We start from the raw sequence: 287,816 nt of genomic DNA, 5'->3' as shown, positions 1-287,816 counted from the left end.
AACGTCTTTTTAATGTAACACTGAATAAAATGTTTTATAAGCGTCTTTTATAAGGATCGTGAGTGAAAGGGCGCTGTCTCCGATTTGCAGGTGAGCAGACAGCTTCGGAGTGCGAACGGCTCCCCGCGGGTCCCCGGTGGCGCGCGGCTCCCGGAGGCAAAACGAAGCTGGGGCCGGTGCGTCGGAGCCTCCGCGTTGTAGTTGGGAGAGGTTCGAACGGGGCCCCAGCTGGCGAAGGGGAAAACGGACCCGGACCCGGACCCGTGGAGCCTTCTCGAAAGCCAGGTGCTGGGGGGGTGGGCCGCCTGTCCTCCATCCTTTTCTTCTTCAATAAGAAATTCCTCAAGGGCAGACTGCGAGTCCACAGTCGTGAAGCCACCTAATGTGGCTTCATACCTGGAATGTTTGGATTCCTGGTACGAAGAGAAACTAACATTTATTGGCTACTAGTCCACTGGAAGGCGTTGTCTTATTTCTCATTAACTCCTTGAATCAGCATTACGTCTTATATTACAGATGACAAAACTACTAACGCTTTAAATAGTTCTTTGAGAGCAAAGACGAAATCTCCATTTCCTCTTTAGCTGCTGGTAGCTCGACGCTCACTGTTAAAATAGGGAAGTGATGAAACAACTCTTGTGTGAGACCGAAAGTCCAGGTGTGCATCTTGGCCATTTCCAAGTTAATCAAGAAGAATTAAGGATTCATTTTATTCTATCAAAATTATTTCTCAATGCCAAGATATTTTGTGTGACGTAGATTCGGGGATAGACACAATACCTGGGAAAAGTTAGGTGCTCAATAATGCCAGGTATTGTGGCATTATAAAGCACATTAGAAAATGTGCTTTATACCTGGGAAATAGTTAGGTGCTCAGTACCTGGGAAAAGTTAGGTGCTCAGCAATTATAATTGGCCACATTTATGATTGCTTTTACCTATGTTCCAGACACTGTTCTACGCACTGAACATATCTCAAGTTATTTAATCTTCAGGACAACCTTATGAGCCAATTACTATTATTACCCATTTTACAGATGAGGGAACTGAAACAAATTTGCCCAAGGTCGCACAACTAGTAGCAGAATCAAGAATTAAAAAAAAAAAAAAAAAAAACCAAACCCAGGCAAACTTTAAATGTTCCTTGCATTGCTAGACTGAAATAGTGAGAGAAACAGTAAAGTTACGAGTCCATGAAAACATTAAAGGATGTGAAGTATGTACAAATAACTGAAACATTTAATGCCCAAACTAAAGACTTAAAATTTGCTAAGGTAATAGCACAGGTAGGTTCACACCAAGTTAATCACTGGTAACTGAAGCTACCGGCCAGCATCCATTTGCAGTCCCTCTTTGAAGGCAGCTGTGTCCAGAGCAGGTGGTTTAGGAAGCTTTCTAGACTTCATTGTGAGATGTCGCCACACCTAGAAGATGGTGCTTTAGTGTTACTGGGAGGAGACATGCAGAGATGGGATGGCAATTACAGACATGCCCACAGATGGAGAGAAGCTATTATTTTCATCTTTTCCCTTGAACTCTCCTTTGACCTCCAGCCGAAATGGAGCTTGGCAGCTTTTTTTTTTTTTTTTTGAGATGGAGTCTCGCTGTGTCACCCAGGCTGAAGTGCAGAGGCGTGATCTCGGCTCACTGCAACCTCCGCCTCCCGGGTTCAAGTGATTCTCCTGCCTCGGCCTCCCAAGTAGCTGGGATTACAGGCGCGTGCCACTGGATCCGGCTAATTTTTGTATTTTTAGTAGAGACAGGGTTTCACCATGTTGGCCAGACTGATCTCGAACTCCTGACCTCAGGTAATCACTCCACTCGGCCTCCCAAAGTGGTAGGATTATGGGTGTGAGCCACCACGCCTGGCCACTGGGCAGCTTTTAAAGAGTCATTGAAAGCCTTGAGCTCTGCTTGGTGGGGGCAGACTTTGAAGATCCTTGAATAAAGATGAAGACTTTGGTTTGGGGAGATGCTATTACTATGCCACAGATCTTTAATAAACTACTCTGTTATGTACATAGAAGAGGACTCTGAGACATGTGTAGAGCTTTCCCAATTGTTACCGTTTCTACACATAATTTAACCCCCTCAAAAATGTAACTCGATAAGACTCAAATCATGGTGACTTTAAAAATGCCTATGTTTTCTACCACATAGTAATTTCTACATTAATTTCCATAGCATGCCCACGAACTTTCTCTTTCAATGAATATATTGGTGATTTGCTCTGATGAAGGAATAATGGAAATATCCTGTCCCTCTCTTTGCCTGTTAGCTTTCCAAGTCCTCCCACTTTTCCCCAACGCCGAGGGGACCTTCCAAAACAGGATTGTATGTGAAATTTACTTGCTTAGCCCAAGGTCATTGAGGTACAACATATCTGATCCACAAAAGAATCAGTCTGTGGGTGATGTCTTTAAAAAGTTATGAACACTGGGCTGCGTCTTTATAATGCCACAATGACTGTAACAATTCATTTAAACATCTAATACTAATAAAAATCCTGATTGTTGTTTTTTTGTTTTGTTTGTTTGTTTTTTGAGATGGAGTCTCACTCTGCTGCTGAGGCTGGAGTGCAGTGGCACTGTGTCAGCTCACTGCAACCTCCACCTCCTGGATTCAAGCAGTTCTCCTGCCTCAGCCTCCCAAGTAGCTGTGATTACAGGTACCCACCACCACGCCTGGCTAGTTTTTATATTTTTAGTACAGATGGGGTTTCACCATGTTGGCCAGGTTGGTCTCGAACTGCTGACCTCAGGTGATCCACCCACCTCAGCCCCAAAAAGTGCTGGGATTACAGGCATGAGCCACCGTGCCCAGCCAAAGTCCTGGGTTTATTTTGAAGATACGAAGCATCTTCAAACTTTAAAGCCCATGTGGGTTCAGATATCCAGCATATTCTTCAACAAATAATTGTTCATAGATTATATACTCCTCCCTCTCCAGATTATAAACTCTTACCTGGGCAGTTTTGCTAAAATTGGGGGAATTGAAGTCTATTATGTGTGAGATTCTATGTAGTGCCAACTAAATGTAGCTGAGAGCAGTTAAACGGCAGCAACTCTGTCATTACAAGGCCAGTTTAATAGCCAAAAGGGTCCATGCTCTCCTTAGTTGATGTTTACAGACTTGTCAAGAGTCATAGAAACAAGGCATGAAAGAGGCTTTGGCTGAGTGTTAGGTAACTCGTTCAAAACTTCCTGAAGATACTCTCAACCCAATATTGTGTGTCTATTATTGTCTGTTAGAAACTATTAAAGCCGAAAGCCTTCTTATGAAATCTCTACCATTTTCCTCAGGCAGGATTATAATTAATCCATTCCAAACATGTAAAACATCTCTATGTTTAAAACAAGACAAAACAAAACTCGAGGCAAGGAGATTTATCGTCTCATTTCAATGTTTTACAAGACAGGGAGTCTTTTTCTTTACATAACCTAAATCCATCATGTTGCTACTTAGTCTGGTTCTGCAGTAGAGCTGGAGAACATCTGCTGACCACATCTGTGTTATAACCGTTTGTGTGCTCTCAAACTATTTGCTAGATTCAAAATAAATTTCCTTACCATGAGTGAGATTTCCCATAACGGATTAATCATTTCTCTTGTCAGAATATGATGGCCTCAGTTATTAAAATGTGGTGGTTGTGAATCAGCAAAATAAGTTTGTCTAAAATGAATGACATATTGTAATAAATTTTTAAAAAGCTTTCATATCTGCCAAATAAAAATATTTGCATATGGAAGATCCACTTATCTTCTGTGAAAAGTCTCTTGTGCAACTGCAGAAGCAGAAAATAGGTTCAAAAGTTTCATCTGGAACACAGCAGACACATGTCTTTCCATTTCAGAGGTGTTGAGTTTTGGGGTGATTCAGTTAACTTTGGTCGTTTTGAAACAATGAAAATAATTTCTTTTTTTTTTTTTTTGAGATGGAGTCTCGCTCTGTCGCCCAGGCTGGAGTGCAGTGGCGCAATCTCGGCTCACTGCAATCTCCGCCTCCCGGGTTCACGCCATTCTCTTGCCTCAGCCTCTCCGAGTAGCTGGGACTATAGGCGCCCGCCACCACGCCCGGCTATTTTTTTTGTATTTTTAGTAGAGACGGGGTTTCACCGTGGTCTCGATCTCCTGACCTTGTGATCCGCCCGCCTCGGCCTCCCAAAGTGCTGGGATTACAAGCGTGAGCCACCGCACCCGGCCTAATGAAAATAATTTCTATTACCATCATAGGACATCATGCAGAACAACAAAGAGCTAGTACAAAATGTACCATGCTGACTACTGTGTTGATAAAGCAAAACAGGACCAAATGATTAGTTAGTATTTTACATTTAGAATGCAACCCAGCTGGGCACAGTGTCTCATGCCTGTAATCCCACGACTTTGGGAGACCGAGGCGAGCAGATCATGAGGTCGGAGTTCAACCAGTGTGGCCAACATGACGAAACCCCATCTCTACTAAAAATACAAAAAAGAAAAAGAAAAAAGATTAGCTGAGCATGGTGGTGCATGCCTGTAGTCCCAGCTACTTGAGAGGCAGAGGCAGGAGAATCCCTTGAACCCGGGAGGCAGAGGTTGCAGTGAGCCAAGATTGCACCACTGCACTCCAGCCTGGATGACAGAGGGAGACTCCATCTCAAAAAAAAAAAAAAAAAAAAAAAGAATGCAAACCTATACTATTTTTAAATACCTACGTGAGATGTTGTAGTTACAAGGCTGTTTAAGGAGGGGAGGACTGACAGCAAATAGAATGTTTGTGATAAAATAAATTTGTGCTCTCACAGTTTCCCATCTTTGAGGCAAATGGAATTAAAGGCAAATTATTCCATTTTGGAAAGTTCCTCAAACGTGGAGTTTCAGATGTTTACTGTATGGGGAAGTAGACTTTCCACTGTACGTTGGAGTCATTGTTTTGCTGCTTTTTCACCTTGCAAGTTGCTAGGTTCTGCTGCAAAGATTTTTAAAGCCTGCTTTGTTAGCAGCCTAGGACACATCTCTGACCTTACCAAAGTGAAAGTGAAAGCTCTTAGTTTTTCTTCTTTTTCTTTTTTTTTTTTTTGCAACAGTAAATCTACTAATTTTACAGTCAGTTGAACAGCAATAGATTAATTTGTGTAAAGTCTGCATTCACAAAGAAAATCTAAACTTCGGTGGCTTGAATGCCTGAAACTGCAGTGTGATATTTGAAGGGTGGACACTCTTACAACTTGCCCAAGAAGGATGCAGGCAGTTCACTGTCACCTGCTTCTCGGCACAGGTGCTGACCCCTCGGTCGACTCGGGGCCTCCTGATGGGGTAGCAGGAAGGCTGGGCCTTTGTGTGCTACAGAGAACGCTTTTCCAATAACTGGGCTAGTTCTCTCCAGCAGCCACAGGAAACAGAAGAAAGAAGAGGTTAAGGGCCGCCACGAGGGTCAGAATGGGTTAAATTTAGTTAACATCAGAGGTTATAGCTTTTAACAAGAGCTTCAAGAAAACTTATTCGAAGATGCAATTTGTTTCTTCTTTGTCCACTGTTATTTTTTTCCGTCTATTGATAGTGACAGCTTAACAAAGTTTTTATATGGTAAGGGTTTTCATCCCTTAGAGAATAAAAGAACTGTGTTCCTAAAAAGAGACGCAGGTGGAAAACTTTATAAAGCTTCCATGATTTCCAAATTGGGAGCTTTGAAACAGGCTCCCTGCTTGGCTAAGTCAAAAATAATCTGTGAAAAAAAAATCTCTATTGGAAATGGAGGAACGCTCCAGCAGTCAGATGCAGAGCTCCAACTTCTAGAAGATTCTTTGTGTGAATTTTTCTCTCGGCCATCCTAGTAAACTTTTCCCAGTTATTCAAAATTATCAAAGCGACCTTCTCTGTAGGTGCATTTCTTCAAATTTAGAACATAATACCGGGCAGGACTAGTTGTTTATTGCATTTCTATGTAAGCAAAGAAAGATGGCCATAGATTTCTGTGTATGTCCTTTATGCTCGCTCTTAAAATTCTGTGACTCTGAATTTTCTGTTCAGGAACTGAACTGTTATGGAAATTGGGCTTTCAAAAGAGAGTCATGTAAATTCTAGATCTTCAACTGGAAATGTATGATTACCTAGGACTGATACTCAGTATCCCACATCATACTAAGGCCTTATGTGTTTTTTAGCTGCATTTCTCTTATAAATACGAGGCTTAGCTTTTGAATGAGTTTAATCATTCATTTAGCTGAGATTTTCAAATGCTGAACTTGGGTTTTCAGACCCATGTTTCTACCTGATGGTCAGCAAGGAAAATGTAATCTACACATCTAAGTGCTGAACTATAATCGGCATTTGAAAACATGTTTGTTTCAGGTATGGTGAGGACTCATTTAAGTATTATTTGGGAAATAAGATGTTTTATATAAGGCAATCTTCCAGATACCCTAAGCTTACCTCTCAAATCAATACAAACTTCTATATTTTTACCCTTATGAATGAAAGTATTTTATATAATGTATTACAGACATTCTTGCTTTCTGAAGTATGGTATGATATTTTTTAAGAACTAGGAATATCAGTCCAGGCATGATGGCTCATGCCTGTAATCCCAGCAATTTGAGAGGTCGAGGCAGGCAGATCATTTGAGGTCAGAAGTTCGAGACCAGCCTGACCAACATGGTGAAACCCCATCTCTACTAAAAATACCAAAAAATTAGCCAGGCCTGGTGGCGGGCGCCTGTAGTCCCAGCTACTCAGGAGTCTGAGGCAGGAGAATGGCGTGAACCCGGGAGGCAGAGGTTACAGTGAGCCGAGATTGCGCCACTGCACTCCAGCCTGGGCGACAGAGCGAGACTCTGTCTCAAAAAAAAAAAAAAAAAAAAAAGAGAGAGAGAACAGGCTGTCTCTGAGTAGCGTATATAAGCTTTGGTGTAGGCCTTTATGTCTTTTAGAGGCTTCCTCTTCTTTTTCTGGCTGAGTTGACAGTACTGCACAGATGCCACTAGGTGTTTTACCACGGTGTTAAGAGGAAACTTCCCAAATCACCATGGGAAGCTCTGCTGAGATAATACGGGTTTTTGTTGAAATAAACTTCTGTGTTAAGTATCATGACTGTAGTAACATATAATAACTGAATTAGAAGCACAGAAAGTCTAAATAATTTATGAAAAAGTCATAGAGAAAGTCTGTGTCTCATAAAGGAGAAACAGTGAGGTCTTTGGATTTGCTTGCATTAGTTACTATATTATAGACTCAATAATCTGCAACCTACATTCAATATAATCATAATAATTGTCGAAAGGGTTATTAAATGATCACATATGTGTAACTCTGGTTGAGCTTTCTACATCCAAGTCAGAAAGATCAGATCTGGCTCACAGTGTGTTAGAAAATCCAGTCTAGACTGGGCGTGGTGGCTCACTTTTGTAATCCCAGCATTTTGGAAGGCTGAGGTGGGCAGATCAGTTGAGGGCAGGAGTTCAAGACCAGCCTGGCCAATATGGTAAAACCCCATCTCTACTAAAAATACAAAAATTAGGCAGATGTGCTGGCGTGAACCTGTGGTCCCAGTTACTCCAGAGGCTGAGGCAGGAGAATCGCTTGAACCTGGGAGGCGGAGGTTGCAGTGAACGAGATGGTGTCACTGCACTCCAGCCTGGGTGACACAGCGAGACTGTCTCAAAAAAGAAAATCCAGTCTAACCACATCTTTCATTTTCTGTGTATAACAGGCAGATTTTATGACTGACTTGGACAAATGTTTTGGTATTAACACTCACAGTCAAAAGCAGACACCATAAAATGGATTTACTTTAGTAATTATAACTGCAACTTCAAATTATTGCTAGGAGAGCATGTAACTGAATAATGTGGGCTAATGAAAACAAAATGTGTGCCTCACATGATGATGCATCACTTAAAGGTTATAATCTATAATCACTGGCAATTCATCACACCTCCTTTCACATTCAACCATCATGTCATGACACACTGGTGTGTGTGTGTCATTTCTGTTAATAGTTTAAGTCATAGAAGTTGCCGCTGATTTTACTTGATTTTGTTTTTTGCAAATTAGAATGGATTTGAAGTTATTCTGTCCGTAGTTGGCCTCTCGTTCACTTCTTTTTTTCTTTTTTATTTTTTTAGAGGCAGGGTTTTGCTCTGTTGCCCAGGCTGGAGTGCAGTGGCGCAATCATAGCTCACTGCAGCTTTGACCTCCTGGGCTCAAGCAATCTTCCTGCCTCAGCCTCCCGATAGCTGGAACTACAGGTGCATGCCACTACATCCTGATAATTTTTTATTTTTAAATTTTTTTTTGTAGAGAAGAGGTCTCACTATGTTGCCCAGGCTGATCTCAAACTCCTGGGCTCAAGCCATCCTTCCACCTCACCCTCCCAAAGCACTGGGATTATAGAAGTGCACCACGGTGCCTGGCCCACTTGCTTCTTTAATGGGTGAGAGAACTGCTGAGTGAGAGTTGGCATCACAGGAGCTGCATCTTACCCCAAACCTAGTTAGGCGAGACCTTCGATTGCTTCCTGGACACCTGGAGCGTGGCAGGAGGGCCCACACATGAGCTTTGCCATGTGTGTGTGTGTGCATGTGCGTGTGTGTGTGTCTGCTCCTACAGGGTGAGAACCGCTTTCCCAGGCAAAGGCAATAAGTGTGGACAAAAGGACAAAACTGGGGCTGAGAAACATTAGCACTGTTATGTAACAAACTCAAAGACAAAACACAGGGCAGTAGAGAATTCTAAGCATGTGGAGAGGTCTGCGGAGCCACATGGCAGCCAGCTGGACCTGGAGCCAGGCTTTGGCTGGCTCATCTGCGGTGTGTTTTCCCCAGTGAAGTCCATATCCCACAGGATTGAGGGTGCTCAGATTTTATACTTTGGCCTTAGCAATTAGAAAAACAGTTGATTCTCACGACATTTATGTTCAAAAGATGTCATAACTTTATTTTGCTTACTGCTGATGTAATATTACAGAAAACGAAAATGAAAACATAGCTAATATTGCATTAGACTGTATATGCATTTTGGTGAGAGAGATTTTATAAATTCAGTCAGTGTGCAAATGGAATTTGTTTTATTCGTTAACACACACAATAAAGCTTACTATTTCACAAGAATACAGATTTCTGTTTTTTACTGGCAATTGTCTAAAATATTCTCATGAGAGGGGCTGGACTAGAGCTAGCACTTTCTATTTTTTTTTTTTTGAGACGGAGTCTCACTCTGTCACCCAGGCTGGAGTGCAGTGGCGCGATCTCAGCTCACTGCAAGCTTCGCCTCCCGGGTTCACGCCATTCTCCTGCCTCACCCTCCCGAGTAGCTGGGTCTACAGGCACCCACCACCACGCCCGGCTAATTTTTTGTATTTTTAGTAGAGACAGGGCTTCACCGTCTTAGCCAAGATGGTCTGGATCTCCTGACCTCATGATCTGCCCGCCTTGGCCTCCCAAAGTGCTGGGATTACAGGCATGAGCCACCACGCCCGGCCAAGCTAGCACTTTCTATACAAATTACTCCTAAGTAAAGTGTTGGAGTGTCTGAGGTGCTCTGTAGAAGATGGGTCTGGAAATTTGTCCTAGAATCCCCTAGAATTTCTTTTCTTCCATTCGACTCTTTAGTGAACGTCCTGTCTCTCTAGTTTAGGGTGTGGGGGTGCATGTGCTACTACTGAATAATTCTTACTTGCCCATAAGATACTGTACTAAATGGGAATTAGGTTTCTGAGGAAAGAAGCGAAATGATTTGGTGACCTTTGTCCCTAATTCCATGACAAATGACTCATGGCTTTCCTGAGGAGGCAGCACACACAGCCGTTGGAAAGCTACAAATGAGAAATCTGTGCAGGACAGGAACCGCCAACAGAAAGGACTTGTCAGCTGGCACCAACATGTAGCAAAAGGCCCTGGGACAGGGGACACCAGGGTCCCATCAACCCGGAGAAGCAGCCCTCTGAGCCCAGCAGCCTGTGGTTGGAGCCACACGCGGCCCAGAACCACATGGTGCTCTGGGTGGTAGTATTGTATATATTGTATACTCTGTGCTGTGCACATTTGCTGGCGGGCTAATTTTCAGCTTCACCATCTTCTTGGAAATGATACCGCCACTTAGCCACACACCTCCCATGACCCAGCAACGTGTACACATTGGAGGGAAGTGAGCTGCAGCAGATTACGGTGCTCAGCCAGCAGGAACTGCCTGGCCTTTCCCCACCTGCACGGCTCCCCCATGTCTGCTCCCCCTGGGGGCCTTTGGGCCTTGTCCTGCCTCTATGACAAGGGCTAGGTCAGGCCATTCCTGACATGCCTTTTCAGGGGCACTACCTCTCTGGTCTTTCTGATGGAGGAATTCTGTCTTGTTTGTGGGAAAGAGAATTCTGGATCAGAAAACTGGGCCTCAACGCCCAGGAGTCCACTCTAAATTAAGGCCTCCTACAGATCCCGCTTGGCCCCAGCCTAAGAGCAAAATGGCTTCAGGGCATATATTAATAAATAACATTACACATCCATGTGCACGCAATGCATACAGTATTTACCATGTGTGTCAGTCACTCTTCCAAGCACTTTACATATACTGACTCATTTAGTTCTCATTAAAAGATCTATAATTTAGTAGTACTGTTTTTATTATGTATCCTTTCATTGGTAAGGAAACTGAGGCCAGAAAGATTGAGTAACTTGTCCAAGGTCACCCAACTGATAGGTAGCAGAGCTGGGATCAGGATTTAGGGAATCTGTCTCCAGAGTGTATGCTCTTAGCTACTGCTCTGTAAATGGTAGCTAAAAAATAGTAATAGTGTCCTATGTTATCTGTGTAATAATAATAATATATTCTTATTCAACTGAATATATACCTAGGTATTTCTTAAAGTGAGTATAATTCCAGAACTTCCTTGACATCTCAAAAATACTGTTAGAAAGGTGATCCTGGAAATCACCTGCTGTGAAGGAATATTTATACCGTATTTCCTTTATTCTCAAAATTGTGTCTAGTGTGGAGGAAAGAACTCCATAGTGGGAATCAGAGGACCTGGATTTATTTCCCAACTCCATATTTCACCTGCCATGGGTCCTTGAGCAAGTAATTTTGATGGTCTTGTCCCCTGCTTTTTCATCCATAAAATGAGATAATAATGTCACGGAATTGCAACAGTCAAAAAGATAAACTCTTTTGGAAACTGTAAAGGAATACACAAATGTAAGAGAGTCAATCTCTTGATCCCAGGTCTCTCTAAAATACTTAATCTGAGGATTTTTGACTTCTGTGTGTAAACTGAAGAGTCCAGGCCGAAAAGGGTTTCCACCCAGCCTTCCTGAAAAGAGAAATAATAATGAACCTCACAACGCCTATCACTGTAGTTTGTTATATAAAATTAATTTAAGCAGACTATGTAATAAATGGTATAAAATTCTCAATCTATAGAGCAGATTCAATCATGTTCAACCAAAGCTTTCATTACTAGGATAATGCCCAGCCCACAGCACTTTGGGAGGCTGAGATAGGAGGATTGTTTGAGCACAGGCGGTTGAGGCTGCAGTGAGCTATGATGGTGCCACTGCACTTCAGCCTGGGTGACAGAGCAAGACCCTGTCTCAAAAAAATAAAAAGGGAAAAGGGCTCCGTGACTTTCATTATTAGGATAATGAAAGCTCTGGTTGAACATGATTGAGTTAGGGTGACTGGTAAAGGTCTCTGCTGAGTATTGGTAATAATCCACAACTGAAACTGATGGTCCGGCTCTGATCACTGCTGTCCAAAGTCTGAGGCACATGAGGAGGAAAATGAAGTAAACAACATTCCTCTTAGAATATTGCTTCAAGAAAGCTCAAGTTTTGGCAGTATGCCCTAGATGACACCTACTTGCACTGCCAAGTGGCTGCCATTTCTGCTGCTCTTCCCTAGGAAAACAGACAAACTCAACATGGTGTGCACATGGCGTTCTTAGAGGGGTGGACACTGAGCAGCTCTCCCGGGCCTGAGGGTCCTCCCGGCCTGCCTCCCATCAGCATGTTTCTTGAACAGCAGCTCCCTGACAACATGGGAAAGAGCTTGTGTGTCCGGAATTGGTGGGTTCTTGGTCTGACTTCAAGAATGAAGCCGCGGACCCTCGCGGTGAGTGTTACAGCTCTTAAGGTGGCGCGTCTGGAGTTGTTCGTTCCTTCTGATGTTCCGATGTGTTCGGAGTTTCTTCCTTCTGGTGGGTTCGTGGTCTCGCTGGCTCAGGACTGAAGCTGCAGACCTTGGTGGCGAGTGTTACAACTCTTAAGGCGGCGCGTCTGGAGTTGTTCGTTCCTCCCGGTGGGCTCGTGGTCTCGCTGACTTCAGGAGTGAAGCTGCAGACCTTCACGGTGAGTGTTACAGCTCAGAAAAGCAGTGTGGACCCAAAGAGTGAGCAGCAGCAAGATTTATTGCAAAGAGTGAAAGAACAAAGCTTCCACAGTGTGGAAGGGGACCTGAGGGGGTTGCCACTGCTGGCTCGCGCAGCCTGCTTTTATTCTCTTATCTGGCCCCACCCACATCCTGCTGATTGGTAGAGCCCAGTGGTCTGTTTTGACAGGGCGCTGATTGGTGCCTTTACAATCCCTGAGCTAGACACAAAGGTTCTCCACGTCCCCACCAGAGTAGCTAGATACAGAGTGTCGACACAAAGGTTCTCCAAGGCCCCACCAGAGCAGCTAGATACAGAGTGTCGATTGGTGCATTCACAAACCCTGAGCTAGACACAGGGTGCTGATTGGTGTGTTTACAAACCTTGAGCTAGATACAGAGTGCCGATTGGTGTATTTACAATCCCTGAGCTAGACATAAAGGTTCTCCAAGGCCCCACCAGAGTAGCTAGATACAGAGTGTCGATTGGTGCACTCACAAACCCTGAGCTAGACACAGGGTGCTGATTGGTGTCTTTACAATCCTTGAGCTAGACATAAAGTTTCTCCACATCCCCACCAGACTCAGGAGCCCAGCTGGCTTCACCCAGTGGATCCCGCACCGGGGCTGCAGGTGGAGCTGCCTGCCAGTCCTGCACGTGCATCGGCACTCCTCAGCCCTTGGGTGGTCGATGGGACTAGGCACCGTGGAGCAGGGGGCGGTGCTCATCGGGGAGGCTCGGGCCACACAGGAGCCCACGGAGGGGGTGGGAGGCTCAGGCATGGTGGGCTGCAGGTCCCGAGCCCTGCCTCGCGGGAAGGCAGCTAAGGCCCAGTGAGAAATTGAGCGCAGCGCCAGTGGGCTGGCACTGCTGGGGGACCCAGTACACCCTCCGCAGCCGCTGGCCCGGGTGCTAAGCCCTTCATTGGCCGGGGCCGGCAGGGCCGGCCGGCTGGCTGCTCCGAGTGTGGGGCCCGCCAAGCCCACGCCCACCCGGAACTCCAGCTGGCCCGCAAGCGCCACGTGCAGCCCCATTTCCCACTCACGCCTCTCCCTCCACACCTCCCTGCAAGCTGAGGGAGCCGGCTCCGGTCTTGGCCAGCCCAGAAAGGGGCTCCCAAAGTGCAGCGGCGGGCTGAAGGGCTCAATTACCGCCAAAGTGGGAGCCCAGGCAGAGGAGGCGCCGAGAGCGAGTGAGGGCTATGAGGACTGCCAGCACGCTGTCACCTCTCACTTGGGCTTTGCTATCGGGGAAAACTGGGCTTGGGACATTCACTAGCTGTTACCTTGGGCAGGTTATCAAATGTTTCCCACTTGTCTGTAAAATGAAGACAGTGATTTTAACATATAGCTGGGATGTCTCCTAAATGTTAGATACCACATTGTTATTATTATTATTGCTTTATGATAAAATATTACATGAAGTGCTGTCAGGGGGGCAAGTTCAGGGTTTCTATAACCTGGTGATGTTGGAACTGCTACAAAAGAACCATGAACCTTGAATCTGACCTGTAAGAAGGCCTTCAGCAGGACCACAGCAGAGGCCAGAATGGATGATGCTGAGAGGAAGGTGAAGTTTATGTTTGACAGCCCCTGAAATTGGCTCCCTACCAAGGGCTGTCTTTCCTCTCCCACGTTTTAATGTTGTCTTCCCACCCATAACTCACCCTTATCTTCTCTTCTGTCTGCATTCTACATCCAGGAAAAATTTCAGGTCAGCAGCCGGGGAGATGGTTTTTGACAGGTTGATCATTTGGTACTCTTCCAATTACATTCTGAAGACATTGCCAACTTCCTAAATGTAGGCCTGATGCCATGGTCCTCTGCTGAGGGTCACATTCCTTCCAGAAGGTCTCAGCTGAGAGCCACGGTGTGGCAGTGCTGCCAGAGATCTTATTTGATGATATCTGAGCTTTCTGGCACTGTTCTTTTGTGTGGAGGTGGGAAGTGGGGAGGAAGCTGTTGAGGAGGAGGGTGGAGATGGGCCAGGTGATTAGAATCGTGCTCCCAGAGCACAGAGGCTCATTTGAAATATTGATTCCTCTGTGGAGGTCACAGCCCAGCCTTTGTTGTGCTTTCAGAGGGGCTATTTATACATTTTAGTCTTTGTTTCCGAGTTGCCTCTTATATTGGTGACACTCCAGCTTTGCTGAAGTCGTGTTTAAAAAAGAAAGTAGTAATTATTGATTGCACACTCAAATGTGGGGACCAGAATGAATGCAGACAAAGACTTGCAGAGAAGCATTCTACTCCCACTGCTTCAAGGGGAATCTGGAATCCTAAAGCAAGGTTCTTGAAATAAATAAAGGCTTCCATGCCCCTGAAATGCAATAAGGGCTATCTTGGGTTTTCAGGTCCATCTTCTGACTTTTGCACTGTGATGTTTTCATCTCTCCTCCTTCGCGTGGAACGAAGCCAGGGTGGGGGTGAGGTGGGAGGGGAGCAGAAGTAAACTGAAAGGTTTGATCTTAAGGGTAATCTTTCCTTCTTGCACTCCTGAATTCTCTGCCTCCCTCCCATTCCTATGTTGGCAGTTTATTTACCAGAAGGCTGGAAGCAGTGTCAGAGCCTGGAGATGTCATGCCAGAGACTCAGGACATGTCCAAGTGCTTTCATCCTGCAGCTGAATAAGCAGCCCCAGGCGAGCCCAGCCTAAGAATCAGCAGAAGAATCAACCTTCCGAGCTGAGCCCTGATCAATCCTTGTAAACATAAGAATTAATGGAATGGTGGTCGCTTTTTAAAAATTATTTTAAAAATAGAGACGAGGTCTCACTACGTTACTAAGCCTAGCCTCAAGCCATCCTCCTGCCTTGGCCTCCCAAAGTACTGGGATGATAGGTGCAAGCCACCTTGACCAGCCAGTGGTTGCTTTAAGCTATAAAGTTAGATTGTTATGTAATAATAGATAACCAAAACATAACCCACTAGACTACTGTTAATTAGATGAAACTATTACTCTTTTGGAAAGCAAAAAGGTAGTACTTACCAAAATCTAGAAAGGTATTTATTTATATCCTTGGAAGCAGAAATTGTACTACTCTAATATTATCCTAAAAATTATTCAACAAGCAAAAAACCATAGTATGAAAAGTGTTCAGTGTAGTACTATTTTTAAAAAACTTACAAATAATCTAATGGAGTGAAAATTAATTACAGGTTTACTAAATTATGATACATCAACACATGGAAATGTTAACGTACTTTTTAAAATAAATCCCTCTTGCGCAACTAAGTTGAAACCAGTGATTAAAAAAACATATTTTAAATATTTATTTTTACTTTGAGAATACACAGTTACATTTACTTTCCTGTCTTTCAGTTTAGAGCCCAAGCTTTTCTTCTAGTGTAAGTCTGCTGCCTTGACTTCCACATTATCTTGTGCCTAATCACATCTATACACTACCATGGTGTAAGAAATTAAAGACATTTGGGGATCTATATGAATGCAGAATCACCTAGATTCCCCTCCGCCCAGGCTTTTATAGTTATCTCACTATATCCATTTCAGTAGCCTTTATTTTTAGTGACTCATTTTTATTGAAATATGCATCTTAGTCTTTATAGTTCTTTTTGCGCTCACATTTTAATGGCTTATGTAATATTTAATTAAATTTTGCAAGTATAAAATCAAATATGATGGCAAGAACAGGTATGGGGACAAACACAACAGACTTTTGGTTAGAAGACAGTCCAACAGGTGAAAGCAGAAGTGGGAGGGTGTGCTCCAGAGCACAGCCTCTGGTCTTCCAGTGTCCCTGACTGGGGGCCGTCAGAGAGAATGCTCAGCAGAGGCCATGGAGATTGGCAGGTACCATGAGTGGCTGGTTCAGTGGAAGGCAGTAAAGAGGCCCTCTCCTTTAAACGTGAACACTGTGTAATATAGAAGCATTATGTTATAATGTTAAGCAAAGAAATACAAAATGCAAGAATGTGATGGCAAAAAGTAGTAAAAAAAAAAAAAGTGTAACTTACTGAAATGCCTGGGGTTTGGTTTAGGGCCTGCTGCTGGCTGCACAGAAAGCCAATGACTGAGAGGATGATTACTGTCAAAGAAGAAGGCTTTAATTGGGTGCTGTAGGCGAGGAGGAGACAGGAGATCAGTCTCAAATCCATCTCCCTGACATGCTAAAATTAGGAGTTTATATAGCAGGGAAGAAATGTAACAATGTGTTGGAAAACAGGAACTAGGGAGGCGCCTGGCTCTAATTGTCTGGATGCAGTAATCTGGTAATCTTTGATACTTTTTGAGAGGCCTGGGGGTCCTTTCCTAAGGAAGGAACTCAGATAAAACAAATGTAAATTTCAAGCTTTAAAGACCCACCCTGTCACCCAGGCTGGAGTGCAGTGACAGAACCTTGGCTCACTGCAACCTCCGCCCCCTGGGCTCAAGTTATCCTCCCCCCTCAGCCTCCTGAGTAGCTGGGACCACAGGTGCACATCACCACACCCAGCTAATTTTTTTTTGTATTTTTAGCAGGGATGAGGTCTTGCCATGTTGCCCAGGCTGGTCTCAAACTCTTGAGGTCAAGCAGTTCTCCCACCTCGGCCTCCCAAAGTGCTGGGATTATAGGTGTGAGCCACTGTGCCCAGCCAGAAAAGTCCATTTCTATGTTTATCCAAAAAAACTATCTCTGGGATGATTGGGTCGGTTTCATAACCATGTAGACAAAGACCGGGATGGTTTATCTCAGGAACATAGTTCCAAAAACTGACCAAGAAAGGGCTGTTTCCTATGGCAATGCAAATACATGCTCAAACCTGAAGTATACCAGTTGTCTATGATAGATTCATTATATGGTTTAGGGCAGGGTTAAGAAAGAACTGTGTCCACCAATCCTATTAGAAACTTATGAAAATAACATATAAACGTTGTGGAAAGTACTTACTTAGTGAATCTTAATTTTGTGAAACATCAGTGATGTGGGATTTATTTATACAATTATGTCTGTAATCCCAGGGATGAGCTAAGTGAGTTTTATCCAGTTTTCTTTATGTGTAAAATGGTAATGGTTTAGTAGCCCCTAAACAAAATCCATATCTTTCTGACATTTAATCACATGAATTATTAATCACATAGATTACTCTTGTGATGCATTTGTACCTTTTTTGATAATTTTTGCACTTTTTGGTAGAGAAATTTAGTAAAGTCTAATTTATCTTTACAATTAGAATAACGGGTCATGTTGAAATTTATAGTTTGGCTCTGGAGGTATCAATTCATATAGATTTCAATATCAATTTCTTTAATGTTTGGATAAATTATGACCATTAAACTAAACATGTAAATAAAATTCATTCACTATTCAGTTACTGAGCACCCACTATGTTTCAAATCCTGTTTTGGCAGCTGGGATTAGAAGAATGTTACCGGTCCTGCCTTCAAGGGACTTGTAGAGTTAAACTAATTTCTACCAACCTTGAGTGCTGAGGCACGTCCAAGTTCAGCTCTCTACCCCTTTCGTTTTATGGATAAGGAAACTGAAGCATAAAGAGAATGAGCAACTGTCCCAATGTCAGGCCAGCTTGGATCTGCCAATTTCATTTTCATTCCTGGCTTACATGAGTAAGGAAAACTAGTTAACAAAGTAGCGTGGGGTTGATTTCTTACTATATAACATTCTGGAAAAGGCAAAACTATGGAGGCAGTAAAAGGATCAGTGGTTGCCTAGGGTTAGGGAGAAGGGAGGGATGAATATGCAGAGCGCAGGGAATTTTTACTGCAGTTAAAACTGTTCTGTAGGACACTATAACGGTAGATACATATGTAATGTATTTGTCAGAACGCATAACATGCAACACCAAGAGTGAACGCTAATGTAAACTATGGACTCTGGATGACAATGTGTCAATGTAGGTTCATGGATTGTAATAAATGCACCACTCTGTGCAAGATGTTGATAGTAAGGAAGGCTGTGAGTCAATGGGGTCAATGCTATATGGGAACTCTGTACAATTTTGCTATGAACTTAAAACTGCTCTAAAAAAATAAAGTCTATTAAAAAATAGCATGGAGTTCAATTATAATTAATCATCGCTTTAATTTTTTAAGGAATTGGTTGGAATCTTCTGTTTGTTATTTGATTTGTTTCTTTTTTTTTCTTTTCTTTCTTTCCTTTTTTTTTTTTTTTTTTTTGAGATGGAGTCTTGCTCTGTCTCCCAGGCTGGAGTGTGGCGCAGTCTCAGCTAACTGCAACCTCTGCCTCCCGGGTTCAAGTTATTTTTGTGCCTCAGCATCCCGAGTAGCTGGGATTACAGGCATGCGCCACCATGCCTGTCTAATTTTTGTATTTTTAGTACAGATGGGGTTTCACCATGTTGGCCAGGCTGGTCTTGAACTCCTGACTTCAAGTGATCCACCCGCCTCGGCCTCCCAAAGTGCTGGGATTACAGGTGTGAGCCACTGTGCCCGGCCTGTTATTTGTTTTTATATATGTATGATATACGGAAGTTTTCAAAATAATAAATCAACAAAAGAGTAAATGTTGCAAGCTGAGCATGGTGGCTCACATCTGTAATCCCAGCACTTTGGGAGGCTGAGGCGGAATAATTGCTTGTGGGCAGGAGTTTGAGACTAGCCTGGGCAACATAGGGATACTCCATCTCTACAAATAATCTTTAAAACTTAGCCGGGCATGGTGGTATGTGCCTGTGGACCAGCTATTTGGGAGACTGAGGTGGGAGGATCACTTGAGTCCAGGAGGTCAAGGCTGTAGTGTAAGCTGTGATTGCAACACTGCACTTCAGCCTAGGTGAGACAACAAACCTGTCTAGAACAAACAAACAAAATAATACGAGCAAAGGGTGCAGAAAAGAAGACAGGACAGTTGGCCTTAGAAGGAAGGCGGTCCTACTCTGTGGAATCACACAGATCTGAATTCAGCCCAGTAGCCACCCCTCCCGCTATCCAGGGACTGAGAGTGGTCTGTCTGGATACAGATTGTTCATCACCCTCAGTGTAATGGAAGCACCGCAGGAGAACTGGAAAAGGGGGCCAGGAATCTTGTCTTCCAGTTTCTTCTCCTGGGAGGGGTAACAAAAAAAGACCAGAAACGGATGGGATTCTGTTTTTGCTTTTTTTTAAACGGTTGAATGGGTTACCGTTAAAGATGCTTAGAAGGTAGAACTTCCTCCAAAATAGCTTTATTTTAGCCTTGAAAACACATCCATTTCCTTAAATCCTTTGAGATTTATTTTTCTTTTCTTTTCTTTTTTTTTTTTTTTTTTTGAGACAGGGTCTCACTGTGTCACCCAGGTTGGAGTGCAGTGGTGTAGTCATGGCTCACTGCAGCCTTGACCTCCTGGGCTCAAGTGATCCTCCTACCTCAGCCTCCTGAGTAGCTGGGACCACAGCGGTGTGCCACCACGACTGGCTAATTTTTTGCTTTTTGGAGAAATGAGGGTCTCCCTATGTTGTCCAGGCTGGCCTCGAACTGCTGGCTTCAAGTGATCCTCCCACCTTGGCCTCCCAAAGTGCTGGAATTACAGGTGTGAGCCGTTGCCTCCTTTCTCTTTTTGATTGAGAATGCCCAGTATGCTAGTACTAAGGTGAGACCCGATGGTCTCTGCAGCATGGCTGAGGCAGCTCCAGAGCCTCCCCTCTGCCTGGATTGCCTGGGACTCATCTAGGAGAGTCTCAAGGAAGAGCCGTCTCCCCCATAAAGACTCTGAGTCCATGGGCACCCCCTACAAGCTCATGAGAGCTGCAGACTCTCAGGCTCTGCAATCCCCAAACTACGGAGTCAGAATCTGTGTCAAAGGGCGAGCAGCTCTGCTGAGGACTCACCTGAGAGGCTGGCCCAGGCCTGTGCACTGCTCGTTGGGAGCAAAGCATGTCATCAAACCAAACTGGGTCCATTTGCCTGTATGCAACAGAAAGCCAAACACTAAGTCACTGGGTTTTGGCTGTGAGAAAGGTTCATTGTGAGTTGACTGACAAGGAGACAGGGGGCTATGCTCAAATCTGTCTCCCTGAGCTGGGTGCTGGGTTGGGTTTTTATAAGCACAAGGTAATGAGGTGTGATCTGATTGGATCTTGCAATGAGATGATGCCAGGAGGCATGATCTGACTGTATCCTGCCATGGAATGTTTGCATCTTAACTCAATGATGTATTTTGCTCAGGAAGGAAGACAGTCAGAGAGTCTGAGTCCTTCACCAATTGGTGAAGCTCCTTAAGCATTTAGGTCCCACCAGTGGTTACATGCTTGGTTCATCTGGGCATGCTCAAGTTATGTGATCTTCAACCTGGGAGCCCATGGCAACTGAAAAACTCACAGGTTTGTTAAATGAAAGTTGAACCAGATTGGTTTGATGGGTTACCAGCAGAGGCCTTTGGGGATTGGCTGGAGCAGCATCCCTCTGTGGTGTGCACCTGGAGCACCCATCCACATAGGCCCCAGTGACGAGATAGCATTAACCACTTGTAGCAGCCCAGCCCCTGTGGACGGCCACATTGTGGGTGGGGAAGTCCCAAGTTTTAACCCAGGCTTCTTTATTGGAAACTACATGCTTCTTCTCGAGTGGCTTTGTGGGCATAGAACCCAAGAGCTAAAACAATTCTTTCCCAAAAGAGGACACTGAGATTATTGGGCAGGAAGGAAGTTTTGGGCTTACTGAAGAAGGCTTGTCTGTATAAAATTGCTACTATTTGTGACATCTGTTCTTTAGATTATGTTTCCTGTGCTCTGTTTGTCAACTTGGAGCACCATAATGCACTTTGATTTATGGCCTCTGTCCTTAAAACCCACTTGAAAATAAGAACCCCCTCTTAACCTGTGCACAGAACTAGAACCCTGCCCCAATAACAGCTAATATTAATTTTTATTTAGTGCTTGCCAATCATCTCACAGCTAGGAGTGATGAAAGTGGATTTAACCAATATGCCTTAATGCTGCCATTTATGTGTGTCTGGCACTGTGCTGGGTGGTTTCCATTTTATTTCTCGTCCTGAAGATAGCCCTGAAAGATATTCTTTATCTTGATTTTTCAGATGAGGAATCAGGGCTCAGAGATGTTAAATAGCTTGCCTGATGTCACAAAGCTAACATGTGATTGGCTCAGATTTCTAAACCTGCCTCTGTCTGCCCCCGATGCTGTGTCCTTCCCACTACCCCACACTGCCCTTCCAGCAAAGGTAGCATCCATGTGGAGGCAAGAATTGGGCTCCAATCTGCAGGAAGTGCAGATATGTTGGAGACAGACTCAGGATATCAGAGCTGGAAAGAATGATTCAATTGAGGGTTTTCCAACTTCACGGTCCATGGACAACCATCTGGCTTGCGTAGATACTGTATAATCCCCTAGATTTGGGAGTGTCTTGTGACCCCCTAGATTTGGGGGGTAGTATGTGTCCCCCTGGATTTAGGGGTAGTGCATGACCTCCTGGATTTTTGTACAGATGAAGAAACAGGCCCAGACAGGTGACACGGCTTGCCAATGGCCAGAACCAATTGGTGAAGGACTCAGACTCTCTGACTGTCTTCCTTCCTGAGCAAAATACATCATTATCTCTTCCAGAGCATGGACAACTGGCTGTGACTGCTCACTTTTCTTCCAAATCTGGGGTTTAAGGCCTGAGTTTTTCATGACTGTGGCATTTGATACAGAGATGTGCTGGCTTCTGAAACAGAGTGGCCTCAGCTTTCCTGTTGCTTCCTCTACTTCTGAGATAAAGACAGCCTTATGGGCATGGTTGCTCACACCTGTAATCCCAGCACTTTGGGAGGCCAAGATGGGAGGAGCACTTGAGGTCAGGAGTTCGAGACTAGCCTGGCCAACATGGTGAAACCCCGTCTTTACTAAAAAAAAAAAAAAAGAAAGAAAATACTAAAATCAGTCGAGTGTGGTGGCGGGCGCCTATAATCCCAGCTACTCAGGAGGCTGTGGCAGGAGAATCGCTTGAACCCAGGAGGCGGAGGTTGCAGTGAGTCCAGATCCACCACTGCACTCCCGCCTGGGCAACGGAGTGAGACTGTCTCAAAAAAAGAGACAGCCTTATGGTTTGGTTAGAATGGGGAAGGGCAGCAGGGCTGAAGGGAATTACCAAGACTAGATGCACACTTGCTTATGAATCAGAACATTACACTTCTATGAGACCAAGTCTCATATATGCATTTTTAAGCTGGTACAGTATTTACTTCTACTTACCTACTGCCTCACGGTCGGGCACCAGCCTCGGATACTCCCTAGCGAAAACATCCAGGGAGAGCGTGGCTACCACGACACACCTCAGGCCTTGGTCAGGGACACAGAGCAGGAAAGGGGTGCTGCCTGGGAAGGGCCTCCTCCTCCTGGAACATAGACCCAAGAAGGTCTAGTGAAGCTCCGGAAGCCAAATCTCCCACGCGCCCACGTCTGGGTACCCACCCACGACCGGCATCACTTAGTCATTTTTATATTTAAATCACCAGAAGCCTGAAAACTGTAGAAAGGACTTGTCCCAGGTGATTCGCTGGGGATCCTAGCCACAGTCTTTTGCTTTCATCCTCAAAGGCCTATGATGACAAACATAGCCAGGCTCAGCCCCAGCCCACCTGGCAGGTAAAGACAGCCAACGGCATGCCATGGAAGCTCAGGTGCCCCCAGTTTACAGAGCTCCAACCCTCTGCTGGGTTTGTACAGGAGCTCATGGTTGAAAGAGGCAGCCTCCATTGGAACAAACACCAATCAGACATTGTGGAAAACAAGAGAACATCCCCCGAGGAATTTTTAGGTGGGCCTTCCTACCTAAGGAGATGAATACAGTATCATCTCTCACCTGCACTCCTGAAAGCGTCATATCTGGTTCTGTTTTTCACGATCTAACCCTCCTTCTAATCTGTTCTGCACCCGGCAGCTAGGATGTTCTTTGTTTATAAAAACTGGTTAAAATACACATAACAGAAAATTTACCATTTTAACCATTTTTAAGTTGAAGTTCAGCAACATTAAGAACATTCACATTGTTGTGCAACCAGCACCATGATCCATCTCCAGAACTCCCTTCATCTTCTCAAATAGAAACTCTGTGCTCATTAAACAACCACTCCCCATTCCTGCCTTCCCCAGCCCCTGGCAATCACTGTTCTATTTTCTGTCTCTAGGAACCTGACTGCTCCGGTACCTCACATAAGTGGAATCTTGCAGTGTTTGTCCCCTTATGCCTGGCATAGCATGATGTCCTCAGAGCTCATCCAGTTGTAGCATGTGACAGGATTTCCTTTGTTTTTAAGGCTAAATCATATTCCACATTTTGTGTATCTGTTCATCCGTTGATGGACACTGGGTGGTTTTAGAATGTTCTTTGCAAAAATGCTAGTCCGATTGTATGACTGCAGATGGGATGAGACCCAAATCTTTAAAAAGCCATCAGGCTGTGCCCCCTTTGCAGGATCACCAGCCTCCCTCCATCCCAGGCCCCCAGTGTCCTCTCATTCCTCTGGGGCCTGGGCCTGGGAAGCTGTTACCACAGCTTTTCACCTGGTTAACTCCCCGCGCCAGTCCAATCCAAACCCAGGGTCCCATCCAAGTCAGAAGCACAGCCTCCTCTCTCAGGGCCCCTTGTGCTTCCTCCCAGCACAGCTCACACCCGTCATTACACATCTGGTTCTGTGGGGGACCCCTGTTTCTGCCAGCAGACTCCAAACCCAATGTTTAGCTCACCCCGGCAGTCCTGAATGCCTGACAGATAGACGGCGCTCCACAGACGTGAATGTGATGAAAGAATAAATGTTGGAAGGAGCATGGGGCTGGAGCCAGGCTAAATTAATTAATTAATTAATTTATTTATTTATTTATTGACAGAGTCTTGCTTTCTCACCCAGGCTGGAGTGCAATGGTACAATATTGGCTCACTGTAACCTCCACCTCCTGGGTTCAACCAATTCTCCTGCCTCAGCCTCCTGAGTAGCTGGGACTACAGGCATGCACCACCACGCCCGGCTAATTTTTTGTATTTTTAGTACAGATTGGGTTTTGCCATGTTGGCCAGGCTGGTCTTGAACTCCTGACCTCAGGTGATCTGCCCACCTCAGCCTCCCAAAGTGCTGGGATTACAAGTGTGAGTCACTGTGCCTGGCCATTGCTTGAAGAATTTAGAGAATAAAACACCAGCACAGCACCTGGCATATAGTAGACGCTCAGCAACATCACCGCCCTTCCTTTCTCTTACCCTAAATCTATTCTGAAGGGAGATATGGGTGAGAACACATTTGCTCCCATAATTACCCTGAATTGTATTGGCTGACATGTAAAGCGGCATTTCCCTTGGAGAGAAGAATAGTGGAAAGGGTCTGGGGCCTTGGGTACCTTATAAGGTCCAGAAACCCTCTTGGCAAGGCCTGAACGCCCTACCTCAGCTCTATCAGCATTACCACCACCTGACCTTGTCCTGAGCCATAAGCCCTGGTGTTAGCTGGGGATGCAGGAGCGAGGGTTTAGGGCAGGGGTGAAATTCTCCCTAGAACTGGACAACTTGAATGACATGCAGCAGGAGAAAGCCTCAATATGATTGTGTAAGATCACAGTGGTTCAGGAATCCCTTTTTTCCTACACTGTCCTGAGCAGGCTGAGCTCAGAACCACAAACATCTGCACACACGGGCAGCTGGCCCCGTCACCGGCCTCCAGGGGCAGTGCCCCCCCATTATTAGTCATTACTAGAGCAAACATTGGTACAAGTACACAGACAATTGCAGAATCATTGCTCTGATTGGAAACACTGGTATGGAGCCTTGCAAGCATTCACTGGGTGAGACAGAAACTGTGAACTTGTTTTTCTAGGCTCAGACACTTCTTTCAGATCCAGGGCTGACAAAGGAAGGCCCATGATGTGGGGCATCTCCCCCAGGACTTCCTCTTCAAATATCAGCTGGATCAGGTTCCTTCTATGCAAATCATTTGCGCATTTATCCTGCTTTTCATTAATATAATATCTCCTGAGCCATCACCCTAGCTTCTCTCGTTTAAACATTTCACAGTCAAACGGCGCTCAACAGAAAGAGGGGTGATACCAGCGTCTTTGTTAAGGCGGTAGTCTTTCTGTCTCCTCTGCCTGCTATATATTACTCTATGCCATAGCCACATCCAAAATGCTTTATGTTTTAGTAAAGAACAAAATAAAGCTGAGATGAACTACTCCTGGATTCAGAAGCCCCAAAATCTCAAGGGAATTGTGAATTCTACCTGTGTGCACACAGTACACAATACTATGCTTGTTATCTACAAGATGGGCCAGATACCAGGTAGAATCTAAGAATAAATTGTGCAGGGGATGTGTTCTTTGCAAAAGACACTTATTACTGACGACACATCTCCTCTGGATGGAGAATTTATTCTGTGTAGGAGGGGGCTGAAGTGGGGGTTTCTACACCACCCTGTCTTCTGGGAGAGCATGCTTCATTGCTTTGCCAGCTAGGGTCAGGTGGATGAGGTGGGCACCCCCACAGTCCTATTCTGTTACTGACCACTTCCTCCCAATGCCACCATTTTACAGTTTCTCACTTGATCTGTGCACACAAACACACAAGAATGCTCCTCTGCGGTCTGTATATGGTGATGTCAGCATGTTTCCAATTCATTCTTCCTTTGTACCAGCACTTAGTAGGGAAACATAGGAGAGAACTCACTCGATGTTGTTAAGCTGAATTAATTTCATGTTTTGGGGTGGGAGGTGGGACTTTCTGACTTCAAAGAGCCTTTGATTCTTATGTGATAAAACAGGGTACAGAACCATATATAAGATATAATCTTAGCTATGAATACAACCAACCCTGACACACACACACACACACACACACACGCACAGGCTTGTGCACATATGCAACTTAAAAAAAGACTTCATACTGATACATCATAATGTTAAGACAGCTTCTTCTGAGTGGCTGGGATTATCATTGGTCTTTAGTTTATTTTTTATTTTTTCTTTCAAAATGTCTATAGAAGCCTATATTACTCTTGTAATCAAAAAAGGTAACAAGAGTAATCTTTTATTTTGTTTCTTCTATAAAATAAAATCTTTTAATGTTTTTTCCTCTATAAAAATACCCTGGAAACTGATTAATTCTTAAGTAGTCATCAGGCAAATTTTTCAGAGGAATTAACAGCTAGCTTAGAGCAAGGCATTGGAGAAATAGAACATGACATTAATATTCCAGGTTGCGGGAAAGATAGAGTGGTGACAGGGAAGAGGAGAGGAGCATGGCCATGCAGGATGATCTTACCAATGCTATGGCTTTCTTACTGGCGTTTATCTGGGACACATACATATACACAGCCTCTTCTTCTGCCACCTCCTAGTTCTGACACTCAGCCCTGAGCAGCCCTCAATCCAGCAGCTGGAATATCTCCATGCCCAGGCTTTAAGGCCATAATAAAACTAATACTGTCTTAGTCTATTTTGTGCTGCTATACCAGAATACCTAAGAACATAAACTTTATAAAGAACATAAACTTTTTTTCTCACAGCTCTGGAGGCTGAGTAGTCCAAGATCAAGGCACTGTCATCTGGCAAGGGCCTTCTTGCTGAGTCCTCACGTGGCAGAAGATGGAAGAGCAAAAAAGAATCCAACTTCTGCTGTCAAGCCCTTTTAAAACAGTATTAATCTATTCAAAAGAACAGAGCCCTTGTGACCCAAACACCTCCCAACACTGTTGCATAGAGATTAAGTTTCCAACATATGGATTTTGAGAGACACATTCAGATCATAGCAGATATTAGCAATCAAGGTCCAACCAGGAAAATGAAAATATCTCCAAATATTTAAAACGAGGAAAATAAATTTAAGAATTGGCTTCATAAATGAAGGAAGAGCTAAGAGGCCAACGGGACCATGAAGCCACTGAGAGATTAGTGCCAGCAGTAAGCCACTCCATGCACTTGGACTGATTGTTTCTGGTAAACCCAAGGCTAAAGAAACCACAGAGGGAGGGAAGGAATGTCCTGGTTTCTCCCTTCCTTCCTCTCGTCTTCTACCAGCACCTCCCATGCCAAACCCAGCCGGCAGCAGCTGCCCCTGAATCCCACTGTGACACCAAGCAGGGCAGGGGAGGGAGGAGTAACAGGTCTGAGGGCAGGGAAGCTACAGACTGGAAACCACCTATCATTGGGTCAAAGAGCCTCTGAGCTGCCAGCTTGTCCCTTTCCCTCCACCCTACCCCCCTGCCTGTTAGCAGGATGCACTTGAATCATGCCAGGTAATTTCTTCCTAGTCTATATCACCTGCCAGATCACAAAGATGAAAATGTTACATTAGTTAAAAAGGACCTCGTAGTCATTTTCATAAATGAGGGAACTGAAGTTTCAGAATGGCAGTCCCTCTCAGCCCTTGCTTCCAAGTTCCACCAAACTGAGAACAACTTCAGGGGCCAGAGAGGATCAGCTTTATAACTGAAACTCATATGAAAACTAGACTGCCCCTGGGCAAGGTAGGGGCTTTCTTCTCCCTTTCCCAAAGTCACCAACTGAAAGTCCTGATTGCCAGCTGGCCGAGAAGCAGGAAAGGGAAGTCCTCTAACTCAGGAGGGGCGACCCCAAGAGCATATAGCTCCAAGGAATAGGAGAGGAGGGCTGGGGCTGGTATTGCTTTTTGGGCACAGTGATCTTACCTCTGCCACTGTGGTCCAATAGACAGAGGGTCTTGCTAATTAGATTACTATCTCTCCCTTGTAGGGGAGTGCTATGCTTTGAATGTCCATCCCATCCAAAATTCATGTTGAAATTTATTCCTCAAAGGGGCAGTATTGAGAGGTGGGGCCTTCAGGAGATGACTGGATCATGAGAGGGCTCTACTCTCATGAATGGATTAATCTGTTCATGGACTAGTGAATTAATGAGTTATCATGATAATAGGACTGACTGCTTTACAGGAAGTGGAAGAGAGACCTGAACTAGCACGTGAGCTTGCTCAGCGCCTCACATGTGATGCCCTGCGCTGCTTGGGGATTCTGCAGAGAATCCCCACCAGCAGGAAGGCCCTCACCAGATGCAGCCCCTCGACCTTGACCTTCTAAAACTTCATGACTGTAAAAAAGAAATTTTTTTCTTTATAAATTACCCAGCTTCAGGTATTCTGTTATAAGCAACAGAAAACAGATTAGGACAAGCAGTGAAAAAAGAGGTGAGGCATCTGAAGCTCCCTTTATATTTCCCTGAGTGGTACGAATGTACATAGAAGATCCTATTTTATGAGCCAATGCAGGAATTAAAGAAATGAAACAGGAGGGAGGCCTCCTCCCACCCACACCTCCACCCTCAACTGTGAAGATAACTTGGGGCATTTGGGGGATCCCTCAGCATTGAAGTTGTAGTCATGATAGAAAGAAAGGCTACCCGGAGCAAATTGAGTAGGACAAAATAAACCCACCCATACCTGACAACCAAGAGATAATCTGTTTATCTCTCATAAACCTCATTTCGCCTCATGTTTACATTTATTTCCAGTTCCTCAGATGGTCCTATTTTTGATAGGTAAATGTAATACAAATGGATTCTACATATATATAGTTTTAAATTCTGCTTTAAAAAATAACATTATGTTATATATTGTATATTAGTAAGTATTCTTCTAAAACATTATATTAGCAGGTTTATAGCAGGTCATCGAATGGCTGCTCAAAATTTAAATGTAGATTGTAAGACTTGCTCTACACAGGGTAAAAATATGGTCATACCTCTTCTATTAAAGTTGCAATTACTTTTGCACCAACTTTTTGTTTGTTTTGTTTTGTTTTTGAGATAGAGTCTTGCCCTGTTGCCCTGGCTGGGGTGCAGTGGCACGACCTTGGCTCACTGCAACCTCCACCTCCCAGGTTCAAGCAGTTCTCCTACCTCAGCCTCCCAAATGGCTGGGACTACAGGCATGCACCGCCACGCTCAGCTAGTTTTTTGTATTTTTAGTAGAAACGGGGTTTCCCCGTGTTGGCCAGGCTGGTCTCGAACTCCTGACCTCAAGGGGTCCATCCACCTCGGCCTCCCAAAGTGCAGGGATTACAGGCGTGACTCACCGTGCCCGGCCTATATTCTTTTGAAATTAATTGCTGAAGCATCCCAGGCCCTTTGAGCGGAAAGTCCAACTTGTCTCTCTCAAAATTCCCTGCATTTGACCCAAGTTGTCCAAGAATGCTGGATCCTTCCTCGGCCCCAAGAGGACTCCATGTAACAGGCCAGCAAAATCACAGCTGGCGCTCCAGCCTGCAGTTTCCGGTGGTTGCCACGTGGTGTCAGTGTTAAAGAATAGTCCTGTACACTGCCGCCGGCAATGACCATCCATCCTGGGATGTCCCTCCGCGTCTAGCCCCTTGTAGTTTACATTTCCATGCTCAGACATTGCCCTCTAAGACACAGCCACTGGGCAAGGCTTTTATGGGTCGGAGGTACTTCCAAGGTCAGCCATATACTTAATGCTCTGGAATCAATTCCACTACCAATTCTTTGGTCCTTGTTGTGAAATTGGGACATGAAACTTGAATCTCCTTCCTGTAGGGTAACTATTTCAAGGTCTTGTTCACTTCTCTCTTACTAGATTTGAGTCCCCCTTTTGTACGTTTCTAATTTCAGATCAGACCTTTCTAATTTCAAATTTGAGAAAGTGGTGATTGGACTTTAGAAAACTCTGAGCTTCTCAGGGAAATCAGCCCACTTCTTCCCCAGCCAACAGCTCTGCCAATCAAGGACTAGGTCACATTTTGCTAAGCCATTCAGGGAAATGAAATGTTTTATGGTCATTTTTTTTTTTTTTTTTGTAAAATGGGTGGCTCCTTGTCCTCTGTTTATAAGAGATCATTGACATAATTCTTTATAATTGAAGATCTATTTCAGTGTGATTTTCTATACCTATCTTGAAATTTCTTTCTAAATAAAAATCTCATCCTCTATGTACCCCCGTGACCTGACAGTTGTTCTATTGCTGGACTTCAAGTTGTTACCATGTTTTAAAAGTCAAAATAATAAATAATGCTGACTTTTGGCTTAAAGATGTGAAATTGTCATGTGTTTATTTCCACTCCCTCCTGGTATCTTACTGAAATATATGACAACAACAAAAAAGTAAACAGTAGGGGACATCTCTGGCAGAGAGAGATAGTGGGAAAACACCATTGATAGAGAAGAAACATGGAGACGTTCTGATGTGATAATAATGGCTATGTGGGTTTACTGTGCACCCAGCCATGCTCAATGCCTTTACATGCATGCATCATCTCACCAAGGAATATGAGATAGGTGGAAGCTCCAAGCAGATGGAACTGGACTGCTGGGCACATGATATGGTTTGGCTTTGTGTCCCCACCCAAATCTCATCTAGAATTGTAATCCCGACATGTAGAGGGAGGGACCTGTAATCCCCATGTGTGGAGGTAGGGAGGTGATTAGATCATAGGGACGGTTTCCCCATGCTGTGCTCCGCATAGTGAGTTCTCACAGGTCTGATGGTTTTATAAGGGGTTCTTCCCCTTTCACTTTCTCTTCTCGCTTCTGCTGCCTCGTGAAGAGGGTGCTTGCTTCCCCTTCCGCCATGATTATAAGTTTCCCGAGGCCTTCCCAGCTTGCAGAACTGTGAGTCAATTAAACCTCTTTCCTTTATAAATTACCCAGTCTCAGGGAAGTTCTTTACAGCAGTGTGAAAATGGACTAATACAGCACATCAAGCAACACTCCTGTTTCTCCTTTTTCACACAGGAAAAGAAGAGGAGGGCTCCTCTGAGACCTAATTGGATGCATTTCCCAGCTTAGCCCAAGTGTGAGCTGCTCATGGGGTGTTGTGAGGGTGCGGGGAGGGTTTGAAGGGCAAATGTGTCAGTGCGCTTCCGGGACCCCTCTCCAACACAGGCACCCAAAGGCAGGACCAGGGACTCAGTCTACTCACGAGGACGAAGCTCAGCTTGGAAACCCAGGTGCTCCACCTCCTCAGAACTCCCTCCAGTGATGGGGGGACAAGGTGATGCAGCCCCCTTCCCGTTGTCTGAACTCCAGCAGGTGCAGAGTGAGCACTTTGGTTGGAAATGCTTGACTGCGAGCTGTCTCCTGGGCTTCTCTCACAGGGGCCCCACAGCGCCCCAACCCTCCAGCAGGTGCCTGGACCCACTGCCATGCTGTTTCACCTGCCAAAATCAGGGAACTCCTTTTCCTGGCTGGGCCTTTTCTTCTTTCCCAGTGAGCCGGGAGGTGAAAATTTTAGGACTCTACGAACAGAGACCAGTCAAGGCTCCTTATGGTTTCTTCCTTACTGCCCTTGATTTTCAGTCCAAAGCCATTTTCAAGGACAACCTGCCATGGCCTCCACTGGCTCAGCGTTCTGCCTGAAGGAGAGCTGCCTTCAGCAGCAGATCTCAATTGCCCACTTTTTGGAGGTGAACCAAGGGGTCTTGCCTGCAACCAAATGATAAACTTAAAGTGGACCAGGTGTTTTCTTTACCTCATTGATAACCTGGGGTGTAAATGATTGGCAGTGGAAGGTCAAGCCGTACCTCCTGTGATGAATTGGGGCAGGTTAAATGGACTGATCTGTTTCTCTTCATCTATAGTAACATCATGCAGCCACCCAGCAACATATTTGAACAAGAGTTTTGCAATCATCACACGTAAAATCTTTCTGTTGGAAAAAGGCACGCATATACCTTGGTAGAATATATTTGTTAATTGCTATTTGTTAGCTTCATCTTTTCTTCAAAATAGAGGAGAAATTATTACTTTGATAATGGGTAGAGGGGTTTCAGGCTTAAAAAGAGGAACTTTCCAAGGGTATTAAGAATAAACACAGCGGCTGGGCGTGGTGGCTCAGGCCTGTAATCCCACCACTTTGGGAGGCCGAGGCGGGCAGAACACGAGGTCAGGAGATCGAGACCGTCCTGGCTAACACGGTGAAACCCCGTCTCTACTAAAAATACAAAAAATTAGCCGGGCATGGTGGCGGGCGCCTGTAGTCCCAGCTACTCAGGAGGCTGAGGCAGGAGAATGGCGTGAACCTGGGAGGTGGAGCTTGCAGTGAGCCGAGATTGCACCACTGCACTCCAGCCTGGGCAACAGAGCAAGACTCCGTCTCAAAAAAAAAAAAAAAAGAATAAGCACAGCAGGGCAAAAACTGCTGTCTGCCATCTACAGCCACACATGATGCTAGTTGTTGAGGAGAGTGTGTCCATCTGGAATCAGATGCAGTTGCTGAGGGAACTACTGATGCTTATGTACCATGGCATGTGATACATGGAAACAGACAATAACAACATAGAATCACTGGATGTTTGTGGAGAATCAGCACCTCAAAGGAAAGAAAGTATTTCAAGCAATCAATATAAATACCTGTCCCTACATATTATAGAGTTATTTCAGGACACAAGAAATAAGACACTTATAAGTAGTATTCTTAGAAATATCCAAGCATGGCCTGGCGCAGTGGCTCACGCCTGTAATCCCAGCACTTTGGGTGGCTGAGGCAGGCGGATCACTTGAGGCCAGGGGTTCGAGACCTGCCTGGCCAACATGGAGAAACACAGTCTCTACCGAAAATGCAAAAATTAGCCAGTCATGGTGGTGCACACCTGTAGTCCCAGCTACTCAGGAGGCTGAGGCAGGAGGATCACTTGAACCTGGGAGGTGGAGGTTGCAGTGAGCTGAGATTATGCCACTGCACTCCAGCCTGGGCAATAGAGTGAGATTCTGTCTAGATATAGATATAGATATATGTGTGTGTGTGTGTGTGTATATATATATATAGTTTTTGAATATGTATATATCCAAGCAGATATTCCTTCAATAAAGCAAGAGCAGACTTGGAAAAGAGCAATTAGATAAGAAAGAAGCATATTTTAGAAATTAAAAAATTCAAATGGAAACAAAAGATGATATACCCATACACTGAAATACTACTGAGCAATAAAAAGGGAAAAAAATTACTGATACACTCTACAGCATGGAGAAACCTCAAAAGCATTATGTTGAGCTAAGGAAGCCAGTTGCAAAAAGTGCATACTATATGGTTTCTTTCATATAAAACTCTAACACAGGCAAAATTAATCGATGACATTAGAAATCGTTCGTGATTTCTGGGGAGGGGTCATGAATTGACCAGAACGAGATGAAAAAACTTTCTGGGGTCATGGAAATGTTTTATATCTTGATTGAATGGCTATATGGGTTATGTGTATGCATTCATTACAACTGACTGTGCCCTTAAAATTTGTGCATTCTATTGTATGAATATTATACAGCAATTTAAGAAAGGTGACAAAGACCAACATGAATGGACTCCCCTCTCAAAAACAACAACAGCAGCAACAACAAAACACCTTTATGTATACTCTGACTTATAGTAATTCAGCTGAAAACTGAATTAGTGAATTAGAGGAAAAGGTGATGGAAGTCATGAGAGATGGTGAAATATAAATCCAGTGTCACCATCACTTGTATAATAGGAATTTCATGATGAGAGAATAGAAGGAAAAAAATCACTGAGAATATGTAAGATATTGTTTCCTGAGTGGAGAAAAAGAGGTCATTGAATCCCAAGTAGGAATTCTCAAAAAACTACCTCCAGCCTGGGCAATACAGCAAGACTTCATTTCTATTAAAAAAAAATAGCCGGATGTGGTGGCACACACCTGTGGTCTCAGCTACTCAGGAAGCTGAGGTGGGAGGATCTCTTGAGCCCGGGATAAGTCTGCAGTGAGCTGTGATAGTGCCACTGCACTCCAGCCTGGGTGAATGTATAATGTACGCTTTCATCAATAGCGCACAGGAGGTAAGACTCTGTTTCAAAAAAAAAAAAAAAAAGAAGAAAGAAAAGAGAGACAGAAAAAAAGAAAAACTACCTAAACATAGTCTGATGAAATTTCTCAATCTTATGGTTAAAGGGAAAAATTTATAAGCTTCATGACAGGAAAAAAAAAATACCGTCATAGAAAAGAGAATCAAACTTTTAACTTACAAACTAAATGCTAGAAGATTGTGAAACCACGTTCCTAGGGTTTCCTCTTGGAAAGGATTGTTAGTAGCATTCCATACCCACTCCACTTATCTATCCTGTGTCAGGATGAAGGAAGGCACAGTCAGTATCCTACTCACATACCTCCTCTGCTAAAAACAAAACAACAGTAAGAAACCTCAACACCGGGCGCGGTGGCTCATGCCTGTAATCCCAGCCCTTTGGGAGGCCCAGGTGGGCAGATCATGAGGTCAGGAGATCAAGACTATCCTGGCTAACATGGTGAAACCTCGTCTCTACTAAAAATACAAAAAATTAGCCGAGCGTGGTAGCGGGCACCTGTGGTCCCAGCTACTCGGGAGGTTGAGGCAGGAGAATGGCGTGAACCTGGGAGGCCGAACTTACAGTGAGCTGAGATCATGCCACTGCACCCCAACCTGGGTGACAGTGTGAGACTCCATCTCAAAAAAAAAAAAAGAAAAGAAATTTTTAAAAACATCAAAATAGGGCAGGCACAATGGCTCACTCCTGTAATCCCAGCACTTTGGGAGGCCGAGGTGGACGGATCATGAGGTCAGGAGTTTGAGATCAGCCTGGCCAATATAGTGAAACTCCATCTCTACTAAAAATACAAAAAAATTAGCTGGGCCAGGTGGCATGAGCCTGTAATCCCAGCTACTTGGGAGGCTGAGGCAGGAGAATTACTTGAACCCGGGAGGCAGAGGTTGCTGTGAGCTGAGACTGCATCACTGCACTCCAGCCCAGGCAACAGTGGTAGACTCCGGATCCCCCCCCAAAAAAAAAGCATAAAAATAAATAATTCAGAAAAGATGAAGACAAAAAACAGTAATAAACAATAAGACCCGTAAAGTTTAAGTAATTATTGGTAACATGGCTGCCTAGTACATTTTAAAGCTTTTTTTTTTGGTTTGGCTTTTTTTTTTTTTTTCCTGGAGACGGAGTCTCACTCTGTCGCCCAGGCTGGAGTGCAGTGGTGCAATCTCAGCTCACTGCAACCTCTGCCTCTCAGGTTCAAGTGATTCTCCTGCCTCAGCCTCCAGAGTAGCTGGGGTCACAGGCATGTGCCACCAAACCCCGCTAATTTTTTTGTATTTTCAGTAGAGACGGGGTTTCACCATGTTGCCCAGGCTGGTCTTGAACTCCTGACCTCAAGTGACCCACCTGCCTTGGTCTCTCAAAGTGATGAAATTACAGGCGTAAGCCACTGTACCCGGCCTTTAAAGCTTTCTTAAAGTAGAAGAGGCATCATGTAAAAAAAATAACAACATCAATCTAAACATTTAGATGATTTTAGCAGAGCTGGAAATACCCAGCCGGGGGGCAGAGAGGAATTAGAAGTATGTGAATCACCCTTTTTTAAGTCGGGGGAGTTATTTATATTGTTTAATTCTTGACACTGATGAAAACTACGTGTTCAGATATGTCTGCTAGAATTGAAACAGGATTTTAAAAATGTTTCATTTCCCACTATAGCAGCACATACACTAAAATTGGAATGACACAGAGCACAGCCCCTGAACAAGGATGACATGCCAATTTGTGAAGTGTTCCATATTTTTGATGACTGGATAAAGAAAATCTGGTCTATTTACTCCACGGAATATTATTCAGCCATGAAAAGCGTGAAATCCTGTCATTTGCGGCAACATGAACGGAACTAGAGGACACTCTGTTAAGAGAAATAAGCCAGGAACAGAAAGTTAAACACCACATGGGATTCATTAGATTCTTATAAGGAGTGTGCAGTTCACAATAGAGTTTGTGCTGCTATGAGACTCTAATGCCGCCAATGATCTGATAGGAGGCAGAGCTCAGGCTGTAATGCTTGCTGGCCTGCAGCCTGCCTCCTACTGTGTGGGCCAGTTTCTAACAGGTCATGGACTGGTACAGGGATCCCTGCACTAGAACAGTTGTATAATGTACGCTTTCATCGATACTGCACAATAACCATTTCATTGTAACTGCAGCAATACTGCATATTTTAATTTTAAAAAATTAGCAGCCGGGCATGGTGGCTCACGCCTGTAATCCCAGCACTTTGGGAGGACGAGTCGGGAGGATCACTAGGTCAGGAAATGGAGACCATCCTGGCTAACATGGCTAACAAAACAAAACAAACAAAAAAAATTAGCCAATTTGTTAAAAATAAGAGTATTTAGGGGTAGCACTTCATTAATGTTGAAGTCTAACATTTTTTCTATATACTTATTTTTGTCAATTATGATTCCATTTATTTGAAACTATAGAACATATATGGAATTGGGGGAGATCGTTTTTGTTTTTGCTATTTATATAACTTGTGTAAGTTGCTTTGTAAGTCTTCTACTCATTTTTCTAAGAGACTTAATATTTTTCTTGTTGATTTTCATAAATTTTTCACATATTAAAGACATTAATTCCTTATCCTATTTCATTCAAATATTTTCCCAGTTTTTAATTGCCTTTCAATAGTGCCCTTTGACATATTCAGAATGATTCAATTTGGTCTTAAAATTTATTTGTGCTTAGATAAGTTCTTATGCATCTAAAAATCAGATATGCATATTTGCTGGTTTTTGTTTACATTTTACTCTATATTCCATGTGAAATTTTAACCTATGTTATGAAATGGGAATTTAATTTTATTTCCCCAAATAAGTAATAATTTGTACAACACTGATACAGTCCTGAACTCAAATCCTGGCCCAGAGATGAATTCTTGCTTGACCTTGGACAAGTTACTTAATCTCTTTAAACATTGCTTTTATCATCTGTGAAATGGAGATAATAACACCTACTTTGTAGAGTTATAATGATTAAATAATATAATAAATGCAAAATTCCTGACAAGTATCCTTTTTAATAACTGTGAAGACCCTGAGATTTTACCCTACTTGCCAGCTGAAAAGTTAGCCTGCCAGTTTCACAGATGCTGGCAGAAGACACAAGACTCCTGGATCAGAAACAAAGGACTTCATTATTATTTAATGCACAGCAGGCAGCAAGAGCATCACCATATGTGCATCAGTTCTCCTTGACTGAAGTCCCATGGTGGTGAAAGGATGAGCCCAGATAATTACCTAAACATGCAGTGGGTTGCATTGCAGGAGAGGAACTCTCAGTTTAGCTTATCCAAATCTTCTAAAGCATTCAGTAAGCATGCCTGCCTTTTGCTCTGTGGGAGCACCTCTTTCTATTTTCCAAGGCTGTTTGCTAAATGAGCAGCCATAAAAAGATAATCTAAAAGAAAGGAGAGTTAGTCCCCCACAAGACTTGCAGAAAAGTGAAAGACCCATGGAGAATTGTCTCCTGACACCTGCATGTTCAATAAATGGAATTGTGTTTGTTATTATCTACTAAATTATTGTATACATCTGTCTTTGGGCTTTCTATTCTCTTTTATTTTATTGGCACTGTGTTTATGTAATCTTATGTTCCATGAGAAAAATCTATGTTAATTTAAAAAATTACTTTTATATAAAAGCTGAACAGATGACGAATTTAAATAACATCGTATATAGCAAAGTTAAACAACTTTGCTATATATGGTTTTGGTTATGGTAGAAAAATTGGTTCACATGGAAATCATCCCCCACTTCCATTTGTGCTCTAAATACATAACAATGATAGACAAAACATCTTTGGCAACATGTGAAAGACATAGCTATCTCAAAAACAAGATAAACATGTCTGGGAACCAGAGTCAGGATAGAAACGTGAAGGCATTATTACATAAAACCACAAGCCTACTGGGCTCCAGATCCAGAAGCAGGCAAAATTGGCCACAGGGCTGCCACAGTACGCTACTATACGGGCAGCATTCATATTGCTGGGTTGTTTTTTTTTTAATATTTCTATTTTTCTCTTTAGAAAAAACAGGAGAGACACATTGTTATCTATGTGAATGGCCTCTCCTGGAGCACAGCTCCACTGGAGGGAGGGATCTGGAACCAGTTTCATTCATAAAGCAGCCTAGAAAACAGTGTGACAAAGTTGAGAACGCTGCTGATCCGGACTGCGTTGGTATGGAGCTGCATGTCTGCTGGAGTGAACATTTGTTATTTGTGGCTGCTTAATATTTTGACCACTGCCATGGTTTGAATGATGCCTCCGAAACTCATATTGAAATGTAATTGCCATTGTGATGGTATTAAGAGGTGATTAGTCATGCAGGCTGTGCCCTCATGAATGGAGCAATGGTATTGCCATGGGAGTGGGTTTGTTACTGCGAGAGTTGGGCCCCCTTTCCCTCTCAGTCTCGCTTGCTCTGGCCTCTTGCCATGTGATACCTTCCATGTTATGATGCAGCAAGGACCCTCACCAGATGCGGCCCCTTGGTTTTCACCTTCCCAGCCTCCATAGCCATAGGCCAAAGACATATTTTTTTATTATAAATTACCCAATCTGTATTCTTGTGATACCTGCAGAAAAACAGACCAAGACAACCACCTTGGCCTCACTGTGGTACTTTTCCATATTGAGTCTCGCCTTCCCATAGCAGAAGCCAGAAAATGCATTCCAGGAGTTCCTTGAAACTAGGCTCCAGGCATGGGACCTTATCTTGGCCAATCAGGTGTATCCCCATGAGACATGGACTTGGGTGAGCAAAGTGTCAGGGACTGATTGTGTTTCCCTAAAATTCATATATTGGAGCCCTCGTAAAGATAAAGCCTTTAAGAAGGCAATTAAGGGCCAGGCGCGGTGGCTCACGCCTGTAATCCCAGCACTTTGGGAGGCCGAAGCCGGCAGATCACGAGGTCAGGAGATCAAGACCATCTGGCTAACACGGTAAAACTCCGTCTCTAATAAAAGCACAAAAAATTAGCCGGGCATGGTGGTGGGCACCTGTAGTCCCAGCTACTCGGGAGGCTGAGGCAGGAGAACAGTGTGAACCCGGGAGGCGGAGCTTGCAGTGAGCCGAGATCGTGCCACTGCACTCCAGCCTTGGTGACAGTGAGATTCCGTCTCAAAAAAAAAAAAAAAAAAAAACTAAAAAAAAAAAAACGAAAGCAATTAAGGTTAAACGAGAACATAAGGATGGGGCCCTAATTTAATAGGACTAATGTCCTTATGGGAAGAGGAAGAAACACAAGGAATCTGGACACACAGAGGAAAGGCCATGTGAGGACACGGTGAGAAGGCACTGTCTGCAAGCCAAGGAGAGAGGCCTGCTGCTATGGTCTGAATGCTTCCCCTCAGATTCATACATTGAAACTTCGTGGCTGGTGTGATTGTGTTAAGAGGTGGGGCCTTTTGGGAGTGATTAAGCCTTGAGGGCAAAGTTCTCATGGATTGGACTAGGGCTCTTATAAAAGGGGTTGAGGGAATGGGTTTGCCCTCTTCTGTTCTTCCACTGTGTGAGGACACAGCGTTCATCCCCCCCGGAGGAGACCAGGCCCTCACCAGACACTAAACCTACTGGTGCCTTGATCTAGGCCATCCAGCCTGCAGAACTGTGATAAATTTATTTCTGTTTTTTGTTGCTGTGGTTTGTTTATTGAGACGGAGTTTCACTCTTGTTGCCAGGCTGGAGTGCAATGGCACAATCTCACCTCACTGCAACCTCCGCCTCCGGGTTCAAGCGAGTCTCCTGCCTAAGCCTCCCGAGTAGCTGGGATGATAGGCGTGCGTCACCATGCCTGGCTAATTTTGTATTTTTAGTAGAGATGGGGTTTCACCATGCTGGTCATGCTGGTCTCGAACTCCTGACCTCAGGTGATCCGCCCACCTCGGCCTCCCAAAGTGGTGGGATTACAGGCATGAGCCACCACGCCTGGCCTAAATTTCTGTTTTTTAAGCCACACAGTCTGTGTCACATGCTGACAAGGCATCTATTTATTTGGGGGACAGCAATGGTGCAGAGTTGGTACCTGGTTCTGAATATCATCAATGAACAAGTAGCAGTGCTGTTTTTGCTAAAATAGACCCTGTGATGTCATTGTGCATCGTCCCTAGTTGTGTAGCTCCAGAGCTTGGATTTCTAGCCCTGCCAGAGACCCTTGAGTTACCTAACATACTGTCATAAGTTCCTTTTCTGCTTAAACACTGCTGTTATTTGCACCTAATACCCCCAGTCAATATAGCAATTTTCTGTAGAAGACAGTATTGCAGAAAACCTGACTGCAGTGTCTTAAATATAAGGAAAGTTTGTGTCATGCTCCAGGCATCCTTGACTTGGGCTGGCCAGGTGGGTACAAGGGTTTGTGTGTGTGTGTGTGTGTGTGTGTGTGTGTGTGTTGACACGGAGTCTTGCTCTGTTGCCCAGGCTGGAGTCCAGTGGCATGATCTCGGCTCACTGCAAGCTCCGCCTCCCAGGTTCAGGCCATCCTCCTGCCTCAGCCTCTCTAGTAGCTGGGACTACAGGCACCCACCACTACACCCGGCTAATTTTTGTGTGTGTGTGTGTGTGTTTTTTGTATTTTTAGTAGAGATGGGGTTTCACTGTGTTAGCCAGGATGGTCTCGCTCTCCTGACCTCATGATCCACCTGCCTCGGCCTCCCAAAGTGCTGGGATTACAGGCATGAGCCACGGTGCCTGGCCTAGTACAAGGGGTTTTATGAGGGACTCAGGATCCTTTCTCACCGTGCTCTGCTGTCCTCCCTGTGGGGCTTTTGTCCTCATGGCCATAAGTTGCCTGTTGCATCTTCTATATTGGGCGTCTGCAAACTTTGAAGGGGCCAAATGATGATGAAAGCTGTGTCCTCACATGGTGAAGAACACAAAAGGGCAAACCCACTCCTAAGCCCTTGTGTAAGAGCCCTACTCCAATCCATAAAGTGTGCGCCACAGGTCTTTGCTACAGCTACTCAAGTCTGCCATTGCAGCATGAAACAGCCACAGACATGTGTATATAAATGGGCATAGCTGCGTTCCAAAACACTTTATTTATGAAACCAGGCAGCAGGTGGAACTGGGCCCGTGGGCCACAGTTTGCGGATCCCTGTTCTATATCCAGGAGGAGGAGGAAGCAAGGGCCAGAGTCAGCACCTTCAGCTTAAAGCTCAATGGCCAGAGCTGTGTCATATGACTACCCCCAACTGCAAAGGCAGTTGGAAGTCTGAGCATCTATTAACATTTACAGCCTTTAGAGCAGGGCCCCCCAAACATTTTCATGCCGTGTGATGCATAGAAAATAGGGGTACATGTTTGATGTTACTGCCAACTGGATACGGGGCAATGGCTGGCCCAAGTCCTACCTGGCTGCCGCACAGGTGGAAGGGATTAATTACGCGGTCACACCTGTAACCCATTTGCAGATGCTGATTGGAAAGTTCTGCCCTGGAGTCACACAGGCAAGGAAGAAGGTCGTAGGACAGAACAAGCTCCCCCACATGTGTACAGACTCATGGACTGTATCTTTAATATTCTTATGGCATGAAAACTCCCAGGCACCATGGAAAACCTGGTTTTCATTAAATACATATTCTAAACTTTGATTGCAAAATTCTTCATAAATAGAGCATTCTTAAAATGTTTTTTAACATGGTGTGACACTCTTATTCTGGTACTTCCCAGGAAGTGGGAGTTGACACTTCAAATTGTAGTTTCTCCACCAGAAATAAGGGCTTCTTTTTGCATCCTGTGAGTAATTGCAACAGGGTGACAAGACACCCTAGCACTGGCCAAAACCACAAAGCTCCATATTTTTGGATTCGTGTGGATATTTAGAAAATGATTCCAATCCCTCACAAAGCTTTCTCTCTGCCCAGGCCCAGCTCTGGCTTTCCCTGGGCCCTCGAGTTCCCCAGTCCTTTTGTGCTCAAGCCCATGCTGTATTTCTACTTTGCTTTACTTCTTGTGACTGAGACACACACGGTGTGATGGAAGAGTGGTCTCTAGGCTGCCTTTGCCATAACTCCAGGTATATTCCCTGAAACATGTTTAACCATTCTCTGTACCTGGCCCATATTTGCTTTGGCTGCACATAATAGAATACTTTGCTAGTGGCCCTTAAGCAGGAGAATATATATTGTTTACGTAACAAAAAGTTGGGAGGTGGGCAGCCTGAGGGTGGGTTTGGCAACTCAACAGTGTTACTGGGACTCCGACTCTTTTCTGCCACCCTCCATAGGTCAGGTGTCTTTTTTCTTCATGGACACAAGCATTGGCTTCTCCTGACAACACCCATGAAGGAAAGGGATGGTTGTCAAAGCCTTTCTCTCCCTGCACCTCTCTTAGAGAAGGAGCCCCCAGCATATTTCTCCGTATGTCTCACTGCCAGAATTGGACCACAGCCCAGTCTTAAATTAAACGATGGCAACAAGAAGAGGAGACTAGCCAATTGCAAATCAACCTACACCGCTGAGACCAATCATGGATCAACCTGCATGACTGAGACTAATCACAAGTCAACCTGTATGGCTAAGACCAATCAAAAATCAACCTGCATGGCTGAGACCAATCACAAATCAACCTGCATGGCTGAGACCAATCACAAATCAGCCTGCATGGCCGAGACCAGTTACAAGTCAACCTGCATGGCTGAGACCAATCACAAATCAACCTGCATGGCTGAGACCAATCACAAATCAACCTGCATGGCTGAGACCAATCACAAATCAACCTGCATGGCTGAGACCAATTACAAGTCAATCTGCATGGCTGAGACCAATCACAAAACAGCCTGCATGGCCAACATCAATCACAAGTCAACTGGCATGGCTGAGCATACTACTGACCAGACAAAAGGGGATTCCAAGAACAAGAGAAAGGAAGGATGGTTATTGAGTAGAAAACCAATAGCACCTGCCGTTGTCCCCTCAGCTCTGAGTCAGTTTCCTTGGTGCTTGTTCCTTAGAGTGGCAGAGGTCCTGTCTTCTGTGCCTTTATGATCCCCTCTTAGAATCCACTAGAGTGGCCTGTCCAAAGGGAGATTAAAAAGATATTTTTTTAATTTATTTTTATTTATTTATTTATTTTGAGATGGAGTCTCGCTCTGTCGCCCAGGCTGGAGTGCAGTGGCGCAATCTCGGCTCACTGCAAGCTCCGCCTCCCAGGTTCACGCCATTCTCCTGCCTCAGCCTCTCCGAGTAGCTGGGACTACAGGCGCCCACCACCACGCCCGGCTAATTTTTTGTATTTTTAGTAGAGACGGGGTTTCACTGTGGTCTCGATCTCTTGACCTTGTGATCCGCCCGCCTCGGCCTCCCAAAGTGCTGGGATTACAAGCGTGAGCCACCGCGCCCGGCCCTAAAAAGATATTTTTAAAAAATATGTGTTCTCATGGAATACTACTCAGTGTTTAAAGGACAAATTACTGGCACGTGGAACAACATGGATGAATGTCACCAATGATATTATGCTGCGCGAACACAGCCAGCATACTACTTTTTTGTAGCATACTGCAAAGAGTATATACTGTATGATTGCCTTTATATGATGATAAATGGAACAGGTAAAAGTAATCCAAGGTGGAAAAAAATTCAGAACAGTGGCTACCTGTAAGGGGTGTGGAGACTACCTGGGAAAGGAGCCAAGGAAGCTTCCTGGGAGAAGGGAAATGTTCTACTTTGTGTAATGTGTGGATTACAAGGGTGTGTCTATTTGTCAAAATCATACTGCTAAGCTGTCAGTGCGTTTGAGTGTATGCACCTTTTACAATAATAATTGAGTGCGGGGAGTGGGGAATGAGGGAGCTATAGAGATGAAACAAGAATGACAGAATGTTGCGGATTGTTGGAGCTGGTGGATGAGAACTTGGAACATGGGGTTCACTATTTTATTCTGTTTATTTTGTATGTTTGAAATTTTCTAGAATTAAAAATTGTTCAGAAAGTATTTCTCCCTTCTCTTTCATGCCACTGGGTTTTTAGTTTGCATCTCCTCTCTCTGAGGCTCTTATTAGAGAAAGACCTGGATAAGCAGCCTTCTGCTGCCTTCTGGCATCAGGGGACCAGAACTTAGTAATGTAACCATGAGCATCTCCATCATCGGGCAGGGGGCCCAAGTGCAGGCTCCACAATCTGCAATCTGACTCCTTGGAAACAGAGATGCCCACTCTCCCTGTGTGCCTGGCCTCTAGCACAACAGCCTGCTCAGAGGGGGTGCTCAGCAAATGTTTGGTGAATGAATAAATGAATTATGAATTAACAGAAGAATGAAACTAATAAATGATTGTTGCAATGACCTGTAAAAAAACTTTTCAAAAAAAAGTATATCATAGGCAGGACCCAATTTATATAAATGGATCGTGCTCCAAAGAGTCATTTGTCACTTGTTTGGATTTCTTGAATTTCTTCTTAGTGGTAAAGTTTCCAGATCAGCTACTAAATATGGTGACCTACTTCTAGTGAAAACGTGTAACATCGTTTCAAAGGAAAAAAATGCATTCTGAGATCTACCTCCAGAAAACCAGTCTCTAGCTGAAAGCTACACATCGCCCTGCAGCCTGGCCTGCAGCTCTGCTTTCCTGCCTTATACAGCCGGCTGACTGTAGGATGGAATTAAGTAGTCTATATTTACTGAGAGACCATTACTCAAAGCAAGGTGGACAATACAACCTCCTGGAGCCTGTCCTGTCCCATGTTCTGTCTCATTTCCCATTACTAAGGGCAGCTTCAGAATTTCTACCCAGGAAAGGGCTCAGGGGCCTTGTCTAGAAGCTGTGTTTGTTTTTATTTACATCACAGATGTATTTGGAGTTGCTTAGCGGGGGTGGCAGAGGCCCCCTAAGGCACCCCTGGGCCCTGTCACTCCTCATACCTTGCAGTTGTTATTGCTTTTACAAATGTGAATCTTCCACCAGTAAATGGCCTGCCTGGTTACGGCAAGCTTCATGCTGTTTTCCACGCCATTAACCCCACCACCTGGTCAGCACTCCATAGCCGTTGTGGAACGGTGATGTCTGGGAGTGAGGCAGTCGAGTGTGGTGCACGCATGGGGTCTGCAGGTACTTCCAGACCCCCAGCAGAACATCGCCAGCCACTGCAGGCTGGGGCTGGGTTGGACCCCTTTGCAGGTGGTTATGGAAGCATCTCCCATGGGTATTGAAGGAATGCTCTCTAGGAGACAGAAGAATGTTTACCCCACGCGATGTGCTAGTGTTTTGATGTGCATGATCTCCTTTTATCTTCACAAACTACCCAGTGAGAATTAGCTAAGTAGTCCCATTTAACAGACAAGGAAACAGAGGCTTGGAGTGTTGTTCTGCTTGGAGATAAGAAAGTGTATAAACTCACTAAGATACCTAATCCTCAGAGCCAAAGCCCTCAGCACGTTGAGGACACTGAATCCCTCCTGTCCCCAAGTTCCATTACTATTATGTTGCAGCTACTTCTTGGATGTCAAAAAAATTTCATCCTACAGTCAGCCAGGCTGTATAAGGCAAGAAAGTGGAGCTGCAGCCCAGGCTGCAGGGTGCCGCGTAGCCGCCTTACTGCCCACTCAAGGACACCCAGCATGTTGGTGGCTTATTCCCACTGTCACGAATGAACACAAACCGAGTGACTGAAAACAACATACATGTATTCTCTTACTGCTCTGGAAGTCAGAAGTTCAAGCTCAGTTTCGCTCAGCGAACATCCAGCTGTCAGCCAACTGGTTTTTCCTGGAGGCTCTGGGGGATTCCATTTCCTTGCTTATTCCAGCTTCTAGAGGCTGCTGAATTCCTTGGCTGATCCCTCTGCCTTACACCCCTTCTACCCCTTGCTTCCCTTGCCCCGTCTCTTACTTCTGTAGTCTCATCTCCCCTGCTTCCCTCTTGAGAGGGCCCTTGTGATGATGGGGGCCCACTTGGATAACGCAGGATCCGTATCAGTCCCATCTGCAAAGTCCATTTTGCTGTATGAGGCAACATTCGAAGTTCTGGGGATTAGGCCAGGGGCGTCCTATGGGGGCCATCACTCAGCCGACCACATTCAGCACCACCACAAAGATCTGGTGTGGGCAGGCCTAAGGGAAGGGTCAACATGCCAGGAAGAGAATGCACTTGGAAATGGAAATACCATTTCACTTGTTTAAGGATAGAAGAGAAAAATCATCCCACTGCAACTTGAATGAATTGACCATTTCTATTTTTCCTGTTTCCCTTCCTGTCCTTGGCTAAATGCAGAGGTAATTTTATATAATTGCAGTGATAGGATTAATACAATTTTCTGTTCTGCTTTTTTCATTTAATATCACTTTTTTTTTTTTTAATGGAGTCTCAGTCTGTCACCCAGGTTGGAGTGCAGTGGTACAATCTCGGCCCACTGTGACCTCCATCTCCTGGGTTCAAGTGATTCTCCTGCCTCAGCCTCTCCTGAGTAGCTGGGATTACAGGCGTGCACCACCACACCCAGCTAATTTTTTTCTTATGTTTAGTAGAGATGGGGTTTCACCATGTTGGCCAGGCTAGTCTCGAACTCCTGACCTCTGGTGATCTGCCCCTCTCAGCCTCCCGAAGTGCTGGGATTATAGGCATGAGGCACTGTGCCCGGCCCACATATATTTTAGTTTTATTTTATTTTATTTTTTTTGAGACGGAGTCTCGCTCTGTCACCCAGGTTGGAGTGCAGTGGTGCCATCTTGGCTCACTGCAAGCTCCGCCTCCCGGGTTCACGCCATTCTCCTGCCTCAGCCTCTCCGAGTAGCTGGGACTACAGGCGCCCGCCACCACGCCTGGCTAATTTTTTTTTTTTTTTGTATTTTTAGTAGAGACGGGGTGTCACCGTGGTCTCGATCTCCTGACCTCGTGATCCGCCCGCCTCGGCCTCCCAAAGTGCTGGGATTACAAGCGTAAGCCACCGCGCCCGGCCCCACATGTATTTTAAGCTATTGATAATTGCAACTCAGAATTCATATTAAATTATTCTTTAATGTAAAAGAGGGTGATGTAAGAGGCTTCCTTTAAGCATCAAAGACCCACTAAGGTTAACACATGTGCACAAGGCTGTGCCTGTGTTTCCTGGGCCAGGTCTGTGTCACAATTCCTCCCTCAACATCAGGCTCTGCTCCCCTGATGCCTCGCTCCCGGAACAATTTAAGATGCTTTCAATTGAAAGCCATAGAAATCTGTCTAACCCTTTTATATCTGTTGGGTCCCTCTTGTTTTCTGCTGGATGAAAAGGCCATGCAGGAGCCACATTGATGGTGGAGAAGAGAAAATAAGTGTAAGGGGACATTTGATGGTGAAGAGAAAATAAATGTAAGGGGACACACTACATAGACACCGGCCTGGGTCTCATTCCAAATGTATTTCCTAACTCATCCATGCCCAGCAGCTGAGCTATCAGAAGACTCTGGTGGTGGCTAGATGTTTAGGCCTTTCCTAGACTGGAAATATTTCTTGCTGAAATAGCAGCTGCATATGCCTCCCCCGGAGAAGGAAAAGACGACCAGCAAGAAAAGTCGTCTGAAAGTTGATTCAATTCCTGCATCCAAAGGTTATTCTGACTCTACTGTTTCTCTTTCTAAATCCTACAAAGGTAAGGCAGGAGCAAATTTTACCATAATAGAAAAAAAAAAAAAAAACCACCCAACCCTTGGGCCTGTGTTTTCAGTAATTAGCTCAATGTGCTAATGAGAGTCTTCAGGGAGAACAGCATTAATTAATGGGTGAATTTCACTTTAATAAATGTATAGGCAATTTTCTAAATGCAGATGGCAGAGTCCGCCCTGATGGCTCTACCTAGAGCCACTCAACATGGTAAGTGTCGGAGGAAAGTGGTTAATTTGCAAAATGTTTCATGATCCTGATTAGAAGAGAAATAATGCTTGTGTTTGCTTTCCAATGTATTATTCATCTCTTCACAGCCCAAGAACTTCACATCCTTCCCCACCTCCCAGTGTCCTGAGGCTCTTTGTCGCTCCTCTTTGTCACTTCCGAAATGAGAAGTCCTCTCCCTCTGGAGGACGGGGACCTCCCGCCTCGCCTCGAGTGGCCTCTCTCTCTCCACCAGTTTCTAATCCCGAGGGAAGCTGAATGCCTTCCACTCTCTCTCTGAGTAGACAGAAAGGGGCAGAATGTTGCCCAAGCAAGATCAATGACACCGTCTAAAAGAAGGTGCCTTCTAGGCTAGGAAATGTAATGCACCAAAGTCATCATTTCTTTAAGAAATAATTTGCTGGTAGTTGGTTACAGACTTTAAAAACCACCAGTCATGATACGGAGCTAAGAGAAGTTATGTTTTTTTAACCAACCCTCTGGGTCAGTGTTACGTTCCTCCTTCACAGTCAGGCAAACAAAGGACAGGGTGAGAACCTAGGCTGCGATTTGAAAACATATTTCCAGGCTTTCCAGATGGGCTCATCTCGATGTTCTGAGAATTAAATTGAAAAGTACACCACAATTGTTGCTATTGCTTAGGGAAAAAGAGATGAAGGACAAGATCGCCCATTTGTACCTGGTGCAAAGAGATTTATTGAGCACTTGCTTGTGCGAACCTATTGGGGGGGAGTCACATGGCAATAAAATCAAACTGCTCTGGATCAATAAACTTTATTTATTTTATTTATTTTTATTTTTTATTTTTTTGAGACGGAGTCTAGCTCTGTCGCCCAGGCTGGAGTGCAATGGCACAATCTCAACTCACTGCAACCTCTGCCTCCCGGGTTCAAGCGATTCTCTTGCCTCAGCCTCCTGAGTAGCTGGGATTACAGGCATGCACCACCATACCCAGCTAATTTTTGTATTTTTAGTAGAGATGGGGTTTCACTGTGTTGGCCAGGCTGGTCTTGAACTCCTGACCTCATGATTCACCCGCCTTGGCCTCCCAAAGTGCTGGGATTAGAAGCATGAGCCACCACGCCTGGCCGTGGATCAATAAACTTTAGCAATTACAACAAGTCCAGATTCATTACAACCATTATCTTGACAATAAAATCTCTATCTAACAAATCTGTCAGCTGAACTCAAAATAATTGAAAAATCCAGTTAAATAGAAATGCCCTGGCCTGTCACTCAATGTTTTAAGAATCAAAATGGAAAAGCGCTCCACAATTGTTGCTGTTGCTTAAGGGACGCAGAGATGAAGGTCAAGATGACCTGCTTGTGCCTGGTGCAAACTCCCTCCTCACTGGGTGTCGGCCATGGTCACCAGAGATCTGTCACCATCGCGTGCCTTATAAATCTACGTTGATATCAGAATATGACTCTGAGGAACTGCACGATTCTCAAAGCAGATCCCGCCCACCTCATCTTCGTATGACATCTTTTCGGGGGAGACAAATCATCACATTCCAGGGACACTTTTTTATACAAAAGGCGGAATTTCCCCCCTCGACCCACAATGACTCAAAAACCAAGTTAATCGGGTGTGATATTCTGATAGATTCTAAATGCAGCACAAAAATCCAGTATAACCACAGAATTTATATAGTCCTGAGATCACAATTTTTTTTCTTTTTAAGAACCAGAATGGAATTTGGGATTATCAAGCATTCATCACCAGATGAGAAAACCCAGGCATAGAGGAGTTGGGATATTGGCTCCAAGCCAGGTGGCTACAACAAAATGATGTCCAGACCCAGCTCCTAATCTGCAGGGGCCCCATGATCCAAGAGGGAAATGTGCCCACTTGCTTTTTTCTTGCCAGTCTGCTGGTTTGCACGCTTCTGGGACCCGGGCATGAATGCTGTGGCCCATCGCCCTAGGCTTGGCTGGATTCTAGCCGTTGGAGTCAACAGGCTGCTAAATTCAGACAAGTGGAGCAAATCTAGCAAAATGGAGAACCAGCATTGCCACGTCAGGATGCACCGCAGCTTCACCAGATGCAATCCCTGTGTGTGCTGGGGACTCCTTCCTAATTCACCGGTCCTGGGAAGGCAGGAAACAGTGAACCATGTTTCGTTTCATAATCAAGCTGAGAAGAAAAATATGTGCTGGTCTCCACTCCATGACATTGGTTATTGGGAGTTGGATAATTTTTGAAAAAGTTTAGAAAATTCTTGGCCAGGTGCGGTGGCTCACGCCTGTAATCCCAACACTTTGAGAGACTGAGGCAGGCAGATCACCTGAGGTCAGGAGTTTGAGAGGAGCCTGGCCAACATGGTGAAACCCCATCTCTACTAAAAAAACACAAAAATTAGCCGGGCATGATGAGGGTTGCCTGTAATCCCAGCTACTTGGGAGGCTTAGGCAGGGGAATCACTTGAACCCAGGAGGCGGAGGTTGCAGTGAGCCGAGATCGTGCCATTGCACTCCAGCCTGGGTGACAAGAGTGAGACTCCATCTCAAAAAAAAAAAAAAAAGAAGAAGAAGAAGAAAAAAAGAAAATTATGGCTACGAGTTAGAAGAAACAGTGTGTGAATGGCCAGGAGCATGTTGATGCTTTCTCACTCCAGCCAGACCCAGTTCAGGGGCACTGGCTGGAACCAGGAGTGGCCTCTGCTTTGCTGTTATGAGAAAGTGAGGACCATTGATGGTCAGTGTCATGGGATCTATTTTGAAAAGTCCCTGGGTCACATGAGCATTGAGAGGGAGACTATTTACTGGTCTACTCCTGGACCATGTTCAAAACTACCAGTAGAAATGCACAAGCCCTGCCCATGACTCCACTGGTGTGCCCAATTGGTGATTTTCACCCTTCGGCAATTCATCCATTTATTCCATAAGGCTTTAACTGACCACCTTTTCTGTGCCAGGTACTTGGGCTGGGGATAAAATGATGAGGAAAGTGAATGCAATTTCTGTCCTCAAGGAGCATTAAATCCAGCGGTGGAGAGCAAGAAAAATAATCTCCACAGTGAATGGATTAGGTGACAAGTGTTCCCTTTGCCTTGCCTAGCCAATCTAGCCAATATGCCAACATGGGCACTAACAGGATAGGTCAGCTTAGCCAAGGCCAGGAGCAGAATCCATCTAGGCTGGAGGCTTAGACAGCAGAGAGATTCAGAGGGTGACTTCTGGAGTAAGACTGCTCTGGTCACTGTTTTGTCCCTGTCGCTCTCCAGTTTTGTGACCTTGGGCAGGTAACTGAGCATGTCCTGGTCTGTCTTTGCAGTTGTAGAATGGGGGGTAATGTCTCCTTTGTAGGGCTGCTGTGAGCCTCCAATGAACTGATACTCTTGCACAGAGCCTGGTACACGGGGATGTTAGCTGTTAGCGCAACAAGAGTTCATAGCCAGAAATTCAGTTTGTTGAAAGCAAGATTAACAAGAACACTAATCTAAGCAGCACAGAGGGCCTGGGGTGTGTCACGGAAATATATTAATAGTAGCAGAGTTTGGCTGGGCATGATGGCTCACACCTGTAATCCCAGCACTTTGGGAGGCCGAGGCGGGTGGATCACCTGAGGTCAGGAGTTCGAGACCAGCCTGGGCAACATGGTGAAACCCTGTCTCTACTAAAAATACAAAAATTAGCTGCGTGTGGTGGCACGTGCCTGTAGTCCCACCTACTTGGGAGGCTGAGGCAGGAGAATTGCTTGAACCCGGGAGATGGAGGTTGCAGTGAGCCGAGACTGCGTCACTGCACTCCAGTCTGCGTGACACAGCGAGACTCCGTCTCAAAAAAAAAAAAAAAAGTAGCAGAGTTCAAAAATGAGGCTGGTGTCATGCAGGTGACACCGGACTGACCAACAGGCAGTCTGCGAGTGTTGTCCTCAGAGCTGGAAGGCGACGTGGCCAACAGCCTGCTGTGAACAGATGTGGCTCTTGACCCCCAAGCTGACCCGGAGGCTCTGTTTTGCATTTCCTGAGGCATCAAGATAGGGGTTGCAGCAGAATGGGGAGGCCAGGAGTTTGAAGGGGAGACAGACTTATGTCTAATGCTGTTTTAAGTTTTAAAATCAGAAGGTTAAACTTAAACTTTCCTTCTTGCTCACCTTTAGGAAGAACAAGCTCAATCGAGGTCACATTCACTGTGATGCACCTGTTTTTCAGCTCAACTATTCAGAGGAAGGCAGGACCAAATGTTGTTCTCTGTCTTGATTTTCACTGGAAGCATAAGAAGTGAGGATGCCTGTCCTGTGTGTGTGTGTGTGGGAGAGTTTAAGTTCATAGTAAAACTGCAATTGGAGCCCATTAGGGAGAGATTGGGCTGCTGACACACATGGGAAACAGTGCATTAGCCTATTTCCTTCCCGTAAAGACCTGTAAAAGCCAGTGTGATTTTTGCAGAATGAGACTCTTGCAGCCAGTAATCGGTTTGGGCAGCACCAGAAGCCCTGAAATCAACCAGACCGGGTCAAAGAGGCTCTGTGCTGGCTGTGGAATGGGAACTAATTTATCTTAACAGTCACAATGATCAGATGGGGTCATCATCACCTTACTACTTCTTGAGAGTTCTGCTGTTGCCAGAATTCCTTACATACTCTGGGTTTTTTGGCGATCTAATGTGTGTGCTTGAGTTTTGTATCCCTTGAGAATACAAATGGCATCTTGTCTCAGCTGGAGAAGGAGAGAGGGGGGAGGGACTGGCCAAGGGGCAGTTTGTGAGTGTTGTCCTCAGAGCTGGAAGGCGATGTGGCGTTGGGAGCGCCGCGTGCCACACTGAGGGCCTCACGCATGCCCAGCCATTTATCAGCTGAGTGTACCCAGCTCCTGGCCATGCAGTGGCCTGATGCAGTTTACCACTTACTTTATGCAAGAGGATCTCAAAAGAGTGTAATCGTGTGACTATTTATTCCTTATAAATCACTCACTGGCTTGTCTGGGACAATTCTTTCCCATTGATATCTGAGTTAGAGAAAGCCGACCGCTGCTATAAACAGTCTCTAAGTAATTTGGTCCTAAAACAATAACCCAGAAGCAATCAAAGGTACAGCTCTGTTGGGGAGACAAGGCCTTCCCATGATGTGGCTTTGAATAACTCAGAAATCACTGACCTAAGTGGTGGAAGAAGAATTTCCAGATTCAGACCAACGAGGAATTCTTAACACCTTTGGATGGCAACACTCCAAGCCCAGAGCCGCTGCCGCAGGAGTCACCCCCATCGTGGCATCCCCTGGGGGACCAGGGCACACAGTCCAGCACTGTCTAGTTTGTGATCATCCCGCTCATTCAAGGAGGTTCTATGCAGAGCTTTCCCCCTGTGTGGTTTATGGTTTATTATCCTGTTTGGAGCTCCTTTAAATTAAGACAATCCATGCCAGTGTGGCGCTCTCATTGTTGCCCCTGGTCTGTTTACTCCCAGCTCTCTTTAGGGAGGAAAAGGCTGGAAACTGCGTCCTAATGGCCCAATTAGTCCTAATGCTGCGTAGTGTTGACTGTTTAGTCACTACCATATTGTGTACAGAACTAATTGTGGTGAAAGCAAATGAATGGTCAGGAAACAAACAGGCTACTAGAAAATAATTACTTGGAGTGTTTCTCTTTAGTACCTGTGCAGCAGATTTCATTATAGTCAACAGCCTCTAAGCTGCTCGAAATAGTGGTATTTGTCATTTTCATAGAAACTTGATAATGACATTAATTTATCTTAATGGCCTGTTCTATTGTTATAAATAGTAAAATTAGCTTAAATTGTCTTGCTTTTGCTGGTTTTGGATGGCTGCAGAGGGCCCCACAGCAGCCGACGAGTAGATAATTTGGTGTGCTTGACAAATTTCCAATAATTTGTTATGTGGAACATGAGTAATGCTAGTACCATTAATGTTCATTTTCCTCTAAATTCATTATTGCCCTTTTCCCTTTTATCTTTTTTAATGTCTGGGCCATTTTTCTATATTTCAAGTGGAGCCACAGAGCCTATTCATATTCAGCCAGCTATTAACATTCTGCACATAGCGAACATCCTGTAGAAAAACAACTCTTTATGAAATGATGAGCCTGGTTGCTCTATCTGAGAGAAAAGCAGGCAAAATGGGGCTTACTGGTATCAGGGCCTGGGTATAATTAAGTCAAATGTAATTTTAAAGAAATTTAAATGTTTTCATTTTATGGCAAAGGTAAAACACACCCCAGGGAGAATCGAAGAAGGTGTAAATGCATTCATAACATTCATTCCTCCCTTTCATATTATTCCTATTTCAACTTCACATGGCATTTTATCAAAGGTTATTATTCAGCATTCTCTATAAATTTGATTCTAATTAATACCTAAGAAATATGGTGACTAATTTCATTTCTGTAAGCAGATATGTTGACATAATATCTGAACAAATGTGAGGACTCTTTTTTACTAGAAAAACCCCTAGAATTTAGTATGCTTACTTTCAGTTCCACATCTTTGTCTTTCATTCATTATGGCTTGGGAGAGGCTGCATCATCAATTGATTCAGTCTTTCTGCAGTTTCTAGGCATCTCCTCTACTTTCTTTCCTGTTGTCATATGAAGGCCACCAAACAATAAAGAGGCTGACTAGAGCTTTATATCAATTAAATAATGTATGTAAAACACGTACATTACAAACATGAAAACAATGTGTGCAATATCTATCCTGTACAAAGGAATGGACATTGAGACCCAAATCCAATTTCTTTCTACAATTTGGGTAGAAAGATGTTGAAAGCTCAGGGCTTATCTACATTAATTCTTAGACTGGTACAATCTACCCCACTTTCACTCCAGGTTAAAATGCCTATCTAGAGTATAAAGAAAATGCAAGCATATCTGGGGAGAAATAGGCATCTTAAGAAAAAGGAAAGGTTGAATTTCTTAGGATGCCTTGCTTTCTAAAAAAGGGAAAGTCTCCTTTCTGGAATTGTGCAACACTCTTCCCAGTATTGTCTGGTCCTATTGGGGAATGCCAAGGAGGAAAGATTAGCTATTTTTTTTCTATTTTTTTTTTCTATTTCTATTTCTTTTCTTTTCTTTTAAGAGATGAGGTCTTGCTATGTTGCCCAGGCTGGTCTCAAACTCCTGGCCTCAAGTGATCCTCCTGCCTCGGCCTCCCAAAGTGCTGGGATTTCAGGTGTGAGCCACTGCACCCCACTGCTGATATTTTTTAAGTAGACCTTAGACATTTCCGTCAACCTAAAAGTCCCTGGATGATGACTTTTACACTGAAACAGAAAATCATCATTTAAAGAACTTTTCTTTTCATGAGACAAAATTATTCCTCTTTTTCCACTAATACAAACAGATTTTAAAAGCAGCCTATTCAATAAAATCACCCAAATGTACTCCTGAGTGTGTACCCAGGCTCTTCAAACCTCAGGGAGGGATGAAGCATAATGTACTAATAATGTAATGTATCAGCGGGGCAATTCATAAAATATTTATCCTAAAGCAGAAAATGTGTCTGTCTGCCTTGTTCATTTATAAAATAATAGTTTAGGGGAATTAGGTACCAGCTAGATCCCTTAGTCAATGTAGTTGGCTTCACCCAGAGTCCATTAGACTAGGTTATGTATCTGCTAAGGAAGACGCAGCCTGTCAGTGGTGCATAATGGATCATGAAAGATAAATGGAATTAGGCAATTGAATAATTAGAGTGGTGCCTCCCAGAGTGGCTCTAAGTAAAGGGTTGCAGGGATTTCCATTAGAAACCTCCATTTCCATGGTTAGAAATCCATCTGGAAAAATTTGGCTGGGGCTGAAAGTTAGTACCAGGTGGGGAACTGAAGAGAAAGAATGTCCCCAGAGGCGCTGTGGTCCTCAAAGGCCAAGGCTGAGTGATTTAGGAGTCTTGATACTGGAGAGACTCAAGCCCCACCCCCTTCCTCACCTAAGTCAGCCTCCCAGGCACCAAAGCACCAGATTTGATGGAAGTGAACATTTCCCAGCTTGGGGGAAGGGTGTTATGTCTGATCTGCTCCTCTGTCCTCAGGCTTGGAGCACACAGTGATGCCTTAGGGAAAGGCTGTGCTGTGAATGGTGTGCCCTGGGACAGTGCAGTGTACAATCTACACAACTGTGCGCGGCCTCCCTTCAAGGGCCACATCCCCAACACCTAGCAGAGTGCCTGGCACACAGAAGCTGCTCAACAATATCTGATTAATACACAGACAAATTACTATGACCTTTCAGAATTCAATGAGAGGCAAGAGGAGACAAGTTGCAAACGAAGGTATTCCCGGGCTTGGCAGACAAAGTTAGAAGAATAGCTGCAGCTCTGTGCAGATGCCTTATGAGAAGAGAATAAAGTCTCTGGGCCATTTTTAAAGATCCCAGAATAAATTTCTTCAGTCGCTGGTGTTTACTGAGCAGCTACAATGTACCAGGCTGTTCTAAGTGCTGGCAATACAAAGATGAAAACACAAGGGTCCTGCCTTGAGGAGCTTTGTGTGTACGGGAGAGACATCAAGCTGGAGTAGAGGATGGTGCCCAGGGCAGGGGAGCACTAGGAAAGAGCCCCTCAGTCTGCCTGGAGAGCCCTGAGGGCTCTAAGCACACTCGTGTGAAGTAAAACCCGCACCAACATTCAATTGCCTATGTTCATTCGACAGGATCTAGCTCTATTCTGAAAACTACTGGTGGAAGGAAAGGTTTTTATTCAATATGTGACTATAAATACAGGGAAAAGCAAAGTCATCTGGCCCCTGGCTTGGCCTCTTATTAGGTGAGTAACCTTGGGCAAGTCACTGAGCATCTTGAAGTTTCAGTTTCCTCAATGTTAAAATGTTAATAGGTTGATAATAGCCAACTCACAGGTTCTGGGGTTTAAGCAATAGATCCTGTGCCTGGGCATACTGTGAACTCTACGTGTGCACAGCTTAGTTATGGCCAACACTATTTAAGGGAAATTTGAATAAGTCCATGTAGCTTTTTTTTTTTTTAAACTTTTTTTTTGGTGGGGGGACAGAGTCTTGCTCTGTCGCCCAGGCTAGAGTGCAGTGGCGCGATCTCAGCTCACTACGACTTCCACCTCCCATGTTCAAGTGATTCTCGTGCCTCAGCCTCCCAAGTAGCTGAGACTACAGGCATGTGCCACCATGCCCGGCTAATTTTTGTATTTTTAGCAGAAACAGGGTTTCCATGGTGGCCAGGCTGGTCTCGAACCCCTGGCCTCAAGTGATCCGCCCGCCTCAGCCTCCCAAAGTGTTGGGATTATAGGCATGAGCCACTGTGCCTGGCCCATGTAGCTTTCACACATGAAATACATGACATATTTTCATCCACCACACACATTTGCATGAGGTCATTGGGCCCTATTTTATTGAGGAGCGAAGTGTGACTTTAGAGGGCTTGGTAATTTGCTCTAATTCAATTGATTGATAATATGGGCGGGACTCAATCTCACAGCACGGGGCTGTTATGCAGCAGGTTTTTCTTGGTCTGCACAGTGGGGAGGGCCTGGCACAACAGGGCGCAAGCTGGGAACTCGTGCGTGGACACACAAGCCTGGTCCACAGTGGAGGTGGGTTTCCACCTGCAAGCTCCTGCTGGTGGAGACGCACCAGGGACAGATGCTCCCGAGGAGATGCTGTTAGGGACTGGTGCGTGACCACCGTGGCTTCAGGGAGCAAGCCTTGGGAGGGCCAATGGCCTCATTACTGTCCACATAGTTGCTTTATTAACAACTTTGCCCAGAGTGGCCCATAAATGGTTCAGCACCTCTTGAGGTCTTGCTCAATACAAAGGTGTGCTTCCATCCTGTTTTCTTCTCCATCTTCCTGATCCTCATCCCTTCCTCTCTCCCGAGCCCACCCTCAACGTGTCCTGGCCCCCGTCTGGCCTGCTGCTTCCACATCCTCACACTAACAACCCTTCCCACTTCTCTATCTCCAGTTGTCTCTTTCACCCAACTCCTTCATGTCAGCTTAAAGATATGTTCCATCCTCCCAATCCCGAACATAAATTCCTTAAACAACAGTCTTCCAACCATTCTTTGGGTCCCTCAGCTATCGTAAGAATCCAGGTTCTGTCCCCAGCCCTCTGTCTCCATCCCCTTCATGCAGGCTCTGCTTTTGCTGTGGTGATTGATGACCTCCTGCCTGGACATCCAGTGTCTCCACCCAGCCTGTTGTCAGCATGTCCTCAAACCAGTGGTGGGTGCCGGTTGTGTGCCTCCTTCTCAGGGCTCTCTTCTCCCTGCAACACCCTCTTATCTTTCCCCTGTCCATCTACACCATCATTGATTCCTCCTCCTGCTCCAGCCCTTGCAAACGTGGTTTTCCCTACTTCTTTGTCCCATAGCCTCAATGCTATGCTCATACGTATCATATAGGTGATACTGTCCTCTTCACCTGCGATCCTGATACTGAATACCTCCAGGTCAATGAGCAGATCCCATTGCTCTCTGTCCCTTCCTGGCAGCATTTTTATCCTTCCCTTCTTCCCTCTTTGTCTCTCTCTTTCTTACAGTATTTATTCAGTGCCTGCCATGTGTCTGCTTCTGTGCTTGGCCCTGGATACCGAGAAAGACTGATGGGGTCCACCCTAGCTCTGGGCCTGAGTGATCCTCGTCGTCTGCTGCCACCTGCCCCAGGACACCCCTTCCACAAGGAAACCACCCAGGTGCTCCATCCTGAAGCTTTAGAAACAGCTCACATTTCACCTCTCCCTCTCACTTCACATCCAATCCATCCCAAGCCCTCTCATCCTTGTCTCATAAACATGCCTCATCCTGCAGCCACTGTCCTCTGCTTCCTGCTGTTGTTGCTGGTTATCTTCCCATAACTGGAACCCTGCTGGGGTTACCCAGCTGCTCTCTAGCTCCTGCCCCACCCTCCATTCTGGTTTCTGCGCACCAACAGAATGGTCTTGCTAAAGTGCAAAATGCGCTATTTGTTCTTTCAACATCTGCTGTGCTGGGTGCCGGAGATGCAATGGTGGAGCAGCAGGTGACGCCCCTGCCCTCCGGAGCTTACAGCCCAGGCTGGGTGGAGATGCAGTGTTGTGGGGGTCTCAAGGGAGATGTGCTTTAGGCTGGGACCCTTCGATGGCTCCTATCAGTTCAAGCTCAATCTCCTTAAATGATAACTCAGGCCCTTCCCATCTAGTGCCCACCTACATTGCTGGTGCCATCTCCCACATTCCCCCGGTTTCCTTCACACTCACCACACACCAGCTCGCCATTCCTTGAAGACGCCCTGGGCTCTTTCAAGGCTCCACACTTAGGAGTGCTCTTATCTGCCAGGACGTTCTCTACTCTTTTTTTTTTTTCTGCTTAAAAATGTTAATTGTGATAAAACATACGCAAATAAAATGTACCATCTTGACCATTTTTAAGTGTGCAGTTCAGGCCGAGCGTGGTGGCTTATGCCTGTAATCCCAGCACTTTGGGAGGCCAAGGTGGGAGGATCACTTGAGGTCAGGAGTTCGAGACTAGCCTGGCCAACATGGCGAAACCCCGTCTCTACTAAAAATACAAAAGTTAGTTGGGTGTGGTGGTGCATGCCTGTAATCCCAGCTACTGGGGAGGCTGAGGCTGGAGAATTGATTCAACCCAGAAGGCGGAGGTTGCAGTGAGCCGAGATTGCTCCACTGCACTCCAGCCTCAGCAACAGAGCAAGACTCCATCTCAGAAAAAAAAAAAAAAAAAAAAAAAAAGAGGATGCAGTTCAGTGGCATTAAGGACATTCCCATTGCTGTGCAACCATCATCACCATCCATCTCCAGAATTCTTTCATCTTGCAAAACTGAAACTTTGTACCTGTTAAACACTAACTCCCACTCCCTTTCCCCTCAGCCCTTTGCAACCTCCACTCTGCTTTCTTTAAAAAAAAAAAAAATTTTATTTTTAATTATTTGGGGTACAGAATATGTATATATATTTATGGGTACATACAATGTTTTGATACAGACATATGATGTGTAATGATCAAGTCTGGGTAATTGGGGATATTCATCATCTCAAGCACTTATCATTTCTTTGTGCTAGGAATCTTCCAATTCTACTCTTTTAGTTATTTAAAAATATACAATAGATTACTGTTGGCTATAGTCACCCTGTTGTGTGTCAAACACTAGATCCTATTCATTCTATCTAACTGTATTTGTGTACCCATTAACCAACCCCACTTTATCCCCCTCTACTTCTGTCTCTGGATTTGACCACCCTAAATACCTCATGTAAGTGGAATCATACAGTTTTTGTCCTTTTGTGACTGGCTTATTTCACTTCTTAGCAAAATGTCCTCAAAGTTCATCACATTGTAGCATGTGTCAGAATTTCCTTTCTTTTCAAGGCTGAATAATATTTCATTATATCTGTATCTATCTCATATTTTATTTATTTATTCATCCAGCAACGGACACTTGGATTGCTTCCATCTCTTGGCTATTGTGAAAAATTCTGCAGTGAACATGGGTGTCCCCATACTTCTTTGAGTCTCTCCTTTTATCTCTTTGAGATACATATCCAGAAGTGGAATTGCTAGATCATATGCTAGTGCTTTTTTTTTTTTTTTTTTTTTTTTGAGACGGAGTCTCGCTCTGTCGCCCAGGCTGGAGTGCAGTGGCGCAATCTCAGCTCACTGCAAGATCCGCCTCCCAGGTTCACGCCATTCTCTTGCCTCAGCCTCCCAAGTAGCTGGGACTACAGGCCCCTGCCACCACGCCCGGCTAATTTTTTGTATTTTTAGTAGAGATGGGGTTTCACTGTGTTAGCCAGGATGGTCTCGATCTCCTGACCTCGCAATCTGCCCTCCTTGGCCTCCCAAAGTGCTGGGATTACAGGCGTGAGCCACCGTGCCCGGCCGGTAGTGTTATTTTTTGAGGGACTGTCATACTGTTTTCCATAGTGGCTGCACCATTTACATCCCCACCAACAGTGCACAGGGTTCCCATTGCTCTGTCATTCCCAACACTTGTTATTTTACATTCTTTTTGATAGTAGCCACCCTAATGGGTGGGTGGTGTATTTCGCTGTGGTTCTACTCATCTTTGACCTCACTCAAACCTCTTCTCTCCTGTTAAAATTCCCCTAATTTCCCCAAGCAGAGTTAGTGTCCCACAACCCCTGCCTCCCACTTGATCACATTTCATGAGGTTCTATATGTATTTGCTGATCTGTATCCCCTCAGGATCTTGAGTTCCTAGAGGACGGTCTCATTTAGTCAGTGAGGTGTCCTCAGCATTCCAGGCACAAGAACTATTTTAGAAGTGTTTGTTGAACGAATAAAATGTGTTGTATCACACATATTTAACATATTTTTGTTTGTTGATTTGCTGGTTTTAATTTTTTATCAAACTATAGCTTACATATGTTAAAGTGCACATGTTAAGTGTGCAGCTCGGTGATTTTTTTACATTTCCACTTGTGCAAACATCATCCAGAGCAAGATGTAGAACATTTCCAACACCCTAAAAAACTCCCCAGTCAAATACTTGCCCCACCACAAAAGTAACTCCTGTTTTGATTTTTAAAAACTCTCAACTGGTATGCCTGCATTTGAGCATTCTACAAATGAAATCACTGAGAATGTACTCTTAAGTGTCTGCAAGATTCACCCGCATTGCTGTGTGTGTCAGTGACTCCCTCCTTTCGATTGCTGAGCTCTGCTCCATTGTCTGAATGTACCACAATTTGCTTATTCACTCTCCTGTTGGTAGATATTTGGATTGTTTCTAGTTTCTTGGCTATGGTGAATAAAGATGCTCTAAATATCTTGTACATGTCATTTGAAAGATATATGCACTCATATCTCTTATGTACATGCCTTAGAGTGGATTGTGCTCAGCTTTAGTAGGTAGTCCCAAACAGTTTCCAAGCAGGTGAGTAAATTTACAACCCACTCCCCAACAATGAGTTCTGGTTGCTCCTTATTCTCACCAACACTTGGGTATTGTTATTCTTTTAATTTCAGTCATTCTGGTGGTGGAGCATAGCCACCATGAAATTAACAAACCATGATCTTGTATCTAATTTCAAACTTCTTTTTGGTAGCAAAATTTTTATTTTTTACCAGCCTTTTAAAAATCACTCGTCACTCACATGCACACGTATATTTATTGCGGCACTATTCACAATAGCAAAGACTTGGAACCAACCCAAATGTCCATCAATGATAGACTGGATTAAGAAAATGTAGCACATATACACCATGGAATACTATGCAGCCATAAAAAAGGATGAGTTCATGTCCTTTGTAGGGACATGGATGAAGCTGGAAACCATCATTCTCAGCAAACCATCGCAAGGACAAAAAACCAACACTGCATGTTCTCACTCATAGGTGGGAATTGAACAATGAGAACACATGGACACAGGAAGGGGAACATCACACACTGGGGCTTACTGTGGGTCGGGGGGCAGTGGGAGGGATAGCGTTAGGGGATATACCTAATGTAAATGACGAGTTAATGGGTGCAGCACACCAACACGGCACATGTATACATATGTAACAAACCTGCACGTTGTGCACATGTACCCTAGAACTTAAAGTATAATTAAAAAAAATAAAATAATAAAAATAAAAATCACTTGTCACTGATAATTTCTTTGTCTTTCTTTTCTTTTTCTTTTTTTTTTTTTTTTTTGTGAGACATGGTCTCACTCTGTTGTGAGGGCTGCAGTGCAGTGGTACAATCCTAACTCACCACAGCCTTGAACCCCTGGACTCCAGGGATCCTCCTGCTTCAGCCTCTCATGTAGCTGGGACTATAGGCGTGCATCACCATGCTTGGCTAATTTTTTATTTTTTGTAAAGATGGGGGTCTCACTATGTTGCCTAGGCTAGTCTTGAACTCCTGGGCTCAAGTAATCCTCCTGCACTGGCCTCCTAAAGTGCTAGGATTACAGGCCTGTAATTCTGTAATTGTGTAATTGACACACCTGGCAGATAATTTCTTCTATTTATTAAGTGCCAGTATATTTACTTCCTTCTACATTTGAGATACATATTAAATACACTTTTTATGTAAGTTTTTTTTTTTTTTTGTATTTTTTTGAGGCAGTCTTGCTCTGTCACCCAGGCTAGAGTGCAGTGGCACTCCGCCTTCCAGGTTCAAGCAATTCTCCTGTCTCAGCCACCTGAGTAGCTGGGATTACAGGCATGCACCATCACACTCAACTAATTTTTGTATTTTGGGTAGAGACAGAGTTTCACCATGTTGATCAGGTTGGTCTCGAACTCCTGGCCTTCCAAAGTACTGGGATTATAGGTGCTGGGATTAAAATGGGACCGCAGGCGGCCTATTTTAGCATTTTTAGTAGGGTTGTTAAAGCCTGTTTAAACTGTTGGGCTGAAGTTCTCTCCTCACTTTAGCATGAGAGGAGCTACAGCATGGGGCTTGAGAGGCCTGGAATGAGAATGCTTTGGTGGAAATTCCAGCTCTGCCACCCACAGAGCTGCTGTGTGACTTTGGGCAAGTTTATACAAGCTCTTGGTAACTCAGTTTCTTCATCCATAAAATAGAGATAATAATATAATATGCCTTATGAAGTTGTCATTAGTACTAAATTAATTTTTGCACTTGAACTCCTGGTGCAGAGTTAATTCTCATTAAATATTAGCTGTTATTGTCACCCACCTTCCCCATGACACTGTTAAAAGTCACTTCCTTTCCCATTATTTTCTTATTCCCAGTTAGTCTTAATAATAGCTCCCAAAAAGGTTAGGCACATATAAGCAATCTGTGCTTTATTTTATTCATTATTTTTCCTCTTCTTATGCTGATATCATCTAGTTTTGTTGATTATCATTTAACAATATATTTTATAGTTATCTGAGAAGTTTAGTTCTCCTGGTTCTGCTGTTATTTTCCTTCCCAAATGCAATACTCTTAACTATTTATTCTTCCAGATGGATTTTGATGTGATTTCTGTGGGAATTTTAATTGCTAAAGGAGTTCTTTGGTCTTTAGCATTTTAAATTGTCCTAGACTGAAACAGAGCCCAACACCCAATTCTTCAATACTTTATTTATTTCTACCACCAGAATTTTGTAATTTTTTTCCATACCAGGTTAATTTCCAAGTATATTCTTTAAAACTTTTGTGAACTGGATTTCCTCCTTCACTGTTCTTAGTTTATCCCTTATATTAGAAAGTGATTGTATTTGTGGATTTGTCTTACAGCATGTCAGTTTGGGGAACCCACTGATAGTCTCTAATAGTATTTTTCTGCTTGGTGAGAGAGCAGACAACAGTGGGAAGGACATGGGCTTTGGGGCAAATGGGCCAGGCTGAAACACACCTCCTTTCACGACTTGCATGTAAGACTTCGGGCAAGCTTCCATCTTCCCTGAGACTCAGGGTCCTTACTGGTAAGGGGGGCAGGCAATTACAGCTAGGGAGGGTTCGTGCTGGAACTCTAGAGCTTCTTTTTAAAATATCATACAACCTGCTGGGTATATACCCAAAAGAACTGAAAGCAGGATCTCAAAATGGTATTTGAGCATCCACATTCACAGCAGCATTATTCACAATAGCCAAGAGGAGAAGGTAACCCAAGTGTCCATTGGTGGGTGAATGGATAAAAAAATATATAATATATACATACAATGGAATATGATTCAGCCTTAAGAAGGAATGAAGCTCTGACACATGCTATAACATGAATGAACCTTGCGGACATTAAGCTAAGTGAAATAAACCAGTCACAAAGAGCAAATATTATAAAACTTAATATGACATGCCAAGAGTAGCCAAATAGAGACAGAAAGTAGAATGGTGGTTGCCAGCGGCTGGAATCTGGAGAAAAAGAGAGTTATTGTTTAATGAGAACAGACTTTCAGTTTTGCAAGATGGAAGAGTTCTGGAGATGGATGGTGGTGATGGTTGCACAATCATGTGACTATACTTAATGCCAATGAACCATCCACTTCAAGATGATCAAGAAGGTATGTTTTATGTTACCATGTATACCATGTGTATTTTACCACAATTAAAAAGAATAATAACTTTAAAAAATTATATAACCTGGAGTTGCCATTCTGGAAACAGATCCTGAGCAGATGGAAGTTATCAGTGCAGCAAAACTTTCATATCTCCTGATATGTGATAAAGGGAGTCATATTTGCTCCTTTCTTAAGCTAGCAAGTTGAAGGGAAGAGTATTCCTTCCACATGCTACACCGGTGGGTAAGTGGGGGATTCCAGGTGAGAGTAAGGGGAGCGCAAAGAAGCACATGTAGAATAATCTTGTTTATAACATTAATAACATTAAATTAGCATGTAGTATTTATTGAGTCTTTGTGCTAAACATTTTAAATCATTAATCATTACTTTATTAAGTATCCATAGCAACCCATGAGGTAAGAATTATTCCAATTTTCCCAGCAGGAAAACTGAGGTTTAGGGAGGTGTGTGTGTGTGTGCACGTGTGTGTGTGTGTATGTGTGTGTCTGAGAGAGAGAGAGGTAGCAGTCTATTTTGCTGTTCCTGCAACTGCTCTTTTTTCACTCCGCAGAGGATATGGGGTTGGTATTTCTGAGTGAATTCTTATAGTTTTCCAATCAAAGAGGCAAGAAGAGGTTATTCCCTCCCCAATCCAGTTTGACAGATCGTGGAAGAAGGCTGATGGGCCAGCTTGTTATATGTCCTTTCCTGAAGCAATCACTATGGCCAGGGGATATGTAATACTATTAATTTTCCCAGAGAAAGACAGGAGCCTTTAAATACCCTTGTCTTGTGCCTAATTTTAAGGGAGATGCACCTGACCTATTACCATTAAAATGATGGGTTTTTAAAAATCTAAAATGCTTTATTCAACATTGTATTCAAGGTCTTAGAGTAGTAAGAGAAGAAATATAAATAAAAGATATGTATTTTGGAGAGGTGAGGTGGCTTGTGCCTATAACCCCAGCTACTCAGGAGGCTGAGACAGGAGGATCACTTGAACCTAGAAGTTTGAGGCTACAGTGAGCTATGATCATGCCACTGCACTTCAGCCTGGGAGACAGAGTAGACTGTCAAAAAAAAAAAAAAAAAAAAGGAAAGAAAAGAAAAGTAAAGGTTACTGGTGGAAAGTAATAAGTAAATCTAAATTTTATGACACTTGATGTTATCATTTACACAGAAAACTCAAGGGATCTATGGAAATATTATTAAAAATAATAAAAATTTTGTAAGGTGCCTATGTGTAAGATTAATATGTAAAAAGCAACTAAATTGCAAAGTAAAGAGATGAATAAAAACAAAACACAACATACCAATACTGAGGGGGTGTAGCCAAAGCAGTGCTAAGTAGAAAATTTATAGCTTTTAAAAACCTCTATTTAAAAAAGAGAAATATTTCAAATCAATGACCTAAACTTCCACCATAAGAAGAAACTATAAATAAAGAACAAACTAAACCCAAAACAAGCAGAGGAAGAAAATAATAAAGTTTAAGGTGAAAATTAATAAGATAAACAAATAGTAGAGAAAATCAATGAAACCAAAAGTTGGTGTTTAGTAACAATCAACAAAATGGACAAACCTTTAGCTACACTGAGCAAGAAAAAAAGAAAGAAGACTCAAATTACTACATGGCCTAGTGAGATTTATTCCAGGAATACAAGGCTTTTTCAAGATACAAAACCAATCAATATAATACATCATGTTAACAAAATAAAGGACAGAAACCACAGGATAATCATCTCAATCAATGCAGAAAAAGCATTTGACAAAATCTACCACCTGTTCATGACTGAACAAACTAAGACTAGAAGGAAACTTCATGAATCTGATAAGGGGCATCTATGAGAAGCTCACAGCCAACACCATATTTAATGGTGAAAGACTGAAGACTTTCCTCTTAAGATCAGCAAAAACTTAAGATGTCTATTTTTGCCACTTTCATTCAACATTGTACTGAAAATTCTAGCCAGGACAATTAGAAAAAGAAACAAAAACTGGAAAAGGGAAAGATTGAAAATGAAGAAATAAACTATCTTTCTTTGCAGGTGACATAATCTTGTGGATGGAAAATCTGAGGATCCTCATCCACACAAAACTATCAGAACTCATAAACAAGTTCAGCAAGATTGCAGGATACAAGGTCAATATACACAAATTGATTGCATTGCTATACAATAGCAATCAATAATTTGAAATGAAGAAAATTTAATTTATAAATTTATAAAAAAATTATAATTTATAAAATTATGGCGTCAAAATGAAGAAAGTACTTAGGAATGAATTTAACCAAGGAGGAACAAGATTTGTACACTGGAAATTACAAAATATCTTTGAAAGTGTTAAAGAACACCTAAATAAATAAAAATACATACCATGTTCATGGATGCGATGGCTTAATCTTGTTAAGATGGCCATAGTTTCCAAATTAATCTGTAGATTTAATGCAATTCTTATGAAAAGCCCAACAGAGCTTTTTCCCCCAGAAACTGACATGCTAATTCTAAAATTTACATGGAAATGCAAGGAGCCCAGAATAGCCAAAGCAGTCTTGAAAAGAAGAACAAAGTTGGAGCACTCGCACTTCCTCATTTCAAAACTTACTATGAAACCCTAGTAAGAAAGACTGTTTGTTACTGGCGTAGGATAGACATATATCAATGGCATAGAATGGAGAGCCAGAAGTAAACCCATCCATTTATGGGTAATTGATTTTCAACAAAGGAACCAAGGCATTTTAACAGGAAAACAATAATTTTATCAACAAATCGTGCTGGGACTACTGGGTATTCACTTGCAAAAGAATAAAGTTGTATTCCTACCTCACATCATACAAAAATTAACTCAAAATAGATCACAGACCTAAAGTTAAGAGCTAAAACTGTTCAACTCTTAGAAGAAAACATAGATGTGACTCTTTGTAACCTTGGATTAAGCAATGGTTTCTTAGATAATGACAATGAAAGTACAAGCAACCAAAGAAAAAGCAGATATATAGAACTTCAATACAATAAAAAATTTTGTGCTTCACTATCAAGAAAGGAAAAATACAAATCATAGAACAGGGGAAGAATATTTTGAAATCATATATCTGAAAAAGGACTTGTATTCAGAACATTTGAAGGGCTCTTACAACTCAACAATAAAATTTTTTAAATGGGTAAAGGATTTGAACATGCATTTCTCTGAAAAAGATATAGAAATGGCCAATAAGCACATGCAAAGATGCTCAACATCATTAGTCACTAGAGTTAGGCACATCAAAATCACAGTGAGATATCACTTCACACCCACTAGGATGGCTGTAATAAAAAAAAATGAATGTTGACAAGGATACGGAAAATTGGAACCCTCATACATTGCTAGTGGGAATGTAAAATGGTGCAGCTGCTTTGTAAAACATTTTGACAGTTCCTTAACAAGTTAAACACAGAGTTAACATATGACCTAGCAACTCTACTCCTATGTATATACCCAAGAAAAATGAAAACATATGTCTACACAAAAACTTGTACACCAGTGTTCACAGCAGCATTATTCATATAAGCAAAAGGTGAAAACAACCTAAATGTTCAGCAGCTGATGAATGGATAAAGAAAATGTGGGATATCCATACAACGTTATTCAACCATTGTTTCATGGTGGTCAGATTGATGCAAAGCTACCCCTAAAGTCCTAGGAAGATGAAGGGCTGAAGAAAAAATCTGACTTATCCAAGTTTCTTAGAAAGAAGCATTTAATAGGGTCTTACAAACAGAAGCCATAGCCTTGGGCGGCCACAAGACAAGACGGTGGATCCCCACACCATTTCCCCCAAGACCCATGGTGTATATGCCATAGGCAAGTAATGTATAGACCAGGAAAAGGTAAGAATGCTACGTGAATTTGCCTAAGGGTATAATTTATAGTAAAGGTTGGTTTTACCTAAGGGCAGGAATTATGGTAACATTACATAAAGTATAAATCTTAGAGGCATTTCCAGGTGTTAATCAGAAGTCAACATGGCAGCCGGGTGCAGTGTCTCACACCTGTAATTCCAACACCTTAGGAGGCCGCCGAGGTGGGCGGATCACGAGGTCAAGAGATCGAGACCATCCTGGCCAAAATGGTGAAACCCCGTCTCTACTAAAACTATAAAAAATTAGCGGGACACGGTGGGGGGCACCTGTAATCCCAGCTACTAGGGAGGCTGAGGCAGGAGAATCGCTTGAACCCAGGAGGTGGAGCCTGCAGTGAGCCAAGATCACGCCACTGCATTCCAGCATGGTGACACAGCGAGACTCCTCTCTAAAAAAGAAAAGAAAAAAAGAAAGGAAAGGAAAGGAAAGAAGGAAAGGGAAGGGAAGGGAGGGGAAGGGAGGGGAGGAGAGGGAAAGGGGAGGGGAGGGGAAGGGGAAGGAGGGGAGGGGAAGGGGAGGGAGGGGAGGGGAAGGGGAGGGAGGGGAGGGGAAGGGGAGGGAGGGGAGGGGAGGGGAGGGAAGGGGAGGGAGGGGAGGGGAAGGGGAGGGAGGGGAGGGGAAGGGGAGGGAGGGGAAGGGGGAGGGGAGGGGAGTCAACATGGCAGATTAGATCTGAGATGAAGTTGCTTTGTCCTCCACAGCCATAAAAAGGAATAAAGTTCTACATCGTAGATGAACCTTAAAAACATTGTGCCAGCCATGGTGGCGGGTTCCTGTAGTCCCAGCTGCTCGGGAAGCTGAGGCAGGAAAATCGCTTGAACCTGTGAGGCAGAGGTTGCAGTGAGCCGAGATCGGGCCACTACACTCCGGCCTGGGTGGCAGAGCGAGACTCCATCTCAAAAAAAAAAAAAAAAAAAAATTGTATAAAATGAAAAAAGCCAGTCATAAGAGACCACACATTATATAATTCCATTTATATGAAATATCCAGAATAGGTAAATCCATAGAAATAGAAAGTAAATTAGTTGTTGCCAGGGGAAAAAGGTTTTGGGTGATAAAAAAAGTTCTGGGGTTAGATAGTGGTGATGGGTACATAATTTTTGGAATATACTGAAAGTCACTGAATTGTACAGTTTTAAATGGTGGCTTCTAGATCTGTGGATTATCTCAATTTAAAAAGTAAAAGCAGGCTGGGTGCTGCGGCTCACGCCTGTAATGCCAGCACTTTGGGAGACCGAGGTGGGCAGATTTTGAGGTCAGGTGTTTGAGACCAGCCTGGCCAACATGGTGAAACCCCATCCCTACTAAAAATACAAAAATTAGCCGGGTGTGGTGGTGGGCACCTGTAATTCCAGCCACTCGGGAGGCTGAGGCATGAGAATCGCTTGAACCCAGGAGGCAGAGGTTGCAGTGAGCCAAGATTGCACCATTGCACTGCAGCCTGGGCAACAGAGCGAGACTCCATCTCAAAGAAAAGAAAAAGTAAAGAACTACTAAAAATAATAAGAAAAAAATCATACTACCCAACAATAAAATGGGCAAAGGTCATGCACAGATATATTTCAGAAGAGAAAAAGTAAACGGAGAACAAACTTGTGGCACGATGATAATCTCATTGGCAAGCAGATAACTGTAAATTAATACTGCAATGCTATTCCATCCTGACAGGTCTCTTATGAACTGCTGGGAAGAATGTAAAATGATACAGACACTTGGGAAACAACTTGGAGTTCCAGCAATTCCTTTCCGAGCTACATGCCCTTGAGTTGCTCTTGCTTTTACCAAAAGGGATCTGGAAGAATGTTCACAGCAGTACTCAGAATACACAAAAACTAGAAACAAATGAAATGCCCATCAATAGGATAAATAAATCTTGGTGTGATCACACAATGGAATATTCTACAATAGTGAAAATGGATGCCTGTCAGCAATATGCAAAAGCAAGGACGAATCTTAGAAACAACACTGAATCAAAAAAGTCTCAGAAGAGCCAGCATGTAATATTTTCTAAATCTCAAAATCAAGCAAAATCCTACCTCATATTATAAAACTGTACATTTAAAAAACAAGGGATGATAAACAGAAAATTTAGACTTGTGTAACCCCCAGGGTTGGGGATGAGGCAGGAGAAATGGGTGCAGGAAAGGACACTCAGCCGGTGTTAGTGACTTTGGTGACACTTTTGTTCTCAGGCTGGGTGGTGGGTTCATGGTGTTCATTTTATTGTTATCGCTCATGTTATCATATGCATTATTTTGTATATTTTAAATGTTACATAATTTTTTAAAATTTAAAGATAGTTTTTATAAAAACAAGCAATGGGCAAATAGGATTTTTTTAAAAAAACCTTAGTGTTTATAGAGGAAAATGGAATCTTTTGAAATCTTCAACAGACAACAGGCCAAGTGGGGGTGCCTCATGTCTGTAAAATCCCAGCAGTTTGGGAGGCCAAGCAAGAGGATCACTTGAGTCCAGGAGTTCGAGACCAGCCTGGGCAACAGAGCAAGGCACTGACTCTATAAAAAATAAAAATATAAAATATAAAAAGAAACAATGGAAGAATCTGTATGTCTTTCAGCTGAACTGTGTGCCACAAATCAGACTGCAGGTCTTAGTCAATTTATCTAGGGGGCCTGGTGGAATTAATGTGAAAATGCCAGTCAGCCACTCAACAAACCTTCCCTAAGAAAGGTGCATGCTGGGCCCATCGGTGCTCTGGAGGAAGCCAAGATGGGTGGATATGGCTCTGCCTGCTGGAGCTTCTTAGGTCATAGAGTACATTGTTATACTAAGAAAATATTCAAGGGAGACAAAAATGATCTTTTTGGGATGCAATCATGTCTTATACCCTTTGCTTACTAGCATTCAAAGACTTCCTCTTAGCCCTGGAATGCAACTCAACTGCGACGCGTGCAAGGACTTCCTTTATCTGGCCCTGACACCCCTACAGTCCTCAGTGCCTTGAGTCTCTTGCCCTTCGTTCTCCATGTGACACTCATACTGAAGTTCTTTGGGCCCCTGGAACGTCCCAGAGCTCTCTTCCCCCTGTGCTTTCACACACTTGGTTCCCTCAGTCTGGAATGTCTATCACCATCTGCCCTACATGTGGCCGAGCCCCACTGACCTATTCTGTCTTTTTTTCAAAGAAGCATTCCATGAACCCTGGACCAAAATAAGTCCCCTGGCTGCACACATCTACAGCACCCCAACCCCTGTCACCTCCAGGGTTACTGTGTCGACTCATTCACTATGGTAACCCCAGCAGCGCCCAGAGCATAGCAGAGGCGGAATCAGTATTTGCTGGATTTAATTGTATGTATGTCTTAAGAGTTCTGTGCAAACTATGGAAGAGGAAGAGATAACTTGTATTCGGAGGGAAGAGGTGGGCTTGAAGAGGAAGTGGCATGGCACGAGGCTGGGTCTATGACATGCATCACTGTCAATCACTGGGGTGCTTTTCCTGTATTTGAGGTTGTCCTCAAGCTGTTGGCTGTGTCTCCCTGTGGTTGCAGCAGCAGTGCTGGGTAGAAATGATCTCTTCCTCCACCTAGTCCCAGCTTATTCCTTCCCATGAGGCTGGAGCGTGTGCTCTGTCCTTTCCTGGTTCTAGCATGGGCCATTCCCAAAGCTGCCTTCCAGTCTGGAAGAAGCCCTGTATCAACTTGAATGGGCTGTTCACCACCACATGTTGAAATTGCAGTGCTCTGTTGACTCCAGCTCCAGGGTTAGAGCTTCCTTTGCTATCCCAGGCAGGACTGCCAAATACACAAAGCTGAGCCCCAGGGGATGAAAGCCACATGGCGCAGAAATCTGTGTGGCCAGTGAAGAAAGTGGGCCTGTGTGTGTGGAAAATGAACAAACTAGCTCAGAATCTGCAGAACTTAGAGGAAGCTCAGCTGTGGCAGTGCCTTGGTCATAGGTTGAGACTGTGAGATGGAGATTAACAGGCAGGGCCTGCTCTTGGAATCAACACTTGGTCCCCTTCCCTGAGGCCCTGAAGGAGGTCGGGCAGCCCCATCCTGGCACCCACAGACCACCTCTGCTGAATGAGCCTCCCAGTCAACATCCCTAGACCCTCTACCTGTGTTTCCTTGAGAGCAAAACCTTCTTCCCCAAGTGTGTTATTTTTATTTTTGTAATCTCCTTAAATGTTACACAAAATTAGTTTACACATAAAGAAAAACAAAAAAAAATTTTAAATGATGCAGTTTCAAGAAGTGTGGGATGGCTAGAAACCCCAGGAGATGTCTCCAGGAAGGCACTGGGGTCTACAAATGGGCCACCTGCACCCTTGACAGAAACAGGGACACAGAGGGGGAGCCTGGCCTTGGGAGGAAGGTGATGGATGCTTTGGGTCAGTCAGAAGAGTTGGCGATCTGTGGGAGCTCAGCACAGAACTGCTGCTCTGGCTACAGGCCAGGCGAGTGGGAAGCAACAGAAAAACACCCAGCTTCTTTCCTGAGTGCCACTGACAGAGGAGGGTACCCTCCACCAGGGAGAATGCCTCATGCCAGGCAGCAGGAAGGCAGGGCTGCGACTCCCCAGGAGAGCCCATCAACCCTCATGCCAACAAGGCCCCAGGGCTTCCAGCCAGATCATCCCAAACCCGACTTCTTAGATGTATTTTGAGTTTTGAAACCTGAACGTTAGAAAAGGGATTGAAAATGGAATGGGATGTTTTATGACATTAAAAATGTAAACATTCATTAAAGCATAATGCACATAAAAAAAAGTGCACAGATCATAAATGTGCATCACAAAGTGAATGCAGCCATGCAGCCACCACCTGGGCCAAGAAACAAAGTCTCTGCAGACCCCCAGAAGCCTGATCTCTCATCCCCCCTTCCAATCTCTCAAGTTTTAGAAAATGTCTATTGTAAACAATAACAATAAAAAGAGTAAAACAGTTCCTACACACGGGCCACCTGTCCATTCATGTCCAGGTACCACCAAGACGCACATTCTCTCAGCAGTCCCTCTGGTCTTTGAGACCATTTCATCCCAGATGCAGCGCCATGCTTAAGAGGCATTATATCTGAGCATTAGAGAGTGCCAGAGCTGCGCGGTACTCGGAGAGCCTCCTGTTCAACCCCCTCATTTTTCAAATGCAGAAACTATTATGGAGATTAGTATTAATTTGATGATGATGAGGCTTCTCGTGCATCTGTTTCAAGACTTGCCCCCACCACCGCCGCTGAAAGTAAATAAACAAAGTCTATGAGAGAAAACTCCAAGTTTTAATACACTTTCTTATTCACCACTTCTCTTTTCTTAATTCCTTGTTAGCTGTGGAGCTGGGGTCTGTTAAGGTGTCTTTTAGTCATTCCAAGCAGAGCAAGTCACAGCAGAGGTTGTGGCCTGATAACTGTCTGTGTTTTGGGGTTAAGAATCCCTTGTGGGTCATGGATTATCTGCTGGAAACTTCAAAATCCCCTTTCAGTGAGATTCTTGTAAATCCATCCTGCTCTGTGGCTGACAGGGGTTAGAGAGGCATTTTTTCTTGCCTCTGGTACTCCATGCAAATGCTCACTGCTCTCTTGATTTTATAACCGGAGCTCCAAGCTCCTGTCCGGCTCAAGTTTCCAGGGATGATCCCTGAAGCAGGAGCCCAATCTCTAACTGCAGGTGGGCATCCTCACCCTGCACAGATGGGGGTGTCATGTGGAGATCGTGGGTATCCCCTCCTGGGCGCACTCCATCTCTTGAAGCCTCATGCCAAACCCCCCCCCCACTCCTGGGTACCATCTGTTTGCCTTCTGTTTTTATTCTTTTGGTTTTTGTCTTCCTAATTGTCCCAACCTGACTAGCTCAAGGATGCTAGAACTACATTCTCACCATTGCCAGAAGAATAGACAAACAGAAGCCTGAGTTTCACCTAAAGGTAGAATGACAGTCTCTACTTGTACATTTGTCTCTCTTTCTAGGATGGGTTAGACAGAGACCCATTTGCTTCTGTGCCCCTGGCTCCTGGTGGGCATGGGTCCTGACACTTATTCATTGGGGGCTCTAAAGCTGTCGGATTGGAGTTTGCCAGGTGCCATCATCTGACAGGCTGCTGCAGGCCGCCTGGGTGCAGAGCAGTGCCCCTGGCCTTCTGCAGGATGCAGCTGTTATCATTGCTGCAGGATTCTCTTCAACACAACATATGGGCAGAGAACAATGAAAATAACTCCTTACATCTATTTGCACACTTCTTTCTAGTTTACAAAGTATGTTCACATTCATTATCTCCTTTTAGTTTATGTTTCCTCTGTCACTTTGTCAGGTTGGAAAGGCTATCATTATCCCTTGGCACAGAGGAAGACACTGAGGTTCAGAAGTGAGATGCTTTGCCCAAAGCCCACAGCTAATAGGAGTGAACCCAGAATTGGATCAAGCTTTCTCTTGATTCCAATTCCGATGCTCTTCTTCCTTTCCCAGTGGGAAACCCAAATTCCCTTAGGTCAGATCAACTTTAAGCCCAAATACTCCCGTTTCCTCCTCCTCCAAGACAGGAAAGCCTAGCGGGAGGTGTCTGGGTCATGGGGGTGAACCCCTCATGAATGGCTTTCTGTCATTCTGAAAGAAGTGAGTGAGTTTTGATCTCGTGAGACTGGGTTAGTTATCACAGGAATGGATTCATTCTCACAAGAGTGTGTTGTTATAAAACCAGGAGGTCCCTTGGTTTTTCCTCTTTGCATTTGTCATTTCTCCTTTGACCTTCTGCCATGTTGTGACACAGCATGAAAGCCCTCACCAGACACTGAGCAGATGCTGGTGCCTTGCTTCTTGAACTTTTCAGCCTGCAGAACCATGAGCTAAATAAACCTCTTCTCTTTATAAATTACCCAGTCTCAGGTATTCTGTCATAGCAACAGAAAATGGACAAAGACAGTAGGAAACAGGGCTATTCAGGGTCAAATTTGCCTCCAAACACTCTCTTCTCAGTTCTACCTCATGCTAGGTCCATCTGGATGCCTTTCTCAGGGTTCCCTTCTGAGCAGCAGCAATACTTACAAGGCTACCTCTTAGGGCAGAAGAGGGGACGGAGGCACCCGGATCATCTGGAAGTAGGTAATGAGGAATGGTAGCTGAGCTCCGTGAGCACGCACCAACGCTGGGAGGATGCCACATGTGCCAACCTGGGAAAGAGCTGATGATGCTCAGGCTCAAAAAGGTTAAGTGACGTGTCCAAACTCATACAGGTAGCTTGTGGCATGGCCAGGATTCAAACCCGAGAGTGGCTGGATCTGAAACTCCACTCTACAGGCTATAGGCAGGAGTGCCGGGAGGTGAGGCACCCAGCCCCACAGGAACCAGGAATCAGGGCCCCAGGCCCGAGGAGAAGTGTCTTCCCTGAAGAAAGGGCATGCATTTGGTCTCTCCTTTTGTTTGTGGTCATCTTAAATGAGATTTCCTTCCCCCTCGGCCTCACCACCCACTTTCTTACACACTGGCCTCCTGTGTGGGAAGGTGGAGCTAGCATTAGACCTAGAGGCTGGAGCCTAGATCCTGGTTCTGGTTCAGCCCAGCTCTGGGGAAGTCATTTAACTTATCTGAAGTCCGGTTTCCTCACCTGAAATCTAGGGGGTTGAGCAGGTGATCCCCTGCTGAGATGTTCTCACCTGCAGCATTGGAGGACTCTGACAGCTCCATGATTCACAACCGTCTCCTCTTCTCATACCCTCCACCTGCCTGCCTCTGCCATCCTTGTGGGGGTACAGACGACCTGGCACAAGGCACTGTCACTATCAGCCAAGGCCGGCTAAGGAAGACAATGCCAGCCAGCTAGTGCCGAGACACCCCATTCTGAGGAATGTTGGCACAGTTAGGTGCTCTGTAGCATGCAGCTATTTTCTTGTTCCTAAAATGATCCCCAGTAGCTGTGCCTTGGGCTGCCAGAAGTGCCCTGCAGGAGATAACTTGGTCCTATATGCTCTTCACTCTTGTTTTGCATGACTTTAAGCAGTAAGTGCCCCCCGACACTCCTTTTCTTCAATGTTCCCCACTAGAAACTCCCTGATATAGTTTGCATATTTGTCCCCTCCAAATCTCATGTTGAAATGTAATTCCCAATGTTGGAGGTGGGGCCTTGTGGGAGGTGTTTGGATCATGGGGGTGGCTCACGAGGAGGCCCTCATGAATGGCTTGGGCCATCCCCTTGGTGATAAGTGAGCCCTTGTTCGAGTTCACACGAGATTTCACCATTTGAAAGTGGGTGGCAACTCCCGCCACTCTCCCACTCTGGTGCTTGCTCCTGCTTTTGCCCTGGGAAGTGCTTGCTCTTCCTTTGCCTTCTGCCATGATTGGAAGCTTCCTGAGGCCTCCCCAGAAGCCAAGCGGATGCCAGTACCATGCTTCCTGTAAAGCCTGCAGAGCCGTGAGCCAATTAAACCTCTTTTCTTTATAAATTACCCAGTCTTAGGTATTTCTTTATAGCAATGCGAGAACGGCCTAATGCACCCTTCCACCCACCCAAAGGAGCCCTGCAGATGTGATGGAAAGGCGTGGCCCTGACACCTTCTGCTTAGTCCTAAGTGACCAGCCAGAATCTCAGTGTTGGAGGTCACTTCCTCCAACCTCGCTCCCATGCAAGAAGAGTCTCTCCTGATGCCCACCTGGCTTCTCCATGGAGCCTTCTGGAGACACTGGCCTCGTGCCAGAGTGCCTGGAATTGTTCCGACCTGTCTTGGCATTGTGACCCCGAGTCTGCCTTCCCACAATTCTCAACACGAGCACCCGCTCAGCCTTCTGCAGTGATGCAGAAAGTGTCAGCTCTCTTCTGCGGGATGGCCTGGAAGCTTATGAAGACAGCCGATGTGTGCCTGGGGCTACTGCACGGTCAACGTCTACAGTTTCCTGTTATAGCTCAGATGACGAGGTTTCCACAGCTCCCTTCTGGACGTGATCCAGATTCCCACGTCCACCTCTAGGAGTGCCCACAAGAGCTGGATGTGTTGTACTGAGAACAGAGGACAGCGGGGGCCACCCTCCCTTCATGTAGACGCTGTGCTCCACTGGGTGAATGGAGCTGACTACTGCACCAGCAGCCAAGTTACACACCAGTTCATGCTGAATTTGTGGCTGTCTAGAATTTCCAACTTTTCTCTATTTTGTTCATATGCAATTAATCATTTGAGCCTAAATGAGACACTTTACCTTTTAAAAGTTCACCCTTTCCGTTTCAGCATCATCTGACTTTTTAGTTTTTCTGCCTAGCTTTGTGACATTTTGAAGTAAAAAGTCATATAGGACAACCCCCAGGACAGAGCTCTAGCCCAAATTTTACGTTACACACACGCTTAGTTGACTCTGAAGCGCTAGAAATTAGGTATTATTTCTCAACCACATCTTAATAGCTCTGAATGTAATAACATCTATTCCACATCTCAGAAGGTTTTTAGAAAATCTTTTTCACTCCAGGTTTTCTAATGGGGAGGAGCTGCTTGGCTGGCAAGCCACACATTGGGCAAGTTACTTTTCCTTCATTTCTACATCTATAAAATGAAAATGAGAATACTTACTTTCAGGGTTGTTTTTTGTCAGCATTAGATAAAACAATCGTTTCCATTTCCACGAGTAAGTGCCTTTTACACGTCCTTGGGGACTGTGGCCTGCATGCGAGCATACCCTGAACATTTCTTTCAGTTTACGTTTGAGACACAACATATGTATTATAAAAATTCATGTTCACTGTGCGAAAATGATAAAATACGCTGAAATCAACCAAAATCACCCTAGTAATTAGATGTGACCACTGTAAACACTTTGAAACATCCTTCCATTCCTTTTTAATGGATAATTGCACATATACTCACACACACATAGTCTTTAAAAATCATTTGTATAATCTGAACAGTTTGTATCCTGTTTTTGCCCTTAACATATTCATAAGCATATTTAAATATCAATAAGTACATTTATAAAATATTTAATGTTTCATCGTGGTAAAATATGCATAACATATTTCATGCATAACATAACGCCATTTTAACCATTCTAAAGCACACAGCTCAATGGCATTCAGTGCATTCTCATTGTTGTGAAACCATCACCATCGTCCGTCTCCAGAACTTTTGCATCTTCCCAAACTGAAACTCTGTGCCCATTAAACACTAACTCCCCACTCCCCACCCCTTTCTCCAGCCCCTGGCTGCCACCATTCTACTGTCTATGAATTTGACTACTCTTGGTGCTTCATAGGAGCGGAATCATACAGTATTGTCCTTTGTAACTGGCTTATTTCACTTAGTATAATGTCCTCACGGTTCATCGATGTCACAGCGTGTGTCAGAATTGCATTCCTTCTTAATACTGAATCATATTCATTGTATGCATAGACCACATTTGGTTTACCCATTCACCCATCAATGGACACTTGGGTTGTTTTCACCTTTTGGCTGTTGTGAATAATGCTGCTGTAAACATGGGTGTGCAAATATCTGTTTAAGTCCCTGCTTTCAAGTGTTTATCAATATAGACCCAGAAGTGAAACTGCTGGATAATTGGACAATTCTATCTTCAATATTTTGAGGAACAACAATACCGTTTTCCACGCTGGCTGTACAATTTTACATTTCCTCCAGCAATGCACAAGGGATCTGATTTCTCCACACTTGTTATTTTCTGTTGTTGCTGGTTTTTTTGTTTTTGTTTTTGTTTTGTTTGTTTGTTTTTTTATGGAGTTTTGCTCTTGTTGCCCAGGCTGGAGTGCAGTGGCACAATCTGTGCTCGCTGCAACCTCCGCCTCCCAGGTTCAAGGGTCTTCATGCCTCATGAAGTAGCTGGGATTACAGGAGCGTGCCCTCATGCCTGGCTAATTTTTGTGTTTTTGGTAGAGACAGGGTTTCACCATGTTGGCCAGGCTATTCTCGACCTCCTGACCTCAAGTGATCCACCTGCCTCGGCTTCCCAAAGTTCTGGGATTACAGGTGTGAGCCACTGCACCCGGCCTGTTGTTTTCTTTTTAATGGCAGCCATCCTCATGGTGTGAAGTAGTATCTCATGGTTTTTATTTGCATTTCCCTAATGATTAGTGATGTTAAGCATCTTATCATGTGCTTATTGGCCATCTGTATATCCTCTTTAAGGAAATGTCTATTCACCTCCTTTGCCCATTTTTTTCACTGAGTTTTTGTTTGCTGTTGTTATTGCTGCATTATAGAGCTTCTTTGTATATGCTGGATATTAATCTCTTATCAGATATATGATTTGCAAATATTTTCTCCCATTCTGTGAGTGTCCTTTGATATAAAATTTGTTAATTTTAGTGAAATCCAATTTATCTTTTTGTCATTCTTGTTGCCTGTTCTTTTGATGTCATATCCAATAAATCTTTGCCAGAAAACTTTTTGCCTGGTTTCTTATAAGAGTTTTATAGTTTAGTTGTTACATTTAGATTTTCGAGTTAACTTTTTAAAAAGTATGGTGTTAGGTAAGGGTCCAGCTTCATTCTTTTGCATGTGGACATCCAGTTTTCCCAGCATTTGTTGAAAAGACCGTCTTTTCCCCATTGAATGGTCTTGGCCCCTTTGTTGAAAATCATCTCACCATATATGCAAGGGTTTATTTCTGGCCCCCTATTCTCTTCCGTTGGTCTATATGTCTGTCTTCATGTCAGTACCACAGTTTTGATGACCGTAGCTATGTAGCAAGTTTGAAATCAGGACGAATGAGACCCTCAACTTTGTTCTGGGCCCCTGTAAATTCCATATGAATTTTAGGATGGATATTTCTATTTCTGCAGAAAACATGGTTGGGATTGTGACATTGTATTGAGTCTGTCTTGGGTAGTATTAATCTTAACAATAAGAAGTCTTTCAATCTATGAACAGAAAATGTCTTTCCATTTATTTATGTCTTTATTAAGTTCCTTCAGGAATATTCTGTAGTTTTCAGTGTACATGTCTTTCACCTCTTTGTTCAAGTTTATTCCTAAATATTTTATTCTTTATAATGCTATTGTAAATGAAATTATTTTAACTTCCTTTTAGGATTGTTCATTGTTAGTGTTTAGAAATGCAACTAGTTTTTGTGTGCTGATTTTGTATCCTGCAACTTTGCTGAATTCAACATAATTTTAATTGCTTTTTAGGTTTTATTCTTATAAATTGAAATGGGGACCCCAGCCAGAGAATACTCTGGACCACACAATCTTTTGTCCTCAACCTCCATAACCCAGTCTCCCCATAGTCTAAAGATTCCTTACCCTGTACTGCCAGAGGGTTAAAGGGTCAGTTCCAGGCAGCTCCTTTGTCAGGATTGCTGGCCTCCAAAGCTCCACCTCGCTAACTCTGAGTTTCTTCATTGTCAAATAAGGAGGTCCATCTCTGTGTCCTCTCAGGTCTTCTGCAGCACTGGATACCATGTGTTAGCTCACATACCTGAGTTCGGTTTTCATGAGAGTTCATGATGACTGAGGTATGGTTAATCATTTGTTAAATAGTTAGATTTTTATTCCAGAGAAACACCTACTGTACAGAGCACATACGAAACAGGTTTGCATTGCATGAATTATTTTCCCATTTGAAACCCAGAATCTCACTCAAATGGCTTTCCAACCCATATTGTACTGAAGTATCCTGTTCGTTCCATTAACTATTCACAGAGTCAACTGGGGAACCGTTGTTATTAATTTCAATGGAAAGCTAAAATGCAGTTCATTTTCTGTAATTGCAGGCCCACGGTCTAAAGAGCCAGCAAAAGCTTTTAATCTGAGGCTTTTTTAGAGGAGTATGATCAGAATTACATTGAACATCTTTTGAAGGTGCATAATTATCAAAACCTCAATAACATTGACATTCAAAGAGCCCTATACCATAGAAGCAAAACTCACATGCAGGGAGCAGGACAAATTGCGGTCTGAGTTACCCAGGGATAGAGAAATGGCCACGGGGAAGGTCGACAATGTTTGCACGTCTTGCTTTGCTATTTTATTCCAACTATGAGGCTCTTCATGACACACGGGAAGGGGACAGACGCACTCCCTTCACATATGTAAGTTGTTTGTGGCTTCAGATATCCCACCCTTCCTGCTGCAGCTTCCCTGACCTCCTGCACCGGGAGCCACCGGGAGCCACCGGGAGCCACCGGCTGCAAACACCGGGGACCTGCAAGCGAGGGCGGCCCGTCCATCCAGCCAGCAGAGGGCGCAGAAACGCGGCCCAGTGAACCAGGGACGTCCAGGGCCAGCGCTGACCACTGGTGGTGCCCGAGCTCCCAGGGCTCTGATGCCCGGCTGCTCCAGTCTGCAGAGAAAACTAACCGGACGCTCCACTGCTACCTTCTTCCCGATGCTCATGAGTCTCACCTTTGGTCAGGGCTGTCACCCTTTAGCCACAGTTCTGTGAGAGAACCACCTCCTTTTCCCCCATAGGAGGAAGGACAGCGGCAGAGGAGGCCAGGGCAGTGGCTCGCGCAGTGACAAGTGACTGCAAGGCCACCCCCACCACACTTCCCACAGGTGGCACCACATGTGCACTTCTGCTCAAAACTGAAGCGGGGTGACAGCACACTGCTTGGCATGGGGACAGAGACAAAGGAGGCGGGCACTGGGGACAGGGTGTCAGCCTGCATGTGCATATATATGTGTGTGTGTGTGTATATAGGCACACACACATATATACACACACACATACATATATATACATACAGACATACATATATACACACATACATACATACATATACATACGTATATGTATATTTCTTTTTAGTTAAAATCCAGATCGATGATGCTGGCACCATCACTTACTCCAAATGTCGAAGCCACACGTTATGAGGTTGGTGAGACAGGCCACCCACCCTCACATCCCCACTCATCTTCAGCATGTTGCCATTTACTATATTTTGTGAGCACCCGGATAAGTGGATTTAAGGATTTCATTATTCAGTGTTAACTAAATTAAATTTGGAAAAAATGTACCTGTAGCTTTAAAAATATCGTTGCAAAGAATCTGTAGGTTGGCAACATTAGTGACAGGAGCACAAGTGAACTCAAAGGAAATGGCAGAGCTCCCGCATCTCTTACTCCTAGGAAGGCCCCTTTATCAGCCACTCCGCAAGAGAAGCAATGATGAGCTCAGCAGATCTGACAGTCTTAGGCCAACCAGCATTTATTTTAGAAAAGCAAACAAATCTGTCATTTCAAGCAAAAGATGTTGCCACAAAAAGTGAGAATGTAATTGTTCCTTTTTTGCCCCCAGGGGTGGGGGGGAAATAAAAGAAAGAAAATGGGAAATCCTATCTATAAGACCAAGTAAAAACAATCATGCATCCAGCATAGCCCTTACCATGAAGTGGCAGCAGACACGTCAGAACCGTGGCAGATCACAGACTCTTTCCAAGTGGCAGGGATTGTCCAGGGAGCGGCTGAGTCAGCAGCAGGGCCTGTCCCACCTGGGCACTATTTCCTTCTTTCCTTTACTGCCACCCCATGTCAGATGGTGACAAGAGGATCACAACAAACAAGAGGCAAAAGTCAGACCAGAAGTCAGAGGCAAAGGCAGGGTCAGAGTGCAGATTTCTGACTCCCTGACCAGTGCTCACAAAGGAATCAAGCCCGCATCTAGTGTGGGCCCTGGCGTGGCCTTGGTGTTAAACACAGGAGAGAGCATAGCATGGTGGGCTCTCAACCCAGAAATCAGACTCCCCCGACAACTTCCAGCTCTGAGACCCAACCTCTCTGTGCCTGTCCCCTCTGACAGTAGAACTGGGAAAGTTAATGGCACTTGCTTTGGAAGCTTGTCGTGAGAAATGAATGGATAAACACATGTGAACAATGCTTGGTGCATACTCAGCTTTTAACAAATATTAGCTGTTGTAATCTCATTTTTACCACTGAAGCTGAAGAAACTTTTTTCAGGTTGAGATACTGCATTCCTAGAGTCCTTCAAATCTTTTGCCAAATTTCAATGTCAAGTTCTCAACTTCCACAGTCTCTGAACCCTGAAGTACACTTGAGAATTTCTGCCAACATATGCACCTTCAGAGCCAAGAGCAGGAATTAAGAGACCTGTGAAGTTCTCCTGTTTAGACACTACAATGGAAAATTTGAAAGCAAATATCTCAGACAACAAGGATGGCTGAAATACAGTACAAACCAAGAATGCCGATCTTTTTCAAAGTCAAAAAGTAAATTGGGCGGCCGGGCGCGGTGGCTCACGCTTGTAATCCCAGCACTTTGGGAGGCTGAGGCGGGCGGATCACGAGGTCAGGAGATCGAGACCACGGTGAAACCCCGTCTCTACTAACAATACAAAAAACTAGCCGGGCGTGGTGGCGGGCGCCTGTAGTCCCAGCTACTCGGAGAGGCAGAGGCAGGAGAATGGCGCGAACCCGGGAGGCGGAGCTTGCAGTGAGCCGAGATCGCGCCACTGCACTCCAGCCTGGGCGACAGAGCGAGAGTCCGTCTCAAAAAAAAAAAAAAAAAAAAAAAGTAAATTGGGACACTGATTTAGCAGAGCTTGCAACCTTGCAAAATTCCTGCTCCACAGAACTGTAACTCCTGGCCTCTCCAAAGGTGGGGCAGAGTGCACTTTATTTACATTTCATCCAAGCTCGCTACTTTACAGTGCGGACTTCCCAAAGGGCAGGGCTGTCTTACTCATTTCTGTGTTTGTTGAATGAATGTTGAACATGGCATTCTACAGCCATACCACCCTGAACGTGCTCAATCTTGTCTGAAGGTTGAACGTGGCAGAGTGCTCCTTGTGGGGAAAGAAAATGCGAGAAGAGGTGGGAAGCAATTATTTTCTTGTTTTCAGGATGGGCAGTGTGATCAGGATACTAATGTGAAATGTAATGATGCCGAGTCCTTTTGCAGTGGGCAGGGAAGGGTCACTAGGGGTGCCGGTGACTGGTGTGTATTTTTCCACTTGCCAGTTATGTGCAAATGAGTAAGTCATGAAATCTCAGTGTTTTTCATTTATCCAATGGGAGCAATCTATTTGAAACATACCTCACAAGTCTATTATGAGGATCAAATGAAATGTTTGTAAAGAATGCACAAAAGTGCAGAAGAGAAATGGTGTAGTGAGTGCACGGGTGTTAGACACACGCGTGGTGTTGTTAGTCATTTGCCACCTGCACTTCTTGAACATGTACAGAAGATAAAAGAATCAAATCTGCCTAGAAATTATGCCAACATAGGTAAAGGAAAATAAATGACATATTTCTTATACAGGCTCACTCTATCCACTTCAAACGGCAGGGGCCTGGCTAACAACAGCCTTTTTTTCTCATTTCCAAACTTTTCACTCATTTGTTTCTGCTGTTCTATTTCCATTATGAAAACCTTCAAACATTCCCTTACTCCCGTTTTCTGTTCTTTGTTTCCTGGATGGTTTGAAAGCAGACCTCAGACATCATGTCGTTTCATCCACAGGTACTTGCACATTTTGCCAAACTTTTTGTAAGAGCAGCTGAGAACAACTCTGTGGCCTTGGTGTCCAGTCCTTAGCCCTTTGCCATTGGACTTCCCAGCTCTACCCTGCCATGGAACCTATTCTCTGAAGAGTCACCAAGGATGTAAACCCAGAGACTGTTTCTCAATCCTCACCCTCCCAATTTCTCTGCAGCTTCAGACACTGCTGAGTCAAAGCCAGCAGGCATTGCATGAACACCACGTGCAGGTGCTGTCAGGTGTGTGGGTGGCTGAACACCCAGGCCCTGGAGGAGCTCTCAGGTGCTGAGGGGCACAGACAGGACAAGTGACTGCCAGCATGTGCCTCTAGGGAAGTGCAAGAACAGCAAGGGGCGGTGGGGCTGCAGGTGCCAGGCAGCCTTGGTGCTGCTGGCATTGGGCTGGGCTTAGAAGGATAAGCAGGGCTTGATGGCTGGGGTCAGGTTAGAGAATCGGCAGGACAAAGCATTCCTGGAAGAGCGGCACAGTGTGAGCAGGAGCTGGCTCTTTGGAAATCTCAGGGTGATGCCTGGGGAATGTGAATCACTTGTGTGATTAAGGCGCAGGAGAGAACTTGCTGACTGTGTCATATTTACGAAAACACACACCATGTTGAGAGTAAACAAAAGTTTGAGTTCAGAGGAACTTCTAAGAGTAGATTTTTCCCCCCTGCAGTCTAAAGGGAGCTGGGGTTTTTTTTTGTTTTTTTTTTCCTTGAGATGCAGTCTTGCTCTGTTGCCCAGGCTGGAGTGCAGTGGCGCTATCTTGGCTCACTGCAAGCTCCGCAGCCCGGGTTCACACCATTCTCCTGCCTCAGCTTCCCTAGTAGCTGGGACTACAGGTGCCCGCCACCGTGCCCGGCTAATTTTTTGTATTTTTAGTAGAGACAGGGTTTCACCGTGTTAGCCAGGATGGTCTCGATCTCCTGACCTCATGATCCACCTGCCTTGGCCTCCTAAAGTGCTGGGATTACAGGCATGAGCCACCATGCCCGGCCAAAGGGGAGCTGTTTTAATAATTCATTTGTAGTGTAATTCTTCGTCATTTCCAGGGATGAGTAATTCTAGCCAGAATCTCTGTCTATAATATCTACAGCTACCACCTATTTAGCACAATGTGTCAGCCACATTACATGCATGATTTCTAGAACTTACAGCAATCAGCAAGGTAGGTATTGACCTCGGGCTGCCTGGCTCTACCCACTGTGCCACAGCACTGGCCTCCCTCTCGATCTGGATCATGTGTGCACCAACATACTTAGTGTTTCTCTGTTACAGGACAGAGGGAAAAAGGAGTGGAAGTCAGCCAGCAGGCTGTGCCCCCGGAGCCCATCACACCGGCACGGCCTTCCTAGAATGATCACTATTGAGACAAAAATACCCCATAGTCATGAAGCCTTCCCCACATGCACACACGTCAAAACCTAACATGCCACCGAGAACCTGGTTTCAGCCTCTGTTATGTCTCCTCAGGCCTTCCCCGCACACCTCTCTCACGTGGTTCATTTCCATCCTGTGTTCTCCATTTACCTGGCTTTGTTTCCCCATTGCATTTATCAGCGGCTGAAGTCATGTTATTTCTTGATTATGTCCCTGTGTATCTCTGTGTAAGCACACAGATAGCAACTACTCCGTCTTAAAAACTGATGAATTCTGAGCCTCTAGAGCAGTGCCTGGCACATGGTAGATGCTAAGAGAACATTGGCCAAGTAAAACGAAAAGATGAATCAATAAGTGTTTTGTGTCTCGGGCCTGCCTAATATTCATTTAAATATGAAAAGTAACAAATGAAGAGACATCCCACCTGCCTGGCCTCCTTGTTTCTACACTCTAGCTAGGAAGAGAGACAGAGACAAATTATTACTAAAAAGGAATCACTTACAATTAGACATGCCCAGTGGTGGCGATGCCTGGAATGCAGCAGGGAGGTCCTTGTCATGGGAAGCCTTCAAGCAGGATCTAGATGACCATATCACAGCGGGGACCCATATACCAGAAAAATGGACAAAGAGCTTCCCTTTCTAAGGTTCCATGACTTGGGATCAGCAAGGGAAAAAAGTAACTCTAGACTGGGGACTTGGATGACACAAGGACATCATATCCTTTGGAATGACTTACATATAACAGGTGACAAGGACTGCCTTTCCTTAAACATTTACTAAGTATCCACAGAGGGAGTTTTGCTGCTGTGAGCACCCCCCATCCTCCACAGGTGCCCATCCATCTCAGCACAGGCCAGAACTCCAGGAGCAGGAGTTTAGCCCACAGCCGCCAAGAGACCAGGCAAGGATTCCAGACTCCAACTCTTTAGGGCTGAGCCACGCAGGAAGGAACAGGCACAGAGGGGTGAATCTACAAAGGGCTCTGGGGTATCGCTTCCCTGGAGGGAGAGGCTAGCAGTCAGGAGAATGGGACTAAACACATCCCATGAACTAAGACCTTCTCAGGTCAGTTCTAGAGGAGGTGAGTGAAAGGAGACCTTTCAATTAAACCTAGGTAAAGAAAAACTTCATTTTTTTGAGACAGGGTCTCACTCTGTTGCCCAGGCTGGAGTGCTGTGGCTCAGTCACTGCTCATTGCAGCCTCCACCTCTTGGGCTCAACGATCCTCCTGCCTCAGCCTCCCGAGTAGCTGGGACTACAGGTGCACACCACCACGCCTGGCAAAGTTTTCATTTTTTGCATTGATGGGGGTCTCCCTCTGTTGCCTTGGCTGGTCTTGAACTCCTGGGCACAAGTGATCCCCCCACTTCAGCCTCCCAAAGTGCTAAGATTACAGTTGGGGTCACCTCGTCCCGTCTCAAAAAAACCTTATTTTTAATAGCTGCCGCCACCCTTACAACCTTGACATCGGACAAGTCGTTGTTGCTTCTCATCTTTTAGAGTCTGGGCAACAGAGGTCTCTAACTTAACCATTCTTTGTCAACTTTCAGGCAATCTCAAGAAGGGAGTTCTTGTTGAATTCACCCTTAACCTGAAAACTTTTGAAGAAACAAGGCAAATGCTGATCCAAATTTGTGAAATAGCCCATCTTGAAAGTGTTATTTGCAGGTGAGTGAGTGAATAGAGCTCGAATGGAAATCTCTTAAGTGCTTCTCACTCAGCCGAAGCCGAGCCACCTTCTCCTGATGGGAGGCATGCTCTCTGCCACTTGCGGGGACGGTGTGAGTCCTCCAAGTGCTAGTCTTTTTTTTTTTTTTTTTTTTGAGGCGGAGTCTCGCTGTTGCCCAGGCTGGAGTGCAGTGATGCGATCTCGGCTCACTGCAAGCTCTGCCTCCCAAATTCACGCCATTCTCCTACCTCAGCCTCCCGAGTAGCTGGGACTACAGGTGCCCGCCACCACGCCCGGCTAATTTTTTGTATTTTTCTTTTTCAGTAGAGACGGGGTTTCACCGTGTTAGCCAGGATGGTCTCGATCTCCTGACCTTGCGATCCGCCTGCCTCAGCTTCCCAAAGTGCTGGGATTACAGGCGTGAGCCACCACGCCCGGCCTAGTCTTTTATTCTTGTAGGTGATGAAAGTTTTAGCATTTCTTACTTCGGCACTTTATAGCTATTAGGGGCTGTGCTTACATGTACAGCTTCACTTCTAAAGAGCTTTTGTGTTGTCATAGAAATTAATTAGTAGTACATTTACACCATAAAATGGCAAAAGAGCTTTCTAATAAGGACCTTAGGGAGCTGAAATCTTTCCCTCAGCAAGGAGACAAGGCAGACTTTAGAGAAAAACCTCAACTCATGAATTCCTAGCCTGTGACCAGGGCAGCAGTTTACCATGTTGGTGTGTAATCTATATGGTTTTGTTGATCACCCAAGGTGGACAAATGAAAGAAACTCTGCATTGTAAAAGATGAAATTAGGTGCTGTGAAGAAGTGACCCAGAGCCTCTCACTATGTGTTGTGCATAGTAGGTGCTGGATAAACTGTTTAAATGATTCCATGGAAAAGCAACACAGCCATCACTCGAATGAGCCTGGGTGTTTTATAGTGCTTAAGGAAACTTGGAAACAGCATACTTTAGCATGCACCCGAAACATCTCACTTTCCATTTTTTAATGTTGATTAAAGATACTTATTGCTTATATAAAGTGCCAAGTTAACCTCACCTCTCTTTAAGCTTTCAAATTCCAAATTAGTTAAGTCTGAATTAACAGGGCATTAATGTACTGTAACATGGGTGTCAGGCATGATGAAATGGGTGAAGTGCCCACAGAAGCTGAAATTCAGGTTAACTTCAGATTTAATTTTAACCATCCATGTATCTGATTACAGCTTCAAACATGTGAGGAATCATAAAGCAGCAGCCCACTTTCATTTATAAGAGAATGGGTATCAAGTTCTGAAGGCACAGCAACAGAATGAACAGATCTCAGGGTCTTCTAGTGAGAAAAGAGCCACAGCTAGGACGGAGAGGGAGGATTCAGCTGTTTGAGAACCGGTCACTGTGCACAGTATCTTGAGAAAACGAAACTCTCTAAATCTGCCTTCCAAAATTTCCTATGAAAACATGTCTCTGGATTTACGATGCAAGTTGCATTTGCTCTAGAAAAGTTGGTGATAGTGACCTTTGCTGAACTGCCCTTCCCCCAACTCCTCCCAAAACAGCAAATTGCTTCAGTGATTTCCAGACTGCTTGGAAACGGGCAATATAATGGTGACAACGTTGTTGCATCCCAAGCTTTTATAAAGTCTTTCCTTATATCTGGATTGCAACTTCAACTTTCAGATAGTATGGGTCAGTGTGCTGCCATTAATCCCACTCTGGCCTTCTGTTGCCCACATGTCCTTTGTGGGGATGTTACTGGAATGTTAGGAACTATCATAAACTATGCTTGAATCAGCCTTTCAGTATTTTACATAGCTCGGAAATGAAGTCTAACCAAACCTCAACAGTATATAACAATTACAATAATACTAACTGGAGAGGAGAATGAGGAGGAGCTACAACACTGGCCACTAAGTCAGACCTCAGGGTGGTTGGAGTCACGTGGTCTCAGGTCCTTGTATTGTGCAGAGGGGATAGAGCTATTGTTCAGGTTGAAACTTTATGTTAAATATGCACGAAGAAAAATTCAAGGGTAACTGCAAAGTGAACAGAAACAGAGCTATAATTCAGTAGAAGAAAACATGAAGCACAGAGAGGCAGAGGAAATTAACATAGATGGAAAGAAAACATATAATAATCATCACAACATAAATGGACAACCCTTGGCAAAATAACAAATTCCGAAAGTAACAGAAAAGAATCTGCTTATATGCCATCCATACCACTTGTCCACATTATAATGATGAACTTTGGTTTATCACATCATTACAGTTGAAATGAGGTCACAAACTGGGAGAAGATATTTATACCTCACATCATCCACTAAGTATTAACATCCAGAAAAAAGAATGTCTACACATGAAAAAGGGAAACACAAATAGCCCTTTAGAAAATGGTCAAACAGGTTATTCACCAAAGAAGGGACCTGAAAGACAAGTAAACATGTGAGAAGTTCCTCGACTTCACCAGTAAACAGGGAGATGTGAATTGAAGTCACAGTGGGTTGCCATTTTCACTCTCTTCGGTTTGAGAACACCAAATGTTGGCAAGAATGTGGATCAACAAAACTTACCCAATTACTAGTGGAAATATAACATTAGTGCAACCACTTGGGATATTAATTACCTTGTAAAGATGCACCTACTCTAAACCCAGGAATGCAATTCCTAGAGCAGTGGTTTTCAACTATGGCTGCATGTAACCCCCCTGAGGAACACAAAAAACCAAACAAAATTGATGTCCAAGCCCTAGCCCAGACCAACTAAAACAGCAAAGCTCCCCAGAAGATTCTTGTGTGCAGCCAGGATTAAATGAGAATCACTGCCCTGCAGAAACTCTCCACATGCACATGAATACTTGTTTTTGGGTGCTACCACCAGCACTGTTAATGATGAGAAGAAAAAAATAACCTAAATGTCAAATAACTAAAATATGGATAGAAAATTGTCATAATCATTGACTAGCAATAAAAACTTGAGCTACATAAACATGCATGAATCTTGCAGCAAAAGTAGTTGCAGAACACCACAGATGCACATCATTTACATATTTAAAACCACACACACAATACTGTATTTGAATGATGCATAAATATGTAGTATAACTAAGAAGAAACAAAGGGAAGGCCAGAGGTTAGACACAAATGGGGAAGGAAGTCAAATGGCAGTGGCCCCGCTTATATTTAAGCTGGGTGGTGGGTTACACAAGTGTTCACTGTATTATTTCTGACTTTTGTGTCAGAAAAACTGTTATGAATTAAAAATAGCTAAAGAATGCAAAATGGAGACAACTCTTTTGGGAAACTTTACCATGAATAGCAGAGTCAAGAGAGGGTTATTTATTTTTAGAGACAAGGGCTTGCTCTGTTGTCCAGGCTGGAGTGCAGTGGCGCAATTGGGGCTCACTACAGCCTTCACTTCCCAGGTTCAAGCGATCCTCTCACCTTAGCCTTCCAAAGTGCTGGGATTACAGGCATGAGCCACTCTGCCTGGCTGAGTTTGTTTAAAATATGAAATATGCCCAATATTTTTTCTTTTTTTGGGATGGAGTTTTCACTCTGTCACCCAGGATGGAGTGCAGTAGTGCAATCTCGGTTCACTGCAACCTCCACCTCTCGGGTTCATGCGAGTCTCGTGCCTCAGCCTCCTGAGTAGCTGGGCTTACAGGCACCCGCCAGCACACTCAGTTAATTTTTGTATTTTTAGTAGAGATGAGGTTTCACCATGTTGGACAGGCTGGTCTCAAACTCCTGACCTCAAGTCATCCGCCTGCCTCGGCCTCCCATAGTGGCTTGGATTACAGGCATGAACCACCGTGCCTGGACTACTGCCCCTGATACTCTTAACCAAGGATTTCCACCTGCCTTCTACCCACAAGGTGCTCCCTAAGCAGCACCAGAGGCCTCAATTTTCCTGACCAGCTCAAAGACAAATGGAGAGAATAACTCCCACTGCTCAAGCATGGGCTGCAGACACTATTATAGAGAAACCGGGTAAGTAGTCGAGGCCAACTTCAGCAGCCATAAAGCACACAGACAGGAGGTATCCTTGATATGAGGACAACAACATTTTACCTTGGGGGTATTGCTCCAAAAACCCATTTGCCAGTCATAATAAGAAAAAACAGCAAATTCCAATAGAGAGCAACTTGCAATATACCTGATCAGCATCAGCATTCTCAGACCCTTCACGAGCAAGGAGTCTGAGAAAGTGGCACAGCCAAGAGGAGAATAAGAACACATGATGACTAAACTTTCTGTAGACTCCCTGAACAGAAAAAGAAATTAAGCCTCGATTCTATCTTGGCAATATCTTGAGCTCTTCAGAAGCGACAGAATCTCTGACATTTATTGTCTAGTTTTAAAACACAGCCACAGATGGGGTAATCAAGCATCTACCTGGCAAGTTTTCTTCCTCCTAGCATATAGCTATGACCATAAATGTGTAACTTACTGAAATCTTTAAAAGGAGCCAGAAAAAGCTTGCCCAGAGATATTGGTAAAGATTTCTTAAAAGGGTGGTGTCACTTGAGCCAAGTCAGCCCCTGCAGACGCAGAGGGTAGGGGATGTATGCGGGCTGGGGTGGTTTATATGGGAAGCAAGAAAGGTTGGGAATAAGGCCACAGGGGCAGGCGGGGGAAAGACCACAAAAAGCCTTTTGTGCCATACCAAGGCTTTTGATTTATCCTGCAGACAACACGGAACAAATGAAGTTTTTTTTTTTTTGAGACAGAGTCTTGCTCTGTCGCCCAGGCTGGAGTGCAGTGGTGCTATCTCGGCTCACTGCAAGCTCCACCTCCCAGATTCACACCATTCTCCTGCTTCAGCCTCCCGAGTAGCTGGGACTACAGGCGCCCACCACCACACCCGGCTAATTTTTTTGTATTTTTAGTAAAGTGCGTTAGCCAGGATGGTCTTGATCTCCTGACCTCGTGATCTGCCTGCCTCGGCCTCCCAAAGTGCTGGGATTACAGGCGTGAGCCACTGCGCCCAGCCAAATGAAGATTTTTAAACAGGGCAAGGATTTGATTAGAGTTGGGGTTTAGAAAAGTTACTCTGAAGGCTTAAGAGTTTGGATTGAAAGATGAAGAGATAGGAAGTAGGCATGTGCTTGGGAAAGCACAGATTTCAGTTTTGGAGGTGCTGAGATCTAGGTGTCTGTCTCAGGCTGTGGACTGTGGGAGCTGTAGACTTAGGTGTCAGTGGTGCTCAAAGTTGCAAGGTTAAAGATGGTACTTAAAAGTCTAATTAGGTAGCAAGAGATCGAGGCCAGAAGAAATGCATACACAAAGGCCTACGGAGATTCACCATTAGGAAGGAAAGTGGGGAGTGGAGCTGAGAGTGAGACAGATGGAGCGTCACTTAAGCCCTCACTCCAGATATGGGAACAACGTGAACCAGCAGAGAAGAAAAAGCTTTACAGTTGGAGGAAATACCGTAAGTGTGTGCTCTGAGGAGGCTGCTGGAGCAAAGGAGGGTAAACGGAACCATGGAGCCATCTGGAAAATCCAGTTCGGAGTCTGACCACAGAGGCCTTGGTTTGAACTTAACTTACTAGAAAACTAGGAGACAACTTTGTTTCTTTCAGTTAAAAAATTTTTTTTTCCTAGTAACCATATTAGAAAAGAAAAAGAGGCCAGGCCTGGTAGCTCACCTCTGTAATCCCAGTGCCCTGGGAGGCTGAGGCAGGCGGATCACCTGAGGCCAGCAGTTCGAGACCAGCCTGGCCCACATGGCAAAACCCTGTCTCTACTGAAAATACAAAAATTAGCCAGGCCTGGTGGTGGGCACCTCTAGTTCCAGCTACTCAGGAGGCTGAGGTAGGAGAATTTCTCGAACCAGGGAGGCAGAGGTTGCAGTGAGCCAAGATCGTGCCACTGCACTCCAGCCTGGGCAACAGACCAAGACTCCATCTCAAAAAAAAAAAAAAAGGAAAAAGAAAAATAAACTGTGGGGTGAGAATAAGGTGGGTTTGTGATCCTGAGGTTTCATGCTCGGTGCTCAGTATATTATAAGGACAGTGGAGCCAGCAACAAAAATACAGATCACAGACTAAGTTAACAGCTGCTGTTCAAGAAAAGAGACAACGGCACTATTACAGAAAGGATGACTTTTATTTCCATCCTGAATGATTCACACCATTATTTAAACATCTGAAAAATCCTGAAATAATTTAAACTGAAGGCACAGAACAAACCAAAATATTTAACTATCAGAACTAAAAATGAGAAAATCCAAATAGTTCTATAGTAACAATAAATTATGAACAAGTTTCCATCACCAAATATCACTGACCAAAAATGACTGTCTTTTGTCATAAAAGCTACAGCTTAAGCTGACTCCAAGATTTCTATAAAAATGAGAATGAAAAAATTTCTTCTTTCAAAATACTCATTACGCCACCAGGTTCAATGTAAGTATTTTGTATGTAACAAAGTAGCAGTCAGGATATTTGTTGATGGATGGCTACTCCCCAAGAAATGACACATTCTTACAAACTTTAAAAAAATAGCAAAGTTGGTTACAAAATTCTATTTGGGGAGCAGGGAAAAAACTTGTTCCATGTCAATTAGAATATCAAAGCATTTCAAAATCAAATTGCTTCCAAAGCCAATCATCACACAACAGTAATATACTGTATGGGCCATTCCACTGTATCTTGTTATATGTTGATCATACAGTGTAACTAAGGGGTTGAACAAGTCAGTAGCAATGATTGTTGCTGTATCTTATTTATTCCAAATAGATATGTTTTTTAAAAATCATTATAAAACTAACTGAAATAATCAGTGACATGCTACAGATACAATAAACCCCAGCAATGCAATTGCTAAGTTTCAAAATAAAGTGGTCATGCTTCATAATATATTGTACTGCAGTATTCTGAAATACATTCTCTGATTATCAATACCATTTATTACAGAGGTCATTTGTAAATTAGCTCAGATTCTGAACTAGGTTTCTAAATGAAACTTTTTTCAAGTATGTATAATATTAATAAGGTAAAGATATTTTTATCTTACTTATTTATGTGTTCAGAGGATAAGTATGTTGAATAAAGGACAAAAAATGGGCTAGTCATAATTTTCAAAAACATTTCAAAAAATAAGAAATAGTCTAGTGACTGAGAGCTGATTGAAAGATACATCTAAAACCTACATTTCCAATAAAACAGAACTTTTCTGTCTCCTACTTGAAACAACTAAGCTCAAAAGAAATAATGGGAAAAATAATTGTTTCTAAAATACACAAGAAATACTCCTACCTGAATAAAATAAAAAGGTCTCCCTTTCTCCTACTTAGCTGTGATATATATGTATTTAATAATGTGCTTTTATCTTTATCATTTCATTTAATCGTGTAAATCACAAAAACATTTCTAGCCAAGATTATTGCTAAGAATAACACAACTCTAGAAATAATTGTTTAGCAAAAACTACTTCAAAATTTCCCTACATAGCAAAACATTCCTTTGGAAATAGATTTTTAATGCTTTTGGGCTGTTCAAGTAAGTGCAGCTTTACCATCTCTAACATTAAGTTATAATTATCATCCAAATTCCTTTGTAACTGGATAACATTATCTTTTATTCTCTACTATTCTAATAGTATATTATTTAAGAAATTTCTTTAGTGTTGTCAGACTTATTTCATCTTCTATGAATATTGAGAGATTACAGTAGAAATAAACCAGAAAATCACTTTATAAACAGTATGAAGTTTTGAAATGTTGGCACCAATAAAAAATGGGAACGGCCGGGTGCAGTGGCTCATGCCTGTAATCCCAGCACTTTGGGAGGCTGAGGCGGGTGGATCACAAGGTCAGGAGATCGAGACCATCCTGGCTAACACGGTGAAACCCTGTCTCTACTAAAAGTACAAAAAATTAGCTGGGCATGGTGGTGCATGCCTGTAGTCCCAGCTACTCGGGAGGCTGAGGCGGGAGAATGGGGTGAACCCAGGAGGCGGAGCTTGCAGTGAGCTGAGATTGCGCCACTGCACTCCAGCCTGGGTGATGGAGCAACACTCCGTCTCCAAAAAAAAAAAAAAAAAAAAATGGGGAACAGTTATCACCAAAATTTAAAGTATATTCATTCATGGTATTGGTTATGACAGTGGCAGTACACGCTGTTGTTACTGGCTTCACTGACATCAGGCCTGAGGGATACAGAACTCATTCTATGATTCAGTTACTGAAAACAAAGACCCACCAGAAGGTCTTTACTCCAGCCGGGGCACAGTTTGGGTGAGCTTTGCTCATTACCATAGGTAACATTTTAACAACTAAGTCTGAATTCTGAAAATATAAACTCACAAAGGTTAGTGGAAGACTGCTTCCAAGCTAAAAGAAATGTAACTAACTTAGGAAACCATTTAAATAAACATAAACAGACAATCTTAGTGGGTTTTGGCCCTGTGTATACCAGCGGTGTCAGCAGCTCCTAAACCACAAACACAATGAAACCAAAGGGTTTTCTTTCAAAAATCTAAAAAAGGAAGATGCAAGATTTGAAACCAATTTCCAAAATCTATACAAGGCTGCCAGGCCAACAAATAACGGTCAGAGTGACTTTGTTCCTCTGCTCCTTCAACATGGGGACTAGTGCAGAGTGGCTCATGCCCACGGTTGACAGCCCATTTACGGCCACAATCATGTCACCACACCTGGACAAAGAGAGACAGACACAGAATGTTACTATTTTCATGGTATTAAAAATATCCCAATTGAGATTTATGTAGCATGAAAAATGCGGTTTCACTTACCACTGAACTGTCAATGGTTAGGGTGTATAATCTAGTTTGTCTAGGACAGCTATTAAACCTATGCTGGCTTTCCCTTGCCAATCAAGGAAACCCCTGTGCCAATGACTCCATAACCAGTAGGTGAATGTCAAGGACAAGCAGAGTAATTTTCACACTAATTTAAGCAAAATATAGAGTAAATATGCTCTCTCTTTAAAAAAAATACCAAGTCATGCATTTGAAGGGGGTTATTATTTTGACTGCTATTTTTCTATTCATTCCTAGAGCTCATACATCTGAGGGCTGAATTATATTGGAAATAAGACCCATACTTCCTCTTCTTTCAGCTGTTGACACTCACTGTACTCTAAGCAGAATTATCATGGACGGATGATGAATCGGAGAACTTTTCCAGCCTTATAATTACCATAATTATCCTTATGGTTTTTGGTCTTCTATTTATACCATAAATATGCTATTTTATTGTTAACTACTTCAATTTCTTTTTGGAAGTAGGAGGAATACAAATTATAATTAACAGAGGCCCAGACTGGTTGAATAACTTAGCTAAGAAAGTGATTAATTCATTTTTCCCTACTCTTTCCTCCTAAAATGATTTTTTTTCCTCTTTATCAATATAGGCTGACCTGGAGCATACCACTCCCGATCACCTTTCCATACATTATTTAGATGTCACTTACTCCTTGCAAACAGTGTACATTCTCCATCTGCATAGCATTCTATATAGAATGTCAACATTTACTTTTTAAGAACTGGTTCTTCCTTCATAAACCAGGTATTAAGAATTTACAATCAACCACCTCCTCTCTGCTGGTGATGATGTCTTGCCATGACACCTTCTCTTTTCTTCTCCCAGTGCCCGAGCTTTGATAAGATGCTGTACACTGAGCGAGGACTTTTGCTCAGTGGTAGAGGCTGGCAGAGGGGTTAAAGTCCAGGGATCTAGAGCCAGATAGTCCTAGGTTTGAATGCCAGCCAACCACTTTCAGCTATTTCATTGTGGGCAAGTTTCTTAACCTTTCCAAGCCTCAGTTATCTTGTTTTAAAACAGGAATAATAAAGAAACTTACCTCACAGGATTGTTAAAAAGATTACATAATGCATGCACAGCACTTAGCACTGCGCCAGGCATCCTGTAAGCTATTGTACATTCATTCATCAAATATTTATGGAGATCTTGCTTTATGCAAGGTATTGTTATGACTGCTAGGGATATAACAATAAATGCAACGAGATCCCTCCCTTATGGAGCTTGCATAAATACGATCTCAGGTAGAGATGAGTGCTGTGGAGAAAAATAAAGCAGAGTCATCTAATGACAGGATTGGACCTGAGTGGGCTGTGTGGGAAACTTACTCAGCGCTCAATGTCACATCACAACATGATGAATGAAATATGTCCGATGAAATAACTCAGGTTCAGTTTCTGTCATCAGATTAATGAAACATCGCTATAAGTGACAAGATAGTAAAGGTAACACTTCAGTCTAGATCGGGATTGGCAAATTTTTTCTGTAAGGGGTCAGATGGTAAATATTTTAGGCTTCAAGACCCATACAGTCTCTGTCACAATGACATCAACTCTGCTGGTGTAGTGTGGGAGCCAGAGAGTACATAAACCAGTAAGTGTAGCTGCACTGCAATGAAACTTTATTTTCAAAAAGATAATAGGCTGGATTTAGTGCTGACCCCTGACCCCTGGTCTAGATCATGTCCAGTGTCATCAACATGAATCACATCATTAATTAGAACAAGACTCACTTTAATCTTCCATCATAATAAGCAGGAGTTCCCAAGACAATAGTTTTAATGAAAAAAGGCTGATTGGTGTGGTTCTCTTCATATCCACCAACGATACTAAAGCCCCAACTTCCCAAGTAGCTTCTTCGTAAAACTATATCATGGCAGCTATGAAGTGTGCTATAAACAAACAGAAAAATAAAGAAAAAATTAACATGGAGGCTTTTATAGCCGCTTATTTTTGTTATAACCCCATACCATGTTATATTTACCACTCTTGGAAAAAAGAAAAAGGGCTATTAATAAATAGATTATTTTGACAATCCATTTTCTAGCAAACAGTCCTAGGTAGACTCAAATTCTCCAACTTTTTCAGTCTTCTCAAGTGAAGACACACACACACACACACACACACACACACACACACACACACACACACACAAGTAGAGAACCTGGTTACAAATTACACCTCAGTAACTTGTACAAAAAGGTTATCTACCTATATCGGCTCACTGCACTGTCAACAAAGTCCTCAATTCTACTAATCACTTTTATCTACAAGAGGAATTACAATGTGGGATGAAAGAGGTCTAGTACTGCCAAGCCCAGCACACAAATGAAAGAAGAAAAAGATTAGGAGCGCAGCTTCCAAAAAGAAGGCAGAAAATTATCTCTCTTTTCTAAAGGTCCTATAGGCTTTTAGTCTACATGAGGAGTTGTTATTTTCTCCTTTACTTAGGATGTCTTCATTTTAAGGGAGACTCTGATTGCCAAAATAGAGGAATCAATCCGGAAAACACTAACAAAAAATCTTTTTCTTTTTTTTTTCTATCACAGACAAGCTGGGTACAGCGTCATGTGCCTGTAGTCCCAGTTATTGGGAGGCTGAGACAGGAGGATGGCTTGAGCCCAGGAGCTTGAGGTTGCAGTGAGCTATGATCATGCCAACTTGGGTGACACAGCAAGATCCCATCTTTTAAAAAAAAGAAAATATATACACATCTATACATACACATGCATATATAAATGTATCATAGACACTGAGAAACTACAGTTAGACTGCTACTGCCAGATTGCAAGATGTGTCCAGAGAGAGAGAAAAAAAAATGTACTTATGTTTCCATAGCTCTATGGATTTGGGAACAAGCAGTGAGTAAAATCTTAAAAACAAGACAAACAAAAAAACCACACCTAAATGATAAGGAAAAAAAACTCTTCATAATAAATAAATATCTTTCATCTTTAGGTGGAACTGAATCTAAATGCATGGAAGGCAAGGTTTCCTGTTTTAAATCCATAATAAAATAATAAATATATATAATATAAATATAATAAATAATTTTAAAAATCCTGTTTTATTATTTCTTAATAAAGCCAATTCTATAAAGCAATGTTTACCATGCCAGACCTTCTCATCTTGTTTCCTAGCTCACTGATAAGAAAGACTTCTGGGATGGAACAAGGTCCCATGCACTGGCCTGGATTTAAAGGGACAGTGTTGGTTATTTTCCTAATGCTGCATCTTCTGAAACAAACAGCTTCTTGTATACCCCAGCAAATCACAGTGGAAGAATCTCCCTTTTCAAGAAAAGCAGAGCAGAGCTGCTACACTATGCGGTGTGAAACCTGCATATAGGGGCCACCTGCACCCACTGAGGAGGCCACATGGCTGTTGAGTATAGCTTTGCATTCAACAGAGGCCTCCATACACACATCGAATAGCCTCTTATTGACAGGTATTCTTTCAACACAGGTGGGCTCAAAAATAGATTTTACTATACTGTGTATTTCTCATCTAAAATCTTTGCTATTATGCCTGGCACACCAGAAAATGCTCTGAATAAAGAGGTCAATGTGCCAACCCCCAAACTAGACTGGTATAACAGATAAGGAAAATTAAAGGAAGCACTAGGGACCAAGTTTCTCCAGGACGCTGCTGCTCTCTGCCTGCCCCATCATTAGAGGTGCAGACGAGCTCTGAGGTCTGCAACGTGCTGCCCGGCCACTGCACGAGTAGACCACTTCTCACCCACTATGCGCAAAGGGCCTTGAAGCACTATATAAATGCTAGTTGTTGTTATAAATGTATCCCACGAGTCAGGTGGCTCAGAAAACAGCAAATTCTTATTGTTTATTTTTATTTTAAAAAATCAATAATTTTCATACTTGGTCAAGAGTCAAAATGCTTCATAGCTTAGTTTTAGGATTCTTAGGTACGATAAGAATCTAAATGGATTAGGCAACAAATAATGACGGGAACACATTCTTCGTATCTCAAATGTCAAACAACAACAACCGCAGAAAGGAATGTACCCTGGGATGCCAGTGGAGGTTCCACATGCTTCTGTGACCCCGACACTGACCAACCACAGCATATCTTGGCTGGTCACATTTATAAAAAATAAAAGTGAAACAGCCATTCTTGAACACTAATGGTTTGGCTTAATAGACTCTTGTATCCAATAAAAATTGAGTTTTAAATGCTGCCTTTTTTAGGGAGAGTTAAAAAAAATTTAAAAAGGTGTTAAGAAAGGCTTCTAGGATCGGGGGAAGCCCCAAGATTGGCCTGGTTTTTCTGATGAAAAATGCATGAAGTCTCAGCACATAGCAGAATGAGTGCTGGTAAACGACAACTTTTCTAAGCAAGAGGCTGGGTTATCCAATCTCATGGTTAGCCCACTGAGGAGCCTAACAGGAATGGACACAACTGCTTTCTTTGTGTACCTTTTAAAATGTAATATCCTAAGAAAAATTATTCTTTTGTAATTTGATTTGATGTTGCTATTTTATTGAATTAAAGCTTTTTTTTTTTATCCTAATGAGTAAATTTATCATGCTACACACTGATAAGGGCTGCAAGTATGATTATGATTTCCATAAAGCAACAAGAAAGCGCTCAGTACCTGGGAAGCCCAAGCCACATGACCCATGATGGGGACCAACTGGCATCATACTCATTTTCGCTGAAAGTACTCGGCTGCTCCTCCGCGTTCTGAGTCGCCTCCTCAACAATCTGGACCTCAAGTGCTTTAAGGACGACAGCAGGGGACGCGGCACTGGCTTTCAGCATTGCAACTGCCTCACTGTGACTTAAATTGGTCAAATCAATGCCATTGATATTCAGCAACACATCACCTGTTCAGATGAAGAAACAAGAAAAATGAGCTGAGCCACTGAGTTTTCACCTGCAAATCTTGTTTATAAACTAAGCAACAAGTTAGTTCCCACAACTCCGATGAGATAAGGTATAATAATAAATGGCATTTATTATTTCTTTGTAATTTTTATAATATTGAGGAGAAACCCAATACACAGAAAACATTCCATAATTTTAAAATAATGTCATAATACACGGAAAGAAGTGTGGCCTGAGGCACCTTGACATGACTGGAAGTTTGAACCATCAGTCTGAGTTTAGCTGTGTACAGGCCCTGGGCAGGTTCATTTCTCTTCTTAGAGTTTCACAGATTTCTACAATTCTGTCCAGTCAAAAATCATTTGATCCTTTGCCCTTAGAAATAAATGTTTAATGTATTCTGCTTTATATTTACACAGTTCGATACATAAGGACAGCCCTGTATAGTTCATTCAGGGCAAACATCAGAATATGTACAGAGAAGCTATCCCTGGGCCCACACAAAGAAATGAAACTTGTGGTTTGAATGTCTTCCCTGTTTGTGGAAGAAAAGAACTGTTGCTCTGCTAGGTAATACAATAAAAAACGGCAATGAGGATTATATAAAAGGTTAGGAAAGGATTAGTTTTGTAGGAAGCAGACATTTGTGCAACAAAGTCTACAGAAATTTATCTCTCCCAATTTATCATCGGTTTTTCAGATTGTTAAAGCAAATCATTCTCATTGTAGAAAATTTAGAAAACATAATAAAAGAACAAAAAGGAAATAAAATTACCCCAATACTACAACTGGACAAATAACCTTTACTTAACAGCAGCTTGAGAAATAATTCACATACTATTCAATTCACCCATTTAAAGAATACAATTTTATGGTTTTAGTATATTCAGTTGTGCAATCATCACTACAGTAATTTTGAGAACATTTTAATCACTCCCTCTATACCCATCATTCCCCTTTCCCAACCCTAAGCAATCACTAATCTACTTTCTGTCTCTACAGATTTGCCTCTTCTGAACATTTCATGTAAGTGGAATCATACATGGTCTTTTATATCTAGCTTCTTTTACTTGCATAATATTTTCAAGGTTCATCCACGTAATTTGTGCCAGAACTTCAGTCCTTTTCATGGCCAAATCATATTTTGCTGTATGGGTAGACCACATTCCACTGATCCATTCATCAGCTGATAGACATCTGAGTGGTTTCCACTTTCTGGCTATTGTGAATAATGCTGCTATGAACACTGGTATACAAGTTTTCGTATGAACAGCTGTTTTCATTCCTCTAGAAGTGGAATTGCTGGTCATATGGTAACTATATGAGGAATCAGTTTAACTCTTTGAAGAACTACCAAACTGTTTTCCAAAAACAGTTGTACCATTTTATATTCCCACCAGCAATTAATGAGGGTTTCCATTGCTCCACATCCTTGCCAGTGTTTGTTATTGGCTTTTTTATTATTGTCATCCTACTGGTTGTGAAGTAGTATCTCAGTGTGGTTTTGATTTGCGTTTGAGACAGGGTCTCACTCTGATGCTAGGCTGGAGTACAGTGGCATGATCTCAGCTCACTGTAGCCTTGACCTCTGGAGCTCATGTGATCCTCCCACCTCAGCTCCTGACTAATTGAGATTACCACAGATTCACACCACCACAGCTGGCTAATTTTTGTATTTTTTGTAGAGACAAGGTTGTGCCATATTGCCCAGACTGGTCTCAAACTCCTGGGCTCAAGAGATCCACCTGCCTTGGCCTCCCAAAGTGGTGGGATTACAGGTGTGAGCCACCGCACCCGGCCTGGGCATCTTTTCATGGGAAAACTGGCCATTTATTTATCTTCTTTGGAGAAATGTCTATTCAGATTCTTTCCTCATCTTTATGTTGTATTTTCTGTCTTTTTAATTAGAGTTGTAAGAATATATATTCTAGACACAAGTCATTTGTTATATATGTAATTTGCAAATGTTTTTCCCATTCTGTGGGTTATTTTTTCATTTGCTTGGTTGTATTCTTTGCAGCACAAAAGTTGGCAGTTTTAAAGTCCAGTCTGTCTATATTTTCTTTTGTTGCTTTTGCTTTTAGTGTCATATCTAAGAAACTACTGCCTAATCCAAGGTCATGAGGATTTACACTTGTGTTTTCTTCTAAGAATTTCAGCTCTTATATTTAGATCTTGAATCCATTATGATTTAATTTGTGTTTATGGTGTGAGGTAGGGGTTCAACTTCATTCCTGGAAAAATAAGTTTTCAGAGTCACTTTTCTTACCTTACATACAAACTAAGTCAATGGAGACTACTATTTTTACCATGGTAATAGTGGCTAGCTGCAACCCCCATCTATACAAATTATATAGCATTGATAGGGAATATGAAATGGCAAATGCATTTATCCCTAAAATTAATTTTGTCTTCTGCTCCACCTCCTCTCTGAGTCCCCTTCTACACAGACATTTTATTAAAAGAAACATTTATTTTTCAGTGAGATGGCCCTTCGGAGTATCTAAGTCTGTTGTAATGCTAGAGGATCTTTTCCAAAGATAAAATAATCTAAGAGTCTGAGTAACTGTTAGCAAATTCTGGAACTGTCATCAAGGTTCAGCAACTTTCCTTTATATAAGGCATTTTTCTAACCTCATAGAATGACTTTATGTTTCCATATGCAAGGGACAGTTTAAAGAACTTAAAAAAGTCATCTTTAATAGATACTTTGTAGATACTCTTTATTTTTTAAAATGTGCATTTAATTCAGAAATAAGATGTGGTAAAATTTTTCAAGATCCCATCTTACCTCTCTTTATTCTGCCATCTCGTGCAAGGCAGCCATGAGGTGGCACACTGGTCACAAAGATAGGCAGCTCACCACTCTTACTTCCCCTGCCCCCAGCAACGGTCATGCCAAGGGATTCATGTGGTTCCTTCTTTACGGTAATGTGTTTTTCTTGGCATGTAACACACTGAGTAAGATCCTAAAACATACAAGAAAAAAATCATTGGATAATGAATAAAATATAGTTGAAGTAAAGTTATTACTTCAAACTAAGATAATAACTTACATGGCATTTATAAAGTAATTATTTTTTATTCCTTAATTGCAAATGAAAGTAATATACGGTCTTAATAAGTCTACTGTGGATCAATGTCAAATTTTGGACTATGTTATTTTCATGTGACTGTTTATGTAGCTGAAAAAACTCAGGACTGCTGAAATATGGCAGTCAAAGTAAAATAAGCACATCATCTGTATAATTTGTTTGAGCTTCATGTTTGATCAACTGCACAAAAGTAAATGATGCTTTTGAGTTTTAAGATTCTGAAGACAAATCAATTAATTTTACTTCCATCTTTCCCCCATTTCTTTGAAAGAAAAGTTGACAGAGTAGTACAAAAGTGTAGATTTTGGCAACTGCCAGAAAAAGGCCATCGACCTATCTCCTGATTCTCACTGACTACGACTATGAGTGCTCAATCATGAAGAAGGTACAAATCTACCTTCAAAATCCTCATGAAAAGCTAAAAGGATATAAAATGACTGAATTTTTGAAAAAGTTAATGACAGGGAAATAAATTCCCAACAAATTAATATCTCCTATTTTTACTGACATTTGTTACTACTACTTACTATTAAGATGCTCCTGCAAGAAAAAGAATTTAAAACATCACTTTTCTTTCGAGTTAGGACTCAGTAAAAAATAAGATGTACAAATGCAATATTAATATGAAAATAACAATTAACATTTGGGCTTAGCCTGTGAAAAGCTAATGCCTTTACATGCATTATTTCATTTAATCTTCACAAAAGTCCTGAAATTATGTATTATTATTGACCCCATTTTACAGATGATGAAACAAACTTAGGGAGGTCATGTAACTTGTCCCGAATCATGTTAATATAGGCAACTGTCCTGGGATTCAAAATTTATGTTAAAAGTATATACAATATATATTAATACAAATAGTATTTTGCATATGTTTATATAGTGTGACAGACTACATGTACATATTGTATATATGCACCCACACAAGAACTATCCCATTAAGTGTACAGTGTAAGATAATGTCTCAGAAGGTTTTAACACTTATTAACTGTTAAGAGAATGTTGCAGAAAATTAACATTGTTAATAATATAAAAAATATAAATTGTATTTATAGAATTATAACATTTCCTTAAATCACATTAGTTTAGATAATTGACATGTATTTAACTGTTAATAATGGCATTTATCAAATCTCTAAATCAGGGCCTGGAATTCTAGGCCTATCTACCCTTCTCCAGATGTGAAATCTATACTCTTGAAATTTTACCAAAGGAGCTATGTGTAATAGCAGCATAGTATTCCCAGAAAATGTTATGACCAAGGAGAAAATTTGTAAACATTTTAAGGCAATCTCCTATCTAAAGGTATGAAATTTTTGTCAGCAGCCTTCAAAATTAGACAAACACAACTTTATTCTGAAGACAACTCAGGTAAACTCAACCTTGAGTATATTTATTTAAGCAGGTTCAGCCGTTACATATTTAAGCAGTTAAGTGTGGGTGTTTTATTACTCTAGGTGTCTGAAATGTATGCAATTTTTACCCAGGAACCAAACCAAACTTCAAAGATTATACTCAGTATGCCTCAAGGAACTTCCTAAAACAAACATCAATGTTTATCAGAACAGCTACTGGGAAGCTTTGTAGAAGACTAATATATACTTTAATTTTTTCAGAATGATTATAATTGTCTGAAAAGATTGTTTTGGTGAATTTGTATGTGTTTTCCCTAGGAGACCTTTACTTTGCTGTATCAGGATTTGACATAACAAATGGAGCATGTTAGTAGTAAATAGCTAAATGAACACATTCCATTTCAAGTGGTTTTTCTAAACAGCCAGGTTTGCGGAGTGCCTGGAATAGAATAAATTCAGCATCACTATTTAGAACATTGTCATATAAAATTAAAGAGAATGAGAATTGGCATAGTTATGACAGAAAAATACATGTGCCCACAACAAATTGAATTAAGGGGAGTTTGCTATATAAATACTGGAATTATTAATTACAGTTTTTCAAACTCTCTTAAAACTATAATGTTGTTATATATACCCATATCTCAAATTATAAAATTCAATAACATAAAATATTCAATTACCAACTTGTACCTTATATTATAGTTTTATATGTATACAAAACTTGTAAAGCAAGGACTAGCTATATGAAACAACGCCTATTCAAAAAGTCCTGTTTAAAACAATTACCCCTTTTCCATAGTCATTATTTAAAGGCAAATTATAGGTTTCCTTCATACATTTTGGGTTTGCTCAGAAATGAGAATGAAGTCTGTGATTGTAATTTCTTTTAAGTATTAACTAAACCAAAGACCATTGACAAGTCTGTAACAGAGAACTTAAGCTCAGAAAACCATATAAACCCGATGGGCCAAAAATACTGTGTCATTAAGCAATGCTTTCTTAGGGTACCAGAGACAGACTCCAACGCTAATTATTCACTCAAATGTTACTTTCAGGTGACAATAAATAAGTTTTTGCTTAGTAAAGCAGTTTAATTTTACTTAAGGAGAATTACTCTGGTAGGTCACATTTAGCTTTTATTTTTGCATAATTGGGTAAGCATAACATCATTGTTTTAAAACTCCTGGCCCACTGGAAGTTAAGAGTTCAAATGAAGGATGAAATGAAGTAAATAATATCAAGAATGCTAAAGTATCATCCTTTCAGATTTTTGGACTGAAAGTGAGGTAGCATCAAAATTCTCGGCTCAGGTAGAATACATTATAAAACCAGTGAAATACTGATTCTGAAGAAACAGTAACAAAGCTTAACATATGGGAATTTTAAATGATTTAGGGTAATATTCCTCTAAGCTTTAACATAAAAAGAAATATGCTATATATGTACCTATCAAATATGTAAATATGCTATATATGTACCTATCGAAATTCATGATTCATATGTTTAATCTTCATGTAACTAACTCAGGTTCCGTAGGCAACAGGCTCAATTATTAAGCACAGATTTGTCAATCTTGTCTTCATTATGTTTTTTCAATAACTAACTCTTATATTTAAATAAGCAACCCAAGATAAATTCCACTTTCAAGTAGGACTAAACAGATAGAAGATTTCATGCTTCTTGTTAATTGCCTGGCAAAGGAAACTTCCCCTCCAAGAAACTATCTCTAGATCTAAGAAACAAAGCAGTCACTTTCCAAGGTAGCAAAACATATACATTTCACATTCCAAACACCTATATTTTTCAACAGAATAACAACCCTCATTTGAATCTTGTTTTTAAAAAACTGCTTTATTGAGGTATGACTGACAAACAAAAAACCTTCATTTAAATCTTACCAGCTTGTAACAACGATCCTTTGACGGTGGCATAAAAAAAAAAAAAATCCTCACCTTATGTGAGCTTGGTCTGCTGTAATACGGTGGTGGTGTGTGGTGCTGGCTGCTGCTGCTATGATTTCCTGCTTCTCTAATGGTGTTACCAGGCTGGGGTTTCCCTGGTCTAGCAATTGTTAAATTTACTCTCTCTCCACTGGCCTGGAGAAAACGCAAATACATTACCACAAGTGACTAATGATGTTTGTCATTTTAAAGATTACACACAGTATAATTTTCAATGCACTTCTCAATCACTGTACCAGGGCGTCATCTGGACAGTGACTGCAAGCACCTGGTGGCAAGAGGAATGAGTTCATTTCATTAGCTAATATCTTAAAACTTCTGCAGTTGAAGAGCATACACACAAAAATCTCGGGCATGCCCCCTGCAACCCTACCTCCAAAATGACCAAGGCAAAGTGGTCACACTGCCTGGGCTCTTATCGCCCCATGATTGGTAACTTTTCTTGTAATACTTCTTTGCATCTTCAAGGTTGGCCTTGATATTGCCAGACAGAGCAAAGGAAATAAAACAAAAGGAAGAACTGCTTCGAAACTCAATTAAAGTCCATTGTGACTTTTGAAATAAATTTCCATGGTGGCTACTTCAGAAATAATAATGAAATTCTGCACAGCTTTGTTTCTGCTGCTATAGATCTGAGTCAAAAATAGGATATCAGCTTCAACATTCTTGAAAAGAATGACTACAGAAATCCTGCATAACAAGCCTTTATATGTATGTGTGTATATATATATATAGCATACGTGTGTGAATGTGACACACGTCTCAAGTGTTAAATTATTTTAGAGGTTCATGACTATCGTTTTAAATTTAGAGGCTTGTTAGCTATCATATTTTGAACATATGTTTACACTGGTTACATTTTTACAAGTTATTTAATGCTTCCTTTTAAAGTATAAGTCTAATTTATTTGATGCTGACTCTTGGTCATGACCACAATGCCGAATTTTACTGTAATTCCTATGGGAAAATATGATAGCATGCTTTAAAGAAATTGTGGTACAAAGTGGAGACCTCTCCTATGATTATAGTCAATAATGTTAAGAAATCACTTTATTTTCAATTCTTACATTAGAAAATAAGTGAGAAACAAGTTTAATGCCTTACTAAAATCATTTACTATTGGTCTCCTTTTAAGACATGGAGTATATGTTATCTTTTAAAATCCAAAAACAATAAGGCTTTTACTTATTTTCAAAAAGAAACAAATAGAGCAACTTTAGTTTTCCATTATTTGGAGAAAATTATAGCACAAAATATGTTGAAACTATTTATAACATCCAAATATAAAATATGATCATGGACAATTTAAAATACATTTTCTATCTGTGTATCTGTATTTTTCACATTTTGGTTAAAATGTAGTTAGAATCATCCAATTGAATGAACTAGATTAGATAATTTAAACATTGCCTGAAATACATATAGTCCATCTATTATTTTCTATCTTATTGATCTGGACTCTCACTTGACTCTTTTACTCAAACAAATGCTATAACTCTATTAGCTTTCTTCTTCCTCCTCCTCTTTTCTCCCCTCCCTCCCACCAATCTCCACTCTTACAAGATGAGCTGGGTTTTAGTGGTGCAGCTGCTGGCTAATACCCACAGATATAGGTCCTAACATTGCCTTTGATTTGAGGAAATTTTAAGGCATCCAATTTCTTTAAATCTCAAGTCTATGAAATTAGACCAATATCAGAATCTCCTCTCAACACAATAAAGAAGGTTGAGACTTGGATTTTCTTATAGTCTTAAATTTTCATTGTTATTTGATTCTGTGTTGTAAACACATTCTTCAATGACTATCGGCCTACCTTACTTCCTGATCCTCAATTACATAATTCTTGGTTTCCTTTACAGTGTTTTGTTTTGCTAACTTTAAGAAAAACATCTTTTTGTTGAACCCTTATCACTGGAGAAGTTGCTCGTATCATTAAACGCTATGGCATGTTGCAGAATGTATAGATCTCCTCTGGATGACTTTCCAACTTATCTGTCTTTATGCTTTTATGAAAAATATGTTCTTTCTCTAATAATGACTATCCTTACTTATGTCACAAAGATGCTATGAGGACAAATTTTATCATGTATTTTAAACACTGTGAATTCCTTAGAAACAACAACAAAGCACTATAGAGGTAAGAGTTATTCTTCGTCTATTTATATAGATCCTGACAGGGAGTTAAGAGACCAGGTAAGTCAGATCCTTGGTAATCACAGCTCTTTTGAGCCTCCCTTTCCTCGCTTCTAAAAGGTGGACGCTACCATCTGCTACATCTGGCTTAATAGTAGAACCCAGGACCCAAATGAGAAATGAATGTGAAACAGTAGAGCCTACACTCTGTAAATAACCATCCCCAAAATTCACAGGGATATAGTTTTTAGAAAAGACTATCTCCAATGAAGTTATACTAGTGTGGATTTTAAGGAATTCAGGTAGCCACACCTGATTTTCTAATGAAATATAAAATGTCCCCTGAATTCTGATGTTACTGGCCAATGAAAACAAATACTACTATATGATCATTTTGGCCAAGCCTTTGGAATGAAGGCCAAGAGGGTTTACCTGAATAATCTGGGCAGCAAGCTCCGGAGTTCCATGCTTCAGGTCGTGCCCATTGATGGCCAGCACTCGGTCATTGCTGCTTAGCCTGCCATCCTGGGCAGCCAACCCCCCTTCCAACAGGTCAAGAATAAAAACCCCTGGCTCATCTGTCCTTCGCACCAATTTAATGCCAAGCTGTTCACCAGAGTCCCGTTTATGAAGAGCCACTTGGAAAATCTCTTCTCGTGGAGAGTTACTATCAGAATGGCTGTGTGCTCGGTTGCCAAAGCGCCTCTCTCGAAGCACAGTAAGATGCAGTGTGTTGCAGGGCTGCGAAAGGACAGCTCTGGCATAGTTATGGGACACATTGCTGATATTGTAGTTGTTGACCTAGAAAAAAAGAATTGTGACCGAAGTGTGACAACTTTTTATTTTTCCAATTTGTAGGAATGTTTATGTAACATTTCCACAGGAAACTAAGTATTGTGAGAGTGCTAAGTATGGTGAGAATGCTATACAATCATTATTTACAAAGAAAACCACATTAAAGACATTTAAAAACACAGTTTCTAATATTAACTTACAATGACTAGCATCAAGGAGAGAATAGTAGCTAGGATCACGGGCTTTAATGACGGTCTTAAATTAGAGTCCTAGGTACTACCATTTACTAACTGATAACCTTAGGCAAATTATAGAACTTGTCTGAATGAGTCTCCTCATCTGTAAAATGTGTTCACTTCATGAGATCAGTATGAGAATGAACAGATTAACATGTGGCAAGTGCTAATGAAATAAATACTAATTCTAGTGGAACAGAAATTTAAGTTTTACTAGATTACAAATTTGCTTTTTCCAAATTAAATACACTTAAGCTAGAGAAAATAAATTGTTATTTTAAGGAAAGGAGCACATTTCAGGTATACAACCTTATTTTAGATAAGTGACTTTTACTTGAAAGAAAACCAGGTTAATTGTAATTTCACTCTAATTCTTCAGCACAGAAATATTAGGTTGGTGCAAAAGTAATTACAGTTTTTACCATTAAAAGTAAAATATAATGTGTATGTAATGCATTATTCAATACTCATATAACATTTATGTATTCACCGTTATAATCTTGAAAAAAGTATAGTGACTGATCCTTGGATATGTAACAGCAGTTAGAAAATAACACCTAACTTCAATTATTTCTTTAGTTACAAGAGATGAGCATTGATTCTTAGCATTTATCACAATTAGAGTTCTTCTCTGAATCGGTCTGAAATGAAACCAACATCCTCTGACCACCTGTTATATGACAGGCTCTGAGTTAGGTGTTTATGATCACCTAAAATTCTTGCATCTTTTTCACACAAATCCACATTAGGCAAGACTTCACTCTTCCTATTTACTTAGGATTGATAGTTGTAAATACTATTTTGAATTTTGTTGATTTTGACCTATTAACACCTTTCAGAATTCAGTCACCAAATACACAGATGTCACACACAAACTTGCTTTCTCCCAAGTCTGCAACATCTATGAATTTGGTAGTCATCCAAGTCCTTGGTAAAAGTATTGAATAATACAGGGGCAAGAATGGAACTTCTAAAGTTCTATTATATTTAGAAAGCAGCTTCTAAAAATCCAGGCAGATATAGATTCATTAGTCAAACCACCATTTCCAACTATTTAGCTACAAAGCTACCTACCTGTAGGTTCACATTTTTCTATCTTATATTCAGACATATCACACATATCACAAATGACTTTACAAAATGTCTGGCTAAAATCCAGCCATGTGTAAACATGCAGCCTCATAACATCTTTGTGAAGCAGGCTGGGGATTATTCTACAACTGGAAAAAGATTTTTCCTCCAGGAATGCATGGTTGCCGGTGAAATTCAGAGAAAGCAGAAACCAAATAAAATACTGTTTCTAGATTTTGGAAAAATAACATCAGCATAGCAAACTATCTCATTTTTGAGTTAAATGTGTTTTTTTATCAATATAATCAACAGCAGTAATTATTTTCCTTCAGAACTGAAAATGCCTACATTATTGATGACTTCATTAAACTGAAAATACTTATTCTTAATAATGTTCTAAGTTATATTACTTTTATTAATAATAATGATATTGAGGTAATTTATAATAGCAGTATTTTTTTTTCTTCAAAACTGCTCAAAGAGGCTGCATATGAAACTCTAAGAGTAGCAAAAAGCTCTGAAAGCATATGGTTCTCCTTTTCAAAGAGGCTATTTAATAACATTTGTATATGTAAATAAATATATATAAATGTGGGAAAACCACTAAAGCCACACACTGCTTATGTATATGGCTGCAAAAATGAAAATGCAAGCTAGCTCTCTGGTCTGCAAATGAACCATCTTACTGCCTCTTCAAGATTTTCAAATTGGCTCACTGTGTTATATTTATTTAGCTTATATAAAGTTGGAGGTAACCAGATAGTAAAAAATACCAATAGGCCTCTTTCCAAGTGTTTACTCTTGAATAAACATAAATAGTCCATATGTGGGAAAATGGGGTGGCTTTACTTATTGGCTCCAACACACCAGTTAAAAGCCAACCAGAAGTCAGGGCCTATAATAGGAGAGACCCTTTGTGAATTCATTAATCAGATTATGTGCTCAGACTTTTCTTATCAATTTGAATCATTAAACTAGATGTAAGATTGCCATTATTGGAGTTATTAGTATACAGGTTTCCATAAACAGTAATAATGCAGTGGAATTTCTATAATGTAGACTTTATAACTGAATTAATTCCCAAAAATATGGTTGATAATTTCAGATAATTACAATCTTTTGAGGTCTAAAGATTCAGTTGTGTTAATGAACCATTCTCTAAAACAGAAACGAGCCCACTGATGAAATGTATTAGTAAAAAAAACTTAAACGAATCTCAGTTATATTCAAAGAAATATAAATAAAAACATTTGTTTTTATTTTTAAAATTAAGAAAGAGAATGAAAAATGTGTAAACATGGTAACAATACTAGGCTAGTAGCAAAACACAAAAATAAGTGTACACTTACATTTCAGCTAAAAAGCCCAGAAGTAGGAGAGTCAAAGAACACTCAGTGGGCTGCAGAAAAGGACTATCTGCCCTTCCTCATCCTGACCACCAAAGTGTCAAGATGTCTGGGAGGATGAATCTGGGAAATGACCTATAAGAGTCCCTCTATGCAAAATCAAGTCAGGAGCTGGGATGTAAATAATACAAGGGGTCCTACAAGTTGTGCCAGCCTGTGCAGCTAGAGTACTAATATCATAAAATGCAGATGGGATAACTAAATAGCTAGCTATGACAGGATCAGAAATCTGATTTTATATGAGCTGGATTAGTTATGTTCCTTTATTCCTCTATTACGTCTAAGTATTTGGCAAAAAAACAAAACACTGTTTGAAAGTTCAGTCTGTCTCAGCCATGCTGGGGTAATGAAGGAAGGGTTTTGGGCTTGGTGTTATTTTCTGGAATAATACACCATGGAAAGCAGCATACAAGCGGGAGTGGAAATCAAACCCAAGAATCCCTAGTAGGGTCAATCCTGGCTGCCTTTGTAGCCTCCCACAGCCCCAAGTCTAGAGATTTCTTTTCAAGAACTAAAAATCCTAACCAAGTTTTTCTTTTAATAAAAGAGATGGCTATTCCAGACAGCATCTTATATTCAAATTCACTCTTTTGTTGACTCAGCAAGTATTTTCTGAGCACTTACTAGAAGCTATGAGAAATCTGTATCATAATCTGTACCATTAGGGTGGTTGCAATTACCTTAGATCATGCCTACATACGTAAAATGTTTAAACAATTCACTGTAACTGATCACGTGCCAAGTGATGAAGAGAAAAGTGATGAATGCCAACAATAACTAATGTAGGAGGAATCAGTATGGGGGAGAATGGCTGAACAAAAGCTTTAAGGATGAAGGTGAACAAACTGGCTCATTAGATGAGGACAGGCTGCAATGTGGGAATAAGGTGTTTGCAGGGAAGGAAGAAAACTGCTATGTTTGGCTTTTCTACTAGATTGTATATTCCATGAGGACAGGTCAGTATTTTGCTCTGAAATGTACCACCAGCAACTAGTATAGTGCCTAGAACGTTGTGAGAAATGAATGAGCTGGTGTGCCTGAAATGAAGAGTTGAGATTAACAAGACAGGTTGTAGAAGAGACCATGGAGGACCCTATTAGATTAATCAGTCTGGACTTGACCTCCTAGTTAAATCTTTGCAAGGTAAGCAGGGTTACTGATGTATTAACCTGGCAGTGATTGTTTCAGATTTAAGGGAGGAGAGTTGGGAGGCAGAAGTATACAATGGGGTATTCTACTAAATTAGATATGAAGAAGAGAAGTCCTAGACTCAAGAAGTGGCAGGAAAATGGAAGCAGGGTGTAGCTATCAACAGGTCACAGTGAAGGACCGAACCACAAATCCAAGGAGAGAGAGTAGTCCCTGTGCTTGGGTTGACAGGAGACATTTTTTCTTGTTCATGAATATTTCTTCTCTCTCCTAGAAGTTATCCATTTTTAAGCTTCAATTATTATCACCTTTGTATGATGAAAATGGTCCAGGCCAGTATTAACATCAACTCCGGTATTGTAGAACTCTTACCACCCTCCTCCCCTCATCTCAACTTGCCCTCTAATAAAATATCTTGTCCCATGCTAGTTATTTTTGGAGAATACCTGTTTCTTCTTAAAGATCATCTTCTGAAAGGGAAAACAGTAAGGGGAGTGAAGGGGATTATTGAAAATGCAGAGTTAGAGTGTTTGCTGAGGATGGTGCATTAGGGAGTTGATAGGAGATGACTGTAAGATTTCTGAACTCTATCTTATAATATGTGGTATAAATTATGAGTGCTGCATGGTTCCTTCTTTTCTAGATTTTAGTAGTCTGTAAAGAAAAAGATAAATCCAACAATGAAGGTAATGAATGGGAAAACTGGGTATAAAATAATACCAATGAGATGATAATTTCAACATGGATGAAGGTGACCCTTGAACAGCCATTCAAGAAGTACAAGCAGGAAGAGGCTAGTCAGCCCAAGGAAGAGTCTAGCTAGCTCAGTGAGCCTGAGATCATGTGCCAAGCCACACAGCATGCAGCATTGAAAATTAAGATAGGAAGAAAAAATACTCTGTGTATATGGGGAAAATAACACAAATTACAGATAAATTCTGATGTTTTGCATACAGAAACAGTAAAACTAATCTATATATAATTTAGGTTCCATAACAGCACAATTTTCTAAGGTTTAAGTATTAAGAATGGAACAAAAAGGCACAAGTTAACAGAATAATTAAAACTGATACCTGAAGAATCTGGTCTCCAGCAAGAAGTCTCCCGTCTCTGGCAATGACCCCATCCCGATAAACCTCCTGGATGACAATGTTAATCAATGGTGTTTCATTGCCACCCACAATGCTGATTCCTAACTGAATGTAAGGATTGGATCGATGAATTTCAATCGTGGTGATTTCTCCTTCTGGTAAACTAAGCGGCTGTTGTGTGGCTGCCAAGTTAAAAATGAGACAGACAAAAACAGATGTTAAAAAAAAAAACCCAACAATTTATATTCTGATTATCTTCAGGTAAGTATGTCACATTAATACATGATTAACAGCTAAGCAGTATCACTGGATAAGAAACAAAATGACAAAATATCTGTTGTTAAGATTATCCAAAAATTTTCTCTGCTAAAAGTGATCAGCAAATAATAAATAGCTACTATGTATCACATCACTAGGGACGACACAGTGATCTGACTAAGAAATATGACAAGAAAGTCATTCTATCCTCATTGATGAGAGAAAATTTGGACCATGAAACAACTATACATAATGCGAGGCAGTACAAAGGAAACTCTAGCTCTGTGGCATAGAAACAGCACAGGTGTTGAGAGAGTAGCCACATCAAGCTCGTGAGAAGCGGTGGGTCTTGAATGGAGACGTAGGAAATGAAGAAGGCACATAGTTGTGGCAAAGAAAATTCAAATTTGTCGTAGAGCTTGGAAAAAGAAAATCATTTTTAAAAGGAAATATCAAGGGCCCACTACCATGACATGCCCAAGATCCATGACTACAGGCCTTCTGTTAATTTCCTAGTGGGTTATAGAGCAGTGGCTGGTACCAGAGGTGTATAATGGTGAGATGCATGGTCTTGGAGTCAAATACAAACCCAGTCATTTACTGGTTGTATAAACTTGACCAATTAATCTCTCAAGCCTCAGTTTTCTTGTTAAAAAAACAAAAAAAACAAAAAAAAACCCCAAACTTAAAATGTTACAAGCATCTAAATAGCTAATACATATAAAATGTTTAGCACAGTGCCTGACACAGAATAGCATTTGTGTTGTTCTTGATGTTGACTTCTTATGACAAGAAGCAAACAAGTTTCTGAACACAGACACACAGACAGTAATGACCATGTGAATGACTAATGAGTTCACAGACTGCAACAGAAAAGGGATGGGTTAGGACCATCTCCCTCGGGGGTAAGATTTGTGATTTGTTTCTAAAATGCAAACTGTTAGAATTGTACAATGAAAAGGGTGAATGATGTATATAAATTACATCTCAATAAAGTTTTTCCTTTTTTTATTTGTTTTTTTATTTTTTAAATTTTTCTTTAAAGAAGAAAAAAGTACATGTTGGGGAAGTAGTGGGAAGAAAGGAAACAGAGATGAAATACACAAGGAGTTGCAGCACACATACTGTCAGCTCCGGCGCTCTCCTCAAAGGCAGGGTTGTCAAGGCCAGGCTCCTCACTCCATGTGGGAAGAGACGCTGATGTCAAGTGCCGCTCCACAGGCACTGTGCCTGTCCCCAAACAGTCTGTTTCTGGAGATAAGGTACCCGCAGGATCTAGTACAGTGGGCCCATTTTCATTCTCAATCTCTGCCTGAGTTCTACTAGTTTTCCTTCTCTCCAGGGCAACTCTCCGATGAGAAGCTCCAGGACATCTAGAAAAAGAATATCAGATGGTTTCCAGATGATTTTGAAAACAAACAAATAAAATAGGGAGGGGGACTAATAGCTTCTACACAAACAGAACCAGAAGCTAGAAGTACCTATAGGCAGTACATAGTTCTGATCCTAATCTCCACTCACACTAAGTTGTTACTGCTCCATAGAGCGGATAAGCAAGAACAGAAGGTATTAGCATGAATAATGGTTTGGTATGTATCCAAAGAATACGTCAGTAAAAAATTGTATGCAGGTATATACTTGTCACCAGAAAACACCCTCATAGTCACCTCTGTACTGCAAGAATTATTCTGAAATTCTGATTACATAACCCATTTACAGGTTAAATGGCTTAACCACAGCAGTGAAATCAGCAGTCTTCTCCCACAAGTGGTTGCGTCCTGACTTAGACCTTGATTGTGCCACCATGCTTCAACACTCTTCACAGATACACGACACGCTCATTAATTAGTGGGTAGTGAGACATCTGAAGCTTTACAACTTACAGGAAGGCAAAGGAAAGACCCATATAATTTATTTTATGATAGACATGGAAAGAAAAATATGCCTCCTAGTTTGTGAAATTAGAATTTCAACAGAATTATTGATACGCTATATAAACTGAAGAATATATTCCAAGTACTTGGAAACTTATGGAAACTTACATAAACACCCAGAAATCATGACCGTTAACCTGTTTGTTTTTACTTATTTAAGCAAACAAAAGGAGCAGATGGATGCTTGTTTTTAAACTTATAATCAAGGAAACATTTAAATAAAGGCTCTATATAACAAATATTAAAAATGATGTCAAGGGGCCAGCGCCTTTCCATTGGACACCTTGATTGGACAGTGACTAGTAACACCTAGTTTGAAGGATGGGAGGAGGAAAAGATTAGTGAAGGAAAGTTGGACACATATACCTGAGACCTACCACGGCTCTACGGATGCCACCTGCTTTGGCTGTAATTAGCTACAGTAACGCTTGGTAGGATGGGTGATCACAGACCTTATTATGCCTAGGGTTGCAGACTTCACTCAACAATATTTTTAAAAATCCAAAATTTCTAACACAACACAGAATTAAATACAATTAAAACTAAAAGCTATCACTTAACTATAAAAGTAATAAATTTTCCCTCCTGAACTAAAGATTTCTTTTAAATCCTGGATTTCAAGTTATTGAAAGGGATTCACTATGAAATGTCTTTATTCACCTTTCTCTCATTTCTTGTTTGCTCTACACCTTGTTAAGAAGGGGGACAAATGGTTTTCTCATCTGTATTGTTGTACAGCACTCCAGGGAATGCTCTTGCAAGGGCCTGGCAAGTATTTTTGAAAATTAGATCATGAAAAAAATTACTTTTGTCAAGTAAGCAGGTTTAATTCGAAATATATTTTTAAAATATTTTATTCAAAAAAAAGTTGAGGCTAAAAGTAGACCATAAAAATAATATGACTGAAAAGACAGGTAAAGATTTAATTTACAAAATCACATCATACACAAATGTCTACACAAGAATAGCTAGTCTTCAATGGAAAAAATGAACCAGGAACTGGAACTGAAGAAATACAGACAGATTACGTACATCTGGGAATCAGTCTAGCTAACTCTACACTTTCACAAACGAAATATATAAGGCCTATCTTATAGTTATTAAACACACAAAAATAACTTTTAAAAGGAAAAGCTAAAGTTGTTAGAGAGGTAAAGTAACAGGTATACTTACATTCCCAGTGAGACAGCAAACTGCTAACAGGAACTAAAGAAAAATATTAAAAATGACATCATGTAAAAATACAGAAAAATTATTTCACTCAGCATTAGAAGAGGAAGGCTATAGATCGAACCTTTGGGAAAACCCACATTTAAATGAGATGGACCAGCTGAGTAGATGAGATTGAACAACTAGACAGAAGGAGATTATGAGACAAAGAGTGCAAACTTAACTAGGGAGACAAGCAGTCGACAACAACAAAAAGTGACCAATAGTGCAAATGGCCACAGAAAGGGCAAATAAAATAAAGACCAAAGAGTGTTGGTAGACTTGGCAATTAGAAGGTAACCTCAGAAAGAACACTTTCACTGATGAGGGCAAAAGCCCAGATTATACTACAAACATTTCTTTTAACATAATATATGTATTCTAGAAAAACTGCAACAGGGCTTAAAGGAAAAAAAAGAATTGGGGTAGACACTCAAAACCTGTGTATCGGGGAATGGGAAATGGCTTCTAATGGGTATTGGGTTTCTTTTAGGTATGCTGAAAATGTTCTAAAAATTGGATTGTGATGATGGTCACGTAATTCTGTGAATACACTAAATAGCACTGAATTGCACACATTAAATAAAGTTAATTTATTTAAAGTGGGCAATTTATAATGAATTTATAAAATAGGTGAATTTGATGATATGTGAATCTCAATAAAACTATATTTAAAAAAAACTATTAGGGAATGAGTAGATCAGAGCAGACTCGGGCAGAAAAAAGCTCATGACTACAGACAGCTCAGAGCCATCATCCCTCAAGCCGAAAATACTTGGAACTGAAAGAGAAAGGAAAAACTCAACATTTGTGGAGTGCCTAATTTGTGCCAATCACTCATGTAACAACCTTTATATACATTATTTCATTAAATCCTCACAATTACTCTGTTATCCCCATTTAAAAATATGGGAAACTTGAGACTTAACCAACTAAGCCAACATCACACAGCTATTAAATTGCAGAGCCATAATCCAAACAAACTCAGATCTGATTTCAAAGGCTTCTAGCTTCTGTTCTTTCCAGTGTATCATGCTAAATTCATTCCTATGGCATTCTTTTTCTAGGCCTTGGGAAAATATAAATTGAATTTCTTCTAAAAACTTGTACCTAGAAACACAATCACAGAACACTGGGGCTAGAACGGTATTAGTGATCATTAAAAAACAGAAATCACAAAAACAAAAACCTATCCATCTTTGGAAATGGAACATTTAAGAACACAAACTGAAATTGCACTGGGGGAGGTGACTTGGTTTATTCAGGCAGGTGACTCAGTATAGCAGGAGACTAGTACGGAGGATATCAAAATTAAATAAAAACAATAGAATAGAAGAGCATGCGACATCTAATTAGATTGAGGTAGGCACATGCTAGACCATACAGTGGAGCTCTGAGATGGTGGGCTGCTGAGGCAGTGCAATCTGCCATGGGCTGAGGGCTGCACCTCCCGAGGGAGGGATCTGTACATGTAGGTGTGTTTTTTAATTTTCTTAAAATAAAACCAAAATGCTCTTGCAGCAGCCAAGACCCAAATAGGGATTTTTCCTTTCCTGCTGAAGGTTGTTCTTCTATTCCCACTATTCTGGCTCTCCTCATAAGGGAAAAGTTATATATGGACTAATTTGATTTATGCTACAGTGACATCATTCCCTGATAATAACTGCATATGAGCTAGTTCACACTAGGAAACACACGGTATAACAACACACTATATTATTGTCAGTCATATTAGTATTAATTGTGGGGGTGGTGGTAGTGCAGTAGAAACAAAATAAAACAATGCATACTAACCACTGCACAATGCCAGGTATTTAATGACACTGAAAGAATGTGAACACCTTAGAATCAAGAAAAATGATAAAAATAGCTAGGGAATAAACAAAAATTAATTCAAGTCATGTCAGTGAAAATGGTGAATTAAGAATATCTGAAAAGTCTCTCCTCCATAAAAGCAGTAAGAACACTGGAAGAAATTGTCAGAACCAGCCATTTCTGAAGTGTGGAAATTAGCCAAAGAATTATAGCAGTTGGGAGAACATTTGTTCAAGAAAAATGGCTGACTCTCAGTAAGAAGAGAGAGCTCTGTGGCATTTGAGTTTACCCTATTCCCATCCTCACCTCCCCAGAATATTGGAAAAGCAACAGCCCACATCACAGTGGAAATCAGGAGGCTGGCAGACACTGGAAGAGCAGACTAGAGAACCTTCAAAGCCCCATTCCCAGAGATCTACTATTAACTGACCTGTCTATGGTTCCCCTCTTGTGTGATTGTCTTCTTTCTTCTCTTTTTTTTCCCCTATACTTGTTTCCTGCATGACTGTGTGCCTGTCTTTACTTGGCTTGGCTCAGAGCTCACCCAGGGCAAACTTCCTTTTCATTGGGGGGCATTTGTTAAGCATCGGTTAAAAAAAAAAAAAAATCAGAGGTCATTGCTGAAGATTGTGGCTGCCTGAAGACAAATAAAAGGCTAATCAGAATGTTTACAAGGAAGAGCCAGGGAATGACACGTCCAGAGGTTCAGCTATGTTCAGGGCTGTGTGTGTAGGCTAAGGTGGAGCTGTCAGTGGCGTGAGTGTTGAGGGTGTGGCATGCCCCACCATGCACACAGAACCCCTATGGAGGATGGGGAGATTTTTTTAATCTCAGGCATTTAAAGAATTCTCTGTCCAATCATTAGCTGTCCAGTACACAAAATGAGCAGAGATTTTACAGAATTAGTTCATAAGAGTCACGTAGCAAACAAACAACAAACAACAATAACAAGTCCTCAGGAAGGAGAAGAATCTAGTTTTCTGATTAGCCACGTTATATTATTTAAAATGTCCACTGTTCAATACAAAATTAAGAAACATGCAAAGAAACAAGTACAGCCCATTCACAGGAAAAAAAAAAAAAAAAAAGGGCAGCCAATAGAAACTGTCCCTAAGGAAGCCCAGGCATTAGCTTTATCAGACAATAACTTACATCAGCTATTTTAGATATGTTCAAAGAAGTAAAGGAAACCTATCTAAAGAACTAAAGAAAAATATGAGAATGATGTCTTATCAAAAACAAAATATCAGTAAAGAAACATTAAGTCATAATAAAGAACCAAATAGAAATTCTGGGGTTAAAAAGTTTAATGAAAAAGAATGCATGGCTGGGTGCTTTAATCTCAGCACTTTGGGAGGCCAAGGCGGGTGGATCACTTGCGGACAGGAGTTCAAGACCAGCCTGACCGATATGGTGAAACCCCATCTCTACTAAAAATACAAAATTAGCCAGGTGTGGTGGCACACGCCTGTAATCTCAGCTACTTGGGAGGCTGAGGTAGGATAATTGCTTGAACATGGGAGGCAGAAGTGGCAGTGAGCTGAGATTGCGCCATGGCACTCTAGCCTGGGCAACAAGAGCAAAACTCTGTCTCCAAAAAAAACAAAACAAAACAAAAAAGAATTCACTAAAAGTTCAACAGCAGAATTGAATCAGAAGAAAGAACTGGCAAACTTGCAGATAGGTTAATTGAGATTATTCAGTCTGAGGAACAGGAAAGAAACAAACAAAAAAGAACAGAGCCTCATGGTCTTGTGGGACACCACTAAGAGAATAAACATATACATAATGAGAGTTCCAAAAGGAGAGAGAGCAAAAGGAGCAGAAAGAATATTTGAAGAAATAATGGCCAAAATCTTCCCAAATTTGATGAAAAATATTTATCTACACATCCAAGAAGCTTAATAAACTCCAAGTAGGAAAACTAGAAGATATACACACTTAGACACCTCGTAATAAAACTGTTGAAAGCCAAAGATAAGGAATCTTGAAAACAGTAAGAGAAGAACAGCTCATCACAAGGAAAGGATCCTCAATAGTATCTGCTGATATCTCTTCAGAAACCATGGAGACTAGAAGGCAGTGGGATGACATACTCAAAGTTCTGAGGGAAGGGGAGACAGAGAAGGGGAGAAAACTCTCAACCAAGAAGTCTATATCCAGCCTACTTCAAAAATAAAAGAGAAATTGAGACATTCCTAGGTAAAAACAAAATGTTTGTTGGTAGCATGCTTAACCTGCAAGAAACACTAGAAGAAGTCCATCAGGCTGATGCAAAAGGACACTAAACAGTAACTCAAGTTCATGTGAAAAATGAAGAGCATCAGTACAGTACTGAATTATTTTATTTGATTTGTAATTCTTTTACTCCTATCTGATTTAAAAGAAAAACATATAAAGCAGTAATTCTGTGTTGATGGGCATATAATGTGTAAAGATATAACTTGTACAACAGTAATAGCACACAGGAGGGGAGAGAGAACGAAAGTTTTTGTATACTACTTGTGATGGTTAATTTTATGTGTCAACTGAGTGGGCCACGGGGTATCCAGATTAAACATTGTTTCTGGGTGTGTCTGTGAGGCTGTTTCTACATGAGAATAGCATGTGAATCAGTGGACTCGGTAAAGTATAAAGTAGATTGCCCTCCCCAATGTGGTTGCATCATTCAATCCTTTGAGTGCCTGAAGAAAACAGAAGGTGGAGGAAGGATAAATTCATTCCTTATTTTCCTGCCTTACTGCTTGAGTTGTGACATCTCATCTCCTGCCCTCAGACTGGGATCACTGGCTCTCCTAGTTCCCAGACCTTCTGACTGAGAAGGTCTGAATTATGCTACTGACCTCCCTGGGTTGCCAGCTTGCAGACAGCAGAATGTGTAATTTTTCAGACTCCTTAATCACGTCAGCCAATTCCTCATATATTGGCTCTATTTCCTTAGAGATCCCTGACTAATTCATTAGTGAAAATGAAGCTGGTATTCATTTAAACTAGACTGTCATAAACTAGGATATTAATTGTAAGCCCCAGGGTAACCACTAAGAAAATAATTTTAATTAAAAGAAATGACAGGGGAATTAAAATAGTATATTAAAAATGTTTAACACAAATGGAAGAAATGGAGGAAAAAAGAAATAAGACATATAGAAACAAACAGCAAAATGGCAAATGTAAAGCCTACCTTTATCAGTAATTACATTAAATTACATGAATTAAACATCCCAATAAAAAGTCAGTGACTGGCAGAATGGGCTATAAGAAACATAATCCAACTGTCTACAACCGACACACTTCAGATTCAAAAACATAAATAAACCAAAAGACAGAAAAACATAACAAGATACGACAATTATAAACAGAAATGTACCAAATGGCCCCAAAATACATAAGTAAAAAATGACAAAGAGAGAAATAGACAAATCAACAATAAAGTTTTGATACTCGACTTTCAATACTAGTAGAACAACTAGACATGGAACCAGAAAATAGACCCTTTAACACTACAAACCAATTAGACCCAATAGACATATGGAGCACTCCATCCATTAACAGCAGAATGCACATTATTCCCAAGTACACACAGGACATTTTCCAAGACAGGCCATGTGCTAGGCCATTTTAAAAAAGGCCTCAAGGCTGGGCATGGTGGCTCACGCCTGTAATCCTAGCTCTTTGGGAGGCCTAGGTGGAGGATCACCTGAGCTCAGGAGTTTGAGACAAGCCTGGTGCAATACGGCAAGATCCCATCTCTACTAAAAATTAAAAAAAAAAAAAAATTAGGCATGGTGGAGTGCGCCTGTAGTCCCAGCTACTCAGGAGGCTGAGGCACAAGAGTCACTTGAACCCAGCTGGTGGAGGTTGCAGTGAGCCAAGATTGCACTGCTTCACTCTAGCCTGGGTGACAGAGCGAGATGCTGTCTCAAAAAAAAAAAAAAAAAAAAGGGCTCAATAAAATTTAAAGGATTGAACAATACACATTATGATTTCCCATTGCAACTAATTCAAAATGGATCAAAAACTGAATTATAAAAGACAAAACTAGAAAACTCTTAGAAGAAAACATACATGTAAATTTTTGTGACCTTGAATTGAGCAATGTTTTCTTAGATATGACACCAAAAGCATATGCAAACAACAATGAACTTCATAAAAATTAGTTATTTGCTCTTTAAAAGATGTAGGAAAGTGAAAAGACAACTGACAGAATGGGAGAAAATACATGCAAATCATATATCTGATAAGGGTCTAGTATCCAGAGAACATAGAAAATTCTTACAACTGAGCAAAAAGACAAATAATCCAATATAAAAATGAACTAATGATGTTGAGCATGTCATGTGCTTACTGGCCATTTAAGTATCTTTGGAGAAATATCTATTCAAATCCTTTGCCCATTTAAAATTGGATTTATATTTTCATTTCTAAGAGTTCTTTATATATTCTGGATACTAGACCCTTGCCATATACATGATTTGCAAATACATACATCTGCTTTTTCACACTATACATGAAAAAACAACACTAATAAGAATGTGCTAAACACAAACTTCTCTCCAAGTTAAAGTGTGAATTTAAAAGTGCAATCATGCCTCAGCCTACCCTGATCCCTTTTTTTTCTATTTAGTTTTTCCTGGACCATCATCTAAAGCAGGGTTGTCCAATCTTTTGGCTTCCCTGGACCACACGGGAAGAAGAAGAATTGTCTTGGTCCACACATAAAATACACTAATACTAATGACAGCTGATAAGCTTAAAAAAAAAAAAAAATCCCAACAGCCTTCCTGCGTGCGCTGCATGTGGCACAGGTTGAAATAAACTTGAACTTAAGGTTTCATAACCACCTCATGAACAAGAAAAGGTCTCAGCAAGGAAAGAGGCTTCTTTAAAGGTTTTCTATTGTAAACTTTTTATAATGGCATTAAACTGTAATTTTTAAGAGGAAAAGTAATTCTGAACCTTGCCATAAACTAGGGCACAAACACACAATTTAAAAACAACAACAACAACTAGCACTTACAATTACCAAAGGCTTAAATGTTAAATCGTTAAGGGTGGGTTGGAGATGAGTGGTAGAGGGTAGGAGGAATGCTATATAGCTGATGTTGCTTGGCAGAATTTCAAAGAAACAATTAAAATGTTACATATTTAGTACAACATGTAGAATATTTTTCAAAGGCTTTATTTCTCTGTTCAAAGATAGAGACTGTCCATGTCTCTTAAAACTCTTCATTTCACTAATATGTAATGAGTTAAAAATAGTAATTTTATTTAAAAATGTTCATCTTTCATAAATATTTTATCCGTAGGAGAAAAACGTTTGCTCTTCTCAAATCAAAACACATTTGTTAAGAGCAGAATTTCATTCAAATAGGAAGGTGATCTTAAATGTGAAATTATCAAATTTATGCAAACTACTGCTAATGCTCTATTTCTACCAATAATTAAGAGATTCCTGTAAACCCTAAAAGCTCAAGAGCAAAGGCACATGACAGCCATGCAACTTTTATACAATGACTCATTGTTGCTGATGCTAAAGTCCTATGAATTTCAATGAAACTTACAGACTTACCAATTTCTAACAAACAAGTGAGATTTGTATACCGAGAAGCCGCAAACAGTCATAGTAATCATATTCTGCGCCTCATAACATCATTCTTCTTGCTAGTTTATGTTGGTTTTAGAACATGGCTGCAAATTTTTTTGACTTCCCATCACAAGGTGAAACTTTCCTTGGTTATGGGTGGGTTTATGACTGCTTCCAACAGAGAAGGGATGCCAGGCAACTTCAAGGCTAGATCATACGAGGCCATGCAGCCTACTAGACACTGAACCACTTACGTAAGAACTTTAAATACCCTGAGGCTGTCATGCTGGAAAGGCTACCTGTAGCCTCTCCAGCTGACAAGTCCCACGCACCTAGTCATTCCCATCAAGGTGCCAGAAATGTGAATGAAGAAACCATCTTGGAAGTACACTCTCCAGTTACAACTGTTGCAGTCCCTGGCTTTCAGCTCTTTCCCAGCTGTGCTACACATAAAGACAGCAGAGACAAGCCATCCCTGTTTCATCCTGTCTGCATCCTGACTCACAGAATCAAAAAATGCTTGTTGTTTTATGTCAGTATGTCTGGGGTGGTTAGTTTCTCAGCAATGAATAACTGAAACATAGATCAACAATTTAATTGGACTAACATGAGATGACTGTCAACTTTGGGCAAATAAACTGAAAGACTATAAAGAGATGGTTCTGTTTCTAAAGGAATCTACAATCCAGCATTAGATTCTAACTTGCAGAGACTACCTAACACCTAGAAAAGTATCTGGCACATAGCAGAAATCAGTATTTGCTGAATAAACAAATGAACTATATTATTTAGGATTGAATGTTGTATAATATACATTTCTACCTGAATTTCAATGTTCTTATTTAAGAGAACAGAGAAAGGTCAGGCTGTTCATCACTATCTGTTCAAATGGCACATAAAAATCATATTACATTTTATAATTTTTTTACATTTATATACTCAATAATCACTCTTAGCTATCTGTATCAGGCAAATCACCACCTTTTCCAATCATCCATCTTTTCATTGTATCTTTCATATTACAGGCCTAAGATACTTTAGAAATGATAAAATTGATAACTTTGATACTAATAAGCACACCTGGAAAATGAAACCCTCAATCGATAAGCCTTTACCAACATGTAAATGAAAAGGCAGTTTGCAATTACCAAGGTTTTTTACATTCTCATTATAAATGGTTTGTTAAGAAACACTAGTAATACTTCAACTGCAAATTAAATTCTTGAATGCATGTTAATTAAAGGAATATTCCTGAAACTCTGTGAAACTGTTATCCTTCAGCTCTCAAAATCATGAATAACTGAACTGACACCTCATTCAGTTCCTCTAACATCTCATAACTGATGTTTATAAAAGAGTTAGAAAAGAAGCCTATGCCCTGAAAAGAACAGTTCTACTGAAAAAAGCAGCCTGAAATATTCTTCAGCCATAACTAGTCCTGACCCAGACTAGTATATTCAAAAGACCAGTGTCAGTTTCCAGGAGGCCTCTGCCACCATGTTCAGATTCTATGCTTGCTGGTTACAGAAGAGATAAAAAAATGCAATGCTACATTATTACACGCATTTTCAAAAGTTTGTTTATCCTACTCTAAAACTGTGTTCTAGACAACAAAGTTTAGAGTTAAGCATTCTATAAATCTAAATGTTTCCAACATTTTAATAAAATCTTTGTTTTTTTCACTGTTTCTCATGTCTTAACTCTGATGTTTAGAAATAAATATCAACAATATATTGATACAGAATGAATCTTTGACTACTACATAGCAGTAGAGAACATGACTTGACCTATGATAGACTCAACATGGCTTATCAGAATAGTAAACAAGAACAGTAAAGCTTGAGTCTAACTACAGCATTAACTAAATTTTTGTGACTCAGTCTCCTGATTAATAAAATGAGGGGGATTAGATAATCTCCTTCAAGTCTATGATTTTATGTGTGAGTATAATAGCAAGCCATTCTATATCAGAGTTACACTTGTACATCTAAGTCCACTATGATGTAGTATGCATTGCTTTTCACAGCAATCGAGATTACTGCAGATTTATGCTGTACAACTGGCTTAACTTGAAATTTAGAAATCGGTATTTATTTCTGCCATTTTATGTGATTCTACACAAATGACGTGTACTGTAACTCTTCCTAAGCTAAAGATCAAGTCTTTTAGCAAAATCAAATTATAAAACTCATTAGCTAAATAAATTACTTAAGCTTTTAAAAAGCTTTTATTAAAACAGAAATCCCCGCTAAATATTTAGTTTTCCAACTCCTAATTCTTGTTCAGTCTAGTCCCTGAACTCAGAATCTTTACAAGATCTTAGCAAATAAAATAATGTATTTATTTCCGTATTGCAACAAAATTATCGTTTTTATTGGCTGCATATCCCACTGAGTTTATGTGCATAGTATTTTTTAACCCTTCCCTACTTTTAAATATTGATTCCAATTTACCAAACTATGCACAATGTTGCACCGAACATATTTACATACAGTTTTTCCTCCTTTTAGATTATTTCCTTAGGATAATAAACTAGATAAAAGGAGATTTACATTTATATAGTTTTTAAAAACAAACTGCCAAATTGCCTTATAGAAAGAATCTATCATAATATCCTGTCATCCATTTGAATATATCAGTTTCATATTACAGCAGCAGAAATATTAACAGGTATAAAACAGTACTTCCTCACTGTAGTTTTTGTATTCATGTTTTTGATAAATAATGTTAAATACTGTTCCATACAACTTATTTATTGTATCTCTTCTGTACTTGATTTGCCCATTTACTTACTAGTGCTCTGGTTTGTTTTGTTTTAATCAAGTTTTTATGTTAATTTGAACCACCTTTTTCTAAAATCTGGAGTTACTTCTTTTATATTTTTTGCTTACCTGTTTTTGAGATGTGCCTCCAGATCACAGCGTTGCATTACATCTTTGCACACTGAAGAAAATGGACATAAAACTAATAATTTGTCTAGGAGTTTATGAACTAGAATACTAGACTTCTTGCACAACTTAAAATTAAGTCTTTTCCGGTCCAACGGACAGAAATCTTTCTCTTGTAAAAAGTTTCTGAGGCACTTGTAGCAGAATGTATGTCCACAGGGAGTGTCTAGTGGCTGCAGCAGAGGCTGAAGGCAAATATGGCAGACTAGGTCATCATCCACTTCATTCTGGTAATTGTATAAGTGGTTTTCTCTTGTCCAGTGCTGTTGGCCACATTCAAAACACAGAGGGTTTAGAGAAGAGGAGGAGGTCTGTTCCACAGACACCATCTCATCACTTGTTGTTCCCATTTTGAATCAATTCTGTATCCTCATGTGTTAGACTTCCACTTCAGGTTTGGTTTCCTTTAGCAGACAGTGATGTATCTGACTAAAGTCAAGGTGTGTTTTTCTAGATAAGCAAAACAAACACATTAAAGAAGGTAATTAATATCAATCAAGATAGGTTAAAAGTATCAATGTAATATTACCGGTTAGCTTTTTTTAGTAAAAAATTAAAGGTTCAATCAGGTAATAAATTAGTCATAAAAAATGAAATTAATTTTCTAGTTGGCTAAGAAGAATGACTTACACTTCCAAGTTCTTATTATAATTTTTAATTGTCTCATTTGATTTTTTTATTTGCTTTTTGAGTCAGGGTCTTGCTCTGTCACCCAGGCTGGAGTGCAGTGGTGCAATCTTAGCTCATTGCAACCTCTGCCTCCCAGGCTCAAGTGACTCTCCCATCTCAGCCTCCCGAGTAGCTGGGACTACAGGCGCACGCCACCATGCCCTGATAATTTTTTGTATTTTTTTGTAGAGACAGGGTTTCCATGGTGGAAAGCCCAGGGTGGTCTTGAACTCCTGGACTCAAGCAGTCGGCCCTCCCAAAGTGCTAGGATTACAGGTGTGAGCCACCATGCCTGGCCCCCACTGTCAAGTTCTTGATAAAAAAAAACAACTTCTGATGAAAGGTAAAGACACCATATATTATATAGTATGACATAAGAAACAATCTATTTGTTTTACTGACTGAAACCCCAAATATGTCACTGTTCAATGGTAGTTTTAAAGCCAATTAATTGTGCTAATAGTAATGCTGTTTGAGGTATATAATACATTTGCATGTCATCTTAGACATGCTTCTTTGCTCTGATTGATTTTATGCATTTACAGTACAACATCGAAGATTGCGTCTTTGAAATGTAGTCTCAAGGATAATTCAGAATCAACTAACACAGGAACAGAAAACCAAACACCACATGTTCTCACTCATAACTGGAAGTTGAACAATGAGAAGAAATGGACACAGGGAGGGGAACATCACACACTAGGGCCTGTCAGGGGATGGGAGGCTAGGGGAGGGATAGCATTAGGAGTAATACCTAATGTAGATGACGGGTTGATGGGTGCAGCAAACCACCACGGCACATGTATACCTAATGTAATAAACCTGCATGTTCTGCACACGTATCCTGGAAATTAAAGCATAATAATAATAAAAAATGACCTTTGCTCAGCACTATGGGAAAAATGAATTTCAAAATATGTATGATTTCAATACTCTCTCCATATGTAACACAGATTATAGAAAGATACATCTGCATAGCATATATAAATAACAGCGCAAATGCTGCAAAGTACAATACTATTTTATTCCACTAAAAGAAAAAACCTGCCGAAATTCAATTAAACAGCTAAGATACGTTATACATTTCAATTTCACCTCATAGTATTCCATACTTCGATTTGGGCTTGCTTATCAGAGCAGCAGTGTGTGTGTGTGTGTGTGTGTGTGTGTGCGCGCGTGCACGCACGTCCTCTCCAATATCACTTTTTTTTTAAGTTCGATCTGTTGCCCAGGCTGGAGTACAGTGGCGTACTTGGCTCACTGCGACCTCTGCCTCCCAGTTTCAAGCGATTCTCCTGCCTCAGCCTCTCGGGCAGCTGGGATTACAGATGCCCGCCATCACGCCTGGCTAATTTTTGTATTTTTAGTAGAGACGGGGTTTCACCATATTGGCCAGGTGGGTCTCAAACTGCTCACCTCAGGTGATCCACCCGCCTTGGCCTCCCAAAGCGCTGGGATTACAGGTGTAAGCCACCATGCCCGGCCCTCCAATATAACTCTTAGAACAGCCTCCTCCAGGGTAGTGCGAGCCTAGCCAGGAATGCTCCCCTCATCCGTTTCCATCTTTCTACTGCTGAAGTATCAGGGATTAAATATTCAACTCCAAAGGCAGCAGCTCTGTATTTCTTCTTCTGCAAATATTCACATAAGAAGAACCTCTAGAATGTACCAAACATTGAACATCGAGACAGAAGAGGTAGGGAGAGGACAGTTAAAACCCATTATTAAAATTCAATTTACTAAGTACTCTAAGAAAGTTATGCACAGGGTGTTATGTGAATATGGAGAGACATGAAAAGAACTGGCATCTAACTCTGGCTTTGTGGCCGGAAATACTTTCAAAAGGGAAAAAAAAAAACATGGGACTGCTGAGTTGTGACAGAAGTATCAGCCAGAGAGAAAAAATGGACAAGGGCACCTTGGGTGAAAAAAAGCATCAGCTAAGTTGCAGGGGCTTGAGGGTACACAGCACATTCAGGGAATATGAAGCAGGTAAAACTGTGCAGCAAAGAAAACACACTCAGGGGAGGGGAATTCTAGAACTTAGCATGCCTGCCACAAGAACCTTAAGAGTAGGATACCATGTCGAGGCTACTAGCATTTCTATTTCAATAACAAAATTCTCCAATCACATATATGTATTTGCTTATTTATTTAAAGTATTTATTGGAAAAACAACATTAAAGTAGGCCAGGTGCAGAGGCTCACTGCTGTAATGCTAGCACTTTGGGAGGCTGAGGTGGGACGACTGCTTGAGTCAGGAATTTGAGACTAGCCTGGGCAATATGGTAGGACCCTGTCTCTACAGAAAAAAAAAAAAAAATTAGCTGAGCATGGTGGCATGTGCCTGCAGTCCCAGCTACTCAGGAGGCTGAAGTGGGACAATCCCTTGAGCCCAGGAGTTTGAGGCCAGCCTGGCAACATGGTGAGACGCTGTCTCTACAAAAAATAAGAAAATTAGCCAGGCGTGGTGGTGCATGCCTGTAGTCCCAGTTAATTGGGAGGCTGAGGCAGGAGGACTGCTTGAGCCCAGGATTTTGAGGCTGTAGTGAGCCAAGATTGCACCACTGCACTCCAGCCTGGGCAACAAAGCAAGACCCTGTCTCTAAATAAATAAAAAATTTAAAAGAAAAACAACATTAATGTTTTAACAGATTTAACAACTGTCAAAAATTAGGAGGTGGTGGCATAGGATTCAGGCGGGACAGTTGGCCTCAGATAAATTGTGTTTTTAAGAACTAATAAAATAATACTAGCAAGGCTGGGCACAGTGGCTCACGTCTGTAATCTCAGCACTTTGGGAGGCCGAGGCGGGTAGATTAACTGAGGTCAAGAGTCTGAGACTAGGCTGGCCAACATGGTGAAACCCCATTGCTACTAAAAATATAAAAATTAGCCGGCCATGGTGGTGGGTGGCTGTAGTCCCAACTACTTAGGAGGCTGAGGCAAGAGAATAGCTTGAGCCTAGGAGGCGGCAGAGGTTGCAGTGAGCAGAGATCATGCCACTGCACTCCAGCCTGGGTGACAGGGTGAGACTCGGTCTCAGAAAAAGAAAAAAAAAAAAAAAAAAACGGGCAAGGCGCGGTGGCTCACGCCTGTAATCCCAGCACTTTGGGAGGCTGAGGCGGGTGGATCACGAGGTCAGGAGATTGAGACCATCCTGGCTAACAGTAAAACCCCGTCTCTACTATATTTTTAAATCAGCCAGGCGTGGTGGCGGGCGCCTGTAGTCCCAGCTACTCAGGAGGCTGAGGCGGGAGAATGGCGTCAACCTAGGAGGCGGAGCTTGCAGTGAGCCAAGATGGCACCACTGCACTGCAGCCTGGGCAACAGAGCAAGACTCTCTCTCAAAAAAGAAAAAAATAATAAATAAATATATAATAAATAATAAAAAATAATACTAGCAGCCTGTAATCTAAACTCCTATCAATACCAACATCAAGAAAGCAAACATTTCTCGCATTTTATAATTCATGCTCTTCTCCCTTTGAGCATCATAACTTTTAACACATCAGTGCAAGTACACGAGATTAAGGAGAGAAACATCCTGTATCTCAGCCAGACAGACGCATTCAGGCTAGGTATTTTAATACAGAATTTCTGCAGATTCTTGTTTCCTACCCAATAGCAAGAATTACCAATTAGCAAGAATATTCACTTATTTTTAACCCCTCTTTGTGATAGTGTTTATTCTAATTTTTCTCTTCCTCAAGAAAAATACTACAATTCTAGCCTCCCACATGATGACTAAGAAAGTATTTAAGATGATTATATATTTTAGCTACTTTCTAAATTTCTAAATAACTTCAGTTCTTTATTTTCATTTTATCAAAAAACTTTTCATGAGGAAAATTAACATGTTCCCATTTAGTAACAGTGGTCTATCTCAAAGGGTCAATATAAAGAATACGTGTATATATATACACATATATATATATACTTACTTATATATATACGTATATATACATATACGTATATATATAAGGCAGTACATATATCTATATCTATATAATATCTAAGTTCAGATATATATACATATATATATATACACATACACATATATATTGCTGTATCTGGCAAATCATAGGTGCGATGTAAGTGCTATCTATTATTAAAAATAGAGAATCAAATATTCAGACAGATTTTATTATTTGTGCAAAGCCATATAGCATATAGTTACTTAGTAAGAAAGAAGGAAGATAAACCCATTCCTTCTGGCTTTAAAATAACATAATAGGAAAGATATTCCATGAAAGCTTTAGAGCATGAGTTTTGTAAGGAGAAAGGCATCCTGACCTCACTTCTCTAAGCCCCAATCCCACCCCTCTTCTCCCAGCTCAGGCAGATCTTTCTCTTTCTGCTTTGTGTGCAAGTTGGCTGTACTGCCTTATACTACTCTCACACTGGGGTCCCTCACTGAACTATCAGCTCTAAGAGGGAGCCTCCCACAGGGGAGGAGCTCAATAAATGTTGAATGACCAACTGGGGGACAATAATGCTTTCTCTCAGCAAGTTTAGGTGAACAAAACTACATCTGTGTATACAGGAGGCTCATATATGTTTGAGTTCAGATATTATGTATCTGTGAGCAGTGTGAAATACTAAAGTACAAGTTAAATAAATAATAGTCTCAAACATTTCCTAAAATATAAAGATAAAATGTAGCATAATGTGCATCTTTTCTAACTGTATAATCTATTTAACAGTATTGCTGGAATAGTAAAGAGAAGGAAGCTGTTAGCTTGGGTGGGATTATTACAACACATTTAAAATAATATCTTGAAAAATAGCCAGTGCAATAGGAAGGGAGTTTACTACCTAATTCTAGTTAAGATTAACACGCTTGATCTTCCTGGTTTAAGGGATAAGAATATGCACAAAGACTCTCAGAAAGAACTATGGTTTTCCACCATCAGTTTGCATACTCCAAAACTATGTATTATTCAGTTCATTTCTCCTGATGTTACTCCTGACTCAGATTTAAAGGGTCTTCACTGGCCCTAACCTAAGAGATCCAGCCCAGGGAAAAAGACGATGAGCTAAGAGTTACCACCGAAGGTTAGACAGGAAGCATCTGTGGTTCCCTTAACTCATCGGTACCAGGAGTCTAAGAATACCCTACCTCTCAAGTCCCCCTGGCCCATCCTCCTCATTCCTTAGCTTTAGCTCAAATTCTGCCTCCTCCTACTCTTGAGCGCTCCCCCCCTTCCCTTCTGCTCCTGCTGCCCTTTACACATATTTTCCCTTCAGCAATTCCCACAGTGCATGTTTGCTCATCTGCCTCCCCCCCTCTTTGAGGGTAAAAATAGTCTTTTTAATCTTTTGTATTCCCACTTCTTAGGACATACTAGGCATTTAAAAAAGATTGTTCTCAGGCTCATACATGATCCTGAAATGCAAAAAGGGTCCTGATATGTATAACTACATTGATATATGAGGAAATATTGTGCATTTGTGGCACTTCAAAGGAATCAACATATGAACCCAGCCTGTTAATCTACAAATGCACAAAGAATAAGGTAATACTCCCTTTAATCTTCAAAGGGGTAACGGAAAAAAGTTTCCTTACTTGGTATCAACACAAGAAAATTCTCTCATTGTATATGTCACATATCAGCTTTGATAGCTGCTTCTGTATAAAGCAGTGCTGTCGCCAGGTGCGGTGGCTCATGCCTGTAATCCCAGCACTTTGGGAGGCCAAGGCGGGTGGATCACAAGGTCAGGAGGTCGAGACCATCCTGGCTAACACAGTGAAACCCCATCTCTATTAAAAATACAAAAAATTAGCCGGGCATGGTGGCAAGTGCCTGTAGTCCCAGCTTCTCGGGAGGCTGAGGCAGGAGAATGGCGTGAAGCCTGGAGGCGGAGCTTGCAGTGAGCCGAGATGGCACCACTGCACTCCAGTCTGGGCAAGAGTGTGGGACTGTGTCACCAAAAAAAAAAAAAAAAAAAAAACAAAGCAGTGCTGTCAAACTTGTTTGACTTCAGAATCCTTTTATCCACTCTGGACAAGTTTGGCAGTTTCCTTAAAAAATTCACGCAACTACCATATAATCCAGCAACTATACCTTTAAGCATTTAATCCAGAGAGGTGAAAACTTACATTCACACAAAAACTTGTGCACGAATGTTTCTAGCAACTTTTATTTTTAGTAGCCAGAAACTACAAAACAACTCAGATGTACTTCCACTGATGAATGGGTAAACAAACTGTGGCACATCTATACCACAGAATTTTACTCAGCAATAAAAAGGAATGAACTATTAATATACACAACAACCTCTATGAATCTCCAGAAAATTATGAGCGAAAAAAGGCAATGCTAAAAAGCTGCATACTGTATTGTTCCATGCATATAACATTCTTGAAATGACAAAATTATAGAAATGGATTAGTGGTTGCCAAGGATCAAGAAGGGTTAGGGGCAAATAATAGGGCAACACAAGGGGTTATGTGACAATGGAAATTGTATGAATGCCAATATCCTGGTTATGATACTGTACTATAGTTCTGCAAAATGCCACTATTGGGGGAAACTGGATAAAGGGTGCATGGGATCTCTCTATTATTTCTTCTTACAACTGTATATGAATCTACAATTATCACAAAATAAAAAGTTTAATTAAAAAATTACTGAAGCTCCCAAACACCTTTTATCTGTCTGTATTCATTATGTTAGTAATGAAAATTCAAATATCCATGTTAAGAAAAAAACAAACCCAGTAGATTAACATTTTTATGGAAAATAACTTTTTTCAAAATAAAAAACATAGTAAGAAGAAATATATTATTTTACATGTTTGTTAATCTGGAGTCTCATATATGTTTCTGTTTTTAATCTGTCATCAGCTCACATGTGAGGTCTGGAAAATTCTACTAGACACTTGTGCAAAAAAGAGTGAGAAAAGCATTGTGAAAACAGTTTTGACCCTGTGGATTCGATGAAAGAAAAGGGGGTAAATGACTGATAAACAGAATCGAAGAGTTCTAAAACCTTTCTTTCACAAGAAGTACGGTCAATAACCAACAATCCTTTTGGAAAAGCAAAAACTAAAAATGGAAAAATGCTTGATTGAGCCTTGCTATAGGAGTCTGTCTTTCCTGAAATAAAGTTCTTTCCCCAGAGCCCCTTCCTACTGGAAGAAGCATATCTGGATATTTAGCTGCATAGAAATATTTACCATATCATATGGGAGCTTCACATAAATTTTATTCTATAAACTACTGGCTACAACTATAATCTATTGGCTTTGCTTAAAAAGTAATTAATCACATACACACACAGAGGGAGTTTGAATTTAGCTCTAAAACACGATTCTGTATCTGTTTACATATAATAAAACACTTATTGGTATATTTACCTTTTAGTCTCAGTATTTGTTCATTTTTATTTTTTTGATAACTTTAATCTTTTAAATATTCTATATAAGGGAGGTCAAATTGTGGCTAATAGAAAATTTAAAATTTTAAATGCCCTCCACCTTTAGTTCTCCTAATTTTGAAATTCTCCTAAACCATGATGAAAAAGGTTTTTTTAGTGCAAAGTGATGAAGGCAAAAACCAAACTGGGTTACCTAATTCCTACAGTGAGACAGTTATACTAAAGTTATACTTTCAAAGGTTACTCTAAATCATGTTACCTTAATTTGGAAACAGAATTTACATAAAATTACTTCAAAATGGAAATACATTAAATATCATGCAAACCTTTCCAGTAACATCTAGATGAACCTCTGCCAATAAGACTGCTGTGGAAAGAACTTTGCTCCAACAAGAAAGACTTCTCCAGCATCTCCAACACGTGGGCTTTCTTCATCAACAGCATTCTTCACCAGCCAGCTAAGTTGGGGCAATTTTTTTTTTTTTTTTTTTTTTTGAGACAGTCTCTGCTCTGTCACCCAGGCTGGAGTGCAGTGGCGTGATCTCGGCTCACTGCAAGCTCCGCCTCCCAGGTTCATGCCATTCTCCTGCCTCAGCCTCCCCAGTAGCCGGGATTACAGGTGCCCACCACCACCCCCAGCTAATTTTTTTGTATTTTTAGTAGAGATGGGGTTTCACCATGTTAGCCAGGTTTCACATGTTAGCCAAAAGTGCTATTTAGGAGATGCTGCTGCATCTATGGTTGGCTTTTTATTTTTATTTTTATTACTTATTTATTTATTTTTTGAGTCTCACTCCGTTGCCCAGGCTGGAACGCAGTGGCACAATCTTGGCTCACTGCAAACTCTGCTCACTGCAACCTCTGTCTCCTGAGCAGCTGGGATTACAGGCACGTGCCACCATGCCTGGCTAATTTTTATATTTTTAGTAGAGACGGGTTTTCGCTATGTTGGTCAGCTGGTCTCGAACTCCTGAACTCAAGTGATCTGCTCGCCTCGGCCTCCCACGGCCTCCGAAAGCGCTGGGGTTACAGGCGTGAGCCACCATGCCCAGCCCGGTTTTTTTAAAGGCAAGCACAGGTAAATGTTAGCGGCATAGATGGCTTTAGTACTAACCCAGATGTTAGTAAATAGGTGGTTTTAGACAGCAGATTTTGCCCCAGAGCCAATCTTATACTTTTTCATTAAAAATATCTAAAGCTACAGAAGAAGAAACTTTTCAGTCCTATTTTTCTCCAATAAATGCAAAAGAATCAGGTGGATACTGCTATTCTGTGATCAACCTATACAATAAGGTAAAAGAAATAGAACTAAAATAATATCATGGTGATATTACTAATAAAGATTCCCAGGCTTCATTATCTTAACTAAGAACAAGATATAAGAAATTTAAATGCTGTAGCTTTCAAAGCTAATCAGTGACACCAATAATTTAAAAAGCATATTTAGGATGTTCAATTTGCTCTATTTATAACTTTATATATGTATTATAAAGTCTGTATATACATATACTATATGTGTGTATGTATATATGTATGTATGTATATATGTGTGTGTATATATGTACACATATACACATGTGTAAATGTACACATGTACATTTTAAAGGCAAGCACAGGTAAATGTTAGTGGCATAGATGGCATATGTGTATATGTATACGTACACATATACACATGTGTATATGTATATGTACACATAAATGTGTGTATGTGTCTATATGTATATGGACACACACATATATATACCATCAGATTAAGAACAACTTTGGGTCAGACCTTGAAGAGCCATATTTGTGCTTTCTCAAGGCCAGACTAAACAGACAATGGCCTCAGGGGCAGGGACCAGAGCCTTGCTGGCTTTGATGTTTACATAGAATGATTCCCATGTGCTGACACAATGTCTTCTAATTTACTTAAGTTACAGTTCTAACACTGAGAAAACTTAAAAGAAAGAAAATACATTGTAATTCATTACAGATTCAAATATATCAAATATCCCTGCAAAATACAAATGCATAATGTTACATGATTCAAATATTAATAAAATATTTGCACTGTAAAGCCAGAACTATAAAGAGGCTGTACTATATGAAGCCACTAGGATGATCAACAATGCACCTCCAATTATATTAGTTTCCTGTGTTTCCAGAACGGATTCAAACAAAATCCCAGGTTTCACATGTTAAGTTGCTATTACCTGCGTTTCTGACATCTCCACCAGGGAATGAACTTTCACAAACCAACTATATTGAAAAGCAAACTAATTATTCTTTTCCCTAACCTCAAACCTGACCTCCCATTCTTTCTCCTGTCCGTCCATCCATCTAGGATTTATTGAGAATCTCCTATGTGCCAGACACTACTGTTTCAGGGTTAGGAGTTGAGCACTGAACACACAAAAATCTCTGCCCTTGTGAAGTTAACATGTGAGTGTGATGGGGGAGAGGGTGGAGGATAGACAACATACAAGAAGAAATAAAATGCAGTATTTTAGATGCTGAAAGGTTTTACAAAGCAAAGGAAAGCAAGGCAGGGAAGTCAGAGTACTGGGAGGACAGCTATTTTAAACAGCGTGATCAAGGAAGAACTCACTGAAAAGGCGGCATCTGAATTTAAAACCAAAAAGAAGTAACTAGAAAGCCATGCAGGTATCTGGTGTAAAAATGTCTGTTACAGGCAAATGAAAACAATAAGTACAATGGCCCTGAGGCGAGAATGTCCCTGGTGTATTCAATGAACAGTAAGGAGGCCAGCATAGATAAAATGAGGAAAGTTCAGAGAAGACAAGACATCAGAATGGTTACTGGGCTAACTAAATCTTGTAGGGCCTTAAAAACTTTGGTTTTTACTCTGAGTCAGATTTTAACAGATCACTGGCTGCTATGTTGAAAATAATCTGAAGGGGTCAAAGGCAGAAGCAATTAAAAGCCTACTGAAATATTCTGAGCCACAGATGATGGTAGATTGAACATGATGAATATAGTTGACATAGAGAGAAATTACTCAATTTTAGATATATTCTGAAGGTAGAACCAATATGGTTTGCTGATTAATAAAATGTGTTTATGGGCTGATGGGAGGGGGGGAAATCAAGGGTGACACCAAGATTTTTGATCTGAGCAACCGGAAAGATGGGGTTAGCATAACTGAGATGCAAAAGTCTGTAAGAGAGCAGGTTTAATGGGTATGCTCAAGCTCGAATATGTAAAATTTGGACTGCCTGTTAGATTTCTAAGAAGAGACACTGAATAGACAGTTGCACACACAAGTCCAGTTCAAAGACAACGACTGGGAAGATGATATAAATTAGGAAACACTGGTGTAAAGATGGTATGGAAAGCCATCAGATTGGAAAAGATCACTAAAAGAGTGTAGATGAGTGTAAGCAGCAAAGAGAAGGGCTGATTCAGGACTCCGCCTTGGCACCTTTCTGGGGGATGAAGAGGACCAGGCAGAGGAGCAGTGGCCACTGTGATTGGAAGAAAATTAAGAGAGTATTGTATGGAGAAAGCAGATAAAGAAAAGTGTTCCAAGGAGGAAGAAATAATCAACTGTGTCAAATCCTGTAAGCAAGTAAAATAAGATTAGGACTGAGAATTAAGCACTGGATTTAGCAGCATGAATTCATTGGTGACCTTGATAAGAGTTTTGGTGGAGACAGCAGAAGCCTCCTGGAATGAGTTCAAGTGAGAATTGGAAGGGAGGAGTTAAGAGTATAGACAATTCTTTAGAGAAAATATGCTAAATGAAAAGGGGAAATCTTGTATTTTGGTAGGAAGTGAGACAATCAGAGGTGATAGCATTCCACCCCATTAACAAAACATTTTTCACCCCCATGTTTACAGGTTTATGATTTGCATCTGTCTACATCCTTTCTTCTTTTGCCCTATCTCTCCCTCTCCTTTCTAAAAGCTAGTTTCTCTTCCACCTGGGTTCATCCCTTTGGAAGCCTTTGTCATTTATCTCATCTTCCTCCAATCTCTAACTTTCTCCCCATCACGTACAAAAATATTCATGTCTTATCAACTTTAAAAATAAAAACAAATCATTCTTCTACAATGGTTACCCTTTCCCTCACCTCCATTTCACCTCCAATAGTTTTGAAAAATACCATGCTGCAGTTGTCAACTCCTTACCTAAAAGGGCTTCTACCTCCATCAGCCACTGAGACTGGTTTCACTGTGGTTATGAATGTCTAACTGCTAAACCTAATGGCATGTCTCAGACCCGCATACTACTTTATCTTTCTTCAATATCACTAACGTCTGTCTCCTTGAAACTCTTTGCTGGCTGAAACTTTTTTTTTTTTTTTTTTTTGAGATGAAGTTTCACTCTTGTTGCCCAGGCTGGAGTGGAATGGTGCAATCTTGGCTCACTGCAACCTCTGCCTCCCAGGTTCAAGCGATTCTCCTGCCTCAGCCTCCTGTGTAGCTGGGATTACAGGCACCCACCACCACACCCGGTTTTGTTTGTTTTTTTTTTTTTTAAGTAGGGACAAGGTTTCACCTTTTTGGTCAGGCTGGTTTCAAACTCCTGACCTCAAGCGATCTGCCCGCCTCTGCCTCCCAAAGTGCTGGGATTACAGGTGTGAGCCACCACGCCCAGCCTGCTGGCTGAAATTATACCATTCTTGTTCTGGTTCTCATCCTATCTATCACTCTTTTGTAACAGCTGTCCAATTACTTCCTTTAGACAAACCCCAAAAAAGTCAAACTGTTGGACCAAAGTGAAAAGAAGACTTCTGATTTACATTACAAAACTGCCCTCCAAAATGGTGAACAAAATTTGGACTCCTACTAGCAATGTATAAATATGCTAACTTTTTCAAAATTGTTCCAAGCCTAGTCAATTTTCTTTTAATATTTATAAATTTTATAGTTGAAAATATTCCATTGTTCTTTTAATTTGCATCTTTTTTAGTCCAGCTAAATTAAACATATGATTATTATCCTTAGTTATCTTGTGAAGTGTCTGTTTATAACCTTAGCCCCAGATTTTTCTTATTGAACTGTACCGTTTTTTTCTTATCAATTGATTTGAACTCAACACATTAAGACAGCAACCCTTTATCACATTATTATAATCACCTCTCTCAAGCCTCCTGTTTGCCTTTTAGTTGTCTACCAGCATAAAGACGCTGTCAATTTTCATGTAATTGAATACACTCATTTTTCCCTTTGAGAGTTCTTCCACCGCTCTTATCTTCTTCTTCATAATGAGATAAAGATTTGCCTCTATTTTCTTCATTCGTATAGTTCATTTGTATAATAAAATTTATTATCACTTTATTCTGGTTAGTATGCAGTATGAGAATAGATCTAACTTTATTTTTCTCCCAGTTGTTAATCTGCCTCACACTTGTGTTCAAAAACTAGGTCTTTATTCCCCTCTAAATGATCCGCTTCCTCACGGCGCGTCTATATTCCCAGTATCCCATAATTAGAACCAGAGGATCCTCCCCTGTTTCTCTTTCTCACTCCCTGCCTCATTTTCCATACCTAGGCACCAAGTTCCCCTTGATTCCACTTCCAGAATGTGGCCTCCCCTTTCTTCCATTCCCACCAACACTCTCAGTTATTTGTTGCACCTACTCTTTTAGCAAACACAGAAGGTTTTCCAGTCTTTTTTCTGTCCTACCTTCCGTCACAACACTAGTATCCAAAAAGCCATGATACTATTCTCCCTGCCTGAATACTCTTCTGTAGTCCCCAACTGCTTCTACAAAATGAAAGCCAAATTATTCAACCTTGCAATCAAACCTTCCCAGATCCAACTCTAGTTTCACTTTCTGACACAATTCCACATATCTGTGCTTTGGCCACACCAAATTATTTACAACTTCCTGACCACAGCATCCTCTTCCCTGCCTGGAATGTCCTTTCCTACCTTGGGTATCTGCAGAACCCCCATCCATTTAGTGGCCAGCTCAAGCAAACACTCTGCTATGAAGCTCTATCCAATCCACCCAAACACAAGCTCTCACTATGTCCCTTCCACCGCCACTTATCACAGTTATCATGCACTTCACTGCAGTGGTTTGCAATCACTTGTTTGCATGTGTCTTCCCTACCAACTGAACAGCCATTAAAAGGCAGAAACCAAGTCTTAGTTATTCATCTCTATACCTCCATGCCTGACATGAGTATGTGATTAATAATAAAACCTGAGGAAAGGGAATATGAATGAACAAATGAGTCCTCAACTTTTACCTGCCTTACGAATCCTACCAATTTTGTCTCTAGAATTCTTAATCCTACTACCTCTGCTCTAATTCAGGTTCCTGCTACTTCCTGATTATCTTCTAATTGCCTCTAGTTTCACTTCCTCATCACAAAAGGTGATCTCTTAACAAATAACTAAGATTCTATCATATCTGTCTCTATGTCCACCTGTAAACCCGAAAACCCTGTGTCCTAGCCAGCTGTCACTTCAAACCATTCATCTAAACCATTCAAATCTGTTTCCAATATTTGTTAGTCTGTCTCTCGTACCTGGATAGTATCTTCTACTTTTTAGTTTATCTGCCACCTCCCCTAATAGTATTTGTCACTTGTTACTTCATCCTCTTTTCTCCCTGGCCCCCAACAACATACTTAGAGTTGTTGCTGCTAATCTGCTGTAGGCTGAGTATTCAGATACTCAAACTTATTAAGAACCATATGCTAAGAGGAAGCCAACACTGAGGCTCAGAAAAGGAACAAGTAGGTGGCCTCAGTGCAGGGTATTAAACACAAGTATCTATGGTGCTCAACCATCTTTTGCATATACAGCTGACCCTTGAACAATACAGGCTTGAACCGCATGGGCTCACTCATATGTGGATTTTTTTCAATGAACTTATTAGAAAATTATTTGGAGATCTGTGACAATTTGAAAAAACTCACAGATGAACAGTATAGCCTAGAGATACTGAAAAAATTAAGAAAAAGGTATGTCAAGAATGCATAAAATATATGCACATTTTGTCATTTACTACCATAAAACATATACAAACTATAAAAAGTTAAAATCCATCAAAACGTATACACACAAACTGTACATGGCACCATTCACAGTTGAGTGAGATGTAAACAAATATACAGTATTAAATTACAATTGCTTACAGATTCATCATTTATTATAAACCTTGTTTTTAACAAAGCCAATCACCATTATTTCTAAAACATATTATAACAGAAAAGATGGTGAACAGGAAAGGATCCCACGGAGATGTATGTTAAACATACACATACGGCGAGCCCTAGACCAATTCCATTTCACGAATTTTATTTTTTTATTTTCTTAACTGTTTCTCTTTTTCTTCATTCTTTCCTTCCTGTTTCAATATTACATTCTTTACTCTTACCCACCTATTCCAAACAAAATCTTTCCAAATAAAATCTTTCACAAAATCTGTAAGAAAATCTCAATCAAGTGATCTGCATATAATTTATGAAAATATACCTTTGTCTAAGGACATTTGTACATGACAAGAGACAAAGCTAAACATTAAAGGAATGACTCAAGACACTGCCAAGGAAATACAATTGAACAGAGCCAACTTAACAAAGAGAAAGCCTCAGTCTACTCCCAATGTCATAACATACAGAAAAATGTCTCTGTAAAGTTTAACCCACCTGCATAAGTGTCTAATAGAGAGTACTTCTCTGAAGGTTGCCTTCCATTCCTAAGTAGGCATTTTCCCCTCAAAAAAATTAGGCTTCTGTTAGCCTCCCTGTTTTCTCTAGTCTCAATCATAAACTTCTTTATCATTAGATTACTACTAGAGGGAAAAACCTCTAAGGCCTATCCTTATCAGAAATCAATCTGTCCTTTTGTGGCTGACCAACTTCATTGAAACCATATCTTCCTAATTTCACAATAAAAATGGCACTCAATATTTTGAGAAACACAGCAGTTTATAAGTCCTGCTTTGACATATAGGAGATGCAGACATCCAATATAAGGATATCTGGGTCAAGTAGAATAAAAGAAGCAAAGTGTTATGCAAGTATAAAGGGAAAAGAGTAATTTCTATTGCAATAACTGGGAAAAGTTTCTTGGAGAAGTACACTGGCTCAGAAACAATATGAGGACTCTCAATGGACAGTTATGGGGAACAAGGAACAACAGCTTTAAAAATTGATATTTCAGGAACAGCTGATGCACTCTATGTGGGTATATGCATGTAATGGGGTGGATGGACAGAAAAGAGAGTCTGAGAGCTGTACTAGGTACATAGAGAAAGGGTTCCTGAGTTAAATGATGTGACTAGATCCATGTGTCTGGGTAGTTAACTCTGGCAGCGGAGTTATGGCAATAATGAAGGGGGGTAAAACAGAAAGTTACTGCAGTGGCCAAGATGACTGGTAATGAGAGTTTGAACTAAGGTAATGACTATGAACAGTCAAAGGAGGAATGGATTTGAGCAACATTTTAGGATACAAAAGTTTTAAAAGAGAGAAAGAAGCAAGAGGGTAAGAAAAGGTGTTAGCATACCATAACCAGCATAGACATATCAAAGAAAAGAGAATTATCAGGGAACTTTCTTCATATTTCCCATCAAAATATCCCTATATTCCTTACAATTCAAAAGTAGTTTCTCATAAATATAAGAATTTCCTGGTATCTCCAAAAAGCCAAAATTTAATAATCCATTTCCTATTTTACTCTATAAACTGTACTGTTGAGAAATAAAATGTCTTTCAATTTATAACAAATGTCCATCATCAGCAGGAGTTGCAGCCTCAGGCCCTAACCTTCTGCTTTGAAAAACTGGGGCACTGTGCTAAACAATCTACAAAGCTTCTTCCAGCTCATTACAGCACATCACTTAGGGGTAGCAGTGGGTAAGGGTCTCAGCACTGTTTAAAAAAAAAAAAAAAGACATGATCAACACCTACAGCCCACATCTGGCTGAAACATCAAAGTCCAATTATCTAAAGAAAAGCAGTGCAGCTAGAAAAAGGTTGAGATGTAGGCCACTAAAATTAGAAGTGAAAAAACAAGAACACAAGACAAGGACAGAATATTAGGATTTTTGTTATCAAACAAAAGGGGATGAGACCGATGTCACAAAATCATACACAGTCTAAATTAAACAGGGATTAACCCATGGGGTCAATTTTGACATGTAAAAGGAATAGATTTGGAGAGGGAATGATAATAGCTAACATTTATTTAGAACTTACTTTATATCAGGCATAGTATCAACTGGGATGGAGAATTAACAGATTGAATCCTCAAGATAACCCTGAGTTGGATACTATTCTCACATTCCTCTCCATTTTTCAGATGAGGAAACTGAGAGTAAGGCCCAAGACCTAAAGCTAGTGAGGGATGGAAACATGATTCAAATCAGGCAGTCTGATTCCAGAGCTATAATTTTAAAGTATATACTGTACCTAGTACTTAAAGTATAGTAAATATGAGCAGGCTGCACAAACCAAAATATACACATACCTATACATATACGGTATATACATACACATACATGTACATATACACATACGTATGTTTACATAAACAAGTGAATGACAGATCCAAGGAGAAGTTACCCTCTACTGTTAACTCTCCAGAAGAAAACATGTATTGCCATCTATATGGGGGCCAAAATGCTAGACGGACCTCATTTCTTAGTTTCACAAAAAATTTTCCACAATTTTATGTTTTCATTTTTAATTTTTACTGTAATAAAATGGAGGCTTCACAATTGACACTACTTTTTATATTCACAGAATTCAAACAATTATATGCTTCTGTGTTCAGATATCAAAATCAATTTGAATGAACATAAAACTGAATAGCATCCCAAATTTTGAGCTGCCCATCAATCTCTCGCAAAGCTTCTTGGAAAATATTCATTTATATTTGTCATGGGGCACAAAATTTGTACAGTGCTTTGAATGCAACCTTTGTATATAAAAGGGTCTATACAGAAATGTTTTAACCAAGCTTGAAGCTTTTGTCCTAGGGCTTTAACATGCAGATACCAAAAGGGGCCTTTGTTTACTCATTGGAACAACACTGTCTTCTAAGGCCACTGACCACTACTTTGTAAATTAATGCCTCAAGATCTGGAATCCCACTTGGTTTTTCTTGCCAATGGCTCTAGGTGGTTTGAACAATCTGGGATATAACTGCCTCTTTCCTTATCTACTAGTATCCTCATTGCAATCTGAACTTACGATTCTAGTAAAAGAAATTCACTTATGTTACAGACAATGTACTTATGTTCTAACCAGGTAAAGGTCAATTAGTAATCCAAAGCTATAATTAGGAAGTGAGTTAGGAATAGACAATATAAAGTAAAACAACAACAAAGGTATCTTGTAAGAATAGAATAGCACCTGTACTTTGGCAACTCTTTTACTTTCCTGCAGATTATGTTAATGGAAGGGAAGAATTTCAAAGGCACCCCAAAAAGGTAAATATTTAGCAACTTTCTCTCAAATCAAACTTTTACACTTTGGATCTCAAACTCAAGAAACATGCATCTACATATTTAAACTTGTGGGTCTTGGTTAACAATGGCAGCAAATATCACCCAAAGAGGATTACGCCAATCCTGAAAATCTTTTGGTTGCTGTTTCCATGGAAACAGCCTAGATGAAGAAAACCTAAGAGTAAAGAATGATACATTTTTTAAAACCACTTTATCTTGTTTTCCCCTATCAGTTAACCAGCATGGCACATAACTAACAGGCACATCAGTTATGTACCAGAAAATTCATGACTCATTCAACAAATACATGTTGGTTATCTGCTGCATGCCAGGCACTGCACCGGAGGATAGGGTTACTCTGGAGAGCTCACAGAGCTTAGTCTAGTACAAAGACATTTACTAGCCAATGACACAAAATGATCGAGAAATTTCACATTCTTTTGTCATATTAGGTTTTTGAAATTTTACATTTCAAAAACAGTATACATTTTATACTTACAACACATTTCAGTTGGGACTAGCCACATTTCAAACCCAATGCCAACAAAAGGCTAGTGTCTTGTACCAGACAACATGGGTACAGATATTCCAATGGGGACGAAAAGCATGCATATCAGGAGTAAGTCGCTTCCTCAAAGAACATAAAATCTAACCAGTAGATTAGCCACTATACAAACAAAATATATATGGTACAGAAACATAACTGTAGAATGACTCAGTAAGTAATCTGTAAGAAACATTAATATATAAGATACTGGGTAAGCAACTGTGTGTAGAATTCTTTCAGCTGCAAATGATGGAAAACCTGACTGAAAGTGGCTTAAGTGGAAAATAAGATTGGTGTTACTGACTCCGGGCTTTCTCCCAACTCTGCTTCCTCTAGATTGGGTTCATTCTCAGGCTTCATGTGGCAGCTAGTTCCCAGCAGTTTAAGGGGCACAGTGTCAGACCCCTTGTTCTGCTTCCACAATATTGCCAACAAATGCCCCAGAATTACATCTTCCTATTTCTAATGGCTGGCTTGGTCATGTACCTATGCTGAACCAATCACAGTAGCCAGGGACATGTGATGCTTTAATGGGCCAGACCTGGGTCACTTCTGCAACAAGGCATCAAGTCAACTTCCCCAGAATCACAAAGACTGAAGTGGCTTAACACTGATAAGCCTGATGTATGGCTTATCTTCCTTTTTTTTATTTTTATTTATTTATTTTTTTTTTATTTTTATTTTTATTTTTTTTTTTTTTTTTTTTTGCTTATCTTCCTTTAACCATATTACTTGACTGCTTCACTTGATACTCCTGGAAGAACAACCTGGAACAACCTGGAAGAGTCTTATAAAAGTCCATTTCCAGTGATTTATTCCTTCATAGCTCAATTTATTCACTATTATTCACTATTATTACATGCTCAATTTATTCACTATTATTCACTATTATTACATGCTCAATTTATTCACTATTTATTCACTATTATTCAATATTATTACATGCTGGACATTATACTGATTGCTTTACAAGCAGTATTTCACTTAATCTTTCCAACAAACCCTGTGAAGTAGTTACCATCACCATTACCATTTTATAGATGAGGAAAATGGGGATCCAAGGGATTAAAAACAACTAGGCTATCAGTGATTGGAATGGGATTCAAACTCTGGTCCATCTAATTCCAAAGTCCACTTTCAGCAGTACCTGAAATTAAGAAATTTTTACTGTTCCCTCCCTCTTCCCCATCATTAAAGAAAAAATAAGAAAGGCATTATATAAGCAATATGTGATGCAATTCCACAGAAGCCACATGATTTATAACACCCTATCTGCAGACATTGCTGAGAAAACTGATGACAGCCCCAAAGAAAGACAACTGCATTAATGAACTAGAATGATACTTCTCTAAATTCTAACTCCTCAAATAAGGCTATGATTTGGTGTAATTAACAGTATAGTTAAGTTCTCAAAAATTCTCAGCCATAAGCTCATAAATATCACTGAAGCAAAGAGGAACAAAATAAAGTTTGTAAAATAATATATCATGCATGAACAGACAATGGAAAGTTCCATTATTAATATTTTCCCAAAAATTTTTTAAAATTTTTATTTTTAGAGACAGGGTCTCAGTTCTGTCATCTAGGGTGGAATGCAGTGCCATAATCACAGCTCACTGTAGTCTTGAACTCCTGGGCTCAAGCGATCCTCCCACCTCAGCTTCCCAAGAAGCTAGGATTACAGGCATGTTGAACCACTGCACCTGACCTTCCCAACAATTTACTATGAACATTTTCAAACACACTGAAGAGTTCAACATTTTCAGGGAAAACACTTGTACTTTACAAGTCTACTATTAAGATTTAACTATATGTGCTTTGTCACATATCTCCTCATCCTTCCCTGTTTTATCAACTTCATGATATTCAAAGTAAATGCAGAAATCAGTACACTTCTAAATATGAAAGTATGCATATCAGCTGAAGTTCCCTATTTGTTTACATTTGGCTTTTGAGGTGGAATTTAAATACAAAAAAAAAACGTGTAGAACTTTTTTTTTTTTAAGACTGCATTTCGCCATGTTGCCCAGGACTCAAGCAATCATCCTACTTCAGCCTCCCAAGTAGCTGGGATTACAGGCATGTACCACCACACCAAGTAAAATGTGCAAATCCTAAGTCTACATTAATTAAGCTTTTGATAAATGCATACAACTATGGAACCCAAATCCCTATTAAGATAGAGAACAGAATCATCACTCCAGGGTTTTTATGCCCTTCCCAGCCAATCTCAACCCCAATTATCTCTAGAGGCAACCCCTGGTCTGATATTCTTTCCATCATAGATTAGTTTTGACTATCCTAGAGTATCACCTAAATGGGAACATAGAGTATGTACTCTTTTGCATACAGCTTCTCTTACTCAGCATGTTTTTGAGATTTATCTATGCTGTGGTATATATCAATAGTCTGTTTCTTTGCATTGCTTGGCAGTATATCATTGTATTGTGTCCCTTACTGATGGACAACTGGGCTGTTTCCAGTTTTTGGTGATTATCAACAACAACTTCTATGAACCTATGTTTTCATTTCTCTTGGGTAAATACCTAAGAGTAGAAGGGTTGAGTCCCAGGGAAGGTAGATGCTTAGTTTTATAAGTAACCACCATACCGTTCCCAAAGTGGTTGTACCATTTGACTTCCCTAACAAGAATGTATAAGCTTTGGTTGCTCCATATTCTTTTCAACATTTGATGCTGTCTTTTTAATTTTAGCCATTGTGTTATGTGTGATCAATTAACATTTTAATTACTTTTAAGTTAAATCTATTTGTAAGATACGCACAAAAATAATTGAGGTACATAAGATACAGGGCAATATTAACAGAAATTACAATATTATAAATTTTATATGTAACTTTAAACTTTTTTCTACTTTCAAGAAGTCACATGATTTAAACTACACTTTCATTCAGTGCCTCATGAAATAATTATGCTGTCAAATATTAGCACTGTTGCTTAGGAAGCTGGTATCAAAATACTAACTTTTCTTTCTGTTTATCTCTTAATACTTAATAATACCAACAATTTATGGCTCACATAACTTACAATTTAGATCAATAATATAAACTGAAAGATACTTGTTAAAAAAGAACACTGTCAATGTCTCTCTTTAAAATCTAATTCTCATTTGCTATACTAAAAGATTTAGTCACCTTTTCTAACATAACTCCATCTTGGAACTATGTCCTTTAATTAAGTTCTGGGGGGACCAACAATAGCATCTGACGCCACTCCTTAAAATAAGAACAAATACACACCCTGGTACAACTGCACATTCTGAATTAGCTTGTAAAAAAGCAGCGCAACTGTCCTAGAAACAAGCAAATCACTCTTGGGTATACTATGATATTTTTCAATACAGTATGCTTACATAATCGATGCCATTATAGAACTCAGCAGGTGACAGTCCAAATCAGTAAATAGACATCTACTGATGACAAAGAAATAGTAACAATAGCCACTTAGGGAAGCCACTAGCGGTGCCTGAATAGATAAACAGTTTCATGGTCAGATCCCATTTTTTATGTAGTCTCTTACCTGTCAAGGGGCGGCCAATCCCTAGATAGTTACTGTTGACTTTTCTTCTACACAAATATTAACAATGGGGCACAAAATCTTAAGAAATGCTTCCTGACTACCTTAATGTCATTGTAGCTTACAATGACAAACTTCAAATTGGTGAAAAAATGACTATTATGTATTCCACCAAAAAGGAGATGTCCAACTGCCATTTTAACACATACCTATCTTATTCATAGGCATTCACTCTGCAATGCACCAATTTGTTTTGCTGTTTTTCTGAAATGTTTTCCTGCCTTAAAAAAAAAAGGCTGGGCGCGGTGGCTCACACTTGTAATCCCAGCACTTTGGGAGGCTGAGGCCAGTGGATTACAAGGTCAGGAGATCAAGACCATCCTGGCAAACATGGTGAAACCCCGTCTCTACTAAAAATACAAAAAATTAATCGGGCATGCTGGCGGGTTCCTGTACTTCCAGGTACTCAGGAGGCTGAGGCAGGAGAATGGCGTGAACCTGGGAGGCGGAGCTTGCAGTGAGCCGAGATCATGCCACTGCACTCCAGCCTGGGCGACAAAGCAAGACTCCGTCTCAAAAATCACAGTATAAAATGAACCATACTCTTTCCATGCTATGCTATGGTACCCTCTCAGATGAGGACAGCAGGCACGGCCAGCAGATCCACACACTGGGCAGAGTGAGCAGTGCACTCCGTGCAAATCGCTCCTCAGCTATGGAGCACACTATGGGTGATCAAAGAAACAGAGGGTAAAGAGTAAGAATAAGGAGGGATTTAGTGGAAGTCCTTTGACACTCCAAAGAGCATCACAAATTTAATCCACCATAAGTTTCACTGCAGATTAGAAGAGTGCCCAACAACTAGAAATGGGAGCAAGAGCAAACCATGGAGATATAATATATATATGGTAGAAGAGATTACACACTTTTTTCTTACTCTTATCTGCTTTTCCCGATTATCTATGAATATCTATTACCAAATGTTCTACCATTTAATTATTTTGTAATATAAAAAGTAAAAAATTCTACTATTCCACAAATTAAAAAAGAAAGAAAGAAATCTATGGCTCAAAGGGTTGAAACAAAGATGTTAGTCTTTTTTTGTTGCAACCCCTTTTCTTATGCTTGCTCCTAACTGCTATTTCCTATTGAATTGTATTATTAAGTTATTTCTATTTAATTTTTTTTTGCCCTGTCTTTTGGTGCTGACCTACTGAATTTTAATGGGGGAAAAACAGACCTTTTCTGAAGAAAACGACATACAAAATGAATACACAGAATCATGTAGGTAAATATCTCACTAGGTAAGTATTACAAGAAGGGTTTGATAAAATTAGAGTTCTTGCTGATAGCCTATTACAAAAGTCAGGGTAATCATATGCTTTTTCCGAGTCGTCTCTGCAACAAAGAACCAATTACTCTTTAACCCCCTTACCCTTCCAAACATTTCACTACGTAAGCTTGAAGACTACTAACCAAAATTAAACATCAAGGAAGTTGAAGCAGTATATAAAGAATGTAACTATTCCTTTCTCTAGGTTTAATAGAGAGACTAATGGCAGACAGGCTGACAGACAGGTGGACAGAGATAGATAATGCAAGCAATAGGCTTTTCCCTTTAAAACTGAAACCAGGGTTTCTACAAAATCATTCAACTGCATTAAAACAAAACAATTCCACTGAGTTTCTATTGAAAAATCATCTCATTATGAGTCCAAGAACATGACTGTGGCCATTTACTCTTAGAACTATCTCTTCACTGACCAGCTATGTGGCATAAACTAAAATGATCTTTAAAGTCCTTTTCAGCAAGAAGAAAGAAAACAATTATGATTCTACCAAAACTTTAACTTTTCATATAACCCTAGTACAGTAAAGAGTAAGACAGCTTTTAAATCAAAGAAGTCTGGTTTCCAATCATAGGTAACCATATTATCTTGTCCAAATTGTATATTACCTCTGAAACTTTCTGAGCTCCTGTCCTTAAATGAAAAATATCGACCTTACAGGGTTACTATGACAATTACCTACTGAATGAAACTTAAAGTTCCTAGCTCAGAGATAAGCCACAGAGCAGTCACACAAATGGCAGTTATTACAATGATTAATACTGGCAGTTGCACAATTCTGTCCACTTATATTTCACCACAGAAAGAAAAGCAACGTAACACTGAAAATATTAAAACTTTCTAGGGCAATACTCATAAATTACTGAAAACAATTTACCTTTTTTTCCCCTCTAGACCTAACATCATATTCTAATTGAACTCAAGGAAAAGACCACCTTTCCCACACCCCTTTTTAGAAGAACAAAATGGATGCACGTGACAATCCTCAAAATGAAAGCTATTCTAAGAGTGTCCACTACAAATACTAAAATTGTAAAGGGACAATCTGCAGACTTGATGAACACTGTAAAATGCACAAAGACATTTCCAATTAGCAAAGAGATGTGTTAAACAAATAATTTTTAATTAAGCACAACTTGTACTACAAAATTCCCTAATAATCAAGCTTTTTAGCAGAATTAGTGTACCAAATATGTTTTATTTCATGGTTGTGCTATATTTGCTAGACCAAGGCCACCTAGTACATATCTTATGTTAAGTTATCATGAAGATGCCCAGATTAATTTTTATTGTGTTCAGCATTCCCTTGAAAAAGGATTAAGCAACAAGGTCATGATTCATAGCGAAAACAAAAAAAAGAGAAAAGCTCAAAAAAAAAGGCTCAAATAATCATTTTGTTCACAATTATATCCAACAAAGAAAACCTGTTTTCCTTAACGTTACATTAATTAAGGTGGGATCAGCAAACGCAAGGTGATCAAGTTAAATTTCAAAAAAATTAGCAAAGTAAAACAAATTTTGCACTATTTTAAATCAAGGTACAGAACAGTATGAGTTTTAAAATATCTATGTATTAATATATAGATATACACATGAGTTTATACACACAAAATATGCCTGGAAGGATATACAAAAAAACTAACAGCAGTCAACTCTAGGCGAACCAGGCAGCTGGGGTGAAGAGCTCACTTCAGGCTTGTTTTTCATGAAGTATCTATCTGAACACATACACTTTCATGTGTATGGAAGTATATTTACGGCAGGAGCAAGGGAGCATGCACAAAAAGAAATAAAGTAGAAATTAGAAAGCAGTCAAAATTGGTTCTTATATACATGATTAAAAAGCAAAGTACAGAAACAAGATCTTCACATCAAAAATAAGAACAATTTTATGGAGCACTAAAAATGAAGTTGCATGCCCCAGACAATGCTTTTTCTTTACTGCTTCATTTCTGTTTCAAAAGTAAATAAGTAAAACACAAATCTAAATATTAAGTATCATATTTACCTGCAAAGTTATTTCCTACCATAAAAATGGGAGAAATGTAAGTTATTGCTACATTTAATAATCTTTTTGCAAGACACATTGTTTACACATATTCTATTCAAGCTTATTGAAATGTGCAGTGTTATAACACATTTCTAAGAATCAATTTAACATTCAGCTGTAATCACACCAGCACAGAGATAGACAAATTTGCGTTTTCTTGTATTTACTTCCTCTACTGCTGCTTAAGGGAAATCTACTATGGCATTCCTAGTTTCTAAAAACGCACCACAACGTCAACTGATGAGTCATGGGTCACACTCCAAGTTCTTATGTACCAAAGAAAGCAGGGCACTAAAGTCTTACACACCAATTTTAAAGACTAACAAGCTCAGTTACAAACCAAGAGTTCTTTATAAGGTAACACAGATCATAGTTTTTAAACGAGGCGTGAAAAACTTCAAAATAAAACTGCAAATTCCACAAAGAGTGATAGAATTATTTACTCTTTTTCAGACTCCTAATAACTGGTAGGGTTTTGTTTTTCTTAATTCAGAACATACAAACATAAAGTACCGATGAAATACTGACAAGTACAAACTCAAGTTTGTAAAAACTCAACAAACTCCCAGCTTCCTGAAAGTCCAAATTATCTGAGAAATAATTTTCTATATGCCTTGTTTTGACTCTTAATTATTTCCAGTTTTCACTATTTAACCATTTCACTGACTGGGAAACCTCCAGGAGAGGGTACAAAAGGGCAGGAAGCAAAGATGACACTGTTTGACTCCTTTGGGCATTATTAGTTAAATTTCCGTGGTGAAGAGACAAATAGCTAAAAGGAAACCTGGAGATCAGCTGTAGATTCTAGTAACCAGCATAACAGACCATTGAGATTTAATCACATCATCTAATTTTCCTCCTAGCATCCATCATTATCCTTTCCATTAATTGCTTACCTATTTGCTGTTGTTTCTCTTCCTGCCCCACAGCATGTAAACTCCATGAGAACAGAGATCCCACCTGTCATGGTCATTGCTATAGTCTCACCATGTAGAACAGTGCCAGGCACATAACAGGCATTCGATAAACACCCAGTGGGAAAAGAAGACATATATGTATTCAGTTATCTTAGGACCTGCAGTCATGAAAAGGCTAAAATTTATGTTTGCTTGAAACTATTCTTTACTCATAACTTCTAATATATTTTTATTTTGCCTTGTCACAAGACTCTATGCTTTTATCATCTAAATATGTTATCAAAATAGAGTAATTGTACTGAAATTATAATCTAGACTAGATTTCTGAGAATGAGAACTTCTATAATTCACTTTTCTATCCCAAATATCTAGAATGGTACACAGCACAGAATAGGCATTCAAATATTTGTTGAAAAAATTATTTTAAAAGAATTATAACTGGTGGGATTAGTAATGTTTATTCTCTTTGCATAGTTTATGATTTCCTGCATTTTCTACATTAAGCATGTATTAATTTTACAAATACACAGTGTGATTTTAAAAAAGAAAAGCAACATGTATCCCTTATATCTTCATGTAGTTTATAATGTATGCAATAAGGTAAATCAAACAGATGTGCTGCTTAATCCCCAAGAGTAACCAAATAGAAAAACATTCTTTTAAAATTGAAATATTGCTAATTTTTAAATTAAATTTAAAATACTACTTTTAAGAATATTAAGCTTTATTGTCCAGAAAGATATCCTTCCATAAATCCTAGTGTACTTAGAGAGCAATTTCTCTTTTTTTTTTTTTTTTTTTTTTTTTTTTTTTTTTTTTTTTGGTGGGGGGCCAAAGTCTTGCTCTGTCACCCAGACTGGAGTGCAGTGGTATGATCTTGGCTCACTGCAACCTCTGCCTCCCAGGTTCAAGTGATTCTCCTGCCTCAGCCTCCAGAGTAGCTGGGACTACAGATGTGTACCACCACGCCCAGCTAATTTTGTGACGGGGTTTTGCCATTTTGACCAGGCTTGTCTTGAACTCCTGGCCTCATGTAATCCACCTGCCTCAGCCTCCCAAAGTTCTGGGATTACAGGCATAAGCCACTGCGCCTGGCCTGTTTTTCATTAACAGAATCATTTTCTTTTCAAAAGGTTCAAATAACCAACAGTGATTTTTTTTTTTTTTAAGAGATGGAGTCTTGCTCTGTTGCCCAGGCTGGAGTAGAGTGGCACAATCTTGGCTCACTGCAATCTCCGCCTCCCGCATTCAAGCGGTTCTCCTGCCTCAGCTTCCCAAGTAGCTGGAACTACAGGCATACGTCACCATGCCCAACCAATTTTTGTATTTTCTACTAGAGACAGAGTTTCATTGTATGTTGGCCAGGCTGGTCTAGAACTCCTGACCTCAGGTGATCTGCCTGCCTTGGCTTCCCAATGTGCTGGGATTACAGGTATCAGCCACCGTGCCTGGCCCAGAGTGATTCTTTTTGAAGACAAAGAATGTTATATTATAAATAAACAACCTAAGAACTACATAATGGTTTGCTTTCCTCCAGCACCAACTTTCAGGTGAACCCAAACTGTAGAAAGAGAAAATATAGTCACTATCACATTTAGAAAGGCTAAAATCATGCAGAGCAACTGTGTTACAGGTAATCATTTTATAGGAAAAAAGTTAATACAACATAAATTAGTTGAAAGTTGACTGATGTTTAATAAGAGTACTCAAGATTTTACCATCCTTCTACATTCTGCAAAATGGATTCACTAAAAGTTTTTAATCCTTTCAAAAAATAGGTACTCTACCATTGAAAAAAATCCAGACTCTCAAAATAAATCCTGAATGGTTTCTTAATGTTATTATACTCCATTAAAAACAGAAAAGAAATTCAAATGTGCTAACAAATGTACTACATATACCTGGAAAAAGAATAGGTCAGTGTCCCAAAATAGAATTATGCCTATTTTTAGCAAAATCTAAAATTAGTCTATTGAAGTATCAATTAATACATCTCATCTATAATAAAAGCACAAAGCCTAAAACTGAGAAATTCATGAGATTAATAAATATTTCATGTGGGAACTAATTGCTATGGACACTTGAAATCTATTAAATAGCCTTTGCATAGTGGTCTTAAAAGGTCATGCACTGCTACTACTGATCAAATGCTTGACATATTTAGTAGCAAAGGCACAGGATACAACCACATGCACTGTGATACCTGGCCTCTCCCCACCAATTTTATATTTCAACTTCAGCTAAACCCAGACTATCGACTGTTTCCAAATTGGTATCTTGCAACTGTAAGAAATAAAAACAACAGAGAAATTCACACTAGAATATACTATGAAGCAGTTGAGAACTATATTCTAGCCCAATAACTGACATCAAACCCCCCAATTTAAAACTATTCCATGTATTTCAGACCTTTCCCTCTCTTTGCTATAAGCAGGGTCTCAGCAATATGTTCAAAATATTTTGTTTGGACCCTTATCTTACACCATATTCAAAAATTGCCTCAAAATGGACTAAAAACCTAAATGTAAAACTTGAAACTATAAAACTCCTAGAAGAAAACATACAGGAAACGCTTCATGACACTGGATTTGGCAAGGATTTCTTGGATATGACATTAAAAGCACAGACAAAGTAGACAAATGGGACTACATTAAAATTAAAAACTTTTGCACATCAAAGGACACATCAACAGAATGAAAAGGAGAAAATATTTGCAAATCGTTATCTGATAAGGGGTTAATATCCAGAATACGTGAGGAACTCCTACATCTCAACAACAATCAGAACAAAAAAAATTGGCCAAAGGATGTGAACTGACATTTCTCCAAAAACGATACAGAAATGGCCAACAAACATATAAGAAGTTCAGTATCACTAACCCCAGGAAAATGCAAATCAAAACCACAAGATATCACCTCATACCCATTAATATGGTTACTATTAAAACAGAAAAGAACAAGTGTTGGTGAGAACGCAGAGCATGTAGAGAAACTGGAATCCTTTTGCACTGATAGTGAGATTGTGAAACAGTGCAACCGCAATGAAAAACCGTATGGAGGTTCCTCAAAAAGTTCGACTACCATATGATCTAATAATCCCACTTCTGGGTATACATCCAAAAGAATTCAAAGCAGGGTCTCAAAGAGACATCTGTACACTCATGCTTACGGCAGCACTATGAGCAATAGCCAAGAGGTAGAAGGAACCCAAATGTCTACCGACAGATAAACAAAATGTGGTATATGTATACAATGGAATATTATTCAGTTTTACAAAAGAAGGAAATTCTGTCACATGCTACAACATGGATGAACCTTGAGGTCATCATCCTAAGTGAAATAAGCAAGTCACACAAGAAAAGACATATACTGTATGATTTCATTTATATGCGGTATCTAAAGTACTCAAATTCTAGAAAGTAGAAGAGTGGTTACCAGGGGCTGGGGAGAGGAGGAAATGGGAAGTTGTTTAATGGGTACAGAGCTTCAGTTTCATAAGATGAAAAAGTTTTGGAGATCTGTTGCACTGTAATGTGAATATATTTAACAGTGTACACTTAAAAATGGTTACGATAGTAAATTTTATGTGTTTGCCACAATAAAGAGAAAAAGCTGAAGCAATGTAAAATATTATTCTGTTAAATACTCATAATTTTGGTAGAACTTATTTTACTTCAACCACTGAAAATTCAGCATCCAAACTGAGATATACTGTCTAAGTGCAAACCATTTCACCAGATTTCAGTACTTAATATGGGAAAAAAGAATGTCAAATCACATTAATGATTTCATATTGATGACATATATTTTGAACACACTTCTTTAAAATGTTGAATTTAAAAAATGTTATGCTTTAAAAACACTAATTACAGGATAATGTGGGGTCAATGGAACTGTGTTTGTTTTATAAGGTTAAAGATTGGAGCATATTTATAGGCTGGTGTAAAAAAGAAAGCAGGGAGGAAGAGATTAAACATAGAAAAGAAGGGAGTTAACTGATAAAGCCGCTCCTGAAGGAGACTTGAAGAGATAACAGGCACATTTGGAAAAACAGATCTGAGACTTACGTAGGTAAAGTTCGGAAAGGGAGAGACAGAAAAGTCCTAGAGAAATCACGCAGATCATCTCATTTCCTCCATGAAATAACCAGATTATCTGCAGACTATATAGAAAAGGTAGAGTTGGATAAAAGGGTTTGTAATGATGAGGTTTTGGAATAAATCATGAGTGATGAAGAACAAAACCCTCACTGGAGCTAACAAGACCCATATGATCAGGCCATGGCCTACCTCCCTGGCCTCAGCCCCTGCCATGGTCCCAGCTCTCTCTCATCTACCTCCTCCCCCTCCCTCAAAGTGCTATCCACCTCTGACTGCCTCCTCTGAGGGTTTACCTGTGTAACATCTACTCAGCCAGATATCTGTTTAAGGACAACTTCTTCGGGAAGTCTTCAGTGATCCCCCACTCTGCAGAGACTAGGGCAGTTCCTCTTCTCATAACCCAAACACCCTATGCCAGCACCATCCAACAGAAAGATCACTTGAGCCACATGTGTCATTTCAAATGTACCAGTAGCTATGTTTAAAAAATAAAAAGAAACAAGTGAATGAATGATTATCATTTTGAGACAGAGTCTCACTCTTGCTGCCCAGGCTGGAGTGCAGTGGCACAATCACAGCTCACTGCAACCTCAACCTCCTGGGCTCAGGTGATCCTCCCACCTTAGCCTCCCCAGTAGCTGGGGTCACGGGCACATGCCACCACACCTGGCTAATTTTTTATAGAGACAGGTTTCGTCACGTTGCCCAGGCTAGGCTCAAAATCCTAAGCTTGAGCGATTCTGCTGCCTTGGCCTCCCAAAGTGAGCCACCATGCCTGGTTGAATTATTTTTAATATTTTATTTAACCCAATATATCCAGAATATTATCTTCAATCGCCTCTAGATTGTAAACTCCATGAGGATACCACAGCATTCTTAGCTCAGTGTCAGAGCACTCAGTAGGGGCTAAAAAAACGTTTACAAATTGACTGAGGGGTATGGGGGCAGGGGGTTGAGGGACATTTCCCTGCCATTTAATTGGTGATACCAAAGCAATGTGGAGACAGAAGCAGAGTTAATCTGAACAGGGGCGTTATCTGGCAGGTACAACACAAAAGACAAGTCCGAGGGAGGCAAAGGTGCCAGTGGGAAGCATATTCCAGGTGTTTAACCATGGGCTTCCAAACTGGATAGAGACGCTCTGCAAGGCCAAAAGGTGTCCCTGCAGCAGGGAGGGGAGGGTGAGGTGGAATAGAAGGACTGGCACACTGTTGCTGTGAGGAGGCGGGGGCACTCTAATAGAAAGTGTGGGTGTTGAGAGAGCTGGAAAGATAGGAGAAGAGACGGAGGTCCAACTACAGGATATGTAAGTTTTAAGATTTCTAACGTGGAAAATTTAGGGAAACGACAAGGTGCCAAATGAATGTTAAGATACAGTGGAAGCAGGCCAGGCGTGGTGGCTCATGCCTGTAATCCCAGCACTCTGGGAGGCCGAGACACACAAATCACCTGAGGTAAGGAGTTCGACACCAGGCCAACACGATGAAACACCATCTCTACTAAAAATACAAAAATTATCTGGGTGTGGTGGCGGGTGCTTGTAATCCCAGCTACTCGGGAGGCTGAGGCAGGAGAATCGCTTGAACCTGGGAGGTGGAGGTTGCCGTGAGCCGAGATTGCACCACTGCACTCCAGCCTGGGTGACAGAGTGAGACACAGTCTCAAAAAATAAAAAAATAAAAAAATAAAAAAATAAAATAAATAAAAATACAGGCGAAGTTTGAAGCAAAGGTCACCCGGCTGCAAATGATTAACTCCTCGAATGAATGTCTTTTAAGATTTTAAATACTACAAGGGCAGAGACAATCTTTTGTGTGCCACCCAAGCCCAGCACTTCTTAGGTAGTTGTTAAATACAACTAAACTGAAAGTCAAAATTCAAATGTTAAAAATCACATAGAAGTAAAACTGCCTTTGCAAAAATTATATCAGTGAAAAAATTATAGCAGTGGGTAGATCTTAGCCAATTCTCCTCTTGCCTTTAGCTTTCGAGCTGCCCTTAATTATTCCTGGGCTTAAACCAAGCTAATTTTGGGAGACATTTAGTTTAAAGTTTAAACAGTAACAGCTCTTCCCCAAAATTCAACCACCTTTGTAAAGCTAATGAAGGACCACCAAGCTAGGCAACAGAGGAACCTGAATTCAGCCAAGGTGTAGACATAAACAATTGCCAGCCACTATTCCAGAGGTCACAGGATATGCAACTTCCCCAATTACTCCTGCAGATAACATCACTACTGGAGAACCTAAGATTGGCCTTTTGAGATATCTGTTCAGGTTTTTCGGTTGGACCCACTGACCACTCCTGTGGCCTCACGCGGAAGCCACTCAGAGCATAGGAGGACCACTTCCCACACCCCTATGATTGTGCCCCCAACCAATCAGCAGCAAGCACCCATTGCCTAGCCACTCCCACCCCTTCCCCCAGACTACCTTTGAAAATAGACCCCAAATGCTCAGGTAGGCTGATCTGGGTAATAATAAAATTCCAGTCTTCTGTTCAGCAAGATCTATGTGTGTAAAAACTCTTTCTCTATTGCAATTCCCCTGCCTTGATAAATTGGCTCTATCTGGGCAGTAGGCAGGAAGAACCCATTGGGCAGTTACAGAAGAAAAAGCCACAATACTAAAATAAGATTTAAGTAAAGGTCTCCAATTTATGGGTTCAGTAATTATTTATTGGTCTAAATTATAAGGGTTCTCATAAACAATTAAGTCTTTAAGATTAGCAGCCAAAATCCCAATGGGGAAGGGGGTGGCAGATATAAATATTTCCCAGACTTACCTTACTTTTATCTGTAAAAAAAGTAATAGCCAACACAGCCTTGGAAACTGAGAGGAAATAAAAACACACTCAGGAGTGTTTTTTTCTATTCTCTTATTCAACACAACAGTCATCAACACAGAATACTTCCATGTCCAAATGTGGGTTTTTCGCCCCCACCCCTGATACACAAAGCAGTGGACACCAGCTGGGTGTCCTCTAGTTCAATTCAATTCTGACCTGGAGACAACCTCAGATCCCAAAGCTGAGGGCTCAGTCTCCAAGACTGCTCCCCTCTCCACCAGACACCACTCGCAAGTGCAGGCCTCAGAAAATTCTAACTGACTGGCCTCAATTTGGGGTTCCCATAACCCCTCTTTGGGTTCAATTAACTTGCTAGAGCAGCTCACAGAACTCAGGGATACACTTACTTAGGCTTACCAGTTTATTATAAAAGATATTACAAAGGACACAGATGAAGAGATGCACAGGGCGAGGTATGGGGAAGGCGTGCGGAGCTTCCATGCCCTCCCTGGGGCGAGTTACCCTCCAGGAACCTCCATGTGATCAGCTATCCAGAAGCTCTCTGAACCCTGTCCTCTTGGGCCTTTTATGAAGACTTCATAACATAGGTATGGTTGGTTAAATCATTCGCCATTGGTAATCAGCTTACCCTTCAGCTCCTCTGCCCTCCCTGGAGGTTGGTGGTGGGGCTGACAGTCCTAACCCTCTAATCCGGCCTTTCCAGTGACCAGGGCCCATCTTGAAGCTACCTAGGGGCTGCCAGCTGTTCAGTCAACTCATCAGCATACAAAGACACTTAGCACTTTGCAGATTCCAAGGAATTTGAGAGTTGTATGCCAGGATACAGGGATAAAGACCAAATATATATTTCACAACATCACAGAAGCTTTAATATAGCCAAATACATCTTATTTGACACATAAGATATAGGTCCTCGAAACTTGGCTATCAACACTTTTTACACTGGCTCCTATTACATACTTTAGAGCAATTTGTTGTTTAAAATAATTCTAAGATTACTCTTCAAGAAAGAAAAAGTTAAACCCTCATTTGTTTTACATATGAAGGTGGTATGCTTTTAAAGTGGACACACAATGACTGTTTTATAGGATGTTACTTGTCTATTGCCTATTTTCTGCATTTGTTTCTATTCCTCATTTCTCCTGCTCAGCCTAATTTTTTAAGAAAAAATAATTTTTCCTTGCATAATTTCTCCACTGAGGGAAAGTGACTGTCAAAATTATCATTCATAAATCTCCAGGCTGGAAAGATTAAACGTATAAGCTATGCTTGCATCCTATCCTCCACAACAGTTCTGTTCCTATCTTTCCAGCTATCTTTATCAAGACTTCAGAGGCTCTGCCCCGGTGCTTTGCAAATAACCAAGAGAGGACAAATTTATGATGCGGCTATTGTCAGTTTACCTCTGAACAAAGCTTTATCTCTATAAAATAGTTTAATCATAAGCCATCAGTGTTGCAGTTCTTCTATCTTCCTATAAGAACATGAAACACTTCAAGCTTCCTCACTGCATCAATTCTCTTTTGCTTTCCCTCTGACCAATGACTGTTTCAAAGATTTGGAGAAGTCTGTGAGCCAAGCCAGATCAAAGACAATTTGGATCCAATTTGTTCATTAATACATGCTGTCGACAAAAAGTCAAACTCTGCAACATATTTGAAGAGATTTATCGTGAGCCAAATATGAATGACCATGGCCCATGACACAGCCTTCAGGAGGTCCTGAGAACATGTGCCCAAGATGGTGGGGGTACAGCTTGGTTTTATACATTTTAGGGAGGCATGAGATATCAATCAAAAAATTTTAAGAAATACATTGGTTTGGTCCAGAAAGGTGGGACAATTGCAGGGGGTCAGGGGGCGGGGTAGCAGGGAGTGTCATTCCAAGCCATAGGTAAATTTAAACATTTTCTGGTTGACAGTCGGTTGAGTTTGTCTAAAGCCCTGGGATCAACAGAAAGGAATGTCTGGGTTAAGACAAAGGATTGTGGAGACCCAAGTTCTTACTTTCAGAGGAAGCCTTCAGGTAGTAGGCTTCAATAGGTGGTAGTAAAATGTTTCTTATCGGAGTTAAAGTCTATGTTAATATTAATGTCAGAGAGGTATAACAAGTCATGTCCGACCCCCCACTTCCCAATCATGGCCTGAAACTGTCTGTCAGGTTAAATTTTAAAAGACCCCTGGCTGAGGAGGAAGTCCATTCAGATGGCTGGGGAGAGGGGGAACTTAGAGTTTTATTTTTGGTTTACAACACATTAATATTTGTTTAAGTACTTAGGGATTCTGCAGTTAGCAAAATAGATAGGATCCCAGATCTAGGAAGCATACATTCTAAAGGATAGAACCTACAACACCTGCTTCTTTAAAAGCATACTAACTAGAGGACAATTTATTATTGTAATGTCATGAGCACTTGTTTGTTAAAAAATTCCTTTTTTGAGACGGAGTCTAACTCTGTCACCCAGGCTGGAGCGCAGTGGCGCAATCTCAGCTCACTGCAACCTCCACCTCCTGGGTTCAAGCGATTTCTCCTGCCTCAGCCTCCTGAGTAGCTGGGATTACAGGCACCTGCCACCACGCCCAGCTAATTTTTGTATTTTTAGTAGAGACGGGGTTTCACTGTGTTGGCCAGGCTGGTCTTGAACTCCTGACCTCATGATCGCCCGCCTCGGCCTCCCAAAGTGCTGGAATTACAAGTGTGAGCCACTGCACCTGGCCAAAAAATTCCTCTTAATAACTTCTCAGAAGGCTAATACACAAAATAGCCACCTTTTCTGAATCCAACCAAACAAAATGACATTAACCAGATTTTCCTACTGCTTTGTATTTTCTGAGGAAAAGAAACACATGCCAGGAAAGCTAAAAGGGATGTGTTTTGTAAAACTCTCAGGCCCTCCTACAGGGTCAATTTAGGTAGGCCTGCCCCAATCTTCTAATTCTACATGCAAGATACATATATATTACTTTTTCAAACAACACTGCTTCCTAAATAGAAGAGAACCTATGAAATGAGACCTGTGATTCTTTTTTAAAAACCTAGATGCATTTGGATAGAGGAAGGTGGGCCTGTGAATTCTAGTCCTGCAAGCAGAAAGGAAAGTTAAATAGTTCCTCATAATACAATTTAAAGATATTGGGTGGCAATCGGAAAGGAAAGAAAGACGGGAAGAAGGCCAAAGAGCCAACCAGATTACAAGAGCCTGGAGTCCTCCTTTCTTTGATGGTGGCCAAAATGTATTTTAAGGATAGAAATGCCTAATATTCAATGTCAACACTTCTGATATCGCTCCACTGTGAACCCCTTCACCCTCCCCTTCCTCTAAATCTCTCATAAAGCTCACCATACCCATAAAGGCTTTCTGTGAACTCTTTTTTTTTTTCTTTTCTATTCTTTCGTAGCTCCTGTGAGACACAACTATCCAACAACTGCATCATGGATCTCTCGACCATCCATTTAGCACCTCCTTAGATTAGTCCAAAACTGAACTTATCTTCCCTTCTACACCTCTACCATCAATTGTTTTTAACTGCTCCTTCTCATATCCTCCAACATTCCACTAGCTCATTAATGTCATCATCTAAAGGAACAACTAATATTTACTGAGCACTTGGAATGTGCTAGGTACCCTGCCAAAGGCATTACATGAGTAATTCCCCAAACCCTACTAAACAGGTACGACAATCATTTCCCAAATGTTAGGAAATCAAAGTTCTGTCAGGATAGTTATTCTAAGGGTAAGTAATAGAATTAGAATTTGACCCGTTTTAATTCCCCAGCCAGCTTACCCAGTATATGTCAATCAATGCCTGAAGTCAAACAACCCAGGATTCATCCTTCCCTCCTTAAGCCTATCCAGTCATTTACCTAGTCCAGCCTCCTAGTCATACCTCTTAAACACCACGTCGTTTCTCCTTCCACTGCCAGCACACTAGCATTTACTAAGTCCTTACTATGTGGCAATCACTATTCTAAGTAATATACATGTTTTTTCAAGTTCTATCCCCCAAACTCTGAGACGACAAACCTAAGGAACAAAGAGGTTTCAGTGTATGACAGAGCCTGATTCCACCCCAGGTAATCTGAATAGAGAATCCCTGAGCACTTAACCCCTCCATTATAACAGCCTCCAACTTAGTCTCCATACTGCCCATCTGGAAGCCCACCACCTCCAGACGCTGCAGATATCTTTCTGGAATGCTTACCCGTTATCACGACATTCTCCTGCTTAAAATTAGCAGCTCAGTATCACTGACTGGATAAACTCCAAATTTCTTAATCTGGTATAAAAAATCCTTCATTTTTCTGTTCAAGTCAATTCAGTAAGTATTTTAGTGCCCAATGTAAGCAAGAAAAGGTGCCAAGTGCTCTGAAATGAATAATACATGTCCCTGACTACTACTTCCACCTCGGACACTGGGTCCTTCGGCCAGACAAGCCCATATGCAAAGCTCATAATACAACAGTCCAAAGATACATGCATTTATTTTTAAGTGGCCTGCGTGCTACGTGCCTACAATGTACGAGATCCTAAACCAATCTGAAGACTAAGTGCCTATGAAACACCTATTCTTACAGGTCTCCAGGCAGAAATGCTCCCTAAGTTCAAATTACTTCAGGATAACTGGTGGGATAAAGGCATGGATCAGTTTCCAAATGAGAAAACTGGGCAAGAAGCAACCCCTGCCATCAATGGCTGGCATGCAGTAGGTACTTTATCAGTGGCTAATGAATAAATAATGAAAAAATTTCAAAGTTGATGAGAAGACGAGAGAAACAAGATATATGGGGAATGTAACACACAAGTGGGCCGAATTAAAAGTAATGTTATTCTACTTTGGTTCTCATTTGGCCTACTTTTACCCCATGGGAAAACTCACATGTGGGACTTGGACAAGCTAAAAAGCCAAAACTTTGTTATTCATGGCTCAACAAAGCTTTGATAAGCCAAAAAGGATACCAGATTCCCGCTTCCTTCTTTACCTGCCAAAGTCCATTTTCTAAAGAGGTGTGGGGGTGGGAATCAAATCTAGCAAAGTAAATAAAATTGACCTACTGAGATCCAACTTCATTAGTGCTGCATCGAAGTACATGCAAAAGAAATATCAAAATCTGTCCTGGGAAGAAGGCCAATTTACAAGTAAGTACTATTGCCGCAAGAATGTGAAATTCTTAAAGGCAGTTCCAATAAGCTGGAGCTCACAAGTGTTCCTCCTCCTGCACCGCCACCGCTTTTCACTCAACTTTGTTTCTGATTTCTGTGATTTTAAAAAGCATAATATACACAGCAAAGCCCATGCATAAGTGTACTTTAGCTCCTGGCATAAACGAACGTCTGGATTTATAAACTTAACGTAAACTGAAATACTAGAAGAAACACTACATGAGTCAAAAGTCCTTGTCTAAAACGTGGCATAAAGCTTTGAAAAGCGAGTGATGTATTTCCTGAATGATGCTTTGTGTGCGACTGCTTCCAAATCAAGATTCATATTTTTAAATTACCCCCTGGAAGATGTCAAATCTCTCTCCCACCCTCTCCAGCCTAAAGAGAAAGGTGAGAATTCACAGGTAACAGGCTGGGGCGGAGGGAATGATCTCTCCCCATCCCTTTCCAGAGGAACAAAACCCGATAAAGGCAGCTAGTGCCACTCTCATTGCCGACACCACACACACACACACACACACACACACACACACACACACAGGAAATTTAAACACTCACCCCACCTCTCCCTTCCTTTAAGAAGCAAACGACGCCAAGATCTGCACCACGGTGGCCGGAACCAGCAAATGCTAACAGCCGGAGGCCGCCCGCCTCCCGGGCGCCTGCAGGCGGCGGGCACCGGGCGCCGACTCTCCCTCCTGGACCAGCCCCACACCCGAGTCCACGCCAACCCCGCAGCCTGGGCGAAAGAAGACAGCCGCGAAGGGACAAGGCTCCGGGGCGAGCTGTGGCGCCGCTCCGGCCGCCTCCCGGGGCGCGTCGCTGCCCCACACCCAGCTGACGCCCGCACCTGAGGCGGCTGCCCGCAGCCGGCGAGAGGGCGCGCAGCGAGGCGGGCAGGGCAAAGTTACTCACTGGGAAAGCGCGGCTGCCCGGGCCGCGCACCGGCTCCTGGCGCCGCTGCTCGGCACCAGCTCCCGCTCTCCGCTGCCCGCTGAGGGAGCGGAGAGCCTGTCCGGCTCCGCTCCGCCAAGAATCGCCGCCGCCGCCGCCGCGGATTTCCTGGCAAGAAGCAAACTCCGGCCAAGACTTCACTTCTCAACCGCCCCTGCTGCCTTCCCGGGGGCAGCGCCAAGGCCGAGCAGCCCAACCCGCACCCGGGCCAATCGGAGGTAGTACAGGGCGGGAGATGGGCGGACCAGAGGGCGGCTTCACCTATCCGAGAGCTCGGGAGGCGGGCCAGAAGGGACCCGTCACTCCTGGGTTAGAGTGAGACCACTCCGCCCTCGCCGCCCGCCTCCCCCACCCGCCCCGGGCTGTCCCCGCCGCCCGCCTGATTCCCCTGCTGGAGACCCGCTGGCTAGGTGTCTGCGCGCACCCCCGGCCGCCGCCAGGAGTGGCACAGCTGGGGAAGGAGTGAACATCCAGAGGAATCGCGGGGCGGGGTGGGGGGAGGCCAGGAGAACAGGTGGCGCAGGGAAGCAGAAACGTAGTTGCGCTGGACAGCTGGAGTGGGGAAGGGTCGGGGCCGGCGGCGAGGGGACAAGAAGGGCCGATTCGAGAGGAAGCGCACCTGAGGGAGCGCGGCGAAGGCCGGGACGCAGGGAGCTGGGCGGAGAGCGAGCCTGGGCGGCGAAAGGTTGCCGAGGCGGGGGCTGGGCGCCTGGGAACAAAGGTGAGGGCGGGTTCCGCAGGTGAGGAGGTTTGAGGAGCCACTGGGGAGAAAGGGAAAAGGAAGACTACAGCCGGAGAGGACGCGCTCTGGGGGTAGAAGGAATCCTAGGACGGAAAGGATAAGGTGGGAAACAGTTTTCTCCCAAACTCTCACTCCCCCAAAAGGGAAAGACATTTCTTTCTTGCCCTTTTTTGACCCAGTTGAAAATGCAACTGCAAGCTCCCCGGTGAGACAAATACTGCCTTCAACCTTCGTATTCTGTGGTGACTCATCTCGCACGTGACCCCCTCCCTCTTCAAGGTGTGTTGACCGACTAAAGTCTAAGCCTGTCGTCCCACAAAAGGCCCGGGAGGGCCGGGGTCCCAGGAAGGGCCATCCTGGGTCAGCACCGCCCCAGTGGGGGAGTCGGGCCGCTTTCAGACTTGCCACTGGGAAGGGAAGTGATTTGGGGGCGGCAGGTAAGGCACCGCCCCTTTGCCATCACCTGCACAAAAGTACCAGAGTTCAGCCGGGGCGCCCGCAGGCCTGTCTGGGCCTCGGGGTAAGGCGGCGCTGGCCACGCCCCCTGCCCCTCCCGCCGCGAGTGGCCTCGTGTGGTCGCCCAGGTGAGCCGCGGGGCTGCGAGCCACCGCCCACCCCGCGTCGGGGCGGGGCCTGGGGGCGGAGCCTCATGCCCCGCCCCGCGGCTGGGCCCTGCCGCGCCGCTGCGGCTCCTCCTCCCTCCTTCCGTCCTCCGCGCCTTCCGTCGGTCGGTCCTTCCTTCCTGCTTCGCCTCCGCGCCTCGCGCTATGGGACAGAGCCCCCGATCCGCCAGCACCACCTGAGGATCCGGAAACCGCCCCAGCGATGGAAGAGGATCAGGAGCTGGAGAGGTAACGGCCGAGGAGGAAGCGGGCGGAGCGGGCCGCGCCCAAGGGGAGCGGGTGGCCGAGGGGCACGCTGCCCGGCCTGGCAGCCGGGGCCTGACTCGGGTCGCAGAGAAGCATGGAGAGAGAAGTGGGGAGGAGACATGAATGTGTTTCAGTTGAGAGGCTGAGAGGTACACTAGCTATCAAGGAGGGAAGACAAGTTGGGAGACCAGAGTTAAGTATCCGAACTGCCCACCCCCGTTAGAACAGCAGCGTGTAAAATCACGCCCCGGGCCTCTGCTCCCTGAGGACGGTACTGGTGCCTCTGTCCCTGTAACTACGGCTCACCTTCCTTCTATGTGCAGACTGCTCCTAAAGCCACTCTGTGCGCTGAGCTCTTTTTCTCCCTCCTGCTTGACTCCTGGACCTTCCATTCTCCTAGTTTCCTTCTCTTGCAAAATGGAAGCCGTCGTTGGGCCTGCACATTGGTCATCCGTATCCTCTATTTTTCTGCTAGAGCAATCGGGATTTCTATGCCTTTCAACCCCCTTTTCATCCTCTAGCAGGACAAGTCCTATTCTAATCCTATCCCTTGCTTGTGACTCTACCAAAAAATATTTTTGCAAACACTTAAGTTTGTGTTTTTCTTAGAAAACTCCCCTTGTGGCCAGTGTGGATGGTCAAATGGAGCAGGAAAAAACTGGAGGCAATAAATTAAATATTTATTGATAGAGTTTGTGGAGGCAGGAAAATGAGAGGTGAATAATTCTATGTAGCTGGAGTAGATTAATAATAATGTGTTGCAATGTGATATAGTAAATGAAAAAAAGCTAGTTACAAAACAATATTCAGTATGATCTCATTTTTATAAAAAATATGTGTGTAGAAAAATATCTGGATTGAAGACCTCAATGGCTGAAGGCGAGAGGAAGACAGCCCTGGAAATGGTCCAGGCAGCTGGAACAGATAGACACTGTGTGACATTTGTATTGCACGAGGAAGACCATACCCTAGGAAATTCTCTACGTTACATGATCATGAAGAACCCGGAAGTGGAATTTTGTGGTTACACTACGACCCATCCTTCAGAGAGCAAAATTAATTTACGCATTCAGACTCGAGGTACCCTTCCAGCTGTTGAGCCATTTCAGAGAGGCCTGAATGAGCTCATGAATGTCTGCCAACATGTGCTTGACAAGTTTGAGGCCAGCATAAAGGACTATAAGGATCAAAAAGCAAGCAGAAATGAATCCACATTCTAGTCCCTTATGCAGTATACAAGGAGAACTGTCCTGTAGGATATTCTCTTCCTGATGGTGCAGAACCCAGAATTAGAAGTTTGTGGTTACAGCATACTCTGTCCTTCAGAAAGGCCTGATTCTAGCTGTTGACCCCTTGCAGCTGTTGGAATCTCTGCAAGAACCTCTGTATTCTTCTAATAAATTCCCTCTTATTTAAACTAGTTTGACTGGTTTCTGTTCCATGCAACCAAATGGTTCTTGAGGATGATTTTTTTTCTTTTAATTAAGCCAGCATTGAAAATAAGGAAACTGAGAATATCAGAGGCGTAGACGAGAACTGTGATCATGGGAGTTAAAAAGGAGTATGTATCCATGTCTGTAGTTGGAGTGGTGGGGGTAAGGGAAGAGACAAAAACCATGACCCCAGTTAGATTGTGGTTAGTTTAGGAGTATGTATCCATGTCTGTAGTTGGAGTGGTGGGGGTAAGGGAAGAGACAAAAACCATGACCCCAGTTAGATTGTGGTTAGTTTAAAAACAAGGAAAGAAGATTGGGGTGGGGACTTGGCTTCTTGCTAAACTTTTTGGCTTTTAAAGAATTGCATCATTTGCTGTGATTGGTGGACTGGGCAAGGGTGGGAATAATTTGAAAGAAGTGTGAGAATTCTGGTTTTACATGAGAGTTTTAGGGAGTAAGTCTCCATCTTTGAGGCATTTACAGGAAAGATACTAGTTTACTGCTTGAATTTTGGGATATACTTAGTCATGATCTAAGTAAGGTAAGATGTTTTGATTATATTACAGAAGGAGAAAATTGGGATGACTAGATAAGATTTTCACTCCTTAAGTAGGTATAGTCCTTAAGTAGGTATAGCCTAGGGTAGTAGAGAAGAAGCCCTATTTGAGAGAAGGTAAAGCCAAGGAGAAGGAAAATTCCATGTAGGGGAAATGACTGTTTTGGAAAACACATATCCCACCCGCCAGTGCTGTGTGCTTTCAGGCCTTGTTTATGCTATCCCCTCTTCCTGGGCCAGTCTTACTCCTGTCATACTCAAGTCAAAGCTTATGTGTCAGGCCCCTCAGCCTAGCTTGGGTACTTCTTTGTGCTTTCATTACACCCTGTGTTTCCTGGCCTTACCATTTACTATGCTATTGGTAGTGCTTATCTTGTTTACCCACTATACCAACTTGGAGGTCAACATGATTCTGGTACCTGGAACACCTGACAGGTAGTGGACACTTAATAAATACTGTATGAATTCATGTAAGTAGTTATGGCATGCAGCTTTTCAGTCACTCAAACCTGACTCTTATACTAGCCTGCCATAGAACCTACATTTCCTACACTCAGTCAACTTCTTTAAAGATATTTCCGAATTTTTGAGCACTAGTATGTTCCAGGCCTTGGGGATAGATATATAGCTATAGTGGATGAAACAGAGTAAGTCCTGCTCTCATAAAGCATGTGTTGTAAGAGCCCCTTAAAAAAAAAAATTGTGAGGCTCGGCATGGTGGCTCACACCTGGGAAGCCAAGGTGGGAGGATCACTTGAGCCCAGGAGTTTGAGACAAGCCTGGGCAACATAGGGAGTCCCTGCCTCTACAAAAAAATAAAAAAGCTAGCCAGGCATGGTGACACATGCCTGTAGTCCCAGCTACTTGGGAAGCTGAGGTGAGAGGATATCTTGAACCTAGGAGGTTGAGGCTGCCATGAGTCATGATCACACCACTGCACTCCAGCCTGGGTGACAGAGCAAGACCTTGTCTCAAAAAAATATATAAAATTAAAAACTTGTAATTCTGTAAAAGCAGCAAATGTAGGGTCAAGATAGAAAACATGAGAAAGGAATCTACTTTAGGCACGGAAGTTAGGAAAGGTGTTCTAGAGATTACAGGAAGGGAGAGAGCTGGCTGTGCAAAGAGAGAAAATGCATTCTGAGGGTATAGCATGTGCAAAGGTCCTAAAGCAGAAAACTGGTGTCATGAGGAACTGAAGATATTGAACGAAGATTTGCATGGTTTTGTAGCACAGTAGACAAGGAGAAGGGCCTGTCCTCTGGAGTCCATGGGAGGAAGAGTTGGGGTAGTAGGGATTTTGGATTTTAGGTACAGTGGGAATGACATCTTCATTACTTTTACAGAGTGGGGGGAGATGAATTATAGGGAGGCTGGAGTAGAAGCAGAGAGAGACACTATAAAGAGTTGAAGTGGCCTGGAAGGGTAAGAAGCTAGTGATGGAGAAGAGAAGGTAGGTTTGAGGTATATTTTAGAATTGAATTGGCACGGAATTGGTACACTTCAGGAATTGTGGAAGATGAAGAATCAAAGATGACTACTGCCTAGCTTTGGGGCCAATTACTGAAATTGGGAAGCTTAAAATGGAAAATAGATTGAGAGGTGGAAAAGATGATAGGAGTCAAAAGTTTCATTTGTGAACATTGTAAGCAGTGGCTGTGTGAGTTGGAGATCGTGGAAGAGATCTAAGCTGGAGACAAATTTTGTGAGTCCTTGCCATAAAGGTGACATAAATTGATAAAAAAAAAAAAAAAAAAAAAAAATAGAGGGTGACAAAGAAGTGGGCCCAGAACAAAGCCCTAGGCAACTTCAGTATTTAAAGTTTGGGTCAAAGAAGAGTTAAAGATAAGAGTATTTGTAAGTTTGGGTCAATGTGATGGTAGGAAAGTGCAAAAATAAGGTGTGGAAGCCAAGGGTTTCAAATAGGGAATAGAAAAATGTCACCTGGAGTTAACATGGAGGTCACTAGGCAGTAGCAGCATTAGTTTACGGCCTAAGAAGAGTAAACATTACCAGCCATTATACAGAGGAATGGCTGAGTTTGGTTTTCCAATAAAACAATCACATGAAAACGTTGGAAGAGGTGAGTTTAGGCGGGAGCAGGGATGTCATAGGGCAAGGATACAGAATATTCTCTTATGGTGATAGTAAGAAATTCTGGAAAGTCAATGTTTGTTTAAGGGCATTAGCCTTTGAAGATAAAAGGAAACTCAAAAAGGATATGGAAAAGGATTAAAAACTTTTTTCCTCTCCCAAAACTTTGCCTGTGGGGATAGTAAATAGAATTACTTACATGGAGTTTAATTCCTCTGAACCGAGGCCTGTCAGGAGATGAAAACAAAGTTTAATTAGTGGACATCAAGGTATAGACTGATGATAGTAGATGAAGTACAGTGGGAAACACACCCAGAGGTGACTGCTGACCACATCACGACTTCATTGCTCCTCAAAGAATTTAGACTGATCACGTAGCATGCAGTCTTGAATGTCTTTAGGGTGACCATAAACTCACAGGTTCATACAAAACACCTGCAGAAGGCAGCTGGGTGGAGGGAAGAAACTGAGAACGGGGCAGGCAGGTTAACCAAGAGTCTTGTATATGTGAAAGGAATCTGCATAAAGTCTGTAGGGACCTGAGGGAAAGCTGAGTTGGTCCAAAAAGGACCAGGGAGATGAATGTGAATCTTACACATCCTGTGAAAAGTTAATCCGCATCTGATTTGCACTCCAGTAGCATTTCATTCTTAATAAACTCATGCCAGTGATTCAAGATCAGAACTTATCTTCAGCTGTAAAGTACTGTGACTTTTATAAAGCCGATTATTAAATAATATATACCAAAGGCTTCTAATATATAGTAATTCTGAGTACGTGCTGGTACTTTCTATTTTCGAAGTACTTTACAAGCTAATTGATTATAAATTGCATATAGCTGTAACATCTAAGTACTCTAATTAGTTGACATAATGCACAGGTTCACACAGAATCTCGAGAGATGGAAAGGTATCTGCAAAGTGGTCTCTTCAGTACTGACCCAGAATGTTTTGCATCTCAAGAGATAGGAAAGCATATCAAGTGCCATGGCCTACACTCCCCACCCTTCCTTTAGTTTCCCTTAAACACAGATTTTAGATGGTCTCCAGATCACTAGACAAAAGTCATCTTTTTGGTTAGCGTAATTTAGAGTCATTCTTTGTAACAACCTTTAAACTGGGCTCTTAGGAAATTTACCCAAGTCTACCCATCTGCTTTCAAGTACTTATTAAGACCCCCAAACCCAGCCTTTTTTTGCTCAAATTCTTAATGTTGCTATTTTCTTTTCCTGCTTTATAAACTATCCTGGCACAGTTACTGTGTGGGTCTGGGTTTTTTTTTTTTTCTCATGATGAAATTCTTCTCAAACTTGAATTATTGGATCTCTAATTATTTAACTATACAGTAAGTATGTACCTAATAGTAGCACAGTCCTGAGAAATAGTGGAAATAAGAGACTATGAGTCTGTCCTGAAAACCCTTCTGTGGTTTTGGAGAAGGCAGACAAGAGCTGTACACATGAAAAAGAAAACCAATTGTATTGACAATGAAGTGCCCGAATGTGCAGTGTAGAGTATTATGTGATGAATTCAGAATGGGATGGGTGAAAGGCACTGCTGAAACATTGATTCTTTCATGAGCACCCATTCTGGCGGCCAGTGAAGATGACAAATAAGAATTGGCGGCTTATTATTAATTACAGGAATAAATTGTTTCCTTTTTTCCAGTGTAAGAGAGCTGTTAAAGATTCTTGAGGTAGAACTGCCGTACAGTTTTAGTTGGTTGTTTGTGTGTGTGTGTGTGTGTGTGTGTGTGTGTGTGTGTCCCATGCCTGTGTGCAGAATGGGTGAGTGGAACGAAACTGGAAGACAGCAGTGAGCTGGGGACATTTGTAATAGTCCAGGTATAATGTAAGGAGGGCATACTTGTAGGAGAGGAGATAAAAGGATGGATAAAAAAATGCTTAAACAAAAAAAAGTAACTTGGAGACAGATTCTATAGAGGGGTAATAGAAGAGTTGTAGATGACCCCAAAGGCCCCATATCCAGGTTCATTTACCCCTTTGTTTATCCTACCATTCCCTCACAACCAAAAACCAGTAAGGCAGGATTTATCATTTCTTCTCTCCAGCCAATCCTTACTAATGGGAGTTAGTGGGTGCAACCACCCTTACCTCCTTCCCCGACCCATATCAGAAGAATTCATGTCTTTTACAAGGATATGAATCCAGGGCTACAGATGTGAAAACTGAGAGTTGAGGAGAGGAGATCAGGGCAGTGAACAGCCTGACTCTTGCAGTCTGCACTCACCAAGCTGCTTGCTTTACAGGGAAAGTTTTCATTAATTCGTTCCGTAAATATTGAGCACATACTATATGGAGGCACAGTTTAGGGGCCAGGATACGGCAGTGAACAAGTTGGCCCACATTCCGTTTATTTTCTGATGGCAGAGTTAGACAATAAAGAAACATGCAAACAAATTTAATTTCAGGTAGTAAAAGAATGATGACAAGGAGAAAACTCTGAGTAGTTAAGGAAGGCCTTTCTGAGGAGGTAACATTTGATCAGAGAAATACAAGAAGAGAGAGACCAAGGATAAAAGAGAATGAGCCCAGAATTTTTTTAAAAACCTGAGCTTAGATTATTCAGCAATGAAAGCAAAATTATGGACCTTTCTAGAGGAATAAATTGTATATTTCAGCCTTGTGTGTGTTTGTGACTTTTATTAGTGCCTAAATTTATATCATCTGTTTTTAATCTGTGTATGTATTTACCTAACAATTATAGTAAAGAATATTGAACTACTCTGTGGGAAGGAGGATATGTAGGATATTGGAGTTGTTTTCAATTAGCTGATACATGTATGTATAATGGAGGGGCTTATTTTAATTGAACTTTTTTTTTTTTTTTAGAAAAGTACACTTTTTTTTTTCTTTTTTTGAGACAGTCACACTGTTCCCAAGGCTGGAATGCAGTGGCGCAATCTCAACTCGCTGCAGCCTTGACCTCCCAGGCTCAAGCAGTCCTCCTACCTCAGCCTCCTGAGCGGCTGAGACTACAGGCATGTGCCACCATGCCTGGCTAATTTTTGTGTGTGTGTGTGTGTGGAGACAGTCTTACTATGTTGCCCAGGCTGGTCTTGAACTCCTGGACTCAAGTGATCCTCCCACCTCAGCCTCCCAAAAGTGCTAGGATTATAGGCGTGAGCCACTGTGCCCAGCCAAAATAGACCTTCCTTACGAATAGAAATTGATATGTGTGGAATCTTGGGTATCTTTTCAGTAAGCATAGGCATAGCAAACTGAGGCAGTATAACATTGGAGTTAAGAGCTGTTGGACTCACAATGCCTGGGTTTTGATCCTGGCTCTAGATGTTAGCCATGTGACCTTGGACATACTGTTTGATCTCTTTGTGCCTGAGTTTCTTCTTCTGTAAATTGGGATAACAATAATACCATATAGGGATGTTACAAGTGTTAATTTAGATAATATTCAAAGTGCTTAGGACAGTACCTGAACCATAAAGCATACTCTCAATCAATGTTAGCTATTAATGTTATTATTGTAGTATCATTGATGTTGAGCAAGCTGGGTTGGTTTATATTCCTTCATGTGAAAACTTTGAAACAAAAAACCTTAGTAGCCTGTGTTATTTTTTTGTTTTCTTCAGTCTATAATATGATTTGAGGACCTCTGTATGGAAGGTTATCAGTCTGTTAAACCTATAGCTTTTAAGAAAAATGCTTTAAAATAGCATTCTTATTAATAGGCTATAGAAAAGTCGCAGACAAATTGTGTTTCTCCTCTTTTTTAAAAAAATTAAGATTCTGATGGAACATTCATAATCATCCTTAAGCTTTAAGATTAAGCAGAAAGAGAAGCAAGTTCTATAGCAGATGGGTACCTGGCTTGGTGCCAGGTATCTGGAATATTGGTAGGGAGCCAGGGCTCAATCTAGGTCAGTTGATTGTAAAAACTGCATTAAAAAGACTTTATTTATTTATTTATTTATTTTTGAGATGGAGTCTCACTCTGTTGCCCAGGCTGGAGTGCAGTGGCGCAATCTCGGCTCACTGCAACCTCCGCCTCCTGGGTTCAAGAGATTCTCCTGCCTCAGCCTCCCGAGTAGCTGGGACTACAGGCACCCGCCACCAGGCCCGGCTAATTTTTGTATTTTTTAGTAGAGACGGGGTTTCACCATATTGGACAGGCTGGTCTTGAACTCCTGACCTCATGATCCGCCCGCCTCGGGCTCCTAAAGTGCTGGAATAGCCACCGCTCCTGGCCTGATTTTTTTTTATCTAGTACTGTTTCTCAGTATATTCCCTGTTCATTATGCAAGGCACTTGGCATATCTCAAAAACAAAAGCTACCTTGGTGCTTTTCTAAGTTTTACCTTCCTGACTTGAGTCAAACCTCAAAAAAATTGTGAATAATGCCCCCACCAATTCTATTGAAAGGACTCCAAGAGAAAATCCAATAGCCTGGAGCATCTAATTACACAGAGATTGAACTAGTTGGCTTAAACAACAGCTTGGGGTTACAATTTTTGGTTTTTTGTTTTTTTCATGGGTGGGAGAGACTTTCTTTTTCTCTGCCGACCTCTTTCAAGGCAGTGTTGTGTAGAGGCGAAGGGTAGGGACTCTGAAGTCAGAGGGCCTGTTGGCTTCACACTTCCTATCTTATGAATGTGGGCAAGTGATGTAACCTTTCTGAGCCTCAGTTTCCTTACGTATAAAATTAGGCTAATAATAACACCTTCATAGGGCTATTGTGAGAAATAAATAAAGCACTTAGCACAATTTCTAGTACACTTAAATACTCAAACATTAGCTATTGCTATTGATATATATGGTTGTTGTTCAAGTCAGTTAGTGGGAGTTAAACTAATGGTCTTCACAGTACAGGTTGTGTCACGTTATCCATAGGAGCCCTCCTGGCTGGCTTGCATGAGCTGTCCACATCCCACACCCTGCTGTCTACCAAAAGCATCACCTGTGACTCTGCTTCACTGGCCTTCTCACTTATTTTATTCATATAAGCCTAACATTGCCATTTCAGGGCCTTGGCACTTGCCCTTTACTTCCCAAACCTCTGTTCCCCTAAATCTCACATGACCTGTCTGTTTCCAAAGTCATTTGCTCAGGGAGACCATCCTTGACTGGGTATTAGTCCATTGCTGCATAATAGATTATCCCAAAACTTAGTGGCTGAAAGCAACAAATACATCTCAGTTTCTGTGGGTCAAGAATCTGGGTGGAGCTTAGCTGGGTGATTTTGACTCAGGGTCTCTGACAAGGCTGTAGTCAAGATGTCATCCAGGCTGCAGTCTTGAGGATTGCATGGGAGAGGATTTGCCCACAAGCTCACTCATGTGGGGCTGCTGCATGCCATGGCAGCTGGCTTCCTGCCAGAGCCAGGAAAACAGAGAGAACCCAAGACAGAAGCCAGTCTTTTTATGCCCTACTCTCAGAAGTGGCATTCCATTGCCTCTGCTCTATTCTGTTAGACATGAGTCAGTAAGTCCAGCCCACACTTAAGAGGAGAGGAGTACATGAGGGTCTGAATACCAGGAGGTGGGGATCCTTGGCACCATCTTAGCGGCTGCTTACCCATCCGCCTTCTCTAAAGTGGCATGCACATCCACATACAAACCTCCATCACCCTCTATTCCTTTACCTAGTTATATTCCTTCATAGTACTCATTGTCAACTGACATTATATTATATATTTATCTATTTATTGTCTAACTCCACTTGAAAAATATCTCCTTGGTGGCAAGGGCTTTGTCCTTGTTCGCTTCTGAACCCCAAGCACTTAAAACTGGGTCAGGCACACAGTAGGCTTTCATTAATGTTTATTCAGAAAGTGAATGAATATATGCATGATTACATATCAGTGTCAGAGTATGAGTGCCACAACAGGAAGAAGGACTGATGATTTATAATGACATTATTTTGTACACTTATCAGCTGACATTTGCAACTCAGAAAGCCACCACAGTAACAAGCTTCAAGAAGACAAAAAATTACTGAGTGGGGCAAGGAACCATGCCTATCCTGTGGCTTCAGTGGGAGGAGGAGCTGGGGGGAGGCAGGGGTAAGCATCATAGAGAGCCTTGATAAAGGTGGTTATGCTTTATATTCTGTTTCATTTTTGTCTTCTCTGTGTCCTCAAGAGCCTCTAACACTACTATCTTCACCACCTTGATCATGCTTCATCTGTTATCTTGTCTATTGGTTTAAAAAGGTAGAATATCTCCCACTTGAAGTTGATTGATGGATATTTTTACTTTGCAACAGCAGTATGGGAGAGTGACATGAATTTTCCTTGGGATCTTGTCCCCACAGAACTGTAGTAGGGAAAAAGTTGTAGGATTGTTGTTTTGAGTACCATGAAGTGGAATTGAAAGGATTTGATTCCAAGGCATGCTGTTTTTTCAATGCCGAATAGTACACTCATTTCCTAACCAGCTGTCTCGTAAATCTATGCCATTTACTACAAATAGCATTGCTTTGGAAAAATAACAGAATGCATGCATTTGTTTTTCCAGCAGCTATTTAAGGTCCATTTGTTTTCCAGGTACCAGGAAAGCAAAGACGAATCTCATTTCATGCCTACCTCCACAGAGTTTGCAATCCGACTAGACCAAAAAGCTGTGTAGTATTAAAGAACTGAAGGATAGGTGTCATTTTTTGTAACTCTTTTACCTCATTAAAATTGCAGCGCCCCCCCCCACCCCCCAGCACTCCTACCTTGTAGTATTTTTTCTATAGCACTTATCTTCTAACATATGAGATATATAATTTACCTATTTATTGTATTCGTTATATATTTCGTTTCTCTCTACCCCTCAAACACACACACTGTAACATAAGCTCCGTGAGAGCAGAGATTTTTGTTTGAATGTTCACTGATGTATCCACAACCCCTGGAACAATGCCTGGCTCGTAGCAGGTGTTTGAAAAATGTTTATCAAATGAATGAATAGAAGATTGACTCTGTATTGTTTTTACATTGAATACCCCAAGAGCTGAACTTGAATTTAAAAAGGGAAATAACTATTGTATAAGCTTCGAATTGAGAACCACAAATTTGTGGTTGTATGTCTTCAACTCCATAGTCTGTCACATGTAGATGGCAAGAGACTGGGCCTGTCCAGGAGTCAGACCTAGAGGTTCATTTAAGCAAAGGGTGACCAGAGCAGGCAAAGATAGAGTGCCAGAGGAGTAGCCTATGCAGTAGGAACCAAGCAGATCTGATATTGCCAGGTAGATGACTCCAGAGGGGTCACCTGAGTTAAGAAGAATTGGGCATGTTGTTTATGCACACATAAGAAGGCAGGGCTTTGTATCTGCAAGGCCAAATTTGGCTGCAACGCATCTCACATTGATGAGAACTGACCCCCACCAAGGCCGACAACGTTGGTTTTGTGAGCACCTGTTCTACCCATATACCTACTGCGTGGTTTCGGATTTGGGGAATTCCCAGACCAATAATATTTCAAAAAAATCTAATGGGGTGAAAGGATGTAGGTTTGCCTAAGTTTTATTTTGCCCTTACTTTGTGAAATGGACTTTCCCTCACTTCGGTGGAAAATTGCCAGAAATCCCAGTCTTTATTTAGGTGACCTGAAGCACTTGAAGGACAAAACAAAGACTTAAAGCATTCAGTAATTGGATGTCTGTTGTGCCATTTTTATCATGTTAGCTCCACAATAAATTGAACAGACTCTTGCACTTTTCCCTTGGGTCCTCATGAGCATTTGTCTACAACTGTTAATAAGTTACATGGGATCTAAGAATAAATTTTCATTGGAACTCAGATTTCAAGTGAAGGATCACCCAACATTGCAATCCCTCATCTGACATTATTTCAGATCCTGAGTTGCTTCTTTGTTCTGCATACTTAAACATAAGTCCTGGTACTTGGAATACTTAACAAGGAGTTTTTGTTGCTGTTGTTGTTTCCAAAAGTGATTAGTATAAAATTGGTAATATAAAATTAATATAAGCTTCATTTATCACTTCATTCCCTGAAGATGAGGAGTAAAAGAGTACCATCATCATATTCTTGTCAAAGTAAATGAGTTGGATTTATATTCTTTATCAGACCTTGTAACTGGAGCCTTCTAGACTTGATTCTACAGTTTTATTTCTGCTTTTTGTTTATTGGTTTGTTCACATGGCAGAGATTGCAGTTTGTCCTTAAATGGATAGAAAATATTAGGGATTCTAGGGGCTTACGATTAGAAACTTATGATTAGTTTGTTTATATGGCAAAGATTGTACTTTGTCCTTAAATGGTTGGAAAACATAAAGGATTCTAGGGGTTTATGATTAGGAACTGTTGTGCTGAAAATGTCTGTCTTTAGAAGTGTTAGCTTACAGGTGTATCACTGTCTGCACCCAGACTTGTAGCAAGCAGAGGATTCCCTTCCTATTTCCTTGTTCTAATAAGTTGGTCCCCATCAGAGAGCAATGAAAGATCAGAACAAGCCAGAACATGAGGAAGCCAACTAGACTTATTCCTGGCCAAAAGCAGACAGCCTAACAGACACGTAACTGTGACTATAAAGTAAGAAGACTGATTTGCCTCACCAGGTAGGAAACCCAGTTTAATCCTCCTTCAAGGTAGATAGTGTCTTTTCCCCTTTATAAAAAGGCAACTGAGACCTGAGGAAGTTAGGTAACCAGCCTAAGGTTATATGACTAGTAATAAGATAGGAACCCAGGATGGCCTGACTCTATAGACTCTGCTTTTTTTTTTTTTTTTTTTTTTTTTTTTTGACACATGGTCTCACTCTGTCACCCAGGCTGGAGTGCAGTGGGGTGATCTTGACTCACTGCAGCCTTGACCTCCTGGGCTCAAGCAGTCGTCCCACCTCAGCCTCCCGAGTAGCTGGGACCATAGGTGCAAGCCACCAAGCCTGGCTAATTTTTGTATTTTTTGTAGAGATGGGGTTTTGCATGTTGCCCAGCCTGGTCTCGAACTCCTGAGCTCAACCTGTCCACCTGCCTTGGCCTCTCAAAGTGCTGGGATTAGTCATGAGCCACTACGCCTGGCCAAACTCAGCTTTTAATGGGCATGATGTTGTCGATGTTACCTGCCTTGGACTCATATGAAGATAACAGCTTTGCCAGAGCATATGCTCCAAGGAGTTCAGTTTAAGAGACAAAATTGTTGGCCTGGCTGAAATGTGCTGGCAATGGGGCTGTTCTTTGTAAATCTTAAACATGAAAACAATCAAATGAATGAGAGAGTAACTTGTTAAGAACCCAGATAAAGGTTTACTGATAATACTTGGTTTCTGAAAACACCATTTTTCATATTATTAAACCTTATTAGTATTATCTTTAAATATGTTCATTTTAACTTTTTCATCTATATTGTGCCAAAGCAGCACTTGATCATCCTCAAAATATAGAAACTTTTATTCACAGATTGAATGAAATAAGGGTATGTGTTATTTGACAGGACTCTGGATATGAAGTCAGAAAGCTCTGGGGTAGAGTCAGCTGTTCCCCTTACTGGTTGACCTCAGACAAGGCAGCCTCCCTAAGCCTTGGTTGCCTAAACAATAAAAGCGAAACAGGAACTTCAAGGGTTCATCTCAGACTTGGTGAGGTAATATATATTATTCCCTAAATTGCTGTGCACATGATATTTTAGTTAACATACATAACTATCAATAGTATAACTATGATTACTATTGAAATTATAACTAAAATGATTATTTTTAAAAAAATTCTTAACAGATTTGTTCAGTGCTTTATAGTTACAAAGTAACTATATACACACATATATATATAAATTGTATTCAATCCCCCTAAGAATTCTGAAAAGGTAGTAGAAATATCTTCATTTTAATCACATAGCTTTGTGACCTTGAATATCACAGGATCACAGAGCTAGTAGGTACAGAACTGGGACTCATTTTCTCACCACTATATTGTGACTGCTTTCTTATTCTGTTAAGGTTACTTGATGGTGTCCTAGATTTAAAACTGTAAAGGAAGAACTGCATAATTTGTCTTCTAAAAGCACTGAGAGGTGTTTTAGGGACTATATAAAGACAGAACAGTTACTGAGTAAGTCTATTCAGTCTGGATTTTTCAGGTAAGAAATTCTGCTCTGAAGCTTATGTATTGCAGATCACAATAATCGTAGACACATCACATAGCATTGGGATAGTGTTAGTGTTGGTACTTAAAGTATTGTCCTCTAAAGGTAATGATCCTGGGCTAAAATATTATAATTATAATCTGTCTCCTCATCGTTTCTCCCTAAGGTGACCATACATGCCATCTAGGCTTAAATATTGGTAATTTTGAGTTAAATTTTCAAAAACCAGATATTATTTAGTGTTAGGCAAGTTGTTAACTTCTCTAAACCATAATTTCCTCGGCTTTATGTGACAAAGTTAAACCAGACGGCCTCTAACTCTAACATCTGAGAAACTTTTCCCTTACATTTTTTAATAATATAGATTGTATTTAATGGATCTTTACCTGAACATTTTGGTTCAGGTAATTAAAGTGAAAGTTATAGTGAAAAGATCCTTGAAACTTTTCTAAAAACACTGGGCATACAGGAATTAATATAGTGTATGTCCCAATTCTATCAAGCAAACGCTAAGAGAGAATTGTAAATTTAGGGGTCTAATATTTCAAATGAGATGTGAAAGTATGGTCCCAAGCATTTGTACTGAAAATCCAGTGCCCCTTTTTTGGTAAGCGTAAGAGTGTATTAGACTTTGGGAGGAAGCCAAATTATGCTGTTTGGATAATCAGCATGATCTGTCTCTCAGAATTTTCCCCTGCAGTCTCAATTGGGTACCTATTCTATTTTTAACTTAGTTCTAAACTCTTTGTTAGCATTGCTCCATCCAATTAAGCTGCAGCTGCTGTTCCATCCCTAAGGATTGTTTATGTTTCAGTGGATGAGATGGTCCTAATATGTAAAGCTACTTAAAGTATAGTTTTAATTCAGGGACAAGAAAAGATTGTGTTTAAGTTTTTGATATTTTATAAAACAATGCATAGTTAAACATTGGCTCTAGAAAATGCTTTCACATTTCCCTTCTTAGTTATATCATCACATATAATTTATAAGTCTCTGAATGATAAAGTGTGGTTTGCTGGGTTTTGGTTGTCTTGCAGCTGGTTTCTGATGCCAGAATCATCGATTGTATTACTCTCTGTGGTTTCTTTCTTTTGGCAGCTGATGTGTTGTTGGTATGATATGTGTTATGATATAAAGGTAAAGGTTGGATTAATCATAATGTAATTTTCCATGCCTTGAGTTTTTCTCCATACTATAGAGATTAGTCTCCATGAGCTGCTTCCTTCCTTTCAGTTAATCTCTGCAGCCTTTCTAGTGGTTCCTCCTGTGCTGTTGAATTCAGCATCTGTAAGAATGTGTTTGCATTGTACCAGAGCTCTACAACTTTGGCCAGCTAAGAAGGAAGCATCTCTGGGATCTTTGAATGTCAATATAAAACCTTATTTGCACAGTTGTGCACTTTTGGCTGACTTGTTCAGTGGACCATCTAAGTTCATCACTTTGAACTGTCGTAAACATTTTCCTTAAAGGGATGCTGCTCTCAAAGTTAGATTTATGTGTATGTTTAACTGCTTAACTCTATTAACTACTCCTTTGTATAAATATAGAATTTTCCCAAAACACTTGTATATATATTAACTAAGTTTTTAAAATTGTAAAATGGGATTTAAAATTACCTTGTCCTACTTAATTTCATTGCTGTATAAATTGGCACCAGAAAAACAACTTGAAACTTGACAGTGTGGGGTTTAGAGTTAAGAATTTACCGATGGGTTTTAATACATTAAAAAAAATTTTTTTTTTAGAGATAGGGTCTTGCTATGTTGCCCAGGCTGGCCTCAAACTTTTGAGATCAAGCGATCCTCCCACATCAGCCTCCTGAGTAGCTGGGACTACAAGCATGTGCCACCACACTGGCATAATTTTTTTTTTCGTATAGTATATTTTTGTAGTTAACTATTGATATAGAAAATATTGTCTATATATATATATATATATATGTACTATTTTTTCAAAATCTCTCCCTGCCAGTGTGTAGAGGAACTACCATATGCCTCAAAGCCACGTTTGATGCCTAGAGTGTGAAAGACAGAAAATGCCTGGTGATCAAGATGAGGCCTGGTCTGGCACCCCCCACAGCAGGAGGGAAGCACGGTCACTCTAGAGTGGGCTACACCCTCTATTTCACTGGCTCTTCATCATCTCTTGCCTCTAAGGCAGGACTGTGCCTTGCACTTAGCGGTCGCAGGACTGTCACTGAACCTGTGATGTTGTCTGTGGAGTGCAGGCTTTCTCTTCTTCCCATCTCATTGTGTATTGCTAGATCTCTAAGAATTAGAAGTATACATATGTTTTCTTCCTGGGGTTAAAAATGGCTTTATTCAGATGATGACAGGTAAATTATTTATCTTGAAATAGCATTTTCAAGAGACTAATTTCTACATGTATTTTTAAATGAAAACACTTTTTAAAAAGCATGAAATGATGAGATGCCAAAATCCTACACATTCTAGAACTTTCTTTTATGTTTTTTTTTCCCCTATTCTTTGGCTTTTAGCTTTGAGTATAATTTATAATCATTTGATGAATCAGACTGAAATCTACAAGGGGTGGACAGCTTGTTTTCTAGCAGATTACTGCAGCCTTGACACGCTGAAGAAAATAGCTTCAGCAGGCTGACCAGACTTTCTGCTGAATAGGCCATCCTCGGGGCTGAGATCCAAGAGCTCTGAGGTATTGTTTAGGACAGTCTACAGAGAACTGCAGATGATTTGTATAAAATAAAGCTCTTTTAGGATCAAGAGAGTGATTTACAGACCACGCTTTTGGTGAGGTGGTTTTTCTGGTATGTGGTGTGTTTATCAAAGGACAGTACACCTACCAAATTTCTCCCTCATTAAAAAAAAGCTGTAGAGGCAAACTTTAGAGGCTTATATTGTAATGTTTTCTTTTGTACAACTTCTGTAATATTTTTCCTGTCTACATTTTGAACAGCTGTTTGGTGAGAGTCTGAATTTTATTTTTTATTTCTGCTTTTTGGTCTTCTGCCATTTTTCCTATCCTTTACTAAATTCAAGCAGCTGCCATATTAGCTTTTCTTTGCTTAGATATTGGCTCCCTTCCACACCCATCTTTCTAGACTTGAAATCCCTTTTTCTTTTGCAGTTTTGTTTTCATCAGTTTTGTTCTCCAGAGCATCTGTTCTCTTAAAGAGATAACAAAATACATTTTATTGAGTAAAAGAATTCAATAATTATTTGACCTTATATTCTCTGTATGGATTTTTCCCCCAACTAATATTTCAGAAGAGCATAGACTGTAATATTTTTAAACCTAACATTTGACCTATCAACAGATCTGCTCTTCCTGTTATTGTATTGTCCATGGGCTTTTCTATTCAGAGTTTACTATTTCCTAAGTAACCCTATCACCACCACTCCTCAAAGTTATTTTCAGTAAGAGCTGCCTTTCTTCATAGCTTATATAAAAATTTACCATAGCACATTTACTCAGATTTTATAATATGAATTGAAAAAGAATCACTATATTTTCTGTATCAGGATTTAAGAATAAATATTTGTAAAAATATTTGCTGTTTTGAAAATGAGGTCAGTAGACCCTACAGTGAAGTAAGTGTCTTATGAACTGAGAAATAAGTTTTCCCTAGGAGCTAAACGTTAAGAATTAACCCACATTTTAACTGAAGAAGTGATCTCTCTGTAATAGTAATCCACTCTCGGAGGCCATCTATAAATGGGTAGTTGCAGATTTGAGAATGTCGAAGTCCAGGTGAGGGGACTGGAGTTTTGTCTTTGCCAGAGCAGTTCTTGTCATGATAAGTACCATTAAATATTGCTGCTCTCCTTGCCCCTCCTCTCACTAGACTGAGCTTCTTGAGGACTAGGATCATGCTTTGTAATAGAGCTGTGGTGTAAGGGTTAAGATCCTGGGGCCTAGAGTCAGATTGCCTGGGTTCACATCCCAGGCCCTATCATTTATTGGCTGTTGTGGCCTTAGGTAAGTTTCTTGACTTTTCCTTATATTCTCCTTATTTCCTTATCTTTGAAATGGTAGCTACATAGATTTGTGAGGATTAGCTGTAAGGTATATGGCACATAAGTACTGTTACCACTATAATTTTTCATCATGTCCCAGTGGTGCATATTAAATGCATATTATAACTATATTCAAAGGAGAATTGCCCAGACCCTGGATGAGGAGAGCAGCCCTATATACCACAAATATATAGATGCCTATGTCAGTGGAGATCCAGTGCTCAGTGCAATTCATAACCCAGGAAACACCCTCCTCATGTTTTGACCTGCACCCTTGAATCAAAGGAAACTGTCTAAATATGTGAAGATTGTACCAATGTTGACTTTCCAGTGGACACTAATTTAGAGTATGGAAAGGTTTGGAACTGCAGAAAAGTTAAAAAAGACATTAACTTGTCAAATCCTTCATCTTGGCATGAATGCAATAGATCCTTCACTAAGAAAATATTGTTTCCCACTAGTGCTAAGCTTCCATTTTCTTGCTTGTCATATTATTTCAGTTCATGACTCTGAAGATACTCATGATTTAATACAGTACTTGAAACAGCTGCACTTGGAAACTGAGTAACATTTTGCGATCTTAAATCATATTACTCTTATATTTGTATATGTGTAGGTCTATGTGGAACATACAAGAAATTTGACACTGATTCATAGATCATTTTATTATTTTACATTGTGTTTTTTAATACTTTTAGACTATTATGGTTTATAGAACATATAACCTTCCCTCAGTATCCCTGGGGGATTGCTTCCAGGACCCCCATGGATACCAAAACCCACAGATGCTCAAGTCTGATATAAAATGGCATAGTATTTGCATATAACCTACATGCCTCTTCCTGTATACTTTAAATCATCTCTAGATTGCCTGTAACCTAAGTAATCTATTATTACTAATATTACATTGTACTAGGTATAATCTAGTCTTACCTAGTACAATGTAAATTCTATGTAAATAGCTCTTATTCCATATTGGTTTTTATTTGTGTTATTTTCATTGTATTTTTTTTTTTGCTTCTTTAAAAAAAATTTTCAATCCATGTTTGGTTGAATCCACAGATACAGAGGGCAGACTGTACACTCTCATGCTTACAAAAAGGGGGCACTGCATTTTCAATACAAATGCCTGGGACCATACTTTCATCGCATGTGAAATATCAAATGCCTAAATTTGCAATTCTCTCTTAGCGTTTGCTTGACAGCAATTGAGCCATATGCTAAACTTCCATATTAATTCCTACACATCCGGTGTTTCTAGATAAGCCCCAAGCCAAAGTATTTACAAGGCTCTTTTTCCTATAATTTGCAAGGAATGAAACCACTTTTAATTTTTATGAAAATCTTGATTATAACAATGTAATTAGGGACTTTATTAAAATCAATGCAAGAAAATAAGTTTCATGGAATATATACAAAATATTTCTGTCTTTCCACATTAATCCAAATATTACTATTAATCCAAATATTAATATTAATCCAAATATTCAGCCATTTCAAAAATGGCTGAAAATATTTTTTATTTTGTTATAATGAAAGCAGATTTGTCAAGATAAGAAGAAATATATTTTAGTATTTTTAGCTTATTTTAAAACTTTTACATGTTTGGAAATACTGTATGGGGACTTCATGTGCCCCTCAGTGGGCCTATAAGAAAGGAGTAGTTACATCTATTGATGTGGAGCAAACAGGGAGATCAGGAAAGGCTTGGTGGAGAGGTAATGTCAGAGCTGAGTGTCTGGTGTAAAGGTTGTGAGTGGAGAGTGATTTGGACAGAGGGCATAACCCGGGCAAAGCTCCCCCATGCATGTAACAGCAAATGTAGTGTTGCAGTTGGTGGGAGTGTCATAAGCCATGTTATGTCTCTGGACTGTCAGAGCCAAGGCCCTAGATGTGGTTATCCCACAGAGCATCTGTGTGGCAAGGCCTTGCAGAGACAGGTCAGTAGCCCCACTGTGACATCTCACCCTCTCTGTAGTGGCACCCTCCACTCCAACACTAGGCACTGTCATCTCAAAACACAATTAGCATCTCCACTAAGAAATGGAGTTCAGAGGATGTTAACATGTATATATATATAGTGAAGCAAAAGAATAATATTGGAAGCTAAACAAAGGCCATTTATCTCTGATCAGTAACTCACTGAAGGGAAAAGTGTTTTCTAGATCTGAAAACTTGCTGAGATTTTCAGGCAGCCCTAGTGGATCAGAGTCCTCAATCCTAACAGGAAAGATTCCAGCTCTGCCTCATTCTGTGTCCTTGGTCAGTGTCTGTGATTTCCCAGTCTGCCCTAATGTTTGATGACGCTAAGGATGTGTGTTGCTGTTATGCCCCTGTTCGTTTGGCCACTACAGGGGATTGCTCCCTCAGGAACCTGTAGTGATTGATTTTTTTCATTACATTTATTTGCCCAGTGACATACTGTATTTTTCTCTTTTATCTTCTTTTTACCTCCTTTGTCTTTTCTCTTCTTCCATCTCACCCATCATCATCTATTCTGTCGACAGATGCAGTATTTTCATTTTTAAAACCTTGCATTTGTATCATGTCCCACACATACCCAGAACCCATTTATTCCCCAGATCTTAACTTAGTACCTACCATGTATGTGCCAGGCATAGAGAAAACTAGGTTGAAAAAGACAAGTTCTGAGACCTTTAGGAGTGTAAAAAAAATAGCTATCATATTTCTTCTGCTTCTTATAAAATACAGAACACTTGGATCCAAATCAAATATTTTATTTTATCCTCATAACAATCCTGTGAAGTAATTATTGTCATCATTGCAAAAAGCAATCTGCAGTGTCTTTGTCTTATTTTTCCACCACTGCTTAAAATACCACTTTCATCTATCTCTTTAGTTCATGTTGGGCATGAAATCAACAAAGGATCTCATTAATTTTCTTTTCAAACCCATGTTCCTCCATCACCTTCCAGTCTTTTACCAGCATAAGTTCTTCTTAAAAATTCAGCACCTTTTCTCATGACTTTCTGTTTGTTATTTTATAAATGAATATTGGGGCTCCCTCCTCACATTCTCCTAGATAATCCAATATTTGTTTTTAAAGTACATATACGGCTCTTTATTTTATATGCAGTCCCTAATATCCTCTTCAGGGAAGAGCCTAGTTCGCCATATAAATCACAGTACCTTGTATTTAGCAAGTCCATAATATAGATTAGCTGAATTTAACAAAATGTACAGATTAACTTATTGTGCCTTTAGTTTATGTCTGTGAATAAGTCTTTTCATTTCCCAAATGACCTCAGTGTTGTCTTTAGAAACCCTTTTCACAATTTGAATTTTTGTACCTTTCTTTAGAGCTGATACATGACCCCAGACAATCTGATATTTTACTGAAATTAAATAAGGATATTTCTGAAGTTTTGCCTGTGTTTGTAGTCAAAATACTAAGTCATGAAGAACCCAAACTTTGTCCTGTGGCTTCTACAGATCCCTGTGACTACTAAACCACTAGTTACTACTGGCAGTATGAACCTATAAGCAGTTGTTTGCAGATGTTCAGAGTGATCTTATCATCTGTCCATATTTTTTTAATCAATGACCTGACATCAAAACTTTACTGAAGATCGAGTAGATAGTTCATTTTTCTCTCTAAGCTTTATCATTCCATTATGGGAAGAAATTTAGATTGCCATAGTAAGGTTTCTTTTACACATATGTGGACGACTCCACAAGTATAAACATGTTTGCCTTCAGCACTGATAATGTGTTGGGCCTTTTAGATAACTTCCCAGTCAGCAGCAACAAATGATGCTGTACTCATTTCTGCCAATTTTCTAAGAAGTCTATATTCTTGTCACCAAGTCATGCTTGTTTGAACACATCAAGAAGAGAGTAATCTTATTAAATAATGTATTGCCTTTTTTGAACCTGTTTTTCTGTCCATCATGTGACAGATACTGTACTATACAGTTAGCTGATCAAAGGTGACTTTTAAAGACTGAGAGAGACACAAATGAGGAAAGCTGCTAACGTTCAGCCTGGTGTTCCTAGCTTTCCTTCACCATCACAGGAAGAGGCCTATAACTATAGGCCTCTGACTGACTCCATCATTTTTGAGCAGTTATTTGAGATTTAGCTTCTCTGATTTTATTCCTTTAAAATTCCTGTTTTCCTACTTTATTATTTAATTTTCCTCTCAATTTCTGGTGCTTTATTTCAGTTACCTTCAATTTCTTGCTACCCCTTCTGTACACTGGAACAGTTAACCCTCAGTTGATTAAAGTGATTAAAAAGAAACAGACCCAGATAACTCAAAACTAATTTGTTTGACTTTGGATTTTAAGATGATTTTGTACCAGATTTGCATTCCCACTTGGGTTTTATTTAAGCTGCTATTATGATCAGTTGACATTCCTTAAGCATGTACCAGCTGGCTAATGGAGTGAACAGGCAGGCCTGAGGAAGCCGTGCTAGCATGGAAAATTGGCTGGAGATAATACACACATGGATCATTGAAAATTGATTGTGGTTTGTTCCTGTGCCCAGAAAACCGTCTGCTTAATGACTCAGCTCTCTTGGGTCTCCATGGAACTTAGTATTCTAATATAATTAATTAGTTTTACAAAGAAACCTTCAAGATATTGAAAAGAACCAAGTATAAAAACTAGCATACCAAGAACTAAGTTTATGTCTGAATAATTTTTTAATTGTTCAAGTTCTGTATATACTTAGTTCTTATAAATTCTCCTATTTGCTTTTCCTGTATTTTAATTACAGTTTACACTTCTTTCATCAGCTCATTAAAAACTATCTTGTTTCATGCACGTTGATGTTTCATAATCTTTGATAATTTATTTTGCCCCTGTGATCATGCAGAATAGAAACTGGATTTATAATTTCCTTACCCAATAATTCATTAATGAGATTTCTAGAGGAAACAACAAAGGCTACAGTAATGGAGAAGTTGCTGACTTTCTCCCCTTAATTTTGAAAGTAGTTATCGTGTTTTAAGGTTGGGATACTTGATTGCTAGAAATTGTTATTTTCTTCTTTGGAAGTAAAGATCTGTAGAGGGAGCTTATGCAGGAGAATTTTGGGTGGGAAGTAGCGAATGCTCAACATTCTTAGGACAAAATAGTGATCAATCCTCCTTCATTCCTTCCGCCTCTCCAGTATCAGTATCCCCCAGTTCTCTTTGAATGAATGCAGTAGTGGCACTCTGTTAGGCCTTTTTTTCCCCATTTAGTTTATTTTTTGCCTTTTAATGATAAACAATTTCTCCAGGATTTGCTGCACAGATATTTATGGAGGAGATAGTCTAATAGAAGGATCAGATGATACCTAGCCTTAAAAACAGAGGTTGGGTTTTGTTTGCTTTGTTCCTCTTCCTCATTGCCTTTCTCCTTGATCGTTAGCAGTGTTACTTTGGGCAAGTTAGTCAATGTCTCTGAATATCACTTTCCACATCTGTATTGGTGGTAATAACTATGTTATCATGGTTATATAGGATAGTACTTGGTATACTTAAAGCTCTATATCGACATTAGTTGTTGTTAAACCAATTGCAGATCCCTAACTTGGGTAGATCCAAACCATGGGAATGGGTCACGCAGCACCGTTTTGGCTGTGAACAGCAGCTAAGCCCCCTTTACCAGTGGGAACATGGTAGACCAGCTGGCTGAGTGCCCTCCCACCCAGTCTCCACTCCTCCTTTTATGGTCCTCCATCCTTGGCGAATTTGTTTCACCGCAGGCAGTATTTCTCATACATGTACCTTCTTTTCTCTTTGATTGTAATCGTAAACCAGAAGGCATCCTTAAGCGTGCCAGGTAAAATTAATAACAGTGCTAGAGACAGTTTTAAGTAGAATTGAAACTAAAGAAGAGTCGCTGTCAAACTTCAAGCTCTTGAAAGCACCTAGAATATGCCTTCAGGGTCTCTGCAAGAATCTTTGAGTATCTTTTGCAGATGTGTAGCATTTCAGCTGGATTCTGACTCAAATAAGCTTCTGTAGTCTGGTCCAGAAAGCTAGACAAACATTTTAAAATAGTTTTTATGGGAAAACACATTCCAGTTTATTTGTAACTGATACATATTTTGTTCATAATTGGGGAACTGCCCCGAAAAGTTTTTTTCCTGATTATTTTTAACCATTTCTTTTGACAGAAGGAGAGCACATAGGTGGATCTAGGTATGATTTATCTGTTTTTATTTTAAAACTACCACACTAATTTATGGGAAAGGAAGAGGCATATTTGGAATATTTATACCCTTTAATTTTTTTACTTAAATCTATAATGGTGAAAAACAAACTCTGTTTTGGAATTAGGATAAATTTTGCTTGAACTACTGTAAGAGACGAAGTCCCCAGATCATTTCAGCAGGCCATATCATTATTCTAAAGAGCTGGAAGAAGCAGCATATGTGGTCATCAGATGAACTTACCTCTTTGTGATTCCATAAGACTGGGCTCTGAAACTTGTGATTGAGGGAGTCAACATGTCGGTAGATAGGCAAGAGCTTCAGTTCGTCATTGATCCGTAGCAGTGGGCCTTCCCAAGAAGGATCAGAAAATGTCAAGCTGCTGAGTTAACTGAAAAGACATCTTTTAAAGATCTCAATAAGAGTTTATTTAAAAATGAGTTATACAAAAATAAGCAGATGTATTTTTGAAGATTAAGAGGTGGTGAAATAGTTTGAAAGCATACTATTAGGAATATGGAGGTAAATAACGAGAAACAGATGAAAAAAGTTGAAACTGTTTTCTTTGGTGGGTAGGGCAGGATAATGTAGAAGTCTGTTGTATTTAAAATCTTTTAAGTAGTATTTGTCTTTTTAAACTATGTGCATGCTTTACTTTGATGAAACAAAGATCAACATGAAATAAAACATTATAACATTTTAATATAGACTCTATATAATTATCCAGCTTCAAAAATTCATGATTAGATTTATAGTTCTGTCTTTGGACTATATTTGTTTTGGACTATATTTGTTTATAGCTCTCTTTTTCTTAACTTTGTTATTGATACATCATATTCAAGTCAGGGATGATCATCTTCCTATGTTGCTACCCATAGCACCTTGCACAGTATCTTACACATAGTAAAGTCTCAGAATATGGTTGATAAATATGTTTTCTGTTTTTTTAATCTCTTCAAAAATTAAATAATACATGTTCATTGTAGAAAAAATGGAAAATGCAGCAATGCAAACAGAAAAAAAAATCACCTTAAAATTCATCTTACTGTTTTGATAACATCCCTCCAAATTTTTTTATTATTATTATTTTTATTTTTTTTAGAGACCAGGTCTTGCTATGTTGCCCAGGCTGGTCTCAAACTCCTGGCTTCAGGTGATCCTCTCACCTCAGCCTCCCAAAGTACTGGGATTACAGGCATAAGCCACCACACCCGGCCCTCTCCAAATGTTTTTCTATGTAATATATATGTAAATAAATTTGAAATTAAGGTTAGTCTACACATATTCTTTTGTACCAGCTTTATATACTGAATGTGAGTGTCCTGTGCCAAAAATCCACTTGTCTTCATTTTTAATGACTGCCTAATCTTCCACATATGTGGATATGTTATGATTTATTTAACCAATCCTTTATCAGTAAATATTTAAGTTTTCTGTTTTTTCTTTAATTGTTAACAAGTAGTTTGAATATCTTGTACATATACTTTTGCATATTTATTTGAATATTTTCATAGGACAAAGTAAAATTTTTAGGTCAACTGGTATATACTATTCTTAAGGTTCTCTATTATGTTGCTGGATTGTCCTCCAGAAATATAATATCAGCTTCAGTCCCCATTAGTAGAGAAGAAGTTATCCATTTCTCTACCCCCTCACTAACTAATGGGCAGAAACATTTATCCTTGTTGAGTTCACTGGTATTTCTTTGAATAACAGTGAATTTGAAAAAATATAGATATATACATATTTGGCTGTTCATGTCTTTTGTTTATTCAAATTAATAAAAAAAGATAATTCTTATATTAAGGATATATGATTTAACTGTCTCATATCAAAAATATTTTTTCCAGTTTCTAATTTTTTCTCTTCAGTGTTGCTTCTCTTTATATTAATGGTTTCTTTTTAATTTATGTGTTCAAAATTGTCAACCATTTAAAAAAAAATTTGCCCCAGCAATCATGCTTCAAAAGCTAGTTCCTTTCCCAAGATCATGGACCTGGAATGAATTGATTTTCAGAACTTAGTATGGTGACTGCCTCTCAAATCTTTTCCTTTTTCTTATCAGGAAAGCAATAGAAGAACTGCTTAAGGAGGCAAAACGTGGGAAAACTAGAGCTGAAACAATGGGACCCATGGGTTGGTAAGTTCTTTGAGTAATCTTCCTTAAAACTTAAGAAAAAATTATTAGCTGGAGATATAAATATGTAAATCTTTAGCATATAGAGGAAATGGGAAACCATGGAAGCAGAGGAAATCACTCAGAGACAAGTGTAGAGTAAGACACTGCTGAGAACTGAATGTTGAGAAACTCTAACAACATGAAGAAATGGGCAGCGGGCGCCTATGGAGGATACACAGTATAGGTTCATTGTCCCTTTAGTTCACAAGTCACCAAGAGGTATTTAGATACTACTGTGCCCAAAGTCACCTGTGCAAGAGTAATATTATGTTGGTGTTTATTGTTTAAGAATTTCTAGTTTACTTATAGTCCTTAGTAAGTTAAAATTTATTTTAGGAAATTAATTTTAACTGTAAGCATTTTGAGTATGTGACAATTCAGCCATGTAGAATTAAAGATTACCTTTGCAGATTATATACAAAATGGAGCTTGTTAAAACTTAATAATGTGGGCTGGGCACAATGGCTTATGCCTGTCATCCCAGCACTTTGGGAGGCCAAGGCAGGAGGATTGTTTGAGCCCAAGAGTTTGAGAATAGCCTGGGCAACATAGTGAGACTTCATCCCTACAGAACAACAAAAAAAAAACTAAAAAAAAAAACAAAAAAAAGACCCTTCTAGGCACTACTTTAGTGATGCCATTTGCTTTTGATGAATATGCTGATTCTGGAATTTATATCTACAGTTAAAAATGTACTGCAATGGAATAAGGAGGGTCATTAAAAAGAGTAAAATGTAAAAATGTGATGAGAGTAGAAGCTAAACTTCTCAACATAGCTGGTTTTGTAAATTTGACGTTTAGAACCATGCACATAGTTTACCTAAAATCCAAGACGAAAATTAAAATGGAAAAGATAATACCTAAAAATCAAGCAAAATAAAACATGGACCTGATAAACCATTGAGTGGATGGCTTAGCTACATGGAAAGAAACTATTTCAGGTGATCTGGAATTTGACTATATTTCCAAAAGATAAAAAATAACTACAAAGAAATTGTTTTCAGTCATCATATTGTTAGTAATAATATTGGTATTGCTATTCTGAAAATATTATATAGTAGGATAAAACAAGCAATACTTTCTATACATAAATACCAAGATTTAACGTGAAAATGTTAAAGAGCTACAAATATAAAATCAAAGAAATAAAAACCTACCTATAATCCTAAATTTGAACTGGAAACATCAGTATGAAGTTGTGCTAGATTTTCTCTTAAGAAAGAGAGGGAGAGAGAAAAGCTTTTTCTAGCTCTCTTCACAGAAAAGGCCTAGAAACAATGACCACCCACCCAGTAGCAGTGAGCACCCCTGGTGCCAAAACTGTGTTATGTAAATACCATTTCTCACTGAAAGGAGAGCGGAATCCTTAGAGTAAGAACTGATTGCAGACCTGAAGTAGTGCCCAGAGTTAGCCAAACTGCAAAGTTAGAGGTCACAGTCCCCAAGACTATCCTTACTTCTTATACCAACCACAAGTTCAGAGGGTTCCCCCAAACTACCACCCTTAGCTTCAATAATTCACTGTAAGAATACAATTCACTGAAATCTGTTATACTTGTGGTTACAGCTTATTACAGGAAAAAGATACAAACTAAAATCATCCAAAATAAGACACAAAGATTAAAGCCACGGTTATCCTCTGCTCCATGAAGAGGACATGCTACCCTCCCAGCATCAGTGTGTGATAATAGGCATGGAATATTGCCAAGCAAGGAAGCTCACCTGAACCTCAGTGGTCACAGTTTTTATTGAGGTTTCATTACATAGGTTTGATGGGTGGATGGATGACATGACTGATCTCAGTTTCCAGGTTGACTGATAACATATAACCCAAAGTTCTCACCCTAAGTCACATGTTAGTCTCTCTGGCATGGCCAGCTCCCACTCTAAGACTCTTGGGTGTGGCCAGCTCCACCCTAAACAAAGACATTTCTATGACATTACTTTCTGGAAGCTAAGGCAAAGGCCAGCCCTCTCTTTGGGCCAAACCAAACTCTTCACTACATGGGCAGGAAATGTATAAGAGAAGCTGGAAAATCTTGTCACACCAGAAAGCAAAGAAACATCAAAGACCAATGTACTCATGTCAGAAAGACTCAGGACCAACTTGAAAGGTCTCCCACTAGTCAAAGATGATATAATTTGATTTAAAAAACAAATAACTGATTAAAACACCTAAAATATGTTAAAATCTGTAAGGTCGTAATGATCATCATAATAACAAACCTGGTAGTCCCTTTTATAGGATGCTAGAGAACCAAATCACTATTCACAAAACTGATAAATAGGAAGAAGTAAGCATTTACCCTGTTTCCTGTACAAATTATACTTCAAAGTTACCAATTGATGAAAGAAAACTTTACAGAATTGTAACTAATACATTAGAAAGATTATAGAATAATATTATCATCATTTGAGTTTCAACACATTCATTAACCCTTATATCACAGAAAGATGCAAGAAGAGCAAACCACCACCTCTGGGGCATCCTTGTCAAAAAATTGAACCTGAATCTGATCAAGTCTCTAGTTAGAACTACTAGTTCACAAGAAATACAGAGGGCAGAGGAACATGTTAAATGACACCATAAGGCTGCAATCACAAAAATCCAAAATGTGAGAAATGCTACAGGACAAAGAACCCAGTTTCTTTAACAAATGAATTTCAAGGAGAAAAGAAAGAGTATCATATGAATTAATAGATTTGAGGAACATCAAATAAAATGGGTCCCTTGTTTGTATCTTTATCCAAACTAACTGTAAAAAGTTATGCAACAATTGAGGGTATTTGATGATATTAAGGAACTGATGTTGATTTTTTAGGTGTGATAGTATTGCTGTTATTTTAATTTTTAAAAGCCATTATCTTTTAGAAATGTATTCTGATATATTTATGGATGAAATTATATAATGAAATAATCCAGTGTGAATCAGTCTGTATCTATCATGTGTAATCATCTTAGCTTCAGTAAAATACCTAGTAAATAACAGATATATTATTTTAAAGTGAATACTGAAAAAAATGCTCAGCTTTAATTTTGAATATTTATATTAATAGATATAACCCACATAAACAAAAGCTCTTTGGGGTGTCCTCAATCATTTTTAGGAGTGTGAGTGTAAAGTACCCTAAGACCACAAAGTCTGAGAACCACTATTATAAGACAATTGAAAAAAATAAGAATGCCAGCAGGAATTCTTATCTTACAGACTCATGGGAAAAGTGGGAAGATGACAGTGAAAATCTGGTGAGATAATGTGTATGAAAACACCCAGCATGGTTCCTGGCATGTAGCAGTTAGTTAGTAAATATTAGTTAAATCTGCTCTTCTTTCCAGGCCTCCTCTGTGCTTTACAGAAATAAGGTGCCTCTACTATTGTGAGTCAGATTAGTATAAACTTTTTAGGCACAGGGTGCTTTGGTTTTGGATATAAGGCTGAACCTTCATCAGGCTGTCAGTAATCATTGGTCCAATCTAATACCTATTAGAAAGACTCAGCATAGAGCTAAAATCATGCAATTTACAAGTGAATAAGAAAATATCAATCATAGTTCTTGCTCTGTAAGGAGCGTCCAAGGGGATTGGTTGTTTCTTGCCAGCTCTCCAGATAGATATCATTTATGCTGACAACTTTAGTACCACCTACTGGCTTCGTAAAACTTTCTGATAGTAAAAGAACTAGTGTATCAATGCTAGTTCTGCTCTGCCTGGGGAAAGTTACCATGTGCACCAGACTGTCTTGAGATTTGTGTGGGCGTTGATGTACTCTTTGGGAATAATACTGGTTAGGTTGGTAGTTCCACAGAGTTACTGGGACCCAGGCTCCTTCCAGTTTTCCAAATCTCCCAATCATAGATGGTATGACTCTTTTCTACATAGTCTAATACAGTAACAGACATTGAGTCCACATTTCAATTAGCAGAAAGGAAGAAGAGAAAGAAGGCACACCCCTTTCCTTTAAGAAAACTCGCCATGACTGGGCGCTGTGGCTCACGCCTATAATCCCAGCACTTTGGGAGGCCGAGGTGGGCGGATCACTTGAGGTCAAGAGTTTGAGACCAGCCTGGCCAACATGGTGAAATCCCATCTCTACTAAAAATACAAAAATTAGCCAGATGTGCTGGCACATGTCTGTAATCCCAGCTACTCAGGCTGAGGCAGGAGAATCACTTGAACCTGCGAGAGGGAGGTTGCAGTAAGCCGAGATCACACCACTGCACTCCAGCCTGGGGGACACAGTGAGACTCCATCTCAAAAAAAAAAAAAGAAAAGAAAACTTGCCAGAAGTTGCATTTACCATTTCTTATTTTTTTTTTAATTTTTTTATTTTTTGAGACGGAGTCTTGCTCTGTCTCTGGATCTCAGCTCACTGCAACTTCCGCCTCCCGGGTGCAAGCGATTTTCTGCCTCAGCCTCCCGAGTAGCTGGGATTACAGGTGCCCACCACCACGCCCAACTAATGTTTGTATTTTTTTTTAGTGGAGATGGGGTTTCACCATCTTGGCCAGACTGGTCTGGAACTCCTGACCTAGTGATTGCCTGCATTGGCCTCCCAAAGTGGTAGGATTACAGGCGTGAGCCACCGCGCCCGTCCTGTATGTACCATTTCTCCATGTACCGCATTGGCCAGAATTTAGTCTGATGTCTACATCTAGCTGCAAGGACAGAAATTTTATCTTTTTTTTCATAGGCAGTTGTGTGGCAGATAAGTATCTGGGGTTCTTTGACTACAGAAGAAAGGAAGAACAGATATTGAGGGACAACTAGCAGCTTCTTCCCAGGTATAGGGAAAAGCATGTTGAAAAGGGAGTAAATAAAAGATGGCAGGCAAAGTAAGATACTCCAGATTGTTAAGAGGTGGATCCCGTGGGAGACTAGGATATGAAACTTACACTTTCCCATGAGTCTGAAAGACAAGAATTCCTGCTGGCATTGTTACTTGGTTATCTCAATTGTCTTGGAACAGTGGTTCTCAAACATCTTAGGATACTTGCACTCTTACGTTATTGAGAACCCCAAAGAGCTTTTGTTTATGTGGGTTATATCTATCAATACCAATGTTTAAAATTAAAGCTGGGCAATTTTTAAGTATTTATTCATTTTTAAATAATCAAATACATGTTAAGATAAATAACATTTATATGAAAAATAACTATATTTGCAAAACAAAATGTATTGAGTACAGTAATTTTGGAAACCTCTTTGATGTCTGGCTTATAGAAGACACCTGGGTTCTTATATCTGCTTCTGAATTCAATCTATTGTAATGTGTTATTTTGGCTGAAGTATATGAAGAAAATACTACCTTACAAAGATACGTATTTTCGAAAGGAAATACATATCAGAAAGTTTAACAAAGCCAGTAGGTGGTACTAAAGTTGTCAGGATAAATGATGTCTATCTGGAGAGCTGGCAAGAAACAACCAATGCCCTTGAACACTCCTTACAGAGCAAGAACTGTGATTGATATTTTCTTACTCACTTGTAAATTGCATGATTTTAGCTCTATTTCAATAACTTTTTCAGAAAACTGTAGATATTCTTCTTTGATACTACATCAGAACTTTGCAAGTAACTTCAACAAGTAGTAGTTTCATAATATTCTTTTTAATAATGTGTATTTTTCCTATCCTTTTACAGTAAAAGCCCTTTATATAATATCCTTGTACCTTGGCTGGATCTTCTACTTATTCTTGATTTTGTAACATCATCATTGGTCATCTGGAAAATATTGGTTCACTGAGTTATGAAGCTTCCAAATGTTGACACGTGTCATTATATAATATTTTTAAAATCACATTTGTAAATATCATCACCAATCTCATCAGATAAGTCTTTTAAGTGTCAAGGGAACCTGTCAAGTTCACAGTTTACCAAAATTCTAATTTTTTTTTCATCTGGAAGCTCCAGTTGTATATTGGCAATGAATACTGTGAGTTGTTTTCGTAGAAGTGACAGGCTCACGCACATCTGAATAACCAGCTAGTTCACTTTGCCATTTAGTCACACAAGTACTTTTCCTTGAGGCCTCCATCATAATCTCAAGTAGCAGAGTGCTTTGTATGTATGTCCCGTTTATACACATACATTATTAAAAAGACAGATGCTCAAGGGTCAAAATTTAACAAAATTAATAATTTGCACTGCTTCATCAAGGACACTCTCAAGTAAAATTGGCCATTTTTAACTGGAAGTGCATGGTGGTAAAGAGTACAATGACCACTGGTACAGTTTTTCGTCACTGCCTTGTTTCTTGCCACTGTTTTACTTGTTGCTTTTGCACCATCAGTGCATATGTCAACCTTCTGGAGAAAAGCAAATTATATCAAAACTATGGAAATAGCTTTGACTTTGTAGATTGCCTCATGAGTCTGGAGGACTCTCAGGGTTCACTGGTCACACGGTGAGAACTGCTGCTTTAGATAGGTGCCAGCAAGCAAATACAGCAAAACAAGGAAAATAGCTAGGAGGAGAAAAAAGGAGACAAAAGGTCATTTGTTGAAGATAAGATGTCTACCCATAGTGGTTCAGCACAAGATACACATTCAAAATCAATTCCTTATACAGTCAATAGCCCACTAGAAAATATAATGAGAGAAAAGGACATTGTATGATTATCTATGATTGTGTGATATATTTACATGTAATAAACATATAATTTTTGGCTGAACCATGTGCAAATTAATTGTAGGCATCTTGATACTTCAGCCCTAAATTCTTCAGCATGCAGATCTCAAAGACATTCTCATACATAATCACATTGTAATTACCATATCAATGAAATTAATGTATAATTTCATATCATCATCTAACATCCCAAAAATGTCTTTTATAGTGGTCGCCTTTTGTTTGGGATGCAGATTCAAGATCCAGGCAAAAATGTTCCACATACTGGATTTGCCTGATTATGTTTTCTTGATTAGATTCAGGTTAAACTTGTTTGACAGGAAGGAATATTACACAGGTGATGTTTTTATACGTCTTAATTACAACAGGTCAGGAGGACTTAATGTCAGATTGCCCTTGATAAAGCTGGTGACTACCAGATCTCTCCATTATAAAGGTGCAATTTTTCAGCTAAGATATTTTTGGGAGGAATGAGATGAGAAAAATTGCATGCTCAATTTAATAATAGTATGTAAATTTATAGTAATTAGTATGAGATTCATGTAAGACTAAAGACATTAGTGAGAGAATAGAGAATCAAGAATAGAGACCGGGGGAAGAAAGAGGCAGGAGGAAGGAAGGGAGTGGAGAAGGAAAGAAAACAAAAAAAAAGAATGGAGACCCACATATGTATATGAACTAACTGTGTGGAAAAAGGTCATTGTTCATACTAGTGGAGAAAGGGTAGATTATTTAGTAAGTGATGCTGATACAATTGACTATTCATCTGTAATACTGAAAATTAAAAACTAACCATACAAAATATGAATCTTATAGAAGAAAATACAGGATAATATTTTTATAATATTGGCAAGGACAAGGTAGAAACCTCCCTCAGCCAGGCACAAAACCTAGAAGCTATGAATGAGACAACGGTAGATTCAGCCATGTCATAATAATAGTAAACTTCTACATAGAAAAAGATACCGTACAAAAAGGTAACTTGCAAAAAGACAAGTGGTAGACTGGTTGAAATTATTTGCCATATATAACAGACAAAGGACCAATACTCTTAGTATTGAAAAAGCTTCTACAAATCAGTTTATAAAAAGAAAACCATATCTGTGTGTGTGTGTGTGTGTGTGTGGTGTGTGTGTGTGTGTGTGTCTGTGTATGTGTATATATCAAAACTACAAATGGCCAGTAAGTAAACATACTAACACATTTATTGAGTACTTAGCAGAGCTAGGCTCTGCTATTTTGACACTCATGTATCTGTAAACAGAATGACAAAGATTCCTGCTCTCTTGGAATTTATAATCTAATGGGGGTGGGAGTGCATGCATAGGTATTTATATTCCTCTTAAATAGCACTTAAATTTCACCCATTAGATTGGCAGAAATGAAAGAGGCAGTAATCCAGTGGAGACGAAGGGATGTGGAAAGGGGTGCATTGTTGTGCTTCAGGCAGTGGTGTGGTTTGCTCTGTGCAGAGCCATGGGCAAAATGTTGAGTCACAGTTCTCTGTGCCCCTTTACCCAGGATCTCTGCTCTCAGTAATCCCTCTTTCATAGAACTTAATAAATGTGTGCAGACCTAAGTACAAAATTATTGTAGCACATTTTGATAGTAAAAAAATGGAAGCAGTCCAAATGTCCATAGATAGGAAAATGCTTAAATAAACTGGTACATCCTACTGTTGAATATTTTACAGTCACTAAAAAGAATTGGTCAGCACTATATGAATCTTTGTGAGAAAATATCTACTATGTATGTGAAAACCCGAGTTGTGGATCAATGCGTGTAATCCTCTACTGGCCAGGTCAGGGAAGGCCATGGGACCCCGTAATACATAAAGGTCTGTGAGAAGTTAGGCCTCCTAACAGTGAGCACTAAGGGGAGCATGAGAAGCGGGGAATGCTATCCATTGTGATCCTCTACCAGGGGCTCTGTTACAGTAATATATAACAAATATGTATTCTATTTATCACTTTTTAATAGAGGTTTTTTAATTAGAAAATAATCTGGAGAGGTTTTTAAAAATACAGATCTCCAGCCAGGCACGGTGGCTCACACTAGTAACACTAGCACTTTGGGAGGCCGAGGCAGGTGGATTGCCCGAGCTCAGGAGTTCAAGAGCAGCCTGGGCAACACAGTGAAACCCCATCTCTACTAAAATACAAAAAATCAACTGGGCGTGGTGGCACCTGTGTTCCCAGTTACTCAGGAGGCTGAGGCAGGAGAATCACTTGAACCCAGGAGGCGGGGGTTGCAGTGAGCCAAGATTGCACCACTGCACTCCAGCCTGGGCGACAGAGCAAGACTCTGTCTCAAAAAAATAAAAAATAAATAAAAAATAAAAATACACATCTCCTTCCCTGCTTCACTCTAGGGCATTCTGATAGAGAAGTCTAAGATCGGTCCTACAGGTTGTTTGTTTGCTTGTTTGTTTGTTTTTTAAGCTTACCAGAAGATCTCATCAATCAACTTTGGGAAGCACTGCTCTGAACAATTGAGCAAGTCAATCCCATAGAAGACTTCACTTCATTAAAAATAAAAAGTTTATCTGCTTTTTTCTCTATCTCTCTTGTAATGTTTACATTTTGATTCTTGGTCTATGTTGCTCTGGAAGCAGGAATCCCTGGGTACTTGCTTATTCCAGGGGCAACTGTTTTTTCCTAGCCAGAGTTCAGTCCAGCAGTTCAGCACACCCAAACAGATATGGGCTATGAAAGGAGGTCTGGACCCATGACAACCATGGCTTGCTTCTACTCACTAGTGCTGGGACAAAGGGCACCTGCCCTCCTCCATCTGCTCATCCTGGAAGATCACCTGGTTTCCATTTATTTAAATAAGTATATGTGAGAAACTTTTAACCACTAGTCATTAGTTCTCAAATTTATCTGCACATTTGGAATCACCTGGAAACCTTCAAAATATACTGATGCCTGTGCCCCACTATCAGTGATTATGAGCTTGGGATGTGGCCTGGGCTTTGGAGTTTTAAAGAGATACCCAGGTGATCCTAAAGTGCACACAAATTTGAAAAACATTTTACTAGTCCCTTTTGTTTTATTAAAAAGAATGATACCAGCCTGCTCTGCAGAATCCAGAACAATCCTACACCTTGGCCAGGGGCAGACAGCTCCTCTGTGCCAAAATAGCACGTAGGTAGCCTGGCCAGGTGTTCAGCCACAAGAGTCCCAAGACCCATCGCTGTGGAGTGGACCTTCTTGGACAGTTCTTAAAAGAGTAGCAATCTGTTGTTCACTAGTGGCCATGGCCTGTTTTTTTCTAAGTATCTAGAAGACCTTTTATTTGCTTTAAAATTTAAAATAGAACTAGAGCGAGTGGTATTATTTTTTTCATTTTGGATATTCCATAAGAAATAGATGGTTGAGCAGGTGCCAGAAAGAGATTGCTGAGCTAAAGAAAATGCAAGTGGGATGCCATTTTTTATTTTATAAAGAAAGACACCATTTGGTGCTATATTCTTCCTTGGATGTATTTCAGCAAAAGAATCTCTTTAGAAGCTGTTGTTGACAGATGCTTTAGGAGAAGCTGAAATATTGGCTCATATGACTTCCTTTTAGTCAACATAAAGGAATTTATAAGCATACATTTCAGAAATTTGCCCAGCTTCGTTGTCTACAAAGTTGTTTTTATTCTGGTCACATTCACTTTAGCTTACCTACTGCCCAGTATAATTTCTGAGTCTAGTGCCTGTGGAACTTCAGCCTTATACTTGGAAAAGCTTATATTTTGGCAAAATAAATCCTAAAGGTTGAATTGAGAGAAAATGATTCTTGAGTTCTTTTAACCCAGTTGTTTTAAGGGGAATGACTTTTTTTTATGCTTTTCTGTTTGGATTGACAGTCAATCTAGAGATATGGAAGGAAGTCACCCATCTTGTTCTTCCAGTTTATGTCATCAACTGTTGATTATTGGAAAGCAAATAATTTCTCCAGTCTTTATCCAGACATGTGTTTATTTATTTATATAAATATTCACAGGGCACCAGTAGGTATGTTAAGAGGCTGATCATGGACAGCAGTAAAGAAGACTTACTTTCCCGGCCTTAAAGTTTTTAATCCCCTGGTGGATAAAGAAACAAGCATCAAGTGATCACAGTGTGGCATGCCTCGCTGAATGTGTTAGAACCAATGAGGAGGGGAGCAAGGGCTCACATCTCGGACGATTCATGGAGGAGGCTCTTGGCAATATTTTCAGGCCACAGAGATCCAAAGCCTTTATACATATAGAACATGAAACCCAAAGAGCTTTCCTAAAGCCCTGGCTAGCGAATTGCTGATGGGACTATAACTTGGCTTTCCTATCTGTCACTTAACACTCCTTGTATGGCATCACTTCTCTCTGTGGATTATTGTCTGATAACATGCTGAAATGCCAATGCTTACTGCCTCTGCTTCCCACATTCCTTTCATATCGAGTTATGAAAGTGAATGAGAGAGCCCTGAATGTGTTACTGTTAGAGCACATATCTATGTAAATGATTTGCGTTGCTGAGGGAGCTGGAGGCCGAGGATTATAGCCTTGCAAACTGTCTCAGTGTGTTACTATTCACATATCTGCTTCTGAACTTTGACTTCCCCTACCTTCTGTTCCTCTTAGTAGTCTCCAAAGAGAGAGAGACACATAAACAGAGAGCTGGGTATATATCTTCACTACAGTGCTTAGCATAATGCTTTGCATATCTCAGTTATATATATATATATATGTATGTATATATATATATATACACACATACATACACAGACACACACACACACACATATACAGACAAACACATGTCAATGATTTTTGATTACTTTTAGGTACAATGTTGGAGACAGTCATTGAACACCCACTGTGAGCCTCAGGCCTGTTGTACACAGAGTAATTAAGGGTTAACAGTTTACTAATAGGGATTATAACACCATAAAAAGCATTTTCCACATGCTGAGGCATTTGATTGCCAAATTATAAACTGTAGCGCCATGGGTGGTATTGGTAGTTGTGGCAGCATTAAACAACAAAATGAGTTGTAATCAACCACAGCATCAAGATAAAAAATATTCCCCTTGTTTCATGGAGAGTTGGGAGAGTTAGGCCTCTGCTTCAGTCTTTCTAGATGCATTATTCCAGACCTACATCCATGAGAGTGCAGACATGTACAGAATGGAAGATACGCTATTTGCTAGTATGGGAATGGATTTGTCCGTAGAATAAAAGAACGAATTGAAGTGCACTGCATGGAAACTTGCTTCATGACTCCAAGGTGTCTATTCCCTAACTATAAAAATAATTCTTATTTCCCACTACCTGTTCGACTTCACACATCTCAGAGTCAGGCGTGTTTAAGGGACTCTCCACCTTTGTCCTCGGCTGTGTTGGTGACTCTCCTGGGCTCCTGAGTGGCCAGCTGTTCTCAGCAGACCTGTCACTGGGTGTGCATCTGCTGCTTCATGCCTGTCCTGGATGAGGAGCCTCAGCCACAGTGTGCTGACAAGCTTTTCACCTGCGGTTTCTTTCTTGACTGCTCTGTTAATTGGCCATCTGGTTAGACTGCAGTGAGTCTTTCTCTGCTCCACTCCCTCTGCCCCATTCCAGACTCCCTGGTTCCAATCTGGCTCCACATCTTACTAGCTTGGGATGTGGATAGGCGCTTTACCTTTTTTCTTTTCTTTCCTTTTGGATGAGGGCTATGGAGATGAAATGAGGCAACATTGGTAATGGAATAGCACAAGGTAATTGTGTCTTCAGTGTACCCTGTTGGCTAGTGATCCTGTGTCACTCTCAGATAGGTCCTATTCAGGAAATATTTTAGAAGCAAAAGGTAGCAGGTCTAAATCTGTGGAAAGTTAGATACTACTACCTCTATCCTTCAGCAAGAGAGACAAAAAAGATGAAAGGCTTGTAATTCTAGCCCCAGTCAGTCTTTGTCCCTCCAGTGGCAGATTCTTGAGCAGTCAGCCTTTCCCATGGTATGTGGAACTCTTCCATCACAGCTTCTGAGCCCACAGGTTTGAAAGTGAAGGAAATTGCTTTCCTTTTAAAGTTTAACCTAGATAGAATGCCAGATCTCAAATCTGACACTGTCATGGGTACTTTCCAAAGCAGATTTAACCAGTCTCATGATATTTAGGGTTTATATCCATTTATGTTGTTAGCACCTTAAATCTGGCTCTTACCATGTGAGCTAGCATAACTTTCTAGAAACAAAAATAAACTAAATATAAAATAACTAGCCAGGGTGAGAAAGTCACCCTCCAGGTCAGAGCTAAGACAGGAAAGCAGCTGCCCTGTCCTGTGGCCTCCTCCCGTCCTTCCCCCAGCACACCTTTTGGGCATAGACAGTGACAGACGGTGCAGACACAGCAGGCAGCCATGGCCTATGATCTTATGCTCAATTTCAGGGCTCAGATGGTTACCCTAAAGCTGATACGAGAAAAGCCGGGAATGGTGGAGTGTCTAATGCCAGCTTATCATGTCATCTCAAATACTGTGGGGGATTGGGGGAGGCAGGAAATGGCAGTAAGAAATAATTTCCTAATGTGATAAATGAGAAGAGTGAACTTTTCTAAAGAGTTAACGTACAGAGCATGAGCAGAGGATCCTAAAACTGGAAGGGACTCTAGAGATCACCTACCTACTTCAACCTTTAGTTTTACATCTGAGGACAGAGGCCTAGAGGGTTTGTGGAACAGTTGGAAATACAAATGATAAGCTCAAAGGTAGTATGTAGTAGCCTCTTGATCCCGGTAGCAATGGAGAATTGAGATAGCCTGCAATCTGAAACCTCTCCAAATACAAATCTAACCATGTTAAAAGTACCAAAACTTTTAAATTTTAACCCTTTTTTTGGAAACTTATGTAAAGTGTCTCATTAACTTTTAATGATGGCTTACTTTTTTCTTAATCTTTTCTTTCATAGAGATTCTACTCTGTTCTTGATTAACTTATTATCACAGGTGATTTGAGGCTTTGGGATATCTTGAGTTGCCATCTTGCAAAAATTCCGGATGTATTAGCCTATTTGAGAGCTACGTGTACTCTTTCTCATGAAGAGAGAGTAAAATAATATACATCCACCATCCTTTTTCTAAAACCTTTGTATCCAAATAAGTCTCTAATTTTAGATATTTTTACATTTTAGAAAGGTATTACAGCACAGATAGCATGTACTAGACCCCCCACCACCACTACCCTGTACTTGTTCAACATGGTATCATTTCTTCAGCAAAACGTGGATGTTTATACTAAATGGGATAAAGACTATATAAATAGCCCAAAGTAAGGTCAGATCAAGTTTTGCTGCCAAACAAACTTTGGTGTCATAAAAATAACTTGGTTTTAATAGGTTTTTAAATTTTGGAATTAGGGATAAGAAATTGTGGACCTGTAGGTAACATTTGTTGCAGTTTGCTGTATGCCAGATACCATGCTAAATGCCTTATGCATTATTCATTAAATCCTCACGATAACTTTATAAGGTAGATACGTCTGTTATTCCCATTTTGCAAGTGGGGGAAACGAATGCAAAGAGGAGTTAAGTAACTTGCTTGTGATCACACAGCCAATTAAATAGTAGGCTGTGAACCAAAGCTGAAATTAACCAAATGCCTTTATGTGTCAGTCATTGTTCTGAGTACTTTACATGTTCTCAGTCATTTGATCTGCATGCAACCCTTTAAGATAGTCGCCATTATTATCCCCACTTAACAGCTAAGAGGCAGCAGGGAGATTACATAACATGCCCAAAGTCCAGTCTGATAGTGTGATTCCAGAGCATGTGTGCCCAGCCACTGTCTCAGGTAGTGTGATTTCTTAGCAATGAAACAACCGACTGTGAGATTCAGCAAAATTAATTTCTACCTTAAAGGCCAGAGAAGCTCTCCCCACTGGTTCCCTCAGACGTTGGTTTTGATGTTGCCGTCCTTACACTTGGATCTATTCTGTGCAGATTTTGGAATTTCTTTATATAAAATGATTTACTATATGTACCTTCACATCTGCTTGCAACTACTGTATCTCATTGCCCTGCCCTATTTATTAGTAGAGTGTGAATGAGCACTTGTCATCACTTCTAAAATGTGTACTGGCATGCCTGGGAGATGTCTGACTTTCAAACCCCACCTCCACCCCACCCCAGTAAACCAAGATCTCCTCAAGCCACCCTTGGCTTTTTGCCTAGAATAGAATCCCAGGCATAACCAACATTAAAAAACTGCATCTCTGATGTTAAAAGAGATGTAAATGCAAGTTTTCTTGTGGAATTATTCTATAAAACCATCTCATTCTCTCGCTAACTCTTTGGGTCACTATTTTGAGTCAGTGGGTTACACTAGCAGTTGGAAGATAAGTGCAGTCCCCTCTGCCTCTTGGCGTGAACGCTGCAGTTAGTAGCAGGGCTTTGCTCACCTCAAGGAAGCATTTGGTTTTAAAGATGATCTGACATTGAAAACAGCAAAATAGAGTGGAATTCACCAGTAGTTACCAAAGGTTTTGTTCTGAGATCCTGGATTACCATCACGTCTGGGAAAAGTACCTTTCCTTGTTGTTTAATGCAGAGAAGAACTGGCCAGTTTACCACCACTGAGATGGCCCACTTCAGTGAAAAGACCCCAGAATTCTTCTGGTGCTGGACATGTTTCACCAGCTACTCCTAGCCCTATATATCCAAGAGACACATGTAGTTCATTTGCCTATAAAAAAGATTTTGCTCCTATAGTAAGCACCAGGCCACCATTGCCAAAGATGGGCCCTCTAAGCTTTTTACTTTCTGTGATGGAGGGTAGTTTTTCCTGTAGGCTGTCTGTGTTATGCTGTTTTGGAACATGGCAGTGTTTAATACTGTTCTGAATCATTGCTGAGTTTGCAACTGCAGTGGGTCAAGTGTCTTCACCAAAGCGACACCTTCATTCAGTAGTACCCTGTCAGACCCTGCAGGAGAACTCGGCTTGCCTCTCATCACGTGCCTGCCTTCCTGCACAGGAGTGTCCTAATGCCAGCGTGCCCCCAGGAGGTAGAAATGTCTTTACCTTGAGACTACTAAGGCAGCATAATGCTGGTGTACCTTTTCTGGAAGCTCCGTGAAGCTCTATAGTTCATACTTGCAGAACTGTTTTTTCTTTGTTTTTGCCTTTCTTCTTTGCCCCTCATCTCATTCACTGTGGCTTCTAAACTCCAGAGCTGTCACCACCTCTGAATGTTCCCACTGTTTCTATTGCACTCCACTGTCCTTTTCTAAATTTGGTTTTCTCCTTGTTCTAGTTCATTCCTTTGTCACTTTTCTGGCCTGACCATTAACCAGGCACAGCTCACTGGGAGTAACCACTGATTTTTCTCAGATATTTTCTCTGTACTTGTAGGCTCAAGAGCTACCTATTTGCAGCAGGAGGTATATTCTTGTTTTTCTTCCTTTTACTTCCAGATTCAGTGCCATTTTGGTTTTCTGAGGTGGTCTGACCTCTGTGAGTGAGGCTATGCTGATGCCTGACTGCTTATGCTTCACCTGTACAGTACTAGTCCACACAATTCCTATGTGGAGTGTTGTTGGCTTGATTTTGAAGTGTTGTTTGGGGTTCTCTGTAAATCAAAGTTTTATAGAAAGATGGCTATTCTACATTCATTTTTGTTTAATACCAGCCACCCTGAATAACTGGGTGATTATTTTGAGATTTTTAGAATCAGCATACTCCTAAAGTAGCCCATCATATGGCAGACACCTCAAGGCTAAGAGAAATATGAAAGTTCTCATTTGTATAGGGTCATCTTTTTGAAAATGAAAGATTTATTAACACCTGAAAAAGATAATAAATAGTATATAAGTAGATCTAAGCACATGAATTAGCAATTTGATTGGTTGCAGCCTCTCCTAGGTAAACTTGAATCATGAAGGTACTGAAATATATCCTGCACAGAAATTCACCAGGGCAGGAGATTGCGTAAAGTGCTCCTAGCCTGGCATCCTAAAATAGAAGTGTAAGAATTTTTTTAAGTAAAAGATTATTGCATATTTATGGATTCTTTACACAATTTTTTTATTCTATAGTAGATCCTTTAGCTCCTGTATTTAATATACAGCAGAATATACTTTTTAGCTTCCTTGGAAAGGAATAGTTTTCACTGTCTGGTAATAAAACACAAGATGCAATACATTTAATCCAAAATAAGTTACAGTCAAATAGGGCACTTACTAGTTCGAAAGAAAATATTAAATGATTCTGTTAGTTCACAGTGTAGTCAGTAGCTGTACATATGAACTTCAGTAGGAAATTTAGTCCCAGGAAGGAAGAAAGGTTTAAAGTGTTCCAGCCAGTCTGTCTCAAGAATTCCAATCATCTTGATTTTTTTTTCCCCCTGGTACTCAGAGTTTACACTAGGTGGCATGCAAGGAAAGCTAACATTCAGAAACTCGATTCTGTGGGAGCAGGATTCTTTGGTACTAATCACGATAGTGGGTCCAGCTTCGGAGTTACCCATTTGATTTGTGATGCTTTTTCTTTTCTCCTCCCCACCCCAGGATGAAGTGTCCTCTTGCTAGCACCAATAAAAGATTTCTAATTAACACAATTAAAAACACATTGCCCTCTCATAAAGAGCAAGACCATGAACAAAAAGAGGGCGATAAGGAACCAGCGAAGAGCCAGGCCCAGAAAGAAGAAAACCCGAAGAAACACAGAAGCCATCCTTACAAGCACAGCTTCCGCGCTCGAGGTTCCGCCGGTTACTCCCCGCCACGAAAGCGCAGCAGCCAGGACAAGTACGAAAAGCGGTCCAACCGGCGGTGAGGCTGGAACCAGGGCCAGCCAGCCCTGCGGGCCTCCGTGCTCCTTCGGGGGTGTGGTGTGCAGAGAAGGCATGAGCTGGCAGGGCAAACACCTGAGAGTGACTTTGACAGTAGGTCCTTTGTTGTTTTTAAAGAGGCTGCTGGCCACGGGAAAAAATGACCTAGCAACTCTTGAGGAAACAAGTACAAAGGAGGATGTCTTGGCAAGTTTAAGGCACTTCCGCAGTGTAGTAGACATACATATTGTTGTTTATCTTGTTTGGAAGTGTGTTTCAAAATAAACATGTCTAGAATTTAAAGTTTTCAGAGATTGTTAAAACTAGTTCCAATTTTTTGGTCATTTCTCAGAAAAATAAAATACTTATAAATCCTATATGTTACTTTTTGGGGGTATCACATTTAAAATTTAGAAATCATCAGTCCAGTGACCATATTATGAAAAGCTGTAGCCCTCCAAGGTCTGGGAATTTATTGAGAAGCTCTTTGATAGCCCTGCATTTGTTTTCCCTTAGGTGAACAATGTAGGAAATCCTCAAAGTGGCTTTGAATTTAATGCTCCACTTCAGTTACCAGAGGTTAAAAAATGGGTTTTGTTGTTTCCTGTGCATTCTCAAACTCATTTATTAGATAGAACAATCTTTCTATATTTAATTTTTTTAATATATAGGTCTTAAGTGGTGCTTTAAAAAGAACCCTTACAAGTTAAAAATTAACAGTTGTTTCAGTGCTAGATCTTACCAGCTAAAGACTTGTGATCCCACAATATAGTATAGTTGTTCCAGAAATCTTTGTTTTAAATAGAAGTGTTTACAATGCCTTTTTTCCCCCAGTATTGGTTTTCAATACCTGTTTTCATATACAATTACAAACCTTTCAAACCTGTATTCCTTCTTTATACTCAGGAAAATGTCACCAAGCACCCTCCTCCCCAGTCCCCTCCCCAGTTTTCCGAAGTGTCTAAGCATATGCCTGGCTGTCCTCAGATCATCACCATGCCACATCCCTGCTCCCCACTTCCTGGCAGCCAAGAAAAGCCCTTTCTACATGCTAGAAGGAAATACATCCAAAAAGTTAGCATCGGAGTGTTAGAAACTAGAATAGACCTCTCTGCCACCAAGCTGCTGTGTCACACCCTCAGCCTGCTAGAGAGTGACAAACCCAAATCATTCTTGATCCACCCCTTCTCCCACCCCAGATCCCAGGGACTCATCCTGTGACTTTGTAACCACAATCATTCCTTTCAAACACAGAGGAGGAATTATTGCTTCATCTGACTTTATTCAAATCTAGTTATGTATGAGCCTAAATTATTTGTGCAAAATTTGAAATGTTTTTTATTCAAATATTAGAAATAGCACAAAGTCATGGAGTTTTTAAAAATTGTTATAATTAAGTAAAAATAAAGCTGAATTGTGTCATTTGTGTATGCATTCTGTATTTATTCATTTTTTTTTTATTTATTTTGTTTGAGACGGAGTCTCGCTCTTTCCCCCAGGCTGTAGTGTGATGGCACGTATCTCGGCCCACTGCAACCTCCGCCTCCTGGGTTCAAGCGATTCTCCTGCCTCAGCCTCCTGAGTAGCTGGGATTACAGGTGTGCGCCAACATGTGCAGCTCATTTTTGTATTTTTAGTAGAGAGAGGGTTTCGCCATGTTGCCCAGGCTGGTTTCGAACTCCTGAGCTCTGGTGATCTGCCCGCCTCGGCCTGCCAAAGTGCTGGGATTACAGGCGTGGGCCACTGCACCCAGCCTTGCATTCTGAATTTATAACACACTGACAAGTTCATTATCCTTTAAAAGGGAATGACTGAAATAAACACATTTTTGTACTCAAAATTAAGGAAAGCTTTTTAGCCTAACTATACTTACCTTTCTTCTTTAAGTTGTGTTAAAGGACAAGTGGCCTACAAAACCACTTTCCCTTTTAAAAGCACTGTTCTGTTTCAGAAAAGTTTATTGGAATCTTTAGGCTTCTATCAAGAGCAGCCATGATTTCCTGTTTAAAAATGTCAAGAGAAAATTATCTATTTTTATTCCCTATGTATATAGTAGATGTTAGGGGAGGGATTGGTCATGAGATACATGCACCAGCCACCTCCTGTTTCTGTGGTTAACATACTGGCGCTGCCAAGAGCTCCCATCCGCCTGTGTTACTATCTGATCTCCATTGTAACTATATTTAGAGATCACAAAGCCTGGGATAGAGGTTAGAGAAATTGAATCTTAGTCCTGCCTCTGCTTCTGGCTAGCTTCAGGCCTTATCTGGGTCACTTTTCTGGACTGCATTTTTTCATCTGCAAACTAAGATGTTTGGAGTGAGTCTTTAACTTTCAATAGGTAGAGAAAGAAGTGCAAATAGCCCTAAATTTTAGGAACTGTGTTCTATGCTTCCACTAGAAACCATTAAGACTTAAACACAAATGCAACTTGACATAATTTTGTTTTATCTCATATTAGAAAACATAGCCTCTAAGAAATATAAGCAAAAAGCTATGGTTCCCAGCCATATCTGGTCACCGATTGGTGGCTAGTCTTTCTGAATCGCCTATGTATGAAGGGGGAGGGACTTAGGGTAGGTCCCTCTGAGTAGGCAGTTTATAAATTTTTATTTGGAAACACATGTTATAAATCTCAGTGGGTTTTACTTTAGGGCGCAGCAGGCTAAGCACTAAAGGACATTTCCTCAGAGCTGATTCTGGAAGATGGCTGTAGAATTTTGAATTTCCCTGTGGACTTTTTTTTTTTGCTGGGAGGTTGGCAGGGGGGCGGGGGGCACATTGGCACATCTGCTTCAGCTCTATGGGGTAGCATTTATTCTTTCACTGATTATTCAAGTGACTTAGCATGGCACTTATTTTATGTATTTATTTATTTTTTGAGATGGAGTCTTGCTCTGTTGCCCAGGCTGGAGTGCAAAGGCACGATCTCAGCTCACTGCAACCTCTGCCTCCCAGGATCAAGCGACTCTCCTACCTCAGCCTCCCGGGTAGCTAGGACTACAGGCATGTGCCACCTGGCTAATTTCATATTTTTAGTAGAGACAGGGTTTCACCATGTTGGCCAGGCTGGTCTTGAACTCCTGACCTCAGGTGATCTGCCCACCTCGGCCTCCCAAAGTGCTGGAATTACAGGCGTGAGCCACAACACACAGCCCATATTTTTACAATTAGTTACATATTCGTCATTCGTAGAGGTCATGCCATCACCTTAGAATCATAAAGAGTATCTGGTGGATAAGCAGTGCCTATTTAATAGACATTATACGAGGTGGGTTCCTGATGAAATGAAGCCTCATCACTTTCCTAAGGAGTGTTCTGTTGTCTGGTATCCAGTATAGAGGACTCCCCTTCCCAGAGGAGCTGAATCTAGGAAACCCATAAATATTCTCCCTATGAGGTGTTTGTAAGCTGTATTGGACCTGTGTGGACAGTAACAGTGACTGTCTATCACCTGTGGCCAAACACTGTTATATCTTTTACCTGTGTCCATGTAGTTATCCCACAACCCTATGAAGAAGATGCTACTCACCTTCATTTTACAAATAAGGGAAACCAAGGATGGATTAAAAACTTTGCCCAAAATCACAGAACTAGGAAGTGGCAGAAATGCTAGCTGAAGCCAAGACTGTCTGAATCAAAAACCCATACTCTTTCCTCTACCCTATGCTAAACTTAATCCAAACTTGGCTCCCTCAAAACACAGGACTGGAGGGTCGTCTCAAGGTATATATGCTCCATGTCTTCCCAATTTAAGAGCCTAAAGAACTTTTATAATCACTGCATTTTGCAAGCCAAAATCTACTCCCGTAGATCAGAACATGGAAGCCCCAGCAAAGAACATTTGTACGGGGGACTGTTTCCCAAGGGCCAGTGTAGACAGCGATCTGAATCCAAGAGAAAAACTCTCACAACTCTTGTGAAATGGTTAAATGGCAGCTAATGGAATCTAGCTATGGAAAACTAAAACCTCAGATGAAGCCAGTATTTTAGATCTTCCATGTTTGAATTTTTTTTCTCCATCCATAAGAATAGTGAGATTTGGGGCCGGGCGCGGTGGCTCACGCCTGTAATCCCAGCACTTTGGGAGGCCGAGGCGGGTGGATCACGAGGTCAGGAGATCGAGACCATGGTGAAACCCCGTCTCTACTAAAAATACAAAAAAAAAAAAATTAGCCGGGCGCGGTGGTGGGCGCCTGTAGTCCCAGCTACTCCGGAGGCTGAGGCAGGAGAATGGCGTGAACCCAGGAGGCGGAGATTGCAGTGAGCCCAGATCGCGCCACTGCACTCCAGCCTGGGCGACAGAGTGAGACTCTGTCTCAAAAAAAAAAAAGAATAGTGAGATTTGGGAGTGAAGAAATCCTTGGGACGGGGCCTCTTTGATACCATAGAAAACATTCTATAATCCAAGGAATTTGAGAAACTATCTCTTGGAAAGCCATGTCAGGAGATCATAAATGGAACCTCACCCATGGCTCTTCTGAGTCTAGATACTGAGAAGGTTAGTTTGCCAAGTGGAAACTCTTGTTCTCAACATGGAAAAGATGCCCAGGAAGCATGCCCTTTTACGCACAGGAACACATAAAGAGGAAAGTAAATTAATCCTCATTAAACTGGCAAGACAACTCTGAAGGCAGAATTCAAAGGCAACTTATAAATAAGTTTTTATTTGGTAATCCATGTTATAAATCTCAATGAACATTACCATGAAAAGGCCAATAATAAACATGGATTTTGGAGCATCATTAATAGTTGGTAAGATGAAAGATGAACTATTTCTCCCATCCATATAGTCCTGTAATATTCACCTTTGGTTTCGATAACTTATAAATACTCCTTATGTGAAACAAATACCAGATATAACACATCGTATGAAACACCTGAGGGAGACATTTCTCCTCCACATAAGTGTATAGCCTGCCCTAAGTGGTGGTCCCTTGTCCTTCCTGGATTGTTTTTTCTTATTAATTCCTCAGTGGCAGCTCCCTCAAGTTGAACTAGTATATACTGTCCAATTACAAGCCCCTATCTACTCCAAATTACACTCATCAGTCTGCTAAATACTCCTTTCAAAGCTCAGTACCAATTTACAAAGAAAACCCCACAAGACTTATTTTTAATCCCATATCCTGCATGAAGAACAGACCACTGGTGTACCCATTCATTCTCTCGCTCAGTGAACACTTAGAGAGTCAGGGGATTATGACAAGCACATGCTGGGCCCAGACCTGGACAATTTAACCCCATTCCCAAAATCTAGGCCATGCTTGTGTCTTCCATATTTAAAGCTACAGAGTATTTGTTCAGTACAATATTTGCTTCCTGAAATTTTTTTGGCCCTGCCTGCAGTTATTCTGATCTTCCATACTGGTGAAGCAGTTGGTAGTTGTTCATCAGCACAAAAACAGTGCAGATTCCTTCATTTTCATTTTGTTAAAGAGTCCAAATTTTCATTTTGATGAATTCTAAAAACATGCATCTGATGAATCTTAAAAATATGTATGTGAATCTCTAAAGTTTTAACAGCAGACATAGCAGGCAACGTATAATATATAACCAGCTCATGTAAAACTACTAGAAATACACTGAGAGCACAGTAAAAAAATTGGTAAAGATGAAATGTTCATGGAAGAGAAAATACAACTGTCCAATAAGCATATGAAAAAATGTTCAAACCACAGTGAGATACCATCTCACACCAGTTAGAATGGCCATCATTAAAAAGTCAGGAAACAACAGGTGCTGGAGAGGATGTGGAGAAATAGGAACACTTTTACACTGTTGGTGGGACTGTAAACTAGTTCAACCATTGTGGAAGTCAGTGTGGCGATTCCTCAGGGATCTAGAACTAGAAATACCATTTGACCCAGACATCCCATTACTGGGTATATACCCAAAGGACTATAAATCATGCTGCTATAAAGACACATGCACACGTATGTTTATTGCAGCACTATTCACAATAGCAAAGACTTGGAACCAACCCAAATGTCCAACAATGATAGACTGGATTAAGAAAATGTGGCACATATACACCATGGAATACCATGCAGCCATAAAAAATGATGAGTTCATGTCCTTTGTAGGGACATGGATGAAACTGGAAAACATCATTCTCAGTAAACTATCGCAAGGACAAAAAACCAAACACCGCATGTTCTCACTCATAGGTGGGAATTGAACAATGAGAACTCATGGGCACAGGAAGGGGAACATCACACTCTGGGGACTGTTGTGGGGTGGGGGGAGGGGGGAGGGACAGCATTAGGAGATATACCTAATGCTAAATGACGAGTTAATGGGTGCAGCAAAACAACATGGCACATGGATACATATGTAACAAACCTGCACATTGTGCACATGTACCCTAAAACCTAAAGTATAATAATAAAAATAAATAAATAAATAAATAAAAAGAAAAAATGTTCAAATCAGCAGTAAACAAAAAAAGATGCAAATTAAAAAAATTTTTTTTTACCTTTCAATTTAGCAAAGACTTTGAGGTTTTTGTTTTTGTTTTTGCTGTTGTCATTTTAAGTAATTCTTCTGAAAAAGGTGTGGTAATGCAGATACTCAAAAAATTTGTAAGAGGGTACAATGGCTCAGTATTTCCAGAAATATTTAAAATGTTCTCTTTTGTTGACAAAGTACGCCTTCTTCTAAGAGTTTCACAGTTGATTTTGTGTTTGGCTTCAGTATTTATCTGTTATGGGTTGAATTGTGTCTTCCTCAAATTTATATGCCGAAGCCCTCACCTCCAGTACCTCAGAATGGGACTGTATTTGAAGATTGGGACTGTAAAGAAGTAGCTAAGGTAAAAGACTGTTAGGATGGCCTTGATGCAATCTGACTGGTATCCTTATTTAAAAAAAAAAGAAGAAAGCCAGGTGAGGTGGCTAATGCCTGTAATCCCTGCACTTTGGGAGGCCGAGGTCAGGAGTTCAAAACCGGCCTGCCCAACCTGGAGAAACCCCGTTTCTACTAAAAATACAAAATTAACCAGGCGTGGTGGCACGTGCCTGTAATCCCAGCTACTCAGGAGGCTGAGGCAGGAGAATTGCTTGAACACAGGAGGCAGAGGTTGCAGTGAGCCAAGATTGTGCCATTGCACTCCAGCCTGGGCATCAAGAGTGAAACTCCACCTCAAAAAAAAAAAAAGAAAAAGAAAAAGATTTGGATACACAAAGAGACACCAGGGGCTCCTGCACGCAGAGGAAAGACCATGTGAGGATGTGGGGAGAAGGCTTCCATCTGCAAGTCTAGGAGAGAGGCCTCAGGAGAAACCAACCCTGCAGACACCTTGATCTTGGACTTCCGGCCTCCAGAACTGTGAGAAAATAAATCTCTGTTGTTGAAGCCACTCAGGCTGTGGTACTTTGCAATGGCAGCCTAAGCAGACAATATAGTATCCTTATCTAGATGTTTGCTAAAACTTTCTTCTGATTTAATCACTGGGCTTTTGTTCTTGTTTTAATTATTCTGCTTTAGAACTATATGAACAAACATAGTAATAATTATATCAATGTAAAAATGAAAATAAATCACAAATGTCTTTTCTTGCATGTTAACTATGTTCATTTCCCCGTGTTCCCAATGCATTATGAGATTAGGATGCTCTTTTACAGGATGCAGTATGTACTCTGAATTAGTGACCAACAAATTGGTTTTTCTCCCAAAGCCAGGACATGACTAGTCTGGGAACCAAGAGGAGGATGTGGCAAATCTCAAAATTAAAATTAATGATTTACTCTCAAAAGCATGTGCTCAGTCTCCCTAAATCTCTGAGCTCTGCAGGTCTGTTTTAGGATCCAGTGGAGAAAGGGTACTACCAGGGATCATAAAAGCAATGACACTGAATTGGAAGTTAAGACTGCCACATGGCAATCAACCCAAATACCCATCAATCAACAAGTGGATTAAGAAACTGTGATACACACACACACACACACACACACACACACACACACACACACGATGGCATACTTCTCAGCCATAAAAAGGAATGAATTAATGGCATTTGCAGTGACCTGGATGAGATTGGAGACTATTATTTTAAGTGAAGTAACTCAGGAATGGAAAACCAAACATCGTATGTTCTCACTCATAAGTGGGAGCTAAGTTATGAGGCTGCAAATGCTTAAGAATGACACAGTGGACTTTGGGAACTCAGGGGGAAAGGGTGGGAAAGGGGTGAGGGATAAAAGACTACAAACAGGGTGCAGTGTTTACTGCTTGGGTGATGGATGCACCAAAAACTCACAAATCACTACTATGGAACTTACTCATGTAACCAAACGCCACCTGTTCAACCAGTAACCTGTGGGGAAAAAAAAAGACTGCCACATCTGCCACGTGGCAATTTCCGCCTCCTGTTTAGGATCACACTCTTGAATGGGGAATTTGACCCTGAATATTAAAAGAAAATCGGGTTGGCACTCTATCTTGGAAGCTGGAGAAAGCTTAAGAGAAATCCTGGTACACCTCCATGTGGGATCATGCTCAGGGGTACAGGTTAATGGAAGACCAAGCATCAAGTAGCCATGCCATGTGGACCAGGGTCATGCTTTGCCCATATAACACCTTTATGTGAATGGGAGCAAGATGCCTGCTTTGGGTGGCTAAATTCTGGAGGCTATATGCATTGGCGAGCTGGATTTTGCCTCCATTCGCACTCACATCTGGGTGCCCTTGTGCAGGTTCCATCACTTAGAGTTCCAAGAGGCAGCCCTGACATGGACTTTACGGACTTTATGGACTTTACTTAATGAATGAAAGTTTAGGTTACCCCAGTAGACAAAGAGTCCCAGCGAGCTAAGGTGCTGGCGGAAGGCAACTGTTGCATGGAATGGGAGAGGACTCAGAAACACCAGCTACGCTGTTATAACCAGTTAAAGAAACGAAGACTATAACTTTTCATGATTTAAATTATTTTTCTTGATCTTTCTTTCTCCTTTCCCTTACTATTGTATATTCAATGTATTGCCTGTGGTTTGGTTTATACTTGAGTCCACAGAAGTGAGTGGAGACTTGAGACAGAACTAAAAGTAAAGTAAATCAGCTGAGGTGCTGGAGCTCAGTAGTCCCATGACATCACTTCTAGAAGCAGTAGTTGGGTGTGATGCTGGCTCTGCCAATGATGAAGTGAGTTTGTATGTAGGACAGTTACTTGGATTAGACTGGGATATTTTTGGAACTCTGTGTGTCTCTCTGTTTATGTACAGTGTAGGGGTGCACTGAAATGACCTTCTCTGCCCAGTACCTCTTCCTAGCCTTCATTTTGTAATGGAGCCTGCCCCAGCCATAGAGGTGGGTACGTGAACAAGGCTGGGCCAATCAGACAGACTACTTCACACCTGAAGCCAAAAAGGGTTTATCCAAGGATGGGGATATGACCAAAGGAGGCTCAGATTAGGCCTATAGATTCTCTCAGGAGTTTGGAACCTGAACAGAAACATACAGAGAGAGAAGGCAGTTGGAGCTGAAGTCATTGGATGTGAGTATCTAAAAGAGATGGTCCTTGTGTTCCTGCTGCTAAGCTCCCCAGAGAATCCTGTTCTTGTCCTTTCCAAAGCTTGGTTGGGAAGCTGTTCATCAGCATCCTTCCAATAACTTCCCTTTGTGCTTAAATTTATTATGTAGATTTCTATTGCTTGTAGCCAAAGGACCTTTGCTACTATAATCACTATGCAAGGATTAAAAAAAAAAAAAAGCTCCTAGATATTTTAAGAAAAATAGCAAGATACAGAATGATATGTATAACATTACCATTTGTATAAGAAAATAAAATGGAACATCTTTGTATAGATATGGTAATTTATCTGTATACAGACATACACATACCATTCTTTGCATAGAATACCTCTATGCAATACTTAAGAGACTGTAAACAGAGTGGGAAATGGAGAGTGGAAGGCAGACCTCCAGTTTTGCTGTTTCCATTCGATCCACATAGTTTTGAACCATGGGCATTATTTTGAAAATAGTTATTTTATTTTAAATAAATGAATTAAGTATATTATGTGGCTATCATTTGGATATTTGACCTTCCAAACCTCATGCTGAAGTTTGATCCCTAATGTTGGATGTGGGGCCTACTGGTTGGGTGTTTGGGTCATGGGGGCGGATTCTTCATGAATAGATTTATGCCATCCCTAGGAGGTGGGGGTGGTGAGTGAGTTCTCATTCTGTTAGTTCCCATGAGAGCTGGTTGTTACAAAGAGCCTGCCACCTCCCACTCCTTGCTCCCTCTCCTACCATGTGGTCTCTGCACTTGTGGCTCCTCTTCACCTTCTGCCATGAGTGGAAGCAGCTTGAAGCCTTCACCAGAAGCAAATGCTGGCACCATGCTTCTTGTAAAGCCTGCAGAACTGTGAGCCAAATAAACCTCTTTTTTAAATAAATTACTCAGGCATGCCTTTATAGCAACACACAATGGACTAAGATATATGCATTTTGATGGAAATGATGTATTGTTATGTGAAAAAAGCAAGCTGCAGAACTTTAAGCAAATATGACCCCATTTGTATGTGATTTCTTAAGTGTTTGTGTGTGCACTCACATGTGTGGGAAGGCATGGCCTAGTTGTATGTACATGGAATACCTCCTACTAGGCCCCACCTCCAACGTTGGGGATCACATTTCAACATGAGATTTGGAGGGTCAAATATCCAAATGACAGCAGCATATACATCGACTTAATTCATTTATTTAAAATAAAATAACTTTATTTTTTAAATAATATGCCCATGGCTCAAAACTTATGCATCAAACCGATGTCTTATGCACCAAACCGATGTCTTATGCACATACAACTATGTACATATAATACATAGAACTATATGTATCAGACTAATAGCAGTGGCTGGCTCTGGAGTGAGAGGGGATAGTATTATTATTATTATTGTTATTATTATTATTTTGAGATAGAGTCTTGCTCTGTTGCCCAGGCTGGAGTACAATGGTGTGATGTCAGCTCACTCCAACCTCTGCCTTCTGGGTTCAAGCGATTCTCCTCCTGCCTCAGCCTCTCAAGTAGTTGGAATTATAGGCACGTGCCACCATGCTTAGCTAATTTTTTTATTTTAGTAGATGGGGGTTTCACCATGTTGGCCAGGCTGGTCTCGAACTCCTGACCTCAAGTGATCCACCCGCCTGGCCTCCCAAAGTGCTGGGATTACAGGCATTAGCCACTGCGCCCAGCTGAGAGTATTATTAATACATTTCTTTTCTTTTTATGCATACTCTTAAAATATAGACATATATAAATTTGTAACAAAAAAAAATCTGTAAAGAAAAAAAGAAAGAAAAAGAAATGTGTAGGGAGCAAACCCAGTGACTTATCCCCACCCTGTTCAGTTCTTTTCCCTCACACATGTTCACAAGGGCTCAAAGTGGTGACATCACTCACATGTTTGTGGTGGTGCTGGGGCTAACAAACCTATTGCACTGCCGGTCATATCAGAGTACAGCACATGCAATTATGTACGGTGAATAATACTCAATAATGATAATTAATAACCATGTTAGTGGTGCATGTATTTACTATATTTTTATTGTTATTTTAGAGTGTACTCTCTACTTATTTTTTTTAAAAAAAGTTAATTGTGGAACAGCCAGGCAGGTCCCTGAAGGGAGTACCCCAGAACAAGGTGTTGGTATCATAGGAGATGACGGCTCCGTGCGTGTTATTACCCCTTCAGACTTTTTTTTTTTTTTTTTTTGAGACGGAGTCTCGCTCTGTCGCCCAGGCTGGAGTGCAGTGGCGCAATCTCGGCTCACTGCAAGCTCCGCCTCCCGGGTTCACGCCATTCTCCTGCCTCAGCCTCTCCGAGTAGCTGGGACTACAGGCAACCGCCACCACGCTCGGCCCCCTGCAGACTTTTTAATAGGACAAGATGTGGAGCTGAAAGACAGTGACGTGGATGATCTTGCTCCCATATAGGCCTAGGCTTATGTGTTGTGCTTGTGTCTTAGTTTTTAACAAAAATGTTTAAAATATAAAAAAATATATATAGTTAAAAGCTTATAGAATATAGAATAAGGATATAAATAAAATATTTTTGTACAACTGTACAATGTGTTCATGTTTTAAGCTGTGTTATTACAAAGCCAAAAAGTTTTTAAAAATTAAAAGTTTATAACAAAAAAAGTTACAGTAAGCTAAGGTTGCTATTGAAGAAAAAAATCTTATTTAATAAATTCACTGTGGCCTAAGTATAAAGTGTTTCTAAAGTCTACAGTAGTGTACAGTCATGTGCTAATCCCTCACATTCACTCACCACTCACTCACTGACTCACCCAGAGGAACTTCCAGTCCCACAAGCTCCATTCATGGTAAGTGTCCTATACAGGTATACAGTTTTTTATCTTTTATGTTGTACTTTTCTCGTTTTTCCTATATTTAGATACACAAATGCTTGCCATTGTATTACAATTGCCTACAGTATTCAGTACAGTAACATGCTGTACAGGTTTGTAGCCTAGGAACAATAGGCTACACCATATAGCCTAGGTGTGTAGTAAGCTACACCATCTAGCTGTATGTAAGTGTACACTCTATGATGTACACACAGTGGTGAAATCATCTGGGCCACGCGCGGTGGCTCATGCCTGTAATCCCAGCACTTTGGGAGGCCGAGGCGGGCGGATCACCTGAAGTCAGGAGTTCAAGACCAGCCTGACCAACATGGTGAAACTCCATCTCTACTAAAAATACAAAATTAGCCGGGTGTGGTGATGCATGCCTGTAATCTCAGCTACTTGGGAGGCTGAGGCAGGAGAATTGCTTGAACCCTGGAGCTGGATCACACCATTGCACTCCAGCCTGGGCAACGAGAGCAAAACTCCATCTCAAAAAAAAAAAAATCACCTAACAATGCAGTCCTCAGGATATATCCACATCGTTAAGTGACACATGACTGTATTTGATTAAGTGCTCAACATCGTCAGTAATCAAGAAATTGCAAAATAAAACCAAAATGGGATAGTACACACCCAACAGAAGAGCTAAAATTAAAGAGACTGACAACTCCAAATCTCAGTGAGGAGCTGGGGCAACCAGAATTAACATATCTTCCTGGTGGGAGCGTAAAATGGCATAATCACTTTAGTAGTTTTTTTGGTTTGTTTTTCTGTTTGTTTTTTGAGGCAGAATCTCACTCTGTCACCTAGGCTGGAGTTCAATGGCACAATCTCGGCTCACTGCAACCTCCACCTCCTGGGTTCAAGCGATTCTCCTGCCTCAGCCTCCCAAGTAGCTGGGATTACAGGCATGCACCACCACACCCAGCTAATTTTTGTATTTTTAGTAGAGACGGGATTTCACAATGTTGGCCAGGCTGGTCTTGAATTCCTGACCTCAAGTGATCCGCCCATCTCGGCCTCCCAAAGTGCTGGGATTATAGGTGTGAGCCATCTGGCCCAGCCTTAGTAGTTTCTTATAAAACTAAACATACACCTACCTCATGACCCAGCAATTCCATTCCTAGATATTTACCCAAGAGAAACGAAAGCACTTGGTCACAGTAAAACTTGTACAAAAGTGTTCCTAACATTCATAACTGATAATTGCTTCAAAGTGGGAAAGCCCAGGAGTCCATCAATAGGAGAATGTGGCATGTACATAAAATTGTAGACCTGATGAAAATGCCATTCAGATGCCCCTCGAGAAGGATGGGCTGACCAGCTGCAGGGAGTGCAGTCACCAGGTGGCTTCCACCTCCCAGCTCCTCAACATCAGTCTGAGCTGCAGAGAAAAACATGCCCTTCTGGGTGTGGCCTGCATCTGGTGACTGAGCAAGGTGGAGAGATAAAAGCACCACTGTTTCGGCTCCAGGTGGGAAACTGGCAGGCAGGACTTCCTCGGAGTTCCCCACTGGTTTGGCAAGGCTCTGTCTGGCCTGCAGGGCAGTTCAACTTCTTCATCTTTCTCAACTTCAATCGTGCTTCTGCCTGCTTCCTTACACAGGTGTTGACCCCTAGTTAGCTTCTTGCACCCTAAACTCTGTCTCATCATCTGACCCATTTTTTCTGCTTATGCACCATAAGAAGAGAAACTGCACCATATATTGGCTATTGTATAGAACAAAACCCTAACTTCACTTATAAATCTCTGAGCTGATATTATGAATGAGTCATCAAAAGGCCATCCTACCATTCTATAGGATGAGTGACTTCTAGCTGATGGTGTTTATTGTAAGAATAGTGAATCCTTTGAGCATATTGAGTCAACTTTTTGCTGTAAAATAAATTTCTGCCAGATGCAACATTGTAAGGAATAACATGATTGTGAATAAGACACACAAAATATCCATGGATGGAGATGCTAGATGCATGGTGGACAGGAAAGGCAAATCTATATTCAGAATGTCTACTTCAATGAGGATAAACTACTGCCCTCTCCATGATGTAAGGAGTCAAGTGCAATCAATTAGCCACTAGGAGATTGGCTGGTCCCTTCAGGGCATGGTGCTCAATGGGGGTTAGCAGGTTGGATACTCTGCAGTGGTAGTGGTAGTGGTAGTCAGATCAGCACAGTGGCAATAGCCATGGCTGCCTAATCTCCAGCCCTGCCACCATGACCACGTTGTACACAAACTCCTCAGATGTAGTTCACTGAGATCTACATAGTGAGTCATGTTGTCCATTTGGTTAGTGAGATCCTCTTCTACCATGGGCTCCCTCTGGCAAACATTCATGTGAGGTATCAATTTATCTCACGCTGTGCATTCTAAGAGGCTTGGCCATATATCTCTGGCACAAACTTCCTTGTCTCTAATTCTCTGATCTTGTTTCTACCGTGTCTCTGACCATCTGGCCAAATCATTGTCCAGTGACTATGAATCAGTATAGATATGCACCTCTGACTTCTTCTTCCATTTAAGTTAGACAACCAATGTCCTGCTAGATATTCTACCCACTGGGAAGATTCCTTTCCCCAGTGTCCTTCAGGGCCACCCATGAGTGGGGCTGTAATGCTATAGCCATCCCTATAACCAGCAGAAGGAAGTTGTAAATGAGACCAGAGGGATGAAGGAGATAAGCAGGACATCAGGAAGTCTGAGCCACTTCTTCTGAATTCTACCTGTCGGGTGGTGCCTGATCTTCAGGCTCCTGCCTTCAGGACCTGCTTGTGCCTGATCTCATATGAAAACTTTGTTTGAAGGTAAAGTGCTGCCTCATAAGCCCAAATGTGTGATGTTTGGATGACATCATAATGGGCAGTTCATAATGAGCAGTTTGAGTCATATGGTCAGTTAATGTCCTATAATCAAGTGTTTAGTCCCCACTCAGACCCAATAGACATCTAGGAACTGTTTCTCAAGAGGAGATTAGCTATTTGCTTAGGAGAGTATAGCTTCTTTCAAACACTGTAACTGGAACTACAATTCTCCCATGAGTTTGCCCAGGGCTCAGTAGAGTATCTTCTACTTCAGACATACTAAGTATCACTAGATTTGCTAGATCAGAAAGCCTGAGGATGATAGTCACATTGTGCATGACCCAGCTAGGAAGCATTCTCTTGCTCTTGATGCCACTCAGACCTGCTAGCTTTACATATTTCTTGGTAAATGGATAGAGAATCACTCAAATATGGCAGAGTAGGGCACTATGTAATTTGTTGTCCCAGCCCAAGCACTTTAAAACAAAAGAATTACTTAAAATACATCAAGACAACAGGCATAAACTTGAACTGTTCCAGGCAAATAAGTCACTCTAGACATATATTGCCTCCAAGATTCAAAGAAGCCCAGCAAGGATTTTGATTTTCTTTCAGTGGAAGAGGATGCAAACTGTTGTGTTACCCAGTCAATGAGCTATGTCCAGGTTTTAATTATAGTCTTTCTATTCTCTCTGTGGTTCAAGGGTTTTTCCCGCAGGAAGACAAACGCAGTCTCAGTATGAGAAGGGTAAAGGGATTATCCATTGGCATTTATGACTGAGTAAAGACTACCTTGAGGTCTGGAAAAACTGCGTGAAGCTACAGGAAAAATAACCTTAGGACTACTTGTATGAGCTGGAAAACCAGTCAGCTAATATAAACTGTATGATATCTAAGTCCTTCTCTTGCCTACAATTTAAGTTTGTTGTTGCTTTAAGTCTTGCTTTCCTTCTATTCACCTTGTCCACCTCCCAGAGGTTTCTCTTACACTGAGGATGAGCAACTACAGCCCTTGGAAAGGTATAATTATAGATAATGAATATATACATATAATGAATGGATTTATATATCCATAGAGAGAGGAGAATGATGAGGGAAAACAACTTTTATGGCAGATGTTCTGAAAACTCTAAAAGAATATTGTCATTACCTTTCTTTGCAAGTGTAAATTTTTTCTGGTTTACTACCACTCCATCTGTTTCCAAAAATATACAACTGAATCACTTTTCAAACTTATACTATATGTTTATTTACATATTAGCTAGTTTATATGTAGAAAGGTAGGGTGAAGATCTTGGGTTGTACATGTGTAAAAAAGAACCTATGAAATTAATGTACTAAGAACTGAAGTGAACTTCTGCTTCTGGCCAAAGTGGTACACCAGATTTACTCTCTTGAGAGGACCAGATTTACCCTCCCACATAAAATAACCTAAAAAAACAAAAAGATGAAACATGTGAAAAACAGATCTCAAGATACGGGCATCAGGCAACAAAGAATAATGATCCTTGAGTAGAAGAAAACAAATGAGGTGGACCCTATGATTGCCCTTGTGTGGAGAAAGTTCCTAGGCTATGGTGCAGGAAACAGGAATCCAGGTAGAGCCTCAGGGTTCTCCTGAGTTGAGAAGACAGAACTTTCTGGGACTCTAGAGGGGGCCACAGCAGGTAAAGTTTACAGGGGAACATGTTGAAGAGGAGAGATCACAAAAAAAGAAGCCAAGATCACCAAAGGGTCACTATAAGATATTCAGATAAATACTGATCAGTGAATGTGTGTAAAGAAAACTATCTGAGGCTAGGAATAAAAACAACAATCATGGAGGCTTTAAATGAAACAATCCTCAAAGCTCACATAGGGTTAGGAATAGTTTCTGGTTTTGCTAGCCGTAGTGGAAAACCTAACAATTCACAAAACTTCAGAGTACTTAAATGAATTTTGCCTCAGTAGTAGGGCAAATTTAGCCCTAGACTAAATAGTTTTCTGAATCCACCAAATAAAGATTAAGAGCAAGACCTAAAATAAATAAATTGTTTCCAAGTAACCTAATTGCATTCCAGAACAAAGTTATAGACTGATCACAGGAATCCAAAGATGTGCAGCATCACCAGATAAAATCACAATGCCTGGCACTCAATCAAAAATTAGAAGGCATGAAAGGAAGCAGAAAAACACAAGCCATTAGGAGAAAGACAAAAAAAGACATAGAGGTGTCAGAGATGATAGAACTAGTAGCTAAGGACAATAATTGTTATTTCATATATGTCCATATAAATAGATCAAGATTAAACATCTTAAGTAGAGACATGGAAGATATAAAAAAGACCCAAATCAAATAGATAGAGATGGAAACTCAATGTTCTGAGATGAAAAATATTTTGGATGGGATTAATGACAGATTAGGCATTGCAAAAAAAATTAGTGAACTTTAAGACAGCAAGAGAAACTATTCAAAATGAACTACAGAGAGAAAAATGACTGAAATGAAAAGGAACAGAGCCCTGGAACAAATTCAAGTGACTAAATATATTTGTAATTGGAATCCCTAAAGATTAGGATGAGTAAAAAAATATATTTGAAGAAATAATGACCAAAAAAATTCCAAATATAATGAAAACTATAAACACATGGACACAAAAAAACTCAATGAACTCCAAGAATAGAAAAAATGAAGAAAACCACACCAAGGTGCATAAAAATCAAATTGCTTTAAACCAATGATGAAGAGGCAATAAATATTAAAAGTAACCAAAGGAAAAAGATACAGTACATTCAGAGAAACAATAGTAAGGTTGAAAGTAGATATGATCACAAACAATAGAAGCCAGAAGACAGGGAAACAACATCTTTAAGGTACAGAAAGAAAAAAAAAATTGCCAATGTAGAATAGTTAAAATATCTTTTGAAAATGAAATATTACTCCCAATGTCCTCATCTTCACTCTCTCATCAGCCTCATCAGCCATGCCCTTCCTTGCACACAAAGTCCTCTTTGGAGAGAGTTTTCCAGCCATGGAATTAGAGTCCCCTGCTGTAGCTGCCACCAGCTTGAGCCCCTTGTGAACACTTGAGGGAAAATAACTGAGTAGGGTGATGATAAGGTACTGTTGTTTTGAGGTTTTTTACATAATGCTTTGAATTTTTTTAAGGTACTGTTCTCTGTTACAAAAGTTATGCGTTTTTTATTTTTAAAAGAATGTCAAAAAGAAAAGAAATGTACAAATTATACTCTTCCCTTACTCTTACCTAATGGTGAAAGTCTGAATGAATGTTCTTCCCTGTAAGATCAGGAATAAAGCAAGGGTCACTATTTCTCTCCAACATTATCCTGGAGTGTCTAGCCAAGTATAATAGCTCAAGAAAAAGGAATAAATGTTGTTCATACCAGAAGAGAAGAATCCAAACTTTCTTGATTTGCAATTGACATAATTTTCTATTAGAATATCCTGTAGAATCTTTAAATAGCTACCAGAACTATTGAGCAAGTTTAGCAAGGCTGCAGAATACAAGATGAGAATACAAAAATGAATTATATTTCTAATACTAACATCATTGTTCTAACGAACAATCAGAAATAAAATTTAGAAAAAATAAGTATTATTAAAAATATGAAATACACAAGGATGAATCTGATAAAGATAGGAAAGGCCTGTACACCAAAACTACAAAACATGGCTGAGATTTCTGAAATCTGGCCAGGCATGGTGGCTCACACCTTTAATTCCAGTACTTTGGGAAGCCGAGGCAGGCAGATCACTTGAGCCGAAGATTTCAAGTCCAACCTGGGCAACATGAGAAAACCCCAACTCTACAACAAAATACAAAAATTAGCCAGGCATGGTGGCACATGCCTGTACTCCTAGCTACTTGGGTGGCTGAGGCAGGAGGATCTCCTGAGCCTAGGAGATTGAGGCTACAGTGACCCATGATTACACCACTGCACTCCAGCCTGGGTTGACAGACTGAGACCCTGTCTCAAAAATATGTATATTATAAATAAATAAAAAGACTTCTAAAATCTTAAAGATCTAAGTAAATGGAAAGCTATACCATGTTCATGAATTGAGAGATTCAATATTTTTAATATCTCATTCTTCCAAAATAGATATATAAATCCAATGCAGTTCCAATAAAAACCCTAGTGGGTTTTTTTTTTCAAATGTCTTCAGAAATTCAGATGAAAATGCAAAGGACCTAGAGCAGCCAAAAAACTTTGAAAAAAAATGTTAGAGGACTTATTCTACCTGCCTTCAAGGCTTATTATAACTTATGTAATTAGGAGGGTGTGATATTGGCATCAAGAAAGACAATTAGATCACTGGAACAGATAAAGATTCCAGAAGTAGACCACACATATATGCTCAATTGACTTTTGGCAAAAGTGCAAAAGCAATTTAGTGGGATATGGACTTCATGCATAATAGTATGGGGAGCTCTGCAGAGATGTTCCCCAGTAAAATGGTGAAATTATTTTATTATTTCATTTTTTAATTTAATTTTTTGAGAAAATGTTGCACTCTATTGTCCAGACTGGAGTGCAGGGGTGCAATCATGACTCACTACAGCCTTGACCTCTTGGGCCTAAGCAATCTTCCCACCTCAGACACATGCTACCACATTCTACTAAATTTTTTATTTTTTCTTTGTAGTCAGTCTCACAATGTTACCGAGATGGTCTCAAACTCCTGAGTTCAAGCAGTCCTTCCACCTCAGCCTCCCAAATAGTGCTGGGATTACAAGTATGAGCCACTGCATCTGGCCATGAAAATTATTTTAAAAACAACTATTTAAATATCCCTAGAAATGGTTTTAAGAGTGTATAGCCAAAGAAGAAACATCTATCTTTTTAAGACTACTAAAATTTGGTAAGAACAATGAGAGTTTTGATATTTGAACCAAGACCACTTCTCTCTCCTCATTGACCACCAGTTCAGCAAGACAGAAATTCCACCCCAGACAGGTGCAGCCGAGAACACAGGGCTCCCTCTGCCCCCCAGCAACCAGTCAGTGGGCCATCCTCCTTGGAGGGGCAGGACATCAGCATTCTCTTCCAGTTCCCAGCTACCTGTTGCTGAGACTAAGTTCTAGGCAAGTATGCCCAAGGGATGGGCTTCCTTCTCCCATCCAGTTCCCAGTGGTGGAACAGAGGCTTGGCCTTGGGCATGGCACCACTGATAATTCTGTGTCTCTCATTTTCCCTTCCCTAGTTCATAAGGTGATGGTTCAATGCCAGGAGAGGCAAGATGAGAAGACCCAAAACCACTGTCCCCCCTCCACCTCATGATCAGCTCCTTAAGTAGGGATATCACTCAAAGAGAAGCACACCATTATCACAAACCCCAGCTCCAGAGCCCTGGATCAGATAGTTTGCCTGGGAGAAGAAGCAAGTCTAAAAATAAATGGCACCTAATCTCATCCCAAAGCAATTGATTTTATTTGCAATAGAGCATGAAGAAGTTTAAACCTAAGGATGCACTCAAGAACAATAAAGGTTGTGGTGAAAGGCATTTGGAAAGATATGGGTAGATTTGTTGAAGATTTGTGCATAAGAGAGCTGGAGAAAGAGACAGACAGAAGTAGCCCTCCTAGGGTCAAAACAAATATCAAACACTGACCACAGGAACTATTCCTTCGAAGGAGATGAAATTTGATTGGCTTAGTCTGTAGATCGGTTTATGCCCCAGGGCATTGTTGAAAACAATAATGCAATTAGCCCCCAGTTTGTAGAGTTTAGCAGCTGGGTGCGGTCTGGGGTAGAGACAGCTAAAGAGAGCTCTGTCAAAACCACTGTCACCCCAGAATGACTGGAAATACCCAAGGCCGCCCACCCCAGGAGTAACACCAGGGGTTTAACACTGTGTTTGTGTGTGTGTGTGTGTGTGGGCACGCATATGTGTGTGAGACAGAGAGAGAGAGAGAGAGAAGGGATGAGAGGAGAGAAATAGATAGAGATGGTGGTGGTGATATGGTGGTGGTGGTGGTGAATAGATTTCACTAAGATAAAAGCTAGTCACTAAGCAAATAGCAAGCAAATAATAAGCCCTGGAGAGGGGCACCAGAACCGAGACTTTCTATTATATATTATCTGAAATGTCTTGTTTCCAACAAAAAAACTATGAAACATGCAAAGAAACAGGAAAACATGGCTCATATACTGGGGGAAAAAAGCAGGCAACAGAAATTACCTGTGAAAGTGACCAGATTTTGGATTTAACAAAGACTTCAAAGTAGCCATTATAAATATGTTCAAAGAACTAAAGGAAACCATGATTAAAGAAGTAAATGAAGGTGTGATGACAATATTGCATCAGATAGACAGTATTAATAAAGATACAAATTATTTAAAAAGAAATAGAAATCTGGGGTTGAAAGGTACAATAATTGAAATGAAAAGTTTATTAGAGGGGTTCAACTTCTTGTGAAAGAATTAGCAGACTTGAAGATAGACTGATTCAGATTATACAATCCAAAGAACACAGAGAAAAAGAATGAAGAAAAATGAACAGAGTCTCAGAGAAATGTGGGATATCATTAAGCACACCAACGTACATGTAATGAGAGTATCAGAAGAACAGAAGAGAAAGGATTTATTTGTATATAAAAACCACAATGACCTGACACATCAATTAGAATATCTAAAATTAAAAATAGTGGCCATCCCAAATGTTAGCAACAGTGTGAAGCAACTACAGCTCTCATACACTGATGATAGAAATGTAAAATTGTACAACTACTTTAAAAAATAGTTTGACAGATTTTTAAATGGTTACACATATACTTATTATATAATCCAGCGATTCCTCTCTTAGGTGTCTTACCCAAGAGAAAGGAAGTCATATGCCCATACAAATACTTATTCATAAACATTCCTAACAGCACTATTTGTAATAGTCGAAAACTGAAAACAACCCAAATGTCCATCAAGAGGTGAATACATTATCAAATTATGGTATATTTATGCAATAGAATACTGCTCAGCAATAAAAATAATTTAGTATTGATTTATACAATAACATGAACCACATGGATAAATGTTGATAAACTTCAAAATAATTATGCTCAATGAAAGAAGTCAGATGAAGAGAGTACACAGTTTTGCTTCCTTTTATCTAAAATTCTAAAAGGTGCAAACGTCTATAGTGACAGAAAGCAGATCAATGGTTGCCTGTGGTGGGGTTGAAGTGAGGAATAGGCAGACATGAACAAAGGGGAATGAGGAAATGCTAGGGGTGATTAATATGTTCATTATCTCGACTATGGTGATGGTTTCACAGGTGTGTGCATAGGTCAAAATGTATAAAGCTTTATACTTTAAATACATTAGTTTTATACCAATTATGCCTCAATATAGTTGTTTTAAAAATGTTATCAGAGAAAGAAGAAAACTAAAGTGAAGTAAATAATCACCCAGCTATTGGCTGATAGGTATTGTTATTCACATAAAAATTTTTCTAATAAACAGTAAAAGTTGTATTTGAAAAAAAATTCTGGTGCCCCAGTCCTGAGGACCCCTAGAAAATTTACAGGGGTGGCAGTCTTCAAAAATTTTTAAGGACAGATTTTCAATCCTTGGCTTGCTTATACCTTGCCAAGACATCCAAGGCACCTGCAATTTCTTGCTTACCAGGAATTTCCATCACCTGCCAGCAAGATTTTGTTATATCAATGTAGTAGACCAGCCTGAAGTACTATGGACTGATAGGGGTACAGTCTTTATGGACTTGACTATAATAAAGAGACAGAGGGTCTAGTCAGGTAAACAAAAACAGTTTCTGGGCTTTTTGCTTAGAGGAAGTAATGAGGCAAAGACATATTTCAGATTGATAGGTAAATACAAGAGGCCGAAGGTTTTACTCCAGTGAAGAAACTACATGTAGGACAGTAGCTGCAGTTGGAGTCATCACCTGATTAAGTTTATGATGATACACTCTTACCCTCTAAGACTGTCAGTCTTTGAAGCAGATACTAAACAGGTGAGTCAAATGCAGATCGGTAGGAATGATTACCCTGCATTTTTAGTCTTGCTTGGTTACATTCATCTTTGAGGTTCCACACAGGGATTTAGTATTGCCTTCTATTTTTTATAGGGTAATCCCAGGTCCTTCCACTTGGTTATTTCTACCATAATAACTGTTATTCGATGTGTCAGAAAGCCAATGTGGGAATTCCACCAGTTGTCAGGTGTGCTTATTGAAGCATTCACTCAGGAACAGTGTAAATAACCACAAGACAGGTTTATGGATACATTGAACCAGCTATGAGAAGGACTCAACAAAATTCCATTTGTTATCACACTCCTATAAACACCCATTTTGACTGGTGGGCCACAGTGGAGTCCTGGGTTCCAGCAAATTAACCATGTCCAGAATTCCTAGAAAGTCTGGATATTTTCCTTTCTCTAGAACACAATTATTCTAATACATGGCTGCATATTCCTTTGGGGAAATACTAGGAAGAAGCATCAGAGCATACATTCCTTTTACAAGGGTATCTGGCCTCTTATTTTAGGGTCACGTTATTGAAGAATAGTTTACATACAATAAAATTTACTTTTAAAAAGTGTATAGTACAGTTCAACAAGCTTGGACAAATGAATACGATCATGTAACCACCATCATAATTGAGATTCATTAGGGGTTTTAATGTCAGTTGACAAGCTCATCCAAAAATTTGCACAGCAGAGCAAGACTCCAAAAATTAACATGAAAATTCTGAATCAGAAAAAATATGACAATTTTGACCAGATATGAAGACTTTGATGATTAACCTTTAGTATTAAATATAGTGTGAAATTATGCAGATATGAGATATCAGTAGACTAACGAAACAGAATAAATTCTAGAAACAGACTCATTTCTATAGAGAAGTAAAGTATTACAGAGGTGGCATTAAAAATCAAGGGATAAAGTATAAAATTTTCAATCCATGTGTTGGGACAACTGGTTATCTACATAGGAAAATAATTGATCCTTACATCTCCCACAACATACCACAATATATTCCAGGTAGACTAAAAATTTAAATGGGAAAAGCGAACTTAAAAATCTTTGGAGGAAAATATGATGTATGAGTACAGGATTTTTGTTTTTTAAAAAAAGAGATCAAGTGGAGTATTTATACATTTGAATACATTAAAATTTAAAACTCATGCATAACAAAGGACATCATAAACCAAGCTAAAAGACAAACCACTGTATATACTTCTGAGAAGATGAAATCGATGTATTTTTCTCTACCCCTCTTGCTAAGTACAATTACATACCCTGGACATTATACATAAAACAAGCATAACGACGTTCTGAAAAGTCAAGAAGAAAAACTGGGTAAGGACCTTGGAACCCAAGAAACATCATGATGATGAGTTCCCTAGCTTTTGTTTTGCCTCATATATCCCAGACTTGGAGCTGAGGAAGCCAGCAGTCAGGAAACACCAAAGGGTACAGATCTTAAAAGCCTGCTCTCTCTAGCCAAAGAACTAGGAAAGGGACAGCAAAGGACGACAGAAAACTTTTAGACAATAAATGCTCTATCTAGCCAAATACCATAGAAAAAGCAGTGGATCCACCCCAACCAATGCCAGAAAAAGCTTAGTGGAAAACCTAGACTTCCACTCTTGCCGGGCTATAATGGAGCACCACAATACTCCCACTAGGGTGATGTCAAAGAAGAACAAGTCAGGAGTCAAGACTTACATCCCCAGTGGGTGGTAATGAGAGCTGACCCCCAGCCCCTACGTGGCAGTGTCTTTTTTTTTTTTTTTTTTTTTGAGACGAAGTCTCGCTCTGTCGCTCAGGCTGGAGTGCAGTGGCACTATCTCTGCTCACTGCAAGCTCCGCCTCCTGGGTTCCCGCCATTCTCCTGCCTCAGCCTCCCAAGTAGCTGGGACTACAGGCATGTGCCACCTGGCCTGGCTAATTTTGTTTCGCATTTCTAGTAGAGATGGGGTTTCACCATGTTGGTCAGGCTGGTCTTTAACTCTTGACCTCAAAGGATCCTCCCGCCTCAGCCTCCAAAAGTGCTGGGATTACAGGCATGAGCCACTGCAGCTGGCCGGATCCACCCTCTTTTTACTCCTGGAATGGTGTCATATGAAGCCAGCTAAAACAGAAGGTTTAAATAAGTTCCAGACTTTTATAACATAATATCCTAGATTTCCAGGTTTCAATAAAAAAATTGCACCAAGGACCAGGAAGATATCAAAGTAAATGAAAAAACACAATCAATAGATGCCAACACCATGGTAACATAGATGTTAGGATTATTTTACAAAGATTTTAAGTAGCCACCATAAAAATGCTTCAACAATTACAAATACCCTTGAAACAAATGAAAAATATGTCTCAGTAAAGAAATAAAAGTTGTAAATAAGAATCAAGTAGAAATTTTTGAAATGAAAAATACAGTAACTGAAATGTAAAAATTGATAGATGATATAACAGCAGAATGGAGGAGCCATATGAAAGAAGCAGTGACTGGAAGATAGAATAATAAAAATTACTTAATCCGAGCAACAGAGAGAAAACCTTGAGAAAAATAAACAGAGCCTCAGGGACCTGTGAGACTATAACAAAAAATTGAACATTTATGTCATCAGAATTTCAGGAGAGGAGAAAGAGGGCAGGTTTGAAAAAATACTTAAAGAAATAAAGGCTGAAAATGCCTCAAGTTTGGCAAAAGGCATAAGCCTACATATTTAAGAAGCTGAATGAATACAAAACGGATATGCCCAAATAAATTACACCCAGACACATAATATAGTCAAACTTCTGAAAACTAAAGACAAATTAAAAAGAAACTGTGGTGTACCAGAAGGAAGTGGTACATTTTTCAAGTGCTGTCAACTCAGAATTCTATATCCAGCAAAAACATCCTTCAAGAATGGAAGGAAAATCAAGATAGTCTCAAATGAAAGGAAATGAGAATTTGCTGCCTTTTAGGATGACTAAAGAAAACTCTCAAAACAGTAAGAAAATAATAAAAGAAGGAATCTTGGAACACGAGATAAGAATAAAGAACAGTGGAAAAAGTAAAATCATGGGAAATATACTACATTTTCTTTCTCCTCTTGAGTTTTCTAAATTATGGTTGATGCAAAAATTATAACACATCTGATGTGGTTCTAAATGTATATAGAGGAAATATTAAAAACAATTATAAGCTGGGCATGGTGGCTCATGCCTGTAATCCCAGCAATTTGGGAGGCCAAGGCAGGTGGATCACATGAGTGCAGGAGTTCAAGACCAGCCTGGGCAACATGATGAAACCCCATCTCTACCAAAAATACATACAATTAGTTGGGCATGGTGGTGTGTGCCTGTGGTCCCAGCTACTTGGGAGGCTGAGGTGGGAGGATCACTTGAACCTGGGAGGCAGAGATTGCAGTGAGCTGAGATCACGCCACTGCACTCCAACCTGGGTGACAGAATGAGACCCCATCTCAAAAAAAAAAAGTTATATATAGGAGACAATAAAAGGGGGTAAGATTTAAATGACTCACTGGAACTGGTAAAATAATGACATCAGTAGATTGTGATAAATTACATAATACCCAAAGCAACCACTAAAAAACGCTATGCAAAGAGATACACTCAAAAGTACTATAGATAAATAAAAATGGAATTTTAAAAAATGTTCCAAAACCCATATGGAGCAAGGAAAAAAACAGAAAGACTAGTTAGGAGGTAATTACAGGTTAGAGGTGTAATGATCTGGATATTGTGATAACAGTAAATATGGACAGATTTCAAATGAATGATCTTTCTAACTTTTTGTGGTAGGCATTTAGTGCTATAAGCTTTTCCCTTAGCATTGCTTTTGCTGTCTCCCAGAGATTTTGGTATGTTGTGTCTCTATATGTTAGTCTGTTTTTGTGTCATTATAAAGAAATACCTGAAGCTGGGTAATTTATAAAGAAAAGAGGTTTAATTGGCTCATGATTCTGTAGGCTGCACAGAAAGCATGGCACCAGCATCTTCTTGGCTTCTGCTGAGGCCTCAGTGGGCTTACAATCATGTTGGAAGACAAAGGGGGAGCTGGAATATCACATGGTGAGAGAGGGAGAAGAGAGAAAGTGGGGAGGTGCCACAATTTCTTAAACAACCAGATCTCACATGAACTAATAGAGTGAGAGTTCACTCAATATTGCTAGGACAGCACCAAGCCATCCATCAGGGAGCCACCTCCATCACCCAAACACCTCCCACTAGCCCCCCGCCCTCATTTCACATGAGATTTGGAGGGGACACACATCCAAACCATATCACTCTGTTTTCATTTATTTTAAAGAATTTCTTGACTTCTGCCTTAACTTTGTTGTCCCAAAAATCATTCAGGAGCAAGTAGTTTAATTTCCATGTAATCGTGCAGTTTTGAGAGATCATCTTAGTATTGATTTCTATTTTTATTCCACTATGGTCCAAGAGCATGATTGGTATGACTTTGATTTTTTTAATGTATTGAGACTTGCCTTGTGGCCAAGCATGTGACTGATCTTGGAGTATGTTCCTTGTGTAGATGAGAAGAATGTGGTTGATGAGTGGAGTATTCTGTAGATGTCTATTAGTTCCAATTGATCGAGTGCTGAATTTAAGTCCAGAACTTTTTTTGTTAGTTTTCTGCCTCAGTGATCTGTCTAATGCTGTCAGTGGGTTGTTGAAGTCCCCCATTATTATTCTGTGGCTGTCAAAGTCTTTGTAGATCTGTACTTGTTTTATAAATCTAGGTGCTCCGATGTTGAGTGCGTATCTATTTAGATAGTTAAGTCTTCTTGTTGAATTGAACTCTTTAAATGATTTTAATTTTAATGAAGTCCAAATTAATACTTTTTCTTCCATAGATCATACCTTTGGTATTCCTTTTTTGTTTGTTTGTTTTTTGAAACAGAGTCTTGCACTGTCGCCTAGGCTGGAGTGCAGCGGTGCGATCTTGGCTCAGGGCAAGCTCCGCCTCCCGGGTTCACGCCATTTTCCTGCCTCAGCCTCCTGAGTAGCTGGGACTGTAGGCGCCCGCCACTACGCCCGGCTAATTTTTTGTACTTTTAGTAGAGACGGGGCTTCACCGTGTTACCCAGGATGGTCTCAATCTCCTGACTTCGTGATCCACCCTCCTAGGCCTTCCAAAGTGCTGGGATTACTTACAGGCGTGAGCCACCGTGCCCTGCCTTACCTTTGGTATTCTATCTAAAAACTTATCACCAAACCCAAGGTCACCTAGAGTTTCTCCTATTTTATTTTCTAAGAATTTTATAGTTTTATGTCTTACATTTAGGCCTAGGATCCATTTTGAGGGTTTTTTCAGGTTTTTTTAAAAATTGGTTTCTTCAGATTTTCTTCACAGACAATCTATGAACAAAGACAGTTTTGTTTCTCTCTTTCTGACCTGTATACTTTTTTGGGGTTTTTTTTGTTGTTTGTTCGTTTGTCTTTTTTTTTTTTTTTTTTTTAGACAGAGTCTTGCTCTGTCACCCAGAATACAGTGGCGTGATCTCTGCTCCCTGCAACCTCTGCCTCCCGGGTTCAAGTGATTCTCCTGCCTCAGCCTCCTGAGTAGCTGGGATTACAGATGCCCACCACCATGCCTGGCTAATTTTTGTAGTTTTAGTAGAGATGGGGTTTCACCATGTTGGCCAGGCTGGCCTCAAACTCCTGACCTCAGGTGATCCACCCACCTCGGCCTCCCAAAGTGCTGGGATTACAGGCTGGGATTACCTGACCTCAGATGAGCCACCTCGCCAGGCCTCTGTCTACCTTTTGTTTCCTTGTTTTGTCATATTGCATTAACTAGAACTTCTTCTACAATGTTAAATAAGAGTGAGTAATAGGGGATATTCTTACCTCCTACTTGATCTTAGCAGGAAAGTGTAGTCATCTCACAGTATCCATGAGGAATTGACTCCAAGATTCCCTGTGGATACCCAAATCCACAAATACTCAAGTTCCTTGCATAATATGTATAGTATTTGCATATAAAATATGTACATCCTTCCGTATACTTTAAATCATCTCTAAATTACTTATAATACCTAATACAATGTAAACGCTATGTAAATGACTATATTTTAAAATTTGCTTTGTTTTTTATTGTATTATTATTTTTCATTGTTTTAAAAATATTTTTGATCCACAGTTGGTTGAATCTGCAAATGCAGAACCCACACATTCAGAGGGTTGACTGTATCTAGTTTCTCACCATTAAGTATGATGTTTGCTGTAGGTTTTTTTGTAGATTTTTAAAAATCAAGTTGAGGAAGTTCCCCTCTCTAGTAAACTGACAGTTTTTATCATGAATGGTGTTAGATTTTGTCAAATGCCTTTTCTGTATCTATTGACATGATCACATAATTTTTTTTAGCTGTTTATGTGATGGATTGCATTAGTTAATTTTCAAATGTTAAACCAGCCTTACATATCTGTAATAAATATCTCTCAATCATGTTGCATAATTCTTATACACTTTTGAATTTGATTTACTAATATTTTGTTGAGGATTTTTACATCTATGTTCATGAGAGTTATTGATCTGTAGTTTTCCTTTCCTGTAATGTCTTTGTCTGTTTGGTATTAGGGTAATACTGGCCTCATGGAATGAGTTAGGAAGTATTCTCTCTGCTTTTGTTTTCTGAAAGAGATAGTAGAGAATTTGTATGATTTCTTCCTTAAATGTTTAATAGAATTCACCAGTTAACCCACATTGGCCTGGTGCTGTTTTAGAAGGTTATCAATTATCGATTCAACACATTTAATAGATATAGGTCTATTCCAATTATCTATTCTCCTGTGTGAGTTTTGATAGACTATGTCTTTTAAGAAATTGGTCCATTTTATTTCAATTATCAAGTTTGTAGTCATAGAGCTATTCACAATATTTCTTTATTATCTTTCTAATGTCCATGGGATCAATAGTGATGGCCCTGAATTACTCAGAGTTCTCCAGAGAAACACAACCAATAAGATAAGATAACCCACTTACAGGAATTGGTTATTATTTCTACAACCAATTATAGGAATTGACCAACATGGTTACGGAGGCTGAGGAGTTCTATGATCTGCTGTCTGCAAGCTGGAAAACAAGAAAAGCCGAGATGTAATCCAGCCTAAGCTCAAAGGCCTAAGAGCCAGGGGGTCCAGTGGTGTATGTCCCAGTCCAAGTCCATTAAGAATTGTTATGTCTTGGCTGGGTGTGGTGGCTCACTCCTGTAATCCCAGCACTTTGGGAGGCCGAGGTGGGTGGATCACGAGGTCAGGAGATCAAGACCATCCTGGCTAACATGGTGAAACCCCGTCTCTACTAAAAATACAAAATAGCTGGGTGTGGTGGGGGGCGCCTGTAGTCCCAGCTACTTGGGAGGCTGAGGCAGGATAATGGCCGGAACCTGGGAGGCAGAGCTTGCAGTGAGCTGAAATCATGCCACTGCAATCCAGTGTGGGCAACAGAGCGAGACTCCGTATCAAAAAAAAAGAAAAAAGAATTGTTATGTCTTTTAAATAATTTACTTATTTATTATTAGGTAATGTTCCTCTTTATTCTTGATAATTTTCCTTGATCTGAAGTCTGTTTTGTCTGAAAGTAATATAGTTACTGGAGCTTTATTAAAATTATTAGAATTAGCATACTCTTTCTCCATCCTTTAACTTTTTTTTTTTTTTTGGAGACAGAGTCTCACTCTTGCCCAGGCTGGAGTGCAATGGCATGATCTTGGCTCACTGCAAGCTCTGCCTCCCGGGTTCACGCCACTCTACTGCCTCAGCCTCCCAAGTAGCTGGGACTACAGGTGCCTGCCACCATGCCTGGCTAATTTTTTTGTATTTTTAGTAGAGACGGGGTTTCACCATGTTAGCCAGGATGGTCTCGATCTCCTGACCTTGTGATCCACCTGCCTCAGCCTCCCAAAGTGCTGGGATTACAAGCATTAGCCACTGCACCCAGACCATCTTTTAACTTTTAATCTATGTGTCTTTATGTTTAAAGTGGATTTTCTATAGACAACATAAAGTTGGGGCTTTTTTTTTTTAATCTACTATGAGAATCTCTGTTTTTCATTGGTGTATTTAAGCCATTTATAGTTAAAGTGATGATTGATACGGTTGGATTAATATCTACCATATTTTTCACTGTTTTCTCTTCATTGTCTCCCTTTCTTTTGTCTTCTACTCTTCCTGTCTTCTTGGTTTTAACTGAGCATTTTTTATAATTCTATTTTTCTCCTCTCTTAGCATATCAATTATACTTCTTTCATGGTTGCCCTTGAGTTTGCAATATACATTTACAATTAATCTAAGTCCACTTTTAAATAACACTATACTACTTCACACATCATACAAATAGCTTAAAGCAAAATTCTCAATTCCTCACTCTCATTCCTTATAACATTGCTGTCATTTGTTTTGCTTATCTAATAGGTATAATCACAAAATATATTGTTGCTATTATTATTTTAAATAAATGTTATATGTTAGCTCAGTTCAAATTAAGAAAACTAAAAGACAATTTTACCTCAGTTATTCTTCCTCTAACACTTTTCTTGTTAAAAGTTCTTCAGGGAGAGCTTATTTTAACATTTCTGGCAACATAAATAAGTTTTTTAAATTTTTGTCTGTCTGATAAAGTTTTTACTTCTCCTTCACTTTTGAAGAATAACTTTGCTGAATACAGAATTCTAGGTTGGCAGGTTTTTTTCTTTCAAAACTTTAAATATTTTACTTCACTTTCTCCTTGGTTGCATGTTTCCTGAAGAGAAGTCTGATACAATTCTCATCCTTGCTCCTCTAAGATTTTATTTTTCTCTGGTTTTTTTTCAAGATTTTCTGTTTACCTTTGATTATCTGCAGTTTGAATATGAGATGATTAGGTCTAGGCTTTTTGGGTATTCATTTTGCTTGGTATCCTCTGAGCTTCCTGGATCTGTGGTTCGGTACCTACCATTACTTTTGGAAAATTCTGCCATTATTGCTTCAGATTTTTTTTTGTTCCTTTTTCTCTTTCTTTTCCTTTTTGAATTTTTTTTAAGTATATGTGACACCTTTTATAATTGTCCCACAGTTCGTTAATATTCTGCTCCACTTTTACATTTTTTCTCCTTGTCTTTCAGTTTTGGAAGTTTCTGTTTACTTTTCTTCAGATTCCCTAGTTCTTTTGTTGGCTGTGTCCAGTCAATTAATGGGCCCATCAAAGACATTCTTTTATTCTGTTACGAATTTTTTTTATTGCTAGCATGTTTTTAATTATTGCTTAAAGTTTTCATCTTTCTGCTTACATTATCCACCCATTTGTGCATATTGCCATCTTTTTCCGTTAGCACCTTAAGTGTATTAATCATAGTTGTTTTAAATTTCCAGCATTTCTGTCATACCTGAGTCTGGTTCTGATGCTTGCTCTGTCTCTTCAAACTGTATTTTGTATATTTTAGTATGCCTTATATTTTTGGTTAAAAACCAGACTTGATGTATTGGCTAAAAGGAACTGAGGCAAATAGGCCTTTAGAGTGGGGTGTTATATTTGTCTGGCTAGGAGTAAAATTTTGTTTGTGTTTGTTGTAGCTATAGGCATTGGAGACTAAAATTTCCTTTGGTATCCCTGTCTTTTGTCTCCCCTGTTTTCTTTGCTTTTCCCTAGAGACATCTTCTTAAATAAGTTCTGAGATGAGTATTCCTTTTAGTTGTGTTCCCATTATTATATAGGAGCTCTATTGATGTGGTAGTAAGAGGGGTGTGTGTATTGAGGGGAAATATTCTATAGTCTTATGATTAGGTCTGTCTTTTAGTGAGCCTGGTCTCTGGGCTGTGACCTTCATAAGTCTGTTGATGAGAGTAGTTCTATTTTGACTTGTTTTATCTTCCCAGCCCCATCAAACGGGAAAGCTAGAGGGTCTGGAGTTGGGCATTTTCTTTCCCCCACACAGAAAGCTAGAGCAGGGTGCAGTTGGGTATTCCCTTTCCCCCAGGTTGGTAAGGCTCTGGTAAAATTCCAGTTGGTTAGGCTCTGGTAAAGTCAATTTCCTTTGAGGCAGGTCTTGTTAAGAACAGAATGCCCAAGGTGTATTTTAAAACAGCTACTTTTTCTCCTTCCCCTCTGGAAGCACAGATTTTTCTCAGATCTTCACTGTGAGAAACTGGGGAGGAACGTGGTGGTAAAACACTCAACAGTGTGTAGGTCCCCCTAAAACTGGGCACACTGGTGTTTTTAAGTCTTAGATATGTCCATAATGAAATTCTAGAGATACGTCAAATATAGTTTAAATTTAATTGCACTGTGATCCAGCAATCCCACTTCTGGTGTATATCTAAAAGAATCCAAAGCAGAATCTCAAAGAGATATTTGCACATCCGTGTTTATTGCAGCATTATTCACAATAGCCAAGAGGTGGAAGTAACCCAAATGTCTGGGTATGAATGAGTAAAGAAAATGTGGTATATACATACAAGGAAATATTATGAAGCCTTAAAAAAGAAGGAAATTTTGTCACATGGATAAACTTTGAGGACATTACGCTAAATAAAATAAGCCAATCACAAAAAGACAAATACTGTATGATTCCACTCATATGAAGTATCTAAAGTACTCAAAACAGAAACAGAAAGTAGAAGAAAGGTGCTTTCCAAGGGCTAGGGGGAGGTGAGAGACGGAATTACTATTTAGTAGGTATAGAATTTTAGTGTTGCAAGATGGAAAAGTTCTAGCAATCTGTTGCACAATGTGCATATATTTAACACTACTATACTGTACATTTAAAAATTGTTAAGATGGAAAATTTCATGTTATATATTTTTACCACAGTAAAGAAGGAAAATATGCTAAGATTTTAATGGAGGCTGTTTGGCATATTTGTCTTTCATTGAGGAAGAACTGACATCTTCATTTTGAGTCTTGATCTCCATAAATAATTGTATATCTCCACCTATTTAGGGTTTCTTTATTCTCTTTAAATATTTTATAGTTTTCAGTGAAAGAGAGTTTTACATTTTTTGTCAGATTTTCTGTTACTAGTTCATATTTTTGTCATTTTGTAAATGGTAGCTTTTTAGATTCTACTTTCTGAATGTTCATTTCTAGAATATAGAAATACAACTGATTTTTGTATATTGATCTTATATTCCTGCTATTTTGAGAAACTTGCTTGTTAGTTCTAATAGGGTTTTTTCATCAATTCCATAGGATTTTCCACATAGATGATCATGTTATCTGAAAATAAAGACAGTTTTAATTATTTCTTTTCAATCTAGATGCCTTTTATTTCTTTTTCTTGTCTCATTGCACTGGCTAGAATTTCAAGTATAATGTTGATTGAATAGAAGGAGTGAGAATAGACATCATCTTGTTTCTGAACTTAGGAGGAAAATATGCAGTATTTCACCAGGAAGTATGATGTTAGCTGTAAGTTTTTTGTAGGTGCCTCTTACCAGTTTGAGGAAGATCCCTTCTATTCACAGTTTGCTGAGAGTTTTTAAAAATCTGGAATGGATACTAAATTTTGTCAAATGCTTTTTCTGCATTTATTGAGATGGTTATGAGGCTTCTTAACGTGATGAATTATATAGATTAATTGTTGCATGTTTAACAAACCATGCATTCCTGGAATATGCCTCACTCAGTGTTGATATTTTATTCTTGTTATATATCAATCCTTGTTGGATTTGATCTACTAAAATTTTGTTTAAAAATTTTGCATACATGTTCATGGAGGATATTAGTTTGTAGTTTTCTTTTCTTGTAATATCTTTGTCTGTTTTTGGTAATTGGGTAATGCTGGCATAGAATGAGCAAAATAGATCCTCTTTTTCAGTTTTCTGGAAGAATTTTTATAGAATTTAGTATTATCTCTTCTTTAAATGTATCGATGAAGCCGCTTCACCTGGGGATTTTTCTTGTGGGAAGATTTTTAAGCATTCAATTTTAAAAATAAATATAGAGACATTTGGGTTATCTATTTCTTCATGAGTGAGGATTGCTCATTTTTTTCAATTTATTGGCATAAGGTCATTTATAATATAATATGATTATACTTTAAATATTTGTATAATCTGTGGTAATGGCACTTCTCTTGTTCCTGGTATTGACACTTTATATCTTCTCTCTATTTTTCTGATCAACCTGGGCTACTAGGTTACCCATTTTATTGATCTTCTAAAAAAAACACATCACCCCAATCCCTGCTTCTATCATCATATTGCCTTTTCCTTTTCCATAGTCAAATTTTCTCCTGCCTCCCTCTTTTTTCATTTCTTTTGAAATGAGGTCTGACTATATTTCCCAGACTGGTCTCAAGCTCCTGGACACAAGCAATCCTCCTGTCTCAGCCTCCCAAGTAGGTAGAACTGCAGGTATGAGCCACTGCACCTGGCTCTGCCTCCCTCTTATGAGGACTCTTATGATTATATTTAGGGTCCATCTGGATCATCCAAGACAAACCACTCCCCCAGTCTTTAATCACATCTACAAAGTCCCTTTTGCCATATAGAGTAAAATTCACAGGTTTCCAGTCATTATTTGCAGGTCATTAATTATTCCACCACAGCTCTTTTAAATAGTTGCAATGACATTCTATATAGAATTGTGCATCTTGCTTTCTTCCCTTTCTATAGTTTATTAGCACTGATTTGTTTACCATGAATGGGCTTCAGGGTGACAGAAAAGGTTTATTTTATTTTTTATTTTTTCATTTTTATTTTTATTTTTTTTTTGAGATGGGGTCTTGCTGTTGCCCAGGCTGGAGTATAGTGGCATGATCTCTGCTCACTGCAGCCTCCATCTCTCGAGTTCAAGCAGTTCTCCCACCTCAGCCCTCTGAGTAACTGAAATTACAGGTGTCCACCATCACGTCCAGCTAATTTTTGCATTTTTAGTAAATAAGGAGTTTCGAACTCCTGACCTCAGGTGATCCACTCACCTCAGCCTCCCAAAGTGCTGGGATTACAGGTGTGAGCCACTGCACCTGGCCAAAAATGTTTATTTTAGAAAGAGAGAAAAGAAGAGAGAGCAAGAGGAGGGCAAGAGGGCAGGAAGGGAAGAAAAGGAAAGGAGGAAGGAAGGAAGGAAGGAAGGAAGGGAAATTCCCAGTGGAAGATAAAGGTATGGATCCTCAGGATGATGTGTGAAGACAGAAATCCTAAGAAAGGACACTACACATTCAAGCTGAAGACAATCCTTACCTGATCTAGTAGGATCCAACATGAAAGTAAAGTATAAAACAAGAAATGTAAGTCACAATACTTAGTTATTATGCTAAACAAACATTTGTTGAGCATCTACTACGTGGAAGGCATGATATCAGGTCTAGAGGTAGGCATGAACAAGGGGAAGGGGAAGGGGAAGAAGGAAATGAAAAGATGAATAAGACAAGGTCCCTGCTCTCAGTGCCCTGCATGTGAGGAGACAAGTTGAGGAAGGACTAATGGAAAGCAGAAAAACTTAAGTGCTAGGAAAGAGGTTTCCAGGTATCAAAGAGGGAGGGACCATGGCCAGCTCTCAAGAGAAACCTGTCATGAAAGAAAGTGGTATTTGACATGGGGTTTGGATAAAAACTTTTTCAAGGCCAGAGTGGTGACTCATCCCTGTAATCCCAACACTTTGGGAGGCTGAGGCAGGCAGATCACCTGAGGTCAGGAGTTCGAGACCAGCCTGGCCAACATGGTGACACCCTGTCTCTACTAAAAATACAAAAATTAGCCGGGTGCGGTGGTGGGTGCCTGTAATCCCAGCTATTCGGGAGCTGAGGCAGGAGAATCACTTGAATCCAGGAGACAGAGGTTGCAGTGAGCTGAGATCACATCATTGCACTGCCTGGATGACAGAGTGAGATTCCGTCTCAAACAAACAAACAAACAAACAAAAAACTTTTTCAAATGTTTACTATGGAAGCATAAACAGAAGTTTGACCATGTATCCTTTCAATCTGAGAAGTACCTAAACCTTGGGTAATGATAATGTCATCACAGGAAGAATGTGAAGATGATCCTCAGTTGTACTAACATTGGGCTGCCTCTTGACAACATAACAGAAAGAACAGCAGCAACTTCTCAGGGAAAAAGAAGAAAGCTAATAGGGGATCAGCAAGATTGGAAGAAAATTGCAGGGGTGGTTTTGTGCGGGATCCACCCAGCTAGTCAGAACTGTTTCCCAGAATTCCTTTCCTGTGTGAATCCAGGTTTGAGTTGGCTACAGGGAAAATATGCGGATGACGTGAAAAGCAGAAGTGCAGCGGCATCCACTAAGCTCTGAAGATCGGTGCCACGTAGAGGCACAGCTGTGGCTCATGCATGTGGTTGCTGACGTGCTGGCCTCCTGCTGAACATGGGACAGCAGCTGGGCTCCCTCCGTCTCCCATCCGATCTCTTCCTTCAGCAACTCTGAATTTTGGGACAGGCACAGGTGCAGCTCAGGGAGGAGAATGCCAGCTTCTGTAGGTCACCCATGCTGTCGAGGCGAGAGGTGATCGGAGACAGACACAGGTCCCAGTTTGTCTTTGTGGGTCGTGGTTTGTCCCTGCAGGTTCCAGTTTGTCTTGCTTGTCCTGTTTCTGGCCTGGCCGACCTACAGCAACTTCAAACCCACCCCCAGACAACAAAGGCAAGGACTTTCCCTAGATAGTAACAAGCTCCCACAACTGTGAGAGGTCCAATCTCTACCCAAGTCTCTTATTTTGTATCACTCGTCCCGGTTCTGCCTCCCTGACTGAACCCTGACTTGTGCAGTGCAGGCTGATCCAATGAACCTATCTGATGAAAAGGGGTTAGGTATCTTTTTCATTACTTTAGAAAAGGTAAATCCAAGAGATTGCTTACTTTGAAAATATTTACAGAGCTATCAGCAAATATATGGATCTTTCTTACTGTTGAAATGCAGATAAAAGCCTCTAACTATCTTCTCCAACCAAATAACTCTTAAGGACCTCAAACTGTGAAATCTAACAAGTATTTCTTGATAAACATAGCTACTGGACTTTTTTTTAATATTGTAGAAAAATCCTAGACTTCTAAGAAAAGAGGTCAACCTACAATCAGAGTATAACATTGGTTTTAGTCTAAAAATATTTCTATTCAGCTAAATCCTTTTTCTCCTCTTTAAAAAGCCACTTGAGAAATCCCATTTGACAAGGGATATTACTACAGTTTGTACTGCTCAACATCAGGGCAAGACTTTTTTCCCCCTTTTGTAAAATCAATTTGAGTTATTTACAATGAACTTAAAAACCATGAACTTTAATGAAAAAGCTTGACAGGTTTGATGTATGATAGACTAAAGTTTAAAAAAAAAAAAGAAAAAGATTTTTTTTCTCTTTGGCTGTGGGATAAAAACATGGGTCTAGCTACTCAGAGTCACTTCTCAGAGAGCAGTGTAATAGAGTTGCCCAGTGATTATAAAATTTCTACAGAAAACTAGCTAACAAAGGAGATGTAAATGTTTTTCCATCAATGGAATAATGTAGCAGGAGGGGGTTGCGTTTCTCCCAACAAACAGAATCTTTTTGTGTGGTGTGTTTGTCTGCAAGCTAGTTGCTGATTACATTATTTGGTTTATTTTGTTGGGGTAGCTCCTAATAATTATTTTTTGGGAGAACCACAAAATAGATTAAGGTGCAGGACATCCTTGCAGAAGGGGCTGGATTCTGGCCATGGATGGCCTAAAACACTGGACGTTTTCAATACACGACTTCGTGTCCTCCATGGCATTTGCATCTCAGCTCCTTGTTTGCTTAATACCTTCACACTAGTTGTAAGCAGTTTCTCAAACATAATCTTCAGCTGGGTGTTTACTTTGACCATGGATTTGATTTAGGAAGAAGTCTTTTTTCAAAGCAAATCCATCCACTCTTCCTGTGTCTAAAGGCAAAAGAGAATAACTGTGTCATGGCACCCAGCCCTGTGTGTTTAGAGCTTTGAAATGATCCCAAAATTACTTTTCCCCTTTCATTTATTTTCTTCTTAAATCCTGTTTTACAGTAATCATTGAAATGACTTCACTACATGGTCAGCTAAATCATGGCTTCAGGAGTCTGGCTATTTTAAGTAGTAGAGACTAAATAGCCACTTCTCAGTACAAATCTTTTTAAAAGGTCTTTGTTTAATGGATGAGAAATGCCTGGAATATGAATTAAAATGTGCCCAAAGTACAACTGCATTTTTTCTAAAACACTCTTGTGCAAGAAAATGTAAATTCTGTTCCTTGTTTGTACCTTTCTTCTAGATTGTATTTGTAAGTGTCTCTTTATATGAAATAAAGAGGAAAAGAGCACAGCAAATTTAGAAATAAAAACATTTTAATATTATTATTGACTTCTACCTGATCACTTACTAATTAATTTTAAGTCAGTGACTTTGCAATGTAAATATAAAATCAGTTATATGGTTTGGAGAAAACCTACACCCTGAGTTCTATCCCTTTCACACATTCTTTGACCCTTTTAAGTTTATCCTTTGGCTATAATGAGTTTATTCTTTGGCTGAGTTTAATATTTAGACTACAGAAAAAAAAAATTGAGTCACTCTAAGTTAGTTTGACACTTCCTTTAATCTGGTTGTTCTTGTTCAACTCCAACCCCTCCCACCCCCGAATGAGGACAATATCAAACAACAATTGGGATATTGGGTTTTCGAGAAAGTGCTTCCTAGTTGGACTTAGGAAGAGGTGAGCTCAGGAAGTGAGGGCCGCATTTAGTTGCTGAATTGATTCACAAGTGCTGAGAGGCTGTTGGAGTTGAATACACTCAGATTTAGGAAGACTGAAAATAATTAATGAACTTTGTCACTTAAAATTTGGATTTTAAAATATTTTATTTTTGATGCCACTTTGTTTAGAAAATGTCAGAATGTAGAAAGAATGATGGGAATAGAAAATCATCACTTGAGGCCGGGCGCGGTGGCTCACGCCTGTAATCCCAGCACTTTGGGAGGCCGAGACGGGCGGATCACGAGGTCGGGAGATCGAGACCATCCTGGCTAACACGGTGAAACCCCGTCTCTACTAAAAATACAAAAAATTAGCCGGGCGCGGTGGCAGGCGCCTGTAGTCCCAGCTACTCGGGAGGCTGAGGCAGGAGAATGGCGTGAACCCGGGAGGCGGAGCTTGCAGCGAGCCGAGGTCGCACCACTGCACTCCAGCCTGGGTGACAGAGCGAGACTCCGTCTCAAAAAAAAAAAAAAAAAAAGAAAATCATCACTTGGCAGGAATAATTATTTCAGTCAAGAATCATCATCGATGATAATCCAACAATCCCATGACTGCGTATGTATCCAAAAGAAAGGAAATCGGTGTATCAAAGAAACTGCTGCACGCCCATGTTTATTGCAGCACTGTTCGCAATAGCCAAGATATGGAATCAACCTAAGTGCCCATCAACAGAAGAATCAATAAGGAAAATGTGGTGTATAAACACATGAAATACTATTCAGCCATAAAAAAGAATGAAATCCTGTCAATTGTGATGACGTGGATGAACCTAGAGGACATTATGTTAGGTGAAGCAAGCCAGGCACAGAAGGACAAATACCGCATGTCTCACTCATATGTGGAATTCTACAAAGCTGATCTGGAATTTGGGGATTGGTTATGGGATTCAAACAAAGAGGTACAGGTTAAAGAGGATGGAACAAAAACGATTTTTGTTGGAGGGAGTTTTTTTGTGTGTGTAGTGAAACCTATGAATTTCACAGTAGTTATGGACTGCTAAACAAAAGATTTTCTGATATACAGGCCAAGCAGGGGAGTAAAAAGAAAAGATGCCTACAGTCAGAGACACCTGAAGAATTTTTCAAAGAACTTCTCCATCTTCTCCTTGGCCAGCCCCACAGATGCTGCGACAATCACTCATGGAGTAGGGTGAAGTTAACACACTACTTATGAATCAACAAAAATTCTCTCATAAATAAAAGATGTTGTATGTAGTTTTTTTGTTTTCGTTTTCTTTTGTTTGTTTTCTAATTGCGCCAAACTCTTTCAGTGGACATTTTAATGGAAATGAGTGTGCCTTGCAAATTTATATTTTTGGTATGAAAATTGATATTCAAAATGTATCATCGGGTTTTATATTACTAAAAATATGAGGTTTGTGTAATTTTTAAACTTTCAGATATCCCCAAATATTTTTGAAAAATGCAAAACTGCTGACACCTTTTCAAATAATTTTTTTTTTTCTTTGAGAGACAAGGCCTCACTTTGTTGCCAAGGGTAGAGTGCAATGGTGAGATCATAGCTCTCTGCAGCCTTGAACTCCTGGGCTCAAGCAATCCTTCTACTCAGCCTCTTGAGTAGCTGAGACCACAGGCATGCACCACCACTCCTGGCTAATTTGTCTTTTTTTTTTTTTTTTTTTTTTTAGAGAAATAACACAGTGGAGGTCTCATTATGCTGCCCCTGCTGGTCTCAAACTCCTGGGTTTGAGCAATCCTCCTGCCTCCGCCTCCCAAAGCACTGGGATTACAGGTGTGAGCCACCATGACTGGCCTTCAAATAATTTTTACAATATGTTTAAACAAAAGGTTTCTAAGATGTCTGTACTTGTAAACTCATTACTTAATTACATTTTATATCATATATTATAGAAAATTAGTTTTTAAATCTTTCTGCTCTCTTGGCATTAAGATATCTCAATCCTAGCAAGGCAGTTGACATGGGACAGCCAGGTTGAGTCCCAGATGTGCCAGGCAAACCATCTTCTGTATTGTCACCACCGCCCCCCGCCGCCCCTAGGGCCAATGAGTTTACACTATGAATTGGAACAAGATGAAATCTGAATTCCAGCTTTAGAACTTCCTAGGAAACTTGGATGAATAATCTTCCTGAGCCAGTTTTCTCATCTGGAATATGGAGATAATAATGCTGATTTTTCAGAGTTATTGTGAGGATTAAACAATGCAAATAAAGTATCCAGCATGGAGTCTAATACAAAGTACAAATACAGTATCAGTTCCTTCCTTTTTTCCTCTTTTCTTATAATCCATGACTAGAACAATTTATATGTCAAATCAGCACATGATAATTTTATTGTTTGGCAGTGGATTTATGAATGATTGTTGCATTAGTAAGACCTAAGAAATTAATTAATTAAAGCAGAACATAGCATGGATAATAATGATAGTATCTTGATGCCTGTATTCCAAGCAGTTTAGGAGGCCGAGACATGAAGATCTTCTGAGCCCAGGAGTTCAAGACCAGCCTGGGCAACATAGCAAGACCTCATTTCAAAAGAACTAAAGAAAATTAGCCAGGCATGGTGGCATGTGCCTGTAGTTCCAGCTAACTGGGAGGCAGAGGCAGGAGAATCATTTGAGCACAGGAGTTTGACGCTGCAGTGAGCTATGATTGCACCACTGCACTCCAACAGAGAAAGACCCCATTCCTAAAAAAAAAAAAAAAAAAAAAAAAGTATTTTGACCTCTGGATTATGGTTAGTCAATTCTGTGTAATTGAGGTCCAATTTAAAAATTAGACATGCTCATGTGTCCAACTAGTACTCTTTTATCCTCAAAGTTTAACATTTAAATTAAAATGTTAAGAAGAAAAAATCCTTTTGCAAAGTTAGGAATCATAGCTCTAGGGATTTCCATGTAAGAAGCTAATGTGGGGGCCGAACGCAGTGGCTCATGCCTGTAGTCCCAGCACTTTGGGAGGCCAAGGTGGGCAGATCATGAGGTCAGGAGTTTGAGACCAGCGTGGCCAACGTGGTGAAACCACATCTCTACTAAAAGTACAAAAATTAACTGGGCATGGTGGCACGCACCTGTAGTCCTAGCTACTCGAGAGGCTGAGATGGGAGAATCGCTTGAACCTGGGAGGCAGAGGTTGCAGTGAGCCGAGATCGCGCCACTGCACTCCAGCTTGGGCAACAGAGTGAGACTTCGTCTCAAAAAAAAAAAAAAGGCTGATGTGGTTAAAATATACACAAAACTTTCTAAGTGGATCAGTACAAGAAAATTTATTAGCCTGACATAGACATTGAATTTCATCTATTTTTGTAATGCCTCAACCATGAATTCAGTATACAAATAAGATGGAGTTATATTTATTCATTCAATAAGTATTTGTTTGTTTATTTATTTATTTATTTATTTTTGAGACAGAGTCTCACTCTGTCGCCCAGGCAGAAGTACAGTGGCACAATCTTGGCTCACTGCAACCTCCACCTCCTGGATTCAAGTGATTCTCCTGCCTCAGCCTCCCGAGTAACTGAGATTACAGGTGTGGGCCACCATGCCCAGCTAATTTTTATAGTTTTATTAGAGATGGGGTTGTGCCATGTTGACCAGGCTGGTCTCGAACTCCTGACCTCAAGTGATCCACTCGCCTTGGCCTCCCAAAGTGCTGGGATTACAAGCGTGAGCTACTATGCCCAGCCAGCAAATATTGATTGAATGCCTACTGTGTGCCAAACTGGTTTTGTAGAGGATAGAGAATAGACCTTTGATTTGGGCAAGATGGAGGGCACTGATAACCTTGATGAGAGTGGTATCTGTGGCGAGGCGAAGACGAAAGCCTGACTGGAGTTGTTGAAAGAGAAAGTAGGAGATAAGGTGTAAGGACAGTAAAACAGGAAACCTGAGATTTGCTATAAAAGAAAACCAAAATATTGAGTGATAGCTGAAAGAAGCGTGGAGTCAGATGACTCAAAGTTTGTTTTTTCAGGTGAGCACTATAACAGCATATATGTGGGCTAAAACAGACCCTCAGAGAAGCAGAAATTGGTAATGCAAGAGAAGAAGAGGGGAGTTTCAGAGCCAAGTCCCTAAAAAGATGAGAGAGAGTGGGATTCTGGGACAGCCTTTGGAAACAGAGGAAAGGCAACATATGTGGACACAGGTAGGGCGTGCTGAAAGATTTGAAGATAGGAAGATGAGGTTTGTATCATCTGCTTTCATTCTTCAATGAAATACGGAGCTAGATCAATATAAGGATTGATGTGTGTGTAGGACTGGGAAGTCTGAGACTGAAGAGAGAATGTGTGAAACCGCCACCTTAGGCAGCAGAAATCTAAGTTGATAAAGACAAGGGATGAGATGGCTGGGCAGTGCCACTTGCCAAAGTGAGAACTGTCTGCACGGCATGTGCCCTCTTGAAGTCACATTCAGCTGCTCAGGCGCCAGTCCACAGAAGGCAGAAAGCTGGATCTCACCAGTTTGCTTTTCCCTGCAGGCAGTTATAATGGAGGGGTAGGGAGGTCAAGGGTCTAAAGCATAGACTCAGCTGGGCTTGGTGGCTTAAACCTGTAATCCCAGCACTTTGGGAGGCCAAGGTGGAAGGATGGCTTGAGCCCAGGGAAACATGGCCAAACCCCATTTCTGCAAAAATTTTAAAAATTAGCCAGTAAAAAAATGCATCTGTAGTCACAGCTACTTGGGAGGCTGAGGTAAGAGGATCAGTTGAGCCTGGGAGATCACACCATTGCACTCCAGCCTGAGAGACAGAGCAAGACCCTGTCTCAGAAAAAAGTAAATAAATAAAATAAAGCATAGACTCTACCCTGGAGTAGGACCTGGTGAAAATGATTGACAGAGAGCATTAAAGTCAATAAGTTGGAGGTCTTGCTTGGGTTGAAAGTGTTGGGGTGGAGGGTACTGCAGTAAGTGACCTGCTGAAGGGGAGAGGAGCCGTGAGTTGGAAGTGTGATTTAGCAGGTGGTGCGGTTCTTGGTGAGGTGAGGAGAGATCCTGGAAAGTGAAGACAACAAGGAGAGGTCAATGCATTGTGTGTATCATCGACATAGATGGAATTTCTCAGCATGATGCAGTAGTACCTATGGAGAGAAAAGCACGTCTGAAAGGCCATACCATAATCTTCAAGAAATAAGGAACAGGAATGGGGAGATTGGTAGATGACAAGGAGAAGGAGGGGTGGCCAATGACAAAGTCTGCTGGTATGCATGTCAAAGGAGCTGGGAGTTGGAAGGAAGATGGAGGCAAGAGTCAAGCAGGTCACAAGGAATGTGAGATATACTGTGAGTGGGAGAAGAAAGTCTGCATCCAAGAGAAACAGGGTGAAATTGGTGTCCACAGGAGAAAGGTAAGGCTTCAGTTACAGTAAGAAGCCAACTTAGTAGATTATGAATCACTTTCATAGGACGTGACTGAGCTTTAAAAAAACTAAAAGAGAATGTATATAAAAGAACAGAAAATATAAGAGCATAATATTGGATGAGGTTTAGATAAAATTGTTTTGCAAAATTATTTTTTGTTTAGTGTGTGTGTGTGTGTGTGTGTGTGTACTGGATATAGACATAAAATCCATTTCTTATTGTGGGTTGGAGTGAGAAGAGTTTGAAAGCCACAGCATTAGGTGATTATAGGACCCTATGGGGACAAGAATCCCTACAGTGATGAATGGCCTGGGTGGCTTGGAAATGGGAAGGGAAGTGAGGCATGATGGGATTAATGCCATTGATCTAGTAAGGGAAACTGAGTCATAAAGCCCGAGGCTCTGGTGGTCTGGTGAGGAGGTGTCTTTCATCTGTGTCCAGGTTTATGCGGCAGCCTTCGCAAGTTATCCCTGATATAATAAGCAATATATTTGGGTTTTGTCCCTGGTTCCTGGCACAGAGCTCCTAAAACTAAGAATTTCCTGAGTGACTTGGATGTCTTCTGTTATTCATGATAACCTGCTTTGGATCACACCTGAGCTTATGCTCATGAGGTGAGTTAGGCTGGGGTCCCTAGGTAGCCTCAGAATGGAGCTGGTCACTGGAAAGATCAAGTGATTAGAGGGTTGGAACTTCCAGCCACACCCACCAAAGTGGTGGGAAGTGGTGGAGGGCAGCTGGAGCTTAAGTCCTATAAAATTTTTTGAACAATTAGGTTTAATGAACTTCCAGATACGTGAATGCTTGGAGGTGCCAGGAAGGTCGTGCACCTGGAGAAGGCCTGGAAGTTTCATGCCCTTCCCACATCCTTTCCCTAAGCATCTCTTCCATGTGGCTGTTCACCTGTATTCTTTATAATATCCTTTATAATAAATCAGTTAATCTGTTTCCCTCAGTTCTGTGAGCTCTCCTAGCAAATTAACTGAACCTGCGGAGGGGGTCCTGGGAACCCCAACTTATAGCCAGTCTGCCAGCAGCACAGGCCCAGTCTGGAACTTGCAGTTGGCATCTGAAGGGAGGACAGTCTTGTAGGACTGAGCCCTTTAACCTGCGGGATCTAATGCTACTTCCAGGTAGGCAGAGTCAGAATTGAATTGAATTATAGTATACCCAGTTGGTGTCTGCTGGAGAATTGCTTGGGGTATGGGGAAAATGTCCCACATCTGGTGTCAGCAGGGCTCTGTGTGAGTGTAGAGAAATGAAGCGTTGTTTTCCTCAGACTAACCATTTTTCCAATCTATTAAATTTAAGTGTATTAATGCTAATTTTATATGAACTAGTTAGGTATTTTAGCTTGACTAATCAGAACTCACTGTAAAAAGATCATGACCATGAATTCAATCCCTATAAATAATACATTTTTAAATGACACACCTCCATGTCTTTGCCTGAAACTCTTCTTTAAGCCACAAACAATGATCTCAGCTCCCTGTTGGGTCATGATCACAAAGAGGACCAATGAGAACTTGTAGATGATTCAGGGTGAATTCGTCTCCAATAATGAGGCTTAAAAAAACAGCATCAGCATCACCTTTGAATATGAAAGACAGAACAGTGTGGAATTTCCTTCTGTCATTTATGGAATGATCATAACCCCATTAGTGAGGCTTAAAGGCTCCCAAGGGAAATACTGTAAAAGATGGGAAGTCTAATGAGAAGGTTAGCTTCTGTCCCCTCTCCTGAGGTGCTCATCACTGTGAATAATAACTCACATTTGGGTATTCCCTTGATGCTCTCGAAGCTCTTGATGCTCCCTTGATGCTCTCACAATGTTGGTCAGGCTGGTCTCGAACTCCTGACCTCAGGTGATCCACCCACCTCAGCCTCCCAAAACGCTGGGATTACAGGCGTGAGCCACCGCGTCTGGCCTCCTTAGGTTTTCATGACCACACTCAGAGACAGGCTTCACAAAAGAGTAGGGTGAGGCTCAGATAGATTCTTCCCTCAGTCTGGCAGTCAATACCACTGTCATATGTCGTGTGTCATTTGTCACATGTGAGGCATCGTTCCAGGTAGTGGGAATACGGCAGTGGACAGAGAGAAGTTCCTGCCGACTTCTCGGGACCTGCATTCTGGAGAACAGGGGGCTGGCCTCAGGCTCCCCAGCAAGCCTGCACTCACCAGACCCAAGTCCTGGCATCTGACTCCCATTATGGGGCTTCTGCCACCCAGCCTCCCTGGCCTTCTTGGGAAAAATGGACAACCAATCCTATGATTGCTTCTTTGACTTACACAGTACTTTCCCATCTAAGAAGATGTAAGAGAAAAAAACGCATTTCTCTTTATGAGAATAAGCCCCCCGAGGTAGGGATTATGGATTAAAATCCTTGCAAATTTTAAAAGTCATTTTCCATGGTGAGAAAATAAGAAAATTGAGATTTGATAGCTCTCTTGCTTTGAGACTACTGTTTTAATCAATTTAATTTTGACTGTATTAGATACACTATGATATTTATGTGCATTTAGAGCACTTTACGATTCCTCTGTTTTCCTATGGCTTTGGTCCCAGACCACTTGCAAACTATCAACTGTGTGTTTCTGACTGACAATCACACACAGAGGCCACTGCAAAGACACAGAGAAGCAAGACAGATACAGACAGAGGACTCCAATCCCATGGTCACTCTTTGCTATAATATTCTAAAGCAAAAATGTTTCCAGTGACTGTTAAACAAGCATCCCAGAACCAAGCAGTCTGTTGAGAACAGGGATTTATAGGTCTGCATCGAAGCTGGGCAGAGACCTGGGAAAGAGTATTAGACATGACGACTCAGTTATGTTTTGGCCATTTTCTTCATCTGTGCTTAATTAGCACAAACTTTCCCAAAGGAGCTAAGGTTCACTAAGGCTTTTCATAGGGGGAGGGAAGATGAAGAGAGAAACTGGTGGAGGGAAGCCTAGCAGTGAATTGTTCCAACTATATCTCTGTTCAGTGTGGCAAATACATTCTTGAGGCAGGTGCTTGAATTCACAGGCTCTTTAGAGAAAAATTTAGCAGCCCCGGGAATATATTGGTTGAGAAGAAGAAGAAAGGAGAGGCAGGGAAAACACACATCAGCTGCTAGGAGGGAAAAAGCTAATCGTAGAAACTTCTCTGCCAGAGAGAGGTGCAGCTGTCAAAGCAATAAGGTAAATGAGTCTCAGACTAAAATGGATTTTGCAGTAGAACTGTGTTCTCTGATAAATAGGGCAGATTGAACTCCAGCACCATCCTGCTATTCCTTGGTAATGCCCCATTTGGGCGCTGACTGGGTGGTCTTAAGCCCACTGCCACCCTGGCTAACACCGGCCACACCAATCAAGGCCCCGCAGCTGAGACCCTGAGTGACCTGCTTCAGGGGCCTTTTTCAAACTCCGATTCACTCATTTGTGTGGGGTGCTTTTTTCGCTACTTTATTTATGGGATTACATAAATGAGCCATTAAAAATGTAAATCTTCAGAACAGTGGAATAATACAGATTTAAACAATAAACTCGGGGCGGTACAGTACAGAAACCGCCGTGGCCCGGCACTATCACCCCATCGTGACTATGGCAACAATAGGGGGTTCAGGGAAGGACAGAGGGGAGAGAAATAAAACGTCCCCGCATTGGGGCCGTCATTGGCACCAGAGAAAGATTAGGGTGTTTTATTTAAAGGAGTATTAGAACAATAATGAAGATGTGCCATTATAACCAACAAAGGAGCTGGGGCATCCCACACAGTGCGGGTGTCAGACAATCAAGGGACCGCAGATTTGAGAAGTTTATCCCACCTCGTGGCAAAGTATTTAACCCTTTTGTGGCTTTTGCAGAAGCCAAAAAAAAAAAAAAAAAAAGGAAAAAAAGAAAAAAGGAGAAGAGTTGGGGGTGGACTCACTCCCATCTCCTCATCTAGCTGTGATAGTGTTAGGGTTATATTTTTTAAAAATAATCTGTTTCTGCCTGTGAATTCTACGGGTTCCTTTCATCTGGGTTAGTAAATTAGCCTGGGAAAATGCTGCTACCTTTCTGCACTGAGCAGTCCCCGGCTGGCGGGGAACAGGGACGATATATGGTGGCCAGGGGATCCGAACATATGGTAGCCAAGGCAGGGGAGGAGGAAGTGGCAAGGGGCCTGCTGGAGAGAACCTGCGGAGGAACTTCACAGGCCCCTTGAGGTCCTCCTCCTGTGCCAGGCTGGGGATGGCTCAGACCATGAGAGCTGTGAAAGTCAGATTTGGAAGAAGAAGTCCACATTGCGGGAAGGTAGATTCGATTGGCAGAAAAAGACTGCCTGTAGTATTGATCACTAAAAGAAGTAAGTGTTCCTGTTGGTAACACCCTAGGGGTGGGGAATGGGGCCACAAGTGGTTATAGAAATCTGCTTTAAAAGTAAGCAGATGGGCCGGGCGCGGTGCTTCATGCCTGTAATCCCAGCACTTTGGGAGGCCGAGGCTGGTGGATCACCTGAAGTCAGGAGCTCGAGACCAGCCTGGCCAACATGGCAAAACCCCACCTCTACTAAAAATACAAAAATCAGCTGGGTGGGGTGGCGCACGCCTGTAATTCCAGCTACTTGGGAGGCTGAGATTGGCTTGAGAATTGCTTGAACCCAGGAGGCATAGGTTGCAGTGAGCCAAGATCACGCCACTGCACTCCAGCCTGGGAGACAGAGTGAGACTCCATCTCAAAAAAAAAAAAAAAAAAAAAAAAGTAAGCAGATGGACACCCATGTACCTTGCAGCACTATCACAATAGCCAAGAGGTGAAGAAACCCAAGTATCCATCAACAGAGGAATAAATAACAAAACACGGCATATGCATACAATGGAATATTAGCCTCAAGAGGGAAAGAAATTCTAACAGTTGCTATGACATGGATGAACCTTGAAGACATTAGGTTCAGTGAAATAAGCCAGTCACAAAAGGACCAATACAATATAATTCCACTTTTATGTGGTACCTACAGCAGTCAACTTCATAGAGATGGAAAACAGAATGATGGTTGCCAGGGGCTGGGAGCAGAGGAGAATGGGTAGTTATTGTTTAATGGGTGCAGAGTTTCAGTTTTGCTGTTGAAAAGAGTTCTAGAGAGGCATGGTGGTGATGGTTGTAAAACGATGTGAATGTACTCAATGCCACAAAACTGTACATTTAAAAATGGTGAAATGGTAAATTTTATGTCTATTTTACCCCAATTTTTAAAAAGTAAATAATTGTTTAAAGAGAAGGCAGAGCGTATAAAGAAACATGCCTGCAGTGTTGATCACTAAAAGAATTAATTGTTCCTGTTGGTAACAGTTTAGGCCTTAGGCCCTCCATGAGAAAGATCTGGAAAGTTGCAGGGCCTTTCCCTAAAGCCAGAATAAGTCAGTGTCTGGACTTTCCTCCAGTTAAGTCAAGTAGGTACCATAGGATTGCAAACTTATGCTTAGCAGAGGAAGCCTTTGCATGAAGGAAGTCAAATATGGATCCTGACCTAACATGAGTGAAAGCAGAGCTTTTCTGATTCCATCAGACACTGGGGCTCTTCCTGCTTCCTTCCCTCAGCAGAGTCCTTCAAACTGTGATGGGCCCTGAGGCCCCTCTGTGGAATCCTGTGTTGAAAATCCCTGCCCTCTGCTAAGGTCCTGCCTGCCTTGACCATGACCATGCAGCCCTGCTACCTAACAGTTCATTGCATTGGTGAGGATGCCAAGGCATATGCAGCATGGTGGGGATTTGCCATGCCTGGTGAGCAGCCTGCAGCCCATTCCAGGAGCTCTTCAGGAGAGACAGCTGGGACATGGAAGTGCAGGTGGCCCCAGAAAGAACAGACTTGAATGTGAGCCCAGGTGAGACTCTCCCACACTTGATGCCCAGCCCCCTTGTCTACAAGTAGTGCAATGACCTTTTGCACACTGTTTCCTCTTACAGTGACCTCATGAGTACCCACAGCCTGGGAAGTCCAGGTGAGCTGGGTTACAAACACAGCTACCTCTGCTCAGTGGAGATCCAGCAGGTCTGCGCCTATGTGTCCCAGTCTTGAGATGGTCTTTCTCCCGGGGCTGCTTGTCTTATTGCCTTTCTGGCTATACCCCCAGCCCCAAAGATAACTTTTGCATCACCTTCCTTCGTTTGCTTCTTCCCCCACCATGTTCCTGGAAACGTCTAGTTCCTAAAGAAATGGCTTTAGGCTTTACAAGGTATAATCATTTGCTTCCCACAGCTAATCCACACCAGGGAGAAAAGGCCCATTTCATAGCTCTTTTGGGAAATTGTCGGGAGAGAAGGCACAAACCAACTGACCTCCCAACTCACTGAAGGCTTCCAATCACAGAATCTTAGAACTCTAAACCCAATAAAACTCTAAATCCTTCCCCCTTTTAACCACTATTCCTAATTTTGAGTATATTCTTCCATATGGACCAGGTAAACAAATACACCCTGTGGTCAGGGTGGTTTGTTATTCCTAGATGAAAATGGAAGCCTAATAGATGTGTACTTCTGAATTGGCTTGACTGTATAGAAGGTCATCCTCACTATCACCACCACAGCCCACATTCATGAAGCGACTGCTGTGAATCTCTGCTTTGCATGCATCATCTCCTTTTAGCCTTACAACACCTCCTCGGGGTCCATGCTATTATTATCTCCACTTTCCACAAGAGGAGGCTAAGAACCACATAAAACTCTAAAACTTTTAAGAGCTACATCTTCTCTTTCTACCCTATGCCTCTTCCCACTTGGCGCTTAGCTCTGGGTTTGGCAGTTGTACATGCTTGGGAATTATTGTTTTCATGGCGTAGTCTATTTATTTACTTGGATCTTCTTGAATGTCTCTCAAATTTCTTCTTTCTTTTTTTTAAGGAGTCAGGGTCTCACTGTCACCCAGGCTGGAGTGCAGTAGTGCAATCATTGCTCATGGTAGCCTCAAACTCCTGGGCTCAAGTGATTCTCCTATATCAGCCCCCAGAGTAACTGGAACTACAGGTATGCACCACCACACCCAGCTAATTTTTTATTTTTTGTCTAGCTATGTTGTCCAGGCTGGTCTTGAATTCCGGGCCTCAAGTGATCTGCCTGCCTCAACCTCCTAAAGTGCTGGGATTACAGACATGAGCCACCATACCCAGTCCATTTATTTCAGCAATCTGAAATTACAAGAGTGATAGATGCCCATTGTCACAATTCAAACAGTGCTAAAGTGGAATTAATAATCTTGCCCTACCCCCTTTTAATCACTATCACCAACTTGGAGCATATTCTTCCATATTTTTCTATACAAACACATACACCTGGAGATAGACTTGTTCGTTATTCTTAGATGAATGGAATCCGATCTATAATTCTGCAATTTCAGTTTTTCACTTAAACAATGTATAATATGAATATCCCTCAAAGTCAATTCATATACAAGTGTTTCCTTCATTCTTCTTAATAGCAGCAAAATATCACATAATATGAATGAACTGTAAATATCCCACTGGTAACTGACGCACATTAGATACCCTTTTGGCTATCACAAGCCATGAGGCACTCTATACATTTATTTCTGACACATATATTTCTAGAAATGGGATTTCTGTTTCAGAAGTCAGACCCATTTTAAACTTTAATAAATATTTAACAAATATTGGCAGCTTACTTTTCAAAAAGGATATAGTAACTTATAATCTGATCCTGTAGAGAATACTCATTCCTGCACCACTACCAGCCCTGTATGGTATCAGTCATTTTTGATAGCAAATGGGCAAAAACTGGAATCTTATTATTGCTTTAGTTTGCATTTGTCTGATTGCTATGAGATTGAGCAACTTTTTATTTCGGGATCTCTGGTCCGTGCCTGCCACCTGTGACCACCAGGTTCCCACGAGTGTATAAAGGCTGTGTTCTGTGGGTCAAGCTCAGAACAGGAACCTGGGAACATCTAAGAATCATCTGCGAATATGAAAATGAATTTGGAGCATTTCCCTCCTTATGGCCCTCCAGGAGGAAGAGGTTATGACTGTCTGCTAGATGGGGTTCTCAACATTTGCTATATGTTGGAATCATCTGCAGAGCATTAAGAAATATTGTGTCCTGGGCCCAGCTTCCGGAGCTTCTGATTTCATTGACCTAGAGTGCAACTGAGTATCAGGAGTTCGTGGAGACTCTGCCAGGTGATGTTTATGAGCTTCCAGAGTTGAAAATCACTGTTCTCAAGATAATGTAGATGAGTAAGAATTTTCAAAATTTATAGAATCTTCTGATCTTATATGTCACAGCCACTGACCTGTCAGAGTATAGGACAGTTGGGAACAGAAGAGCAAAGGACTAGAGAAAGTATGAAGAGTAGGGAAAACCATGTATTTTTCTGATTCCAGCAGGAAATGGAGAGATATTGGACAATACCTTTCTATTATAGCAGGTGGCACTAGAAATACCTGGGTGCACATCTGTTACGTCCACAGACAATCTCACTGGGGATAAGAGGTGGCCGTGTGGCTGCTGGAAGGATCCCAGCGAGTTTGCAACAGTGGTTATTGCCGGATGCATACACTCGTCCATTCAACAACTAGTTTTTGAGTGACCACTGTCTTCTTGGCATTTGCTCAGCCCCGGCTACACAGCAGAGAACAGGCCAGGCAGCGTTCCCTCACCAAGCTTACCTTCTAGTGAGAAAAATGGAGATTACACAAGTAACGACCCAAGCTGTTATTTAAGTTACAATGTCCATAAGTGCTATGAAAGGAAGTGTGAAAATTGATCACAGAGTCCATTTCTACACTTCCTCGAGCTCCTGTCTAGCCCTCCATCCCATAATCTCCACCCATCCTGAGCATAGAATAGGTCTAGTTAAGTGGCATTGAACTCACAGAGTCAAATTCTTGTTGTTAGCTGAAGTGAATTTACAAATGAGAACTAGGCTCAAACAGGTGGATTCCTTATTGCTTCCCCAGTGCTTAAGCTGGGATAGAGGGCTTTTGGTGCTGTGATATGAAGAGTGTGTAGAAGTGATATCGTCTGCCAGAGTCCTGCAGAGTAGGGCTGATATAGCTGGGCTAACCAAGTAAACTTAAACTAACAAAACAACACATTCACAAGTTGGGAATAATATTACTTATGGCCGCTATATGCTAACTGAGGAGGTTCTGAGTAGAGAAATGCAGGGTGTGGGTGGGGGTGGAAAGGTGGAGGCATGGGAGGACAGGATCTATGAGAGAGGGAAGCACTAACTGAGAGGCAAGCCTGCGTCAGGAAAAAGAAAAACACTCCAGCTCCACACTGTGAGCTGGGCTTCCCTCTTGCCTGGCTGCCGGCCTTGGCAATATTCCCAATGCGTTCCTGAGGCTTCGCCAGTGTGTCAGAAATATAGTCCTTCCCAAGGCTCTTCCCTAAGGCCTCATCCGAACGAGGCCTTTATACCACAGAGGACACACACATCACACAGACTGGACATCTCAGAGGGCCCATGGCATGTTTTCAAATTGCAGAGAGCAAAAGAGAGGCCATAATTAGGACTGATCATAGTTCATCCTCAATCGTGTCAATGAGTGCAGGTAAGCCAGGCTGTAGAAAACCCAAAGAGAGTTTCTACTTGGTTTGAAGTGGAGTTTTTTCCTTATTAGACATATAATGGTAGATTGGGAGTCATTTGAGGGCAGAGACTGATTAATTTTTTTATTCTATTAACAAAGTAACTTGCTTATAATAGGAATGCAATAAATCTTTGCTTTAGGCTTTTGCAACTTGCTTTCATCCACCTAGAGTACTTCCTTCTCTCATTCCTGTTCTCTCTTCCTCTTCAATGATCCAAACTCCACACGGCATCCTCCTCCAGTTTTAGCTGAGTAAGGTTCTTCCTCTCCTCACTCAGGCACTCTGTCTATCTTGACCACACTCTATTCCGGCTAGTGCCCTGTCGCTAGGGCAGTTCTCATTTTGTTGTCTCCCCACGGCAGTGCCTGCTCTGGGAATCTCTGGGCTATTTTTTATCTTTTGGCCTCAATGCCCAGCACTGTGCTACACTGAAACAGTCTTTACATTTCTGATAAGTGAATGGATGAATGAATGAATGAATGAAGTAATAGCTGTTATGTGTGCATAGTTAAAAACTAATTTAAGAATCTCATTGGTTCTTAAGCAAATAAGTTGTTGGAAAGTTTACTTTTATTAGTGTTACCCATCCCATTTTGGCATCATATGAATTTTGAATAAATGAATAGATAACATTACTAGAATAATGCAAAATAACTTGCACTTTATGACACTTACCTTGTGCCAAACTCATTTCTAAGCACTTAAGATATAGAATAGTTTCGGCCGGGCACAGTGGCTCACGCCTGTAATCCCAGCACTTTGGGAGGCCGTGGCAGGCAGATCAGAGGTCAGGAGATTGAGACCATCCTGGCTAACAAAGTGAAACCCCATCTCTACTAAAAATACAAAAAATTAGCCAGGCATGGTGGCGGGTGCCTGTAGTCCCAGCTACTTGGGAGGCTGAGGCAGGAGGATGGTGTGAACCCGGGAGGCGGAGCTTGCAGTGAGCCAAGATCGTGCCACTGCACTCCAGCCTGGGCGACAGAGAGAGACTCCATCTCAAAAAAAAAAAGATAGAATAGTTTCTACTGTAGACTTTATCCCTGACTTACTGTAGTCTAGATACATTGTATGTGTATACACACACACACACACACACACACTTTCTTTGATGAGTGGAATCTTCATCATTCATTGTTGCTTAGCTACATAATATACCTTATCCATTTCTTACACAAATCAAAACCATTATGTGAATTTAAGAACATAAATTTTTCTTCCTAAAATTATAGCTTGTGTTGCTATCATCATTTTTCTATAAAATAGATAACTTCAAAAGAATGAGAAAACAAATGCCATGGATCTCAGAGAAAGATCATTTCCATCGCAATTGGTCCTACTAATGCTGCTTTTCAACCCTATTTTTTACAAACTGGGGCTACGAAGGGAGGCTAGAATAACTTGTCCTAACTTTGTGACTCAAGACAAATGTTTTAATTTTATAAGCATGTTTTTACATGTTGAGAGAAATTGAAATTTACAGATTATGAAAATCATCCTTTTAGGTCCTTTTATTTTCAGGTTAGGGGAGTATGTTTAAGGGACATTGAATTCATAGGGTGAAATTCGTGTTAGCTGAAGTAAATTTACAAATTGAGAATTAGGTGCAAATAGTTTAACTTCCTGTTACTTCTCTAATTCTCAAGCTGGGATAGAAGGCTTTTAGAGATATGATATAAAAAAGTGTGTAGAAGAGGTATCTTCTGCCAGAGTTTGGGGAATCTGATGATGATGATGATGATGATAGAGATGATGGTAAGGAGGAGGAGGAGGAGGAGGAGAATGACCAAGGAGGAGGAGAGGGAGAAGGAGGAGCAGGAGGAAAAGCACCATCAATGCATCAATGGTGCTGCTCATTCACGGGGATGTTAGTCATGCATCCCCACTGCACTGCATCTATGGGTTAATGTGGTGACTAAATGTCAATTTTTTTAGTACTCGCAATATTGTAAAACTGCAGCATGTCCTGAAAGGCCTGCCATTTTGTCTTTTGATGTCGAATCAAGCGTCTTCACCTGGGCAATACCCTGCAGTCTTGTTCACCTTTCTGGGCCCTGGGCACTTGGCAGGCAAAACAAGAACGCAGAGCTGTCATTTTCAAGACTTTAGCAGGAGGGTTCTGCCAGAATTTCACTGCTGCTTTCCCAGTGAGCGGCTTGGATTGATGCTTTTTGTTGTTTATCCAAAACAAAAATGAATCAACAAAACCCGGCGACAACATTGCCTCTTCTTGTGTTCTCTCTCACTATTTGGAGGTAATCAGCATGTTTAAAGTTACCATCAATTCGTCTTCTATATTTTGCTTTCTTAAGAAAAAAGAACTAAAGCCCACTAACTAGTTTAAAAGAGATGACGCAAACAAAGCAGGCTTTTTCCTCCTCATGAACTGTGTATATAATTACTTGAATAATGTTGAATTTCACCCATATGCCAGGGAAGGGGAAAAAAACAGCAAAAATAACTACTGTGAATTCAAACCGCAAATGAATGGAACTGGACTCATTCATAAATGTCATATGAAGCTTTGGTTTAAAAGGCAAGTCTGTCATTCCAGGGACAGCAGCTGTTGTTATGTTGAACAAAATGGATACAAATGGGTATTATTTTAAAGTGAAATGCTTAATTTCAGGCCTAACAAGCACACTGTCCTCTGTGTAGCCCCATGTCACACAAGCCATGATCTCCAGTAGAGGGCTTGATTGCACAGGAAATCAAGCTCTGGGCTGCGGCTGACCGGACCAGCGAACACACTGGCAATGTTTGAGTTACTATGGCAATCACAAAATAGGAAGGCCTTTTCTTCTTTTCCCCATCTCTGCATGCAGCCGCAGCCTGCTCCTGAATAGGCCACATCTGCAAAAAGTTTTAACACGGTACTCAGATAAAGAAAAGGATCCCAAAAATGGGCACTGACCCGTCTCAAAAAATGTTGCAAATTTTACATACAAGAATTGGGGAGCTGGGCCACTTTGCACAGGTTATGTCATAATGCAAACACAAAAGGATAAAAGCGCATGGAGGCTTTGGCTGTCAGATATTGAGAGGAGGGAATGGCAGAAGTAAATGACAGCTTAAATGCAGATGTAAGGAGAAAAGTCAAAGATGGGTGACAGAAAGTTACTGGTCAATGAATAAGGGAGAAATTTCAGACACACACACAAAAAACAGACAAAAGGGTAAAATACAATAAAATCTATCTATAGAGATTTACTGAGAAAACCCCCCAAAGCATATTTAGCAAATCTTAGAACTATGAAACCCTGTGAAACCAACACATGGCTCTTTAGACAGGGCCTTTGTGGACTTTCTGTGCCCCACTACTGTTTCCACGCAACTTACGGATGGGAGACGATGTTTTCAAACAATGGAGGAGCCTCCCCGGGAACTGATATTTTAGACACAGCTTGGAAAAACGGATGTTTGCTGATGAAAAAATATATATATAAAGACAGGTAGAGATGATCCTTGGAGACAGGCCTTTCCTGGAATGGAGACACTGGCTCACAGTAATTCATAAGGAGTTATTTGGGGCTGACACCCTTTCCCCCACCCTATTCTCTTGCCCCCACATTTCTTTAAAATTTGTTACTTAGTCAGATTTTGTTTGTTTCCTCCTCTCTCCCAGGTAGGAAGGTGATTCAGCAGATTTCTGGAATGGAGCTGCCCTGCCCATGCTCTTGGCATCTTTAGGTTGCAGAAGGACAGGCCTCCTTCCCACTCTGTTCCACCCCTCACCCCCTCCACTGAGCCAAGGGCCGAGTGACCAGGCATCCGTCTTGAAAAACCCAAGTGTCAAGAAGAAGCAAAAATACTGAAATTAATCTTCACTGCTTTTAACTTAAAGAGCTATTCATGGCGTGAAAGCAGTTGGAAAAGACTTGGGTGGGTAGTGAACTGAGAAGTCACCATTTGCAAGAGTTGAAACTCAGAGGGAAGAATACTTTTAAGTAGCATGAACTCACCACAAAAAGTCGCAGTGCTCAAAGGCGTCCAGAGTCCAGTAAAACTGACACTACATTTCACATTCATTGACTCTTGTTCTTTTTGGGGAGTTTTCGTATGAAGAGAAAGAGACAATGGAAGACAATAGTGCTACCTTATCAAAGTTCATTCATGCTATTTCAAATACTTTTAACTGCTTGTCAATAGGTCTCCCAAGTCTGTGAGATTCTAAACGTTCTGTCACGTTTGTGTACTAACCACTTAAAGTTCTGCTGAAGCTTTGTGCCCCGGACTGCCTCCCCTTTATGTGGGTCAAAATGCAAGGCAAAGCCATTGTGTTAACCGGCCTTCATTAAATTCATTGATTTGACCTGTATTTTAAAGACCAAAAGTCAAACGGAATGGGAACTTAACGTTCCCATACAAAATCTTCCCGTGGGCACTTTTCAGCTTCCTTGAACTATCTAGTGTGTAGGCAAAGGACATTTTAGGGCTGTTTGAAGTCTGGCTTGCTGCCCCACAGCATTTTTGCTTACATCGTATTTTTGGAGAAAAGTTTGGGTTTGTTCTTAATTTTATGCAAGGATGAAACAACGCTAAAGTTGAAGGAAGTCTGTTATCTTGAATTTGATTTTCTTCCCAAGGAAGTGGTTTTGCTCACCTTCTTCAGCAGCTTGATGAAGCTATAGCTGAGGCTGGTCCTGTTGCCCTCAGCTGGGCTCTCTGTCCTTGCTCAGAACTTCCTGATCGTGAATTGTCATTTTTTCAGTCAGTGTGCACCTTTAGACTTGAAGCGAGCTTAAGTTTTCTTTTGGACACATTGAGGAATGGCAGCATTTCAAAGCCCTGTCTTTTTCTCATGAGTGTTTTTATGGCAAAAGTAGTCACAAACAGTTCTCATTTAAAGTGTGCGAAGTGTGGGGGCAAGTAAGGAGGAGAAATTATCAATAAAAACCCAGAAAAGTACCCTTCGGCCAGAAGACAACTTCAGCCTTCTGTTCCTCTCTCTCACTTTTCCCCTTAAGCATTCTCCCATTTCCATTTTGTCCAGTTAAAAAGAAATGGAAAACTGCCAGCACTTTGAGAGGCCGAGGCAAGTGAATCTCTTGAGGCCAGGAGTTCGAGTCCAGCCTGGGAAACATGGTGAAACCCTGTCTCTACTAAAAAAATACAAAAATTATCTGGGCATGATGGTGGGTGCCTGTAATCTCAGCTACTTGGGAGGCTGAGGCAGGAGAATTGCTTGAACCCGGGAGGCAGAGGTTGAAGTGAGCCGAGATCGCACCATTGCACTCTAGCCTGGGCAACAGAGCGAGACTCCACCTCAAAAAAAAAAAAAAAACAAAAAAAACAAAAAACGGAAAGCCAAGCCATCCATCCACTTCAATGCAGAAGGAGCAAAAATCAAACTGTTGATACCACTTAACACTTACTAGATACCACAGTCCTGATGACTTTTAAAAAATAATTCTATCAACACGATCAGCCAGTTGGGGAGATACCATAGGCATACTAGCGAGATGCAGTTGAGGAGCCTGAACCCAGTAGATATGAAGTGCCTGAGAAAGGCAGAATCCAGTGAATACTTTGTGACTCTATATCAAACCGAGAAGATGCAGAAAGCCCATTGAGCAAATATATGTGTGGAACTCTCAAAACTCCAGGGACAGAGTTCTCGAAAGTCATGAATAAATATCTCTTTGCCAGGAAAGTTCATTTCTAATTGTTGCTAGCTACTATTACAATATAATAATATAGCACAATTGTTGAGGGTAAGATTGCTATACTCATTTTATAAATGAGGAAATTGAAACTCAAAGATCAAGGGACTTCCCAAGTTCACACAGCAAATAGCAGAATAGAACCTGGATCTGTGTGATCACAAAGTCCACACTCTGAGAACTTTATGTAAGTTCCTTCCAATCACCAGATCCTGAGCGGTATAAAAGAACACATGAAATTAAGTATTGATATGTGCTTATTGGGGATTACTGCTATGAGATACAAGATATTTTCCTAAGGCTATCTTTTTTTATTGTTTTTTTCTTTTTTTTTTAATTGTACTTTAAACTTCTAGGGTACATGTGCACAATGGGCAGGTTTGTTACATAGGTATGCATGTGTCATGTTGGTTTGCTGCACCCATCAACTTGTCATTTACATTAGGTATTTCTCCTAATGCTATCCCTCCCCCAGCCCCAGAAAGGCCCTGGTGTGTGATGTTCCCTGCCCTGTGTTCAAGTGTTCTCGTTGTTCAATTCCCACCTATGAGTGAGAACATGCAGTGTTTGGTTTTCTGTCTTTGTGATAGTTTGCTGAGAATGATGGTTTCCAGCTTCATCCATGTCCCTGCAAAGGACATGAATTCATCCGTTTTATGGCTGCATAGTATTCCATGGTGTATATGTGCCACATTTTCTTAATCCAGTCTATCACTGAGGGACATTTGGGTTGGTTCCAAGTCTTTGCTGTTGTGAATACTGCTGCAATAAAGACACATGTGCATGTGTCTTTATAGCAGCATGATTTATAATCCTTTGGGTATATACCCAGTAATGGGATGGCTGGGTCAAATGGTATTTCTAGTTCTAGATCCTTGAGGAATCGCCACACTGTCTTCCACAATGGTTGAACTAATTTATACTCCCAACAGTGTAAAAAAAGTGTTCCTATTTCTCCACATCCTCTCCAGCATCTGTTGTTTCCTGACTTTTTAATGATCGCCATTCTAACTGGCGTGAGATGGTATTTCATTGTGGTTTTGATTTGCATTTATCTGATGACCAGTGATGATGAGCACTTTTTCATGTGTCTGTTGGCTGCATAAATGTCTTCTTTTGAGAAGTGTCTATTCATATCCCTTGCCCACTTTTTGATGGGGTTGTTTGTTTTTTTCTTGTAAATTTGTTTAAGTTCTTTGTAGATTCTGGATATTAGCCCTTTGTCAGATGGGTAGATTGCAAAAATTTTCTCCCATTCTGTAGGTTGCCTTTTCACTCTGATGGTAGTTTCTTTTGCTTTGCAGAAGCTCTTTAGTTTAATTAGATCCCATTTGTCTATTTTGGCTTTTGTTGCCATTGCTTTTGGTATTTTAGTCATGAAGTCCTTGCCCATGCCTATGTCCTGAATGGTATTGACTTAAGGCTATCTTTTAAAATAGAATAAAAACACAGTTCTTGAGAAAGATTTATTTTATTTATTTACAGAGACACAGTCTCACTCTGTTACCCAGGCTGGAGTGCAGTGGCGCCATCACAGCTCACTGCAGCCTTGAACTCCTGGGGTCAAGCGATCCTCCTATCTTAGCCTCCTGAGTAGCTGGGACTACAGGGATGCACCACCATGCCTGGTTGATTTTTATTTCGTATTTTGTATTTTTTGTAGACACGGAGTCTTGCTGTGTTGCCCAGACTGGTCTCGAACTCCTGAGCTCAAATGATCCTCCCACTTCAGCCTCCCAAAGTGCTAGGATTATAGGCATGAGCCACTGCACCCAGCCAGGAAAGATTTAAATAGGACAAGTCCAGAAGGTAGACCAAGAAAGTGAACGATTGCCTCTGTCCTCACCCTCACAGAAATCATACACACATATTATACTCTTGATAGATGGTGTTCCCAGGGTGTGCTCCCCAAGGCTGGGATGAGAAGTGGTAAGGTGAGCCAGGATGGGTGTGATCATAGGTCCCATCCCATGTCCCCTTGCCCTGTGTCCCCTCTCTGCTGACCTAGGGATTGTGGTCCATTTTACCCCTGCTAAGACAAAACCTACATTGTTGTTATCTTTGATAATTAACATCCTAAGAAGTTACTGCTTTTCTTTCTATCTTTTTTCACAGAACGTAATTTTTCATGAAATAGAGATTTGAGTTCAGTACCTAAGTTTTGGGGATGGAGAAACCAGAACTCAGTGAACTTTGAGTTTTAGTTTATTGCCCCTGTAGACGGCATATGGCCTTATGTTAAAAAGGCCATTCTTTCCTCCCTTGGGTGAACTAAAATGTTAAGAGAATCTTTAGATTTGTTACAATTAAAAAAAATTATTAATTCAAGAAGCCCAAGGGCCAGGATGATTCCTCTTCAGTTCTAGAGGTTGGAGCTGCCACTCAGGACCAAGAGGTTGAGACCTACATTTTGGTGGGCCCTGAGGGTAGGACCACCCTCGCTGGCCCCGAGGACAGAGCATCAGCCAAAGAGAATTATTCTCAAACCTTAAAATTTAATGGAATTTGCTGCTGGGTGCAGTGGCTCATGCCTGTAATCCCAACACTTTGGGAGGCCAAGGTGAGAGGATTGCTTGAGCCCAGGAATTTGAGACCAACCTGGGCAACATAGCAAGACCCTGTCTCTACAAACAACAAAAAAAATATTAGTGGGGTGTGGTGGCTCATGCCTGTGGTCCCAGCTACTCGGGAGGCTGACGTGGGAGGATCACCTGAGCCCAGGAGAGTTCAAGGTTGCAGTGAGCTATGATGACACTACTGCACTCAAGCTGGGATGACGGAGTGAGACTCCGTCTCAAAAAAAAAAAAAAAAAAAAATCAAATGGAATTTGTCCTGTTAGATTTTAGATTTGTTTGGGCCTCATAACTCCCTCTTTTTTTCTGATTTCTTCCCTTTGGAATGGACATGCCTATCGTATACCTATCCCATTATTATATTTTGAAAGCAAACAACTTGTCTAGTTTCACAGGTTCACAGCTGGAGAACAATTTTACTCAGATGAATCATACCTCACCCATATCTGCTTTTCTTTGGAGACAGAATTTCACTCTTGTCGCCCAGGCTGGAGTGCAATGACACTATCTCAGCTCACTGAAACCTCTACCTACCGGGTTCAAGCGATTCTCCTGCCTCAGCCTCCCAAGTAGCTAGGATTACAGGTGCCCACAACCATACCCAGCTAATTTTTTGTATTGTTAGTAGAGACAGGGTTTTGCCATGTTGGGCAGGCTGATCTCAAACTCCTGACCTCAGGTGATCCGCCCCCCCCCAGCCTCCCAAAGTGCTGGGATTACAGGCGTCAGCCACCGTGCCTGGCCCCATATCTGCTTTAGATGACGTTTAGATGAGATTTTGAACTTAGAGTTGGTGCAGGAATGAGTTGACTTTTGAGGGTCTTGGGATGGGATGGGTGTGTTCTGAATGTGAAAAGGACATGAATTTGGGGGTAAAATGTTACGGGCTGAACTGCGTTCCCTCCAAATTCAGATGCTGAAGTCCTACCCCCAGAATAATTGCCTCCAAATGTGACTATATTTGTAGATAGAATCTTTAAAGACGTGATTAAGTTGAAATTAGGTCATTAGGATGGGCACTGATTCAATATGACAGGTGTCCTTATAAGAAGAGGAAATGGGGCCAGGTGCAGTGGCTCACGCCTGTAATCCCAGCACTTTGGGAGGCCGAGGCTGGCGGATCACGAGGTCAGGAGATCGAGACCATCCTGGCTAACATGGTGAAACTCCATCTCTACTAAAACTACAAAAAATTAGCTGGGCATGGTGGCGGGCACCTGTAGTCCCAGCTACTCAGGAGGCTGAGGCAGGAGAATGGCATGGACCCAGGAGGCGGAGCTTGCAGTGAGCCGAGATCATGCCACTGCACTCCAGCCTGGGTGACAGAGCGAGACTCCTTCTCAAAAAAAAGAAGAGGAAATGGGCTAGGTACAGTAGCTCATGCCTGTAATCCCAGCACTTAGGGAGGCCAAGACGGGCAGATCACCTGAGGTCAGGAGTTCGAGACCAGCCTGGCCAACATGGTGAAACCCCCTCTCTACTAAAAATACAAACGTTAGCCGGGCATGGGGCAGGTGCCTGTAATCCCAGCTACTCAGGAGGCTGAGGCAGGAGAGTCGCTTGAACCTGGGAGGCAGAGGTTGCAGTGAGCTGAGATAGTACCATTTCACTCCAGTCTGGGTGAGAGAGCTAGACTCTGTCTCAAAAAATAAATAAGTAAATAAAAAATAACAAAGAAGAGGAAATTTGGACACACATGCACAGAGGGAAAACTGTGTGAAGACACAGGAAGAAGATGACCATGTAAGTCAAAGAGAGATGCTTCAGAAGACACCAATTCTGCCAACACCTTGATGTAGGACTTCTGACCTCCAGAATTGTGAGAAAATTAATTTCTGTGGTTTAAGCCACTCACTCTGTGGTACTTTGGTGTGGCAGCTCTAGAAAACTAATACGCTATGGTTCTGATATTGCAGGCCAACGTTAGTTTTTTGTTATGTTCATTGCTCTGGCTGCCATAAACCATTGCACTCATATTGAGGACCTAAAAATCCTAAGAACTTTTTACCTGATGTGCTCAAGTTGTATACGAGAAAGTTTGTCTGGACTTTGTCCCTTTTGGCCCTTTATTATTCAATATATTTTTTGAGTACCCAGTGTATATTAGGTTATGAGCAATAGAGTAATAAACATGACAGTTCAGGTCTTTGTCTTTGAAGAGTTATGGTTCCAATGGGGGAAATTTTTAATAAACAAATAATATGGTGTCAAATTACAATCATTGTATGAAAAAGACAAAGCAGGGAGCTCTAGGTTATTATGATAGATTTAACACATGCATCCAATTTAATTCCTCTAGAAACACCACTAAAACCAAAGGAAAGAGATTTTTTTCTAATCCAGGAGAACAGGAGAGGAACAAAAGCAATATTTAGAATTGTAAATCCAAGAGACAAATAGTAACAAATGTAAAACTAAGCAAGGTGAATCCCAAATCCAGCTCAATTTCTGTCACAAAACCCTCAAAAGGCACAAGGACTGGGAGCACCAGGTGTCTCTGAAACCAGGGGTGAAGGAGAAGAACTAAAACAAGAAGGACAGGTGAAACATTTGAGAAGCAGTTCTACCCCAAGACCCCTACACCCATTCCATTCCACTGGGCATCTGCCCTCCTCTATGAGGAAAGAAGACTGGAGGTTTGCTCTCTTCAGAGGACCTCTGGCAATACGAACACATGACAGTGCCACTCTGAGAATGGGAGGATTAGGTGGTTAGTGCTAGTGGAGCAGGAGCTGAAACTGCCCCTGCTCCCCTCCCAACCTCACCCTCACCAGTTGTTTTCTCCCACCCAGTTCCCAGAACACCAGCAGCCAGATCCTTGCTCCCCAAGCAGGAGACTAAGAAACCTTAAAGCAAAGATAGGGACATTGCATGTTCCTCAACAATAGACCCCTCAAGGCCTGGGAGGGACAACAAGCTTTAAAAGAACTCTAAATCATTAACAGACATCAAAGGTTAATAGATACTTGAGAACTCAAACAAACAGGAAAGTCCCCTGGCATAAAACAGAAATCAAGAAGTGAGAGGATTCCTTAAAAAAAAATAACAAAGCAAAAACATTGTCATTAACATTCTCAGAAAGGTGAGCAAAGACCTTCTATCAATAAAACAAGCACAGACACTAAGGGAACAAATGAAAGGAACAAAAAAGAGCTCCTGGAAATTAAAAACATGATAGCAGAAATGAAAAACTTCAATAAATAGCTGGAAGATTGAGCTGAGGAAATAGTTCAAAAAGTAAAACAAAAAGAGAAAAGATATTGAAAATAGAAGTAGAGTACAACTCCAGGTTGCTCAATTCCTGAATAACAGGAGTTCCAGAAAAAGAGAACAGAGGTAATACAGGGGAGGAAATAATCAATGAAATATTGTAACAAAATTTCCTGGAATTGATGGACATGAATTTACAGAATAAAAAGGTTCACAAAGTGCCTGGTACAATTGATTCATTCATTCAATCAATATATAGTAAGTGCCTACCATGTGTCAGGTAGTATTTTAGGCTCTAAGGATAAAAGAGTAAACAAAGCAACTGAAAAAAAAAAGTCCAGGAAAGTTTTAATGACAGATTGAGCAGGGCGAAGGCAGAGAAAGAAGTAAAAGGAGGCTAGATTCTGGCTATAATCTGAAGGTAGGGCCAATAGGATTCACTGATAAATTAGATGTGGAGCATCAAAGAGAGGAGTTAATGATGACTTAGAGATAACTCCAAGAAAAAATTAGAAAAGAAGGAGTTGTTATTTCACAGACAGAAAACTCAGATGCAAGTTTTTCAGTGGGTAGTGAGAGGGATTTGGAACTTGGTTTGGGGCGAATCAAATTCGAGATGTTTATTATGCATCTAGGTAGAAATATCACTAGGCAGTTGTATGTATGAGTCTGGAGTACAAGGGAGAAGTCCCGGCTAGAGATAAAAATTTAGGAATCATGCCTTTCCATGCCCTGCTGCTGCCTGGATCAGTCAAGGACATTCATTCCAATATATGGAAGTATTCTGCTTTGATCTGCCTTTTTTTTTTCAGCTCTAAAGAAAAAGTAATCTCAGTATGTTTTAGATTGGCATAACACTGAACCTATACATTCATAATTTGAAAAGAATTGCTTCTATTTTTCCTATTCAGTGACATGATATGTCTTACTATTTGCTCATATCAGTATTTGTATCTCTCAATAAAGATTTATAGTTTATTATTTTCCGTAAAAATCCTTCATATTTCTCATTAAATTATTCTTAGGTTCTGTGTTGTGTGTGTGTGTGTGTGTGCGCGTGTGTGTGTGTGTTGGGGAAGAGGTTGTTTCTAACATAAAGAGATTTGTTTCCCATTGTATCCTGTAATTGATTATTTCTTGGTATAAAAATGCTATTCTTTTTTTATATGTATCTTACATCCTGCCACCTAGGTAAATTATTTTATAAATTTTGATGGTTTTTCAGTTCTTGCATTTTCTAAGTGGAAATTACATTACCTACACATAATAAGTTTTCTTCTCCTTTCTAATACAGTTGACCCTTGAACAACATGGATTTGAACTGCATGGGTCCAGTTATACTCAGATTTTTTTCAGTAAGAATTACATCAAGTGTGCCAGCCTCTCCTGCCTCACCTTCCACCTCCTCCACCTCTTTGGCCTCTGCTACTCCTGAGAGAGCAAGACTAACCCCTCCTCTTCCTCCTCCTCAGCTTATTCAACATGAAGATGATGAGAATGAGGACCTTCGTGATGATCTTCCACTTAATAAATGGTAAATATATTTTCTCTTTCTTATGATTGTCTTAATATTTTCTTTTATCTAGCTTACTTTATTAAAAGAATATAGCATATAATACCTACAACATACAAAAAATATGTGTTAATCAACTCTGTGGGCTGTTGGTAGGGCTTCCCGTCAACAGTAGGCTATTGGTAAAGTTCTGGGGGAGTCAAAAGTTAAACAGCACATGTTCTCACTCATATATAGCAACTTTAAAAGTTGATCTTATAGAAGTAAAAAGTAAAACGGTCTTAAGATACCAGAGGCTGGGAAAGGGTTGGGGGAAGGGAAGGGTGGGGAGAGATGTGTTAAAAGATACAAAATTACAGCTAGATAGGAAGAATAACTTCTAGTGTTCTATAACACTGTAGGGTGTCTATAGATAACAATAATATATTGTATAGTTTCAAGTAGCTGGAAGGAGGATATTGAATGTTCCTAACACAAAGAAATAATAAACGTTGGAAATGATGAATATGCTAATTACCCTGATCTGATCACCATACATTATATGTGCAGAAACATCACTATATATCTCATGAATATGTAAAACTACTAATTGTCAATTTTTTTTAATTATACATGAATTTTCTGCTGCATGGGGGGGTGAGCACTCCTAACTCCTGTGTTATTCAAGGGTCAACTATATATATTAGGTTCAGTTCTGACTCTGAAATCATTGCTTTCCACTACACCATTCTCCTTCTTTCTTCTATATCCTTTTTGTAATATCTTCAGAACAATACATGCGTTGTGTCATGCAACTTTGTTTGATACATGAGAAGATAAGGATCTGGCCACAAAAGTTAAGTGATATATCTCAGTTAGGTGCCAATGCATACGAGTAAACCAAAACCTCTAGCTGATCAATATGAATTAAGAGCACCAGTAGCCCCTATTGATGACCTCATGAGAGGCTCCAACCAAACAGATTAGTTTTATTGGTTAAATGGTATAGGAAACATTCATAATAATTGGTTATGGGAAAAATTCTTTTGTTTTATGGGTAATAATAGTTATAACACAAATTAGAGTGCTAAAAGAACATTTGGGAGAAATTCAAAATATGTCTATTATTCTTTTTTCAAGATCTTTGATTCCTCCCTCCTGTGATCCTTGATTCTTTATTTTTTTGTGTTACAGATCAGTAGAGCATCACTGGCTGTGTGGGGCTCCCTCCAGTAAGTAGGTCTAGGACTTCAGCCACATCTGCTGCTCATCCCATATCTTGACAAAAGTACACAAGAACCTCTAGTGCTTCCAAGTCTCCAAATGCCTTCTCCATTACACTTCAAAATGCACCCCCAACCTAGGACGACTGGGCTATCCTTCTTAGCTGATAAAAACAGCAGAAAAACTTGATTTGTTTTTATTTCTGTCAACTATTGCTATCAGGTAATATGCAGTATGTTTAACACTCTGAAACATGAAACCCCTGTAAGTAAGTAATCCAGGACACACACCTCCTGTAGTGCCGTGTCTTACTCAGTCTTAGTCCAGCTAAATGTGAAAGTGTATGCACATTTGGATCTTTCTAGACATTTTCTGTAAGTACCATAAGAGAAGCATAAGGCATCCCCATTTGATTGTTAGAAGGCTAGCTGGTTTGCAAGAAAGGGACAGAACTCGGAAGAGGCTAGGGCCAGTCTCTGGATGCTAGGACCAGCATCATCTCTGCCAGATCATGACACGTCACTGCAGCTGTGCCACCTCATCCATCCCTTACACAGCCTCCTCAAGGAGTTCTCCTGGCACAGCACATACCCTGCTTATTGTAGAACATGCGAAGCCCTTGGCTGGGCACAGCGCCTCACACCTGTAATCCCAGCACTTTGGGAGGCCAAGATGGGTGGATCACCTGAGGTCAGGAATTCGAGACAAGCCTGGGCAACATGGTGAAACCCCATCTCTACTAAAAATACAAAAATTAGCCGGGCATGGTGGTGCATGCCTGTAATCCACCTATTCAGGAGGTTGAGACAGGAGAATAGCTGGAATCCAGGAGGTGGAGGTTGCAGTGAGCTGAGGTCGTGCCACTGCACTCCAGCACTCCAGCCTGGGCAACAGAGCAAGATTTCATCAAAAAAAAAACAAAAAACAAAACAAAATATAAAAAACATGTGAGGCCCATGCTCCAGGGGACTGGCCTTGCCAGGTCTTGAACTTACAGGTAGAACAAGTGGTAACCATAGAGACTTGATCCCATTTTTATAACTTGATTCTCATCTCTTATGACCACAAAATATGCTCATCCTTCTACTTCGATATCCGCAATGGTCTGGGACCTTGACTACTCCTAGGGAAAAGGAATCAGACTGCCCTTCTAAGTAGTATCTATTCTTTCAAGGACAAGGGTGTCTTGTATGAAAGTCCAAGGGTCATTTCTTATCTTTCCTTATGCAAACAGTTGGTTTTGCAGGACCAGCCGTGGTTCCCTGGAGACCCGGCCCAACTTCTGGTAGAGAGTAGAGAACTGGACGAACATGTTTTGCTGGGCCCTGCAGCTTTGACTGAGAGACACACAGTTTTGGGGATGGGACTTGGCCACTGGCAATCACTTAAGACCAGTCGATGTTGCCTCAGTGTGGTGGCATCTGCCACCAAGGCCAGATCTAGGGATCCAGTTGCTAACTCAGCAGCAGCCTTCCGTTTTTCTACAAGCCTATAGAAATGTTTTGGTTTCTTTTCCTCCTCCTCCTTCTCCAGAATTGGCTTTATTAACAGCAAGAATTCAAGCAGTCTCCCTGGTCTCTCATGCAGTTCAATCCCCGACAGCCTTTCCTGTAAATGCCACCTACTGTCACATGCTCCATCCGGGCCTTTTTTGTCAGGCTCACTTCTTTCAACACCTTCCTCCATTGACTTCAGCAGCTCCTTCATGCATGCCACAGTTTTTTCTGAAGCCTTTGAATGTATTTTCGTAATTTCCTGCTTCTCTCTGTGTTGCCAAATGCCTCGCTGGAGTTGTTGATCTGACTTGGGACTTGGTAACATTCACTGAGGCAGACGTGTGTTTTAGCCATAGTTCAAATCCTCATTTCTGGGACCTGGCCTTGCACCTCTGGAAAACAGCCACACGTTTTGATCACAGTGGCTTCCACCAAGAGCTGGGGACCACTGCCAAACGGTTGGCCCTTCCCCCCCAATTCTAAAGGCCTCTGCCAGAGCTCCAGAAGCCAGGCAGAGTCTGCCAACAACCATTATCAGCCTGTCTGAGTAGACCCTATCTTCTTATTTGAAGAAAAACCCCACTTTCTTTAGAAAAGTTAGATATGTGAAGATGCTGGTCTACAGGGTCCCTTTCAAAACATCTAACATCTTCTATGGGACGTTTCCACAGTTCACCACCTGAAACACTTGGACCACATGTGTTTGCACATCCTGGACTTTCTGTCTGATACATCTAGGACTGAACAATGGGTTCTCCCAGAAGTTCCAGAAGGAATTCCTACAATTCTCACTTCAAGATGGCGCTCCAGCTGCATCACCTGCAGGCCTGGGCTAGGACGTGTCTTGACTCTCCTTATGACACTGTCTTGGTGGCTCACTTGGGTGAGTATGGGGTCAATCCAAGGGGAGTTGCAGGGAAACTCCAAAAAGGTAACTCAGATTTTCTTGGGAGGAGAGAGATTCTGAGCAGATTAGAATGTACCATCAACAGTGCCTTCTTCCTCCTGAGCTGATATCTGAATGAGTCCCTATTCACAGGAAGACCCTGGCCCACCTTGATGTCCCACTCAACTGTAATCCATTGGTCCTTTCTGGGCAATGACTGAGTCCTCTCCTGACTGAGGAAAGGAATGCATCTCAAGCCTCTCCCCCTCAGGCCTTCATCAGCCCCATCCCCTACACCACTGACTCTGCTCCCACTCCCACCACTGTATCGCCCAGCGTTGCTTCCTGCAGGAAACCCTGCTGAGGAGTCTAGCGGAGGCAGAGATGCCCTGTGTTGAACACTCCACCTTGCATTATGTCATTTACTCCACACAACAATCCTGAGAGGTAGGAAGTGTTATTCCCATTTTATAAAAGAGAAAACTGGTGCTCAAACAGGTTAAATAATTTCTCAACTATTGACTGAAGAGCATGGGATACAAGTTCTAGGCTATTGTCAGCAAAGTCTGTATGCTTCACAGCCTGGCTGTGGGATGTGCTTTTCTGCCTTCAGGAGCCAACCCATCACCTTGGCCAACCCTTTGACCAATGCAAACACTGCATCTTTGTCAGCCTCCTCTGCTAGCACAGCCACCCAGCCACCTCTATAACCAATGCCAACAGCTCTTGCAAGAGCAAGAAAGACTCTCCTTAGACCAGAGTGTCCCATCCTCAGCACTGTTGGCATTTTGAGCCTGGTAACTCTTTGTGGGGATGAGGAGTTGTCCTGTGCAGTATAGGATGTTTAGCAGCATCCGTAGCCTCTAGTTGTTCTCTGGTTGAGAACAACTGCCCTAGGGTACTCATCCTGTCAGCTTTTGAGCCAAAGTTCCTGAGAAATAAAGGTCTCTGACGCAAAGCCTGTCCCCACTATAGCACTTTGAAACACTACTCTTGCTGGGACAGGCACCTAACCAGGCTCCCTCTCACCATCTGTCTTAGTCCAGTCCAGCTGCTATAACCAAATCCATGCTGGATAGATGATACATGACAGAAATTTATTTGCACACAATTCCGGAGGCTGGATGTACAAGATCAGGGTGTCAGGATGATGGAGTTCTGGTGAGGGCTCTCTTGCAGGTCGCAGATGGCTGTCTTCTTGCTGGGTCCTCAGATGGCAGAAAGAGCATGAAGGAGCTCTCTGCAGTCCCTTTTCTAAGGGCACTAATCTCATTCATGAGAGTTCCACCCTCATAACCTAATCACCCCCCAAAGGCCCCACCTTCTAATACCATCATCTTGGATATTAGGATTTCAACACATGAATTTTGGTGGACACAGACTTTAAG

General features: G+C 40.8%; 3 protein-coding genes and 1 pseudogene across 4 annotated transcripts; 3 read left to right on the top strand and 1 right to left on the bottom strand.

Moving 5' to 3' along the window:
* The first annotated feature begins 35,709 nt into the window (after positions 1–35,709).
* On the top strand, positions 35,710–35,804 carry LOC115836781 (annotated as a pseudogene).
* Positions 35,805–94,165: 58,361 nt separating this feature from the next.
* LNX2 (ligand of numb-protein X 2) lies at positions 94,166–169,810 on the bottom strand. Its single transcript, XM_003270209.3, has 10 exons — positions 169,608–169,810; positions 129,698–130,204; positions 117,390–117,637; positions 115,989–116,188; positions 110,691–111,059; positions 108,117–108,260; positions 104,500–104,677; positions 101,476–101,707; positions 98,594–98,752; positions 94,166–96,734 (listed from the first exon to the last, which is right to left on the bottom strand). The coding sequence occupies exons 2-10, from the start codon at positions 130,102–130,104 to the stop codon at positions 96,599–96,601; spliced, it is 2,073 nt and encodes a 690-aa protein (XP_003270257.1). The 5' UTR covers positions 130,105–130,204; positions 169,608–169,810; the 3' UTR covers positions 94,166–96,598.
* Positions 169,811–170,906: 1,096 nt separating this feature from the next.
* Positions 170,907–172,677, top strand: POLR1D (RNA polymerase I and III subunit D). Its single transcript, XM_004088924.3, has 2 exons — positions 170,907–171,239; positions 172,102–172,677. Exons 1-2 carry the CDS (start codon positions 171,214–171,216, stop codon positions 172,475–172,477), a joined length of 402 nt encoding a protein of 133 aa, XP_004088972.1. The 5' UTR covers positions 170,907–171,213; the 3' UTR covers positions 172,478–172,677.
* On the top strand, positions 171,162–216,566 carry LOC100587525 (protein POLR1D). Of its 2 annotated transcripts, XM_012502044.2 has the most exons (3): positions 171,162–171,239; positions 197,636–197,710; positions 214,882–216,566. In XM_012502044.2, the coding sequence occupies exons 1-3, from the start codon at positions 171,214–171,216 to the stop codon at positions 215,147–215,149; spliced, it is 369 nt and encodes a 122-aa protein (XP_012357498.1). In that variant the 5' UTR covers positions 171,162–171,213; the 3' UTR covers positions 215,150–216,566. The 2 variants fall into 2 exon arrangements, with proteins under 2 accessions (XP_012357498.1, XP_030674452.1); XM_030818592.1 differs by lacking the exons at positions 171,162–171,239; positions 197,636–197,710 and adding an exon at positions 203,406–203,552.
* Positions 216,567–287,816: the final 71,250 nt, after the last annotated feature.

The sequence above is a fragment of the Nomascus leucogenys genome, chromosome 9 (genome assembly GCF_006542625.1).
Source record: "Nomascus leucogenys isolate Asia chromosome 9, Asia_NLE_v1, whole genome shotgun sequence".
NCBI lineage: Eukaryota > Metazoa > Chordata > Mammalia > Primates > Hylobatidae > Nomascus > Nomascus leucogenys.
Note: the sequence above shows the minus strand (reverse complement) of the source record. Positions and strands in the feature narration are given on the sequence as shown.

What these genes read in the sequence shown, in the direction of transcription:
- LNX2 (XM_003270209.3), bottom strand. Translation starts at nt 130,104, where the DNA reads ATGGGAACAACAAGTGATGAGATGGTGTCTGTGGAACAGACCTCCTCC. An exon ending in CTGGAGACCAGATTCTTCAG is followed by an intron (nt 111,060 to 115,988) that starts GTATCAGTTTTA and finishes CTTTTTTTCTAG; the next exon opens with GTCAACAACTACAATATCAG. An exon ending in TTGCTGCCCAGATTATTCAG is followed by an intron (nt 108,261 to 110,690) that starts GTAAACCCTCTT and finishes CGTTTTCTCCAG; the next exon opens with GCCAGTGGAGAGAGAGTAAA.
- LOC100587525 (XM_012502044.2), top strand. Translation starts at nt 171,214, where the DNA reads ATGGAAGAGGATCAGGAGCTGGAGAG. An exon ending in GAGGATCAGGAGCTGGAGAG is followed by an intron (nt 171,240 to 197,635) that starts GTAACGGCCGAG and finishes TTTTCTTATCAG; the next exon opens with GAAAGCAATAGAAGAACTGC. An exon ending in ACAATGGGACCCATGGGTTG is followed by an intron (nt 197,711 to 214,881) that starts GTAAGTTCTTTG and finishes TCCCCACCCCAG; the next exon opens with GATGAAGTGTCCTCTTGCTA.
- POLR1D (XM_004088924.3), top strand. Translation starts at nt 171,214, where the DNA reads ATGGAAGAGGATCAGGAGCTGGAGAG. An exon ending in GAGGATCAGGAGCTGGAGAG is followed by an intron (nt 171,240 to 172,101) that starts GTAACGGCCGAG and finishes ATATGTGTGTAG; the next exon opens with AAAAATATCTGGATTGAAGA.